This window comes from Rhinoderma darwinii, chromosome 2, assembly GCF_050947455.1.
Source record: "Rhinoderma darwinii isolate aRhiDar2 chromosome 2, aRhiDar2.hap1, whole genome shotgun sequence".
In the NCBI taxonomy this organism is placed as follows: Eukaryota; Metazoa; Chordata; class Amphibia; order Anura; family Rhinodermatidae; genus Rhinoderma; species Rhinoderma darwinii.
In genome coordinates this window covers 315,217,450-315,498,628 of record NC_134688.1, presented here as the reverse complement: position 1 = coordinate 315,498,628, position 281,179 = coordinate 315,217,450, and the positions used below count along the sequence as shown (strand labels likewise).

Genomic DNA, 281,179 nt, shown 5'->3' with positions numbered 1-281,179 from the left:
CATCCATCCATCCATCATCATCATCATCCATCCATTCATCCTTATCCATCCATCCTCATCCATCCATCCTCATCCATCCATCCATCCTCATCCATCCATCCATCCTCATCCATGCATCCATCCTCATCCATCCATCCTCATCCATCCATCCATCAGATCCTCATCCATCCATCCATCCTCATCCATCCATCTATCCATCCTCATCCATCCATCCATATCCATCCATCAATCCTCATCCATCCATCATCCCCATCCATCCATCCATCCTCATCCATCCTCATCCATCTATCCATCCATCCATCCATATCCATCCATCCTCATCCATCCATCCATCCTCATCCATCCATCCATCCTCATCCATCCATCCATCCATCCTCATCCATCCATCCATCCATCCATATCCATCCATCCATCCTCATCCATCCATCCATGCATCCATCCATCCATCCATGCTCATCCATCCATCCATTCATCCATCCATCCATCCATCCATCCATATCCATCCATCCATCCTCAACCATCCATCCATCCTCATCCATCCATCCATCCATCCTCATCCGTCCATCCATTCTCATCCATCCATCCTCATCCATCCATCCTCATCCATCCATCCTCATCCATCCATCCTCATCCATCCATCCATCCATCCTCATCCATCCATCCTCATCCATCCATCCTCATCCATCCATCCTCATCCATCCATCCATCCATCCTCATCCATCCATCCATCTATCCTCATCCATCCATCCTCATCCATCCATCCATCCTCATCCATCCATCCATCCTCATCCATCCATCCATCCTTATCCATCCATCCTCATCCATCCATCCATCCTCATCCATCCATCCTCATCCAACCATCCATCCATCCTCATCCATCCATCCATCCATCCATCCATCCTCATCCATCCATCCTTATCCATCCATCCTTATCCATCCATCCATCCATCCATCCATCCTCATCCATCTATCCATCCTCATCCATCCATCCATACTCATCCATCCATCCATCCTCATCCATCCATCCATCCATCCATACTCATATATCCATCCATCCATCCATCCATCCTCATCCAACCATCAATCCATCCATCCTCATCCATCCATCCATCCATCTATCCATCCATCCATCCATCCCCATCCATCCATCCATCCTCATCCATCCATCCATCCTCATCCATCCATCCATCCTCATCCATCCATCCATCCTCATCCATCCATCCATCCTCATCCATCCATCCATCCTCATCCATCCATCCATACTCATCCATCCATCCATCCTCATCCATCCATCCATCCATCCATACTCATATATCCATCCATCCATTCATCCATCCATCCATCCATCCTCATCCAACCATCCATCCATCCATCCTCATCCATCCATCCATCTATCCATCCATCCTCATCCATCCATCCATCCCCATCCATCCATCCATCCTCATCCATCCATCCATCCTCATCCATCCATCCATCCTCATCCATCCATCCATCCTCATCCATCCATCCATCCTCATCCATCCATCCATGCTCATCCATCCATCCATCCTCATCCATCCATCCATCCATCCATCCATCAATCCTCATATATCCATCCATCCATTCATCAATCCATCCATCCTCATCCAGCCATCCATCCTCATCCATCCATCCATCCTCATCCATCCATCCATCCTCATCCATCCATCCATCCTCATCCATCCATCCATCATCATCCATCCATCCATGCATCCATCCATCTATATCCATCCATCTATATCCATCCATCCTCATCCATCCATCCATCCTCATCCATCCATTCATCCATCCATATCCATCCATCCATCCATCCTCATCCATCCATCCATCCATCCATATCCATCCATCCATATCCATCCATCCTCATCCATCCATCCATCCTCATCCATCCATCCATCCTCATCCATCCATCCATCCTCATCCATCCTCCTCATCAATCCATCCATATCCATCCTCATCCATCCTCATCCATCCATCCATCCATCCTCATCCATCCATCCATCCTCATCCATCCATCCAACCATCCTCATCCATCCATCCATACATATCCATCTATCCATATCCATCCATCCATCCATCCCCATCCATCCTCACCTATCCATCCTCATCCATTCATCCATCCTCATCCATCCTCATCCATCCATCCATCCTCATCCATCCATCCATCCTCATCCATCCATCCATCCTCATCCATCCATCCTCATCCATCCATTCATCCTCATCCATCCTTCCATCCTCATCCATCCATCCATCCATCCTCATCCATCCATATCCATCCATCCATCCTCATCCATCCATCCATCCATATTCATCCATCCATCCTCATCCATCCATCCATCCTCATCCATCCATCCTCATCCATCCATTCATCCTCATCCATCCTTCCATCCTCATCCATCCATCCATCCATCCATCCATCCATCCATCCATCCATCCATATCATATCCATCCATCCATCCATATCCATCCATCCATCCTCATCCATCCATCCTCATCCATCATCCATCCATCCATCCATCATCCATCCATCCTCATCCATCCATCCATCCATCCTCATCCATCCTCATCCATCCATCCATCCATCCTCATCCATCCATCCATGCATCCATCCATCCTCATGCATCCATCCTAATCCATCCATCCATCCTCATCCATCCATCCATACATATCCATCCATCCATCCATCCATCCATCCATATCCATCCATCCTCATCCATCCATCCATCCTCATCCATCCATCCATCCTCATCCATCCATCCATCCATCCATCCATCAATCCTCATATATCCATCCATCCATTCATCAATCCATCCATCCTCATCCATCCATCCATCCTCATCCATCCATCCATCCTCATCCATCCATCCATCCTCATCCATCCATCCATCCATCCTCATCCATCCATCCATCATCATCCATCCATCCATGCATCCATCCATCTATATCCATCCATCTATATCCATCCATCCTCATCCATCCACCATCCTCATCCATCCATTCATCCATCCATATCCATCCATCCATCCATCCTCATCCATCCATCCATCCATCCATATCCATCCATCCATATCCATCCATCCTCATCCATCCATCCATCCTCATCCATCCATCCATCCTCATCCATCCATCCATCCTCATCCATCCTCCTCATCAATCCATCCATATCCATCCTCATCCATCCTCATCCATCCATCCATCCATCCTCATCCATCCATCCATCCTCATCCATCCATCCAACCATCCTCATCCATCCATCCATACATATCCATCTATCCATATCCATCCATCCATCCATCCCCATCCATCCTCACCTATCCATCCTCATCCATTCATCCATCCTCATCCATCCTCATCCATCCATCCATCCTCATCCATCCATCCATCCTCATCCATCCATCCATCCTCATCCATCCATCCTCATCCATCCATTCATCCTCATCCATCCTTCCATCCTCATCCATCCATCCATCCATCCTCATCCATCCATATCCATCCATCCATCCTCATCCATCCATCCATCCATCCATATTCATCCATCCATCCTCATCCATCCATCCATCCTCATCCATCCATCCTCATCCATCCATTCATCCTCATCCATCCTTCCATCCTCATCCATCCATCCATCCATCCTCATCCATCCATCCATCCATGCATATCCATCCATCCATCCATATCCATCCATCCATCCTCATCCATCCATCCATCCTCATCCATCCATCCATCCATCCATCCATCCATCATCCATCCATCCTCATCCATCCATCCATCCATCCTCATCCATCCTCATCCATCCATCCATCCATCCTCATCCATCCATCCATGCATCCATCCATCCTCATGCATCCATCCTAATCCATCCATCCATCCTCATCCATCCATCCATACATATCCATCCATCCATCCATCCATCCATCCATATCCATCCATCCTCATCCATCCATCCATCCTCATCCATCCTCATCCATCCATCCATCCTCATCCATCCTCCTCATCAATCCATCCATATCCATCCATCCTCATCCATCCATCCATCCATCCTCATCCATCCATACATACATATCCATCCATCCATCCATCCCCATCCATCCTCACCTATCCATCCTCATCCATCCATCCATCCATCCATCCACCCTCATCCATCCATCCATCCATCCTCTTCCATCCATCCATCCATCCATATCCATCCATCCTCATCTATCCATCCTCATCCATCCATCCATCCTCATCCATCCATCCATCCATCCTCATCCATCCATTCATCCACCATCATCCATCCATCCATCCATCCTCATCCATCCATCCATCCATCCATCTATCCTCATCCATCCATCCATCCTCATCCATCCATCCTCATCCATCCATCCATGCATATCCATCTATCCATATCCATCCTCATCCATCCATCTATCCATCCATCTATCCTCATCCATCCATCCTCATCCATCCATCCTCATCCATCCATCCATCCTCATCCAACCATCCATCCATCCTCATCCATCCATCCTCCCTCATCCATCTATCCATCCATCCATATCCATCCATCCATCCTCATCCATCCATCCATGCATCCATCCATCCATCCTCATCCATCTATGCTCATCCATCCATCCATTCATCCATCCATCCATCCATCCATCCATCCATATCCATCCATCCATCCTCAACCATCCATCCATCCTCATCCATCCATCCATCCATCCTCATCCGTCCATCCATCCAGCCATTCTCATCCATCCATCCATCCTCATCCATCCATCCTCATCCATCCATCCATCCATCCTCATCCATCCATCCTCATCCATCCATCCCATCCATCCATCCATCCATCCTCATCCATCCATCCTCATCCATCCATCCATCTATCCTCATCCATCCATCCTCATCCATCCATCCATCCTCATCCATCCATCCATCCTCATCCATCCATTCTTATCCATCCATCCTCATCCATCCATCCATCCTCATCCATCCATCCTCATCCAACCATCCATCCATCCTCATCCATCCATCCATCCATCCATCCATATCCATCCATCCTTATCCATCCATCCTTATCCATCCATCCATCCATCCATCCATCCTCATCCATCTATCCATCCTCATCCATCCATCCATACTCATCCATCCATCCATCCTCATCCATCCATCCATCCATCCATACTCATATATCCATCCATCCATTCATCCATCCATCCATCCATCCTCATCCAACCATCAATCCCATCCATCCATCCTCATCCAACCATCAATCCATCCATCCTTATCCATCCATCCATCCATCTATCCATCCATCCATCCATCCCCATCCATCCATCCATCCATCCATCCATCCTCATCCATCCATCCATCCTCATCCATCCATCCATCCTCATCCATCCATCCATCCTCATCCATCCATCCATCCTCATCCATCCATCCATCCTCATCCATCCATCCATGCTCATCCATCCATCCATCCTCATCCATCCATCCATCCATCCATCCTCATCCATCCATCCATCCATCCATATCCATCCATCCATCAATCCTCATCCATCCTTCCATCCTCATCCATCCATCCATCCATCCATCCTCATCCATCCATCCTCATCCATCCATCCATGCATATCCATCCTTATCCATCCATCCATCCTAATCCATCCATCCTTATCCATCCATCCATATCCATCCATCCATCCTCATCCATTCTCATCCATCCATCCATATCTATCCATCCATCCATCCATCCATATCCATCCATCCATCCACATCCATCCATCCATCCATCCTCATTCATCCATCCATCCTCATTCATCCATCCATCCTCATCCATCCATCCATCCTCATCCATCCATCCATCCTCATCCATCCATCCTCATCCATCCATCCTCATCCATCCATCCTCATCCATCCATCCATCCATCCTCATCCATCCATCCATCCATCCTCATCCATCCTCATCCATCCATCCATCCTTATCCATCCATCCATCCATCCTCATCCATCCATCCACTATCCTCATCCATTCATCCATATCCATCCATCCATCCTCATCCATCCATCCATACTCATCCATCCATCCTCATCCATCCATCCATCCATATCCATCCATCCATCAATCCTCATCCATCCATCCATCCATCCATCCTCATCCAACCATCCATCCTCATCCATCCATCCATCCTCATCCATCCATCCTCATCCATCTATCCATCCATCCATCCATCCATCATCATCCATCCTCATCCTTCCATCCATCCTCATCCATCCATATCCATCCTCATCCATCCATCCATCCATTCATCCTCATCCATCCATCCATCCATATCTATCCATCCTCTCCATCCATCCATCCTCATCCATCCATCCATCCTCATCCATCCTCATCCATCCACATCCATCCATCCATCCTCATCTATCCATCCATCCTCATCCATCCATCCATCCATCCACATCCATCCATCCATCATCATCATCCATCCATTCATCCTTATCCATCCTTCCTCATCCATCCATCTATCGATCCATACTCATCCATCCATCCTCATCCATCCATCCTCATCCATCCATATCCATCCATCCATCCTCATCCATCCATCCTCATCCATCCATACTCATCCATCCATCCACTCATCCATCCATCCTCATCCATCCATCCTCATCCATCCATACTCATCCATCCATCCATAACCATCCATCCATCCATCCATACTCATCCATCCATCTATCCAGCCATCCATCCTCATCCATCCATCCATCCTCATCCATCCTCATCCATCCATCCATCCATCCATCCTCATCCATCCTCATCAATCCATCCATATCCATCCATCCTCATCCATCCATCCATCCATCCTCATCCATCCATACATACATATCCATCCATCCATCCATCCCCATCCATCCTCACCTATCCATCCTCATCCATCCATCCATCCATCCTCATCCATCCACCCTCATCCATCCATCCATCCATCCTCTTCCATCCATCCATCCATCCATATCCATCCATCCTCATCTATCCATCCTCATCCATCCATCCATCCTCATCCATCCATCCATCCATCCTCATCCATCCATTCATCCACCATCATCCATCCATCCATCCATCCTCATCCATCCATCCATCCATCCATCTATCCTCATCCATCCATCCATCCTCATCCATCCATCCTCATCCATCCATCCATGCATATCCATCTATCCATATCCATCCTCATCCATCCATCTATCCATCCATCTATCCTCATCCATCCATCCTCATCCATCCATCCTCATCCATCCATCCATCCTCATCCAACCATCCATCCATCCTCATCCATCCATCCTCCCTCATCCATCTATCCATCCATCCATATCCATCCATCCATCCTCATCCATCCATCCATGCATCCATCCATCCATCCTCATCCATCTATGCTCATCCATCCATCCATTCATCCATCCATCCATCCATCCATCCATCCATCCATATCCATCCATCCATCCTCAACCATCCATCCATCCTCATCCATCCATCCATCCATCCTCATCCGTCCATCCATCCAGCCATTCTCATCCATCCATCCATCCTCATCCATCCATCCTCATCCATCCATCCATCCATCCTCATCCATCCATCCTCATCCATCCATCCTCATCCATCCATCCTCATCCATCCATCCATCCATCCTCATCCATCCATCCATCTATCCTCATCCATCCATCCTCATCCATCCATCCATCCTCATCCATCCATCCATCCTCATCCATCCATCCATTCTTATCCATCCATCCTCATCCATCCATCCATCCTCATCCATCCATCCTCATCCAACCATCCATCCATCTCATCCATCCATCCATCCATCCATCCATATCCATCCATCCTTATCCATCCATCCTTATCCATCCATCCATCCATCCATCCATCCTCATCCATCTATCCATCCTCATCCATCCATCCATACTCATCCATCCATCCATCCTCATCCATCCATCCATACTCATATATCCATCCATCCATTCATCCATCCATCCATCCATCCTCATCCAACCATCAATCCATCCATCCTCATCCATCCATCCATCCATCTATCCATCCATCCATCCATCCCCATCCATCCATCCATCCATCCTCATCCATCCATCCATCCTCATCCATCCATCCATCCTCATCCATCTATCCATCCTCATCCATCCATCCATGCTCATCCATCCATCCATCCTCATCCATCCATCCATCCATCCATCCTCATCCATCCATCCATCCATCCATATCCATCCATCCATCAATCCTCATCCATCCTTCCATCCTCATCCATCCATCCATCCATCCATCCTCATCCATCCATCCTCATCCAACCATCCATGCATATCCATCCTTATCCATCCATCCATCCTAATCCATCCATCCTTATCCATCCATCCATATCCATCCATCCATCCTCATCCATTCTCATCCATCCATCCATATCTATCCATCCATCCATCCATCCATATCCATCCATCCATCCACATTCATCCACACCCACATCCAAACAACATCCATCCTCAATCTATCCATCCATCCTCATCCATCCATCCTCATCCATCCATCCATCCATCCTCATCCATCCATCCTCATCCATCCATCCATCCATCCTCATCCATCCTCATCCATCCATCCATCCTTATCCATCCATCCATCCATCCTCATCCATCCATCCATCCATCCATCCACTATCCTCATCCATTCATCCATATCCATCCATCCTTATCCATCCATCCATCCTCATCCATCCATCCATACTCATCCATCCATCCTCATCCATCCATCCATCCATATCCATCCATCCATCAATCCTCATCCATCCATCCATCCATCCATCCTCATCCAACCATCCATCCTCATCCATCCATCCATCCTCATCCATCCATCCTCATCCATCTATCCATCCATCCATCCATCCATCATCATCCATCCTCATCCTTCCATCCATCCTCATCCATCCATATCCATCCTCATCCATCCATTCATCCTCATCCATCCATCCATCCATATCTATCCATCCTCTCCATCCATCCATCCTCATCCATCCATCCATCCTCATCCATCCTCATCCATCCACATCCATCCATCCATCCTCATCTATCCATCCATCCTCATCCATCCATCCATCCATCCACATCCATCCATCCATCATCATCATCCATCCATTCATCCTTATCCATCCTTCCTCATCCATCCATCTATCGATCCATACTCATCCATCCATCCTCATCCATCCATCCTCATCCATCCATATCCATCCTCATCCATCCATCCTCATCCATCCATACTCATCCATCCATCCACTCATCCATCCATCCTCATCCATCCATCCTCATCCATCCATACTCATCCATCCATCCATAACCATCCATCCATCCATCCATACTCATCCATCCATCTATCCAGCCATCCATCCTCATCCATCAATCCATCCTCATCCATCCATGCATCCTCATCCATCCATCCATCCTCATCCATCCATCCATCCATCCATCCTCATCCATCCATCCATCCTCATCCATCCATCTATCCTCATCCATCCTCATCCATCCATCCATCCTCATCCATCCATCCTCATCCATCCATCCTCATCCATCCATCCATATCAATCCATCCATCCATCCATATCCATCCATAAAGGTATGTATAGGGCTTGTGACATTTCGGACAGCTTGTCAATCTGTCAGGATTATGAGATGTAACAGGTAAATTAAAGGCATATATAGCTGCGTGTATTAGTTTAAAATGTGTTTGCCTCCAGGTTTCATTTATAATATGCTTTCTTAATAGCAACCAACCCTCCAGAAAGCATGCAGAAACTTCAGTATTACGTAATACCTTCTCCCAACAGGGAAATCTGAGTGGTAATTTATAAGTCCCACATTTATCTCTTATCGTCTGATATTTGGCAGAAATCGAGTTTGCAGTTAATCTCTGATCTAATAATTTGTCAAAATCATTAACAGATATTTCCCTAAAAACGTCACCAAAGCTCTTGACACAGAATTATTTAAGTTGCATATACTGGAAGGTCTGATCACCTTGTAAGTCAAATTCTTGCATCAGCTCTGTAATAGTCTTTATACGTGGTATAGAATCATGCAATATATGTGCTATAGTAGTGATGCCCCTCTGTTTCCAACTTCTGAAGAATTTATTAAGCCTTCCAGCCAGAAAATCTTTGTGACTCCAGAGGGGCAAATGTTTCGAAAACTGGAAAGAAAGGCCAAATCGCTTTCTCAATTCTTTCCAGGTTGCTATTGTGTCACGTATCGTGATAGAGTGTTTTTGCAATCAGCGGGAGAGAAGCATAATTGGAATGCACTAATGACATCAGATCAGCTGGTTCCACCAATGCAGACTCCAAAGCAAAATTAGAATATGAATTAGAGGAATGAGCCCAATCCACAATGTTCCTGCCCAAACATGCCAAATTATAGTTTCTGACATTAGGGACATTTAACCCTCCCTGCGTTCTACTCAGACACATTTTAGCTAAAGATATCCGGGATCTCTGCCCTTTCCATATAAATCTGGTAAATGCCCTATTCAAATTAGTGACATCTGTATGCTTCAGAAGTGGTATAGTCTGCAAGTGATACAAAATCTTAGAAAAACTCATAATTTTAATGACATGTGCCCGTTCCATTAAGTTTATTGGAAGTGTTTCCCACCGTCTCAGTTTAGACTGTATTTTATGTATTATGGGAGGATAATTAAGACCATATATGGAAGCCGAGGTTTTACCTATTTTGATCCCCAAGTAACTTATGTGTGTATGAGCAATTTTCAATCCCACCAAGTCAATAGCCTGTCGATCTAAATGGGTAATGGTGAATAAATTAAGAAACTCAAATTTTTCGGGGTTAATTTTGAATCCCGACACTAACCCAAAGTCGCCAATATGTTGAAACACTGGCTGTAAATGAGTAGCAGGATCTGACATAAATAATAAGATATCATCAGCGAAGAGGGCAGTACGTACCATTTGAGATCCTATTTGAACGCCCTGAAATAAGGAAGTCCTCTCCAAATTATATGCTAAAGGTTCCAAAGCCAAATTAAATAATAAAGGGGACAAGGGGCATCCCTGTCTGGTACCCTTTTGTAAATGAAATAATGACGATCTACAACCTGGTAAATATACAGCCGCTTGTTGGATTAGTCATGCGAGGTAAAAGCGAAGTCCCTGCCAAGATGTAATCAATCCTCTACCAAGACCCATGAGCATTAGAATAGTGTGTGTATTCCCTCCCATCCGGATTAAAAGATCGCCATACATCCACCAGTTGCAGATCTGAGAGGAAAGATTGTGAGATTTTATCAGATGCTCTCACTGTCACTGGAGATGTTCTCGTGCCCTTCCTATCTTCCATGTGCGACAATACAGTATTCAAATCTCCTGCAACAATTTTGTTGTGGGCATTATCAAGTGAAATTTGGATCTGTAAGTCCACATAAAATTGCTGGTTATCCCCGTTCGGTCCATAAATGTTATAAATGCTAAGTTCCCCCGCTGGAGTATCTAAAAGGGTATGGAGAAGCCTGCCTTCCAAGCCTGCATGTTGGGACTTTACCTGAAAAGCTAATGATTTACTCAAAAGCGTAAGAACTCCACCTTTTCTATCAGCAGAGGCTGATCCTATTACTTTTCCCTCCCAGAATTTTTTCATCCGAAGAAAATCCCTTTCACGTAAATGAGTCTCCTGGAGGAGGGCTATGTCAGCTCCCAGACGCTTCAGGTGTCGGAGTACCATAGAGCGTTTATGAGGGGACAATAGTCCCTTGACATTCCATGTCACAATCTTCATGGGGGTAATAGAGTAATACATGATTTAATGTCTTGGAGTTCTGTTCACACCCGGCATAACATAAGGTATAGGCAACAATATAAGAATTTGCAGTCCTGACCAATTTGTCCATGCACATATATAACCAATTGCACAACGAAATAACAAACATTAACCATAGCAGTAAATCTGCAAATCTCCTGTGGGAAAAAATCATCATAAATGGACTTCGCTTTTTTCCGACATGCGGACTGCCCATTTGTAAAGAGGAGGTCGTACCAACAATTGATGAACATAACCCGACATATCGACTCCATCAATTTCCCTTTACACAGTGAATATCACAGAACTAAAACATAGCAATATGCATTTTGTATATCAACCATACTCACGCAGCCCCATATCCTGTCATACCACAGAGTAGGAGGATGGTCATCTATTGCAAATATGAGCATAATGCATGAAAGCAATCAAATCAGTCCTTCAGATATTAAAGGAAAAAATAGTGGTTAAGACAGTGGAAGAGACCCTATAGTCCCGATGTCAGCGATGTTTCAGAGGCGTCTTCGCCGCCCCAATGGCAGCTGTTGAGGACCGCGTTCTGCTTGCTGCAGCCGTTGCATATGTTCCAGATGATGAGGCGGCCAAAAGATCAGACAGTAATGTCTCCGCTTCTTCAGGATCCGTGTAGATCTCGTTGGTGCCATCTGGCCTGGTAAGGCGTAGTGTCGCTGGATATTGAAGCTGAAATCGCCATTTACTGTGATGGAGCGCTGTACAAATCTTGCTGAACGCTCTGCGCCTGCGGGTGAGTTCAACAGAATAGTCTCCAAACAATAGCACATTGACCCCTTCAATGCGTAAAGGCTGGGCCTTTCTTTTATAGGCTCTCAAGAATTTTGAAGAGGCATCATTATCATCATTATAAAATATGTCTAGTTCAGGAGCTATCCGAAGAGGATTATAACAGAAGAGTGGAATTTTGCGATACAATGATGAGATGATTTGATGATAATCATCAGATTTTCAACTGGACCTGTTTTTTGGATGAAGCTACGTTTGAACTAAACAGTTCTGTAAATCGACAGAACATGAGGTATTGGGTAGACGAAAATCCACATTGGATGAGAGACAATCATATCCAGTATCCTCACAAGGTTAACGTTTGGGCCGGAATATTGCGCAATCATATTGTAGGACCATTTTTCATTATGTTTCATAAATGCAGAAAATTACTGCAATTTGCTAAGAAACCAAGTGATACCGGCTATTCAAAATATTGCTGGAGAAGCTTTCCGCAATGTTTGGTATCAGCAGGATGGAGCTCCGGCTCATTTTTCACTACGAGCACGATCATCTTCCTGATCAATGGATTGGTAGAAGAGGCCCGATAAAATGGCCACCAGATCCGACCCCATTAGACTTTTTTTTTACTGGAGTTTTAAAAAAAGTAAAGTCTAGGAGACTAGGATCGCAAACTTAGACGAGCTGCAGGAAAGAATAGTGAATATTTCGAATTCAATCACACCAGATGTTATAAATAATGTTATCGACATGTTTTGCATTCGCTTAGGACACTGTCAAGTTGTTGAAGGACATCAGCTCGAACATTTGATTTAATACAGTAATTGTTATGTTTGTACTAATACACATAGTACATGTCCTCGGTCTTGCTTTGGTTGGCCGTACAACGCACACACGCACACACGCGCGCACACACACACACACACACACACAGTGCAGAGAGAGTTTGGAGTCGTTAAATAACGGGGGAATGACGAACCCCCGGGGTCCTTATCTCGGGCTGTGTACAGACACACACAAACACACACACAAAAGTGAGAGGCAAGAGGACTCACATTAATCTAGCACCCCGATGAGATGTAAATCCGACCGTGCGACCTCCGAGCGGTACATTTTAGGTAATGCTATCACCGATGGTAGCCGATAATGAAGATGATAACTTTAACGTTAAATATCTCAGCGACAAAAAATCCTATCTCAAAATCGTTTGCAGCATAGTTTTTGTATTGAAAAGAGCTTTCAAATTAGCCCCCCTTCGACCCCCTGTGCCATTTAAGATTTTGATGCCCCCGCCCACTCCACTGCCCCTAAGGGGGTGGGGGTGTTTTTTTTTGGGGTTAACTGTTAGATTTTATGACCCCATTAAATCCCACCAAATTTCAACCCTCTACCTCGAGCCGTTCAAAAGTTCTGAGGGTGTTCCGGAACTTTTGGTGGGCACTGTATACACACACACATATATATATATCTATATATATACACACACACACACACACACATGTATATATCTGTATGGCACGCCTGCGACCGCATAAAAGAAAAAAAATGCTGGAAATAGATCACTCTAGCTATTAGGGCTGGGTGATTAATCAAATTAATTTGTTTAATTCGCCTTTGAGGCCTCTGACAATTCTGTGTTTAGACAGAACAGTGGAATCGGTTTAATAATGGTGCCATCGGGCTGAGCCACAGGATGAAGCCCCGCCCCGCCACAGCCTTGTCGCTCTCTTCCGTCGTTCACTTATGAGTGAGGCAGCGTACACATGTAACAATTCTGTTTCCTCCCACTTCCTGTGGCTGTGCGACGTAATGCTCCGCATTATGGCTTCAGTGTCAGCGGGTCCTGCGTGTGGATCCACCTGTAATCTATCACATCAAAGTTATGAACTGTCAGGGACACGAAGGTCCTGCTTTCAATGAACCCGTCAGTCCAGTAGATCTGACAGGAACAGGATTTAGCGCTACATACAACTGCTCTATATACAGAATACAGAGCAGCTGTATCTCAAAGCAAAAATTATTTTTAATAAAAACAAATTATAAAGTTGCACCAATCACACTGACCTTTTCTTTTTTTTAAATGCCTTTCAATGGTTTACATAGCCTTTAAATCACAGTCTCCTTCTATATTTTTTGTCATCCCTCAAATCCAAGTACCTCTGCTGCTGTCTCATCATCACTATAGTCACCTCGCTGGCCCTGCTGTAGCTCACCCACCCTCCAGGTGCCTGTCCACCCACTATGTGTCTTGCTGCCCTGGCAGTGCCTCCCTATCTGACAGACATCTCCCTGCCAACATAGTCCCTTGCTGCCCGATGGCAGATGTCCATCCCCCAGGTGCCTTACTGTACCGGACGGTGCCCTTCTTGCCAACAGGATCTTCCCCATTTACCATGCGACTCGCTGTCACTAGCAGCACCTCCCCACCACCAAGACTTGTGTCTTATTTGTTTTTGTTTATTTAACAAAAATAACAAAATTGACATTCAAATCGAAAAACTTACATAGGGTGGAAAAAAACAAATCTATATTTAATTTTTTGTCAAAATCCTCAAGCTCTACTAGCTATACATATATACATACTGTATTACACGATATATAACATGGCTCTTGTAATAGGACTAGTATTTAGCGGGGTTCACTGGGCTAGTGTCACCCTCTATTACTACCTCCTTTTATTAGGGTTACTAGGGTTATGCTTAGCTCTCCTACCTTTTCCCTTGTATTACGCTTTTCTATTTACCTATTAACTAAGGCCGGATTCACACGAGCGTGGTTCATAACAGCTCCGTGTGTCAGGAGCATATGATGCGTGGCTACGTGATTTTCCCGCAGTCGGCATCATTATGACACTGGTTTTAAACAGAAAAGTAAGTTGTGCTTTTCTGTTTTCATTCATAGTCTTGACTACTATAGCGCACGGCACACGGAAGTGCTTCCGTGTGCCGTGTGCGGTTTTCACGCACCTATTGGACTTCAATGGGTGCGTGATTCGCGAAAAACGGGCAAATATAGGACGTCATGAGTTTTACGCAGCGGACATACGCTGCGTGAAAATCAAGGACAATCTGAACGGCCCCATTGACTAACATAGGTCCGTGCGAGGCACGTGAAAATCACGCGCGTTGCACGGACGTATTATACGTTCGTCTGAATAAGCCCTTAGTGTGTGTATGCGTGTGTGCGCGCGGTGATTCATTACACAACTGTATAGTAAATAAAAGATTTATTAACCAACAGTAATCACACTCAGTTATTTAACACAAATTACACAAAATATATATTCACGGTGTAGTATCAGTATACCACATATTAATAACATAACAATTAATATGTATCAAGTATACTGACACTACACGTGGTACAGTCAATTCTATCAGAATACCCACCCACATACGTAAACACACATATAAAATACAGTACACTCACGCTTGCTTCTGTGTCCCACCCTCACCTAGCTCTAACTGTCACTCTATCTAGGGGGTAAATAACATAAGGGGCTATAGGGAAAGAGAAAGGGTAAGGGGGTTTGTAGTTGCAGCTGTATGGAAAGGGTTAACATGCTTTGCTGAAGGGGTTAACTTTAGCTGCTGATTGTGGTTGTAGGGTTGGGGTTAATAAAGACCAGGGATAATATGCAGGCTAGGTGGGGTTTGTCAAGGGCATGTGAAGGGTTAAATACCAGGGGAAGTGTGCAGGACCAGGAGAGGTAAGTACCAGGGGAAATGTGCAGGACCAGGGGAATGTGCAGGAAGTAAAAAAGGATTAAATACAGGGGGAAATGTGCAGGCTCTTATAGGATAGGAGGAAACAGTTAATACCAGGGGAATGCTTGTTGTCTAGGGGGAGAGATAGAAAGATCGTTGGTGGCGGTGCAGGGGAGCATCCGTTGAGGGGTCCTACGTTGGTGGTGGGAACATCAGGAGAGAGAGTTCAGCAGGCCTTCTTTGGTGGTATCCAGCTTGTATGCAGGTGGGGGCTGATGTGCAGGTCTTCTCAGGTCGGGGGTGGTTTGTTAGACTGGGGAGTGCAGTAGCACTGGATTATTTAACCCCTTAGCGCACAAGACGCACCTGTACGTCCTGTATTACAGTGCCTTAAGGCACCGAGACGTACCGGTTCGTCCTGGCTAACAACTGTCAACCTGTCAAAGGACAAGGTGACAGAACTGTGCCATCAACTGTTTATGACAGTTGATTCGCACAGTATGACGGCAGGGGACCAATCACAGCGGTCCCCTGCCGGCGAACGTGGTGATTTGTCAGTCACAGCAGACTGACCAATCACAGCTCTTTGAGAACGTGTTTGTGATGGAGCTGGCTGAGAAGATCAGCCAGCACCATCACCGCGGGGTTTCGGCTGTATAGTACAGCCGACACCCCGCTGTAACAGCCAGGACCAGAGATAACCTCCGATCCGGTCGATTAACCCCTTAGATGCAGCGATCGCTGCATCTAGGTGGTCTCTAGCCTGTTGGCTACGGGTGTTAGATGTTTGTCACAGCTGACATCCTGCTCTAACGGCCAGGACTGGAGCAAGGCTCCGATCTGGCCGATTGACCCCTTCGATGCAGCGATCAAAAGCGATCACTGCATCTAGGTAGTTAGATCGCGCCTGATGGTTGCTAATGGCCTGCGGGGGTGCCGATGGTTGCTATGGCAACCGGAGGCCTAACAATGGCCTCCTAGTACGGAAGCCTAATAGGCTTGCTGTCCGTGAACAGCTGACAGCTCTAATACACTGCACTATGTAGGTAGTGCAGTGTATTACAATAGCGATCAGGGCTTTGTTCCTTCAAGTCACCTAGTGGGACAAAAAAAAAAAAAAAGGTTTATCAAAATGTTGTCAAATAGTACAAAAATAAACGTTTCACGCTAAAAAAAACAATAACCGCCTCTTTCCCCCATAATAAAAGTCTTTTATTATAGGAAAGAAACATAAAACATTTTAAAAAGTACACATATGTGGTATCACCGCGTGCGTAATGACCCAAACTATAAAAATATCATGCTATTTTACTAGCACGGTGCACACCCAAGAAGATTAAAATAAGAAACAATTCCAGAATCGCTGTTTTTTGGTCACCACCCATCCCAAAATACAATTTAATAAAAGATCTAAAAGTTGCATGTACCCCAAATTATACCAATAAAAACTACAGCCCATTCCACAAAAAACAAGCCCTCCCACAGCTTTTTTGATGGAAAAATAAGAAACTTATGGCTATCAGAGTATGGCGCCACAAAAAAGAAATTATTTAAAAAAATAAAAAAAAAGTGATTTTATTGCGCAGATGCTGCAAAACACAAAAAAAACTATATACATATGGGATTGTTGTAATCGCATCGATCCGCAGATTAAAGTAAAATTGGCATTTATAGCGCACGGTGAACGCAGTAAAAAAAAAGAATAAAAAAACATTATCAGAATTGCTAGTTTTTGGTCACCTTGCTTGCCAAAAAATGAAATAAAAAGTGATAAAAAAAAAATCAAAAAAAAAAATCGCATGTACCCCAAAATGGTATCAATGAAAACTACAGATTGTCTCGCAACAAATAAGCCCTCACACAGCTACGATGGAGAAAAAATAACAAAGTTCTGGCTTTCAGAATATGGTGATGCAAAATGTGCAGAACCTTCCAAAAGCGGATACAATTTTTTATTTATCAGTGCGACACTGGCCACACATCTGTGGATTCTTATTGGATTTACCGCATTATTATACCCTCTTATTATTCCCTGATGTACGGCCTGTTCACATCACGTTCGTTTTCCGTTCCAGGGTCCTGACGGAGGTTTCCGTCGTGGAACCCCGCAACGGCAACTGCGCTATTGATTCCGTCGAAAAAACGGAAACCTGCCGGAACGGTGACAAACGGAAACCATTAGCAGTGTTTTCGTCACCATTGATATCAATGGTGATGCAAACGGAAGCTGTGGTTTCCGTTTGACTTTCCGTTGCGGGGTTCTACGACGGAAACCTCAGACGGAACCCAGGAAGGGAAAGTGAACAGGCCCTTTCGTATACCCCCACAATATAAAGTGAAATACCAGCAATAACCCAAGCAGAAAAACTACCAAGCAAAATCTGCGCTCCAAAAGCCAAATGGTGCTCCCTCTCCTCTGAGCCCTACAGCGTGCCTAAACAGCAGTTTAAGTCCACATGTATGTCATCGCCATACCCGGGAGAATCCGCTTAACAGTTTCAGGTATTTGTCTTCAGTGGCACGAACTGGGCACAACATATTGTGCATCAAAATAGCATATACCTGTGGAAAATTGCAAATTTCACTTTGAACCATCCACGGAGCGTTCATTTCTAATAAAAAAAAACCCATGTGGGGTCAAAATGCTCACTACACCCCTTAAAAATGGATTGAGGGGTGCAGTTTCCAAAATGGGGGTCACTATTTGGGGGTTTTACTATTTGATCCCAGAGCCCAGCCATTGTGGGCCAATGCTGCGAAAATCACCAAAATAGGCCTCACATGCTCATTCACTACTAAGCCATGTCATATGTCCAGGGAAATGATAAATGCCTTAGGGTATGTTCACACGGCTTATTTTCGGGCGTTTTTCGGGCCGCAAACGGCCGAAAAATCTGAAGCTGAACGCCTCCAAACATCTGCCCATTGATTTCAATGGGAAAAAGTAGTTCTGTTCCGACGGCCGTTTTTTAACGCGCCCGTTTTGAAAAAGGGCCGCGAAAAAGAAGTGCATGTCACTTCTTGAGCCGTTTTTCATTGACTCTATAGAAAAACGGCTCCAAAAACAGGCGTAAAAAACGCAGCGAAAAACGTGAGTTGCTAAAAAAACTTCTTAAAATCAGGAGCTGTTTTGCATTGAAAACAGCTTCGTATTTTCACACATTTTTGGTTAAGCGTGTGAACATACCCTTGAGGGCTGTAGTTTACAAAATGGGGTCACTTCTCAGGGTTTTACACTCTACTCTGGTACCGAAGGGAGCTCTGCAAATGCGACATGGCGCCTGTACACCAGTCCAGGAACACCTGCGCTCTAAAAGCCAAATGGCGCTCGTTTCATTTTTAGCTCTGCCATGTGCCCAAACAGCAGTTTAGGGCCACACATGGGGTATTGCCGTACTTGGGAGAAATTGGGTAACAAATTGTGTGTTGATTTTACTCCTATTACCCATTTCGAAAATAAAAAAATTGAGAGCAAAACGACATATTTTTGGGAAAAAAAAAAAATTACAAATATTTTCACTGCCTAATTCTTTTTTTTTCGTTATCAAAAAGTTTTATTAGAAAATAAACAGAGCAGATAAAACATTACACAAAATTGCAAAAGTTTGCACGCAGTGCAATACAATAAAGTCAAACTGTAGAAAATGTTACAGAAACATATGAGCAATGGTAGGAGGTAGCCTCCCAAACATCAAAATAATAGGAAGTAAATAATAAAATCTAATGGTAAATAACAGTACCGTAACCACAGCAAAATAATGCAATATTCAGGCAAACGAGTCCCAAAAAAACAATTAGTAATGACACGTTTAAGTGCAGATTCTAACACAAAGTTACATAAACACAAGACAACAAAGGGAAACACAAACGGACAAAAGCACACAAAATTCGGCGAGATGAGTGTTCAATAGAGGCTATCCAACCAAAGAGGCAGATCAGTACCACCCCGGAATCCGGACCATACTGACCAAGTTCGGACAAAAATCTCGGATTTACCACGATCAGCAGACATCAGCTCCTCCATCCTCATAATCTCATTCAGCTCCGTTACCCACTCCTTCAAAGAAAGCACAGTACTAGACTTCCAATGACGTGGAATTACCATTCTAGCTGCAGTCAGAAAATGCCTAAAGATCCAGTTTTTGAGGTGTGGGAGTGATCAAGGAATCATGGAAAGCAATCCAACAGAAGGCGAGGTAGGAACGTCAGTGGCAAAAAGCTTATTGCCAAGATCAAAATTTTTTCCCCAGAAGGGTAATCCCACCAATTGTGCAACATGGTTCCAGGAGCCTCCCCACACCTCCAACAATCTGCAGACACATCAGGAAATGTCCTATGTAAAAAGGAAGGACAGCGGTACCATCTGGTAAGTATTTTATTGTTTTTCTCCTGAGCAAAACAGGAATTTGGTAACTTATGAGCCAGTAAGAAAGAAGTTCCCCAGTCCTCCTCAGAATGTCGAACCCCCATTTCCTCATCGCAAGCTGTGGTGAATGTCGACTGAGAATAAGAGTAGCCAGGTTGGAGGATCCCATGTAAATAGGACAGCACATGAGAAGGAGCAGAAGTCAAAGACAGATAATGTTCCAGAGGAGTCTTACCCTGTAGCAACACAAGACAATCACCCATGGAAGAGAGATAGGAACGCAGCTGAAAATAGGACCACCATATTGATCGTCTCCCCGGCAGGCCTCAGAGACAGCAGCAAGCGACAAAATTGCACCATCAGGTGTAAGGGTCTGAGCCAGATATCCGTCCTCCTGTCTCACCCAACAGAGGAATGTGTCCACACCCACCGCCGGAGGGAAGGAAGGGTTATCAAACAGAGGGGTCAAAGGACCTGGACGGTGAGCAAGGTCCAGGGTACAAATGATCCGCTCCCATACCACAAGAAACTGATGTGTGAGGAAAGGCTGAGAAGACGTTGGTCGCTGTAAGCCAGACAACCAAGGCAAGGAGGACAATGCAAGATAGAACATATTATTCTCAATGCGCACCCATTGCTTACCCGCAGCCGCACGGTACCAATCCACCAACCTCATGAGAATCGCAGCGTGATGGTAGGGCTTAAAGTCCGGCAAACCCGCACCCCCCTCTACCTTGGGCCTACTGAGAATAGAAAATCTAATCCGAGGTCTAGAAGAGCTTCACTGCCTAATTCTAATAAAATCTACGAAACACCTGTGGGATCAAAATGCTCACTACATCCCTAAATGAATGCCCTGAGGGGCGTAGTTTCCAAACTGGAGTCACTTCTCATGGGTTTCTATTGTACTGGTACCTCAGGGGCTCTGCAAATGCGACATGGCGCCCAAAAACCAATCAAGCGAAATCTGCATGCCAAGTAGCACTCCTGCCATTCTGAGCCCTGCGGTGTGCCCAAACAGCAGTTTATGACCACATATGGGGTATTGCTGTACTCGGGAGAAATTGCTTTACAATTGTTGGGGTGCATTTTCTCCTTTATTCTTTGTGAAAATGAAAAAAATGCAACATTTTAGTGGAATGTAGATTTTCATTTTCACTGCCTAATTGCAATAAATTCAGCAAAAAAACAGTGTGGTCAAAATGCTCACTACACCGCTAGATAAATTCCATGAGGGGTGTACTTTCCCAAATAGGGTCACTTTTGTAGTGTTTGCACTGTTTGGCCCCTCAGGGGCTTTGCAAATGTGACATGGCGCCGCAAACCATTCCAGCAAAACTTGAGTGCCAAAAGTCAAATGGCGCTCCTTCCTTTCAAACCCTGCCATGTGTCCAAACAGCAGTTTATTACCACATATTGGATATTGCCGTGCTCAGAAGAGTTTGCTTTATAAATGTTGGGGTGCTTTTTCTCCTTTGTCTATTGTGAAAATGAAAAAATATGAGCTAAATCTACATTTTATTAGAAAAAAATTTAGATTTAAAAATATCACTGCACAATTCCAATAAATTTTACAAAAAAACGTGTGGGGTCAAAATGCTAACGATACCATTAGAAATAGTCCTTGAGGGGTTTCCACTGTTTTGGTCCCTCCAGGGCATTGCACTGAAAACTATTCCAGCAAAATCTGCTCTCCAAAACCCAAATGGTGCTCCTTCCCTTATGAGCCCTGCCGTGAGTCCAAACAGAAGTTTATTACCACATATGTGGCATTGCCGTAATCGTGAGAAGATGCTTTACAAATGTTGGGGTGCTTTTTCTCAATTAGTCCTTGTAAAAATTAAAAATTTCTATGTTTTTTCAGAAAGAAGTAGATTTTAATTTCTACAGACTATTTCCAATTAGTTTAGCAAAGCAACTGTGCGGTCAAAATGCTAACTATACTACTAGATACATTTCTTGAGGGGTGTAGTTTCCAAAATGGGGTAACTTTTAGGGGGTTTCCACTGTTTTGGTACCACAAGACCACTTCAAACCTGATATGGTGCCTAAAATATATTCTAAAAAAAAAGGAGGCTCCAAAATCCGGTAGGTGCTTCTTTGCTTCTGAGGCCTGTGTGTCAGTCCATTAGGACACTAGGGCCACATGTGGGATACTTCTAAAAACTGCAGAATCTGGGCAATAAATATTGAGCTGCGTTTCCTCAGTATAACTTTCTGTGTTAAAGAAAAAAATCTATTACAAATGAATTTTGGCAAAAAAAATTAAAATTGTAAATGTCACCTCTACTGTGCTTTAATTCCTAAAGCGTTAAGAAACTTTCTGAATGCTGTTTTGAATACTTTTAGGCCTGATTTACACGAGCGTGTGCGTTTTGCGCGCGCAAAAAACGCTGCGTTTTGCGCGCGCAAAAGGCACTTGGCAGCTCCGTGTGTCATCCGTGTATGATGCGCGGCTGCGTGATTTTCGCGCAGCCGCCATCATAGAGATGAGGCTAGTCGACGCCCGTCACTGTCCAAGGTGCTGAAAGAGTTAACTGATCGGCAGTAACTCTTTCAGCACCCTCGACAGTGAATGCCGAACACAATATACACCAACCTGTGAATAAAAAAAGACTTTCATACTTACCAAGAACTTCCTGCTTCCCCCAGTCCGGGCTCCCGGCCGTTGCCTTGGTGACGCGTCCCACTCTTGTCATCCGGCCCCACCTCCCAGGATGACGCCTCAGTCCATGAGACCGCTGCAGCCTGTGATTGGCTGCAGCCTGTGCTTGGCCTGTGATTGGCTGCAGCTGTCACTTGGACTTAACTGTCATCCCGGGAGGTCGGACCGGAGTTATCGGTAAGTCAGAACGTCTTTTTTTTTTTTTACAGGTTCATGGATTTTCGGAGCGGAAGTCACTGTCCATGGTGCTGAACCAGTTTAACGCTTTCAGCACCGTGGACAGTGACTGTCTCCTGACGTCGCGTACCCGAACATTTTTTACCGGTTTCGGTCAAAACGAGTTTGGCCGAACCCGGTGAAGTTCGGTGCGCTCATCTCGAATTTGACACTCCGTTTGGATGTTTGTAAACAGAAAAGCACGTGGTGCTTTTCTGTTTACATTCAGGAGTTTGACAGCTCTTGCGCGAATCACGCAGTTCGCACGGAAGTGCTTCCGTGCGGCATGCGTGGTTTTCACGCACCCATTGACTTCAATGGGTGCGTGAGTGCGCGAAAAAAGCACGATTATAGAACATGTCGTGAGTTTTTTTCTGCGCACACGCGCTGAGCGCAATTCACGCATCGTCTAAACTGCCCCATTGACTAATATAGGTGCGTACGACATGCGTGCAAAGCACACGCGTCGCACGCGCGTATATTACGTTCGTGTAAATGAGGCCTTAGGGGTCTAGTTTTTAAAATTCAGTGATTTATGGGACTTTCTAATATGTAAGGCCCTCAAAACTACTTCAGAACTGAACTGGTCTCTGAAAAAATGGCCTTTTGAAATTTTATTGAAAATGTGAGAAATTGCTGCTAAAGTTATAAGCCTTGTAATGTCCTAGAAAAATAAAAAGGACCTTTAAAAAACTATGCCAACATAAAGTAGACGTATGGGAAATGTTAACTAGTAACTATTTTGTGTGGTATTACTTATCTGTCTTACAAGCAAATTCATTTAAATTTAGAAAAATTCTAATTTTTGCACATTTTCTCTGAATTTTGGTGTTTTTCACAAATAAACACTGAATATATCGACCAAATTTTACCACTAACATAAAGTACTTTGTGTCACAAGAAAACAATCTCGGAATCTCTTGGATAGGTAAAAGCATTAAGGCCAAAACAGGCTGTGTCCTTAACCCCTTAGTGACGAACAATACGCCTTTTCACGTTCGTCACTAAGGGGCCTTAGGCTATGCTGACACCTTTTCACGTGAGCCTAGTCTAAGTCCTGCACGGGTCTCCCATGCAGGCTGGAGCCGGGGCTCAGCTGTCTGATGACAGCTGAGCTCCTGCTCCAACGCCCGCGATCGAAGTTTACTTCGATCGCGGCCGTTTAACCCGTTAAATGCCGCCGTCAATAGCGACCACGGCATTTAACTTGTTAACAGAGGGAGTGCGCTCCCTCTGTCACCCATCGGCGGCCCGCAAATACAATCGCGGGTCTCCGATGGGTCATGGCAGCCGGGGGCTTGATAAAAGCCCCTAGGTCTGCCCTGGACATATGCCTATTAGGACGCGCCGGAGGAACGTCCTAATAGATTGCCTGTCAGATTTACACTGACAGGCAATAATGCTCTGGTATACGAAGTATACCAAAGCATTATAGCAGCGATCTGAAGATCGCACAGTAAAGTCCCCTAGTGGGTCTAATGAAATAAGTAATAAATGTGAAATAAAGATTAATAAAAATTACAGTAAATAAATAAAACCATTTTTTTCTATAAAACATGGTTTTATTTAGTAAAAGTGTAAAAAATAAATAAAAGTACACATATATGGTATCGCCGCGACCGTGATGACTCAATTAATAAAGTTAAAATGTAATTTAACCCCTTCCCCCTGCTGGCATTCTGGGCCCTAATGTCCAAGCCATTTTTTACATTTTTACATTGTCACATTCAAAGAGCTGTAACTTTTTTATTTTTGCGTCGGCATAGCTGTATAAGGTCTTGTTTTTTGCGGGACGACTTGCAGTTTTTATTGGTACCATTTGAGAGTAGATGCGACTTTTTGATCACTTTCTATCACATTTTTTTTAAGTCAGGATTAACAGAAAACAGCAATTTTTCCATTGTTTTTTATTTTATTTTTTACGGCGTTCACAGTGCGGGTTAAATAATGTAACAGCTTTATAGTCGGGGTCGTTACGGACGCGGCGATACCAAATATGTGTAACTTTTTTGCTTTATTGTAGTTTTTTTTAATAGTAAAGCATTTTGTAAGGGGAAAAGCTGGGTTTTTCATTTTTTTTTTTTCACTTTTTTTTTAAATTAACTTTATTAAACTTTTTTTACTTTTTTACTAGTCCCACTAGGGGACTTCCCTATCATCCGATCGCTATTATAATACACTGCAATACTTTTGTATTGCAGTGTATTACTGCCTGTCCGTTTAAAACGGACAGGCATCTGCTAGGTCATGCCTGCGGCATGATCTAGCAGGCATTCGCTGCAGGCAGACCTGGGGGTCTTTATTAGACCCCCGGCTGCCATAGAAGACACAGACACTCGGCGATTTTATCGCCGTGTGTCAGTGAGATGAGAGGGAGCTCCCTCCCTCTCTCCAAAACCATTCAGATGCGGTGCTCGCTATTGTGCACCGCATCTGAAGGGTTAAACAGGTGAGATCGATACTAATATCGATCTCACCCGGCAGAGCAGGGACGCTCCCAGCCCTCAGCTGCTTCTGGCAGCTGAGAGCAGGGAGATTTCACGGCTCCCTGCTCTGTTTACTTTATTCTAATGCAGCGACGTAGTTTGGCGGCGCTCTAGAATAAAGCCCACTAATGACCGCCGTAAAAAGACGTATCGGCGGTCATTAAGGGGTTAAACCACAAGGTGAACACCGTAAAAAAAAACGCAAAAAACAATGGCGAAATTGCAATTTTTTTCCATTGCCCCCCAAAAAAATCATAATAAAAAATGAATCAATAAGTCCCATGCACCCCAAAACAGTACCAATCAAAACTACGTCTCGTCCCGCAGAAAACAAGCCCAAAAAATCACTACATTGATGGAAAAATAAAAAAAAGTTACGGCTCTTGGAAAGCAACAATGCAAAAACAAATAATTTTAGTTCAAAAGTGTTTTTATTGTGCAAAAGTCGTAAAACAGAAAAAACCTCTACATATGTGGTATCGCCGTAATCGTACCGACCCATAGAATAAAGGTAACATGTTATTTACGCCGCACAGTGAACGGCGTCAATTTAAAAACGCATAGAACAATGGTGGAATTTCAGGGGTTTTTTTCATAATCCCCCCCCAAAAATGTAATAAAAAAATTTAAAAGTACAACTAATCCCGCAAAAAACAACTCCTCATACAGCTATGTAGACGAAAAAATAAAAAAAAGTTATAGCTCTTTGAATGTGACTATAGAAAAACGAATAAAATAGCTTGGTCATTAGGGCCTAAAATGGGCTGGTCACTAAGGGGTTAACCCATTAACGACCGCCCACTGTCTTTTGACGTCAGGCGGTGCAGGTACTCAGTCTACAACGACGCCTTTTGGCGTCGCTGTAGTAGAGGGGGTTTAGCGGCACCCTGGTGAAGTCTGCACTAAAAACCGGCTGTAAGTAACAGGTCCGGTTCTTAGTGCAGCCATCAGGACCTGTCGATTTCGTCGTAACAGCATGTGACCGCTGTGACAGCCAATCACAGCGGTCACATGCTGTTACGGTGTACAGAGCCGCCGGGAGTGTCTAAATGACAGCTCTAAGAACGAGCTGTTGCTACCAGCTCTGTTCTTAGAGAAGTGATCAGGAGCCAATAGTATTGGTTCCTGATCTTTTGTGATCACTATGAGATCCAATCATCGTGATCACTACAGTAAAATAAAAGTAAAAACATGTATCTGTTTCTCCTCACTCTGTTCTAGCTGTGGAGAGAAACAGATACAAGTGTGTCAGTGTCCCCCCACAAAACCACTTGTTCCTCACACACAGTTTAATAAAAAACAAATTTTTTCAGTATTTTATAGTATATATATATATATATATATATATATATATATACACACACAGGGTGGGCCATTTATATGGATACACCGAAATAAAATGGGAATGGTTGGTGATATTAACTTCCTGTTTGTGGCACATTAGTATGTGGGAGGGGGGAAACTTTTCAAGCTGGGTGTTGACCATGGTGGCCATTTTGAAGTCAGCCATTTTGTATCCAACTTTCGTTTTTTCAATGGGAAGAGGGTCATGTGACACATCAAACTTATCGAGAATTTCACAAGAAAAACAATGGTGTGCTTGGTTTTAACGTTACTTTATTCTTTCATGAGTTATTTATGTCATTATGGGTGTCAGGTCCGAGCATTCCTAGATGAACAGTTTCCTGGAAAGTGGATTGGTCGTCGTGGGCCAGTTGAATGGCCCCCTAGGTCTCCCGATCTGACCCCCTTAGACTTTTATCTTTGGGGTAAACTGAAGGCAATTGTTTATGCTGTGAAGATACGAGATGTGCAGCAACTGAAACTACGGATACTGGAAGCCTGTGCTAGCATTTCTTCTGCGGTGTTGCTATCAGTGTGTGAAGAGTGGGAGAAGAGGGTTGCATTGACAATCCAACACAATGGGCAGCACTTTGAACACATTTTATAAGTGGTCAGAAACTTGTAAATAACTAATGAAAGAATAAAGTAACGTTAAAACCAAGCACACCATTGTTTTTCTTGTGAAATTCTCGATAAGTTTGATGTGTCACATGACCCTCTTCCCATTGAAAAAACTAAAGTTGGATACAAAATGTCCGACTTCAAAATGGCCGCCATGGTCAACACCCAGCTTGAAAAGTTTCCCCCCCCCCCCATATACTAATGTGCCACAAACAGGAAGTTAATATCACCAGCCATTCCCATTTTATTTAGGTGTATCCATATAAATGGCCCACCCTGTATATATAAATATATATTTACTGTATATACTAAGAATCGTACTATAAACTACTTTGTTTTTAGGGTACGCTGTTTGACGGCCTGTACGCTGTTAGACGGCGTAGGGTGCTGTTCTGGGCTTGGGTTTACGGTTTGTGTTAGGCGTAGGGTTTAGGTTTGAAAAAAAAAAACGTACAGCATTACATAGTTACATACTTAGTACTGCTGAAAAAAGACACATGTCCATCAAGTTCAACCAAGGGAAGGGAAAAGGGAAGGAAAAATTTCTACACATAGGAGCTAATATTTTTTTGTTCTAGGAAATTATCTAACCCTTTTTTAAAGCCATCTACTGTCCCTGCTGTGACCAGCTCCTGCGGTAGGCTATTCCATAGATTCACAGTTCTCACAGTAAAGAAGGCTTGTCGCCTCTGCAGCTTGAACCTTTTTTTCTCCAGACGGAGGGAGTGCCCCCTTGTTTTTTGAGGGGGTTTTACAAGGAACAGGATTTCACCATATTTTTTGTATGTGCCATTAATATATTTATATAAGTTAATCATGTCCCCCCTTAGTCGTCTTTTTTCAAGGCTAAATAGGTTTAATTCTTTCAATCTTTCCTCATAACTTAAATTCTCCATGCCCCTAATTAGCTTCGTTGCTCTTCTTTGTATTTTTTCCAACTCCAGGGCATCCTTTCTATGAACTGGAGCCCAGAACTGGACTGCATATTCTAGATGAGGCCTCACTAATGCTTTGTAAAGTGGTAATATTACATCCCTGTCCCGCGAGTCCATGCCTCTTTTAATACACGACAATATCCTGCTGGCCTTTGAAGCAGCTGATTGACACTGCATGCTGTTATTGAGTTTATGATTTACAAGTACACCCAGATCCTTCTCAACAAGTGAATCCGCCAGTGTAGCTCCCCCTAGGACATATGATGCATGCAGGTTGTAGGTACCCAGATGCATAACTTTACATTTATCTACATTAAACTTCATCTGCCAAGTGGACGCCCAAACACTTAGTTTGTTTAAATCTGCCTGTAATTCATGAACATCTTCCATAGACTGAACTATATTACATAGCTTGGTGTCATCTGCAAAAATAGAAATAGTGCTATTAATCCCATCCTCTGTATCATTAATAAATAAGTTGAATAATAGTGGTCCCAGCACTGAACCCTGTGGTACACCACTTATAACCGGGGACCATTCAGAGTAGGAATCATTGACCACAACTCTCTGGATACGGTCCTTGAGCCAATTCTCAATCCAATTACAAACTATATTATCTAAACCTATAGTCCTTAATTTACCCATTAGGCGTCTATGGGGGACAGTGTCAAATGCCTTAGCAAAGTCCAAAAACACTAAATCCACAGCGGCCCCTCTGTCTAGACTTCTGCTCACCTCTTCATAAAAACAGATTAGGTTAGTTTGACAACTTCTGTCCTTAGTAAAACCGTGCTGGCTGTCACTTATAATGCTATTTATTGTCACATAATCCTGTATATAGTCCCTCAATAGCCCCTCAAACATTTTCCCCACGATGGATGTTAAGCTTACTGGTCTATAATTACCTGGGGAAGACCTAGAGCCCTTTTTGAAAATAGGCACCACATTTGCGCTGCGCCAGTCCCTTGGCACTATACCAGTCACTAGAGATTCTCTGAATATTATGAAAAGGGGGACAGAAATAACTGAACTAAGCTCTTTAAGAATTCTAGGGTGTAACCCATCTGGTCCCGGGTCCTTGTGCACATTTATTTTATTTAATTTAGCTTGGACCATCTCTACATTCATCCAATTCAGTATATCAACTGATATATTAACAGCACCGGCACCGGCTACATCAACTGCTCTTTCTTCTGTTGTATATACAGAGCGGAAGAACCCATTTAGTAACTCTGCCTTCTCTTGATCCCCTGTGATCAACTCCCCATTACCATTATCTAGGGGTCCTACATGTTCAGACCTGGGCTTTTTTGCATTTATATACTTGAAGAATTTTTTGGGATTTGTTTTACGATCCTTGGCCACCTGCCTTTCATTTTGTATTTTTGCTAATTTTATTACATTTTTACAGATTTTATTAAGCTCTTTATATTTTACAAAGGCTACAGCTGTACCCTCAGATTTGAATTTTTTAAATGCCCTTTTTTTGTCATGCATTGAGGAAGCCTATCAGATGCTATGTTCAGATATGGATTCTGCATCTGAAGTTGAGCTTTTACTTGAAAGCGACAGCGAAAGTGACGCTTCTAGGGATTCTATGGATATGAGACCCAGCACCAGTGATATGGGAGACGGTGCAGTTGCCACAACGTCCGTTCAAAGTGCAGCCCCTGAAATTGCACAACCCCACCAAACCGATTTAGTGTGGGAACCCACAAGTCTATTTTCTCCCACCATAAATGACTTTATTGCTACTCCTGGCATAAGTCCCAATGTCAGTAATTTTTCACCACTAAATTATTTTAATATTTTTATTACGGACCAAGTTTTGGAACATTTTGTGCATGAAACAAATTTGTATGCCAGGCAGTACATTGCAAATAAGCCTTCGTCACCTCATGCCAGGTTGTGGAATCCCACAAATGCAATGGAAATAAAAACATTTCTGGGCCTCACCCTTAACATGGGAATTATAATAAAAACCCTCTATTAGGTCATATTGGGCATCAAGCCCTATACATGCCACCCCCATTTTTCCTGGCATTATGTCCCGCAGCAGGTATGAAATACTTATGCGATTTCTCCACTTTAGTGACAACCTACAGGCACCCCCTTCAGCGACAGAAGCCGTGACCGGCTGTATAAATTAAGGCCTTTGCTAAATTTTCTTAATTCATCCTTTTTAGGAGCATATATTTATGAACAAAATTTAGCAGTGGATGAATCGCTAATGAATTTCAAAGGGCGTCTCTCATTCCGCCAATTCATACCCTCAAAAAGTGCAAAATACGGGGTAAAGATCTACAAATTATGTGAAAGCACTACTGGCTACACATGTGCGTTTAAGATCTACGAGGGTAAAGACAGTGAATTCAATCCACCAGGGTGCCCTCCAAATATTGGTACCACTGGTAAGATTGTGTGGGATTTAATTGTCCCTTTCCTACACAAGGGGTATCATGTATACACTGACAGTTTTTATACCAGTGTGCCATTGTTTAGCGCACTTCATTGTGCCAACACCGGAGCCTGTGGCACAATACGCAGGGATCGCAAAGGTTTCCCACGTCAACTTGTGGATTAAAAACTACGAAAGGGGGAGTCATGCACTTTTCAAATTGAGAAGATTCTGGCTTTAAAATTTCGTGACCGCAAGGACGTCTACATGATCAGCACTATCCATACAAGTGCAACAGCAACTGTTAGAGAACGTGGGGCCTCTGCAGATAGACAAAAGCCTGTGTGTGTCATCAACTATAACAAATTCATGGGTGGGGTAGATTTGTGCGACCAGATGTTACAACCTTATCTGGTTAAAGGGAAAACCAGAACATGCGAAGTGAGTCCAGATATTATTGTTCCGCTTGTCCTTCCAACCCTGGTCTATGCATAAGTCCCTGTTTTGAAATCTATCATACCGTTGCACATTACTAATTTTCTTTTGTGAGCTACAAAAGTTAAAATGCAGGATTTATTTAGGATTTTATTTTTCTGTACACTTCTTTTATTTATTTTTTTATTTTTATTTTTTAGGGAAGCAGCTTCGCTGTATATTTCGGAGATGCCAAAATTTAGGGTTCTTTTAGAGATTTCTTTTTTTTATCACTTATTTTGGGAGGGAGGGAAATATACTTTTCTAGACTGAGTCATTTTGGGATATAACCCAGTTATAGAAAGTGGAATAAGGCCCTGAAATTCATTCAAGATAAAATTGTGCCCTGAAAGCTTTTTATTTCCTTTTCAGTTATGACTATGTCCTGCCATAAATAGCTGTTACTGACTGGGGATACGGCATCATTTTTTCTTTTTATTCTGAGGCTTTCTAATAAGCGAGCCGTTCTTTATCAATACACTATGGGCTTTATTACAGTTTTGTTCGGGTTTTTGGTGGACCTCTTATACCCGACAATACTTCTAGAAATAGCGACATTAATTTGGGGAGTAGTGGTCCTTTACTGTATCTATACATACGGTGTGGGACTCTGCCCCTTTATATATTCTACAGGTGATTGGTTGTTTTGTGCACATGGCGGCTCCTACCTTGCCGGGCAGGGGTTTGTTATGGTGTACCCCGTCACTTGGCACATTCGTCCCTTATATAGGGATTGCTGGAGCTAAAGAGACGTTGTATGACCAGTCACTTTGAATAATAAAGTCATTACAGCCCTACAAATTTTCTTTCATCCTGTGAACATGCTCTAGTTTTCCACATAGCTGGATACATTCTTCCTCCTTTTTTTTTTGGATATATTGCCTTTTTCCGCCAACAGTTTAATAAATTTTCCCACTCTAACTTACTATATATCAGAGCGGGTTGATATACAGGGTGGGCCATTTATATGGATACACCTAAATAAAGTGGGAATGGTTGGTGATATTAACTTCCTGTTTGTGGCACATTAGTATATGGGAGGGGGAAAACTTTTCAAGCTGGGTGTTGACCCTGGTGGCCATTTTGAAGTCGGCCATTTTGTATCCAACTTTAGTTTTTTCAATGGGAAGAGGGTCATGTGACACATCAAACTTATCGAGAATTTCACAATAAAAACAATGGTGTGCTTGGTTTTAACGTTACTTTATTCTTTCACGAGTTATTTACAAGTTTCTGACCACTTATAAAATGTGTTCAAAGTGCTGCCCATTGTGTTGGATTGTCAATGCAACCCTCTTCTCCCACTCTTCACACACTGATAGCAACACCGCAGAAGAAATGCCTGCCGATCTGACCCCCTTAGACTTTTATCTTTGGGGTCATCTGAAGGCAATTGTCTATGCTGTGAAGATACGAGATGTGCAGCAACTGAAACTACGGATACTGGAAGCCTGTGCTAGCATTTCTTCTGTGGTGTTGCTATCAGTGTGTGAAGAGTGGGAGAAGAGGGTTACATTGACAATCCAACACAATGGGCAGCACTTTGAACACATTTTATAAGTGGTCAGAAACTTGTAAATAACTCATGAAAGAATAAAGTAACGTTAAAACCAAGCACACCATTGTTTTTCTTGTGAAATTCTCGATAAGTTTGATGTGTCACATGACCCTCTTCCCATTGAAAAAACTAAAGTTGGATACAAAATGTCCGACTTCAAAATGGCCGCCATGGTCAACACCAAGCTTTAAAAGTTTCCCCCCTCCCATATACTAATGTGCCACAAACAGGAAGTTAATATCACAAACCATTCCCATTTTATTTAGGTGTATCCATATAAATGGCCCACCCTGTACATAATCTCTATGGAATGACATGATTTCAGGACAGCTGCTTTCTTAGCACGACATAGTCATAGGGTGTAGAAACTGTTAGGGACATATATTTCTCAATCTAGAAAAGTAGAATCGTCCCATTTTCAAGCAAAATGTGTGTCCTGAAAGCCTCCGGGTGCTCCCTTCCTTTTGGGTCCTGCCGTGTGTCCAGGAAACACATTAGGGCCACAATGGGGATATTTTTGAACACAGGAGAAACAGGGTGATACATTTTCTGGTGCATTTCCTTATTCTCATGTCCTCTGTACAAGAAATCTGACCTTAAAATGACACATTTGTGAAAAAAAGTGAAATAAAATTTTCTTTCGACCTGCTTTGCATTAATTCCTGCAAAAACTGTGGGGTCAAAATACTTAGTACACACCTAGATGAATACCTTAAGGGGTCTAGTTTTCAAAATGGGGTCATTTATGGGAAGTTTCTATCTTTTTGGCATCTCAGTGCCTCTATAAATGTGTAATGGGACCTGAAACATTTTCAAGCAAAATATGTATCCTGAAAGTCTCCGGGTGCTCCCTCTCTTTCGGGCCCTGCCGTGTGTCCAGGCAACGCATTAGGGTCACAAAGGGGGCATTTTTGAAAACAGGAGAAACAGGGTGATAGATTTTGGGGTGTGTTTCTTCATTCTCATGGTCACTTTACAAAGAAATCGGTCTTCAAAGTGATACTTTTATATAAAAAGTTTTTTTTATTTTATTTCACCTGCTATGCATTCAATTTAGCAAAAGACCGTGGGGTCAAAATACTCACTACACCCCTAGATAAATACCTTAAGGTGTCTAGTTTTCTAAATGGGGTAGTTTATGGGGAGTTTCTATCGTTCTGGTAGTTCAAAACCTCTCCAAATGTACAGTGGGGCCTAAAACATTTTCAAGCAAAATGTGTGTCCTGAAAGTCTCCGGGTGCTCCCTCCCTTTCGGGCCCTGCCGTGTATCCAGGCAAAGCATTAGGGTCACAAAGGGGGCATTTTTGAAAACAGGAGAAACAAGGTGATAGATTTTGGGGTGTGTTTCTTCATTCTCATGGTCGCTTTACAAAGAAATCGGTCTTCAAAGTGATACTTTTATGAAAAAAGTGAAATTATATTTTTTTACCTGCTTTGCATGAATTCTTACAAAATAACTGTGGGGTCAAAATACTTACAACACCTCTTAATAAATACCTTAAGGGGTGTAGTTTTCAAAATGGGGTCATTTGTGGGGGTTTCCATCACTCTGACACCTATGAGCCTCTGAAAACCTGGCTTGGTGCAGGAAAACAAAATGTACTTCAAAATTTATAAAATAATTACGAAATTTGTAAGTCTTCTAAATTGCTCAAAAAAATATTTTTTTTTCAAAAGTGCTGCCAAAATAGAGAAAGAGATGGAAATATATATTTAATTTTAAAAATTGTACAGTATGTGTGTACATATGTGACCTATTGCAGTTAAAAATAGGGAGAAATGGTAATTTTTACAAAATTTCTTCAATTTTTCTATTTTTTTATTAATTTCCGCAAATCGTATCAGTCTACTTTTACCACTAAAGTAAAGTACAAAATGTGACGAAAAAACAATGTCAGAATTACTTGGATATTCAAAACTTTCACAGAGTTATTCTCTGATAAAGTCAGACATACCAGGTTTAACAAATCCGGCTTGGTCATTAAAGAGGCTCTGTCACCAGATTATAAATGCCCTATCTCCTACATATTCTGATTGGCGCTGTAATGTAGATAACAGCAGTGGTTTTTATTTTGAAAAACGATCATTTTTTAGCAAGTTATGAGCAATTTTAGATTTAGTTTCTTAATGCCCAACTGGGCGTGTTTTTACTTTTGACCAAGTGGGTGTTGTAAAGAAGTGTATGAGGCTGACCAATCAGTGACCAATCAGTGTCATACACTTCTTATTGTTCCAGCCCAGCATGATCCACAGCCCAGTGTGATTGTGCAGTGAAAGAAGCTGGGCTGGAACAATGAGAAGTGTATGACACTGATTGGTCACTGATTGGTCAGCCTCATACACTTCTTTACAACACCCACTTGGTCAAAAGTAAAAACACGCCCAGTTGGGCATTAACCTCTTAACGCCGAAGGACGGATATATCCGTCCTCAGCAGCTGCTAGTTCGCGCAGGACGGATATATCCGTCCTGTGATGGCGCGGGTACTGCCACTGTACCCACGCGATCAGCGGCAGGAGCACGGCTGTTATACACAGCCTGGCTCCTGCTGCAACTGCCGGAATCGAAGCGCGCTCCAATTCCGGCAGTTTAACCCATTAAATGCCGCTGTCAATAGTGACAGCGGCATCTAATGTGTTTGACAGAGGTAGGGAGCTCCCTCTGTCACCCCATCGGCGCCCCCGCAAACAAATCGCGGGTCGCCGTCGGGTTTCCATGGCAGCGGGGGGTCTAACAAAGACCCCCAGGTCTGCCTTCAGCATCTGCCTGTTAGGCGATGCCGGAGGCATGACCTAACAGATTGCCTGTCAGTTTTACACTGACAGGCAATAATGCTTTGGTATACTAAGTATACCAAAGCATTATATATGCGATCGGCACATCGCATAGTGAAGTCCCCTGGTGGGACTAAAAAAAAAAATGTCAATCAGTTAAATAAAGTTGGTGAAAAAAAAAATAATAATAATTACAGTCAAAATCAAATAAAACGACTTTTTTTGCCCAAAAAGTGGTTTTATTTAGTAAAAGTGTCAAAACAAATCACACATACACATATATGGTATCCCCGCGATCGTAACGACTTGAACAATAAAATGAACACATTAATTAAACCGCCGGATTCCCAAAAAAACGCAAAAAACATCGGCAAAATTCTCTCTTTTCTCCCAATCCCCCCATAAAAATGTAAATAGAAATTAATCTATAAGTCCTATGTACCCCAAAATAGTACTAATGAAAACTACACATTGGCCCGCAAAAATCAAGCCCACATACGGCCACATCGGCGGAAAAATAAAAACGTTACGGCTCTTGAAATGCGGCGATGCAAAAACAAGCAATTTTTTTTCTAAAAGGCTTTTTATTGTGCAAACGTAGAAAAAACATATACAACCTTTACATATTTGGTATCCCCGTAATCGTGCCGACCCATAGAATAAAGTTAACATGTTATTTACGCTGCATAGTAAACGGCGTAAATTTATAACGTGAAAATCAATGCTGGAAAAACTGCTTATTTTCAATTCTCTCCTAAAATAAAGTTAATAAAAGTTAATCAATATATTATAAGCATCTAAAAATGGCGCAAATACAAAATACAACTTGTCCCTCAAAAAACAAGCCCTTATACGGCTATGTCGACGGAATACAAAAACAGTTACGACTCTTGGAATGCGACCGTGAAAAAACAAAAAATAATCCTTGGTCATTAACGTGCAAAATGGCCCGGTCATTAAGGGGTTAAGAAACTAAATCTAAAATTGTTCTTAACTTGCTCAACAATGATCGTTTTTCAACATAAAAACCGCGGTTGTTATCTACATTACAGTGCCGATCAGATTATGTAGGAGATAGCGCACTTATAATCGTGACAGAGCCTCTTTAATCTTTTCAGGCCCGGTCATTAAGGGGTTAATGGAGGTAGAGTTGGGGTGTTATTTTTGCAGATTACAATGTGATTTCCGCGTCTAAATCAGCCCCATTGTTCACACGGGATATTTTGCCGAGTTTTTTGACGCGGAAACCGCGTCGCAAAACTCGGCAAAAACGGCCCGAGAACGCCTCCCATTGATTTCAATGGGAGGCGTCGGCGTCTTTTTCCCGCGAGCAGTAAAACTGCCTCGCGGGAAAAAGAAGCGACATGCCCTATCTTTTCGGCGCTTCCGCCTCTGACCTCCCATTGACTTCAATGGGAGGCAGAGAAAGCGTATTTCGCGCTGTTTTATGCCCACGGCGCTCAATGGCCGCGGGCGAAAAATGGCACGAAAATCGCCGCGTGCAGGGAGAGGAAAATCTGCCTCAAACTTCCAAACGGAATTTTGAGGCAGATATTCCTCCCCCAAAATACCCCGTGTGAACATAGTGAACTAGGCAAAATGACTGCCCTGTGCGAATAGGATTTCATAAAATTCCTCACTGCAATGTAAAATACGGCTGTAATTTATCGCAGCAAAAACAGTGGTCCTGACATCTAGGGCTGGGGTTTTAGTCGCTGTGACAATGTTTGTAACCTGCATTTTGACCGCAACGTATGAATATAGCCTAGAGGAAAAAGGTAATTTATAGAGTGGAAATCGCTCGCACACAGAACAGGCTACTACACAAACACAAAGCTTATCCACGTAAATCACTCCCTACTACAACGAGCTGTGAGGAGTATCTGCTATTTTATGCACCTGTAGTAACCACTCCTTTCTAGTCATCACTCCAGTGGAGGGCGGGAAGAATACGTCATATTACCGCGCTCGCGTTATCCTCCATCGTCCGTCATCTGCTCCGGAAGCGGAAAAATGGCGACGGATTGAAGTGAACTCCCTCCCTCTTCGGTTTTCTCCGACGCTCCTCCCCTTTTTTCTCCGGAGCTCCACCTTCGCTGTCTCCCTCTGCTGTAGCTGCTGGAGTCATTTGCACTTTTATTCAGATGCTGTTACTGTCTATGGACTTGGTGTCAATTGCTAAACGTCTTCGTTTTGTATGAACGGATCATGTGACCCAAACACGTAATGACAATTTCTTATCGTTATTGCGTTTGCGTTCTGCTGTGAAGGGTTTCTGTGTCCCTGCCTTCAGTTTCCTGCCATCTTCCGTGCATAATTCGTTTTTTCCTACACCTTGTGTCGCTTCTTCCCTCACCCCGTCATGTATATATTACCGTGTGTTGCCAGCCATCTTTTACATTCTGTGCCTGAACGCAAAGACTGTTTTTCTTCAATGTCTCAATTCATGTGTCCACCTAGTTTTCTTGAAGCTGATCTTCTAGGACGATGGTTTGTATGTCTAATGTAATTGTTTTATTTTATTTTAAGGAAGAATTGAAAAATATTGATTCCTCAGTGAAAATAGAAACAACTGCTTTTGGAAGCTACCAGTGAGCGCCTAGTTGTCAAGCAGATGTGTACGTATACGTTATCTTGTGCATTTATTGTATGTGCGTAATAGCCACAATGACACTAGCTAAATATAGAATAATATGGGGACCATTCATGAAAACCGTCTTCGTGCCCATAGCAACCAAGCACAGCTTTATTCTATTTTTTTTATAGCGCTAGTAAAGGGGTATATCAGAATGAACAATTCTCATCAATCTACAGAATAGGTGGTAATTATCGAATACCCCCTTAAATACGAAAGCTGTGATTGGTTGCTATGGGCAACACAAAATAGTTTTCATGAATCTCCAACATATTTTATTTTCACATACTCGTTAAGATATGTTTACACATTAAAGCGGATCTATCATCAGACTGTTCTGGCCAATGTAAGGGGGATGGATTCGCTTTTCTGTTAGCCAAAACGGCACAAAAAAACGTTTTGGCTAATAGAAGCGTTCAGAGAATACACCATGTTGATCGGAGTTTGGTGTATTTGTGAGGTAAGAGTTGTTCTCCCGCCACCACCTTACAGTGAGATTGGCTGGGTGCTGTGTATACAAATACACAGCGGCCAGCCATCAATCACCACCGAAAGGGTCGGGGGAAGGATTGAATACACCGGGAGTTGGCACAGCATGTTTTTGTGCAGTTTTGGCAAATAGGAGAACGGACATGTCCCCGTAATACAGTCTGACCGGTCTGCTTTATACCGAAAACAGAGAACTTATTAAAAGTAAGGCTTTTCTTATACAGTCCTGTAACGCCGTCGTTTGTGTGCCATATATTTGGTGCTAAGAGCAGGATTAGATCCTGTCGTGGTAAAAGCTACCCGCCCAGCATAAAGTTTTTTCAAGCCCCTGAAAATCAACCCCATAGCATTATCCCTTCTCAACCAAACTTTTCAGTTGGCTCATTGCAGTCAGTTCTCCTGACATTCGCCAAACTCAGACTCTTCCATCAGACTGCCAGATAGAGAAGGGTGATTAGTCACTTCACAGATCACCACTCTATCCGATGCTTGGCATTGTGCTTGGTGATGTAAGGCTACATTCATACGACCGTGAGAAATGGCCGTAAATACTGGCCGTCAAAAAGTAGGACGTCCTATTTTTGTTCACGGCCCGACAGCTCCCATAGATCTCATCGGATCAGTTTTTAATGGCCGTTTTTATGGAATCCATCCTTGTAAAACGAATCCTGGCCGAGGACTCCCTGGACACCGTGCTACTTTGAGTGCTGAGCCCGGAGAAGCCCTTGACATTACTGTCTATATATGGACCGTGAAGTCAGGGCTTTCAACTATGGAGTCCCCGGCCAGGGCATCGCAAGATATCTGGCTGGGGACTCCTGTCTTGGAATAGCCACTGATGTCACTGGCGTCTATCCCCCCCCCCCATAGATACCACCCTCCCTGTAGATAGCGCCATTGTAGCTCCCTCGCCGCTCCTAGAGGGAGCCCCTGACTTCTCCCCTGCTAGAGCATTGGCAAATCTCTGGCCGAGGATTCCGCTCCTGGAGAAGCCCCCGGCGTCTATCCATATGTAGACAGCGACACCAGGGGTCACTCCTGGTGCGGAATCCCTGGCCAGAATGTTGCCGACGCCCTGGCCGGGTATTCCGCTCCTGGAGAAGCTCCTGGTATCACTATCCATATATGGACAGTTTTGTCAGGGGCTATGTCTGGAGCAGATTCCCCGGCAAGGGCGTTCTTAGAGGGAGCCCCTGACGTCGCTCTCCATATATGGACAGAGACAACAGGGACTCCCTCTAGGAGTGGAATCCCCAGCTAGAGGGATTCTGCTCCTATAGGAAGCTACAGTGGTGCCATCTACGGGGGAGGGGGGGTTTGTGCCATCTACGGGGAGGGGGGGTGGGGGGGGTTGGTGCCATCTACGGGGGTGGGGGGGTTGGTGCCATCTACGGGGGAGGGGGGGTTGGTGCCATCCACGGAGGAGGGGGCGGTTGGTGCCATCTACGGGGTAGGGGCGGTTGGTGCCATCTTTGGGGAGGGAGGCTGGTGCCATCTTTGGGGAGGGGGGTTGGTGCCACCTACACGGGGGTATGAGCTATCGGGGGCAGCGGGGGGGGTTGGTGCCATCTGCGGCGGGAGGGGGTTGGTGCCATCTACAGCGGTGGGGTGTTTGCTGATTCCGCTCCTACAGGAAGCTACAATGGTGCTATCTATGGGGGAGGGGGGGTTGGTGCCATCTGTGGCGGGGGGTTGGTGCCATCTACAGCGGCGGGGTGTTTGGTGATTCCGCTCCTACAGGAAGCTACAATAGTGCTATCTACAGGGGAGGGGTGGTTGGTACTATCTACGGGGAGGGAGGTTGGTGCCATCTACATGGGCACTGTGGCACTATATAGGGGGTGTGGCAAAGTCTACAGTGGACATTGGTGCTATCTTCTGCCACTTTATATGTGGGCACTGTGGCACTATCGACAGTGGGCATTGGTACTATGTCGGTACTGGCACTATGTAGGCACTATCTACAGTGCGCACTGTGGCACTATCTTCATTGGCACTGTGGTGTTTTCAGCGGTTTGGGACAAAAAAAAACCCTGACAAATGAAATCTATCCGTTTTTTTTAATGGCAATCAAAAACGGACAGTCAGATGGACTGGAAATGGATGAAAATTTGGAGACACGCTAACAGTTGATCAGTTTTTAATGGCAATTTTTTTTCACTGTCGTATGAATTTAGCCTTAGTCACACGGCTGTTTTCAGAACAATAGAGTTCTATGGGTGTACTCACACGGCCGTTTTCTTTACGGCCCGTAAAAACTGTCCGTCAAAAAATAGGACATGTCCTATTTTTGGCCGTTTTGAGGGCCCCACGGCTCCCATAGAAGTCAATGGATCAGTTTTTACCGGACGTTTTTCAGGAATACCTCCTTGTAATGGCCGGTAAAAATTGATCATGGCTGAGGATTCCCCGCACACTTTGAGCGCTGAGCCCGGGGAAGCCCTTGACATTACTATCCATAAATGGACAGTGATGTCGGGCTTTCAACTGTGGAGTCTCCAGCCAGAGCATCACGAGATCTCTGGCCGGGGCCTCCTTTCTCCCTCTGACCCCCCCCCCTCCTGTAGATAGTGCCCTCCCCCAGATAGCGCCGCTGTAGCTGAGCTACAATGGCGCGATCTACAGGGGGGAGATGCCATTTCCGGCGGGTGGGGGTGCTATCAACCGGTCGAGGAGTCATTTATGGGGGGTGGTGCTGTCTAAATCGGCACTGTGGCACTACATGGGGGTGTGACACTATCTACATGGGATACTGTTCTGCTATCTACAATGGCACTGTGAGGGTATGCTCACACGAGGTCATTACGTCCGTAATTGACGGACGTATTTTGGCCGCAAGTCCCAGACCGAACACAGTGCAGGGAGCCGGGCTCCTAGCATCATACTTATGTACGACGCTAGGAGTCCCCTGCCTCGCTGCCGGACAACTGTCTCGTACTGAAAACATGATTACAGTACGGGACAGTTGTCCGGCAGCGAGGCAGGGACTCCTAGCGTCGTACATAACTATGATGCTAGGAGCCCGGCTCCCTGCACTGTGTTCGGTCCGGGACTTGCGGCCGAAATACGTCCGTCAATTACGGACATAACGACCTCGTGTGAACATACCTTGACACTGAGGGCACTGGATCTTTATATGTCACTTTACATGTGGGCCCTGTGGCGGCACTATCTGCGGTGGGCCCTGTGGCGGCACGATCTGCGGTGGGCCCATTTAGTTGTATGGGGCCCAAAAATTCCTTTTGCCCAAGACTGCACATTATATTCCATGTGCGGTTGGACTAGTGATTTTATAAAGTGTTAGAACTATGTTCTCATCATGAGCATTTATACCTGTTTTTATGCATCCCATGATCTTATTTGACTTGGCAACTGCCTGATACTGGTTGCTACAGTATTGTTTACTTTGACTTCTAGCCCTAAATTATTTTTTATGTCTGCTTTACCCAGTGTTTTCCCATTTAGTATGTAATGGTGGCATATATTTTCCCTTCCTAAGTGCATAACCTTACGTTTATCAATGTTGAACTTAATTTGGCATTTCTCTGCCCGAACCTCCAACTTATCCAAATCCATTTGTAAAATAATACGGTCTTCCTTATTGTTAACCACTTCCTTACATTTGATGTACAGCTGAATCATAGCCGGGAAGGGTATGTTACATCCCCCTGTATGTTACATCCCACACCTCACTGCAACGGCTGGGATCAGAGAACCCGTATCCTGCTCGTTTAACCACTTAGAAGTCACAATCAATAGCGACCGCACCATCTAAGATGTTAGAAAGAGGGATGAGCCCCTCCGACAGTCGTTTGCTCCCCGTGACGTCATTCAGGGTGCCGATGGTTGTCATGGCAGCCTGGGGGCCAAATGAAGTTCCCCAGGTCTGCCATCTTTGTGTTCCTATTAGGCAGGGCTAAATAGGAGCTGGGAAAAAACAAAATTTACTGCAATACATACATATTGCAGAATATTGTGCAAGCAATCCAACAATCGCTTGTTCAAGTCCCGTAGGGGCACTAATAATAAAAAAATAACCTGTTAAAAAATATTAATAAAAAAATATTAAAAGTTTAAAAAAAAAATGTTTTCCTATTTTAAAGTAAAATAATAAAAATAATAAACCTAAATGATAACACCATGTAATAGTTCCTTAAAGTCCAAATTATTACAATATAACGTTATTTAACCCGCACAGTGAACGCTGAAAAGGTAGTGCAAAACGATACTAATAAAAACTACATCTCATCCCGCAGAAAAATAAAAAACACACCGCTCAATCAACGGAGAAATAAAACAGAAATGGGTCTCAGAATATGGCGACACAAATCCGAAATTTATTTTTTCTTTAAAAGTAGTTAAGCATAAACTATAGAAATTTGGTATTGCCGCACTCGTATTGACCCGCAGCATAAAGTTAACATGACGTTTTTACCGCAGGTTTAACGCCATAAAAAAGAAACACAAAAAAATTGAGGATTCTGTGTTTCTTTTTTTTTTTTCTTATTCCTCCCCACAAATATTTTTTTTTTACAAGAAATACTGCTGTAAAAGACTACAACTCATCCCATTTGAAACAATATCGACGGAAAAAGAAAGTTATGGCTTTTTGATTGCAGAGAGGATAAACGATGATGAGAAAACAAAAAATAGCTGCTGCCCCAAGGGGTTATCTAGTTTAGTGAAATTGAGTACAAAAGGTTACATTTAGAAAGATAGTACATTAGTAAATGATATATCTGTAGCTAAAATGCCTCTGTAAGCCAATCTCACATGACCATATTTCTGGTAAGGGTGAATCCCGCATATAAAGTTAGGGGGGGGCAGAAAAACAGACGTGCACCAAGACCAACTTCGCTTTATCAGGTAACGCACTACGCTGCTCCCTTATATATGTAAACCACACCATCAACATAAGAAGGAAAAGTGGAACATAAAAACACCTAATCACACGGTCAGGGATGGGCATACACTTGCTTTTTCAGTCAGGGACAAGTGTTCGCTACCACTCTACATGCACTAATAATACCATGCCATGTAATCAGGGCCGGCCTTAGGACAGATGGCGCCACGTGCAAAATTATTTTGTTGCCCCACCCCATCATAAAAAAGTATAATGCCCCTTTAGTGCCCTCCATACAGTATAATAATATTTAATATAATCTTTTTTAACCACTTCAATGACGCAGTATTTTGTCCCCTAGTTGTGCCCACACAGTATATTGCCACCTTTAGTGCACCTACACAGTATAATGTCGACTTAGTGGCCTCCAGACAGTATAATGCCCCCCTGTAGATTGTGCCATACAGCTTCCCTGTAGACCGTGCCATTATCCCCCACTGCCTCCCTGTAGACTGTGCCATACAGCCCCCCACCTCCCCCATGTAGACAGTGCCCCCAAACAAAAATATTGTACACACCTAGGCCCCGTTCCCACGGCCAACTGAGCTGCTCCACAACGCCGACGACGGGATCCTTGTGTAAACCGGAGTGATCCTGTAGCCTAGTACAGAGTTACCCAACCTTTTCGGATTCGAGGCCCCCCTGAAAAAAAAAAAAACAGTCCCCCACTCACAGTAAAATGACCATCAGCCTGCCACTCACAGTAAAATGACCATCAGCCCGCCACTCTCTCTAAAATGACCATCAGCCCGCCACTCACAGATGCCCCCTTGTAGATAGTGGCACACAGGCCCCTTGTAGGTAGCGCCACTGTAGCTCCCAGAAGGAGATCCCCATAAATGGACAAAGACGTCAGGGGCTTGCCCTGGAGTGGAATCCCCGGTTGCAGCATCGGCAATGCTGTGGACAGGGATTCCGCTTCAGCAGCTGCCCCTGATGTCACTGTCCATATATGGACAGAGACCTCAAGCGCTCCGTCCAGTAGCAGAATCTAGTAGATAGCCAAGCGATACCCCCCTGCTCTGCTATAGTGTTCAATAGTATTTGCGTCCTAAGGACGTGGATACTATTGAATGTGGCGTCGCTACCAATGTAGCAGCCACACCATCGCGGCCAGCCATGGGGGCCTGCCACGACGGGCGGCGCGGGCGCCCTTATGCCCGGTGTCACCGCTATGGCTGCTACAGCAACGCCACTGAGAGAAGAAACGCCTGGGCGGAAAGGCTGCAGCTGCTGAGTCGCCGGGTCCAGGCGCTACTGAAACACAAGCAGGGAAAGGGAGCCAGCGCTTCGCCCCCTTCCAACTGCTGGAGTGATGCGCCCTGTGCAATGGGCCCTGCATGTAATGACCATATAGTGGTCAGATTCCAGTTGTACACAGTTAATCTGCAGAGTATTATAACGCTGCAGACCATACAAGAGAATACAGTACTGATCAGACCTTTGGTGTAAATAGAATTAATAGTACCCCATAGAAAAATTAGGTGGACACCCACCACCTAGTGACAGGAAACTGAAAAAGCCGCAGAAGTAGGAATAATTACGATGTATGTATAATAGTGCCATATATTTCAGAACCCACATAGTAGTGCTAGATAGCATGAAGCCACCATCTTGTTGTTCTCCACAAAATGGAACAATGTTCTTGCACCCGAACGGGGCCCCTCAACCTTGGGTCCTATAGCAGTTACACCCCTGGTTTAGACTTATTTAAAGAGTATCTGTCACATCTCATTACATGTCTGTTTTAGTAAATACTTGTATTACTTAAGAAATAACCATTATAAAGCACCTTGTCTTCGTACTCTATATTGTGCTGTTCCCCTGTTATTCCTCATAGACTTTTACGAATATCTTGAACACTGGCTGTTATCATTTCTTTGTCAAAGGGACATGACCAAACAAACTCTGAGGCTGGATTCACACGAGCACATTACATCTGTAAAGGACGGAACGTATTTCGGCCGCAAGTCCCGGACCGAACACAGTGCAGGGAGCCGGGCTCCTAGCATTATAGTTATGTAGGACGCTAGGAGTCCCTGCCTCGCTGCAGGACAACTGTCCCGTACTGAAAGCATGTTTTCAGTACGGACGTAATGTGCTCGTGTGAATCCAGCCTGACAGTGTCCAATCATTTCTGATATTATAAGACTGTGTAGGGATACATCCTATTGACTAGGAGAATGGAAACACCCTGTTGTGACTTTTTGTAGCACTACTAATTGATTTTAACCCCTTCCCGCACCTTGGCGTAAATGCACATCCAGGTGAGCAGTAACTTCGCGCACCTGGGCGTGCAGTTACGTCCGCGCTTTAACAGTTAACCGCCGTGCGGCGCTACACCGCAGCGGCGGTTAACTGTGCAGGGTGTCAGCCCTGCTCTCCCCGTTGCCGATCAGCGGCCTGTCGCCGCTGAAATCGGCAATTAACCCCTTCGATGCGGTGGTCGATTGCGATCACCACATCGAAGAGGTTTACAGCGGATCGGCAGCCCCCCGCATGTATTTGCGGGGGCTGGCGATCCTTATCATGGCAACCAGAGGCCAGACAATGACCTCCGGGGTTGCCATGTACGGAAGCCTCGGAGGATCAGCCTCCGGCCGGTCCTCCGATGCTTCCTGTCAGTGTGACAGTTATGTCACAATGACAGTTAGAACACATTACACTACGTGTGTAGTGTAATGTGTTCCAGCAGCGATCAGAGCTGCAAGTCTAAGTGTCCCCGAGTGGGACAAGTAAAAAAAGCTAATAAAAATGTTTTGAAAAAGTGTAAAAATAAAAGTTAGAAGTGACATAAACAAAGAATGCTTTTTTTCCTATAATAAGTCTTTTATTATAGGAAAAAAATGAATACGTTAATAAAAGTACACATATTTGGTATCGCCGCGTTCGTAACGACCCCAACTATAAAACTGTAATATTATTTTTCCCGCACGGTGAACACCGCAAAAAAAATAAACGAAAAACAGTGCCGAATCACAATTTTTTGGTTACCAACCCTCCCAAAATGTACAATAAAAAGTGATCAAAAAGTCGCATGCACGCCAAAATGGTACCAATACAAACTACATCCCGTCCCGCAAAAAACAAGCCCTTATACCGCTTTTTTGACTGAAAAATAAAAACGTTATGGCTCTCAGAATATGGTGACACAAAAAATTATTTATTTTATGAAGAAGTGATTTTATTGCACAGACGCTGCAAAACATAAAAAAATTATATACATCTGGTATCGCCGTAATCATACCGACCCGCAGAATAAAATATAATGGTAATTTATAGCCCAGGGTGAAGGCCATAAAAAAAACGAATAAAAAACATTGTCAGAATTTATGGTTTTTGGTCACCTTGCTTGCCAAAAAATGGAATAAAACGTGATCAAAAAAATTTCTCGTACCCCAAAATGGTACCAATGACAACCTACAGATTGTCCCGCAAAGAATAAGCCGTCACACGGCTCCGGTGGTGAAAAAATAAAAAAGTTCTGGCTCCCAGAAAATGGCGATGCAAAATATGCAGAGTGTTCCAAAAGCAGATAAGATCGGGCGCCATTTATCAGTGTGACACCGGCCACATATCTGCGGATTATTATTTATTTACTGCATTATTATACCCTCTTATTATACCCTGATGTACCCCGCACAGATAACATGTACCCTGATGTACCCCGCACAGATAACATATGCCCCCACATTATAAACTGAAACACCAGTAAAACCCCAAACAGAACTACTACCAAGCTACATCTGCGCCCCAAATGCCGCTCCCTCCCTTCTCCCTTCTGAGCCCTGCAGCGTGCCCAAACACCAGTCTACGTCCACTGATATGGCATCGCCATACCCGGGAGAACCCGATTAATATTTTATGAGGTATTTGTCTTCAGTGGCACAAACTGGGCATAACATGTAGTGCACTAAAATGGCATATGAGTGGAAAATTGTAATTTTCACTCCGCACCATGCGCTGCGCATTAACCCCTTCGCGCACCACAACATAGCATGTCTTAGTGTGGGGGGTGATGTATGGAGCGTCTCACGTGAAAAATAAAGAATTTAAAACGGCAAAATCGCTGTTTTTTTGGACACCTTGGCTCTACCTAAAAATGTAATAAAAAGTGTTCAAAAAGTTGTATGTACCAAAAAATTGTACTAATAAAAACGAACGCTCGTCCCTCAATAAATAAGCCCTCATACCGCTCTATTGACTGAAAAATAAAAAAGTTATGGCTCTTGGAACGCGGGGAGAAAAAAACTAAAAAGGAAAAGAAAAAAATGGATCAGTCCAGAAAGGGTTAATTACTTTCTAATGAAAAACCATTTATGCCCACACGTGGGGTATTGCCACACTCGGGAGAAATTGCTTTACAAATGTTGGGCAGCTTTTTCCCCCTTTATCCTTTGTGAAATTGAAAAAAATGCAACACTTTAGTGGAAGATATGTTGATATTCATTTTCACGGCCTAAGGCTGGGTTCACACGAGCACATTAACGTCCGTAATGGACGGACGTATTTCGGGCGGAAGTCCCGGACCGAACTTAGTGCAGGGAGCCGGGCTCCTAGCATCATAGTTATGTACGATGCTAGGAGTCCCTGCCTCTCCGTGGAACTGCTGTCCCGTACTGAAAACATGATTACAGTACGGGACAGTTGTCCTGCAGCGAGGCAGGGACTCCTAGCATCGTACATAACTATGATGCTAGGAGCCCGGCTCCCTGCAGTGTGTTCAGTCCGGCACTTCCGCCCGAAATACGTCCGTCCATTACGGACGTTAATGTGCTCGTGTGAACCCAGCCTAATTCTAATAAATCCTGCAAAAGACTTGTGGGGTCTAAATGCCCACTATATCCCTAGATAGATTCCTTAAGTGGTGTAATTTCCACTTTTGGGGGGTTTCCACAGTTTTGGCTTCTCAGGGGCTTTGCAAATGCGACATGGCACCCAAAAACCATTTCAGCTAAATTTGAGCTCCAAAAGCCAAATAGAGCTCCTTCCCTTCTAAGCCTTGCTGTGGGTCCAAACAGCAGTTTATTACCACATATGGCATATTTCCGTAATCGGGAGAAATTGTTTTACAAATGTTGGGGTGCTTTTTCTCCTTTATTCCTTGTAAAAATTAAAAATGGCTACCTTTTTTCAGAAAAAAAGTCGATTTTTACCTTTACAGAATAATTCCAATGAATTCAGCAAAACAACCGTGGGGTCAAAATGCTAACTTTACCCCTAGAAAAATTCCTTGATGAGTGTAGTTTCCAAAATGGGGTCACTTTCCAGGGGTTTCCACTATTTTGTTCCCTCCAGTGCATTTCAAACGCGACATGGCACTGAAAACTATTCCAGCAAAATCAGAATTTCAAAATCCAGTCCTGCTGTGGGTCCAAACAGCAGTTTATTACCACATATGGGGTATTGCTATAATCAGGAGAAATTGATTTACATATGTTGGGGTGTTTTTTTTTCTCTTTTATTCCTTGAAAAAATGTACAATTTCTAAGTTTTTTCAGAAAAAAAGTAGATTTTCATCTTCACAAACTAATTCAAATAAATTTAGCAAAAAAACTGTGGGTTAAAAATGCTAATTATACCCCTAGATAAATTCCCTGAGGGGTGTAGTTTCCAAAATGAGGTCACTTTTGGGGGTCTTTATTATTTTGGCCCCACAAGACCTCTTCAAACCTGACATGGTACCTAAAATATATGCTAAAAAAAAGGAGGTCCCAAAATCCACTAGGTGCTCCTTTGCTTCTGAGGCCTGTGTTTCAGTCCATGACCACACTAGGGCCACATTTGGGGTATTTCTAAAAACTGCAGAATCTGGGCAATAAATAATAAGTTACATTTCTCGGGTATAACCTTCTGCGGTATAGAAAAAAATTATTACAAATGAATTTTGTAAAAAAAAAATGACTTTTGTAACTTTCACCTCTACTTTGCTTTAATTACTGTGAAACGCCTAAAGGGTTAATACACTTTCTGAATGCTGTTTTGAATACTTTGAGGGGTGCAGTTTTCAAAATGGGGTGATTTATGGGGACTTTCTAATATATAAGGCCCTCAAAGCCATTTCAGATCTGAACTGGTCCTTTTCTTGAAAATATGAGAAATCGCTGCTAAAGTTCTAAGCCTTGTAACGTCCTAGAAAAATAAAAGAATGTTCAAAAAACGATGCCAAACTAAAGTAGACATATGGGAAATGTTAACTAGTAACTATTTTGTGTGGTATTACTATCGGTTTTACAAGCAGATACATTTAAATTTAGAAAAATGCTAATTTTTGCACATTTTCTCCAAATCTTGGTGTTTTTTACAAATAAATATTGAATTTATCAACCACATTTTTTCACTAACATAAAGTACAATATGTCACGAGAAAACAATCTCAGAATCGCTTGGATAGGTAAAAGCATTCCGTAGTTATTACCACATAAAGTGACACATGTCAGATTTGAAAAATCGGCTTCGTCCTGAAGGGGTTAATAAATGAGTGACAGCTGCTGTCCACAAAACAGCTATATATCTTTAGTTAACCAGTTCAGGACCGGGCTATTTTGAGCCTTCAGGACCAGACACCGTTTAGCCCTTTTTAGCACATTAGTTAAATGGCTATAACGTTTTTATTTGTTGGGCTAACGACGTGATTTTTGCGATGTTTTTTCTGTAGACAATGCAGCTTTCTATTTTTTTTTTTTTTGATAACATAGATTTACCCTAAAATAGACCTTTTATTTGTGATAATCATTGTCTACCGTAAATTTTAATATATTACATGTCTATATTACGGTAATTGGGTCAGCGCCAGCGGTACAACAATGATTTGCGGGGGTGGGGGAACGTTCTTGCACTTTACTTTACTTTTATTTTTTTTATTACTACGTTTATATATATTTTTTTCTTTCTTTTACACCATGCTTTTCCACTGTAACTGGAGCTGCACAGCAGCCACAGTTACAGGGGAAATCAGCCCTCTCATAGTGATGATTGTCACTGATAGGGCTGTGCTGGGTCTTGTAAGACCCAGCAGCAGTCTGTCAGTAACGGCACCCAGCGATCTTGTGACCAGTCACATGAACACCGGGACCAATAGAGACAGCGGCGCGGCCGATGCCTCTATTCCTATACACAGCGTTCATTGAGCGCTGTGTACAAGTGATCAGCGAAAGCTGCTTCTATCTTCTCCTCAGGATCCCCGGCAGTCACTGACAGCCGGAGACCTGACATTCAGCTGCCCGATCGCTCGGGCAGCAAGTTAAAACCCGAGCTGTAAAAAGTCTATGGCGCGGGTTTTAAGGACCCTGACCGCTGGCCGTAAAAACGCAGCCAGCGGTCGGGAACCAGTTAAAATTAATAAGTTGCCTTAGAAAGAGTCTCCATGTAGGCCATGCCTTATTCATACATTTCCAATTTCCAAGAGGAATATCACAACACTGTGTTCTAAGTAAAAATGCTCTAGACTTCTCATGGGGAATACAATGATTTACAATAACAGACATGTCAGGAGAAGTGACCGATCCTCTGTAAATCTAGTTACTCACAGGTGACAACCTCTCTGATTGTATACAGTGTCCGCAAAACAATGCCTGCCTTAGTGCTGCCAAAATGATGCTGGTCACAGTGCCATTAACAGTGCCAGAAAATGTTTCCATAACGGTACCAGTGAGCACTCATAAGAGAGCAAGCCACAGAGCCCACACAACTGTGCCACTCACAGGGCCACAATATTCGTGGCAGTCACAATGTGACTGACACAGGGCACCAAAAACAGAACCAGCCACACTAACACTATATAAATGGCAGCCACTGTATCCTATTGCCAACTTAGCCCATATTTGTGCCAACTGTAGTAATAGTGTCCCCTAAAGTGTCAACCACATGCTCTATCTTCTTACCTAGAACAGATAGCCAGCTGCCAGTACAGGCAAAAAGGCTGGTTGTGTAGGACAGTCATTGTCACTCTGACTACGCGCCAAATATTGTGTGAGCCCAGCCTTATGTGTCTGGGTAAGTGAATGCCCAGGGTGAGGTTTAAGGTGTATAGCAGCTCCCTATTGACTGACTCCTTGTACTGTAGATACACCACTATCATAGCAGTAATCCTATATTTGAAAGTGTAGAAGCCCTGTGCATATGGAATTTATTACACAGCAATTCTGTTAACTGTTCACATATGGATAGAAAAGTTCTGTACATTTAGCAGAATAGCCATCAGTTTTAGAGGCTCTAGTTCTGAAAAGTTCCCCCTGACCTTTGGATAGTTGTTAGAACTGCAGTTCATCAATGCCTGTACTGACCACTCTCCAGCTTGAAGTTATGATTCCGTGCAGTCTCCCCTGTATCACCCCCAAGTCTTATCACCTGCCGTCATCTCACGTTTATACTGCTGTCAGTTACTGTACCTCACATTCTGAGGAGAAAATCGTGAGTTTGTTAATATTACTTAAAAAAATTACATATATACTGTATATGAACAAATCTGAATATATAGAGGGATAGATGAAAAAAATATATATATTTATACAGTGTGTACACACAAACACACGTGTGTGTGTGTGTGTGTGTATGTATGTATGTATGTATGTATATATATATATATATATATATATATTTCAGGACGGAGATCATGCTGGCTTTTAGGGAATTTTATTTGTTTTCAATAACTTATTTCAGTGACAGGCTGTCGCATTAATTACAAGCCCAGAGACCACTTTCGTTGGGGTTCGGTTTCTCCACCGTGTCCGCAGCTGTCTAGTAACAGTACGGTCACTGGCTTCTGCAGTGGCATCGGCTGCCGGCACAGCTTTAAAGTACTCCCTGTTATTATATTACTACCTATGAGGCTATTTTCACATGACGTGAAAAAAAAGGCAGTTAAAAAACAGATCAACTGTCAGTTTTTCATAGCGGTTTAACATCAATGTTTCTCAAAATTTGAATCTATTAATCGTCCGTCTGACCGATTTTAATCACCATTTGCCATCGTTTTTTTATGGCCGTTAAAACAAAAAATATGGGTGCATTTTATTTGATAGTTTTTTTTGTCTCAACCCCCTGAAAACACCACAGTGTCCATGTAGATAGTGCACACACACAGGGCCATAGTGTCCCCTGTAGGTAGTGCCCATGCAGATAGCGCCGCCACACCCCACTGTAGATAGCGCCACCTAGCCACGGACAGAGACGTCAGGGGCTCTCTAGGAGCGAAATCCCCGGCCAGATCACTCTGACCGGGGATTCCGCTCCTAGAGCGAGCTTAGGTGGCGCTTTCTTCAGGGGGATGGTGCTTTCCACACATTTGGCACATTTTACATTGGGGATGGAGATATCTACTGAGAGAATGGCGAGACATCGGGTATAGTGCTCTGACCGGGGATTCCGCTCCTAGAGGGAGCTTAGATGGCGCTATCTACAGACTGGTTCATAGGCAGTTGAACGTCATGAAGGGGTTTATAACCACCCTAGATGTCTGAGCAGATGTGCTCTCCTGAACTCCCTACAAAATCTAAAATCCTGAATTTTCTTTGCCATCCTGTCTGAAGTTTATAGGACTGAGCCTTGTATTTCCTCCTCCCGCACTGTCAGGGCCGGTTTTAGACAAAGTGTGACCCTGGGCAAAGTTAAAAGTGAAGCCCCAAATGCTGAATTATTGTATCAATAATGTAGTCTATTCAGAAGAGAACTGCATCGCTGTTTTTTGCGCGTCTAGGAGTGTTGCAAGCCCCAAAATTTTATATATATATATATATATATATATATATATACAGTTATTAAATCAACCCACATTAGTAACAGTATTCAGGTAATATTTTAAACACAACTCACTATTATAGGACCAATATTACCAATAATAACACAATATAAGGTCCAAATAGTACCGCCTCACTATAACCACAAAGTGACTGAATAATACCCCCACGCTGTTACTGAATAAAAACCACTAAACAAAGACCAATATTCCCTCCATATAGTGGTAGATGCCAGTTATACACAGGAGCTGTGCAGTCGATATAAGTGATTACAACATGTTTTTATCCAGTGACTCTCAGGTGATTTTTTTCTCTGATTAGTCGTTCACTTTCCATTTTTTACTCCAACTGACCCACACAACTCTGAAGTCTAATTCCAGCCTTGTCTCTGCAGAATTTGACACACAGACATGTTGATTTCTCGTATTTCCAGCACCCTTCCCACCTATAACCCATCCTCTAAATAAACTCGTAATCCGCAGTGCCCCAGATGGTAATAATGATCCCTTAGTGATTGACACAATAAAAGTGCCTCATCAGTAACCGTGCAAAACCAGAAAGACCCGGGTAGTTTGGTATATGAATGAATCAGAAAACTACTAATGTGCCTTAGGCACAATGAAACCCTGATTTCCAACTACTTGAATAATAAAGTAAAGAAATAAAATTAATACCTTTATTATTCAAGTAGTTGGAAATCAGCGTTTAATTGTGCCTTAGACATATTAGTAGTTTTCTGATTCATCAGTAACAGTGTCCCCTTTGAGCCCCCACACAATAATGCCCCTGTAGTTGGTGCCAATGTAGATAGTGCCACAGCCCCCCTTTTGTAGATGGTGCCACACAGCCCCACAAACAAAAAATTTGTACTCCACTAGCCCTGTTGCGACGGACAGAGCTGCTCCAAAGCCTCGAGACGCCGAGACGGGACCCATGCGTGATCCAGGGACATCATCACGCTGGCCTGCACATGGATTTGACCCAGCATTTTATAGGCTGCAGGCTTAACGTGGCCTGTAGCCTATAGTATTCAATTGTATCTGCAGGATGCAGAAACAATTGAATGTGGCAGCCGCTAGCACTGGGGCCCTCCTGTTGCTAGCGACAACACCGGACATGAGGGAGCTCGTGCCACCAGTCCCATAAATGTTATGTGCCGCACAGGCCCGTCATGCCGCGGGCCCCATAGCAGCTGCTATGGCTGTTCTAGTGCCTCCACTGGGCAGAGGGCCCTGAGAGGATGGGTGCTCTGGGCAATTGCCCAGTTTGGCACACCCCCCCTTCGCCGGTCCTGCTCACTGTAGACCTGCTGGATAGACCTATTTCTGCCCAAGGAAACCTGCTATTTGGGTACTAAGCAGAACCTAGACCCTCCCTATCTGGAATTGGCGCTCCATGTTCAGGATGTTTTTTTTTCTTTTTTTAACTCTATATTGGCTATGTCAGGTCTATACACGGAGTGTATGGTTGTGTGTATTGGATGTCTCTGCTTCCACCCCTACCCCAGATGGTCTCTGTTTTTTCAAACTGTTTTTCTATTTCTTTCCTAATTGGAACGATTTGTATTTTCACCTGGATTGTCCGAGGTGCTAACTCTAGGTTTAAATGTGCCTTAGTGTTTGTTTCTAATAAGAATTATTCCCCCCACATTGTATGTTTAGAAAAAAGACAGGTTATTAGACAAAAAATCTGCTAAAGCGAGCCTAGACTACTGAAGGCTTTCATGCCTCATATTCAAATATTTGCATAGGGGTTTAAATTCTAGTCACTATATCCTTTCCATTGGAGATCGTTTTAGTCGCTATGTAATATTAAATTGCTGAGTTGGTAATTTTTTTTTAAAAGGTATCTTTATTAAGACCTCCTATTTAAACAGCGGTACAAAATGGAGAAGTAGAAAACAATGTTACTTACAGCAAATAGCATAGCAGTACCAAGAGTACAAGGTCAATTTTTAACAAAAACATACGGATATAAAACTACACATATCAGTAAGTGTATATATAATAGAAAACGAAAACTGAACAAACAGCCTTTCTAGGGCTGGGTGATTAATCAAATTAATTCTGTTTTCTAACTGAATCGATTCTGTTTTGGCGCCGTCACGCCGAGCTGCAAGGGGAAGCTCTGCCCCACCGCCTCCTGGTCTGCCCCGTCCTGTCTCTGCTTCCCCATGGATCTGCTGTTCTGTACCGAACAAAATGATACAGTACGGAACAACAGTTCCGTTGGGAAGCAGACACTCCTAGTATATAGCCGCTCCACTGCTCCCTGCTGTAGATAGCACCCCCCTTGCATATCCCACCACCACCCCCCCTTGCATATCCCCTACCTTGTAGATCGCAGCGCCCCCTCCCTTGTAGATCGCAGCGCCGGTGCGATCTACCAGGAAGGGGGTTTGCGATCTACTAGGGAGGGGGGTTGCGATCTACCAGGTAAGGGGCTTCCTTGTTGATCGTGCCACTGTAGCTCCCACTTGGAGCTGAATCCCCGGCCAAAGCGTCGGCAATCTCTGGCTGGGGATTCATCTCCTAGTGCCAGTTACAGCGGCGCAATCTACAAAGGATGGGGGTTGCGATCTACAAGGGGGGGGTGCTGTCTGCTAGGGGTGTGGCACTATACATGGGCACTGTGGCACTATATTGGGGGGGTGGTACAATGTGGGCACTGTGGCACTGATGTGGGAACTGGCACTATGTGGGCAGTGGGGCACTATCTACATGGGCACTGTGGCACTATCTACATGGACGCTGTGGTGTTTTCAGGGGATTGGGACAAAAAACCCTGACATGAAATTCATCTTGAATCTCTGTCTTTGTCCGTTTTTCATGGCTGAAAAACAGAGACAGACTGGAAATGTTTTTAATGGCCATCTTTTTTCACTGTCGTGTGGCTGTAGCCTAAATGACTATGATGCCAGGAGTCCCGTTCACATGTTCCGTGGTCGGACTGGGAAATCCAGCGGACACACGAATCGTTTTTCATGGTCGTGTGAATTGGGCCTTAATGTAATTTATTTAAAACCCCATCGTGGAGCCGTTAGTGCACAGGGTTTCTTAGACTTCAGACACTAATGTAACACCTCCTCAGAGTGCCCTTTCAGCGCTATCGGCCTAGCACTGCTGCAATTTACACTCCTTTCACCTGCAATGTGAAAGTCCGGCTGAGGTGGTGATGGGCAGAGGTTGGATGTTAGTGCATGCAGTATATAATTGATTATAGATTCTGTTAACCTGTTCCCTGCCAGGAACACAGAAGTTATAATCAATTAGATAGACATTTTTCCAATTCTATTTATGATTAAAAACAGTATTTGCAGAGGATAAAAGTTGTGAAGTTACATACAATAATTATAGCAATATATTAAAAAGTTATTTCTATAAAGAAAATTTATTAAATTCTCTCTTTTGTATTACTGTTAAACCGAAAAAAATAAGAAAATCGAGATTCAGATCGAAAAATAGGCCAAAGTGTTAAAAAAAAAAAAAAATCTAGATTTTATTTTTGGGCAAAATCGCCCAGCCCTAAGCCTTTCCTTATCAGAAGAAAATGTGAGCTAAAATTTAGATGAGGACCAGTCAATAGCAGCAGTTAACGGGGGACCGGAGAGCGACGTCAGCCAATTCCAGGCCCAAACAATCTGAACAATAGAAATTTATGAGCTAGTATGAGGGTTGGTTGGCTCTTGGATAAGAGCTCCACACTTTCAGAAATTTATCAGGGCACCCACGTGCTTCATAAGTGAGCTTGAAGGGAATTCCCCAAAAAAAATTCAAGCACGTTGAATCAAGGTGAATCAGCAGAAGAAACCTGACTCACAGCTGCTTGATTAAGCTCCCCATGTACATCAATAGTAAAGCGTGCTGTTAGTACAAAAAAAGCGCTTCGCGAGCGTTGTTGAAAAAACGCGTTGCGTAAAAGAGGCGTCTAATCAATTCTTTGGTGTGTAAAATGCTCAATGTTCCCATAGTCAATGGGAGTCCTAATTATGTGCCAAAAAGCGCGCATATAACCCGTGAAAGAAGGGAGAAGACAGAAGTCTGCTGTAGGTACGTTTTTGTTTGGACTACGTCGATCTACGTTTTTGTTTTTTTTCGAATAAATTAGTTACCGAGGATTGTATGGGGAGTTTTATGTAAATAAAAAATATCTTGTAAGGGTGTATTCACACACTGCGGTTTTGAAACATTTTCGCCGTGCGGCAGAAAATCTAATGGAAAAAACGACCGAAAAACACATGCATTTTTCGATGTGCTTTTTAGCCACGTGGGAAAAATGCGGCAAAACCGCACTGTGTGTATACACCCTTAGGCCCTGCTCACACAGGTTTTTTTTGCAGGCAGAAAAAAAAATTGCCTCCTATCTCCTTCCGTAATTTGAGGTCGATTTTGAACTACCTGCGCTTTTTTGTTCAGTTTTCGGTGCGGTTTTTGCCCGCGGCCATTAAATCGAATGCAAGGACAGTGGGCAAAAAAGGCACGAAAAATGCTTGGAAACGAGCGCCACGTGTTTTTTTTTTTTTTTTCTGCCTCCCATTAATTTCCGTAGGAGGTTAGAGCCGGAAGCTGCGCCAAGAAAGGTCACGCTGCTTTTTTTTTTCTTGCTAGCGGCCAAATCCGCCCGGGAAGAAGACGCCTCTGCATCACATTGAAATCAATATGGGGCAATTTCAGGGGTTTTATGGCGCTGATTCTGACGCGGTTTCCACGCCAAAAACCTCTATGTGAACAGGGAGTTATGTGTCTGTGTTTTAATACTTTATTAGCACCTTCGTAATGGTAGTTGTCTGTTTGACAACATCCATTGCGAAGGCCAATAAAAAGGCTAGCAGTAACCTCCCCCCCCCCCCCCCCCATTATTACCCCAGTACCCACCGACCACCAGGGGTGTCGGAAAGTAAAATCCGGTACCCGGCCATTGGTACCGATGGTCGGGCACCTGGGTGGCCGCAGGCTAATATTATTAGGCTGGCAAGGGCCAAAATCAGTGGCCCTTCCCATCCTTGTAATGCTAGCCTGCTGCTGCTATGTTGTATCTGGCTGGTAATGAAAATGAGGGGGCCCCCTCATAATTTTCATCAATTATTTATTGATTTTTAAAAATAAAAGAAACTACGTTGCCACCCCCGTTTTTCATAACCAGCCAGAAACCATAAAGCAGCCGCAGCCTAGCATTACATGGGTGGGAAGGGCCACAGTAAATTAGGTATCGCCGGAATCACATTGACCCGCAGGATAAAGTTAACATATAGTTTATAACGCATGGTGAACGCTGTATAAAAAAAAAATAAAAAAAACAATGCCAAAATTGCAGTATTTTGGTCACCTTACCTCCCAAAACATAGGATTGAAAGTGATCAAAAAGTCGCATGTACCCCAAAATGGTACCAATAAAAACTATAGCTCGTCCCGCAAAAAAACAGCTAAGTCTATGAAATAATAAAATTAGTTAAGGCTCCAATAAGTCAGGAAATAAAAATATGCGGTTGTGCAGGCCCGAGGGGAACATTGCTTCTGTTTCAAGAGGCGAATTATCAAGGCCCTAAAATTAGGGAACTAGGAAGGGGAGGGCCCAAACATATCTGCTGGAAGCGAGGGCGCCCGTATTCTACCAGGACAACACTTCCCAGAAAAATTACCCAAACTGAAAAGGTGCTGAGTATGGATCAAAAAGGGGATAAGGAAGGATATTTATCAGTGCGACACTGGCCTGTGCAGAAAGGATTGCTTCACAGCATAATACACATCTATGGATTATTTTACTGTTTTGTTTTTTTTTAACCCAATTATTATAGCACCTGACTATGCCCCTAATGTACTCTGCCCAGCTTACATATTCTCCTACATTATAAACGGAAACACTAGCAATACTCAAAAAATCTACTACCAGGCAAAATCCACGCTCCAAAAGTCAAATGATGCTCCCTCCCCTCTGAACCCTACAGCATGCCCAAACAGCTGTTTACTTCCACATATATGGCATCGCCATACCCGCGAGAACCCTTTTTTTTTTTTTAAACCGCATTCTTATTGACACATTTTGTTTTAAACAGAGAAAAAGATCACATAGAGTATGCTTCATAGTTGAACATCACTCAAACTTCAAAATAAAATAAAAACATGGCATATAACCAGGTTCACATAGTATATGAAGAATCGTACTTCCCCCTACCCCTGAACACGGCTTTGGCAAATAAAAGTAAACCGCGCATAGAATTAACCAGAGCTAAAGATCTCCCCCCTGCAATCTCCTTTCATGACCGGAGTTGTAACCCCCCCAGAGTGCCTGTCAGAAGTACCTTATGATAACAGGCGGTATTCCTAAAAGGCGTAACAATCACCACTGCCTCGGCAGCTGTGCATTGTGATTCAGTAAACATTCGCCACTTAGCAAATAGTTTCTCAGCTCCCACTTCTTTCCGTCTTTCCAACTCTACTCGCTCAAGACCTAATAACGGTTTCAATTGTAATACGATCATGTGAAGACCCGGGGTGTCAGCGCCCAGCCATCTACAGAGAAGACACCTTAAGGCCACCAGTAAAATTGTGTGTACCAAGGAGGGAGGAGATCTCGTCTCCCGACTGCCTTCAACTTCTGGGGGTCGCGCCTGATGACACAACATTGATTGGGGCGTCATAGGAAGTTTCGCCTTCCAATGATCTAAGATATATTTGTGCACCATCAGCTAGTATCGTTTAGTACGAGCACAATTCCATATTCCATGCCAAAGATTCGTCAATGGGGTGTTACACTTAGGGCAGGCAGGGATGTGATCAGGGAATGACGGAGAAGGTAAGATATCAAAGCCATATATTGCTGAATTAACTTAAAGTAGGTTTCCCTCCATCTCTCATTCAAGATGACCGTCTGTATCGTCTCCAAACCTTCCAATGTGGTCTCCCCTATGTCCGGATCCTGAGTCCACTTTCCCCAAGCTTTGAACATAGATCTGTGACGTGTTCGGATAAAACAGTCCCCAAGTGCTCTATACAGCATCGAAATAGTCACCCGATGAAACGTTGGACCTATGACCTCGTCCAGAGTATGTGTGGTGGCTTCTTTAGACAAATCCCTTAACCTAGATGTACAAAGTGAATGCACTTGGAGAAGATTACCATCTGAGGACCTTAGTTTGGCCATGATTTCAGACGCAGTAAGCCATCTCTTGTCTTCTACTTGTATAAGGTCACCTATGCATCTAATCCCTGTTGCCTCCCAAGAGGTAAAAATACCCCCTCTCTCTACTCCCGGCAAAAATTCTAGATGTCCCCATAAAGGCATATGTTTAGAAAGTAAGTGAGGCAGGCCAAAGAGTTTACGAACCGCTTTCCAAGCTAGGGCTGTATCCCTCAAGATAATCGAGGTTTTGAGACGATATGGAAGTGAAGCAACTTTACAATGCAATAAGGCTTTCAAATTCCAGGTTGAGGCATACGCCCCTTCCAGGTCTAAATTGGAATAATGACTAGATTCATGGAGGCAATCTACTACATGGCGAAAGAGACATATCACATTATATCCCCTGACACAAGGGAACTTCAGCCCCCCATCATGTTTACCTAGCATAAGTTTAGTGAGTGCAATGCGAGGCCTCTTGCCTGCCCATATAAATTTTGTAAATGCGGAATTCAATTTGGACACATCAACATGTTTAAGCAAAAGCGGGAGCGTTTGGAAGGGGTATAGAAGTCTAGAAAAACTGAACATCTTGATGAGATGGCATCTTCCCAAAAGGGACAACGGTAGCTGTCGCCATCTTGTGAGCTCCGCCTGTATTTTTTGAAGGAGCAGTGGATAGTTAAGGCCGTACAGGGTCTCCGGTACCTTCCCTATCTTAATGCCCAAATATGTAATACATTGCCTAGCCGGGTATATCCCACACCCCAAGGATTGCCAGAAGGTTCTAGGTAATGGTTGTCCCAATTCCAAAAGTTCAATTCTGTACACCGAGCATTGCCCAAATTCACGTAAAAAACGAAAAACAGGTAAATGCTTCTTGAGGATTTGACAGAAAAAGTATGACCATCAGCAAACCAAGCTATCATAACTGTCGAAGACCTCACCTGAATACCTTTAAACAATGCGGACTCCTCTAAAAACCTAGCCATAAGTTCCAATGCTAAATTAAATAAAAGTGGTGACAAGGGGCAACCCTGATGGGTCCCTTTATACAGTTGAAAGGGGGCTGAAAGAAACCCTGGGGTATGGATTCGAGCTTGGGGATTAGCATAGACACCCTTCAAAAAGATCCTAAAGGCTCCCTGGATATGCATCCTGTCAAGCACCATCCCCAGCCATTCCCACTGTATGTTATCGAAAGCCTTTTCTGCGTCCAACGACCAAGATCATGCCTAACCGCCTCTAACACAGTCAACACCTTTCGCAGATTTGCCACTGCTGCTCTACCCCTAACAAATCCCACTTGGGATCTTCCCACCAGTGCAGGCAAATATAAAGCCAAGCGATTTGCTAAAGTTTTGGAGAGTAATAACTGGTCTTGGTCTATCGGTGATATAGGGCGGTAGGACCCCAGGTCAAGAGGATCCTTCCCTTTATTGGGCAACACCTTTTTATATGCGCTATTTTGGCCTCAGCGGGGAATAGGCCTGATCTAAGTAAAGCGTTATAATAATCCACCAAGATGGGGCTAACTTCATCTCTTAAGGACTTAAACAATTCTCCCGTAAACCAATCCGGCCCCGGGGCTTTCCCATTCGATAGGGACCGTATGGTGCCCGTAAGTTCCTCCAATGTGACATCTTCGTTTAATACATCACACTGCTCCTGAGTGAGTCCAGGCAGGTTCACCTTCTCTAGGAATTCCCTACCTTTCTGTAAGTCAATGGGCGTGTCCGCATAAAGAGCTTGGTAATATGTGCGTAAAATGTTATTAATTGTTTTGGGATCCGAAGTAGAAACTCCATTCTTATCTTTAAGGGTTAATATGTTTGACGGTGTGTATCTACCCCGTGCCAGGCCCGCTTTATTGCCAAACCGAAAAAGATCAGCGTCAAATTGTAAATATTTTCTGTTTTGTCAAGCCACTTATCACATTGCAGCTTGGCTTCCCTCCATTTATCCCCCAGAGTCATGGTCGGGGATTGTAAAAATACAGTATATGCACACCTCAATCCCTCGCTTGTCGTCCTATACCCTTCAGTAGTCTTACGTTTAAGGATAGACATAAATTGCATAATCTTCCCTCGAATCACCGTTTTTGCGGTACGCCAATATAACGATGGGTCCGAACGATACGCTGCATTATCCCCATCAAATTCTATCCACCAACCCCTTAGCTTCTGTAAGAAACCCTCATCCTTGCCAGAAAGGAGGGGAATCTCCATATGAAGTCTGTCCCCTTAGCAACAGTATCGGCAAGTGTAAGTGTAATCGGGGAGTGATCAGAGATAACTAGGTCCTCAATTGTCGCGACCCGTAACTGGCGGGATAATGTATTGCTCACCAGTAGGTAGTCAATACGGGACCATGATTGATGGGCGTGCGAGTAATGTGTGAATTCCCTAGCATCAGGATGTAGACATCTCCAGGCGTCTGTGAGGGCAGTGTGTCCCCAAAAAATCTGACAGAATCAAATCCCTATGCCGATCTGAAATGGATATTGAGCTCCTATCCTCACTAGGAGACATTACAGTATTGAGGTCTCCCCCCCCCCCCCCCCTAGCACTAACAACCTTTTACGTTCCTGTTGGAGTTGAGTTTCCAACTGATGGAAAAAACGGGCATTGGCAGCATTAGGACCATAAACATTGTAGATACTGAGAGTTTCCCCTGCATGTTCCACCACTGGATGGATCCAACGGCCTCATCGTCACACTCCTGGGCCACTACAGTAAAGGCAAAATTTTTGTGCATCAGTATCATGACTCCCGCCTTTCCGTCTCTAGCAGCCGAGGCAAAAACCGGACCCACCCATAATTTTTGCATATATTTAAATTCTGGTTCAGCAAGTTGAGTCTCCTGTAAAAGGACTACATCCGGATGTAATCTTTTCAAGTGTCAAGAGTTTGGTCCTTTTATGTGGGGATCTAAGCCCTTTGACATTCCTTGAAACTATTTTCATGTAATTGGACTATGCATATAGTGATCTAAGGTGCACGAAAGCTGTGAGTGGTTCGGGAAGTTGGATCCATCTTTACAGAAAAGCCATGCATGAACATTAAATACATAACCAAAACCAGGCATAAAAAACAAAAACCGGATCAAAATCAACACTTAGACAAAAAGAAAAAGAAAGAACGCCCTTGCTAAGGGTATACGTAACCCTACTACCCATCGGCATAATGGACTTCACTTTTTTCTGGCGTGCAGAACATATCGCTCCCTCCCCCTCCTTCCCTGACCTGTAGAACAAAAAATAATATATATATATATATATATATATATATATATATATATATATATATATATATATATATATATATATATAAGACCATTGGCCCCTTACAATTGATAGACATTGTGTCATAAAACAGACAATATAGAATTAGATAAATTGAAAACAGAAAAAGTGTATCTCTACAAGGCAATCCTGTAAAAGAAAAAGTCGACCCAGTGATAACCTGTACAAGAGCTACCGGTTAACCGGCGTACAGCGCCTGCAGAAACTATCCCGTAGGATAAATTGGCCATGTAAATCTTTCAATCTGGAGATGGAAACCGGATTCGATCTCTCGGCCGTCTCTGTGGTTTAGGAGAGTCCACTCTTTTCCTTGATCCTTCTCTACGGGCCCTTTCAGGTCCGACCGACTACGTCTGGTATCTCTTGACTTGCGACGTGGACTGTGCTCAGGACTGGGTCGCGCTTCCTGTGGAGGGCGCCACCTACATAACTCCTCGAGTGCCTCCTCGGCTTCACTTGCTGAGGTAAACGCCTTGGTTTGTCCGTTCGCTTGAAACACCCATAGAATGGCGGGATATTGTAGATTAAAGCGTTGTTTAGCCTGCAATAAGGCAGTGCAGATCTTGCTAAAAGAACGGCGACGTTTTGCGACCTCCATGAAATAGTCCTCAAAAAGCAGAACCCTCATTCCCGTAATCTCCAAGGGTCAAGATCTACGGCGGTATGCCTTCACGAGTGCTACCTTATCATTATAATCAACTTCATTATGACTTGTCTGGTACGTGGTGGTCTATTGGCATCAGATGACGGAAGATTTCTCGAGTCTGGCCCCACTCTGCGCCCTTTCCACCCGGCACGGGCGTTGTAGACCTAGGGCTGCAGGTAATGCCCTCTCACATAGGCGCTGTAAATCAGAAGGAGCCGCCGTCTCTTGCAGCCCCACAATTCTAAAATTACTCCTCCTGGACCGGTTCACTAGATCCTCCACCTTGTCCCCCAATGGAGTAGTAGTAGACCACACCGCTGTAAGCGTAGTTTGCAAGCGCTCATTTTCATCCTCTAACAACGTTATACACTGTTCTAATTCTCCTGTCCTGGAGGTGATTTGTGCCAGATCCGCATGCATGCGGTTAAGAGAAGATTGTACCGTTTTTTGAAGGGCTTTTTGGAGGTGAGGAGCTACCCTTTTAGCCACTTCATGTGCCAGAGCCACATAGTCAACAGGTGCATGGGTAGATATGAGCTCTGCACTATATATAGATGGAGATTGGGGCTGCTGCATATCATCCTCCTGCGAGTACAGCGGGGGAGAAGTGGCGGGAAGCGCCGCCATCTTACCTCCCTTCTCAGTGGCCGGCTTCTATGCACTACAGAGGAGGTATCTCTCCATGCAGACAGCACTGGAGACGTCCCTGTGTGCGGGGCCAGTGTCTGCGACACGATGTTTGCCGCCGGAGCGACTATTGCAGGCTTTCAGGTCAGTCGGGAACGGGAGCTCCTTCACACGCGTCCTGCAGCGCCGGAAGTCCAGAACCCTTTTAACAATTTTTGGGATGTGTGTCTCCAGTGGCACAAGCTGGGCACGACATATTTGCCACTGAAATGGCATATCTAGGGACAAATTGAAATTTTTACTTTACACCATCCGCAGCGCAATCATTTATGCAAAAGTCCTGTAGGGTGAAAATGCTCACTACACCCCTTAATAAGTGACTTGAGGGGTGCAGTTTCCAAAATGGGGTCACTTCTCAGGGGTTTCTTTTGTTATTTCACATCAGTGCCTCTGCAATTGTGAACCAATATTTTGTAAATCACCGAATTAGGCCTCAATTTTACATGGTACTCTTTACTCCTGAGCCCTGTCAAATGTCCAGGCAAAATATTAGGGCCACATGTAGGGTGTTTCTAAAACCGGGAAACACAGCATAATAATTAGAGAGCTGTCTTGTTATGGTGGCACAAACTGGGCACCACAAATTGGCATATCTATGGAAAAAATCCCATTTCCCTTCTGCAACATCGAGTGCACACTAATTTCTGCAAAACACCTGCAGGGTTAACATACTCACGACACCCCTAGGTGAATACCTTGAGGAGTGTAGCTTCCAAAACGTGGTCACTTCTGGGGGGTTTCCTCTGTTTTGGTCCCACAGGGGCTTTGCAAATGCGACCGCGCCCAGAAACCAATCCAGCTAAATCTGCACTCCAATATGCGGTATTGCCTCTGGAGAAATTTCTTTGCTTTTTTTCCTTTAGTTCTTGTGGAAATGAAAAAAAAATTGCAAAACCTACATCTTCTTTGAAAAAAATGTAGATTTTAATTTTTACGACCTACTTCCAATAATTTCTGCAATGAACCTGTGTGGTCAAAATGCTCACTATACCCCTAGATAATTTCCTTGAGGTATGTAGTTTCCCAAATGGGGTCACTTTTGGGGGATTTCCACTGCTTTGGCACCGCAAGAGCCCTTCAAACCTGACATGGTGACGAAATTATATTCTAATATAAAAAGAAGGTACCAAAATCCTCTAGGTGCTCTTTTGATTCTGAGGCCGGTGCTTCAGTCTATTACCACACAAGGGCCACATGTGGGATATTTCCTAAAACTGCAGAACCTGGGCAATAAATATAGAGTTGCGTTTGTCTGGTAAAACCTTCTGTGTTACAAAAAAATGCATTAAAAATTAATTTCTACAAAAAGAAATGAAATTTGTAAATTTGCTTTAATTCCTGTGAAACATCTAAAGGGTTAAGAAACTTTCTAAATGCTGTTTTGAATTCCTCTGAGGGGTTAAGTTTTTAAAATGGGTGTGAGTTATTGGGGTTTTCTAATATATAAGGCCCTCAAAGCCACTTCAAAACTGAACTGGCCTCTGTAAAAAACAAAAACTTTTGAAATCTTGAAAATGTGAGAAATTGCTGGTAAAGTTCTAAGCCTTGTAACGTCCTAGAAAAATAAAGATGTTCAAAAAATGCTGAAAACATAAAGTAGACATATGGGGGATGTTAATTAGCAACAATTTTGTGTGGTATAACTGCCTGTCTTACAAGCAGATACATTTTAAATTTAGAAAAACACAAATTTTTGCAATTTTTCGATACATTTTGGTGTTTTTCACAATTAAATACTGAATGTATCGAGCAAATTTTGCCAGTAACAAAGTCCAATGTGTCACGAGAAAACAATTTCAGAATCGCTTGGATAGGTAAAAGCATTCTGAAGTTACCACATAAATTTAAACATGTCAGATTTGAAAAATGAGGCTCTGTCAGGAAGGTCAAAAGTGGCCAAAGAGGGAAGGGGTTAATGGAGAATCTACTTTATTTCTCAGAAAATCCCCAACAAAAATTCAGTAAGACGTCCTTTTTTTCCGAACATATGCTGATAAAGCAGTAGTTTGTAGTCTGTTGCAAAGGAGCATCAAAAACTAGCCTTATGCTTTGTCTGCAGTAGTATATTCATGTATAATTAGTTACAACGTGGTTAAAATTTTTGTTTCTGGATTTCGTAAACCGTTTTATACTAATCCTTATTCCTTGTGTTATATTACTTTACGTCTATCTTGCAGGAACTGTCACTTTCGGACATGAGAAAACCACGTCGTAAAGCACATCAAGATGTCAATGGGCCACAGTCTTCATCTCCTTGTTGTTTTTCATGTACCCCTACACGAGAGACTTTGACCTATGCTCAGGCACAGCGAATGGTAGATGTTGAGATTGAAGGGCGTCTTCACAGAATTAGTGTTTATGAATCTCTTCGGATTGTTTCAGAGGATGAGCTTACAGCTCAAGACATAACTGAGTGCAATAGCAATAAGGAAAACACCGAGTTAATTCTCTCTACCAATTGTCGGAAAAACGCCAGCAAAGGTAAAAAGCGTGAGCTTTGCCCAAAACATGCGGTGAATACGAATTTGGAACAACTACCACACCCTGTATTCCGTGTAGCAGAGCAAGTTTCTTTAGAAAATACACTGGAATCCCCTATTTTGCCTGACAAACTTTATCGCTATATTGAGCGCCCAGTGGAAGAGATAGAAAAAGATGTTGAGTATGATCTTGATGAGACTGATCTAGCCTGGTTGGAGATAATCAATGAGAAACGGGAGAATGATGGCTTTTCTACAGTACCTGCTGACACTTTTGAACATTTGTTAGATAGGTTGGAAAAGGAATCTTACTATCAAAGTCGCCGTGTTGGTATGACACAGTCATCTATTGATGAAAATGCATTTTGTTGTGTATGCCTGGATGATGAGTGCCATAACAGTAATGCTATATTATTTTGTGATATGTGCAATCTTGCAGTTCATCAAGAGTGCTATGGTGTACCATATATACCAGAAGGACAGTGGCTCTGCCGTTGCTGTTTGCAGTCACCATCAAAACCTGTTAGTTGTGTGCTTTGCCCAAACCAGGGTGGAGCTTTTAAACAGACTACTGATGGAAGATGGGCCCATGTAGTATGTGCAATCTGGGTTCCAGAGGTATGCTTTTCCAATACAGTGTTTCTGGAACCTATTGAAGGTGTGGATAATATCCCACCTGCTCGGTGGAAGCTGACCTGTTACCTTTGTAAACAAAAAGGACATGGTGCATCAATTCAGTGTCACAAGGTAAACTGTTATGCAGCATTTCATGTCACATGTGCACAGCGATCTGGGCTGTTTATGAAGGTGGAACCACTACGTGAAACTGGGCTTAATGGCACCACCTACACTGTGCGCAAGACTGCATATTGTGAAGCTCATCGCCCCCCTGGCACTCAACTGAAAGAGTCTATTAAAAGCTTTCTTGAAGTCAATGACCAGGACAGGATAATAAAAGATAAAGATGAAGGAAATAAGAAGAGGAGAAGTGGAAAGAAGTTCTTTGAGAAAATCTTTGAAAAGAACAACGTAGAACTTGTGCGTAGGAGAAGTCCTGTGCCACTTATGACTGTCATACAGATTCCTTTTTGTAGGTAAGGTGATATTGTTATTCATTTCAGCAATTATTCAGCTGATATGTTTTTATTCCCAGCTAAGCTGCCAAGCCAGAATTTAATTTTTTTACTACTACATTTTTATCAAAATTCCCCTGATCTTGTTAAAGTGTAACTAAACATCTCAAAAGTTTTGATTGGTGCGGGTCCAAGCATAGAGACCCCCACTGATCACAAAAATTGAAGAGGCAGTAGCGCTCAGGTGAGCGATGTGCCGCTTTTTGTTTCTTATCGGCTTTCTTTGGAAAGCCAAGCGAGCGGTGTACAGGCTCATAGCCTTTCTATTGAGCCTGTGCACCGCTGACTCTGCTTCCCAAGGAAAGCCAATCCGAAACTAAGCAGAAAAGCGCTCACTCGAGCGCTTCTGCCGCTTTGTTGCTTAGTTTTAGTAACTGGTGGGGGTCTCAGTGTTTGGACCCCCACCGATCAAAACTTCTGACATGTCAAATGTTTTTCGTTAACCTTTAACTCTTGCATTTACCTTTTGTGTGTATATTTTCCTCCAGTAGTTTTAACACTTATTTATTTCAATGATAATGTGATAAAGGGAACCCTTGTGGAAATAGATTTAATTTCTAATAAAATGTGGTCTGATTGATATCTAAATCACAATGCTAGACAAATGCAATCAAACTAAATTAATAACACACAAACCGTTGTACTGCTCATGGCTTTTATTTGAGCAAATTGAGTAAATATCCCAAGTGCAAAGATAAAAATTTGTAAAGGTTATGTACATCTTCGAAAGCTTGTTTCTTTTTTTTAAATTAAAATGGCAGTGTGTTTTGTGCAACTTTATAATTTAGTTCTTATTAAAAACAATTTTTGCTTTGAGCTACAGCTGCTCTGTATTCTGTATACAGAGCAGCTGCCTCTTGCTCTAAGACCTGAATATGTAAGGGTCCGCGGGTCTGACAGGTTCAGTGTCAGCGGATCCTGCGTGTCTGACACCCAGGATCCACCTGTTCTCTATCACATCTGAGACATGCAGGAACTGCTGAAACAGTCAGACTGGGTTCACACAACCTATTTTCAGACGTAAACGAGGCGTCATATGCCTCGTTTTACGTCTGAAAATAGGGCTACAATACGTCGGCAAACATCTGCCCATTCATTTGAATGGGTTTGCCGACGTACTGTGCAGACGACCTGTCATTTACGCGTCGTCGTTTGACAGCTGTCAAACGACGACGCGTAAAATGACTACCTCGGCAAAAAAGTGCAGGACACTTCTTTGCAATGTAATTTGAGCCGTTCTTCATTGAAGTCAATGAAGAGCAGCTCAAGATTTACGAGCGTCAAAGACGCCTCGCATAATGCGAGGAGCTTTTACGTCTGAAACGAGGCAGCTGTTTTCTCCTGAAAACAGTCTGTCTTTTCAGACGTAAAAGGCACTTCTCGTGTGCACATACCCTCAGTCCCGTGGACCTGACTGGTACAGCATTCAGCTTAAGATACAGCTGCTCTGTATTCAGAGCAGCTGTGTCTCAAAAAGTTAATACATTTTTTAATAAAAACTAATTCTAAAGTTGCACTAAACACAATTTACTTTTTATTTAAATAAATCCCCAAAAAATTTTTTCAAGGGTTTACAGGACCAAGCTCATTTTGGCCTTCAGGACCAGCCCCATTTTTTCACATTTGACGTGTCACTTTGTGGTAATAACTTTGGAATGCTTTTATCTATCCAAGCGATTCAAAGATTGTTTTCTCGTGACATATTGTACTTTAGCAGCAATTTCTCACATTTTTAAGAAAATTTCAAAAGACCTATATTTTCAGGGACGAGTTCAGTTCTGAAGTGGCTTTGAGGGGCCCATATATTAGAAACCCCCATAAAACACTCCATTCTAAAAACTGCACCCCTCAAAGTATTCAAAGCAGCATTCAGAAAGTGTCTTAATCTTGAGGCGTTTCACAGGAACCAGAAGCAAAGTAGAGGTGAAATTTACAAATTAAATATTTTTTTTTGCCAAAATTCATTTGTAATACATTTTTTTCTGTAACACAGAAGGGTTTACCCGAGAAATCCATCTCAATATTTATTGCCCTGATTCTGCAGTTTTTAGAAATATCCCACATGTGGCCCTAGTATGGTAATGGACTGAATCACCAGCCTTCGACGCAAAGGAGCATCTAGTGGATTTTGTGGTCTTCATTTTATTAGAATATATTTTAGGCACCATGTCAGGTTTGAACAGGTCTTGTGGTGCCAAAACAGTGGAAGTACCCTATTTTTGAAACGACACCCCTCAGGGAATTTATCTAGGGGTATAGTTAGCATTTTGTCCACACAGGTTTTTTGCTAAATTTGTTTGAATTAGTCTGTGAAAATGTCAATTTTCTTTTTTTCTGGAAAAACGTAGAATTTTCAAAAAAAAAAAACTATTACGGAAATACCCCACATGTGGTAATAAACTGCGGTTTGGACTCACGGCAGTGCTCAGAAGGGAAGCAGATTTTACTGGAATAGTTTTCAGTGCAATGTTGCATTTGCAACTCACTGGAGGGACCTAAACAGTGGAAATCCCCGAAAAGTGACCCCATTTTGGAAACTACACCCCTCAAAAAAAAAAATTCTAGTGGTATAGTTAGCATTTTTAACCCACAGGGTTTTTGCTGAATTTATTGGACTTAGTCTGTGAAGATGAAAATCTACTTTTTTCTGAAAAAACATAGAATTTTCTAACTTTTATAAGGAATAAAGGAGAAAAGCCCCTCAACATTTGTAAAGCAATTTATCAGATTACGGCAATACCCCATATGTGGTAATAAACTGCTGTTTGGACCCACGGCAGGGCTCAGAAGGGAAGGAGTGCCATTTGGATTTTGCAGCTCAGATTTTGCTGAATTGGTTTCTGGGGGCCATGTCGCATTTGCAGAGCCTCTGAAGTACCAGTACAGTAGACCTTCCCAGGTGTGATCCCATTTTGGAAACTATACCTCTCAAATAATTAAATTAGAGGTGTAGTGAGCATTTTGATGCCTCGGGTGTTATTTTATTAGAATTGGGCAGTGAAAATGAAAAATATGTTTTTTTACAATAACATGTAGATTTAGCTCATAATCTTTAATTTCCACAAGGAATACAGGAGAAAATACACCCCAAAATTTGTTACACAATTTTTCCTGAGGTAGGGAAATCCCCTATATATGGTTGTAAACTGCAATATGGACACAAGGCAAGGGTCTAAAGGGAAAAAGCGCAATTTAGTTTTTGGAATGTAAATTTTCCAAAATTGGTTTTAGGCACCATTTTGCATTGCGCTGAGGTATCAGTACAGTGAAAATCCCCAAGAAGTGACCCCTTTTAGGAATCTACACCCCTTAACCCCTTCCCCCAATTTCACGTACAGTTATGTGATGGGAACTGGTGTTTTCCCGCAATTCCACGTAACTGTACGTGAAAGTGGTGGAGCTGGCTCATGAGCTGAGCCAGCGACATCACCGCTGGGTGACAGCTGCATGTTACAGCTGGCACCCTGAGGTATCGGCAAGGACCGGAGCTAGCCTCCGATCTGACTGATTAACCCCTCACATGCTGCGTTCAATAGAGATCACAGCATGTGAAGAGTTTATAGCCACCGGCACCCCAGCAACGTGATCGCTGGGTTGCCGATGGCTGCAAAGTCGATCGGAGGCCTAATACTTACCTCCCGGTCTGCCAGTAATGGAATCCTCCTATGCCCAGTCGTCGGCGGGGCCCAGGAGGCTTCCGGTACCATCGGCAAGATGCTTCCGGCACAGAAGCTGAGCCGGCGTCATCAGCAGTGGGTGTCCACTGTATGTTACAGTGGACATCCCACTGTAAAGGCAGGAACCGGAGCCAGCTCCGATTCCTGCCATTAACCCCTTCAATGCAGCGATTCAATGCAATCGCTGCATCAAAGCGGTTTGTATGAAATCGGCAGCCTGCCATGCGATGGCAAGGCTGGCGACTGCTACCATGGCAACAGGAGGCCTAACAATGGCTTTCTATCTGCCATTACGGTTTAAAGTAATAAAATAAAACACAAATCTCCCTTTTTCCCTTATAAGTCATTTATTATTGAAAAAAATAATAAAGCCATACATATTTGGTATCGCTGTGACCTTAACGACCTGAACTATAAAAATATTATGTTATTTATTCTATACTGACATTATTGCTATTTTTTGGTCACTTTCTTCCAAAAATTTAAATAAAAAGTGATCAAAAAGTCGCATGTACCCAAAAATGGAACCTATAAAAACTATAACTCGTCTCGCTAAAAACAAGCCCTCATACAGCTCCGTCGACGAAAACATTAAAACCGTTATGGCTCTCACAACTTGGCGACAGAAAAAATCCATTCTCTTTACAAAAGTTATTTTATTGTGCAAAAAGTTGTAAAACATAAAGTCCTAGAAATTAGGTATCACGGAATCGGACCTAACCGCAGAATAAAGGTAACATGTAATTTATAACGCGTGGTGAACGCTGTATAAAAAGAACTAAAAACATATGCCAGAATTGCTGTTTTTTGGTCACCTTGCCTCCCCAAAAAAAAAGAATAACAAGTGATCAAAAAGTCGCATGTACCCCAAAATGGTACCAATAAAAACGAGAGCTCGTCCCGCCAAAAAAAACCAAAACAGCCCTCATACCACTACGTCTATGAAAAAATAAAATTTGTTAATTCTGTAATAAGTCAGGAAAGAAAAAATATGCAGTTGTGCCGGCCCGTGGGGAACATTTCTTCTGTTTCAAGTGGCGAATTATCAAGGCCCCTAAAATTAGGGAACCAGGAAGGGAAGGGCCCAAACATATCTGCTGGATGCGAGGGTGCCCGTATTATACCAGGACAACACTTCCCAGCAAAAGTCCTCAAACTGCAAAGATGCCGAGTGTGGACCAAAAGGGGGATAAGTAAGGACCATTTATTAGTGCGACACTGGCCTGTGCAGAAAGGATTGTGTCACAGCGTAACAAATATCTATGGATTATTTTATTGGTTTTTTTACCCCATTATTATACCACCTGACTATGCCCCCTTATATACTTCGCCCGGCTTACATGTACCCCCACATTATAAACTGAAATACCAGTAATACTCCAAAACACGACTACTACCAAGCAAAATCCACGCTCCAAAAGCCAAATGGCGCTCCCTCCCCCCTGAACCCTACAGTGTGCCCAAACAGCAGTTTACTTCCACATAAATGGCATCGCCATACCTGGGAGGACCCTTTTAACAATTTTTGGGGTGTGTGTCTCCAGTGGCATAAACTGGGCACGACATTTTTCCCACTAAAATTGCATATCTAGGGAAAAATTTAAATTTTTACTTTGCACCTTCCGCAGCGCTATCATTCATGGAAAAGGCCTGTGGGGTGAAAATGCTCACTTCACCGCTTAATAAATGCCTTGAGGGGTGCCGTTTCCAAAATGGGGTCACTTCTCAGCAGTTTATTTTATTATTTCACATCAGAGCCTCTGCAATTGTGTTCCAGTACTTTGTAAATTGCCAAATTAGGCCTTAATTTTACATGGTACACTTTCACTCCTGAGCCTGGTCGAATGTCCAGGCAACCGATTAGGGCCACACGTAGGGTGTTTCTAAAACCGAGAAACACAGCATAATTATTAGAGAGCTGTCTTGTTATGGTGGCACAAGCTGGGCACCACATATTGGCATATCTATGAAAAAAATCCCATTTTCACTCTAACATCGAGTGTACACCAATTTCTGCCAATCACCTGTGGGGTTAATATGCTCAATACACCCCTAGGTGAATACCTTGAGGGGTGTAGTTTCCAAAATGGGGTCACTTCTGGGGGGGATCCACTGTTTTGGTCCCACAGGGACTTTGCAAAAGAGACATAGCGCCCAGAAACCAATCCAGCAAAATCTGCACTCCAAAAGCCAAATGGCGCTCCTTCCCTTCTGAGCCCTACTCTGTGCCCAAACAGAAGTTTATGACCACATATGTAGTATTGCCGTATACAGGAGAAGTTGCTTTACAAGTGTTGGGGTGCTTTTTTTCATTTATTTGTTGAGAAAATGAAAAATTTTGAGCTAAAGCTACATCTTATTGGAAAAAAGGATTTTTTTTATCTTTACTGCCCAATTCTAATAAAATCTATGAAACCCCTGTGGGTTCAAAATGCTCACTACACCCCTAGATGGATTCTTCAAGGGGTGTAGTTTCCTAAATGGAGTAACTTTTTTGGTGTTTTCACTGTTTTGGTCCCTTGGGGGCTTTGCAAATGCGACATGGCCTCCGCAAACCAATCCTGCTAAATTTGAGCTCCAAAAGCCAAATGGCGCTCTTTCCCTTCTAAGCCCTGCCGTGTGTCCAAACAGCCGTTTATGACGACATGTGGGGTATTGTTTTACTCGGGAGAAATTGCTTTACAAATGTATTGGTGCATTTTCTCCTTTTAGTCCTTGTGGAAATTAGAAAAAATTAGCTAAACCTACAGTTTCTTTGAAAGAATGTAGATTTTCATTTTCACGGCCTACTTCCAATAATTTCTGAAAAAAACCTGCGGTGTCAAAATGCTCACTATACTCCTAGATAATGTCCTCAAGGGGTATAGTGTCCAAAATGGGGTCACTTTTGGGGATTTCCACTGTTTTGGCACCGCAAGAGCCTTTCAAACCTGACATGGTGCCTAAAATATTTTCTAATAGAAAGGAGGCCCCAAAATCCTCTAGGTACTCCTTTTGTTTCTGAGGCCTGTGCTTCAGTCCAGTAGCACACTAGGGCCACATGTGGGGTATTTCTAAAAACTGCAGAATCTGGGCAATAGATATTGAGTTGCGTTTATCTGGTAAAACTTTCTGTGTTACAAAAAAAATAGATCTAAAATGAATTTCGGAAAAAAAAAAAGAAATGTGAAAATTTCACATCTACTTTGCCTTAATTCCTGTGAAACATCTAAAGGGTTAAGAAACTTTCCAAATGCTGCTTTGAATACTTTGAGGGGTACAGTTTTTAAAATGGGGTGACTTATCGAGGGTTTCTAATATATAAGGCCCTAAAATCCGCTTCACAACTGAACTGGTCCCTGTAAAAATAGCCTTTTGAAATTTTCTTGAAAACGTGAGAAATTGCTGCTAAAGTTCTAAGCCTTGTGATGTCATAGAAAAATAAAAGGATGTTCAAAAAACAATGCCAATCTAAAGTAGACATATGAGTGATTTTAATTAGTAACAATTTTGTGTGGTATTACTATGTCTTACAAGCAGATACATCTAAATTTAGAAAATGCTAATTTTTGCAATTTTTCCCTCAATTTTGGTGTTTTTCACAATTAAATACTGAATGTATCGAGCAAATTTTGCCAGTAACAAAGTCCAATGTGTCACGAGAAAACAGTCTCAGAATCGCTTGGATAGGTAAAAGCATTCCGAAGTTATTACCACATAAAGTGAAACATCTCCGATTTGAAAAAATTGTCTGCGTCCTGAAGGGGTTAAGGAATTCATCTAGAAGTTTAGTGGGCATTTTAACCCCAAAGGTTTTGCAGAAATTAGTACACAGTAGATATTGCAGATTGAAAATTGCCATTTTCCATAGACATGCTATTTCAGTGCCCATTGTGTTTTGCTCAGATTGTGCTACTTTAGACACACACCCTATAAATTGGTAAGCAGATTCTCCAGAGTACAGTAATACCCCATATGTGGTCATAAACTGCTGTTTGGGCACACTGCCAGGCCCAGAAGGAGCACCATTTGGCTTTTGGAGTGTAGATTTTGCTTGGTAGTAGTTTTGTTTAGTGTTTTACTGGTGTTTTAGTTTATAATGTGGGGGCATATGTAAGCTGGGCGTAGTACATCAAGGTATATGTAAGCTGGGCGGAGTGCATCAGGGTATATGTAAGCTGGGCGGAGTGCATCAGGGTATATGTAAGCTGGGCGGAGTACATCAGGGTATATGTAAGCTGGGCGGAGTACATCAGGGTATATGTAAGCTGAGCGGAGTGCATCAGGGTATATGTAAGCTGGGCGGAGTGCATCAGGGTATATGTAATCTGTGCGGAGTGCATCAGGGTATATGTAAACTGGGCGGAGTACATCAGGGTATATGTAAGCTGTGCGGAGTGCATCAGGGTATATGTAAGCTGTGCGGAGTGCATCAGGGTATATGTAAGCTGGGCGGAGTGCATCAGGGTATATGTAAACTGGGCAGAGTACATCAGGGTATATGTAAGCTGGGCGGAGTGCATTAAGGCATAATACAGTGATGTATTAATGAGGTAAGTTAATAAAGTCAATTATCCATGGATGGTGACGTACGCTTTGAACCAATCCTTTATGCACAGGCCAGTTTTTTTTGGGGGCAGGAGTTGCACTTCTAAAGGGTGTCCGTGGCATTTTACAAAACATCCGCACTCCAGCATTGCCTAATCTTTGACTTCTTCACTAGCTCCATATGTAGCACAGACCCCAAAATGTCATAGTTTCCGCTGCATTTACAGGGTCTACTAGTGGGGGCTGCAAATGATGACGTGGGGTTTTAGGTGAAGAACTGCTGCACATATAAATTATTATAGGCTGTCTTTTTGTATTACTGCGTTCCGAGAGCCATAACTTTCTATTTTTCCGTTGACGAGCTGTGTGAGTGCTTGATTTTCATGGGACGAGTTGTAGTTTTTATTAGTATCATTTTGGGGTACATGCAATATTTTTGATAAGTTTTTACTCCGTTTTTTGGGAGGTGAGGAGACCAAAAAACAGAAATTCTCTAACTTTTTTTTATAAATTTGTGAACGGCGTTCTCTGTGCAGTATAAACAACATGTTTACTTTATTCTGCGGTTCGATACGATTATGGAAATACCAAATTTATATAATTTTTATGTTTTACTGATTTTTACACAATAAAAACCCTTTTTTTTCCAAATACAATGTTTGTGTCACCATATCCTGAGAGCCATAACTTTTTTTTATTTTTTTGTCGCCGGAGCTGTGTTAGGGCTTTTTTGCGTGACAAACTAGTTTTTCGTTGGTACCATTTTGGGGTACTTGCCACTTTTTTGATCACTTTTTATTCCATTTTTTTGGAAACTACATAACCAAAAAAGGAAATTCTGCCATTTTGTTTTTTATTTTTATTTTTTTACGGTGTTCACCGTGTGGGATAAATAATATAATATTTTTATAGGTCAGGCCAATACGAATGCGGCGATACCTATTATGTATAGTTTTTTTTTTATATTTGTTTTTGTTCTAATTATAAAGGACTTGATCAGGGAAACAGGGCGATTAATGTTTTTATTACGTAAAACTTTTATTCATTTATCTAAAACATTTATTTTTTTAACTTTTTTTCCATTTTTTTTTTTCCAATTCCTAGGGGACTTGAAGATCTGATCTTCTGATCCCCTGTACAATACACTGCACTACTTTAAGCCTATTACATCCTGCTTTGGGCAGGACCTAATAGGCTTTCGTACCAGGCAACCTTGAAGCCGTTGCTAGGCTTCCTGGTTGCCATAGCAACCATCGGCACCCCGCAATTTTTCGCAGGGGGACAACGGGGTAACAGAGGGAGCCCCCTCCCTTTGTGTCAATCACTTAAAAAATGCCGCTGTTGCTATTGACAGCGGCATTTAAGGGGTTTGGGGCCGTTTAGGCGGCGATCGTAGAGAACTGTGATCACCGTCGTTGCAGAGGGATGTCTGCTGTATATTAAAAAGGCGTACAGTAACGCCCATTTGCGGCAACGGGTTCATAACCTGTGGATCACCCTTTAGTAGCAATCACCTCCACCTAATGTCTCCTGTAGCTGCAAATAAGAATTTTGGATCAATCCTCCAATGCAATTGAGTTTCAGTTCATCAATATTTCTAAGATTTCCTTGCATTCACTGCTTTTTTCAGGTCATGTCACAGCATCTCATTAGGGTCAAGGTGAGGACACTGACTTTGCCATTCCAAAACACAAATCTTTTTTTTTTTTAACCATATTTCTTAGTTGATTTATTCGTGTGCTTTGGTTCATTGTCTTGTTGCATCACCCCACATCCCTTCAGCTTCAGGTCATGGACTGCTGCTGCCCTTACATTCACCTGTAAAATGTTTTTATAGACCTTTAAATTCATTGTTCCCCCAATAATCCCCAGGGTGCCCAGGCCCTGAGACAGCAAACGCAACCTCAAACCAGGTGTGTAGTGGTATTTTTTTCTCCAAACAAAGCGGTACGCGCTTCTTTATTTTTTCCTTAAAAGGTTCACTTTTGTTTTATCCATCCATAGAACATTTTCCCAGAGGCATTGTGGAACATGCAGGTGCTCTCAGGCAAACTTAACCCCTTTCCGACATTTGCCGTATGGATACGTCATGGAAAGCTAGTGCTTCCCCCATTTTGCCGTATCCATACGACAAATGGTGGACACCGGCTCAGGAGCGGAGTCAGTGCTACTTCACCGGATGTCAGTGGTGTATTACAGCTGAAATCCGGTAGTAATGGCGGGGGCCGAAATTGGCTTAGATTCCTACCATTAACCCCTTAAATACAGTAGTCAAAAGCGATCGCTGCATTTAAGTTTTTTGCAGCTCATCGGCACCCCAGCAATCAAATTTCAGGGGTTCAAGTGGCTGCAATGACAACTGGAGGCCTAATACTGGCCTCCCTGTCTGCCTTGCACTTAATCCGTTCAGGCCCCGCCCGTAGGCGGAGCCTGAAAGGCTTCCGTAGCAGACGGCAAGATGGCACCAGCTCTGGAGCTGAGTCGGCATTATCAGTGGTGGATGTCAGCTGTATGTTACAGCTGACCACCACCTGTAATAGCAGGAACCAGAGCTAGCTCCGATTCCTGCCATTAACCCCTTAGATGAAGCGATGGAATTTTGCTAGCAGATCGGCAGCCCTGCCATGCAATCTGGAATTTTTTTTTTATATGTGTAATGACGGGGTAGGGAGACAGACAGGTGAGCCCTAATCTACCCGCCACTCAGTCCCTGCCTACTTGCAACGGCCCGTCTTAGGCGACGGCGTACAACTGGGCGACGGTCCCTACGCTCAATAAGTGCACAACAGACAAGTGTACACAGAAGCTAAGCGAAATGGGGCAGTTGCCCACGGCAACACAGTGCGCAACAAGAGTAGTGAACGAGCCGAGTCAAATCAGGAGTGCACGAGGTACAAATCGCAGAGCAGGAGCGTAGTCAGTAAAGCCAGGGTCAAAAATGAAGCAAGGTCAATAATCATAGCAGGAGCAGCAGAGCCAGGAAACAGAAAAGAATCACAGGCAAAGGAGGAGCCGGAAATGCAGGTATAAATAGACAGTGGGCGGGAGCTAGCTCCGTCTGGCCAGGCTGTGATAGGCTCTCCCACTCCTCAGCCTCCCAGCCTGACTGGTAGAAGATCGTGTCACTCTCTGACTTAGGAGCAGGTGCAGACTGATTACCCACGGGCGTCGACACAGAAGCGGTGTCTGGCAGATCCTTTACAATATGTTTTAAAACGTGTTTTTTTTTTTGTTTTTTTTTTACCCTTTTTTTTCAAGTAATAAAATAACACACAATCGCCCTTTTTCCCTTATCAAGTCCTTTAAAACTGAAAAACATAAACCATACATGTTTGGTATCACCGCGACAGTAATGCCCTTAGCTATAAAAATATTATGTTTATTCCACGCAGTGAACGGCGTAAAAAACAATACCAGAATTTCTGTTTTTTGGTCACTTTGCACTACAAATATTGGAATAAAAAGTGATCAAAAACTCGCATGTATCCAAAAATGGTACCTATATAAACTATAGCTCGTCTCGCAAAAAAACAAGCACTCCTACAGCTCTGTAGACTAAAAAATTCAAACGTTCTGTTTCTCACAACATGGCGACAAAAAATATATTATTTTTACAAAAGTAATTTTATTGTACAAAAAGTTGTAAAACAAAGTGCTATAAATTAGGTGTCGCCGGAATCGGACTGACCCGCAGAATAAAGTTAACATGCAGTTTATAACGCCTGGTGAACGTTGTATAAAAAAACCCAAAAAACTGCAATTCTGGCATACTTTTGTAGTCACCTTGCCTCCCAAAATATAGGATAAAAAGTGATCAAAAATTTGCATGTACCCCAAAATGGTACCATTAAAAACTATAGCTCGTCCCACAAAAAATCAGCCCCCATACCACTTAGTTTATGAAAAAATAAAATTAGTTAAGGCTTTAAGTCAGGAATTAAAAAAATAATTCAGTTCTTCCGGCCCGAGGGGAACATTTCTTCTGTTTCAAGAAGCAAATTATCAAGGCCCTGAAATTAGGGAACCAGGAAGGGGAGGGCCCCAAACCTATCGGCCGATAGCGAGGTCCCCTGCATTATACCAGGACAACACTTCCAACAAAATTCCCCAAACTGCAAAGGTGCCGAGTGTGGACCAAAAGGGGGATAAGAAAGGACATTTATCAGTGCGACACCGGCCTGTGCAGAAAGGATTGTGTCACAGCGTAACACACATCTATGGATTATTTTACTGTTTTTGTTTTTTTTTACCCAATTATTATACCACCTGACTATGCCCCTGATGTACTCTGCCCAGCTTACATATCCCCCCACATTATAAACGGAAACACCAGCAATACTCAAACAAAACTACTACCAAACAATCCACGCTGCAAAAGCCAAATGGTGCTCCCTCCTCTCTGATCCCTACAGCGTGCCCAAATAGCAGTTTACTTCCACATATATGGCATCGCCGTACCCGGGAGAACCCTTTTAACAATTTTTGGGAAGTGTGTCTCCACTGGCACAAGCTCGGCACAACATATTTGCTGCTGAAATAGCATATCTAGGGAAAAATGACAATTTTTGCTTTGTGCCATATGCAGCAAAACCATTTATGGAAAAGTACTGTAGGGTGAAAATGCTCACTACACCCCTTAATAAATGCCTTGAGGGGTGCAGTTTCCAAAATGGGGTCACCTGTCAGTGGTATATTTTATTATTTCACATCAGAGCCTCTGAAATTGTGAACCAATCCTTTGTAAATCACCAAATTAGGCCTCAATTTTACATGGTACTCTTTCACTCCTGAGCCCTGTCAAATGTCCAGGCAAAAGATTAGGGCCACATGTAGGGTGTTACTAAAACCGGAAAACACAGCATAATTATTAGAGAGCTGTCTTGTTATGGTGGCACAAGCTGGGCACCACATATTGGCATATCTATGGAAAAAAATCCCATTTTCACTCTGCAACATAGAGTGCACACTAATTTCTGCAAAACACCTACGGGGTTAACATGCTCACTACACCCCTAGGTTAATACCTTGAGGGGTGTAGTTTCCAAAATGTGTTCACTTCTGGGGGGTTTCCACTGCTTTGGTCCCACAGGAGCTTTGCAAATGCGATACAGCGCCCCGAAACCAATCCAGTAAAATCTGCACTCGAAAAGCCAAATGGCACTCCTTCTCTTCTGAGCCCTGCCGTGTGCCCAAACAGCAGTTTATGACCACATGTGGGATATTGTTTTACTCGGGAGAAATTGCTTTACAAATGTTGTGGTGCTTTTAGTCCTTGTGGAAATGAAAAAAAATTTAGCAAAACCTGCAATTTCTTTGAAAACTTTTTTAGATTTTAATTTTTACGGCCTATCTCCAATAATTTCTGCAATAAACCTGTGGAGTTAAAATGCTCATTATACCCCTAGATAATTTCCTTGAGCTGTGTAGTTTCCCAAATGGGGTCACTTTTTGGGGAATTCCACTGTTTTGGCACCGCAAGAGCCGTTCAAACCTGACATGGTGCCTAAAATATATTCTAATAAAAAGAAGGCTCCAAAATCCTCTAGGTGCTTCATTGCTTCTGAGGCCTGTGCTTCAGTACATTACCACACTACGGCCACATGTGGGATATTTCCTAAATCTGCAGATCCTGGACGATAAATATTGAGTTGCATTTCTCTGGTAAAACCTTCTGTGTTACAAAAAAAATGGATTAAAAATGAATTTCTGCAAAAACAAAAAAGGAAATTTGTGGCCTCTGTAAAAATAGCCTTTCAAAATTTTCTTGAAAATGTGAGAAATTGCTGCTAAAGTTTGCTGCTAAGCCTTGTAACGTCCTAGAAAAATAAAAGGATGTTCAAAAAACGATGTCAATCTAAAGTAGACATATGGGAGATGTTAGTTAGCAACATTTTTGTGTGGTATAACTGCCTGTCTTACAAGCAGATACATATAAATTAATAAAAATGCTATTTTTCGCAATTGTTCGCTGAATTTTGGTGTTTTTCGCAATTAAATACTGAATGTATCGAGCAAATTTTGCCAGTAACAAAGTCCAATGTGTCACGAGAAAACGATCTCAGAATCGCTTGGATAGGTAAAAGCATTCTGACGTTATTAGCACATAAAGTGAAACATGTCAGATTTGAAAAATGAGGCTTTGTCAGGAAGGTCAAAAGTGGCCAAAGAGGGAAGGGGTTAAAGATGGTCACAATTTTATATATTTTGTTTTTTTTGACAGCAGCAGATTCCTTTGGGTGTTCTTCCATGAACATCATTCAGTATTATTCTAAGGGTATGTGCACACACACTAATTACGTCCGTAATTGACGGACGTATTTCGGCCGCAAGTACCGGACCGAACACAGTGCAGGGAGCCGGGCTCCTAGCATCATACTTATGTACGATGCTAGGAGTCCCTGCCTCGCTGCAGGACAACTGTCCCGTACTGAAAACATGATTACAGTACGGGACAGTTGTCCTGCAGCGAAGCAGGGACTCCTAGCATCGTACATAAGTATGATGCTAGGAGCCCGGCTCCCTGCACTGTGTTCGGTCCGGTACTTGCGGCCGAAATACGTCCGTCAATTACGGACGTAATTAGTGTGTGTGCACATACCCTAATAGTCGACGCATGAATAGAGATTTTCGCAGTTTGTAGAGTCTTCAGTAGGTCCTTTGCTTTTACATTTGGGTTCTTTCTGACCTCTTTCAGAAATTGCATGTTCTGCTCTTGGAGTGATCTTAACAGGACACCCACTACTTGGGAGCGTAGCAAAAGTCCTGAATTTTCACCATTAGTAGGCAATTTGTCTTACCGTGGGTTAATGTACACCCAGGTTTATTATAAATGCTTTTGTAGCATTTTCCAGCTTAATCTGTCTCCATAAGACTTCCTTCACACGCAGATTGTTTTTTTTTTCTGGCGTTTTTTTTAAACGGTATGAAAAATGAGGATGTGAAATTGGCAGTATTGTTAAAATGTAACGTGCGATTTATTTATTTATTTATTTATTTTTTTTCACGTTTTAATGGCATTTCTGGTGGTGGTTTTCATTTAATGTCACTTTGTGCATGCTTCTTTTCTGGTGTTTTTGAACTCCCATAGAGAAGCTTATGGGGAAAAAAAAGCTTGGAAAAACGACACCTGCAGTGTTTGGTAAAAACACCACTGACTATAAAATTGACACAAACATGCAGTATATGTTGTAATTTTTATATTCTACTCTTAAACTTTAATGTAACCTCTGGCTTCGCAAAAAAAGCACCATAAAAACGCAGGAAAACACTGCATATGAAACCAGCCTAACTGGCTTTTACGGCTGAAATGACAGCCTGTTTTCAGAAGAAAACGGCTGCGTCGTTTCAGCCGTAAATGCTCCTCCTCGTAATATACCAGGCGTCTGTGACGCTCGTATATCTTGAGCTGCTGTTCATTGAGTTCAATGAAGAACGGCTCAAATTACGTGGCAAAGAAGTGCCCTGCACTTCTTTGCCGAGGCAGTCAATTTACGCGTCGTTGTTTGACAGCTGTCAAACGACGACGCGTAAATTACAGGTCGTCTGCACAGTACGTCGGCAAACCCATTCAAATGAATGGGCAGATGTTTGCCGACGTATTGTAGCCCTATTTTCAGACGTAAAACGAGGCATTATACGCCTCGTTTACGTCTGAAAATAGGTCGTGTGAACCCAGCCTTAAACTTATTTGCCCCAAGGCATGGTTCACACTGACCATTCTTGTTTGAGAAGAGATTTGCTGGTAACCAGGCCTTGTGTGCCCTTATTTAATTGGCAAAGCACCTGTGAAACTGACACTTCCAATCTCCTCTTCTTAACCCCTCAGTGACCATCCTATTTTAGGCCTTAATGAGCAAGCTAATTTTTACGTTTTTCCATCGTTGCATTCAAAAAGCTATAACTTTTTTATTTTTGCATCGACATAACTGTATAAGGACTTGTTTTTTTCAGGACAATTTGTATTTTTTAGTAACAGCATTTTGAGGTACTTATATTGTAACTTTTTTTTTGGGGAGGTAATAGAAAAAAAAACAGCAATTTTGCCACAATTTTTTTTTGCCCGTTAATTTACGCCGTTTACCATGCGGTATAAATAACGTAATAACTTTATTCAACAGGTCGTTAAGATTCCGACTATACCAAATTTATATAGTTTTCTTATGTTTAAATATTTTCACACAGTAAGGCCTCATGCACACGACCGTAAAAACACCCGTTATTGCGGGTCGTAATTACGACCCGCAATAACGGGCTCATAGACTTCTGTTACCCACGGGCACCTTCCCGTTTTCTCACGGGAAGGTGCCCGTGCCGTTAAAAAAATAGAACATGTTCTATTTTACGGTCCGTGCTGCTATACTTTATAATGACAGCACGGCTCGCAAAAGCGGCCGGCTGCCCGCAGCCGGCCGTGCCCGCCCATGCTCGTAATTACGAGTCGTAATTACGAGCACGGTCGTGTGCATGAAGCCTAAGGCCCCATGCACACACACGACCGTAAATATCGTCCGCAATTGCGGACCTCAATTACGGTCCACAATTACGGACCCATTCAGTTCTATTTTCCTTGGACACCTTCCCGTTTATTTACTGGAAGGTGTTTGGGCTGTAGAAGTGTACCGCAAAAGATAGGACATGTCCTATCTTTTGCTTTTTACAGGTCAGGCTCCCATACTTTTTATGGGAGCACGGAACAAAAATGTGGGCTGCTGTCTGCGGCTTGTAGCTTTTATTGGTATCATTGTGGAGTAGATGCGACTTTTTGATCACTTTTTTTTTTTTTTTTAATCACATTCTTTGGAAGGCAGGATGAACAGAAAACAGAAATGTTGCCAGTTTTTTTTTTTATTATTTAAAGAGGCTCTGTCACCAGATTTTGCAACCCCTATCTGCTATTGCAGCAGATAGGCGCTGCAATGTAGATTACAGTAACGTTTTTATTTTAAAAAAACGAGCATTTTTGGCCAAGTTATGACCATTTTTGTAGTTATGCAAATGAGGCTTGCAAAAGTCCAAGTGGGTGTGTTTAAAAGTACAAGTCCAAGTGGGTGTGTATTATGTGCGTACATCGGGGCGTTTTTAATACTTTCACTAGCTGGGCGCTCTGATGAGAAGTAACATCCTCTTCTCTTCAGAACGCCCAGCTTGTGACAGTGCAGATCTGTGACGTCACTCACAGGTCCTGCATCGTGACGGCCACATCGGCACCAGAGGCTACAGTTGATTCTGCAGCAGCATCAGCGTTTGCAGGTAAGTCGATCTTACCTGCAAACGCTGATGCTGCTGCAGAATCAACTGTAGCCTCTGCTGCCGATGTGGCCGTCACGATGCAGGACCTGTGAGTGACGTCACAGATCTGCACTGTCACAAGCTGGGCGTTCTGAAGAGAAGAGGATGTTACTTCTCATCAGAGCGCCCAGCTAGTGAAAGTATTAAAAACGCCCCGACGTACGCACATAATACACACCCACTTGGACTTGTACTTTTAAACACACCCACTTGGACTTTTGCAAGCCTCATTTGCATAATTACAAAAATGGTCATAACTTGGCCAAAAATGCTCGTTTTTTTAAAATAAAAACGTTACTGTAATCTACATTGCAGCGCCTATCTGCTGCAATAGCAGATAGGGGTTGCAAAATCTGGTGACAGAGCCTCTTTAACTTTTTTTTTTTTGTTATAATAAAGCATTTTGTAAGGGGAAAAGTGGATTTTTAATTTTTTTTACTTGGGGTTTTTATTTATTATTAACTTGATTTTAAATAAAATAAATATTTTTATTAGTCCCACTAGGGGACTTCACTATGTGATCGATTTTGATAGTGAAGTTCCCTAGTGGGACTAATAAAAGCCCGTTAGTGGCCTCCTGTGAAAAGGAGTATTGACTGTCACTTACTGGTTAAAGGGGTTGTCCCATAATTAATGAAAAGAAAGAAAATCGTACATAATCTAGTGCATAACAATCTTTCTAACAAAGCTAGAACCAGCCCTGTATCTTATATGGATCCAGAGATCTCCTCATTCATTGCTCTTCTACATTTTCTTCAGGCTAACAGCTCAGGGGACATGTCCTTTCTGCTTCCATAGCTTGTAGAGGCAGATCCCTCTGCTTCACAACTGCCACACATTACACATTGCATAAAACCCAACCTTATGTACCGCAAGAGGGTGAGCTTGCTGCTTACACATAGTAAGAGAATGAACAGGAGAGGAGAGAGCTTAAAAGGGTTGTTCACGGGGCGTGGCTTGGACATGGCGCTGACCAGACGTGCTGCTTGAGAGCTCCGTCCCGGCACTTCCCTAACCCGATCATAAGCACGGTTAGAAGCTGAAGTACACATACCTAATGGTGAGGAAATCCAAGGCAACCTCTGGGAACCCATATCAGACGAGACAGATGTCGTCGACCGGCTCAATTCAGCGTTTCCTCACGGACACGGCTGCTGAAGCTCTTTCCAAGATGGCGCCGCCGGAGGGGAGGCATGACGGCGTGGGGACTCCGCTTGTTGAGGGGCTTTCATCTACGGCCACCGCTGCTGCTCCAGGTACCTGTTGTACCCTCTCCTCTCCCTGTGGTCCTATGGGACAGTTTCCACCCATGCTGGCTGGGGGTGAGCAATGTTCTCTTGGGACTGTCATGCCGTTTCCCGCTCTGGCGCGCTCGCCACGTGGTGCTTTTCATGGCGGCCGGGTCTCGCCTACTTTCTCCTCTTCTATTTTGGGGCCTTCATCATTACCCCCCCCCCCCCTATCTCCTTCAGCAATACGGCAGGCCACTCGTCTCATAGTCTCGTCGCCCCAGTGGATGATTTACAGGGATTGCGGCTACAGTTGACTGCTCTACCTACTAAACCGGACATGGAGCGTCATATTAATCGCCTGGAGACCACTTATAAATCTGAGATTCAATCGCTCACTAATAATCTCTCACTTGTCTGATCAAGTACAGCGTATGGAAGGCGATATCTCCTATGTCTCAGTGCAACAGGCGTCACATGCTGATCGTTTGGAGCAACACTCCCACCAGATTCACATGCTTTTTAATCTGTCGGAAGACCATGAAAACCGGAACCGTCGTAACAATATTTGACTCCGGGGTATTCCTGAGGATGTCTCCCCTGGGCAACTTATACCCACTCTACAGTCTATGTTTAACCCCTTACTGGAGCGCCCCGCTGATGATCCTCTGGAGTTGGATAGAGCTCTCGGTCCTCGTAATCCAGATCCTGACAAACCTAGAGATGTCTTATGCCGAGATCACTTCTTCGCTCTCAAAGAACGGATTATGAGGAAGGCCCGTGATAAAGGCGACGTTTTATTGAATGGTGTCAAGATCCAGTTCATGTCTGATTTGTCTAGGATGACTTTAGACAAGCGAAGAGTGCTGCGTCCTTTGTTGGATGTGCTAAGAGAGCATGAAATTTCTTACTCGTGGGGACAACCCTTTCAGTTACAGGTCCGAAAAGATGGCGGGTTGCTGATTGTTCGAGATCCCGGGGATATTCCGGATTTTTGTTCTGCTCTTCATTTGCCTTGAAGACTACGATGCACTCTATTCAATTGATTGACGTGTGGAGGGTTCTCCATCCTCCGGTACGAGAATATACTTCTTTCTCTCCACTGCACAATATGTACAGTCGTTTAGATGCCTTTCTCGTTAGCCATCCCTTGCTTACTTGGCGCCCTACTTCTGAGGTGGGCCCCGTGTTTTGGTCGGACCATGCCCCGGTCTTTTTGTCCCTTACCTTCCCTGATTCGGTGCCCACGTTCCAGTCGTGGAAGCTTAATGATAATCTCTTACGTGATACGGTGTGTATGTCTGCCCTTAAAGATACGCTTAGCTCCTTTTTCGCTGTGCACGCTCATGACTCTACTCCGCTACCTTTACAGTGGGAGGCATTGAAGTGCGTAGTTAGGGGTGTTCTGATTCAGAACGGGGCTCGTTTGAAAAGGGAAAAAGGGGTGGCTATTGGACGGCTCTTGGAGCGGATACGAGAGTCTGAGTCCAGTCATAAGCCTGCTCCTTCCTCCTCACAGGTTTTTTCTGAACTCCCTACCACGCGAGAATCTCTGCGTTCTTTGCTAGACCAATCGCATGCTAGGTTTCCCCGTACGCAAGCGTCATATATTCCTAAAATTGCGTCCCCCACTGGCGGCAAGGTTCATGACCCAGTCGGTATTACTGAATGTTTTAGGCAATATTACTCCACTTTGTATAATCTCAAAGGTAATTTTCAGGACATGCAGGCTTATGCGTTGCGAGAGAAAATAGATCAGTATGTGCAAGACACGGCCTTGCCGTCTTTGGAGGCTGGGGACGCCTTGGGACTTGAGGAGGAATTTTTGGAATCGGAGGTCTTGAATCAGGTCGGCCTTGGCTCTACAATGGTGGCTAGGATTATGGCGTTATATCACAGGTCTACTGCTTGGGTACAAGTTAATGGTCTCTTGTTTGATTCTTTGCCTATTATAAATGGAACAAGACAGGGGTGTCCACTTTCACCTCTGTTATATGTGTTATTCATGGAACATCTGGCCGTGGCACTGCGGAATAACCCGATCATTCAGGGCATTTGCGTTGGGGCTCAGCATCACAAGTTAGCACTGTACGCTGATGATCTTCTGGTGTACCTCACGACTCCAATGATTTCTTTGCCATCTTTGACTGGGGAATTTGAGCGATTTGGTCACTTGAGTAACTTCAAGGTCAATTATTCTAAATCGGAGGTGCTGAATGTATCTCTGGACGCCCATCTAGCTGCTCATCTCGCTCGGGTTTTCCCGTTTAAGTGGCAAGCTACATCTTTAAAATATCTAGGGATACATATCCCCACACATTTATCTGATCTGTTTACCCTGAACTATACATCTCTCTTACAGCGTACCTTGCGAGAGTTGGAGGCATTTGGGGGTCGGCGCCTGTCGTGGTTCGGACGTATTAACGCGGTCAAAATTGATATTTTACCAAAATTTTTGTACGTATTTCAAACTGTCCCCATTGTGGTTCCTGCGTCCTTCTTTAAGACCTTGCATAGGGCCATAACCAAATTTGTATGGGGCTCTTCTCGACCTCGGATTAGATTTTCTATTCTCAGTAGGCCCAAGGTGGAGGGAGGTGCGGGCTTGCCGGACTTTAAGCGTTACCATCATGCTGCGATTCTCATGAGGGTGGATTGGTACCGTGTGGCTGCGGGTAAGCAATGGGTGCGAATCGAGAATAACATGTCCTTTCTTACTTTTGTCCTCTTTACCTTGGTTGTCTGGCTTACAGCGACCAACGTCCTCTCTGCCTTTCCTCACACGTCAATTTCTTGTGGTATGGGAGCGGATCATTGGTACCCTGGACATTGCTCACCGTCCGGGTCCTTTGACTCCTGTTTGATAATCCTTCCTTCCCTCCAGCGGTGGGTGTGGACACATTCCTCTGTTGGGGGAGACAGGACGGCGGATATTTGGCACAGACCCTTACACCTGATGGTGCAATTTTGTCGCTGACTGCTGTCTCTGAGGCCTGCTCGGGGAGACGATCAATATGGTGGTCCTATTTTCAGCTACGTTCCGATCTCTCTTCCATGGGTGATTGTCTTATGTTACTGCAGGATAAGACTCCTTTGGAACATTACCTGTCTTTGACTTCATCTCCTGCTCATGTACTGTCCTATTTACATGGGATCCTCCAACCTGGTTACTCCTCCTCTCAATTGACCTTCACCGCTGCTTGGGATGAGGAAATGGGGGTTCGACATTCTGAGGAGTACTGGGGAACTTCTTTCTTACTGGCTCATAGGTTACCGACTTCCTGTTTTGCTCAGGAGAAAAACTATAAAATACTTACCAGATGGTACCGCTGTCCTTCCTTTCTACATAGGATATTTCCTGAGGTGTCTGCAACTTGTTGGAGGTGTGGGGAGGCTCCTGGAACCATGTTGCACATTTGGCGGGATTGCCCCAAGCTCCGTCCCTTCTGGGAACAAATCTTTAATCTTGGCAATAAGCTTTTTGGTACTGACGTTCCTACCTCGCCTTCTGTTGGATTGCTTTCAATGGTTCCTGGATCACTCCCACACCTCAAAAACGGGATCTTTAGACATTTTTTGACTGCAGCTAGAACTGTAATTCCACGTCATTGGAAGTCTAGCACTGTGCCTTCCTTGAAGGAATGGGTAACGGAGCTGAATGAGATTGAGAATGGAGGAGCTAATGTCTGCTGATCGTGGTAAGTCCGAGATCTTTGTTCGAACTTGGTCAGTATGGTCCGGATTCCGGGGGGGTCCTGATCTGCCTCTCTGGTTGGATGGCCTTTATTGAACACTCATTTCGCCAAATTCTGTGTGCTTTTGTCCGTATGTGTTTCCCTTTGTTGTCTTGTGTTTATGTAACTTTGTTTTAGAATTTGCACTTAAACGTGTCATTACTTCTCGTTTTTGGGACTGGTTTTCCCAAAAATTGCACGACTTTTGCTGTAGTTATGGTATTGTTACTTACCATTAGATTTTATTATTTCTGTTTGGGAGGATACCTCCTACCATTATATATGTTTCAGTAACATTTCTTACAATTTGACTTTATTGTATTGCACTGTGTGCCAACTTTTGCAATTTTGTGTAATGTTTTATCTGCTCTGTTTATTTTCTAATAAAAAAAATTTGATAACAAAAAAAAAAAGGGTTGTTCACCTTCTGACAACTGATGATCTATCCACCGGTTAGGTCATCAGTGCGGGTCCGACACCCGGACCCCGCACCAATAAGCCGCTCCGGTGGCCTGCGGGCACCGGATGTTGTGGCACATAATGCTATGTATGGAGCCTGGAAGCAGTTTGCTCCGTACATAGCATAGCCGCCGTGCTGCAGAACTGCAGGTCCGCTCCTATTCACTTGAAGTACTGCTCGTACTGCAGCTCGGCCGCTATTCCGTGGCCGGAGCCAACTGCTTCCGGCTTGTACGTCTGGCTCTCCTTTGTGTTTTGTTACTGTGTGAGTCTCCACCCACACTACAAGCTGTGTTTCTGAATAATAGCGTCTTCTCTATATCTTTACTGACAAGCAGAGAAAACGTTTTCTTTTGGCTGGTCACCGTTGGATAGTGGAATGTGCATCCTACCTCATTCAGCTCAGTAGGAGGATGTGCACATTACTATACAGATTGAACACCAGGGGGGCGCCATTATAATGAGGTAACTTGCAACTGGAGCATTTCTGTAACATAAGGTAAATTACAAATAATTATTTTTTATGCTGCATTATATTACCGTAATATTTAACCCTTTGCTGCTGCAGCCCGTTTTGACCTACCTGACACAGCCTCATTTAAATCTGATGTGTCACTTTATGCGGTAATAACTTTGGAATGCTTTTACCTATCTAAGCGATTCTGAGATTTTCTTGTGACACGTTGTACTTTGTTACAAGTAAAATTAGACTAATACATGCAGTATTTATTTGTGAAAAATACCAAAATAGAATATTTTGAAAAATTTGCATTTTTCTAAATTTAATGTACATGCTTGTAAGACATTTCTACAAAGAAAAAGCGGAGTATAGAAGCCGTATGTGTGTGTGTATATATATATATATATATAACAAATTTTATTTATCACAGAAATAAGACAAACCTTATTTAAAAAGGTACAAAATGGATAAGAAGACTCTATAGTGTTACAAATTATAACATGAAAAACAGGCTTTCCATATCTGTACAGCCATACACTGTGTATTTAAGTCCTCATAATAGGGATATATGGAATGGGTGGTAAGTAACTCGACAATGGCTAACTCCTCATGAAATACACATCAAGTATGGACACAATGGTCATAGAATTCAGGGAAAACCAAATTGTCAGGAAAAAGTCAAAAGATCCTTACCCATATTAGCACTCATGTAAGTCTGGCTACCATGTATAGAACCCCAACGTGCGTTTCCCGGTGTGTGCTTCCTCAGGGAGGCATAGTGTCTTGTTTACAATCATAGCCTTAAATAGAGCCAGAACCAGGTGTGTTCAATCGTTTTCTCTGCCTAACGAGATTCCGGCACATATCCGCTGACGCGACCGGAAGTGAGGCATGCCCCACTTCCGGCCCCCAGCGCCGTAGCGCAGATCCGGGTTCCCGACGCGTGCAGGAATGCCGGACGTGCGCGGAGGGAGGCGGAAACGGAGCAGGCGACACCACCGGCAGCGTACAAGCGGAGTGCACTCCTCATTGGGCAGCCAAAACAGAGAAGGTATAAGGAAATGTTTAACTAATCCTCTGCTGGAGTGATTGATAACCTCTATTCCAGATATTTACATAAAAGCAACAGAGCCAGAAAGCCTGGCAGAGGTTTTACGTTATAAAAGTGCAAAACCGTTGTGAGTGAAGCGTAAATTCATGTAGACTGTGACATATAGAAAAAAGTGCAAATACCGTGCAAAACATAATATACCTCATAGGATAAAAATTATTATAGTGATACATGCGATAATTCCTAATATTATATGAAAAAATATTTTTTGCTTCATTATAGGGTTATAGGAATATGGGTAAACATATGACTTATCAGCCACTGTCCTATAACAAAATAGTGTATGAACACAATTGTGTCAAAAATAAAATCTAGAAAAAAACAAAACCACATCACAGTGAACAGAAAATAAAAATAAAAAATATCAATACTAATTCAGAGGACAATTGGATTACTACGGTCTTCATCCATATTTAAGAGGAAAAAAATGTAGGCTTCCTATAAAGAGGCAATCAGACTGAAGAGAGATGGCACATCAGATACCTAATACAATATAGTGCAAGACACGAAATGAAAAATTAGTTAAAAACATGCTGATGGTAGAGTGACAGTTAATTAGAGAAATGGGGCAAAGCTGAGTTTCTCATGGAGTCCAAACGGGGTCATTGAACCTAGTTGCACTCTCTTTATGCCAGAACCTTCTTCAGATTACCCCCTCTGATGCCACAATGTATACGGTCAATACCGCAGACCTTAAGAGAATTAGGGTTACAGCCATGGTATATTTTAAAATGCCTTGGCAGAGTTTTGAGTTGTGTGAGATAGTCTATAGCACTATCTATGGCAATGTCATGCACATGTTCTCTGGTGCGTAACCTTCACTCTCTGGATGTCAGGCCTATATAGACCTTCGGACACCCACATAGTGCGTAATACACTATGTGTGTGGTGCTACAGGAGATATAATCTCTAATTTCAAAACATCTTTTTCCATCCACTGACATAAAATCCATCGCTCTACTGATGTTAGGGCATGCAATACAATCACCACAAGGGTAGCATCCCACTCTTGGTCCTCGTGATCCAAAGGGGTTTGTTCTTAGGTACATAGTGGCTCTTAATCAAGAGGTCCCTAAGATTTCTGCTTCTCTTGGCCGTCATCATGGGCCTTTCAGCCAGGCAGAGAGCCAGAGCTGGTTCAGATCTTACAACAGACCAATGTTGCCCCAAAATTGTCCTCATTCTCTCCCATTGATTGTCATATGTTATAAACCGTAAACTATTTTCTTCACTTCGATGGATTTTATTCCTTAATAGGTCACAACGTGGTGTTCTTTTAGCCCTGTTCTATCCTGACTTAATTAACCGTCTACTGTACCCTCTATCTTCAAACCTAGATCGAAGCTCCTCAGACTTTTGTTCAAACAGACTATCAGTGGAGCAGATCCGCTTCATCCTGAGAGACTGACCAACCCGGATGGCTTTGACAGTTGAACGTGTGTGAGAAGACGAGGCATGCAGCAGTGAATTAACTGATGTTGATTTACGAAAAACATCAGTTTGAAGAAATCCACACTGATCAGTGAAAATTTGTATATCCAAAAATTCAATTTTGTGCTTATGAAAAGTGTGTGTCAATCGAACATTGAACTGATTCACATCTAATTGCTGCATGAAACTCGTCAACTCAGAACCTTGCCATATAAAAAGAACATAATCTATATAGAGTAACCAGCACTGCACATGGTCTGCGGCGTGGATGCCATCCCCATGAAAAACCTGCCTCTCCCAGAATCCGAGAAACCGGTTCACATAGGATGGCGCGCACGCCGCCCCCATGGCAGTGCCCCTAGTCTGTAGATAGTTTTCCGTAAACACACACAAATGTGTGAACTCCAAATTAGTTCACACATTTCACCATCCCGGTTGCTGGTCCCCAGGAAGCAACTTACATATAGGGTCACATAGACCTCCCATACCTGACACGATCGGCTATCCCTGGGGGTCCACAAGGTTCTTGTGGACCTTAGGCAGGAAATACAATATAGGGATCTTCGGATCGTTGGTCTTAAGTCCTTCGTAAAAATTTTTAGGGATAATTCCCTTATCCAGGGCTCTGTTTAGGATCTTGGCTAATTCTGAGGAGAATGAGGACAATGGGCTGTGTGTTAATTTGGCATACGTCTGTTTGTCCCGCAGTTGTCTAAATGCTTCCTTCTCATATTTATCTGTTGGCCAGACCACAATGTTACCCCCCCTTATCTGCGGCCTTTATGACAACATCATTAAGGGATTGAAGTTCTCTCAGAGCTTTTCTCTGAGGAATTGTTAAATTGTCGCCACTCCTGGAAGTGAAGAGTTCTTTGAACTCGTCCACAACTAGTTTTGTAAAGATTTCTACTTGGGGGCACAGAGATAAGGGGGAACCTTTTAGATCTGGGCAGTGCAGATTTTTGGAACATACCGGTTACCTCAGCAGTCTGTTCTCATAATCGTTCCTCAAGAGCCTGTAAGGCCTCTCTTTCTACTTCGCTAGTAATCTCCAAAGATCCAGAGCCCCTATGTAACTATTTTAGCACCAGTTTCCGAGAAAATAAATGTAAATCTTTTAAAGCTGTAAAAAAATCAAGAGTTTTAGTGGGTGAAAATGTCAACCCTTTACTAAGGACCTCGCATGGGTCATCAGAGCGGGCATAAGAGGACAGGTTTATTACCTCCAGATTGTTTCCGGACCTCTTGTCCTATTGATGATTCCGCAAATTTTTACATTTTGCGTGTCTGTCATAATGTCGTCGTGGGCCTTGAGGTCCCTGATTGGTTCCGATACTGGTGTTAATGTTTACATCCCTAGTTCTACCCAATTAATCACCGGCGGTTGGAGATGATACAGATGAGGATCTGGAGCGAGATATGGATCTAGATCGACCTAGTTTCATACACCACCTATATACCCTGTTAGATTGGTAATCTTGAATATCTTGTTGGAATTTTCCTGATTTTACAGAGCATATCTCTTTCACCCATTTGGCATATTCTTCATCTTTTATTTCAACGAAGGTCTCATTAGGGAAGTATTTTTTCAAGATAATTTGGATCTAGTCTCTATCTTTTTCTATTTCCACTAATGTGGTTAAGTTAGATTGAACCAGAAGATTCATAAATTCTTTGGAACACACATCGGCCAAATCCTCCCACTTTTTTTTTAAGTCATCGCTTTCTATCTCAAAGGATGGAAACACCTGGATCCTGAGACCCCTAGAAATCATTTCTCTAGAAAAGCTTTGTTCCACCAAATTTTGGTTCTTTTGTTTAAAAGTAGTTTGTTTATTGCTGAATTCCCTAACGTCCCTACCACCATGCTTGTAAGACAGATAGTAATACCACACAAAATAGTAACCAATTAACATTTCCCATATGTCTACTTTTATGTTGATGTCATTTGAACGCCCTTTTGGATTTTACAAGGCTTATAAGTATCAGCAATTTCTGACATTTTAAGAAAAATATCAAAAGCCAATTTTTTTTTTAAAGGACGAATTCAGTTTTAAAGTGGCTTTGAGAGAGCAGAAAATCGGAAACCCCCATAGATCACCTTGTTTTGAAAAACGGCACCCCTCAAAGTATTCAAAACCGCATTTTGGAAGTGTCTTAACCCTAAGGGCCAGTTCACACAGAGTTTTCTGTAGCTGATTTTGACATGGAAACCACGTCGGAATCCACGCCAAAAAACATCCGAAACCGCCTCCTGACTTCCCATTGAAATCAAATGGCCGACAGAGAGTTTTTCGCCCGCGGCACTCAATGGCCCTCCATTGAGGGTCGCGGGTGAGAACCATGGCAAGAAAGTGCAGGCAGGTCAAAATCTGATGCAGATTTTGTCTGCCTGCAAGTCCCTCTGTGTGAACTAAGCCTTAGGCCCAATGCACATGACAGTATTTTCATCTATCCCGAAATACTGTCTGTAAATACGGATCAGTAGGCATCCGTTTTTCATCCGTATATACGGAAGGTTGTTCCTTAAATATGGTCCGTATTGCATCCGTATTCCGTTTGTATATACGAATTCGTACAAAAAGAGGGCGGTTGCAAATGATGTCATCGACATGTTGCCTAGCAATGCTTCCGTAAATACTGACTGTTTACAAATGCACACCAGTAGCTGTCCATATTTATAGAAACTCCTATAGACTTCTATGAAAGAGTCCTTGCCATAATTACTGACAAGAATAGGACCGGTTCTATAATTTTTTCAGCACGGACACCCTTCGGTAAAAATACTGAAAGGTGTTCAGTTGTTAGAAATATCCTACATGTGGCACTAGTATGATACTGGACTAACACAGGCCTCAGAAGCGAAGAAGCACTTTGTGGGTTTTGGGGCCTTGTTTTTATTAGATCATATTTTAGGCGTTTGAAAAGGCCTGAAGGTGCTAAAACATAGAAAACACATTAAAAGCCCCAATTTTGTAAACTACACCCCTCATGAAATTAGTCTAGGGGCATAGGGAGCATTTTAACGTAAAAATGAAAATTTAAGTTTTTCTCAATAAAACTTTTCGATTTTTTTTCATTTGCACGAGGACTAAAGGAGAAAAAGCACACCACAATTTGTAAAGCAAATTTTGCTGTAATGGTTTGCAATGTCCGAGGGGCCAGAAGAGAGGAAACCCCCCCTAAAAAGTGACTTCACTTGGGAGACTACATACCTCAAGGAATTTATCTAGGGGTAAGGTGAGATTTTCACCCCACAAGATTTTTTTGCTGAATTTATTTGATTTAAGCCGGGAAAATTTAAATCTTAGTTTTTTTCTAATAAAACTTAGTTTTAGCTCAATTTCCTAATTTTCAAAAGGGTTAAAGGGTTACAGTACAGCAATACAGTACCCCATATGTGATTATAAACTACTGTTTGGACACACAGCAGGGAAGGAGCGCCATTTGGCGTTTGGAGCTCAAATTTAGCTAGAATGGTTTGCAGCGGCCATGTAACATTTGCAAAGCCCCCGAGGGGCCAATACTGTGGAAAAACCCCAAACGTGACAACATTTTTGAAACTACAGCCCTCCAGGAAATTATCTAGAGGCATAGTGAGCATTTTTGACACCTCAGTATTTTTGCAGAAATTATTGGAATTGTGAAAATGAAAATCTAAATTTTTTTTCCAATTTGAACATAGTTTGCACTGAAATTTCCTCAAGCAATAAAGGAGAAAAACACCTCCACAATTTCTAACCCCTAAAGGACATGCCGCGTACTATTACATCGCTGTCATTCAGGATGTGTGTGTATGTGTGTGTGTGTGTGTGTGTGTGTATATATATATATATATATATATATATATATATACACACACACACACACACCCATGACTTACAGGTGCATTGGAGTGCTAAGCAGTCAGTGTCTAAATAAATGGTGACCGAGTAAAGATGGCTGCTGGCCCTGACTGCAAAATGCCCAGGGGGGTCGCGCCTCCTCGCAGCAGCGATCGCTGCGATAAACCGGTGACTCCTAATCAGTCAATAGAGGCTTTTTTCCGCTTTAACCAATCACTGTGCCATAGTGAAATGGTGGAGATTGGTGCTGTCTAGGACACCACCAATCCCTGCCATGTATTCATGGTGTGGTGTCAGTGGTACTATCTCCCCGATCGCTATTATTGGTCGGTCTGCATAGACCAACCAATCACAGCCATGGTGGCAGTGGCGTAGCTATAGGGGTCGCAATTGCGACCGGGTCCCTAAGCCTCGGAGGCCCACAGCGCTGACCGATCTTGTCCCTTTTCAAACTGTATCTGCGTCCTCAGGATGCAGATACAGTTGAATTCAATGCTCCAGCATTCACTGTGCCGTGAGCTGCTCAACGCAGGCAGGCGAGATGTGACGTCATCTCGCCTGTCTGCGCCGAGTCACTCATAGCACAGTGCAGAGGAGTAGAAGGATCTCCTACACCTGTCATGGGAACAGGGATAGGTAAGTAATTGTTATTATTTTTCTATAAGGCACATATAGGGGCATTATACTGGGTATGGGAGGAGGCTAATATGGTGGCTGCTGAGGGAGCATTATACTGTATGGGGCAGTTGTGGGGGCATTATACTGTATAGGGGGCAGCTATGAGTGGCAATATACTGTGGGGGCAGCTATGGGGAGCATTATACTGTGGGAGCAGCTATGGGGGCATTATACTCTATGGGGAGCATTATACTGCATTTGTCAGCTATGGGGGGCATTATACTGTGTGGAGGCAGCTATGGTGGGCATTATACTGTGGGGGCATCCATGATATCGGCTGGGCATAGGCATGCGCAGGGTTCTGGTGGTATTGGGGAGGGGTAGTGTCCTTTCTCCATATTTATTATGTAACCAACCTGGAAAAAGGTATGGGTTGCTGGAATGGAAGAGAAGTTCCACTCAGTCTGCAGGACAGTCCAGGGTTTTGGCTGCCTTAGGAGTCTCATTAGTTGCCAGCTGTGGGCTCCTTTAAGAGAGGTGTGATCTACTCACACAGGGCCCCCAGTCTGGGGAAGGCGGCATTGCTAGCCTGTGGGAGTCAAAGTTCTGGTAAGAACATATATTTGTTGTGAGGTGAACGCCTGTCACCCTGACATCTAGGGAAGCTATATTTAGTTAGAGGCTAAATGGCCCTGGGTTTATTTTGTACTGTTTTGTAAAGACTGCTTTTTCATGCATGAAGACCATGGAGCTGGCTGTGGCCAGTTTTAAACCGAAAGCACTGTGTTGGAGTGAACATTTTCAAGTGTGCCAACCACCTTGACCCCGAAGATAGCGATCCTGTGAGCTAACTTACCCCAAGTTATGGAAGTGTATTTAAAAAAACAAAATATAGCTACATGTGGCTAGTACCTGCGTAGGTAGGACATTAGGGTATCGGTAGTTTAGGTGGGCTGATTAGTTGTAAATAGTACCTTCATAGGTAGGCCATTAGGGTAGCGGACTTTTAGGTTAGCGTCCGTTTTATAATAATAAAAAAAAGTCTTTAGGTAGTTTTAGCTATACAATTTTTCTGAAAGTAGTGTAAATTTACTGTAGTATATTTCTTATACTACAGTTTTTCCTAAAAATAGTGTTACATTTCGTCTCGGGTACCGTAGCTTTACAGACTTAAAGAGGCTCTGTCACCAGATTTTGCAACCCCTATCTCCTATTGCAGCAGATCGGCGCTGCAATGTAGATAAGAGTAAAGTTTTGTTTTTTTTTAAAAACGAGCATTTTTGGCCAAGTTATGACCATTTTTATATTTATGCAAATGAGGCTTTCTAAAGTACAAGTGGGCGTGTTTAAAGTTATGTACAAGTGGGCGTGTATTGTGTATGTACATCTGGTAGTTTTTACTTCTTTTACTAGCTGGGCGTTGTGACTAGGAGTGTATGATGCTGACGAATCAGCATCATCCACTTCTCTTTGTTAACACCCAGCTTCTGGCAGTGCACAGACACACAGCATGTTCTCGAGAGATCACGCTGTGACGTCACTTCCCCAGGTCCTGCATCGTGTCGGACGAGCGAAGACACATCGGCACCAGAGGCTACTTTTGATTCTACAGCAGCATCGGCGTTTGCAGGTAAGTCGATGTAGCTACTTACCTGCAAACGCTGATGCTGCTGCAAAATCAACTGTAGCCTCTGGTGCCGATGTGTCCAAGCTCGTCCGACACGATGCAGGACCTGGGGAAGTGACGTCACAGCGTGATCTCTCGAGAACACGCTGTGTGTCTGTGCACTGCCAGAAGCTGGGTGTTAACGAAGAGAAGTGGATGATGCTGATTCGTCACAACTTGGCCAAGAATGCTCGTTTTTAAAAAAAACAAAAAAAAAAAACGTTACTCTTATCTACATTGCAGCGCCGATCTGCTGCAATAGGAGATAGGGGTTGCAAAATCTGGTGACAGAGCCTCTTTAAGCTAGCTCGTGTACTCCTTTCACAAGGAGCTAGTATGGGGACGAGCGCTCCTTACTCCGATCGCTCGTCCCCACACATTATCATCATGTCGGCAGCATATCTTTCTGTTTACACAGGGAGATGTGCTGCCGACAACGATATTTTCAGTATTTAAAACTATACGATTTCTTTTTACAGAAGTTTGTTCGGTAGATTTTTTATGCAAAAACATTTTTTCTAAACTTTTATTTTCCTTTTCCCTTTTTTTTTTTTTTCTCATTTTTTGTAATAAGTGGAGTTAATAAACTGGAGTTAAAGTGCCTGTAAGTACTCTTCTTTACTTTTTGACTTTTTTAATTGTTCACTGTTTTTTTGTAATTTGGATAATGGATAGCAAGATTGGAAGTTTTATTCAGTGCACAATTTTCTATATGTATGCTTGACTGGAGCAGGAATTCCAGGGTAAATACGTCTGTGGCAGATGTGAGCATGTTGTTCATCTGGAAGCTTGCATTAGAGATCTGGAGGAGCAAAATGCAACACTGAGGGTGATTGACAATCTTGAGCGGATCATACTGCTCACTGAGCACACAGTTAGTGGGGTAGATCAGGAAGGTGAAAACATGGTTCAGCAGGACCAGGCAAGTAGCTGGGTTAATGTGGTTAGGGGCAGTAGAAAGGGGTCCAAGAAAAGAAGGCCAATCCGGTTTCTGTTCCATGCAAAATTGCCAAGTTGGGTGATGATGCAAGAATGTCAGTCTCCGAAATGGCAGCCCTAGTGGATACTAATCTCCCTAACAGCTGGGTGAACAGCCCAGCTAGTAGTCGGCAGGATGGTAATGCAGGTAAGACAATTAGTAGTTGTAGGGGATTCTATAACCTGGAAGAATGGTAGAATAATTTGTCGCCAAGACCCCCTCAACCAAATGGTTTCCGGTCTCCGTGGTGCCAGGATTCGGCATGTGGTGGATAAATTACTGGGGGGGAGGGGGGGCTGGTAATGATCCAGCTGTCTTCGTCCATGTGGGAACCAACGACGGAATAGTAGGTGGAGGAGCCTTAAGAATAGTTTTAAAGAACTAGGCTACAAACTGTAGTGAAGGACCTCCAAGGTTGTATTCTCTGGAATACTGCCTGTGCCATGCACATCACAGGAAAGACGGTGGGAGCTCAGGGAGTTAAATGCATGGCTTAAGTCTTGGTGTAGCGGGGGAGGCTTTGGGTTCCTAGAGCACTGGACTGGCTTTTCATTAGGGTACAATTTAACGCAATTAATCATCGTATTTATAAATTATAAATTTTTCGCGATTTAAACTGTATCTACATCTTCAGGATGTAGATACGGTTTAAATCAATGGTAGAGTAAGGTCCCTGCTCTACCATTCACTATATATCGCCGGACGCGAAGCAGTTATGTCATCGCGCCTGTCAGTGCCAAGCTACATAGACCAGAGGAAAAGAGGGATCTCCACCACTCGTCATTGGAACGGGGTTAGGTGAGTATGATTATTATTTTTATCGGGCTCCATTGGGGCAGCTTGGGGGAATTATACAGTGTGGGGACAGCTATGGGGGACTTTATACTGTGTGGGGTGCATATATGGGGGCAGTTATGGGGCATTATACTGTGTGAGGGCAGCTATAGGGGCATTATACTGCTTGGAAGTTTATAGGGGCATTATACTATGTAGAGGCAGCTATGGGGGCATTATAGTGTGTGGAGGGCAGTTATGGGGCATTATACTGTGTGGAGGATAGTTATGGGGGCATTATACTGTGTGGTGTCAACTTTGAGGGGCATTATACTCTGGGGGCAGCTATACGGCATTCTACCGTGTGGAGGCAGTTATAGGGGCATTATACTCTGGGGGCACTATGGGGCTTTTTACTGTGGGGTGCTGTGTCGGGGTATATTATGTACAGTAGTATACAGCAGGCACAGGGGATAAATATGAATTCAACAGCGTGGCATGCAAAAAGGAGTGTGGCCTAAATAATCGTAATAGAGGTTACTTGTTCAATTAATCAGGATTTTTATTTAGGTCATAATTTCCCAGCCATACTGCAGATATGTACATAAATGGAATGGGGTCCGCTGGGCTGGGGGCGAGAATTCGAACAGGTTGGTGGATTATTTAAATCGCGGCTGAGTCGGGAGGTAAATATAGAAAATAAAGGAGTAGTTAAGTTAGGGAGTGGTCAGACCATACTAGTAAAGGGAGAAATAGACTGTGGGTAGAGGATTAGCCATCAGAATAAGGAGATCATCTTGCTACAAAACAACATTGAAGATAAAAAATTGTCAAATTACTTTTCTGATACTGAATGTGAAAGATTAGAAGGCAAGTTACGTTAAAGTGTATGTTCACAAAAGTCTAGCAAGCAAAATGGGAGAGCTTGAATCCTTGGTACTGGAGGAACATATTGATATAGTTGTTGTTGCTAAATCGTGGGTAGATTCTTCTCATGACTGGGCTGTAAATCTACAGGGTTTTTTCACATTTTTTCGGAAAGACAGGGCAGATAGGAAAGGTGGTGGTGTATGTCTGTATGTGAGAAGTGATATGAAGGAGAGTGTGAAAGAGACAATAGTGGGTGAAGATTGTGAGGAGGTTGAAACCTTGTGGGTGGAATTACAAAGGAAGGTAAACCCTGAAAAAATTTTTGGGGAAGTAATCTATAGACCCCCAATATAATTGAGGGGATGGAAGGTCAGCTATATAAACAGATAGAACGGGCTGCACAAACGGGTACTGTAGTGATATAATTGGTGTCCTGGTTCTTCTACAGCTTCGAAGGGGTCCTTCCTGTTGCAGGAAAATTTTCTGACCCAGTTTGTGGAGGACCCGACTAGAGGTGACGCTCTGTTGGATACGGTCATTTCAAACAATTCAGAGCTTGTTGGGAATGTCACTGTTCGTGAAAGCCTTGGTACCCGTGTCCACAATGTAGTTGCATTTTACTTCTACTGTAAAAAAAACAAACACAGGCTGGGAGGGCAAAAACACTTAATTTTAAGAAGGCCAATTTCCCCAAGATGAGGGCTGCAATTAAGGACATAGACTGAGAACAACTAATATCAAATAATGGTACAACTGATAAATGAAAAATCTTAAAATCCAAATGTAGTCCTATAGGTAACAAGAATAAACGATTAAGATTAAACCCCACATAGCTTACACCTTCTGTAAAAAGGGCACTATATGACAAAAAAGGCATTTGAAAAATAAAAATCTGAGGGTACAGCTGTAGCCTTTGTAAATTATAAAGAGCTTAATAAAATCTGTAAAAAAGTAATAAAATTGTAAAAAATACAAAATGAAAGGCAGGTGGCCAAGGATAGCAAAACAAATCCCAAAACATTTTTCAAGTATATTAGGCACACTTCCAACACCGTTTTCACGGCCGTTTTTGACGGATCTTTGTGCCCGTTTTAGTGGCCGTGTGCACTACGTGTTTCCAATTCCGAGCGCCGAGCATGGTACTGTCCAGGGTGCTGAAAGAGCATGGTTGTTCAGCGCTAGTCACTGTACAGGGTGCTGAAAGAGTTAATGGGCTGCACTGATCGGCAGTAACTCTTTCAGCACCCTGGACGGTAGCATGCTCGGCGCTCGGAAAATAAAATTTTAATGAAATAGAAAATAAAATAAAAAGTTAATATTTCCTTTCCTCCTGTCCGGCCTCCTGGGATGACTTTTCATCTGCAGCCTGTGATTGGCTGCAGAAGCGGTCACGCACGTCAGGATGACGTCAGGCCGGCCTCCTGGGATGATGCTTCATCCCACGTGACCGCCTCAGCAGCCAATCACAGGCTGCAGCGGCCTCTGCAGCCAATCACAGGCTGCCATGTCATACAGGAAGGTCGGACTGGAGGAAGAAGAGGGACTCGTTACCAAGACAACGACCGGGTACGTATGAACTGCTTTTTATTTTATTTTTAATCTGCAGCCTCTTTTCTCTATCAGTGATTGTTAGAGACAAGTGGCTGCCGATTAGTGTAATAGATCTGTAATGTACTTCTGCCCGCCCGGCCTTTGCTAGGCAACTGCTCCGTCACACACGGACGGCACACGGATGCCTTCCGTGTGCCTTCAGTTTTTTTGACGGCCCCATTGACTTGCATGGGCCTCACGGTCACGGAATCTCGGACCAAAGTAGGACATGCTCTACTTTGGATCGGAACGGAGCAACGGGACCGTCAAAAAAACTGAAATGTGCATGGCCCCATTGAAATGAATGGGTCAGGGTGCTAACCGTCAGAAAAACGGCTAGCACCCTGAAGAAAAAGACTGAAGTGGGCATGAGGCCTTAATGCAAAAAAGCCAAGGACTGAACAAGTAGGACCCTTAAATATTGGTGATGGGGAGTTGGTCACAGGGGATCAAGAGAAGGCAGAGTTACTAAATTGGTTCTTTAGCTCAGTATATACAACAGAAGAAAGAGCAGCTGATGTAGCTGGTGCCAGTGCTGTTAATATATCAATTAATATACTGAATTGGCTGAATCTAGATCTGGTCCAAGATAAGTTAAATTAAATAAATGCGCACAAGGCTCAAAGACCAGATGGGTAACACACAAGAGTTTTGAAAGAACTTGGTTCAGTTATTTCTGTCCCTCTTTTTTTATAATATTCATAGATTCTCTAGTGACTGGTATAGTGCCAAGGGACTGGCGCAGGGCAAATGTGGTGCCTATGTTCAAAAAGGGCTCTAAGTCTTCCCCGGGTAATTATAGACCAGTAAGTTTTTAAAATCCATTGTGGGAAAAATTTTGAGGGATTACATACAGGAGTATGTGACACAAAAATCGTATTATAAGTGACAACCACCACTGTTTTACAAAGGACAGAAGTTGTCAAACCAACCTGATTTGTTTTGTTTTCTTGAAGAGGTGAGCAGAAGCCTAGACAGAGGGGCCGCTGTGGATATAGTGTTTTTGGACTTTGCAAAACAATTTTACACTGTTTCTCATAGACGTATAATAGGTAAATTAAGGTCTGTAGGTTTAGTAAGTATAGTTTGTAATTGGTTTGAAAATTGGCTCAAGGACCGTATCCGGAGAGTTGTGGTCAATGATTCCTACTCTGAATGGTCACCGGTTATAAGTGGAGTACCCCAGGGTTCAGTGCTGGGACCACTAATCCACTTATTTATTAATGATATAGAGGATGGGATTAATAGCACTATTTCTATTTTTGCAGATGACTCCAAGCTATGTAGTGTTCAGTCTATGGAAGATGTTCGTAAATTGCAAGCTGATTTGAACACACTAAGTAGTTGGGCATCCACTGGGCAAATTAAGTTTAATGTAGATAAATGTAAAGTTATGCATCTGGGTACCAACAATCTGCTTGCATCATATGTCCTAGGGGGAGCTATACTGGAGGAGTCACTTTGTTGAGAAGGATCTGGGTGTACTTGTAGATCATAGACTAAATAACAGCATGCAATGTCAATCAGCTGCTTCTAAGGCCAACAAGATATTGTCGCGTATTAAAAGAGGCATGGACTCGCGGGACAGGGATATAATATTACCACTTTACAAAGCATTAGTGCGGCCTCATCTAGAATATGCAGTTCAGTTCTCGGCGCCAGTTCATAGAATGGATGCACTGGAGTTGGAAAAAATACATAGATGAGCATCTGAACTCATAAGAGGCATGGAGAATCAAAGTTATGGGAAAAGATAAAAATAATTAAATCTATTTAGCATTGAAAAGACTACTAAGCTGGGGCATTATTAACCCCTTCACGACTGCCATACGGCTATAAACGTTCCAACTGCCGATGGCTCGTGCAGTTGCCACATGTTTAAACGTTGGCAGCCTTGAACAGGGTTTAAGGAGTGCAGTGCTGCTTCAGTGTAAGCAGCGCAGCACTATCATCTCTGCCGGGGCTTCAAGAGCCCCGGACTACATCCCCACTTTAGATAGCGCCACACACAACCCCTATAGATAGCGCAAAACCCCCTGCAGATAGTTCTACCTAAGCTCCCTCTAGGAGCGGACTCTCTGGCCAGCTCTCTGTCCGGGGATTGCCCTCCTAGAGGGAGCCCCTGAAGTCTCTCCATCCCTGCTGTAAATAAGCCCACCTGTAGATAGCAACCCATCCCCCTGTAGATAGCGCCACCTAAATTCCCACTAGGTATGGAATCCCCGGTGTCTCATTGCTCTGTGCCGGGAATTCTGCTACTAGAGAGAGCCCCTCTGCTACTAGAGACAGCCTCCTCTGTGTAGGAGCGGAATCCCGGGTGTCCGATCGCTCTTTGCCGGGGCTCTCTCTAGGAGCGGAATCCCTGGCCGACACTCTGACCGGGGATTCCACTACTGGAGAAGCCCCTGGCGTCCCTATCTATATATGGACAGTGACTTCAGCGGCTCTGTGTAGGAGCGGAATCCCCGGTGTCAGATCGCTCTGTGCTGGGGATTCCGTTTCTAGAGATTGCCCCTGACGTCACTGTCCATACATGGATAGTGACGCCAGGGGCTTCTCCAGTAGAGGAATGAGTGGGTGCCCGAATTTTACCAGGGCAACACTTTCCCGATAGCGTTCCCCAAGATGCAAAGAAGGGAAGATCCCAAATAAGGTATAGAGTGTATAACAAAAGGACAGTTATCAGTGCAACACCTACCCCGAAAAACCTGGCATAAAGGATTGCTTCAAGGCATACCACACCTCTATGAATTAATTTTATTTTTTATGTATCCTTTTATTATACATTGATTTGCTTTTCACAACTTACATATGCCCCCTCATCATAAATTGAAATGCCAGTAAATACGGCCTAATTCAAATAAATTCAGCAAAAAAACCTGTGGGGTCAAAATGCTAACTATACCCTTAGATAAGTTCCTTGAGACGTGTAGTTTCCTAAATGGGGTCACCTTTGGGGGGTTTCCACGATTTTGGTCCCTCATGGGCTTTGCAAATGCGAAATGGCACCCAAGCACCAATCCAGCAAAATCTGAATGCCAAATAGCGCTCCTTCCTTTCTAATCCCTGCTGTGTGCCTAAATAGCAGTTTATTACCATATAAGGGGTATTGCTGTGCCCAAGAGGATTTGCTTTACAATTGTTGGGGTGCCTTTTCTTCTTTAGTCCTTGTGAAAATGAAAAAATTAGCTAAACCTAAATTTTTTGGGAAAAAAAAATCATTTTAATGGCCTACGTCCAATGTTTTCTGAAAAAAAAACCTGTGTGGTCAAAATGCTAACTAGACCCTTAGATAAGTTCCTTCAAGCGTGAAGTTTCTTAAATTGGGCCACTTTTGGGGTGTTTCCACTGTTTTGGTCCCGAGGTGGCCTTGCAAATGCGACATGGCCTCAGCAAACCATTCCAGCAAAATTTGAGCTCCAAAAGCCAACTGGTGCTCCCTTTCTGAGCCCTGCTGTGAGTCTAAACTGCAGTTTGTAACCACATATGGGGTATTGTTGTACTCAAGAGTGGATGTTTTTTTCTCCTTTTAGACCTTGAGAAAAGGAAAAAAAATTAACTAAACCTACATTTTATTAGAAAAAAATGTAGATTTGCATTTTTACGGCCTAGTTCCACTAAATTCAGCAAAAATCCTGTTGCGTCAAGATTCTCACTATACTGCTCTATAAGTTTATTTTAGGGGTGTAATTTGCCAAATGGTGTCTTTTTGAGGGTGTTTCCACTATTTTGGCACCACAAGATCTCTTCAAACCCGACATGGTGCTTAAAGTATATTCTAATAAAAAGGAGACCCCAAAATCTATTAGGTGCTCCTTTGTTTGCGGAGGCCCATCCTTCAGTGAATTAGCATACTAGGGCCACATGTGGGATATTTCTAAAAACTGCAGAATCTAAGCAATAAATATTGACTTGCGTTTCTCTGGTAAAACCTTCTGTGTTACAGAAAAAAATGGATTAAAATTTATTTTCAGGAAAAATAATAAAAATTTGTAAATGTCACCTCCAATTTGCTTTAGTTCTTGTAAAGCGCCTAAAGGGTTAAACTTTCTAAATGCTGTTTTGAATACGTACAGGGGTGCATGGTGATTTTTGGTGGTTTCTAATATATAGGGCCCTCAGTCACTTCAAATCTGAACTGTTCCCTAAAAAAAAATATAATTTGGATTTTTTTTTTAAAATGTGAGAAATTGCTGCTAAAGTTATGTCTTGTAACGTCCTACAAAAATAAAAGGACGCTCAAAAAACAATGCCAACATTAAGTAGATATATGGTAAATTCTTAACTACTAAGTATTTTTGTGGTATTACTATCTGTCTTACAAACATATACATTTAAATGTAGAAAAATGCAAATTTTTGCAAATTCTCAAAATTTCTGTATTTTTCACATTGTATCAACCAAATTTTACCACTAACTTAAAGTACAATGTGTCACGAGAAAACATTCTCAAAATCGCTTGAAAAAATTAAAAGCATTCCAGAATTATTACCACATAAATTGACATGTCAGGTTTGAAAAAATTGGCCTGGTCCATTAGGCCAAAACTGACTGTGTTCTCAAAGAGACTCTCTCACCACATTATAAGTGCCCTATCTCCTACATAAGGAGATGGGCGCTGTAATGTAGGTGACAGTAATGCTTTTTATTTTTTAAAAAAACGATCTATTTCACAACGTTAGGAGCGATTTTGGTTTATGCTAATGAGCTTTCTTAATGCCCAAGTGGGCGTACTTTTACTTTCGACCAAGTGGGCGTTGTACAGAGGAGTGCATGACGCTGACTAATCGGCATCATGCACTCCTCTCCATTCATTTACACTGCACTAGCGATATAGATATATCGCTATGTGCAGCCACATACACAAGCCCTAACATTACTACAGTGTCCTGATAATGAATACACAGGAAATCCAGCCTGGACGTCATGTCTACTCAGAATACTGACACTTCTGACTCTTTTTTTTTTTTTTTTTTTTTTGTGAGATTCCGGCAAGTGAAACCAAATCTCGCAAGATCACGGAGCTAAACGAGATTTGGTTTCACTTGCCGGAATCTCACAAAAAAAGATTCAGAAGTGTCAGGATTCTGAGTACACATGACGTCCAGGCTGGATGGTCATGTGTATTCATTATCAGGACACTGTAGTAATGTTAGGGCTTGTGTATGAGGCTGCACATAGCGATATATCTATATCGCTAGTGCAATGTAAATGAATGGAGAGGAGTGCATGATGCCGATTTGTCAGCGTCATACACTCCTCTGTACAACGCCCATTTGGTCGAAAGTAAAAGTACGCCCACTTGGGCATTATGAAAGCTCATTAGCATAAACCAAAATCGCTCCTAACGTTGTGAAAAAAGATAGTTTTTTTTTAAAATAAAAAGCATTACTGTCACCTACATTACAGCGCCCATCTCCTTATGTAGGAGATAGGGCACTTATAATGTGGTGACAGAGTCTCTTTAAGGGGTTAAAACAATTTCTCTTCAGTACAGAAATACCCCATATGTCAGTGGTTCCAAACTACTACTTCAACTTATGCTTGTAGCAGACGTGACTTGCCGCCAGAAGAGCCTGATGGAGAGGAGCTTCTAACGCTGCAGTCATGGGCAGCGTAAGTGTTCATTCCTTCTCCAACAGTAAGAACACTTTTTTGGGCCGAAACATTAACCTCTCTATGATGTGATTGTAGCGGTGTTAGTGTGCTTACTGCTGGAGAAGGAATTAAATTCTGTCTGTGGTTACTTTACATGGGGTGCGGGCTGATGGTCACTTTACTTGGGGGGGCTGATGGTCACTTGGGGGGCTGATGGCCACTTTACTTGGAGGTGCTGATGGTAGCTTTGTGGGGCCTAATGGTCGTTTTGTGGGGGGCTAATGATCACTTTACTGGGGGGAGGACTGATAGTCATTTTACTGTGAGTAGGGGGCTGATGGTCTTCGAGTGGTTTCCGCCTCTGACCTCCCATTGAAATCAATAGGAGGCAGAAAAAAACCTGCGGCCCTCGTATGGAGTGCTTTTTTGCCTGCGGTTCTTGCATTCTCTTCAATGGCAAAAAAGCGTCAAACAACGCAGTCCATTCAAAATCTGCCTCAAAATTCCTTAAGGAATCTTGAGGCGGCTTTTTTCCCCTCGCAAAAAACGCAGTGTGAACATACCCTAAGGCTGAGATCACAGGGGGCATATACGCAAATGTGTGCCGCAGGAAATTCCAGGTGAAAAACCGCACCAAACTGTGGTGCAGTTTTTCTGCCGGAATTTATCCGCTGCGAAAAACTGCACCACTGAGGTTTCATCCCAGGAGACATTGTGATTTGCCAGCCCTCTGGCATTATCCAGGCCGGCCTATTGAGAGGACGTTTCATCCCATGCGACCGCCACTACAGCCTGCGATTGGCTGTAGCGGTCACATGGGATGAAATGTCATCCCAGGAGGCTGGCCTGGAGGAAGAAACACAGACTCGGAAGTATAGTTGTTGTTGTTTTTTTTTGTTTTTTTTCTTCAGAGTTGCGTTTTTTGTGGCAGATTCGCTGCGAACCTGCCGCAAAGAAAGTAACAACTGCTATTTGTTTCGGGTTTTATCTCCCCATTGAATTCAATGGTGAAAACCTACAGCAAATATGCAATTGACATGCTGCGGAATAAAATTCTGCACTGCAGGTCCATTTCTGAGGTCCATTTTTCTGCTCTGTATTTATGCAGCATGTGGATGAGATTTGTTCAATCTCATCCACTTTGCTGCTACTGTATTCTGCGTTTTTTCCGTCAAATTCCGGACTGAAAAAATGCAGCAATTCTGCAACGTGTGGACAAGCCCTTCGAGTGTAGTGCTTGTCTTTAACTGTTTTTTGTCGTTTTTGTATACCATTTTTGGAAGGGTGCCCTGAGGAATTTTTTTTGAGCCTGAAAAGGTTGGGAAACTCTGCCATATGTTGTCATAAACTGCTGTTTGGACGCATGGCAGGGATGAGAGGAGCGCCATTTGGCTTTTAGAGCTAGGATTTAACTTAACCCCTTCAGGACTGAGCCTGTTTTGGCCTTGTGGACGCAGCCAATTTTTTTCAGATCACTTTATGTGGTTATAACTTGGGAATGCTTTTACCTATCCAAGCGATTCTGAGATTGTTTTCTCGTGACATATTGTACTGTATGTTAGTGGAAAAATGTGATCAATAAATTCAGTATGAAGATCACCAATCTTTAGAGAAAATTTGCAAAAATTAGCATTTTTTGAAATTTAAATGTATCTGCTTGTAAGACAAATAGTAATACCACACACAATAGTTACTAATTAACATTTTCCATATGTCTACTTTATGTTGGCATCGTTTTTTGAACATCCTTTTATTTTTCTAGGACGATACAAGGCTTAGAACTTTAGCAGCAATTTCTCACATTTTCAAGAAAATGTCCAAAACCTATTTTTATAGGTACCAGTTTAGTTCTGTAGTGCCTTTGAGGGCCTTATGTATTAGAAACCCCCATAAGTCACCCAATTTAAAAAACTTCACCCCTCAAAGTCTTCAATACAGCATTTAGAAAGTTTCTTAACCCTTTAGGTGTTTCACAGAAATAGAAGCAAAGTATAGGGGAAATTTACAAATTTATTTTTTTTTTGTCAAAATCCATTTTTTTTCTGTAAGGGTATGTTCACACGAGGTTATTGACGGACGTATTTCGGCTGCAAGTACCGGACCTAACACAGTTCAGGGAGCCGGGCTCCTAGCATCATAGTTATGTACGACGCTAGGAGTCCCTGCCTCGCTGCAGGACAACTGTCCCGTACTGTAATCATGTTTTCAGTATGGGACAGTAGTTCCACGGAGAGGCAGGGACTCCTAGCGTCGTACATAAGTATGATGCTAGGAGCCCGGCTCCCTGCACTGTGTTCGGTCCGGTACTTGTGGCCGAAATACGTCCGTCAATTACGGACGTAATGACCTCGTGTGAACATACCCTAACACAAAAGGTTTTACCAGAGAAACGCAACTCCATATTTATTGTCCAGGTTCTGCAGTTTTTAGAAATATCATACATGTGGCCCTAGTGTGGTAATGGACTGAAGCACCGGCCTCCGAAGCAAAGGCGCACCTAGAGTATTTTGGGGCCTCCTTTTTATTAGAATATACATTAGGCACCACGTCAGGTTTGAAGAGTTCTTGTGGTGCCAAAACAGTGGAAAACCCCCAAAAAGAAAACATTTGGCAAACTACACCCCTCAAGGAATTCATCACGGGGTATAGTGAGCATTTTAACCCCACAGGTTTTTTGCTGAATTTAGTGGAATTAGTGCGTAAAAATGAAAATCTAAATGTTTTTCCAATAAAACTTTTCAATTATAAATTTTTACAAGGAATAAAGAAGAAAAAGCACCCCAGGATTTGTAAAGCAATTTCTCCTGATTACGGCAATTCCCCATGTGTGGTAATAAACAGCTGTTTGGACACACAGCAGGGCTTCGAAGGGAAGGAGCGTTATTTGGCTTTTGGAGCTCAAGGTTACTCCATTGGTTTTCGGGTGTCATGTCGCATTTGCAAAGCCCCCGAGGGACCAAAACAGTAGACACCCCCCAGAAGTGACCCCATTTGGGAAACTACAGCCTTAAAAATAATTTATCTAGGGGTATAGTGAGCATTTTGATCCCATAGGTTTTTTTGCTGAATTTAGTGTAATTAGGCCGTCAAAACTTATTTGGTTTTTTATTTTTTTTACGGCGTTCACCGTGTGCTATAAATGACCTATTTCTTTTATTCTGTAGGTTGATTCGATTACGGCGATACCATATGTAGACAGGTTTTTTATGTTTTACAGTGTTTGCACGATAAAATCACGGTTTTAAAAAAATTATATAGTTTTTGTGTCGCCATATTCTAAGAGCCACAATTTTTTTATTTTTCTATCAGGAAAGCTGTGTGAGGGCTTGTTTTTTGCGGAACATACTAGTTTTTATTAGTACAATTTTTGTGTACATGGCGACTTTTTGATCCCTATTTATGCAATTATTTGGGAGCTGAAGTGACTAAAAATAGCGATTCCGGTATAGTTTTTTTTATTTTTTTTATGGCGGTCACCATGCGGGAGAAATTACATTATATTTTTATAGTTCAGGCCGTTACGGACGCGGCAATACCAATTATGCATAGTTTACTTATTTTTTCTAATAATAAAGGACTTTATAAGGGAAAAGGGCGATATTTAAATTGTATTATTTTGACATTTTAATTTTGTATATTTTTTTGTAACATTTTCAAACTTTTTTTTTTTCAGTCCCACTAGGGACTTGAAGATCCAATTGTTGGATCGTTGTTATAATACCCTGCAATACTTATGTATTACAGGGTATTATACCTGTTAGTTTCACACTGACAGGAGGCATATTTGGTCCTGCCTCTGGCAGGACCTAATTGCCTTCCATAGTTGGCAGACCGGAAGACTTTGTTAGGCCCCACCCGCAACAATCGGCCCCCGCAATCACGTAGTGGGGTGCCGATGTTGCTATAACAACTTAAATGCGGTGGTCGCTATTGACTGCCGCATTCAAGGGGTTAATTGGTTCGGATCACCGCTGTGATCCGACCCGATGTTTTCCCCCAGTACTAAGGCTGCTAGTAGCAGCCTGTACTGGGAGATAGATGCCGGGCTGCGGGGGAGCGCCTTTGTGCTCTGTTAGGAGCACACGTAGATTAACGGGCTGCAGGCAGCTCTGCAGCCCGTTAATCTACGTGGGGTGGTCGGGAAGGGGTTAATGTGTGTGGGCGCACTCACTTTTGATATAGTAATGTGGTAATTAAAGGATGAAATTAATAATTTATGGATGTGTGGTACACTTGGAATCAATCCTTGGTGCACAGGCCTGTTTTTTTCGGCGCAGGTTTCACAGTGGTAAAGTGTCTTTTTTTTTTTTTTTTAACCCCTTCCTGCTTTGGCCACTTTTGACCTTCTGACAGAGCCTCATTTTTCAAATCTGACCTGTTTCACTTTGTGGTAATAACTTTGGAATGCTTTTACCTATCCAAGTGATTCTGAGATTGTTTGTTTGCTCGTGACGCTTTGTACTTTGTTAATGTCAAAATTTGCTCGATACATTCAGAATTTAATTGTGAAAAACATTTGCATTTTTCTAAATGTAAATGTATCTGCTTGTAAGACAGGCAGTTATACCACACAAAAGTGTTGCTAATTAACATCCCCCATATGTCTACTTTAGGTTGGCATAGTTTTTTGAACATCCTTTTATTTTTTATTTTTCTAGGATGTTACAAGGCTTAGAACTAGCAGAAATTTCTCACATCTTCAAGAAAATTTCAAAAGGCTATTTTTACAGGGGCCAGTTCAGATGTGAAGTGGCTTTGAGGGCCTTATATTTTATAAACCCCCAATAAGTCACCCCATTTTAGAAACTTCACCCCTCAAAGTACTCAAAACAGCATTTAGAAAGTTTCTTAACCCCTAAATAGACCCTATAAACTAATACAGACCCCAGATCAGACCCCCTAAATACAGACCCCTAAACTAATACAGACCCTAGAAGAGGCCCCCCTAAATAGACCCTATAAACTAATACAGACCCCAGACCTCAAACTAAAACAGACCCCCTAAATACCGACCCCAGACCACTTAAACTAGCACAGACCCCTAAATATGCAGACCCTAAACCTGTTAAACTGATACAGACCCCAGACCAGAGCCCCTAAATACAGACCCCTTAAACTAATAGACACCAAACCTCCTAAATACAGTCCCCAAATCAGGCCCCCTAAATACAGACCCCACACCAGACCCCTAAATATAGACCCATTAAACAAATCAATCCCCTTATACTTAGTCAGTCTTCTCTTTGGAGTCTTGCTTCTTCTTCTTCTTCTTCTTCTGCTGCTGCTGCTCTAGAGATAAGGTCATGTGATTCGCGACAAAGCTACACTGCACCATGATAATCCGCCATTCATTGATTCTACTTGATCCTATAGACGCAGGTACAATTCTAGTGCAGGAGGAGGTGGCGCTGGCGTATGGGGGATGCCATATATGTGGAAGTAAACAGCTGTTTGGGCAAGCTGCAGGGTTCAGAAGAGAGGTAGTGCCTTTTGGCTTTTGCAGCGTGGATTTTTCTTGGTAGTATTTGTGTTTTGGAGTTTTACTGGTATTTTAGTTTATAATGTGGGGACATATGTAAGCTGGGCAGATTACATCAGGGGCATAGTCAGGTGGTATAACAATGAGGTAAACAATAAAAGAATCCATAGATGTGTGTTACGCTGTGACACAATCCTTTCTGCACAGGCCGGTTTCGCACTGATAAATGGTGTCCTTTCTTATCCTCTTTTGGTACACACTCTGCACATTTGCAGTTTGAGGAATTTTGCTGGGAAAGTGTTGTCCTGGTATAATAAAAACACATCAATATTGCCAAAGGCAAAAAGATTATCCCTTGTTTCCCAGACACCTATTGAATGCTTACTAGTATTGTGGCGTATAGCTTTATTATAGATAACTATAATCATACAAATGAAGATTAAAAACGCAATGTGAACTGAAAAGTCTCTATACAATGATACTAATGATATTCCGTAGTCAGTACCATCTAAGTGCAAAGTCAAACCACCCTCTCTGGTGGCCTCACTACCTATATAAAACCACTAAGATTCGCGGCTGCATTCCGCTTTGAGTAGGGAGTTAGCATTATCAGAACACATTGATTTTAAAATTGAAAAAGCCCCCCCCCCCCCCACATGTTTCACCACAGAAGTGGCGTCCTCAGGGGACAATGGGGCTAATGGCGGTGAACGCGGCTGAGTCTCCTATTTATGACCTCACGTCTGACGTCATCTAAACAGATGCTACCAATCACGATGATTCTCACAAGAATGGCCCCTAAACGAAAAAATATGCTCCAATCAAGTACAGCTATCGTCCAGCCGATGAGGGACTCGCTATCCCTCCTGTGGTGAAAACGATTGACCGCAAAATGCTCCAATCCCGCAGTGCTACTACCCAACCACTCGGGAACTCGCTTTCGCACCTGCGCAATGGAAGGAGTATAGACCAGTATGAAAAACAGTTCACTGCGCATGTCCGTGAACTTAGATCTAAAGCACGATCGTATTATGAGTATAGCGAAGATATCTATCCCAGGAACACCAAGTAGAGAGAGAGAAAGAAAGTCACTGTAATTATCGGTGGACTTGATTGACAAAAGACAGTGGAAACAACAGATTTAAATTTATTAGAGAAATAGATTGTAATAAGAGATAACCGTAATCCACTGTCAAATTCATATCAATATCCATCTCAATGGTAGAATATCTAACAATCCTTAGTAAGGAGATATAAAAAATATCAGTCAATGTACAAGTGGATCTCAACTTGATGGAAAGACTGTCAAGAATATAAGAAAAGACCATTATATATATTAATGAGCCAAAAATGTTTGCACATTTAATAATAATAAATGTCCACAATAGATTAATATGTAGATGAAAAATAGGGGAACTTCATATAGAAGTATATGTATAGAAGATTATTGAGGATCTGAAAATAATCTCAAGAGATTTGAAGCACCAGCGATTTGTATAAATATATTTTAAGGCAAGACATCTGTAGAGTTTTCGTATGCGAACGCAACCACATTTGGAAATGTTTATAAGGTTTAATCAGTGTTCCCAATATTTAGAAAGACAGGAATTATTTGAAAATACAAAAGTTGTCTGCAGGGCTCATAGGAAATTTCCCCGAGGACGCCACTTCGGTGGTGAAACGTGTCGGGGGGCTTTTTCAATTTTAAAATCAATGTGTTCTGATAATTCTATGTCCCGACTCAAAGCGGCCTGCAGCCGCGAATCTTAGTTGTTTTATATAGGTAGTGCGGCCACCAGAGATGGCGGTTTGACTTTGCACTTAGACGTTACGGAATATCAATGTATGGAGACTTTTCAGTTCACATTGCGTTTTTAATCTTCATTTGTATGCTACTAGTTATTCAAATAAAGCTATACGCCACAATACTAGTAAGCATTCAGTAGGTGTCTGGGAAACAAGGGCTAATCTTTTTGCCTTTGAGATTATTGATGTGTTTTTATGTGTATATTCGCCCACCAGATACCTAGGTCCTCTCCTTGTTTTTTGTCCTGGTATAATACGGTCACCCCTGCTTCCCGCAGATATGTTTTTGGCCCTACCCTTCCTGGTTTCCCTAACTTTAGGGCCCTGATAAATCGCCTTTTGAAACAGAAGAAATGTTCCCCTCGGGCCGGCACAACTGCATATTTTTCTTTCCTGACATATAATTTATTTTTTCATAGACGTAGGGGTATGGGGGCTGCTTTTTTTGTGGGACGAGCTGTAGCCATTATTGGTACCATTTTTGGGGTACATGCGACTTTTTGATCAATTTTTTTGGGGGATTCTGGCATCGTTTTTTTAGTTTTTGTTTTATACAGCGTTCACCACGTGACATAAATTACATGTTAACTTTATTCTGCGGGTCGGTACCATTCCGTCGATACCTAATTTCTAGCACTTTTTTGTTTTACGACTATTTGCACAATAAAATAACTTTTGTAAAAAGAATGTGTTTTTTTCTGTCGCCATGTTCTGAGATCCATAACGTTTTAATTTTTTCGTTGACTGAGATATATGAGGGCTGTTTTTTTGCGGGACAAGCTGTAGTTCGTATTGGTACCATTTTTGGATACATGTGACTTTTTTTCCAATTTTTGTAGGGCAAAGTGACCAAAAAAAAGAAATACTGGCATTATTTTTACGGGGTTTTTTTACGCTGTCCCCGTGCGGATTAAATAATATTTTTATAGTTCAGGCCGTTACGGACGTTGCGATACCAAATATGTATGCTTTATTTTTTTCAATAATCAATTGCCCTTTTTTCCCTTATTACTTGAAACTTTTATTTAACTTTTAACAACCTTTATTTTCCTTTTTTTCAATTTTCCTTTGTCCCACTAGGGGACTTGAAGGACCAACTGTCAGATACTTTTTCTAATACATTGCACTACTTATTCAGTGCAATGTATTAGATCTGTCAGTCATTCAGTGTCATTCATCAGTCATTCACTGATTAGTCTTCGCCTCCGGGCGGAGCCTAACTGCTCCCGTAATGGCAAAGCAGGAGTTGTTCGGCCTCATATTGCTATAGTAGCAGTAGGCAGTCCTGCGATTCCAGGGCAGAGCTTCCGATCTGCTGCCAACCACTAAGATGCAGTGATCGCTTTTGATCGCTGCATCTAAGGGGTTAATGGCAGGAATCTCAGCTAGCTCCGGTACCTGCCGTTACAGGTGGATGTCAGCTGTAACATACACCGATTTACACATTGTTCTAATTTTTTTCATTTTTTCACAAGTCAGGAAATATTATAAATTAGATTCTAATTTATAACATTTCCATGTGCTGGTCACTAGAGGGAGCAATTCACAAAATTGCAGCATTGGCATGTGGTAAAGCAACCTCATTGCTTTATGCTGCAAAATTGGAGAAGAAACTCGCTATAGTGTCCTCAAACAATCCCCCCTCCTTTATCCTGGCTGGTGCCAGGAGAAAGGAGGGTGTTGAATATTCAAACCTCGTACGCTGTGTGCCGCCATTTTTTGAGCGAATGCACACTGTAGGAGGATTATATACAGTGGTAATCAGACAGTATAACACGAACATACACACACATCACATACACAAACATAACTTACCTGCTCCTGCCGCTGCCTCCGCTCCTAGTCCTTACTTCTGAACATATGGACGGAAGCCGCGACCGGAAGTAGTCATCTTACTGTCCGGCCGAGGCTTCCGGTCCACATGAAAATGGCGCCGGATGTCGCGCTGCCGAAGACCTTCCTTTTGCACTGTGTGGGAGCGGCGCATGCGCCGTTCCCACTCAGACCGCGTACGCTATAGTGAATGGAACGGCTCCCGTTCGCATTCTCTATGGGGATTTATCTGCTGTATTCCATCTCTGTATGTGACGTTAATCGACACATACAGAGATGAAAAAAAATGGCATCCCCATAGAGAAGTAAAGGAAAGAAAAAAGTACAACACAAAAACACAAATAAATAAAATTTATTTTAACCCTTTCACGACCAAGGCCGAAAATGCACGTCCTGGTCGGCTGCTAGTTCCCGCACCAGGACGTGCATTTTCATCCACATTTCAAACTGTCACTCTGTGTAAACACAGAGTGACAGGCGCGCGCTGACAGCTGAGACATCAGTCTCGCCGGACAGCGGACCATCGCCGCTGCTTTCGGCAGTTAACCCCTTAAGTGCAATCCGTCGCCGCATTTAAGTGGTTTGAAGCACATCGGCAGCCCCCACGAAGTGATCGTGGGGGCTACCAATGCTTGTCACGGCAATCGGAGGTCAGATAATGACCTCCGGGTTGCCATGTACGGAAGCCTCGGAGGAACAGCCTCCGGCCGTTCCTCCTCTGCTTCCTGTCAGTGTGACAGTCACGTCACAATGACAGAGTACATTACACTACGTGTGTAGTGTAATGTACTCCAGCAGCGATCAAAGCTGCAAGTCTAAGTGTCCCCTAGTGGGACAAGTGAAAAAAGTAAAAAAAAGTAATAAAAATGTTTTAAAAAAAGTGTAAAAATAAAAGTTATAAGTTCTATAAACACAAAATGCTTTTTTTCCTATAATAAGACTTTTATTATAGAAAAAAAATGAACACGTTAAAAAAGTACACATATATTGTATCACCGCGTTCGTAACGACCCCAACTACAAAACACCTTTTCGCATTTTTCTTCTAAAGTAATGTAAAAAAAATGAACAAAATTGGTATCGTTACGTCCGTAAAAGTCCGAACTATTACAATATACCATTATTTAGTTTGCACAGTGCACACCTTAAAAAAATTTAATAATTGAAACCGCCAAAATCGCAGTTTGTTTTTTTTTGTCACCTTTGCTCTAAAAAATAAATGTAATACAACTTTTGAATCACTTTTTATGTACCAAAAAATGGTACCAATAAGAACTGCAGCTCCTCCCGCAAGAAATAAGCCCTCACACCGCTCTATTGATGGAAAAATAAAAAAGTTATGGCTCTTGGAAAGCGGGGAGGGAAAATCTAAAATATGAAAGCAAAAACTGGATCAGTCCTGAAAGGGTTAATTCATTTCTAATGAAAAAACGTATGACCACATGTGGGGTATTTCCGTACTCGGGAGAAATTGCTTTATAAAAATGGTTGTTTTTTTCCTCCTTTATCCCTTGTGAAAATGAGAAAATGCAACATTTTAGTGGAAAAAAATGTGATATTAATTTTCGCGCCCTAATTCTAATAAACTCTGCAAAAGACCCGTGGGGTGTAAATACTCACTATACCCCTAGAAAAATTCCTTGAAGGTTTTTCCAAAATGGGGTCACTTTTGGTGGGTTTCCACTGTTTTGGTCCCTCCAGTGCATTGCAAATGCGACATGGCACCGAAAACCATTCCAGCAAAATCATAAATCCAAATGGCGCTCCTTCCCTTCTGAGCCCTGCTGTGGGTCCAAACAGCAGTTTATTACCACATATGGGGTATTGTCGTAATCGGGAGACATTGCTTTACAAATGTTGGGGTGCATTTTCTTCGTTATTCCTTGTAAATATTAACAATTTCTATGTTTCAGAAAAAAAGTACATTTACATTTTTACAGACTAATTCCAATATATTTAGCGAAAAACCTGTGTGGTCAAAATGCTAACTATACCCCTAGATAAATACATTAAGGGGTCTAGTTTTCGAAATGGGGTCGTTTATGGGGAGTTTCTATCGTTCTGGCAGCTCAAAGCTTCTCCAAATGTACAGTGGGGCCTAAAACATTTTCAAGCAAAATATGAGTCCTGAAAGCGTCCGGGTGCTCCCTTCCTTTGGGGCCCTGTCGTGTGTCCAAACAACGCATTAGGGCCACAATGTGGGTATTTTTGAAAACAGGAGAAAGAGGGTGATAGATTTTGGGGTGTGTTTCTTCATTTTCATGCTCGCTTTACAAAGAAATCGGTCTTCAAACTGATACTTTTATGAAAAAAGTGAAATAATTAATTTTTTCACCTGCTATGCATTAAATTTAGCAAAAAACTGTGGGGTCAAAGTACGCACTACACCCCTAGATAAATACCTTAAGGGGTCTAGTTTTCTAAATGGGGTCGTTTATGGGGAGATTCTATCGCTCTGGTAGCTCAAAACCTCTCCAAATGTACAGTGGGGCCTAAAACATTTTCAAGCAAAATATGAGTCCTGAAAGCCTCCGGGTGCTCCCTCCCTTTCGGGCCCTGTCGTGTGTCCAAGCAATGCATTAGGGTCACAATGGGGGCATTTTTGAAAACCGGAGAAACATGGTGATATATTTTGGGGTGTGTTTCTTCATTCTCATGGTCGCTTTACAAAGATATCGGTCTTCAAAGTGATACTTTTATGAAAAAAGTGAAATTATATTTTTTTACGCCTGCTTTGCATGAATTCTTACAAAAAAACTGTGGGGTGAAAATACTTACAACACCCCTTAATAAATACCTTAAGGGGTGTAGTTTTCAAAATGGGGTCACTTGTGGGGGTTTCCACCATTCTGACACCTATGAGCCTCTGAAAACCTGGCTTGGTGCAGGAAAACAAAATGTACTTCAAAATGTATAAAATGATTACTAAATTTGTAAGTCTTCCAAATTGCTCAAAAAAAAAAATGTTTTTTCAAAAGTGCTGCCAAAATAGAGTAAAGAGATGGAAATATATATTTAATTAAAAAAAATTGTGCAGTATGTGTGTACATATGTGACCTATTGCAGTTAAAAATAGGGAAAAATTGTAATTTTTACAAAATTTCTTCAATTTCTCTATTTTTTAATTAATTTCTGCAAATCGTATCAGTCTACTTTTACCACTAAAATAAAGTACAACATGTGACGAAAAAACAATGTCAGAATTAATTGGATATTCAAAACTTTCACAGAGTTATTCTCTGATAAAGTCAGACATACCAGATTTGACAAATCTGGCTTGGTCATTAAGGTACAAACATGCCTGGTCATTAAGGAGTTAATGACATACTAAAAGCAATAACATATAAAAAAAAAAAATATTTTCGTGACACCTTCCCTTTAAATGCAGCGATCGCTTTTGACCGCTGCATTTAAGCGGTTAATGGCGGGGATTGGAGCAAACTTTGATCCTCGCCATTACCGCAGGGTGTCAGCTATAACATGCAGCTGACACCCGGGGATGGTGGCCAGGGCCGCCATCAGGGGGGTATTAGGGGTAGTGGTGTGAGGGGCCCGGCCAAAACTAATTGAAAGGGGGGCCCGGCAACTGCCTCGACATTCTTTTGGTAGGAAAAAACGGGCCCCTGCAATGGGGCCCGTTTTTTTCACCAAAAGAATGTCGTGAGCTGCTGCTGCGGGCCCCCTCCCCTCGTCATGGGGGGCCGTCAAACCGTCCGCCCGCGCGCGCACCCGATCGCGCGCACAATGAAACTGCCGCGCGTGCGCACTCGCGAGCGCGCATCCACGAACGCCCGCACTGGAGACCGCCCGCGCGCGCACCCGCGATCGACCGCGCGCGCACCCGCAAACGAAGCGCGCACCCGCGACCGGCCGCGCGCGCACCCGCGAACGAAGCGCGCGCAGCCGCGGACACACATGGACAAAACTTACCTGGAGCCTGGCTGGAGGTGAAGGACTGGACGTCTGGACCGAAGACCTCCCCTGGAAGACATCGCCGGAAGAGGACTGGAGTGGGAGCAGCTCTTCTGACAGTGAGTAAATTATCTCAAAGTGTTGTTTATGTATGGCCCTGTTTACACAGTATTTTGCAGGCAAAAAAAAATCTGCCTCAAAATTCCTTAAAGAATTTTGAGGCAGATTTTGACCTGCCCACACTATCTTGCCGCGTTTTTTTGCTGCGTTTTTTGCCTGCGGCGATTGAGGACAGCAGACAAAAAACGCAGCGAAAAATGCATTTTCTGCCTCCCATTGATTTAGATGGGAGGTCAGAGGCGGAACCGCGGCAAGAAAGGACGTGCTGCTTTTTCTTTTTTCCGCGACTGGCTCCCATTGATTTCAGATTAAATCAATGGGAGGCGGTTTTGGAAGTTGTTTGGTGCTGATTCTGACGCAGTGTCCGAGTCAATATCAAGGCCCAAAAACTCTGTGAACTGGGCCTTATTGTTAGGGCTTATTCAGACGAACGTGTAATACGTCCGTGCAACGTGCGTGATTTTCACGCGCCTCGCACGGATCTATGTTACTCTATGGTGCCGTGCGGACTGTCAGTGATTTTCACGCAGCGTGTGTCCGCTGCGTAAAACTCACGACATGTCCTATATTGGTGCATTGTTCGCGCATCACGCACCCATTGAAGTCAATGGGTGCGTGAAAATCACGGCCAGCACTTCCGCAGCCGTATAAACTATGAATGAAATTAGAAAAGCACCACGTGCTACAAACAGAGTGTCATAATGATGGCGGCTGCGCGAAAATCACACAGCCGCGCATCATACGCTGCTGACACACGGAGCTGTTATGGACCTTTTGCATGCGCAAAACGCCACGTTTTTTGCGCGTGCAAAAAGCACACGCTTGTGTAAATCCGGCCTTAGGGTAGGAACACACTAGGCATGAACACTGCGGATTTTATGCAACACATTTTATTGTGGATAATCCGCAGCGTATTACAGTCGCAGCAGAGTGGATGAGATTAGAACAAATCTCATCCACACGCTGCAAAAATAATGGACCTGCAGTGTGGCTTTGGCTTTTTAAGTCGCATGTCAATGTATTCTGTGGAATCGCCGCTCCTCTGTTGCGGAAATGCTGCGATTCTGCCGCAAAAATCACACAAGAGAAGAAAAAAAAGGTACTTTTTTAAATTGATAAAGTTTAGACTTGCCCCGGCCGTAGTCCTGGTGACGTGATCCTCTATTCTTAGCGCAGCTCGGCCTCCTGTCATGACGTTTCATCCCATGTGACTGATGCAGCGGTCACATGGTCTACAGCGTCATCTCAGGAGGCGGGGCTACGTTCAGAAGAGAGAGATGCGTCACCAGGACTACGGCCCTGGCAAGTCTAAACTTTTTTTTCCCTGCAGGATTCCCGCAGCGGACATGCCTCACGAAACCTGCGCCACTATTTGGTGTGGTTTTGCTGGCAGAATTCCCTGCGGCTCCCGGGATAAGCTGTGTAGTTTTACTCAGCATATCCGCCTAGTGTGTCCCTTATGATGTCGCTCCTGGAGCTGCTGCCGCTCTCTAAATAGGCAGTTGGTCCAGTAGAATTTGGAATTATTTTTTTTTGTGAACCAGCTTAAAAAAATACAAAACTTTTGTGTTAGGGCCTGTTCACATCACTGTTCGCTTCCGCTCCGGGGTTCCTTCTGAGGTTTCTGTCGGGTGAACCCCGCAACGGAAAGTGAAAGTGATAGCACAGCTTCCGTTTCCATCACCATTAGCGCAGTCGACTGCGCTATTAATTCCGTCCAAAAACCAGCCGGAATGGTGACGAACCACCGCTCCGGGGTTCCGTCTGAGGTTTCTGTCGGGTGAACCCCGCAACGGAAAGTGAAAGTGACAGCACAGCTTCCGTTTCAGTCACCATTGATCTCAATGGTGACGGAAACATCGCTAATGGTTTCCGTTCGTCACCATTCCGGCTGGTTTTCGGACGGAATTAATAGCGCAGTCGACTGCGCTAATGGTGATGCAAACGGAAGCTGTGCTATCACTTTTACTTTACGTTGCGGGGTTCACCCGACAGAAACCTCAGAAGGAACCCCGGAGCGGAAGCAAACGGTGATGTGAACAGGCCCTAACACAAAAGTTTTGTATTTTTTTAAGCTGGTTCACAAAAAAAAATAATTCCAAATTCTACTGGACCAACTGCCTATTTAGAGACCGGCAGCAGCTCCAGGAGCGACATCATAAGGGACACACTAGGCGGATATGCTGAGTAAAACTACACAGCTTATCCCGGGAGCCGCAGGGAATTCTGCCAGCAAAACCGCACCAAATAGTGGCGCAGGTTTCGTGAGGCGTGTCCGCTGCGGGAATCCTGCAGGGAAAAAAAAGTTTAGACTTACCCCGGCCGTAGTTTAGGTGACGCATCTCTCTCTTCTGAACGTAGCCCCGCCTCCTGGGATGACGCTGTAGACCATGTGACCGCTGCAGCAGTCACATGGGATGAAACGTCATGACAGGAGGCGGGGCTACGCTAAGAATAGAGGATCGCGTCACCAGGACTACGGCCGGGGGAAGTCTAAACTTTATCAATTTAAAAAAGTGGCTTTTTTTTTTTTTCTCATTTGTGATTTTTGCGGCAGAACCGCAGCATTTCCGCAACAGAGGAGCAGCGATTCCACAGAATACATTGACGTGCTGCGGCTTAAAAAGCCAAAAAGCCACACTGCAGGTCCATTATTTTTGCAGCGTGTGGATGAGATTTGTTCATATCTCATCCACTCTGCTGCGACTGTAATACGCTGCGGATTTTACACAATAAAATGTGTTGCATAAAATCCGCAGTGTTCATGCCTAGTGTGTTCCTACCCTAAGGCCGGATTTACACAAGCGTGTGCTTTTTGCGCGCGCAAAAACGTGGCGTTTTGCGCTTGCAAAAGGTCCATAACAGCTCCGTGTGTCAGCAGCGTATGATGCGCGGCTGCGTGATTTTCGCGCAGCCGCCATCATTATGACACTCTGTTTGTATGTTTGTAGCACGTGGTGCTTTTCTGTTTTCATTCATAGTTTATACGGCTGCGGAAGCGCTGGGCGTGATTTTCACGCACCCATTGACTTCAATGGGTGCGTGATGCGCGAACAATGCACAAATATCGGACCTGTCGTGAGTTTTACGCAGCGGACTCGCACTGCGTGAAAATCACTGACAGTCTGCACGGCACCATAGAGTAACATAGGTCTGTGCAAGGCGCGTGGAAATCACACACGTTTCACGGACGTATTACACGTTCGTCTGAATAAGCCCTAACAATAAGGCCCAGTTCAACGTTTTTGGGCCTTGATATTGACTCGGACACTGCGTCAGAATCAGCACCAAAAAACTTCCAAAACCGCCTCCCATTGATTTAATCTGAAATCAATGGGAGCCAGTCGCGGAAAAAAGAAAAAGCAGCACGTCCTTTCTTGCCGCTGTTCTGCCTCTGACCTCCCATCTAAATCAATGGGAGGCAGAAAATGCATTTTTCGCTGCGTTTTCTGTCTGCTGTCCTCAATCGCCGCAGGCAAAAAACGCGGCAAGATAGTGTGGGCAGGTCAAAATCTGCCTCAAAATTCGGTGCGCGCTTCCAGGCGGTCGCCGGTGCGCATGCGCGGGAGTTTGCGTGGTGCGCGTGATCGGTCGCACGGGCGGCGGTGTTTGACGGCCCCCATGCTACCCAGGGCCGCCATCAGGGGGGGTATTAGGGGTACTGATGTGAGAAGCCCGGCCAAACCTAATTGAAAGGGGGGCCCGCGGCTCATGACATTCTTTTGATGAAAAAAACGGGGCCTGTTTTTTTTTCCACCAAAGGCAAGTCGCGGCAGTTTGCCGGGCCCCCCTTTCAATTAGGTTTGGCCGGGCCTCTCACATCAGTACCACTAATACCCCCCCTGATGGCGGCCCTGGGTACCATGATATAGTACTGGACGGAGTACCGTTAACAGGCGGTGCCACGGTAGGGGGGCCCAGAAAATGTAGCTGTAGGGGGCCCTGAAATTCCTGATGGCGGCCCTGATGGTGGCACCGACTCAGCTTTTGAGCCGGTGTCCACCATTTGTCGTATGGATACAGCAAAATGTGGGAAGCACTAGCTTTCCATGACGTATCCATTCCCCTTTTGAAACACACTCTGCACCTTCTTGGTGTCCTTCCCTTTGCAGTTTGGGGCACTTCATTGGGATAATGTTGCCCTGGTACAATACAGGGGCCCTCCCTTCCAGCATATGTGCTTGGCCCTCCCCTTCCTCATTCCCAAATAGAAGTTCCTTTGATAACACCTCCTGAAAGTTAAGAAATGCCCCTGTCTGGCCTGTACATCGGTATAGCATGAAAGTGTTCTACATTGCCATCTGTACAATGTGCATGGCCAGCTTTTTGTACCACACCCTAGCACTATACTGCTACAGTACTTGATCCCCGCCCATGTACTTATTATAGCTCAGGATTAAATCTGGCTTGTGGGTCACTGTGGTGGTACCTCGTTCAGGGACGGGTACTGCTGTTGCTGTGAATTTTGGTCAGTATAAAGACCTCACTTTTGTTCTTATACCAGACCAACAACATGATTTCACTACATAGTTCCCTTTACTCACCTCTTCTGAGTCTTTTGCTAAGCTTTGTTTTAGGGAGGCCTCTCTGATTTTTGTGCACGGTACTGCATGCCGCAGTACTTCTTGCGGAAAGGCACCTAAGGAGTGGAATGCTAGTATAGAACTTATCTGCATAAAGGTGGTAACCCTGGTCCAGTAGAGGTTTCATTAAATCTCGCCAACTGCCAGGATGGTTCAATTATGGAGTCCTTCCCTTCATAAACCCAAAACCTGTGGGTGCACCTTGAGATACTACCACACATTTTGTACATTTTAATTTCATACCTTGCCATTTTATTTAGCAGATATTGGTGGAATTTAAGCCTCTATTTAAGATGTACATGGGACTCGTCTATGGAAATTTATTTATCCTGGTGTACGCTTTGACAAATTTTGTGCTGAAATGTTCAATAACTAGCCTGATTTTAACCCCTTCAGGACACAGCTGACTTTTTTTTTCAAATCTGACATGTTACGTTATTTGGTAATAACTTTGGAATGCTTTTACCTATCCAAGTGATTCTGAGATTCTCTCGTGACATATTGTACTTCGTTAGTGGAAAAATTTGGTCGATAAGTTCAGTATTTATTTGTGAAAAACACAAATTTAGAGAGAATTTGCAAAAATTTGCAGTTTTCTAAATGTATCTTTCAAAACAGATAGTAATGCCACACAAAATAGTTACTATTTCACATATCATATATGTCTACTTTATCTTGCCATAGTTTTTTGAATATCCTTTTATTTCTCTAGGACGTTACAAGGCTTAAATACTGGCTTAGAACTTGAACAGTCATTTCTCACATTTTCAAAAAAAATTCCAAAACCCATTTTTTTAGGGACGATGTTCAATTCTGTAGTGGCTTTGAGGGCCTTATCTAAGAAACTCCCATAAGTCACCCAATTTTAAAAACTCAACCCCTCAAAGTTTTCAAAATACCATTTACCAAGTTTAACTTTTTAGGTGTTTTACAGGAAATAAAGCAATGTGGAGGTGAAATGTATAAATTAAAGTTTACTTTTTTTTTTTTTTAGAAAATCCATTTTAATCAATTTTTTTTTCTGTAAGGGTTACTTCACACGCTGCGTAAATACTGCGGATTTTCCACAGAAAACCCGCAGCAAGCAAAGTAGCAGCAGAATGGATGAGCTAAAACCAATTTCATCCACACCCTGCGTGAATACTGAGTGGAAAAAACACAGTATTTACTGATAAAACGCTCAGAAATTGACCTGCGGTTCGGTATTTTATTCTGCAGCATGTCAATTGTATTTGCGTATATGCGTATATTGTTGTGGGTTTTCCCCATTGAATACAATAGGGAGGTAAAACCCGCAACCAGTAGCAGTTGTTGCGTTTTTTTGCGGCTGGTTTGCAGTGATTCTGCCGCAAAAAAACAAAACTCAGAAAAAAATATATCTTATACTTACCCAGGAGTCTGTTTCTTCCTCCAGGCCAGCCTACTCGGTTGACGCTTCATACCATGCGGTTTCCTGGGATAAAACATAATCTAAGTGCTGCAGTTTTCCGCAGCGGACATTCCGGGCGAAAAACTGCACCACCGTCTGGTGCGGTTTTTCTCCCGAAATTCCCTTCTGTGCACAGGGCGCATGTGTGAACTCAGCCTAACACTGATATTTTTACCAGAGTAACGCAACTCAATATTTACTGCATAGATTCTGTCGTTTTTTAGAAATATCCCACATGTGGCCCTAGTGTGGTAATGGACTGAAACACTGGCCTCAGAAGCAAAGAAGCACCTAATGGATTTTAGGGCCTCCTTTTTATTATAATATATTTTAGGCACCATGTCAGGTTTGAAGAGGTCTTGTGGAGCCAAAACAGTGAAAACACCCCCAAAAAGACACAATTTGGGAAGCTATAGCCCTTAAGAAGTTTGTTGAGGTGTATAGTGAGCATTTTGATCCCACAGGTTTTTTTTGCTGAATTTAGTAGAATTCGGCAGTGAAAATGAAAATCTACCTTTTTTTTCCTAATAAAATGTAGTTTTAGCTCAGATTTTTCGATTTTCACAATAGATCAAGGAGAAAACGCACCCCAAAAATTGTAAAGCAAACGCTACTGAGCATGGCATTTGGCACACGGCAAGGCTTAGAAGGGAAGGAGCGCAATGTGGCTTTTGGAGCTCAAGTTTTGCTGGAATGGTTTTCATCGGTCATGTCACATTTGCAAAGCCCGGAGGGACCAAAACAGTGGAAACACCCCAAAAGTAACCCCATTTGGCAAACTGCACCCCTTAAGGAATCTATCTAGGGGTATAGTGAGCATTTAGACCCCCACAGTTGTTTTGCCAATTTTATTAGAATTGGGCCATGAAAATGAATATCAACAATAAAATGTTGAATTTTTTCATTTTCGCAAGTGAGAAAGGAGAAAAAGCACCCAACATTTGTAAAGCAATCTCTCCCGAGTACAGCACTACCCCATATGTGGTCATAAATTACTATTTGGACACACGCCAGGGCTCAGAAAGGCAGGAGCGCTATTTTGGCATGCTGATTTTGCTGGATTGGTTTTTGGGCGCCATGTCACATTTGCAGAGCCCCTAAGGTACCAGAGTACAGTGGAAGCCCCCAAGAAGTGACCCCATTTTGGAAACTACACCCCTCAAGGCATTTATCATTTGCCTGGACATATGACAGGGCTCAGAAGTGAAGAACGACATTCGCATTTGAGGCCTATTTTTGTGATTTTTACAGCATTGGCCCACAATTGCAGAGCTCTGAGGTCAAATAGTAAAACAAACCCTTAAATAGTGACCCCTATTTTGGAAACTACACCCCTTAGGGCATTTTAAGGGGTATAGTGAGCATTTTGGCCCCACAGGTGTGTTTTCATTCGAAATTAATGGTCAGCGGATGGTGCAAAGTGAAAACTGCAATTTTCCACAGATATGCCATTTTAGTGCACAATATGTTGTGCACAGTTTGTGCCACTTAAGACAAATACCTCAAACTGTTAAGCGGGTTCTCCCGGGTATGGGGATGCCATATATTTGGACGTACACTGCAGTTTTGGCACGCAGTAGGGTTCAGAAGGGAGGGGGTGCCATTTGGCTTTTGGCGCACAGATTTAGCTTGTTAGTAGTTCTGTTTGGGGTTTTACTGGAATTTCAATTTATAATGGGGCATATGTAAGCTGTGCGGAGTACATCAGGGTATAATAAGTGGGTATAATAATGCGATAAATAATAATTTGCAGATGTGTGGCCAGTGTCGTACTGATAAATGATGCCAGATCTTATCCCCGTTTTGGAACCATCTGTACATTTTGTGTCGCCATATTCTGAGAGCCATAACCTTTTATTTCATTTTTTATTTTTTTTTGCAACTGAGCGGTTTAAGGCCTTATTGTTTTGCGGGACAAGCCGTAATTTTTTTTGGTACCATTTTGGGGTACATGCAAGTTTTTTTATCACTTTTTATTATGTTTTTTGAGAGATATGGTGACCAAAAAAACAGCAATTCTTCTATTGTTTTTTTATTTATTTTTTACTGGCGTTCACCGTGCGCTATAAATAACATGTATTTATTTTAATCTACTTGTCTCCGTGTGATTACGATGATACCATATGTATATAGGTTTTTTTTATGGTGCTTGCACGATAAAATCGTTTTTTTGTTTTTTTTTTAATTCGTTTTTGTATTGCCATATACTAAGAACCAAAACTTTTTTTCATTTTTCCATCAAGAAAGCGGTGTGAGGACTTGTTTTTTGTGGAACAAGCTGTATGATTTTTGGGTACATATGCCTTTTTGATCCCTATTTATTAAATTTTTTGAGGTAAAGTGACTAAAATCTAGCGCTTCTGGTATTGTTTTTTTGTTTTTTTTTTTATGGCATTCACCGCGCGGAATAAATTACATTATATTTTTATAGTTCAGGCCCTTACGGACGCGGCGATACCAATTATGCCTAGTTTATAATTTTTTTACATTTTCTAATAATAAAAGACTTAAGGGAAAATAGGCGTGTTTTTTTGGGGGGGTTTTTTACTTTTTGTTTTTTAGTCCCACTAGGGACTTGAAGGTCCAGCTGTTCGATCGTTGGTATAATACCCTGCAATACCTATTTATACGTTGCGGGGTGCCGAGGGTTTTGTAACCTTCTATATGCGGCAGTCTCTATTGACCCTGAATTTAAGGGGTTAATCGGCGGGGACCACCGCTGTGATCCGATCCGATGTCTTTCCCCAGTACTAAGGCTGCTAGTAGCCGCTAGTACTGAGCGATCCCGGGCATAGGAGCATCATTGTGCACTCTTTTAGAGAACATGTAAACTAACGGGCTGCAAGCACAAGGCCCAGCGCTGCAGCCTGTTAATTTACGCGGGCTGGTCGGGAAGGGGTTAAATAAGACAGTCAAATGTGAGGTGATTACAGGGCAGGCACCGCGCATTATTATAATGCAAAAATGTTAAAATCACTTCAGAGCGAGTCTGTGTCATGGCCATGCGGTAAAATGGGGTTTTGTACAAAATATCCGCACTCCAGTACTGCCTAATCTCTGGCTTATTCAATAGCCCTATATGCAGCACTAGGCCCCAAAATTCCAACAGCTCTGCTGCATCTACAGGGGTTCACCAAACATGACGTTGTGGGGTTTTGGGTTAAAAGTTGCTGGGCATGTATATTTGTCTGTGCCACCATTAAATTAACAAACTCCTCAGAGAAAAAGACTTCAAAAATTAAGTTTCTGCGAGTCCTGCAGTCTCAAACTGAAAATGCTATGTTCACACGGCTTATTTTGGGCCGTTTTTCGGGCCGAAAAACGGCAAAAAAATCGAAAGCAGAACTCTTCCAAACATCTGCCCATTGATTTCAACGGGAAACCGGCGTTCGGTTCTGGCAAGCCTTTTTTTTACGTGGCCATTTTTAAAAATGGCTGCGTAAAAAAAAAACGGCTACGAAAAAGAAGTGCATGTCACTTCTTGAGTCGTTTTTGAGCCGGTTTTCATTGACTCTATAGAAAAACGGGCGAAAATGCAAGTTGCTAAAAAAAACTGCTGAAAATCAGGAGCTGTTGTGCCTTGAAAACGGCTTCGTATTTTCAGAAGTTTTTTGCTAAGCCTGTGGACATACACTTAGGCTCATAATTTTCAGAGGTTGGATCCATACAGGATCAATCATCGGGGTTGCCTCAGCTGTTCTCTTGGGGCGCCTTTGCGGCGGTTCCTCATCAGTAGAGGAAACAAGGAGTGGGGCATATTCCACTTTTCCCTCGTTGTCCGAGTCAGAGGCAATGAGGGCGTATGCCGCCTCTGACTGACTAGACCTTTTGGGCCGATTCAGACGTTTTAACTTATTACAGGTGTTTTTAACCCCTTCCCGACATCAGCCGTGTATATACGGCGCTGTCGTGCAGGGCTTCCCACAAAGCGCAGTACCATTATGTCGTGGTGATAGTGCGTGCTCAGAAGCTGAGCCCGCACCATCACCCCCGGGTGCCATCTGTATGTTACAGCTGGCACCCTGAGGTATCGGCCAGGACTGGAGCTAGCATCCGATCGGGCCGATTAACCCCTCAGATGCTGCTTTCAATAGAGATCGCAGCATGTGAGGAGTTTTTATCCACCGGCACCCCAGCAACGTGATTGCTTGGTTGCCGGTGGCAGCAAAGGCGATCGGAGGCCTAATACTTACCTCCTGGTGTACCAGCAACGGAAGCCTCCTATGCCGTGCTCGCAGGCAGGGCCTAAAAGGCTTCCGGTACCATCGGTAAGATGGCTCAGCTTCCAGCTTAGAAGCTGAGCCGGTGTCATCAGCATTGGGTGTCCGCTGTATGCTACAGCGCACACCCCGATGTATTGGCAGGAACTGGAGCTAGCTCCGATTCCTGCCATTAATCCCTTCAATGCAGCGATCAATCAAACAGTTGGACATTCAAGTCCCCTAGTGGGACTAAAGAAAAGTGTAAAAATAAAAGTTGTAAAAAATAAAATAAAAGTTTCAAGTAATAACCTAAAACACTATCGCCCTTTTTCCATTATCAAGTTATTTATTATTGAAAAAATAATAATAAAACCATACATATTTTGTATTGCCGCGTCTGTAACGACCTGAACTATAAAAATATTACGTTATTTGTCCCTCGCATTGAACACTGTAAAAAAAACAACCTAAAAAATAAATGGCAGAATTGCTTTTTTTTTTTTGTGGTCACTTTGTCTTCCAAAAACTGAAATAAAAGATTGAAAAAGTTGCATGTATCCAAAAATGGTACCTATAAAAACTATAGCTCGTCTCGTAAAAAACTAGCCCTCATATAGCTCCGTCGACGAAAAATATCAAAAGTTATGGCTCTTACAATGGCGACAGAAAAAATACATTCTTTTTACAAAAGTAAAAAAGGATAACAAGTGATCAAAAAGTCGCATGTACCCCAAAATGGTACCAATAATAACTACAGCTCGTCCTGCAAAAAAACAGCCCTCATACCACAACGTCTATGAAAAAATAAAATTAGTTAAAGCTCTATAAGTCAGGAAAGAAGAATATGCAGTTGTGCCGGCCCAAGGGGAACATTTCTGCTGTTTCAAGTGGTGATGTATCAAGGCCCTAAAATTAGGGAACCAGGAAGGGGAGGGCCCAAGCATATCTGTTGGAAGCGAGGACGCCCGTATTATACCAGGACAAGACTTTCCAGCGAAATTCCTCAAACTGCAAAGGTGCGGAGTGTGGACCAAATGGGAGATAAGTAAGGACATTTATCGGTGCGAAACTGGTCTGTTCAGAAAGGATTGCTTCACAGCGTAACAAATATTTATGGATTATTTTATTGTTTACCACGTTATTATACCACCTGACTATGCACCTAATATACTCTGCCCAGCTTACATATACCCCCACATTATAAACTGAAATACCAGTAAAACTCCAAACAAACTGCTACCAAGCAAAATCCACGCTTCAAAAGCTAAATGGCGCTAGCTCCCTTCTGAACCCTACAGCGTGCCCAAACAGCCGTTTAATTCCACATATATGGCATCGCCATACCTGGGAGAACTCTTCTAACAATTTTTGGGGTGTGTCTCTCCAGTGACATAAGCTGGGCACGACATATTTCCCAATGAAATGTCACATCTAGGGAAAAAAAAAAATTTTTTACTTTGCAGCATCCGCAGCGCAATCATTTATGGAAAAGACCTGTGGGGTGAAAATGCTCACTACACCCCGTTTAATAAATGCCTTGAGGGGTGTAGTTTCCAAAATGGGGTCACTTCTCAGCGGTTTCTTTTATTATTTCACATGGGAGCCTCTGCAATTGTGAACCAATACTGTGTAAGTTCCCGAATTAGGCCAAAATTTTGCATTGTACTCTCTCACTCCTGAGCCCTGTCGATAGTCCAGGCAAAAGATTAGGGCCACATTTAGGGTGTTTCTAAAACCAGGAAACACAGCATAATAATTAGAGAGCTGTCTTGTTATGGTGGCACAAGCTGGGCACCACATATTGGCATATATATGGAAAAAATAAAATTTTCACTCTGCAACATCGAGTGCACACTAATTTCTGCAAAATACCTGTGGGGTCAAAATGCTCACTACACCCCTAGGTGAATACCTTAAGGGGTGTCGTTTCCAAAGTGGGGACACTTGTGGGGGGTTTCCACTGTTTTAGTCTCACAGGGGCTTTGCCAATTCGACGTAGCAACCAGAAAACAATCCAGCAAAGTCTGTACTCCAAAAGCCAAATGGCATTCCTTCCCTTCTGAGCCCTACTGTGTGCCCAAACAGCAGTTTATGACCACATATCGGGTATTGCCGTACTCAGGAGAAATTGCTTTACAAATGTTGTGGTACTTTTTTTCTTTGATTTATTGAGAAAATGAAAAATTTAGAGCTAAACTACGTCTTATTGAAGAAAAAGGATTTTTTTTTATTTTCACTGCCCAATCCTAATAAAATCTATAAAACCCCTCTGGGGTCAAAATGCTCACTACACCTGTAGATGAATACCTCAAGGGGTGTAGTTTCCAAAATGGGGTCACTTATGGGAGGTTTCCACTGTTTTGTCCCTTCGGGGGCTTTGCAAATGTGACATGGCCTCCGCAAACTATTCCTGCTAAATTTGAACTCCAAAAGCCAAATGGCGCTCTTTCCCTTCTAAGCCCTGCCGTGTGTCCAAACAGCCATTTAGGACTACATGCGGGCTGTTTTAATCGGGAGAAATTGCTTTACAAATGTGGCATTTGCTTTTTCTCCTTTAGTCCTTGTGGAAATGAGAAAAAATTTGCTAATTTTCTTTGAAAGAATTTCGATTTTCACAGCCTAGTTCCAATAATTTCTGCAATAAACCTGTGGGGTCAAAATGCTCACTATAGCCCTAGATAATTTCCTTGAGGGGTCTAGTGTCCCAAATGGGGGCACTTTTGGAGGATTTCCACTGTTTTGGCACTGCAAGAGCCCTTCAAACCTGACATGGTGCCTAAAATATTTTCTAATAAAAAGGAGGCCCCAAGATCCACTAGGTACTCCTTTGCTCCTGTGGCCGGTGCTACAGTCCATTAGCACACTAGGGCTACATGTAGGATATTTCTTGCATTTCTCTGGTAAAATCTTCTGTGTTACAAAAAACTCTGCTTTAATTCCTGTGAAATGTCTAAAGAGTTAGGGCAGATACAGACGGACGTTGCGTTTTTGCGCGCGCAAACAACGCAGCGTTTTGCGCGCGCAAAAACCATTTGACAGCTGCGTGTCATCCGTGTATGATGCGCGGCTGCGTGATTTTTGCGCAGCCGCCATCATAGAGATGAGGCTAGTCGACGCCCGTCACTGTCCAAGGTGCTGAAAGAGCTAACTGATCGGCAGTAACTCTTTCAGCACCCTCGACAGTGAATGCCGAACACAATATACAGCAACCTGTTAAAAAAAAAAAAAAAAAAGTTCGTACTTACCGAGAACTTCCCGGCCGTTGCCTTGGTGACGCGTCCTTGGTGACGCTCCTCTCTTGACATCGGGCCCCACCTCCCTGGATGACGCGGCAGTCCATGTGACCGCTGCAGCCTGTGCTTGGCCTGTGATTGGCTGGAGCTGTCACTTGGACTGAATTGTCATCCCGGGAGGTCAGACTGGAGGAAGAAGCCGGGAGTTATCGGTAAGTCAGAACTTCGTTTTTTTTTACAGGTTCGTGTTTATTGGGATCGGTAGTCACTGTCCATGGTGCTGAAACAGTTTAACTCTTTCAGCACCCTGGACAGTGACTATCTCCGGACGTCGCGTACCGGAAATTTTTTTGCCGAGTTCGGCCGAACCCGGTGAAGTTCGGTTCGATTGTCCGGGTTCACTCATCTCAAAGACACTCCATTTGGATGTTTGGAAACAGAAAAGCACGTGGTTCTTTTCTGGTTACATTCATCCTTTTGACAGCTGGTGCGCTGTTTCAGTCGGTTCGCACGGAAGTGCTTCCGTGCGACCTACGTGGTTTTCACGCACCCATTGACTTCAATGGGTGCGTGATGCGCAAAATACGCAGAGTTATTGAACCTGTCGCGCTTTTTGCGCAGCTGACAAACGCTGCGCAAAAAGCACAGACTGTCTGTACTGCCCCATAGACTTGTATTGGTCGATGCGTGGCGCGTGAAAACCACAGTTTTTAAAATGGTGTGACTAATTTGGGGTTTCTAATATATAAAACCCTCAAAGCCACTTCACAACTGAACTGGTCCCTGTAAAAATAGCCTTTTGAAATTTTCTTGAAAATGTTAGAAATTGCAGCTAAAGTTAATAGCTAATAGCCTTGTAACGTCCTAGAAAAATAAAATAATATTCATAAAATGATGCCGATCTAAAGTAGACATTTGGGGGATGTTAATTAGCAACAAATTTGTGTGGTATAATTGCCTGCCTTAAAAGCAGATACATTTAAATTTAGAAAAATTGCACATTTTTGAAATTTTTCACAAAATGTGGGTGTTTTTCACAATTAAATACTGAATGTATCAGGCAAATTTTGCCAGTAACATAAAGCCCAATGTGTCACGAGAAAACATTCTCAGAATCGCTTGGATAGGTGAAAGCATTCAGAAGTTATTACCACATAAATTGAAACATGTCAGATTTGAAAAATGAGGCTTTGTCAGGAAAGTCAAAAGTGGCCAAAGCGGGAAGGAGTTAAAACTTGTAATCAACTTTTTTTTACATTTTACACACACGGGTGTGTGTACTGTTTTTTTACACGTGTATAGTGAACAGAAATTAAAAGAAAGATTAAGAGTGAAAAAAAAAAAAGTTAAAGGACAAAAAGGTGAAGATAAAAAAATGACTAAAACCGTAAAAAAAAATTAGGCCAAGTCGGTAAATCTACGTTATGTAAAACTTCTTGTACGAACGTCCGTAAAAAAAACAAAACCTGAACGGCCGTCACTAACGCTACATATTATACAAAAATCTGTAGTCTAACAAATGTACTACTGTAAAGTTACACTAACTGAAAAAATGGGGTATAAAAATTTACTGTAAAAACACAACGTCTGTCGCGAAGTATATATTACTAAGAAAAACTGTAAGCAAGTTTAGTACAGTACATTTATACTACTAGTGTAAAAAAATATGCTAGATATATATATATATATATATCAGTCCTCAATTTTGAAATTGCAACACCTAGAAGGGCAAGCTATAAGGTTATGCAAATCGAGGAAGCAGGTGTCACTAAGATCTGCAATTGATCACATTTTCAAGCATCTAGCTGCAATCTATGTCATGGGGGAGGGGCATAAAAGCCAGATTGAAAGCAAAGTTTTTAGCAACATGAAGCCTCAAATCAAGATCATGTGGTGTGGGATGATTGTGCGATGCCTCCTGTTGGTCGACGTGCCAGTTATCACCACTTGTCGCAAACTAAGAGGGACAGAATCCTTGAACTGAGAGACCTTGGTTTAAAACTCCGGCTGAGCGCCTAGGCCGAGCTGTCCGCACTGTTCAACGTTGTGTCCTGGAGGTTGGGGGAACAACAACGAACGGGAATGACCGCAAGAGGTGCGCGCAGGCGTGCCTCTGCACGGACGGATCATCTGATTAGAGGAATGATGCGTAATGATCCATTCTGTACTGCAAGTGAAATTGGATGTCACATCCCAAGCCCAGGGCAGCAACCAGTGTCGACACAAAACATTAGGAGTTTACATTGGCCTACGAGCCAAACGTCCAGCTACAGGTGTTCCTTTGACCACACGCCATCGCTCTAAAAGGCTATCATTGTGCACAGCAAGACGTCATGATAATGAGTCACGCATTTGTCTCGGATGCAATGATAGCCAATGATTGGTCTGGAGACCACATGGACAACGCCATAAAGAGGCCTTCAGAAGGGAACATCACACCGGTCCTACTCCCGGGATTATGGTGTGGGGTGGCATAATGTACAGTAGCCGGACCCCTCTAGTCTTCATTTCAGGTACACTAACAGCTCGGCGTTACATTTATGTGGTCGTGGAACCAGTGGTATGGCCATTTCTCCAAAGAGTCCCAGAAGCCGTTTTTCAACAGGACAACATGTTGCACGTGCTGCTGTGAGCAGCATGCATGGCCTAAACGTGCTACTATGGCCTGCAGCGTCTCTGGACTTGTCTCCCATCAAGCATAGCTGGGATGTCATTGGTAGACAATTGCAAAGGGAGCTGCCAGCAACCAATCTTGATGATTTGCGTGCTCAAGTGCATTCAGCATGGCATAAATTCCTAAGACATCAATGAGGTTATTAATGGTTAGCATGCCAAGGTTTGTAAGCGCATGTATTTCTGCACATTTCGCTCATATTCAATACTGATTAAATAAAGATTTTTGTAATACTTTGTCCATTTTCTTATTTGCATATCTTTTAACATGTGATTTCCATAACACCAAAACTATTCCTTCTTGGTGTTGCATTGCACACACGGAGGGGTGCATAAGTAGGTATACAGGGGGAGATTGTTCAAATAGTCTAATTACAATTTTAATTTTGAATGAAGAATCACAAGTTGAGAAATAAGAAAAATAACTTGACACAATGAAGCCAACTTCAAACTTTCAGGTGCTGTTTATAGGCACAACTGTGTTTATTGCTCAATTGAAGGACCGTTGAATCAACCTGGAGTTACAGCTTGAGCGGCCCTTTCATATAATGGGGTAATTGGACCAATGTTCTACAATACAATGGTTACCTCAGACCTGAAACTTTACATGTTCCTAAAAAAAAAATGTAATGCCACTATTGCAGTTGGAGCATGAAAATGATTATTTTCATCAAGATGGAGCCCTTCCTCAACATGCCTTAGCGGTGCGTAATTTTCTTGACAAAAAAATTACCCAATAGGTGGATAGGTAGACGAGGCCCGGTTGAACGGCCACCACGATTACCAGACTTTACCTCAATGGACTTTTTTTTTTTGTGGAGTAATCAAAGATCGGGTACTATACATGTATATGTGTATAAGAAATTAAAACTTTTTTTTATACTATTCCCAGATATATGTAGGCTTAGTCCCAGTTCTGGGTGTATGTGCAGAGTAGGTTCCCACCTATAGAGGATGCCTTGTCCTGGCAGGTGGGCTCACACAATTTGATCAAAATGTGCGCTAAGAACCTCCCTATTGTAGGTAGATTTAGCAGTAATGCATATTTATTTATATTTAGTGGCTTAGGTGACATTGGTGTCCGCAGTGTGCTGTCACCATTTTCTTGTGTGATATATGCAGCACCCCAAATTTTAAAAAGTGGTTTGTTTAATCCATACGCTGCATGCGACGTTTCAGTCCTGTATAGAACCTTTCTCAAGCAAATGAACAGGTATATATAGGGACATGGCATACATGTCAATCTATCAATTGCAATCCTCAAAAATATTAAAAAGCACTACACCATATCCGTTACAATATACAGATCCCCATCTATGTGAAAGTGCAGCTTTGCAAAATTAACACTGAGCAATCCGTACTTAATATAGTGTCAAATAGTAATGATCCTCACAATTAATAAACAGTGCAGCTGTGTATACAGTACTCACCATCTTGGAATAGCTATTAAGCCCATATTAGCTCAACTCTAGCACGTCGGATAGCCATGTTTAAATGATGTCCAGTGCACATGTCCGTGTAGGCTAGTGGACATGAGAGCACTACAGGATCAGAATCTTCACTCAGTGGCCCAGGAACAATTAAGGACATCCACTCTGGTCTCACCCTGAATACAGTTGGGCCCCTAGATGGAGCGTCTCCCATCCGATAGCGGATTGTGATCATCTTGTCACATACTTCACCCTTTTGATCAGGAAATCATATGATCATTTGCAAAGGCCAGATCAATGCGAGATATTGAACCCTAAGATACAATAACATGAAAACACCTTCCCCTTTGGGTTCCTGCTTCTCCAGATATCCTGCCAACCCATTTCAGTTATGAATTATTAATATAGAAAGGAAGTAGCCTCATATTGTCTGCCTAAGCCGCTACATGCCCTATCCAAATGATCATTCAGAACATAATTAGTCTCCCAATATCAATGCATAGGGCAGATATCCTAGTATCAATGAGTTCATCTCTTTTCATTTTCGGTAATAACAGAGAGTGGATATATATATAGTACAGCTAAAATCATCCTTACACCCGCAAACCTTCCATATAGACTAATATATCTCTCCAATGGGTCAATTTAAAATGTTTCCACCTGCACAACCAGTTTTTTGTGAATTAATATAGATACCATAATGTAAACACACTATAGAGTCTGAAAACACAATAAAAAGATTGAGCTATCCAGGGCTTAACCCCTTAAGGACGCAGCCTAGTTTTTGCCTTTAAAGAGGCTCTGTCACCAGATTATAAAATCCCCATCTCCTATTGAATGTGATCGGCGCTGCAATGTAGATAACAGCAAAGTTTTTAGTTTTTCTTAAAAACGATCATTTTTGCCCAAGTTATAAGCAATTTTAGATTTATGCAAATGAGATTTTCAATGGACAACTGGGCGTGTTTTCTCGTTTTACCAACTGGGCGTATATTGTGTTTTTATCAACTGGGCGTATATTGTGTTTTTACCAACTGGGTGTGTTTACTCGTTTTACCAACTGGGCGTTGTGAATAGAAGTGTATGACGCTGACAAATCAGCGTCATACACTTCTCATCGTTCCCACCCAGCTTCTTTCACTGCAGACACACAGCGTGACGTCACCCACAGGTCCTTCAACCTTGGCGTCGGACGAGAGAAGATACATCGGCTCCAGCGGTCCGAGAGGGTAATATGCTCGTCCTATAGGGAGTTTACTATGCTTACCTGCACACGGTGATGCTGCTGCAGATTCAACTGTACCCTCTCGGACGCCTGGAGCCGATGTGTCTTCTCTCGTCCGACGCCAAGGTTGAAGGACCTGTGGTTGACCTCATCGTTCCCACCCAGCTTCTTTCACTGCTGACACACAGCGTGACGTCACCCACAAGTCCTTCAACCTTGGCGTCGGACGAGAGATGACACATCGGCTCCAGGCGTCCGAGAGGGTACAGTTGAATCTGCAGCAGCATCACCGTGTGCAGGTAAGCATAGTAAACTCCCTAGAAACGAGCATATTACCCTCTCGGACGCCAGGAGCCGATGTATCTTCTCTCGTCCGACGCCAAGGTTGAAGTACCTGGGTGTGACGTCACGCTGTGTGTCTGCAGTGAAAGAAGCTGGGTGGGAACGATGAGAATTGCATGACGCTGATTTGTCAGTGTCATACACTTCTATTCACAACGCCCAGTTGGTAAAAACACAATACACGCCCAGTTGGTAAAACGAGAAAACACCCCCAGTTGATGAAAAGCTCATTTGCATAAATCTAAAATTGCTCATAACTTGGGCAAAAATTATCGTTATAAAAAAAAAACAGCTTTGCTGTTATGTACATTGCAGCGCCGATCACATTCAATAGGAGATAGGGATTTTATAATCTGGTGACAGCCTCTTTAACCCCTTAAGGACGCAGCCTAGTTTGGGCCTTAAGGCTCAGAGCCCATTTTTCAAATCTGACATATTTCACTTTATGTGGTAATAACGTCGGAATGCTTAAACCTATCCAAGCGATTCTGAGATTGTTTTCTCGTGACACTTTGGGCTTCATGTTCGTGGTAAAATTTGGTCGATATATTCAGTCTTTATTTGTGAAAAATTGCAAAATTTAGAGAAAATTTACAAAAAATAGCATTTTTCAGAATTTAAATGCATCTGCTTGAAAAACAGACAGTTATACCACACAAAATAGTTACTAGTTCACATTTCCCATATGTCTACTTTAGATTGGCATCGTTTTTTGAACATTATTTTATTTTTCTTGGACGTTACAAGGTTTAGAACATAAACAGCAATTTCTCATATTCTTAAGAAAATTTCAAAAGCCTTTTTTTGAAGGTGCCAGTTCAGTTCTGAAGTGGATTTGAGGGGCCTATGTATTAGAAACCCCCATAAAACACCCCATTTTAAAAACTAGACCCCTCAAAGTATTCAAAACAGCATATAGAAAGTTTTTTAACCCTTCAGGCATTTCACAGGAATTAAAGCAAAGTGGAAATGAAATTTGCAAATTTCATTTTTTCTGCTGAATTTCAATTTTATTCAATTTTTTTTTAGTAACAGAGAAGGTTTTACCAGAGAAACACTACTAAATATGTATTGTCCAGATTCTGCAGTTTTTAGAAATGTCCCACATGTGGCCCTACTGCGCTCGTGGACTAAAACACAAGCCCTAGAAGCAAAGAAGCACCTAGTGCATTTTGAGGCCTCTTTTTTATTAGAATATATTTTAGGCAGCATGCCAGGTTTGAAGAGGCGTTGAGGTATCAAAACAATGGAAACCCACCAGAAGTGACCCCATTTTGGAAATTACACCCCTCAAGGAATTCATTTATGGTTTTTGTTATCATTTTGACCGCACAGTTTTTTCACAGCACCTATTTGAATTGGGCTGTGAAATGAAAAAAATGATATTTTTTCCAATAAAATGTCATTTTTGATCAAATTTTCTTATTTTCACAGGGAACAACATACCCCATTTTGTTGCCCAATTTGTCCTTAGTGCGGCAATACCCCATTTGTGGTGATAAACTGCCGTTTGGGCCCATGGGAGGGCTCAGAAGGAAAGGAGCGCTATGTGTTTGTTGGAGTCCAGATTTTGCTGGATTGGTTTTCGGGTGCCATGTCGCATTTGCAGAGCCCCAGAGGTATCAAAGCAATGGAAACCCACCAGAAGTGACCCCATTTTGGAAACTACACCCCTCAAGGAATTCATTTATGGTTTTTGTTATCATTTTGACCGCACAGTTTTTTCACAGCACCTATTTGAATTGGGCTGTGAAATGAAACAAATGATATTTTTTCCAATAAGATGTCATTTTTGATCAAAATTTCTTATTTTCACAAGGAACAACATACCCCATTTTGTTGCCCAATTTGTCCTTAGTGCGGCAATACCCCATTTGTGGTGATAAACTGCCCTTTTGGGCCCATGGGAGGGCTCAGAAGGAAAGGACCACCATTTGGCCTACTGGAGCTTTTCTGGTGCTAAGTCATGTATGCAGAAGCCCCTGAGGTACCAGTACAGTTGAAACCCCCGAGAAGTGACCCCATTTTAAAAACTACACCCCTTAAGACATTCATCTAGAGTTGTAGTGAGCATTTTGACCCCACAGGTACTGTGTAAAAGATAATGCGCAGCAGATGGTGCAGTGTGAGATTTGCAATTTTATATATATATATATATATATATATATATATATATATGTATATGCCATTTCAGTGTCCAATATAGTGTGCCCAGCATGCGCCACCGGAGATATACACCCCTTAAATTGTAATGTGGGTTCTCCTGGGTACGACAATACCCTACATGTGGCTGTTATCAGCTGCCTGGGCATACGGCAGGGCTCAGGAGGGAAAGATGAGGGGGGTAAGCTGTGCGGAGTGCATCAGGGTAAATTAAAAATCAAGGGATGTATGATACATTTTAAAACAATCTTTTATACAGAGCCCTGGTTTTTCGGGACACGTGTCACATTGGTATATTGTGTTCTTCCTTATCCCCCTCTTATAGCAGACTCTGCACCTCTTTTGACTCTTTCCCTTTCCACCGGTTTGGGGACCTTCTCCTGGAAAGTGTTGCCCTGGTACGATGCGTGTGGCCTCGCTTCCAGAAGTACTGGGTGCCCCCCCTTCCTGGTCCCTAAAGATTAGATCTTGAAATTCCAGGAAAGTTCCCCTCTGGCCTGCACATCGACGTAGCACGTACGCATTGTACAATGCCATCTGTATGATGTGCCCGGCCAGCTTCTTATACCACACCGCATGGCGCTGCAGGGCTTCAGGACTTGATTTGACAAGTCCATCCCTCCCATGTACCTATTGTAGTCCAGGATGCAGTCTGGTTTGGGGGTGGCCTTTCCTTCATATATCCTAAACCTGTAGGTATACCCTGATGCACTCTCGCACAGCTTATACATCTTCACGCCATACCTTGCCCTCTTACCTGGCAGGTACTGGCGGAATTGAACCCTCCCTTTAAAATGTACCAGGGACTCATCAATAGAAAAACACTTCTCGGGGGTGTATGCTTGGGAAAACCGGGCACTGGAACGGTCTAATAGGGGTCTCCGTTTATACAAACGGTCAAAACTGGGGTCATCTCGGAGTGGGCACGGCTCATTATCAGTATAATGTAAGAAGCGAAGTATTGCCTCATTTATTTATTTTTTTAGGTTCCAGTTCATTTCTGAAGTTGCTTTGAGGGGCCCATATATTAGAAACCCCTATCAAACACCCCATTTTAGAAACTAGACCCCTCAAAGTATTCACAACAGCATTTAGAAAGTTTATGAACCCTTTAGGTGTTTCACAGAAATTTAGAGCAAAGTAGAGGTGAAATTTACTCTTTTTATACCATTTTTTTTATAACACAAAAGGATTTATCAGAGAAACGCAACGCAATACTTATTGCCCAGATTCTGCAGTTTAGAGAAATATCCCACATGTGGCCCTCGGGCGGTAATGGACTGAAGCACCGGCCTCCGAAGCAAAGGAGCACCTAGCGGATTTTGAGCCCTCTTTTTTATTAGGCACCATGTCCGGTTTGAAGAGGTCTTGTGGTGCCAAAACATTGGAAACCCCCCAAAAGTGACCCCAATTTGGAAACTAGACCCCTTGAGGAATCCATTGTAGTTTTCTTGGGGTGCATGCGGCTTTTTGATCAGTTTTTATTCCATTTTTAGGTGGCGTGGTGACTAATAAACAGCAATTCTACTATTGTTTTTGTATACTTTTTTTTTTACAGCGTTCACCGTGCGCTATAAATTACATATTCACTTTATTCTGCGGGGCGATACGATCACGGCGATACCAGATGTTTATAGTTTTTTTTTATGTCTTATGGCGTTTGCACAATAAAATACGTTTTGTAAACAATCATTCACTTTTTGTGTTACCTTATTCTAAGAGCCAGAACGTTTTTATTTTTCAATCAATAAAGGCGTGCGAGGACTTTTTTTTTGCGTAACGAACTGTATTTTCCATCAGTACCATTTTTAGGTACATGCGACTTTTTGATCTCTTTTTATTCCATTTTTTGGGAGGTGAAGTGACCAAACAATTGTGATTGTGGTACGGTTTATTAATATTTTTTTTTACGGCGTTCACCGTGCGGGATAAATAACAAAATAATTTTGTAGCTCAGGCCGTTACGGACGCGGCGATACCAATTATGTATAGTTTATTTGTTTGTTTATATATTTTTATTAATAATAAAGGACTGATAAGGGAAAAAGGGGGATTTTTACTTTTAATACTTTTAAATCTTTTATTTTCTTATTTTTACACAACTTTTTTTAACTTTTTTTTTACTTTATTACTTTGTCCCACTAGGGGACATGAGGGCAGGAGGCCCTGATCGCTATTCTAATACACTGCACTACATGCGTAGTGCAGTGTATTAGAACTGTCAGCTACTCACTGACAGCAAGCATAGTGGGTCCTGACGTTGTCAGGACCCACTAGGCTTCCGTCTATGGCATAGCCGGACGCCATTGTTTGGTGTCCGGTTGCCATAGTCACCATCGCCGGCCGCTATCGCGTAGCAGGCCGGCGATGGCAGCTTAACCCCTAAAAAGCCGCGATCTCTATAGAACGCGGCTTTTAAGGGGTTAATCAGCGGGGACACAGCGATCGGTCCCCGCTGTAGGAGCTGTGACAGCTGCTGAACAAGACAGCAGTGTCACAGCTCCTGTATGTGTCGGGAGGACGGCCGAAACGGCCGTTACTCCCGAGACGTACTATTACGGCATGGAGCGCGAACGATACAGCTGCCATGACGTAATAGTACGTCAAGGAGCGGGAAGGGGTTAAGGCTCAGAGCCCATTTTTCAAATCTGATATATATTTCACTTTGTGTGGTAATAATTTCGTAATGCTTAAACCTATCCAAGCGATTCTGAGCTTGTTTTCTCGTGAGATATTGGGCTTTAGGTTAGTGGTAAAATTTGGTCGATCTATTCAGTGTTTATTTGTGAATAATAGCAAAATTTTGAGAAAATGTGAAAAAAATTGAATTTTTCTGAATTTAAATGCATCTGCTTGTAAAACAGAGGGTTATACCACCCAAAATAGTTACTAGTTCACATCTCCCATATGTCTACTATATGTTGGCATAATTTTTTGAGCATTCTTTTTTTTTTCTAGTACGTTACATGGCTTCGCTTCGAACATGAGCAACAATTTCTCATATTTTGAATACAATTTCAAAAGCCTATTTTTTTTTAAGGTACCAGTTGAGTTCTGAAGTGGCTTTGAGGGGCTTATATATTGGAAACCCCCGTAAAACACCCCATTTTAGAAACTAGACCCCTCAAAATATTCAAAACAGCATTTAGAAAGTTTATTAACCCTTTAGGTGTTTCACAGGAATTTAAAGCAAAGTAGAGGTGAAATTTACAAATTTCATTTTTTTTGTCCGAAAATATTTTTTATTACATTTTTTCCCTGTAAAACCAAAGGTTTTACCAGAGAAACTCAACTCTAGTGTGGTAATGGACTGAAGCACCGGCCTCCGAAGCAAAGGAGCCCCTAGTGGATTTTGAGGCCTCCTTTTTTTATTACGCACCATGTCTGGTTTAAAGAGGTCTTGTGGTGCCAAAACAGTGGAAACCCCTCAAAAGTGACCCTATTTGGCAAACTACACAACTCCAGGAACTTATCGAGGGGTATTGTGGCCATTTAGATCCCACAGTTTTTTTGCTGCAATTTGTGGAATTAGGCTGTGGAATTGAAAATCAAATTTTTCCGATTAAAAGGTACGAATTTTTAATTTTGACAAGGAATAAAGGAGAAAAAGCACCCCAACATTTGCAAAGCAATTTCTCCCGATTACGGCAGTACCCCATATGTGGTCATAAACTGCTGGTTGGACAACCGGCAGGGCTCCATTTAGATTTTGCTGGATTCGTTTCTGGGCGCCATGTCGCATTTGCAGGCCTTCTGAGGTACCAGTACAGGGGAAACCCCTTAAAAGTGACCCCATTTTGGAAACTAGACCCCTTGAGGAATTCATTGTAGTTTTCATGGGGTGCATGTGACTTTTTTATCCATTTTTATTCTATTTGTAAGAGGTGTTGTGACTAAGAAACAGCAATTCTACTATTGTTTTACAGCGTTCACCGTGCACTATAAATGACATATTCACTTTATGTTGCGTGCCGATACAATTACGGCGATACCATATGTTTTATAGTTTTTTTTTTATGTCTTATGGCGTTTGCACAATAAAATACTTTTTATAAAAAATCATTAACTTTTTGTGTTGCCATATTCCAGGAGCCATAACTTTTTTATATTTCCATCAAGAAAGCCGTGTGAGGGCTTGTTTTTTTGCGTAACAAAGTGTAGTTTCAATCCGTAAATGCATTTTTAGGTACATGCGACTTTTTGATCACTTTTTATTCCATTTTTTGGGAGGTGAAGTGACCAAAAAATTGTGATTCTGGTATGGTTTATTATTATTTTCTTTTAGGGCGTTCACCGTGTGGGATAGTTAACTAAATCATTTTGTAGTTCAGGCCGTTACGGACGCGGCGATACCAATTATGTATAGTTTTATATGTTTTATTTTTATTAATAAAAAACTGATAATGGAAAAAGGGGAGATTTTTACTTATTACTTTTAAAACTTTTTTTTACTTTTACACAACTTTTTTTTTTACTTTGTCCCATTGGGGGACTTGATGGCAGGAGGCCCTGATCGCTATTCTAATACACTGCATTACATGCGTAGTGCAGCATATTAGAGCTGTGAGCTACTCGCTGACAGCAAGCATAGTGGGTACTGACTTTGTCAGGACCCACTAGGCTTCCGTCGATTGCATAGCCGGACGCCATTACTAGGCATCCGGTTGTCATAGCCACCATTGCCGGCCGCTATCGTAGTAGACCGTCGAGCAGCGATCGCTATTAAACGCACCTTCTAAGGGGGTTAATCAGCAGGGACACCGCGATCGGTCCCTGCGATCTGTCCCCGCTAAAGGAGCTGTGGCAACTGCTGTACAAGACAGCAGCTGTCACAGCTCCTGTATGTGTCGGGAGGACGGCCGAAATGGCTGATCCTCCCGTGACGTACTATTAGGTCATGGAGCGCGAACGATACTGTTACCATGACCTAATAATACGTCCAGTAGCGGGAAGAGGTTAAGAAGGCCAACCGAGCGGCTGCTCAAGTGAGTCTCTGTCGAGCAGATTACTGCGGGATTGACGTTGTAGACGAAGTTGAAAATAGCCACTCTTGATCTCCCAAATCCCTTGGATATTCCAAAATAAGAATGGCATATTACTTTAACCTAGGAAAATTAAAGAAAAAAAAACAACCCACTCTTGTTCCGCCTAAACCGTTGCTTCCAAAAAATCAATGGGAATATGGTGTATCCACCGATTCCTATTCAACACCAAACCACTTTGTGTTTCCTATTGCCAGCTTCCTCCTTTCCCCTCTATCTTTGCTGTTTTTTGCAAAGGAGTATAATTATCTACTTTAAACTTCTATTCCTGGTTATGGTATCCCAATGGAATTCAGCCAAATCTCCTCTTCCTGAAGACTGTACAGAAACTTAGTCTAAGGCCCCATGCACACGACCGTGCAGTATTTATGGTCATCAAATACTGCAATGACAGGCCGCAGAGTTTCATCCGCATTTGCAGATTGTACTCGCAGTAATAAGTATAGGAAAAACGGTCCGGAAATGTAAAAAATAGGACATGTCCTATTTTTTGCGTCTCATTACTACAGCCCAGACACACACCCGTAAATATATGGGAAGGTGTCCATGGCCAATACAAATGAATGTCGGTATTTTATCTGCAATTCCAGATCCAGAATTGTGGATAAAAACTACAATCGTGTGCATCACCTTATCCTTGTAGATGACCCGCAGCTTAGCCGGAAATATCAGCAAATATTTTTATGTTCGCATCTTGCAAATGCTTCTTTACTCCATTAAGTTATATACGTTCCTTTTGAGCATTGGCAGAAAAGTCCAGATGGAGCATTATCCTTTTGTTGTTAAATGTTAGGTCTTCCTTTTATTTTGCTGCTTTCGATAAGGAATCTTGTTCCTTTGATGATATGATCTTACATAATATAGACCTAGGATTTAAGCCCAGTGGTCTTGCTCTTATTGTGATTCTGTTGGCCGTTTCAAGTGTGAAAATTTTTGTTACAAGGTCATGTCCCAGATTTTCAGTTAGGCTAAGTTCACACTATCGTTCTAGTACTTTTAGCACTCTTCCGTCGGAGGAAGAGATGAACTAGAGTCCAAACGGAAAGCATTGCTTCCATTAGAATTGCCATTTATTTCAATGGTAATTCTTTTGTTTCAGATACTTTCCGTCTGCCTCCATTCGCTAGGTTTCCATTTGTTTGACGGAAGCAAAAGTGCTGTCTGCAATATGGAGCTGCAATTGAAGTGTAATACCAGGAGCGATCACTTCATATATCTGCTTCTGCAATCCAGAGTTTTGATTTAAAATAGCCATTTCAGGCCTATGTAAAAACTCATACGCTTTCTTGCAGTAATTTATCTATATCAGCAGCCCACCACAGGGATTATGCAAGACTGGCATAATACACAGATGTAGCACTTCAGAAGATGACACTTTGCTAGTTTTTGCGTTCTGGTAACAAGCTACCACCACAACCCTAGGCTCGTGGTTGATACTTCCACTAAATGTGGTAAAAACAAAAAAAGAAGATTTAAATTTTGGTATCTCAGTTTGTACCGCTTCATGGACGCCGTAAAGCCCCCCCCAAAAAAAAATGGCATAATTGATGTTTTTTGCCTAGTTCACCCCACAAATATCATTTATATATATATTTATATAAAGTTTTTTTTTTTTTGTCCCACTATGGAACTTTTATTATGATGGGCTTTAATAATTTTTAATATACACTGCAATACTACTGTAATGCAGTTTAATCGGACTGGAAGTGTAAAACTGACAGGCATTTTATCAGGCCCTGCCTCTGGTACCGATGGCATGGCAGAGGGAGCCCTCTCACTCTGAAACTACTTAGATTCTGCGGTCGATATTGACCACGGCATCTATGGGGTTAGACAGCAGGGATGGCTGGCAACTTAGAAGCCGGCTATCTTTAGACAGCCCAATACCCGCTCTGGCCAGTGGCTGATTAAGTAGACGATGGGCCCTGGGCTGTTACCCAAACTTGGGCCCCCCTTGCGCAGTGCCGCACCGTAACTATTTTTAACACTACCTTTTTGGGCAAGCATTAACAAATGGGTGTTACGGATTCCCCTTGTCACAGGGCTGTGTCCCTACATACTGACAGTATCACACTGTTCAGGGACACATCCTCCTGACAAGGGGAATTGTCTATCAGTCCTGGACTGCAGAAAGACTTTTAGTGAGAGGATTTTATGAAGGACTTCCTAGAATAAAAATGTCAGGAGAGGTGACAGATTCTCTGTAAATCTAGTGACTCACATGTGACGACGTCTCAGATTCTAGTAGTTTTTTTCCTCTTTTCTTCTCCATCCGGTCCAGGGCGCATGACGACTTCTACCGGCCATGACTGATTTCTGCAGAATTTGCCACTCAGATGTCTTCGACTCCTCACTTTTCCAACATTTCCACACCTATAGATGAAAATAAAGTTGTCATGGTGCCACATACTGTACCCCTAAATATAATCGCACCAAACACTGCGTGCCTGAATATAATACCACACACTGTAAAACACCACATACACACAGCCCCCTGAACATAGTGCCACACACAGCCACCTGTAGATATTACACCCCCCATAGATAGCGCCACACACAGCCCCCTGTACATAGTGCCACACACAGCCCCCTGTACATAGTGCCCCACACTGTCCCTGTAGATATTACACCCCCCCCCCCATAGATAGCGCCACACACAGCCCCCTGTACATAGTGCCACACACAGCCCCTGTGGATATTATAGCCCCCTGTAGATATCACACATCCCCCCCCCCCCCCGTAGAGAGCGTTACACACAGCCCCCTATAGATACAAATGAATATCCCCCCAAACGGAAATCTTTAATAAAGTTTCCATTACCATTGCGATCAATGGTGATGCAAACGGAAGCTAAGGTTTCCATTTGCCTTTCCGTTGAGGGGTTAACCAGACGGAACCCCTCAATGGAAGGGCAGCGGTGATGTGAAAAGGGCCCTAGATACAGGCATGTGCATGTGTGATACGGTTTGTTGGACCCTGTATCTAAGCCTAATGTAGGCTTAGATACATTGTCCAGCAGACCGTATGCTTATGCAGTATAAGCTGGGGCCCTGTATCTAAGCCTAACACACGGTAGGCTTTAAACGTTTAAACATTGATGGACTATCTTCAGTATAGGCCATCAATAGCTGATGGGTTGGGGGTCAGACACCCGGGACCCCCGCCAATCAGCTGTTTTGAAGGGGTTGCAGCCGCTCGTACGAGTGCTGCTTCCCCTTCAGTTCCCTCACTTGCTCACACTGTGAATCGCTGACACGTCCGTGTCGGCGATTCAGTGTGAGAAAGTGACCGGAATGAAGGGGAAGTAGTGCTCGTACGAGCGGCTGGAACCCCTTCAAAACAGCTGATTAGCGGGGGTCCCGGGTGTCTGACCCCAACCCATCAGCAAGACAATAAAATTAAACTTACCTCCTCTTCGGCCGCTGGTCCTCACTCCATCAACTGTCGGGACGCTGTGCGCAGCGCATAGCATCGTGACGTTATGCGCTGCGCACAGCGCTGTTGCGTCAGAACCTCTGATGCGCTCCAGGAAGAGGAGGGGTAAGTACTGTCAGTTACTATAGTAACAGGGGCCCGTGTAGTTTATTACATAGGCCCCAGTTACTATACAGGGTGGGCCATTTATATGGATACACCTAAATAAAATGGGAATGGTTGGTGATATTAACTTCCTGTTTGTGGCACATTAGTATATGGGAGGGGGGAAACTTTTCAAGCTGGGTGTTGACCATGGCGGCCATTTTGAAGTCGGCCATTTTGTATCCAACTTTAGTTTTTTCAATGGAAAGAGGGTCATGTGACACATCAAACTTATCGAGAATTTCACAAGAAAAACAATGGTGTGCTTGGTTTTAACGTTACTTTATTCTTTCATGAGTTATTTACAAGTTTCTGACCACTTATAAAATGTGTTCAAAGTGCTGCCCATTGTGTTGGATTGTCAATGCAACCCTCTTCTCTCACTCTTCACACACTGATAGCAACACCGCAGAAGAAATGCTAGCACAGGCTTCCAGTATCCGTAGTTTCAGTTGCTGCACATCTCGTATCTTCACAGCATAGACAATTGCCTTCAGATGACCCCAAAGATAAAAGTCTAAGGGGGTCAGATCGGGAGACCTAGGGGGCCATTCAACTGGCCCACGACGACCAATCCACTTTCCAGGAAACTGTTCATCTAGGAATGCTCGGATCTGACACCCATAATGACATAAATAACTCATGAAAGAATAAAGTAACGTTAAAACCAAGCATACCATTGTTTTTCTTGTGAAATTCTCGATAAGTTTGATGTGTCACATGACCCTCTTCCCATTGAAAAAACTAAAATTGGATACAAAATGGCCGACTTCAAAATGGCCGCCATGGTCAACACCCAGGTTGAAAAGTTTCCCCCGTCCCATATACTAATGTGCCACAAGCAGGAAGTTAATATCACCAACCATTCCCATTTTATTTAGGTGTATCCATATAAATGGCCCACCCTGTAGTAACTTTTCATTGATGTGTGAATGTGGCTGCCGCTAGCATCGGGGCCCCCTCCGGTGCTAGCGACGCCACACCGGGCAGGAGGGGGGCCCTGCGATCATGTGTGGTTCGGTCGGCCATGGGCCCCCCGGGCGGCCGCCCGGGCCGCCCTAATGATAATCCGCAAGTGGCTCTGGCCACAACAGGGAACCCGTTCCAGGCTTCTGATAAAGCTCCAAAAAAGGCGGTGCTGTGCCATAAGAACCATTAATGACCGCTATGAAGAGGCGTATGGACTGTCATTAAGGGGTTATAAGTGTTACTCTTACAAGTTCATTCAAATTTTATTTGACAGTGTTATGTTCATTTTTATTAATTGCGGTCTTTGCTTTTTTACAGGTTAATTAAGATTTCTAGTGGAGTTTGCTTGCAGAAAAAGACTCAATTCTTACAACACCTACAAAGTTATTGGCTACTGAAACGCCAGTCCAGGAATGGGGCTCCTCTTATCCGAAGACTTCACTCTCATATGCAGTCCCAAAGAGGTGGTGGACAGGTGAGATATAGAATTGCATAATAATATTGGTTGCTCTATACCAATCCTTGTTTATGATTATGGGGTGTCGGTTTCAATCTTAGGCCCTGTTCACACTGAGTTTTTTTGTTTATGATTATGGGGTGTCGGTTTCAATCTTAGGCCCTGTTCACACTGAGTTTTTTTGCAGGCAGAAAATTCTGCCTGGAGAAATCAGGTACGATTTTTGTCGCGGTTTAACTGCGAGCGTTTTTTGCCGAAAAACACGTCAAAAATCGCCTAAGGCTGAGTTCACACTGAGTTTTTTGCAGGCAGAAAATTCTGCCTCAAAATTCAAATCTGCCTGCACGCCATTTACGCAAAATACGCTTTCTCTGCCTCCCATTGATGTCAAGGTAGGGCATGTCGCTGCCTTTTACCGCAAGCGTTTTTTACCGCTCGCGGTAAAAAAAAACGCGTCTGCCTCCCATTGAAATCAATGGGAGGCATTTTCGGCCGATTTTTTTAACGCATTTTCTGACGCGGTTTTCATGTAAAAAAAAGGTGTAAAAAAACTCTGTGAACAGGGCCTAAGGGTTTATATATTTATTTATAAATTCTTTATTTACATTTCAAAAATAGAAATATAAAAACATTCTACAGCTGACAACATAGAGTAGACCAAAAAATGAAATTATAAGTACAATACAGGTAAGCTAAAAACCGGATAAAGAACAAGCAAGACAGTGAGAAATAGCACAGTACACTGAGAAAATCTAATAGAATTGGCATCAAGCATTTGTCAACATAGAAAGTGGTTATTAAACGGTGCTAGTAGAAACTACAGCTCCTCCCACAAAATTAAGCCCTCACACCACTCCATTGAAAGAAAAATTTAAAAGTTATGACTCCTAGAAAGCGGGGAGTGAAAAACGAAAATAAAAAAAATGGCTTGGATTTCAAGGGGTTGAAGTTTATTTGTCTGCTTGTATTAAATCTTGAAGTTAAAAAGTTTCTGCAGCAAACTACCATATTTTTAGGAACTGCTTGACCTGTCTTAACTTAATCTACAGAAAGAAAAAAATACCCAGTCTTCGTCCGTTTCGGAGGCAATAAAGTACTGGCAAAAACTTCGGCATGATCTTGAGAGAGCGAGACTACTTACAGAACTAATTCGAAAGAGGGAGAAGCTGAAAAGAGAACAAGTAAGATTTTTTTTATTTATGTATACAGAATTAAACTACTCATTGATCTGCTATCTTGAGCAACTGCACAGCAAAGTAGGCCCCTATCAAATCAATGTATTACCTTCAATCGAAGGTATACATCGGGAGTTCCGATGTATACCTCCGACGGAAGGCCTTAACGTATCCCACTGTATAGGCATAAAGAAATAGAATAACCTAAAGAGAGCGAATACTGGATCAACAACCTCATATTACTTGACCCTATTTTGAGTCGGAAAGACATTTATTCCCTATGATGACAAACATTCGCTTCTGCCTCATTGGGGTTATTTTGTCTACCTCTGCGTCAATACTGCAGGATAATATATTGAACTGAATGGGCATGTCTTTTTTGTCAACATTGCAAACTATGTCACTATGTTTACTTTTTCAGGTGAAGTTACACCAGGCAGCTATGGAATTGCAATTGACTCCATTTAATGTATTCCTCCGGACCACTCTCGACTTGTTGCAGGAGAAAGACTCTGCAAATATCTTTAATGTACCTGTTAGCCTTAAGGAGGTAACAACTATCAATCTTTTATTACTATTAAAATGTGGTTTTGAGATTCAACTAGGTCGACTTTCTGTAACAACTCCCATTTTTCCTCAGGTACCAGACTACATGGATTTTGTCCTGCACCCCATGGACTTTTCAACAATGCGCCACAAGCTAGAATGTCACCAGTATCCATCCTTTCTAGCTTTTGAGAATGACTTTAATTTAATGGTTTCTAACTGCTTGCGCTATAATTCTCAGGAAACTGTGTTCCACCAAGCTGCTCTTCGTCTTAACCAATTGGGCACTACAATACTATGTAATGCAAGGCACCAAGCAGAAAGCATTGGATATGATCCAATAACACTGATGCATCCTCCAGAGAAGCCTCATGCTGATGACTACTATCGTTTTTCATGGGAAGAGGGTAAGACAACTACTTTAGGAACGTTTTGAATGAATAATAGTTAAATGTGTTCTTCGAGGCAACATAAAGCATACTAATTGGGCCCTGTAAGAATCTTCTATATTTATATCTTTCTATATCCAATTTTTTTTTTTTAGTTTTTCTGTATACTATATTCTAGTATGTCTTGTATTTACCTTGTATGTATTGTAGTATGACATTAGGTAGGGTTGGTAGGTAAGTAATAAAGAAATCACTCCACATTGCCTCTTTAACCCCTTAATATATGGTGAAGTCCAGCGGGGAAAGACATAGAGCGAGCTCACGGCCTGTAGTTTAGCGTGTTGGCTGTATGTTACAGCCAGTGCTTCACTGCTGAATTGGATCTATCTCGTTTAACACCTTAGATGCCGTGTCAGTAGCGACCATGGCATCTAAACTGTTAGAATGAAGGAGACGGCCCCCTCCAACGTCTCTTTACAATCGCAGGGTGCCAATGGTTGTCATGGCAGCCTGGGGGCCTAATAAAGGCCCCCATGTCTGCCATCTTAGTGCTCCTAATGAAAGGAGCCTGTAAAAATCATGATCTACTGTAACACATTAGTATTGTAGTATATTGTGCAAGCAATCCAACGATCGCAGGTTCCAGTGCCCTAGGGGGACTGATAAAAAAAAGTTAAATACAGTCAAATAAAAAAAATTATAAATAAAAATATTACAATATAACCTAATTTAACGCGCACTGTGAATGCAGTAAAAAAAATAATATATTTTAAAAAATATTAAGACGCCAGTATTGCTGTTTTTTGGTCACCTCCTCTACCACCAAAAATCGAATAAAAATTATGTACCCGAAATGGTACCAATAAAATCTACAGCTGACGCTGCAAAAAGAACAATGCCAAACACTAGGGAAAAATGTAAAAAAAAGTTATCTTAGTCTCTTAGAATATGGCAACACAAACCCAATTTATTTTTTATAGCAATTATTTTTCTACTTGAATGCTGTAAAATCAAGACTGGGTCTGTCCCACAGGGCTGGCACTTAACAAATGTGGTACCAATATTCAAAAAGGGGTCAAAAGGTGAGCCCACAAACCATTGGTCTGTAAGTTTAATCTCCATCGTGGGTAAAATATTTGAGGTTTTTCTAATGGATGCTTTTCTGGGGTATCTCCATTAAAATAAATGTATAACTCCATATCAGCATGGGTTTATGAGGGATTGGGCTCCACAATCGAATCTGTTTAGCTTCTATGAGAATGTAAGTTCTGGACTGGGATGGGTTGTTGGATGTCATAATGTATATCTTGATTGTTTACAAAGCATTTGATACTGTTTCACATGAAAGATTGGTACTTAAAATAAGAATGTTTGGACTGAAGGATAATGTGTGTAATTGGGTAAAACACTGGCTCAGTAATAGAAAATAGAGGATTTTCTTTGCTTTGTTTTTAAAGGTTTTATTTATTTCTTCAAGAGCAGCAAAGGCAGGCATACATTACAAAAGCAAGGGCTCGCTACGCAGGAGACTCAAGAAATGCATGTCATAAAAGTAATATATATATAAGATATTCGGACACAGTCCAGCACATACATACTACTGACATATACACACAGATGTGTCCTCACCAACCCCCACCCTCCACCCAGTACCACCCAGCGACCAGTGCACAGTTAAAGAGACTCTGTCAATAGTTTAGTAATGTCCTATCTCCTAGCTAATCTGAAAGGCGCTGTCACACTGATAATGCTATTGAAAATTGTGTACCAAAACTTTTATTTTAATAGTAATATGTAAATGAGCCTTTATTAGACAACTGGGAGGTAACAGCAGCGATTCTCCTGAGGTGGAGCTGCCTCATAGTCTGACGCTGTCCAATCAGTATGAAGCTACTTCACACACAGTATGAGAGACATTCTAGAGAGAAGGGGGATCACTTCAAACAGCCATATCTCGGGCTGTGGACCACCTAGAACAGCGGTTGATGGCTTATGAAATTGGAGATTCAAATTTCATATGACATCAGGATCGCAGTTCTAGCTGTGACACAACCGGCGATATCACCAGTAGGATACACAGTCGGGAATGGAAGCTGTACACACTAAGATCAGGCTGTGTTGCAGGGAAGGGGGAGAAGCTGTATGCTGATTGGACAGCATCCTACAGAAAACATTACACCGCCCTGAGTGAAAAAGAATCACCTGCTATTTGGCTATAAGGCCCTGTTCACAGAGGTTTTTTTTACGCGGAAACCGCGTTGGAAAGCTCCGCCAAAAAACGTCCAAAAATGCCTCCCATTGATTTATTTTTATTTTTCTCCTTTTTCCAAACACAAATAAGATAAGAGAGTGCAGACATAAGCAGCACAAACATCGGCTCACAGGCCAGTAAATGTAAATACAGTAAATGCGAGAAAACCACAACGCACAGGTGAAAACTTTATCGAAAAAGACAACCTATGCATCCTGAATCCGCAGCCATGCATAGCAACTTGTAAGAAAACAGGACAGAAAGAGAGAGAGAGAGAAGCGAAGAAAAAGGGGGGGGGGGTTGAGGGAAAAAAGGAGGGGAAGAAAACTGACAAACACTAGGCCTAGGAATTAAACTCAAGAGGTCATAATGGTCCTAAACTCCACAGAAGATTGAAATCTAATCCAATGATGCCACGTTTTGAGGAATTTAGCATGGGTCCCTCTCATGGATGCCGTAAGATCCTCCATTCTCATAATCTCCTGGATCTTGCCGAACCACATGCCCACCGACGGAGGACAAGATTGTCTCCACAGCGCGGGAACGCATGCTCTAGCTGCATTCACCAGATGGCGAACCACTGACCATCTGTACGTAGATAATGGATCATCACACAGATGGAGCAGGAAAAAGGCCGGAGAGCACGGGGGAAATCCGTAAATTTGGAGGAGACCTCTGACCAGAAGTCCGTCAACTGCGGGCAATCCCAAAAGATTTGTAAAATTGTGCCCAAATGGTCTCCACATCTCCAAACATAATGGTGAGACCGCAGGGATCGTCGCATGCAATCTGGAAGGCACTCTATACCATTGCAACAAAATCTTAAAGGACAGGTGTCGCGAAAAAAAAAAAATTTCATATCAATTTGCTTTTAGTGTGTTATTAAAATGGGGCTGCCATTTTTTTTTCATCTCTGTATGTGTCGATTAACGACATACAGAGATGGAATACGGCACATACATCCCCATAGAGAATGCGAACGGGAGCCGTTCCATTCACTATGGTGTACGCCGTCTGTGGGAAGCAAGCTCCCACACAGTCCAAAAGGAAGGTCTTCGGCCGAGCGACATCCGGCGCCATTTTCCTGTGGACCGGAAGCCGCGGCCGGACAGTAAGATGACTACTTCCGCTCGCGGCTTTCGGACATTTGCTCAGAAGCAAGGACTAGGAGCGGAGGGAGCGGCGGCAGGAGCAGGTAAGTTATGTTTGTGTATGTTCGTGTTTTACTGTGTGATTACCACTGTATGTAAGCCTACTACACTGTGCATTCGCTCAAAAAATGGCGACACAGTGTTGGAGGTTTGAACATTTAACCCCCTCCTTTCTCCTGGCACTAGCCAGGATAAAGGAGGGGAATTAATTGAGCACACTAGAGCGAGTGTGTCTTCTCCAATTTTGCAGCATAAAGCAATGAGGTTGCTTTACCACATGCCAATGCTGCAATTTTGTGAATTGCTCCCTCTAGTGACCAGCACATGGAAATGTTATTAATTAGAATCTAATTTATATTTCCTGACTTGTGAAAAAATTAGAACAATGTCTAATCATGTATATACTGTTTAACTAAAAAAAAATATATATATTTTATAGCGACACATTCCCTTTAAATCCCGCCTCCTGAAATCTGCTAGCTATGGATGATTTGTGTGTCATTGTTTACAAACAATCCTTATGTTCCGAAGTAAATGTTAGACCCAAGTCCCTCTCCCAACTAAGCAAATATGAAGGTGTGGAAAGATTGGATGGAGAGATCAGGAGAGCATAAAGTCTGGACAGCGAAAGACGCACTGTGACGGTGCAAAGAAGCTCGAAAGGGGAACTATCCCGCGAGTATTCCGACGTGTTAGGTAAGGACGCGAAGAAATGTCTCAACTGTGTTACTTGCCAGGAGGTAAAGGAGTGAGGGTCTGTCAAAGACGCTAACTGTGGGCTAGTCCTCCAATTCCCACCCTGTATAAAATGAGCAGCATGTCCCCTACCTGCCCTCAACTAGTGCTGGAAGGGACCCCGTTCCCGCCCCGGGGGGAACGCAGGATTGCCCAGGATAGGAAACAAGGGGGAGGGAGACGGGGAGTTATCCTTCCGGGGAAAGAGCCGGCACGCGACTGCCAAGGTAGGTCCAATAGTCTGATATGTCCGCGCCGATAGAGGGATATGTTTGCCCAACCAAGGCAGTGCCTGCAGTAGGACAGCAAGGAAGGTCTGTTCCATCGACACCCACTGGTTAACCTCAGTATGTCTAAACCAGTCCAGAATTCATGACAAGTGTGAGGCCTAATGGTAGGAAACAAAGTCCGGAAGACCAACACCGCCCTCACACTTAGCACGAAAAGCATGGAGCGGGCAATACGGGCTGGTTTCCCCACTCATATGAATCTATGGAATAAGGACAGCAGGGTTTGAAAGAAAGGGCGGGGGATGTGAACCGGCAGGGCTTGGAAGAGGTACAAAATCTGCGGCAAGATATTAATTTTAAATATTGCACACCTACCAAACCAGGTAAAGGTGCCGCCCGTCCAGGAATTCAAATTACTCTTTACACATTGAAGGAGCGGAGGGTAGTTCACTGCATAAAGGCGAGACAGATCACTGGAAAGCCAGACCCCCAAATATTTAAGCGAATCCCTAGCCCAATTAAAAGAGAATGACTCTGACTCAGACAGATCCACCACCAGAGACTGTGGCAACGAGATATTGAGAGCCTCCGACTTCTGGTAGTTACTCGATATTGTCCAATTTAAAGATTATATACTCATCTCCGCCATCAGATTGGGCAAGGAAATCCTGTGTGCAGTAAGAAAAAAGAGCAAGTCATCCGCATATGCTGCGATCTTATGGGACCTCCCTACCAAAGATACACCCGCTATGTCTGGATTGAAGCGAATATGGCACAAGAAGGTCTCCAAGCATAAAATGAAAATTAAGTGGGACAAGGGACAACCTTGCCTCTTACCATTTGAGATAGCGAGTGACCATTAACCTTAACCCGAGCCGAGGGGAAGGAGTAGAGACTCGAAATCCATTGCATCATATGAGTGCCTAGTCCAATATGCCGTAAGGTGGCCAGCATAAAGTCCCAGTTAACCCAGTCAAAGGCCTTCTCCGCATCCGTGGACAGAAAGAAAGTGGGCAGAGCCAAGGCAGCAGCTTGATATATTAAATTAATTGCCCGTGTGGTATTATCCCGAGCTTCCCTAAGAGGCATGAAGCCCACCTTGTCATTATGTATAACATTTTGTAGAAGCGGAGTCATCCTATGATCCAGGATTTTCGTAAACCACTTTAGATCTACGTTTAACAAAGATATGGCGCGATAATTTTGGCACATGGAAGGGGGTATCACCATAATGTAGGCCCTCAGCGTATCTTGAGGAAGGGAACTCCCCTCAGTGAGTTGAAGGCGTGTAGGAAATGGGGAGAGAGCAGGTCCGAACAGGCCTTATAGTATTGCAAAGGGAGGCCATCAGGGCCCGGTGGCGAGTCCTTCAATGCCCACGACAACTCCTCCGAGGAAATAGAAGCCTCCAGAGCAGCAATAGCCTCCTGGGGGATACATGTCATCCCTGAGGACCGAAGATATGACTCAATCTTCTACAAATGGCTCCCTCCATCCGGGGATAAAGAGGCCCGAGGGAGATTATAGAGAGAGTGGTAGTAGGCACGGAAGGCCTCCGAAATGTCATGGGGAAGTTGCAAACGCCTATTGTGGGAAGCTTGAATATGAGGAACATAGGAAAACCCATTCTCGTACCTAAGTGCCCACGCCAGGGTCCTACCAGTTTTTTTACTAAATTCGTAAAAATGCCATCTGCATTTGGCTAAGGAAGCCCTAGCCTTGGAAAGGCAAAGCGAACAAACCTGAACTCTAAGCTGCCCCAGCTCTGCCCCCACAACCTGGTCCAGGGAGGCCTTATGGGACTGTTCCAACAGAAGTATGTGGGACAAAAGATCAAACAAGTGTGCAGTCCGCTCCTTCTTGAGCTTAGAACCAATATGAATGAAGAAACCGCGAACTACACACTTATACGACTACCAAATGCAAACCTCCAGAGAAACATTTGTGGCAAAATACTGCTGGAGGTCCCTGCGTATGTCCGACACCACCGTCGAATCCTGCAGGAGCAATTCATTCAAGCGCCACTGCCAGGAGTGAGGGTGGACCGTTGGGAGGAAGAGGGTAAGAGTGATAAGAGCATGATCAGAGGAGTTGATCTCATCTATGGAGGCTGATGTGATGCTGGAAAGATGTGTATGACGTAGAAAGAAAGTCTTATCTGGAATATGAGTTATGGGGAGCCGAAAAGAAAGTATAGTCTTTTATCGATGGATGCATGAGCCGCTACGTATCAACTAATTGGTGCTCATGCAACAGCCTACGTATACGACGATGAGCTGACCTAGATAAAGAGGAGTGCCCTCGTGAGGAGTCTAATGTGGGATCCAAGGGAACATTCAAATCCCATCCCAATATTAGAGTACCTTCCAGAAATTCATCCAACTCCACCAAAACCCTTTCCAGAAAGGCAACCTGACCAGAGTTAGGGAGATAATACGAGGCCAATGTGAACAGCCTACCTTTGACGAAGAGATACCTTCCCGCTCCATCTGTGCGACACACTATGATACCCATCCATATAATGGGCGTACATGAGCTTCGGTATACAATCAGCCTGGAAGTGGGTCTCCTGAAGAAATGCCACTTGCGCTTTTTTCTTCCAGAGAAGACTGAGAATGGAGGACCTCTTTTCTGGGATATTCAGACCCTGCACATTCAGGGAGACAATGGTAATGTTAGACATAATGGGAGAGGAATGAGAAGACAGAGAGGGGAAGGGAAGGAACGAGAGAGAGAGAAAGACCCCTTAAAAGGGACAGAAGTATCAGAGCAATGGAACAAAACAGCCCCACTAATAGCGGAGTACAAAACCCCTCAACAACTCGTCGTGTGTTGTCATCCTCAGAAGGAAAAATACCCTCCGACCACGACACAACAACACGGGACCCTAATGGGGAACGAAGAATGACAGCGGCGCGAATGAAACAGTTCCTCAAAGAATTACAAAAATAGACTAGGAATATCAAATTGAGCTAAAAAAAAACTCCAGACTCAACCGGCTAACTACTGTGGAGACCTACTAGCCCTACTTGGCTAAACAGATGCAGCTCCACCGATAGAGAAACCCCCTGACCATCATACTGTACAGAATGTCCCGTTCAGGATCACCACCAATACCCACAGCTGCATCTCTTGAAGAACACTGCAAAGAAAGAATAAGCACAAATAACATGCAAACCGTGACCGAGGCCCCAATGATGGGAACTAGACTATACAATTATAATGTGGTAAGTCAGTCTATGCGTGGGCAACGCCGCACTGGAGTCCGCATCTCGACTGGCCTATCTCTGGAGCGAGGCGGAATCGGGATGCACAGGATCATGGTGGGGACCTCCTCTGGGAAAGAACGATGGTGGGGGTTCTGTCCAATTCGGTAGCCGCACTGGGGAGATCTCCAGGAACCGAAAGTCCTCCTCCAGGTCATTTGGAGAACGAACAGCAAACAAATGCCCCTGTCTGCGAAGTATGATGTGGAAGGGATGGGCCCACCTGTAGGTAGCGCCCGCCGCTTTAGTAGCCCCCAGCAAAGGGCGGATAGCCCTACGCATGTAGAGAGTCAATCTGGAAACATCCGGCAAGACGGTAACCTCAGAACCATTAAAGGGAATGGCCCCCTTCTCCCAGGCTCTTCGTGCAACATCCTCCTTTTGTTTGCAAAATTGTACTCTACATATGACATCCCGTGGGCGGTTAACATCTCTGGCCTGTGGGCCCGCCAATCTATGCACCCTATCCATCTCAATGGCCATATCACGTGGTCTATACAGAAGCTTGTTAAAGATATGTGTCACTGCGTCAAATAGGCCTTCCGGAGGCACGGATTCCGATTAAGCTCCGTTTCAAATTGTTCCGTCTCCCCCTATTTTCCACATCATCCAGGTGTAAGGAAAAGTCCCGCATTTGGGTAGATTGAGTGTCCAAGGTCTGAGAAAGGACCGAGATGTCCATGGAGTAAACAGAGTTCTGGCGCGCCAATGTCTCCACCCGTGTGGCCAATGAACGTACCTTCTGTGAGACAGCACCAATGGCCTTATCATGCTTCTCCAGACGGGAGGGCCGTAAATCCAGGTCAATCTTGGTAGGCAACACCCGCACCATTTCCCACAATTCCGGGGTCCGTTCCATAGAGGGAGGAGGACCCGGAGAAAGGACCGACTGATGATCCCCCGCCACCGCTGAAGAGGTGAGCGGCCCCCTCAAAATTGCCAGCGTCCCCTGACTGAGTTGCATCCAGCCCACTGGGGGAGACAGTCGCGGAGCGGCAAAAGAAAATGGCGCCGGAACCGCTCTGCCTTGCAGGGCCATGCGGTCAGCGTCCTGTCGTGGCACAGACTGGGGCTGGAGAGGGGGAAAGTCATCTGCCGGGGCCGGAGGAGCCGACCCAGGCATGGCATCTGAGCCCTGACCTACCTCCGGAGTCACCATGTCGGGGATGTGGACCTTGGAGCAGCAGTTGATACTCACCGGCCCGTAGGAGCAGGAAGTCGGCGAGCGCCCATGTGCTGGCGGGGTCAGACTGCGGCCTGAAGGAGGAATGGAGGAGCGCTGCGGATATGATCCGTCCTACCTGGAACGAAGGAACCTGCCGATGGAAGGGGTCAGGAGTGGCCAAGAGACTCTTACGATGTCTCCCCTTCGTCATCGCACACAAAGACCAGGTAGGTGAGCCCTTTTGGGCGATTTTCTGTAAGCGGAGTCCGGAGCCTCAAGAAGATGCGTCCTCAAACCACCATGCCAAAGCCACGCCCCGCATCCCATTGATTTCAATGGGAGGCGGAGGCGTTTTTTTCCCACGAGCGGTAATAAACGCTCGTGGGAAAAAGAAGCGGCCTGCCCTATCTTTGGGCGTTTACACCTCTGACCTCCCATTGACCTCAATGGGAGGCAGAGAAAGCTTATTTTGCGCCGCTTTTGCCTGTGGCGTTCAATGGCCGTGAGCTAAAAACGCCTCAAACGTGGAAAACACCGTGCAGGCAAATCAAAATCTGCCTCGAAATTCCAAACTGAATTTTGAGGCACAATTTTCTGCCTACAAAAAAAATCTGTGTGAGCTCTTCTTCTCATTCATCTAGAGGTGTAGTGATCATTTTGACCCCACAGGTATTGTCTAAAAGGTAATGCGCAGCAGATGGTGCAGAGTGAGATTTGCAATTCTTATATATATATTATATATATATCAGTGCACACCAAAAGTTCCGGAACACCCGCATAACTTTTGAACGGCTCAAGGTAGAGGGTTGAAATTTGGTAGGATTCAATGGGGGTCATAAAATCTACCAATTAACACAAAAAAATACCACCACCTCCCCCTTGGAGGCGGTGGGGTGGGCAGCAAAACCTTAAATGGCACGAGGGATAGAGTTGGGGCTCATTTGAAAATTCAATACGAAAACAAATCTTATTTGTCAACCTCCTCATCTAGTTATAAAGGGGAGGGACCCCCTAGGCGACGTCCCATGACCACCACCACAGTTAAAACCCCAGAGCGAAGTGAGCCCATATGGACCCCCACACCACACAATTATGAGCCCCAAATACCCGGGGCAGACATCTTTTATTATTTGTGTGACGCGTGTAAATTGTGTGCTCAGACATGTGTATTGTGTATACAGCAAACAAAAAAACTTTAGAAATCTTGAAAAGAACAAAATAAAAATGTAATTCCCTAACTAAAAGCAATAGGATGCTACCCAAAACTTTTTTTTTTTTATAGAATTAGTGGACTTCCAGACACTAAAATTAACTAGGGTGATGGTTCCTAACACTAAACGTAACTAAATTTTTTTTTTAACTTCCCGAACGCTAAGCCTAACTACGGCGACTATTCCCTGACGCTTAACCTAACTAGATTATTCCGAGCTTCCCTGACAGTAAACCTAACTACAGTGATGGATCTCTAACGCTAAAACTAACTACGGTGACGGATTCCTGGCGCTAAATTCCCTGATGAGCAAACTCCCTAGAGACGAGCATATTAACCTTTTGGACGCCTGGAGCCGATGTATCTTCTTTATCCGACGACAAGGTTGAAGGACCTGTGGGTGACGTCACGCTGTGTTTGCTGTGAAAGGAGCTGGGTGGGAACGATGAGAAGTGTATGATGCTGATTTGTCAGCGTCATACACTTCTATTCACAACGCCCACTTGGTAAAAACAATACACGCCCAGTTGGTAAAAACACAATACACGCCCAGTTGGTAAAAACACAATACACGCCCAGTTGGAAATACGAGAAAACACGCCCAGTTGGAAATACGAGAAAACACGCCCAGTTGTCCATTGAAAAGCTCATTTGCATAAATATAAAATTGCTCATAACTTGGGCAAAAATGATCGTTTTAAAAAAAAAACAAAAAACTTTGCTGTTATCTACATTGCAGCACCCATCACATTCAATAGGAGATAGGGATTTGATAATCTGGTGACAGAGCCTCTTTAAGTATTAGGGTTAGTGTCAGGGAACCGTCAAAAAGCGTAGTTTGGTTTAGCGTCAGGGAATTTAGCGCCAAGAATCCGTAACCGTAGTTAGTTTTAGCGTTAGGGATCCATCACTGTAGTTAGGTTTAGTGTCAGGGAAGCTCGGAATAATCTAGTTAGGTTAAGCGTCAGGGATAGGGATTTGATAATTTGGTCACAGAGCCTCTTTAACTAGCTAGATGATCACTTTCTAAACTAACATTTTTACAATTCTAATAAAAAAAATGTTTTTCTATTTTATAAAGAAAAAAAGAAAATTAAATAATCCACAGGGACCAAGAAATGTGGTGATGAAGACTAAGAAGTGGTCAGTGATAAATCACTGACCAAAAACGGGGGTTACAAGGGTAACAGAAGGAGGAGGACAGGAGTGGGAAGTGGATGGAGGAGGAGGGAAGCACCAGGGAAGTTTGTTTTTACGATTTTGCAGCACAATTCTCCTGACACAACCGCTCTGAACTACTCTCCAACGCCAACAGAGAAGTTTAGGGTGGGTGCAGGAGGATGTGGGGTCTGGGGCAAGAAATTATGTATGAGTTCGCTGCTATTGGTTAGTAGTAACTGACTAACCAATAGCGGCGATCGCCGGGGCGGGACCACCGCCATTGGTCCCGGGGTATTGAGCTGTGGTAGCCTGTTGTCGGAAACAGCAGGTATCACAGCTCAAACACGCGCCGGGACTAAATGGCGCTGTGTTTATTCAGGTCAGTACATTTACTGTGCTGAACGCGAACGATGCGCTCAGCACGACGTAATAGTATTGCGCTGAGTGGGAAGGGGTTAAGAAACAAAGCAGAGGAACAACACAGTCCATTTGTCCACGATTTTTATGCAATTGTCTCTCCCAATTTAACATTCCATTAGCTTGGGTTTATGAGGGATCGGCCCTGTCAAACCAATCTGATTAGCTTCTATGAGAGGTAAGTTCTAGACAGGACCTGGGTAAAGCTGTAGATGTGGTGTATCTAGACTTTTCAAAGGCGTTTGATACTGTGCTGCATAAAAGGTTGGTATATGAAATGTAAATGCTGGGACAAGGGAAAATCTGTGTAATCCGGTTAACAACTTGCTTGGTGAGAGAAAACAGAGGGTGGTTATTTAATGTTAGAAAAAGAGGGAACCTCCTTTCTCAGGTAAAGTCGTTTTGGTGTTCTTGCCCTGATGTACACCAACAATTGAAGTATAGATAATTTGAGGGAAGGGGAAGAGGGGACAAATTAGGGCAAAGAACAATATGTAGATTATTGCCTATTTATTTTTTATATTAAAATACCGGCAGAAGAGTAGTGGAAGGAAAGCTATTTTTATGCAATGTCCCGGTTTATAATTTTTTAACAGATAGGAATATACTCTTTTAATCCTTATTGGTGTATTTTATGTTCTGATCTCATTTGTTGTAAACTTGACTGTAATGTTTCGTCTTCTATGATATCAAGAACGATACAAGTGAACAAATGGGAATAGAAGGGAAAGTGAGTATCACAAAACTTGTTCAATAAATGCGCTTTCTTTGAGAGAGCCTAGGAGATGGTTATCATCTCCTAGTATCCAAGTGTGGTCTATTATGGCCTGTTACACACATGTATTGCATGGTAGGTGATAGCAGCATAGGACACAAGATGCATCACACTCTCTTCAGAACAATGACCTCTCAAGTCTAGTCAGTATGAAAAAAAAACGCATATTATAGCATCGCAGACCTCTATTAAGTGTGGAACTGCAAAGATAACTGACAGCCAACACCACTTGTGTGGGTGTAGAGCTGTAGTTGTGCTGAACTTGGAAAAAAAAAAAGTCTACCGAGCCGTAATGAATGACAGTCAGTCAGCTGGGCTCAAATCACGGCTCTTGTCAGCTGTAAGGCTGCGGACGGCTGTCACCCCCGCACTGTGCTGTTCAGCCGTGAGCGCTCGGAGAATGAACAGCACCAACCTGTAGATTATTTTGTTTTACTTTTAATAGGAGCGATTTAAATGCAATGTCCCCGTTTATAATTTTTTTTACCAAATAAGGAATATACCCTTTTATTCCTTATTGGTGCATTTTCTATTCTGAACCCATTTGTTGCAAACTTGACTGTAATGTTTCATCTTGTATTAAATAAAGAACGATATAAGTGAACAAATGCGAATAGAAGGAAGAGTGAGTATCGCAAAACTTGTTCAATAAATGCTCTTACTTTGAGAGAGCCAAGGAGATGGTTATCATCTCCTAGTATCCAAGTGTGGTCTATTATGGCCTGTTACACACACACACACACACACGCATTGCCCTAATTTGTCCCCTCTTCCCCTTCCCTGCAATTTTCTATGGTTATTAATGGTACATCCTCAAAGTGGGTCACAGTTACCAGTGGGGTACCACAGGTATCACAATCTGAAATGCTGTTAAATCAGAGCCTCAAAGACCCAAGAATGTATTAACATCAAAACCGTTCACCCTACCCCCAACTCCCCCCCCCCCCCCCCAACCCCTCAGCCGTCCTTCATGCCACAGGCTTCCATACGCTATCTCCTTCTCCTCCATATTCCAGCTCCTCACGTGCATACCCCAGTCATTCCAACAAATCCAAAGTGTAGAACCCCTCCACCCCTGCTGAAAAGCTACAGTGCCCAATGTCACAGTATTATCCCCTGGAACCTCAGGACATTCCACCGTCCTTCCTGCCATTTTAAACTGAAACAACCGAGCGGAGCGCCAGGAGTTCCGAGGAAGCACAACCAGAGTGATCAATCCACCTAGCCCATTGTTTCTCAAATTTGTTACTGGACCCCATCTTGGAATATAGCCTATATTCTATCAAAATATGAAAGTTAAGTGTACCTATAATTTCTCGCTTCGACGGTGGTTCCGCATCCAGCCAGTGTTTTGCTATACCCTTCCTAACTTGTACAATATTTTCGCAATTGCTAAACATGTCATCCGATCCCCCTCCAAATCAACAACATATCCCAGCAACATTACCATGGGATCCAACAGAATCTGCACCTCAAACACTCGTCCCATGAACTCTGACATCTCTTTCCATAGGGTCCCCAAAATCCAGCAGGACCAAAACATGTGAAAAATGTCCGCCTTTTCTTCCGGACACCGAGGGCACCTGGCATCCGCCCGTAATCCCATACATTTCAGAACCCAGAGGGTCCTATATGCCCTATGTATCATAAATAGTTGGGACCTCCTTTGCGCTACATTAATAGACAGAGTACATGGTGACGCCAAGACAGCCTCCCAGTGGTCCTTGGGAATAGGACCCACATCTCTTTCCCATTTAGCTTTAACAGGTGCCATAAGATCGCCCAGATGTTCCGACAGTAACCTGCGATAGACCAACGAGATCAACCCTCTCGATGTAACTGCTTCCGCAATATGTTCCAACACTCCCGTTGCATGGATCGTCAGGTCCACCCTGGCAGCTTGTGTCTGTACAGCATGACGAATCTGTAGATACTGATAAAACATGCGGTAATCCAGCTGAAACCCATCCCTTAGTTTCTTAAAGAATTTGAGGGTGTCCCCCTCGTACAACTGACTCAGTCTGATAATGCCTTGCTGTTCCCACCCCTGCATCCCTTCCAATTTGTACAATTCCCACAGATATGGATTCCGCCGAAGTAGAGTATATTTATTGCATTCCCCTATCCCCAACAATTGCTTACATTGCCACCACACCTTTATGTATGAGAAGCAAAGTGGGTCGATTACTCGCTAGCCTCTTATAACTGTGTGCTTCCAGTCCTGCCATCGGATTGTCCCCTCCCCCCAGATAGAATATGTGCACTGGACCCCCATGTTTCCTCCCGCTCCCACCCCCAAAAGTGCTGGCACTGAGCAGCCAAATAATACACCCATGCATTGGGCAGAGCCAAGCCCCCTCTTCCTTAAGCAATTGCAGCTTCTCCAGTTTGATCCTGGGCACCCCCCGCTTACACACTAGGTCTCTAAAAAGGTTATGCAGCCTCCTAAACCAATATTTGGGGATCCACACCGGGAAGTAATGGATGACGTACAACACTTGAGGCATAAAGATCATTTTGATCAAATTAGTCCTACCCAGAGCAGATAGTTGGAGCTTGTTCCAAGCCTCCACTTTGGCCTTTATCTTTGGTAACATTGACACAACATTAAAGAGGCTCTGTCACCAGATTTTGCAACCCCTATCTGCTATTGCAGCAGATAGGCGCTGCAATGTAGATTACAGTAACGTTTTTATTTTTAAAAAACGAGCATTAATGGCCAAGTTATGACCATTTTCGTATTTATGCAAATGAGGCTTGCAAAAGTACAACTGGGCGTGTTGAAAAGTAAAAGTACAACTGGGCGTGTATTATGTGCGTACATCGGGGCGTGTTTACTACTTTTACTAGCTGGGCGTTCTGATGAGAAGTATCATCCACTTCTCTTCAGAACGCCCAGCTTCTGGCAGTGCAGATCTGTGACGTCACTCACAGCTCCTGCATCGTGTCGGCACCAGAGGCTACAGTTGATTCTGCAGCAGCATCAGCATTTGCAGGTAAGTAGCTACATCGACTTACCTGCAAACGCCGATGCTGCTGCAGAATCATCTGTAGCCTCTGGTGCCGATGTGTCCTCGCTCGTCTGACACGATGCAGGACCTGTGAGTGACGACACATCGTGATCTCTGTAGAACACGCTGTGTCTGCACTGCCAGAAGCTGGGCGTTGTGAAAAGAAGTGGATGACACTTCTATACACAACGCCCAGCTAGTAAAAGTAGTAAACACGCCCCGATGTACGCACATAATACACGCCCAGTTGTACTTTTACTTTTCAACACGCCCAGTTGTACTTTTGCAAGCCTCATTTGCATAAATACGAAAATGGTCATAACTTGGCCAAAAATGCTCGTTTTTTAAAAATAAAAACGTTACTGTAATCTACATTGCAGCGCCTATCTGCTGCAATAGCAGATAGGGGTTGCAAAATCTGGTGACAGAGCCTCTTTAAGGGACATATAATCCTGCACTTTCGCCGTCACCCAAACATCCAGATATTTAAAGTCCGTGACAACCGGTATCGCAGCGTCCCCATCCCCAGTCTGGATATCCCCCGGATCCATGAACATAAGAGCAGATTTCGACCAATTTATTAGTAATCCAGAGTAGTTCCCAAAGCGTTTAATCAGGGCCATAACTAACGGTAGGGTGTGCTCGGTATCCGACATGAACAACAGCATTTCATCCGCATATAATGTAATACGCTCCTCCACCCCCCCCCATATCTCAACCCCTGTATGTCTTCATGTTGGCGGACCGCACATGCCAATGGTTCCACCGCTAGAGCAAATAACGGTGACAAGGAAGTGCCCTGGCGTGTTCCCCTAGCCAACGCAAACCGATCAGAGAAGGCACCATTCACCCTTATCCTTGCAGTTGGGGCCACATATAACCGCTTTACCCATTTTATAAAAATAGGACCGAACCCCATTTTATCCAGGACTGACCATAAATATCCCCACTCCACACAATCGAACGCTTTTGGGCCCTCTTCTTTTTTTTTAATTTTTTTAAACTCTGTTTATTGTAAAATAAGTGATACATAGATATGATAAACATAACATATTGGGTGACCTACAAGAAACCCATTTTTTCATGTAACAAAAATACAAGAACAACAATGATCTCTTTGTACAAGTAATAATGGAATGTGGAACACCACTATCCGTCACTGTACAGAATACTAATAGCCCTTGAGAGGGAAAAGTTAGACAAATACAGCGATACATTAAAAGTACTGTACATTCCAGGTTTGGTCCCACTTTTACATTCAGACAATGCAACCTCCCGCTTTATGACCCACACCTGCACCACTTCACCCTTCAGATATCCCATGCATGGATAAGGAAGCCCTGATGTCTCTCACGTCAAAAGATGCCATGGGCGATGTACACCACCGGCCCCAAATCCTCATAAACTTATGCTGACACCCCCGATGTTTGTACACCAGATTGACATAGGATAGTACAGAATTAATCAACTTCTTCCATTGTGAAACTGTTGGATGAAGGTCTACCAATCCAGCGAATGGCAATAGCCTTCCTGGCCATGAGCAGAGCCTCACGTAAAAATGTACCTTCATAATGAGACCAGGAATCCAATGGAAGCAGACCCAATAAACATAGACCAGGCTCACAAGGAACTTGTTTATCCAGTATTGAAGAGAGGAATTCTGTAACCTCATTCCAGAAACTGGCAATCACCGGGCAGTGCCACATCATATGGTCAAAATCCGCCCGGTCATGGTGGCATCTTTTACAAGTTGCCGAGGAAACTGCCCATATGCAATAACCTGGTGGGAGTAATATAGCATCTATGAATGATATATAGTTGAGTCATTCTATTATTCTCCGCAGGCGATACCAAAAGGTGTGAAGACATTGCGTCCATCCAATCCCCTTCAGTCAAAGCAGGGATCGGCCCCTTCCATCTGAGTTCCACCATACATTCGGCCCGGGCTAACCTCTGGGACAGAAGGAATGTATATACAGCGGATAACAACCCCCGTGGGCCTTGTGTTCGGAGTATCCCTATAAGCGGTAAAGAAGATATTGGGGTCTGAGCGTGCCTAAATTGGGACAGAAGTACATGGTGTAGTTGTACACACCGAAATGTATCCCTCTCAGGTACCTGGAATGTGTTCTGTATCTCCCTGGCTGACAAAGTATGGCCATCATCAGTAATCAAATGTTTCAGTTGTGTCGCCCCCAAACCCTCCCAGAATGCGTGATCATGGAAACCCAGAAAGTGAGGCAAACCGTGGTTGGACCATATAGGCATTTCAGCAACAATATCAGTATAATTCAACAGTTTCTTTGCATGAGACCACACGTGCTTTGCTAGCTTAATTAGTGGAAGAGAGCGTCTAGGTCCAAAATTGTGAGGTTCTAAAACGGGCCACAAATTAGGGACTCTGAGGAAATTGGCCACATAATGCTCAGCGTTGGACAAAGGTTCATCTGATATCCAAAGCCTAATATATCGCAGCTGCCCCGCCAAATAATAAAGAAACACATCCGGTAGGGCCGCTCCAGCCAGCTGTTTAGGTCTCTGCAGAGTACCTAGCTTTAGTTTATGCCTACCCTTCCCCCAAATGAATGGAGAGAATAGAGAGTTAACCAAATTAAAGAACTTTTTAGGGACCAGTGTGTCTGCATGCTCCAATATATATAACAGTTTAGGTAACACAATCATTTTAAGGAGGTTGATTCTACCCGCTACCGATAAGGGAACGCTTTCCAGAATGCAAATTTATCTTTTAAATAGGAGAGTAAGGGATATACATTCACATCATATGAATATGAACTGTCACGAGAAAGCCATATACCCAAATATTTAAAACTATGCACAACCTGTAAACCCTGAAAATGCGAATCCCAATCACAGTTATTAGAATGAAGAGGCATGAGGTAAGATTTGCTCCAGTTAATATGTAGGCCAGAAAAACTACTAAAAACCTCCATCAGCCTCATAGCTCTAGGTAACACGGCATTCGGGTTGGCCAAAAAAAGTAACATATCGTCAGCATACAATCCTATGCGATCTTCTCGTGGACAAATCCGAATACCATGAAAGGCCACGTCACTTCGGATGCGGATAGCCAGGGGTTCTATGGCCAGTGAAAACAGCAGAGGTGACAATGGGCACCCCTGCCTTGTGCCTCTATGGAGACAAAAGGGGACAAGATCCCATTGACCACCACCGAAGCCCGAGGATCTTTATATAGGACATTGATCCATTTAATAAAGGTCATCCCAAACCCAAATCTCCTAAGAACCTCAAAAAGATATGACCACTCAACGGAATCAAACGCCTTGGCCACATCTAAGGATGCCAATGCCCAGTCCTGCTGCTCCCACCACCCGATCTATGTGACCACTTGAGCTCTACGTATACTATCCAATGTAGATTTCCCCGGTATAAATCCGGATTGGTCCGAATGTATGACGTCTTTTATGACCCGGGCTAATCTATTGGCCAAAAGTTTGGTCAGAATCTTATAGTCTATGTTAAGCAATGACATAGGTCGATAAGATCCACATTCCTTTTAGAATAACTACAATAGTGGCATCTTTCATGGAGTCTGGCAAGTCTCCTGCAATAAAGCTCGCCTCAAACAAAGACCGGAATTGGGTTGACAGTATATCAGTATATTGTATATAGACTGCCAATGGAATCCCATCAGGACTCGAGGCCTTACCCTTTGTCATGTCCATAATACATTCAGAAATCTCTTCCACTGTGAAATCAGACTCGAGCAGTACACTTCCTTCAGAGGACAACTGTGGAAACTGAATGCCATCCAAATAGCCCACCAAGTCTACCATAGAGTGTCCAACCCTGGAAGTGTATAAGTCCCTATAGAAACTTGCAAATTGTTCAATTATTTCCTGAGTGGTATTAACAAGATCGTTTTGGGCATTACGAATATGCAAAACTGGTGGAGACCTATTATTCTGACTCACAACTTGAGCCAATAGTTTGCTGGATTGGTTTCCCAATTCAAAAAAGGATTGGCCAGTAAAAAAAAATCTACGATCTGCCTTCTCCTGCAGCAGCAACAGATAGTCCCTCCCCACCGAGAGCCAAGCCTCCCTATTATGTGAAGATGGGTCATCTACAAATATGGCCTCCAATTCTTTACACCGACCCGCCAGTTCCGTTTCCCGTTGAGCTGAGGAGCGCTTCACATAGGATATCGATGATTTCAAACAACCTCTCAAATATGATTTCAATGTATCCCACAGTAACAGACCATTCTGCTCCTGCCTATGTGCCTCTAGAAATACATCAAGCTGATCTGGGATCCTATCATTAAGTTTGACTAATTGAAGCCAAAATGGGTGTATCTTAATTGCCCCCCTCCGGCTCACATTAGGTATCAGTAGTTGAAGAAGTATCGGGCTATGGTCAGATATAGCTCTTGGGAGATGTTCAATCTTCAACACAGAGTTGAAGACAGAGGGTGTGCCAAAAATATAATCTATATGAGACAGTGCATTAAACTGTGGTGTGTGACATGTAAACTCACGAATGCCCGGGTGACTCACTCTCCATAAATCTATCCACCCTATCTCATCCAGAAGAGAGGCCAGCGGAGAGGTACCTGACCGATCTTCAGCCTCCCCCCGCAGCATGAACCGATCTATAGACAAATCCATTGTAAGATTAAAATCTCCCATGAGGATCACTCTGGCCTCTTGATAAGCAGAGACAAAAGATACTGCTTCCCCAATCAGCGCCAAAGAACCAGGTGGTGGGTTATATACACCTATTACAACATAGGGAATGGAATTAATATTAGCGTGAACAAATACGTATCTTCCCTCCTGATCAATTTTAGTGTGCAGCACTTCCCACCTGAGAGTTCTATGTACCAACAAGGACACACTCCTAGAAGAAGACCTTGTAGAATGTTTGCCCCACTGTATCCAAGGTTTACATAAAAATTGAACTGTGTCGGCTGTCAAATGCGTCTCCTGAAGACATATTATATGTGGATTCACTTTCTTAATCATAGAGAAAATCATATTACGTTTCCTAGGAGTCCCCATGCCCCTCACATTCCAGGACAAAAACTTAAGTGATGCCATACTGAGCAATCCCGCTGCGTATTAATGTCAGCCCTACCACCCCACCCACATCCTCCCCCAAAGCAGGACCTGCATCACATATCCAAATCCCATTTTGAATCGTACCTTTCGCATGTCAAATTCTAGTACAGAGATCAGAAACTTTAAACATATAAAAACATAGGAAGCCATCAGGAGCTCGTGACCTGTATATCATATAAGAAAGGGGGTAGTTTCCACCGTTAAGGAGTATACACAGTGGACTCACAAAACAGCCTGTGTACTCCAGCAGTTCCCCCCTATAATATGCTTTACTGTGCCAAATCGTATAAGAGGAACATCCCCCTAGACAGTATCCCCCCGATGAAGCAAGAGGAACATATAACTGCTTATGAATGCACTTAATCTGGCAGGATCTGTAAAAATAACTACAAAACATTCTGATCATCAGTCAAGCAAGCAGAGATATATGAAAGCATCTGTAAAGCGAGGCAATATGTGATAAACAGAGAGCCGTGCACTCCCCATGTGAAAAGGCCACAAATATATAACCGCAAATGTCCGTTCAGGATACATAGTCACCATTCCTTTGTGCAAGTCCCCAAAAATCAGCGTCGAGGCGACCTCTTGTTTCTCAACAGCCACTCATCCACCTCTTCAGGATTGGTAAAGAAAACCGCTCGATCTCCATCCACCACTCTCAGGCGAGCTGGGTAGGTCATAGAGTAGGGAATCTGTCGTTCCCGCAGTCTCCGTTTGATCACCGCAAATGATGCTCGTTGGTGTTGTAGCTCCGGGGAGAAATCGGGGAAAATCTATACCGTGGCGTTATCCACCTTAATTACCCCCTTGTGCCTTGCAGCCTGCAAGACCAGGTCTCGGTCCTTACAATTTAACAATCTCGCCAGGAATGGTCGAGGATTCGCTCCTGGAGGTGGCGGCCTAGCTGGCACCCTGTGCGCACGTTCCACCGCAAAAGCCTGCGAAAACGAAGTGTCTGGAAACAAATCTTTTAGCCATTTCTCCGTAAATTCATCCGGTCGAGATCCTTCTATCCATTCAGGGAGGCCTATGATTCGCAAGTTATTTCTCCTCAGCCTGTTTTCCAAATCATCAGCCTTCTGGCGCCATAACTCCACCTTCCCAGAAAGGTCACGGAGTGTTTGAGGTATAGTCGCCGTACGGTCCTCCAGATCAGACAGCCTGGTTTCAGCATGGGCGACCCGGTCTCTCAAATTGTGCAGATCCTGTCTCAAGAGACCCACATCCACCTTAACCTCTTCAATTTTAGTAGTGACCGAGGTCTTCGTCCCTAATATCGCCGCCAGCAGTGTCTCAGATACTTGCTGCAGAGTTAATCCGGGCTGGGCTGTTGCCTCAGCAGCAGAAAGTGTAGCAGTCTGCCCTCCAGGCATCTTCACCGGCCCCTCCATCACATGCTGTGAAGACTCGCCGCGGGCACCATCTTGGGAAGAGCTCCAGGCAAATTCTTTCAGCTTTTCCACGGCCCCTGTCGCCTTAGAAGGTCCCATCTTGCTCCTCGTGGGTCTCTTACCCTTTCTCCTCAGCTGGTAAGGAATGGTGTCCACAGTAATTCCTCCGCAGGATAAATAACAGGGATCGCTACTCAGAGCCGAAGTGCCGTGCGACCGCTCACATCAGTGCCAGGCCACGCCCCCGGCCCTCTTCTTTTTAATATGTTTATAAATGAACTTGTAGAGGGTTTAGAGTATAATTTCAATATTTGCAGATGATTCTCTGTAAACTGATAAACACAGAGGAGGATAATGTAATACTACAGAGGCATTTGGGGAAGCTGGAGGTTCGGGCAGGGAAATTTCAAATTAAGTTTAATGTGGATAAATGTAAGTGGTAAAACTGCTGCTGAAAAAGACCCTGGTGGACAGTAAATTTAAATTAAGCAACCAGTGCCAGGCAGCTGCTGCCAAGGCAAATAAAATAATGGGCTGCATCAAAACAGGCATAGATTCTCATGACCAGAACATAGTTTTGCCTCTATATAATTCACCAGCCAGACCACACATGGAATATTGTGTACAATCTTGGGCATCGGTGTATAAGAAGGCTATGGCTAGAATGGGTGTAAATGGTGACCAAGGTAATTTAGGGAAAAGGTGGTTTGCAGTACCAAGAAAGGTTATAAAACTTGGGGCTATTCAATTTAGAAGAAAGACCTCATACACACGACCGTGCTTTTGCAGCCGTAATTTATCTGCGTTTTTGTGGAGAATTGCAGACCCATTCATTTCCCATGCACATGACCGTGGTTTTCATGTATCCGTGCTGGGGCCACGAATCCCGACCACAAAAACTCAGGACAAATCATTATATGTTCCGGGTATGCGGCTTCACTAATGCTAGTGAATTGTGGATCCGTGAGTCCTGATGACACACGGATGCACAACATACATTTTTTGCTGTCTGATGGACCGAAACGGACCTATAGTTTTGCAGGCTGCATGAGGCCTTAGGGGCAATCTAATTACAATGTACAAATATATAATTGGACAGTACAAAGATCTTTCTAACAATCGTTTTACTCCTAAGCCTGTAACAAGGGGACGTCCTCTACGTCTAGAGGAAAAATGATTTCACCATCATCATAGGCAGGAATTCTTTACTGTGAGCACAGTGAGATTATGGAACTCTGCCACAGGATGTTGTGATGGTTGATTCTTTGAACAAGTTCAAGAAGGGCCTTTTTAATATTACAAGTTATGAGTACTAGATTCTGGGGATGGGTCGTTGATCCAGGGATGTATTCTGATTGCCATATTTGTAGTCGGGAAGGATTTTATTCCCTAATGAGGCAAATGGCATCAACCTCATGTTTTTTGTTTTTTTGCCTTCCTCTGGCTCAGCACGGTAAGATTATAGGTTGGAGTTGATGTACCTGTGTCTTTTTTTAACCTCATCAACTATGTAACTGTCAGTAAAAACTAAACTAACCATAAAATGGAGGAATCACTGTTTTCCCCATTCCACTCCACAAAGAATTTTGTTTCCAGTTTGATAGTACATTATCTGGTACAATAAATGTTGTTATGGAGAACTACAACTCGTTCCGCAAAAACCAAGCCCTTATATGGCTATATTGACGAAAAAAGTGAAAATTAAAAAACAAAAAATGGCTGCGGAGGGCAGGGGTAGAGTTTTACATGCGGCAGATTTGTTCCGAGTTCTGCAACTCTCCTATTCATCTAAAAAAAAAAAAAAAAGGTCACTGAAATTCATGAACATTCTACCGAAAAAAACTCATTCAGATTAATGGAAATTATTTTAAGTCGCAGAAATTTCTGCTCACATCTGCCATCTTAAGGCCGGATTCACACAGGGCGGATATGCAGGGAGTTCCAGACGAAAAACCGCACCAAAATGTGGTGCAGTTTTTCACCTGCAATGACCGCTGTGGAAAACTGCAGCATTCGCCCGGCTGCTGGCAGTCTGAAACGTCATACCAGGAGGCCGGCCAGCAGAACATCAGAAGTAAGTATAAGGTGATTCCGCCGTAATCGTGATGCCGCCGCAAAAGTCACTACACGTGACTGTTAGTTGTGGCGATTGCCGGCGATTCTGCAACTACAATTGACATGCTGCGGCTTAAAAAAACGCACTGCAGGTCAGTCTGTGTGCGGAATCTCCGCATTTGATGTATGCAGCGTGTGGATAAGATTTCTTGAAATCTCATCCACTTCTCTGCTACTATATTATGCTGCGGCTTTTCCACAACATATTTACACCACGTGTGGACTAAAGCCTAAACGTTAACAAAAAATAAAGACTACCATTGATACCCTTGATTAATTTGTCTTAATGCAAGAGAAATAAAACCTTTTCCACACTAGATTCAAGAGATCCGTTCTCTGGTGCAGCATTTTTTTCAATAACCCCTTCAGGATACAAACTATCTTTTTAAATCTGACACGTGTTTATGTGGTAACCACTTTGGAATGCTTTTACCTATTCAAGCGATTCTGAGAAGGTTTTCTCGTGACATATTGTACTTTGTTAGTGGAAAAATTTGGTCGATATATTCAATATTTGTGAAAAACCCCAAAATTTTGAGAAATTTTAAATGTATCTTCTTGTAAAACTAAAATAGTTACACGTTTATATTTTCCTTATGTTTGCATAGTTTTTTGAACATCCTTTTATTTTTCTAGGACGTTACAAGGCTTAGAACTTTAGTCACAATTTCTCACATTTTCCAGAAAATGTCTAATATTAATTTTTTCAAGGTCCAGTTCAGTTCTGAAGTGGCTTTGAGGGCCTTCTATATTAGCAAGTCCCCATAAATCAGTAAAAAAAAATTGCACCCCTCAAAGTATTGAAAACAGCATTCAGAAAGTTTCTTAACCCTTTAGGCAATTCACAGAAAATAAAACAATGTAGAGGTGAAATTTACAAACACAGAAGGTTTTACCAGAAAACCGCAACCCAATATTTATTGCCCAGATTCTGCAGTTTTTAGAAATATCCTACATGTGTCCCTAGTGTGGTAATGGACTGAAGCACAGGCCTCCGGAGCAAAGGAGCACCTAGAGGATTTTGGGGCCTCCTTTTTATTAGATATATTTTAGGCACCATGTTCGGTTTGAAGTGGTCTTGTGGTGCCAAAACAGTGGAAACTCCCCCCACCCCAACGTGACCCAATTTTGGAAACTACACCCCTCAAGGAATTTATCTAATGGTATAGATAGCATTTTGACCCCAGTTTTCTTTTTTGCTAAATTTATTGGAATTAGTCTGTGTAATGAATGAAAGAATTTGTAAAGCAATTTATCCCGATTTACGGCAAAACCCCATATGTGGTAATAAACTGCTGTTTGGACCCACGGCAGGGCTCAGAAGGGAAGGAGCGCCATTTGGATTTTGGAGCTCCGATTTTGCTTGAATAGTTTTTGGTGTTATGTCGTGTTTGCCTGGAGGGACAATTAAGTGACCTAATTTTGTAAACATCTTGTAATTCTCAAGGAATTTTTCTAGTGAGCATTTTGACCCCACAGGTTTTTTGCAGAATTAAGTGGAATTAGGCCGTGAAAATGAATATCAACACTTTTGTCAACTAAAATGTTTTCATGTTCACAAGGGATAAAGGAGAAAAAGCACCCCAACATTTGAAAAGCAACTTCTACTGAGTACGGAAATACCTTATATGTGGTAATAAATGTTTTTTTATTAGCAATTAATTAACCTTTTCAGGACTGATCCTTTTTGGGATTTCTTTCCTTTTTCATTTTCCACTGCCCACCTTCCAAGAGCCATAACTATTTTTTGCGAGAGGAGTTGCAGTTTCTATTGACACCATTTAACCCGTTAGTGACCGGCCCATAGTGTTTTTACGTCGGTCACTAACAGGCCTTATTCCGATGCAATAGACTTTTTACGTCGCTGCATAAGTAAACAGAGCAGGGAGCTGTCAAATCTCCCTGCTCTCAGCTGCCAGAGGCAGCTGAGGGTTGGGGGCGTCCCTGCTCAACCGGGTGAGATCGATCTTAGTATCGTTCTCACCCGTTTAACCCCTCAGATGCGGTGCTGAATAGCGTGCACCGCATCTGAGTGGTTTTGGAGAGAGGGCCCTCCCTCTCATCCCACTGACACCCGGCGATAAAATCGCAAGGTGTCTGTGTCGACGAAGGCAGCCGGGGGCCTAATAAAGGCCCCCAGGTCTGCCTGTCGTGAATGCCTGCTAGATCATGCCGCTGGCATGACCTAGCAGATGCCTGTCCGTTTTACACGGACAGGCATAATACACTGCAATACAGAAGTATTGCAGTGTATTATAAATGCGATCGTATAATCGCATAGTGAAGTCCCCTAGTGGGACTACTATAAAAAGTAAAAAAATTAAAAAAAAATTAAAAACCCACTTTTCCCCCTTACAAACTGCTTTATTATCAACAAACAAAATAAAGTAAAAAAGTTACACATATTTGGTATTGCCGCGTCCGTAACGACCCCGACTATAAGCGTATTACATCATTTAACCCGCATGGTGAACGTCGTAAAAAATAAAATGAAAAAGCATGCAGAAATTGCTGTTTTCTTTGAATCCAGCCTTAAAAAACATGTCATAAAAAGTGATCAAAAAGTTGCATCTACTCCAAAATGGTACCGATAAAAACTATAAGTCGTCCCGCAAAAAAAAAACCCTCGTACAATTGCATCGGCGAAAAAATAAAAACGTTACGGCTCTTCAATTTACTTTTGAAAAAAAAGTGTTTTCACTCTGTAAAAGTAGTAAAACATACAAAATCTATACAAATTTGGTATCGTTGCAATCGCAACAACCCACTGAATAAAGGTATTGTGTTATTTATACCACACGGTAAACGGCGTAGAATTAGGACGCGAAAAATAGTGGCGAAATGTCAGTTTTTCCACATGGTCAGATATCGTTATGTCATCTATTGAGGATGATTTAAGGCTAGGGAGATGTGCGTGACGCAGGAAAAAGTAATCCAACCTGGAGTAGGAATTTTGTGGTGCCGAGTAGTACGTGTAGTCCTTGACTGAGGGATGCATAACCCGCCACGCGTCAAGAAGTTGGTGTTCATGCAGCAATCGTCGTATACGACGATGCGCTGCCCTGGGTAGGGAGGAGTGCCCTTGTGATGTGTCTAAGACTGGGTCTAGGGTGACCTTTAAATCCCCCCCCCAGGACTAAGGTGCCTTCCAGAAAGCCATCCAGAGCCCTCAAAACTCTGTCCAGGTAGGCCACCTGACCAGAGTTAGGGAGATAGTATGAGGCCAGTGTGTACAGTGCATTATCCAACTTACCCTTCACGAAAAGGTACCGTCCCGCTTCATCTGTGCAGGTATCCACGTGTTCCCAGTGAAGGGAACAGGAGACCAGGATGGAGACTCCCTTGGTCTTGGAGTCAGGGGACACACTATGATACCCATCGGGGTAGTTAGCGTCTGTGAGCTTCGGGATGCTGTCTGCCCGGAAGTGAGTTTCCTGCAGAAAGGCCACGTGCACTTTTCTTTTCCACAGAAGACGGAGAATGGAGGACCTCTTTTCCAGAACATTCAAACCCTGTGCATTTAGGGAGACAACGGTATTGTCAGACATGGTAGCAGGGTTTTTCAGGATGGACAGAGGGGGAAGGAGAGGGAAAGGAGAAGAAGAAAAAGAACGAATGTATCAAAAGCAAGCTCTCAAAAGTCAGAGTACAATACGCGAGCTGTGTCGCCCGCAGAAAGCCTTCAAACATGACACAGCTACACGGAACCCTAATAGGGAACGAGGAAAGACCGGAGTGCGGTAACAGCGTGTCAGCAATTAAAGTGTCAACTAGATAATTCAATTAACTAAAGTGCCTTGAAGCCCCGGACTCACCCCATCAACAGTTAACATTCCCAGTACCCACCTTCCCCTACGTGATGACACAGATTAGGCAGTTAGAGCAGTTGAACCAGTTAAAACATCCCCCAACTGGTGTGAACCTTCCCGCCCCCCAGACCCATAGTAGTTTAACTGGCTATATGGCAGTTCCAGCAATGCGTTCCTGACAGTCCTCCAGGAACCCTATGGAAAAAGGAGCGGAGGAAAAGGCGAAAAGAGGTACAGGAAAAAGTCCACATAAAAGGTGTCAGCGAACATTCCGTCCCTCTGCGGCGAGCGTCGTCCAGGGGGATGGGGGTCAAAGGGCCCTGACCCTCTGTCTCTGCGTGGAGGTCGACGTTCCGAGGTTCGGAGTTCGGGTGGCTCCAGGTCGGATCGGGGGACGGGCCCCATAATCCGGATACGGGCCTCTTCTGGGAGCGGATGGTGCCGGCGGTTCGGTCCAGTCTGGTAACCGCACTGGTGGGGTCTCCAAGAACCGGAATGCTTCCTCCATGTCGTCAGGGGAGCGGACTGCAAATGACATTCCCTGCTTGCGGAGGATGATGTGGAATGGGTGTCCCCCACCTGTAGGTTGCGCCTGCTGCCTTTGTTGCTTCCAATAAGGGGCGGACAATTCTGCGCATGGATAGTGTCAATCTGGATACATCTGGCAGGACGGTGATGTCGGTACCGTTGTAAGGGACAGTCCCTTTTTCCCAGGCTCTTCGGGCAATCTCCTCTTTCTGCTTGTAGAAATGCACTCTACATATAACATCCCTGGGTCGGTTGCCGTCTCCATTCCGGGGGCCCGCCAGTCTGTGAACTCTGTCCATCTCTATGGGCATATCCCGCGGGCGCTTCAGTAGTTTGTTGAAAATGTGAGTCACAGCATCATAAAGTCCATCAGAGGGTACAGACTCTGACAAACCCCTCAGTTTCAAGTTATTCCGCCGCCCCCTGTTCTCGACATCATCCAAGTGTAGGGAGAGGTCTCGGAGTTGCGTAACTTGGGTAGCCAAGGACTGGGAAAGGACGATATGTCCAGGGAGTCGACGGAGTGCTGGCGCTCTAAAGTGTCTACCCTCGCGGCCAGGGCACGTACATCTTGTGTGACCTCACCGATGGCCCTGTCGTGTTTCTCCTCTAGCCGTGCGAGGCGTAGGTCCAAGTCCGTTTTAGGGGGCAATACCCTGACCATCTCCCGAAGTTCTGCCAGGGTCCGTTCCATGGAGAGCGGGGGGCCCCGAGGACAGGTCTTCGTGATGATCTCCTGTGTGCACTGGCGGGGTGGGGGAGGGAGTCTCCCGGAAAATGACTGGCAGCCCCTGGCTCTGCTGGCTGTCTGGCGCGGTCGCCGGCCTCTGGTCTGGTGGTGGTAGTGGCGCCTCGTGTACCCTGCCCATCGGTGCCACGTTAGGGGCCCCGAGTCCGGGAACTGGCTGGTGCTGAATATGGAGGAGGGGGATTGCCTCTGTCTGGGCCGGTGGAGGTGGTCCTGTGCTTTCTGCCCCACACTGACCTCTGTCTGCCGGCTGCATCTCTCCTCCAGGGCCTCTAGTGCAGGTGCCGATCTGTAGCTGGCCAGAGGGGGAGGAAGGCGGGGTGTGTCCCCGCGGCGATGGTGAAGGCTGGTTGCGGCCTACTGGAGGGGACGAGGAGGACCGCTGTGGGGTGCCTTCCTGTGTGGACCGGAGGAACCGGCCGATGGACGGGGTGCCCGATGTGTCCGGGAGGTGCCGACGGTGTTTCCCCCTTGTCATGCTGGTTCAGGCGGCTGGTGAGTATGCCCTGTCGGGCGATTTTCGGCGGGGTGAGTCCGGAGCTGCAGTCGCACGCGTCCTCACACCGCCGTGCCTACTTGATCACTTTTTATATAAAAAAACATTTGAGAGCGAAGGTGATCAAAAAACTGCGATTTTGGAGTTTTAAATTCTTTATTTCTTACAGCGCACACCGTGCGCTATAAATTACATTTTACGTTATTCTGCAAGTTGATACGCTTACGGCGATACCATATGCATATAGGTTTTTTCTTTCTATGTTTTGCAGCGTTTGCACAATAAAATCACTTTTATTAGTACCATTTTAATATTTTGTCACCATATTCTGAGAGCCATAACTTTTTTTATTTTTCAGTCAAAAAAGCTGTGTACTGGCTTGTTTTTTGCATGACGGGTTGTAGTTTTTATTGGTACTATTTTGGGGTACATGCAATTCTGCCATTGTTTTTTATTCTTTTTGCAGTTTACACCGTGCGGGATAAATAACTTTATGGTTTGGGTCGTTACGAACACGGTGTTACCAAATATGTGTACTTTTTTTAACGTTTCAAATCTTTTTCCTATAATAAAAGACATTATGGGGGGAAAAAAAAATAAGTTTTTATTTCTAACTTTACACTTTTATAAAATATTTTTATTAACTTTGTTTTTTTACTTTTTTTTTTAAATCTAACTAGGGAACTTGAACACCAGCAGCACTGATCGCTGCTAGAATAAATTACACTACTTACGTAGTGTAATGTCTTCTAACGGTCATTGTGACATTCCTGTCAGTCTGACAGGAAGCTTATGAGGGCCAGCCCGAGGCCCTCATAAGCAGATGCCTGTGTGCACTGGCGGGGTGGGGGAGGGAGTCTCCCGGAAAATGACTGGCAGCCCCTGGCTCTGCTGGCTGTCTGGCGCGGTCGCCGGCCTCTGGTCTGGTGGTGGTAGTGGCGCCTCGTGTACCCTGCCCATCTGCTGGAATGAAAAAAAAAAACAGTAATTCCACCATTGTTATTGGGGTTTTGATTTTACGGTGTTCACTGTGCAGTAAAAATATGTTTATGGTAGGTTAGTACGATTATGGTGATGCCAAATTTATATAGTGAATGGGACAGTGGTGGATTACCTTGTATAGCTGCTACAAATGTAACGTGCAAAGTACGAACGAGAAGGAAACCGTTTAAACAATAGACTGCAGCACTCGTACGAGTGCCACGGCCCCTTCAAATAGCTAATCGGCGGGGTTGCCGAGAGGCGGATCCCCACCGATCTAATATTGATGAGTTATCCTATGGATAGGCCATCAATTTTAAAAACCCAGATAACCCCTTATCTACAAGGGGGGCAGTATGGCGTTCTCTACAGTGGGGGCTGTATGCCGTTATCTACAGAGGGGGCTGCATGGAGCTCTCTACAGAGGGGGCTGCATGGAGCTCTCTACAAAGGGGGCTGTATGGAGTTCTCTACAGAGGGGGCTGTATGGCATTATATACAGAGGGGGCTGTATGGCATTATATACAGAGGGGGCTGTATGGCATTATATACAGAGGGGGCTGTATGGCATTATATACAGAGGGGGCTGTATGGCATTATATACAGAGGGGGCTGTATGGCGTTCTCTACGGGGGGATGTATGGCGTTACCCACAGGGGGGGCTGTATAGCGTTACCCACAGGGGGGGCTGTATAGCGTTACCCACAGGGGGGGCTGTATAGCGTTACCCACAGGGGGGCTGTATAGTGTTACCTACAGGGGGGGCTATATGGTGTTCTCTACAGAGGGGGCTGTATGGCGTTCTTTACAAGGGGGCAGTATGGCGCTCTCTACAGTGGGGGCTGTATGGCGTTAAAGTTGTATATAAGAAAGTTTGTATCAGTCAATCATCTGTGAGCTAAACACAGCAACAGCACAAACCCCTCTTCTGTGCTGGACTCCAGGCAGATGGCTCTAATCTACACTGATACATTGTAACAAGACCATCAGCTGTGAAAGTAGTAAGCCAGAACTGGTTTTAATGTTCTCATTCACAGACAGCAGGCACAGATCTTGAAAATCATGAGGAACTGAAGCAGGATGACCGAAAACTGCAGAATGTCATTATACAGTAGGCTGGGGTGCTGCACCACTCATAGGGAATTTATACGTGTAAGGCTATGTTCAAACGGCCCGAAAATGCCTCCCATTGATTTCAATGGGAGGCGTCGGCGTCTTTTTCCCGCGAGCAGTAAAAGGGGGTCCCAGAAAATTTAGCTGTATGGGGCCCTGAAATTCCTGATGGCGGTCCTGCTTGTGAGCGCTCATCCCCTAAGCAGGAGCTGTAACTTTGAGAAGCCTCCTGAACACTTCTGGGATTGTAAAAAATTAGGGCCCCAGCTGTTTAACCCTTTGATTGTCGCTTTCCATGACCATGGCATGATCAAAGGGAACTCCGCACCTTGATCGCGTCACTGGAAACCCGGTGACGCGATCGAAGACTAGGGAATCCCTCTGCAGTCAGCCCTGTGGACCTAGAAACGACCCCAGGGCTGCATGTTCAGTTTGCCTGCTTTTAATGCACGCTATGTGCTGCCCAAACAAAAGCCTGTGTCAAAGTGACACAATATAAATTATTCGCATACAGGAGTATGCTAATAGATTAGAAGTAAATTAAATAAAGTTGGAAATAAAAATCTCCCATTAAGTAAATAAACAAATTTAAAAAAATGTCCCCCCAAAAAAACCATTTTTTATTTTTATGCTTTTACATTACATAAAAACATACCCGTACTAGGAATCTACACAACCTGAGTAACCTGAAGAATTAATGAAACTAATTATTTAGAGTGAAAAGTTCATTCTCTATTGGAGCGCCAGAGATGAGTACAGCGTCCGGCTATTTCCGGCGCTGCCATATAGAATGAATGGAGCGGCAGTGCGCATGAGCGACCTGCCGCTTGGTTCAAACGAGGGGTACGGGACCCCTGGTTCTCGTTAATGGTCGGGGGTCCCCACCGATCAGCAAGTTACCCCCTACCGTACAGATAGGGGGTAACTTATTGTAACCAGAATACCCCTTTAATGTACTGGCATATTGTCACGACGCGGGGTGTGGACCCACTGGGCCGTACCGCGTAGCGGGGTAGCAGCTGGCCAACTAGGTACAAAACAATGTCTATAGTTCAAAACGGGTACCTGAGGCAATAGTAGACAGTGGCAGGATCACGACTTGGCTTTCACAGCAGGTGACGCAGCGGAGAGGCACGACTTGGCTTTCACAGCAGGTGATGCCGCGGATGCGGTGGAAGACACGACTTGGCTTTCACAGCAGGTGATGCCGCGGATGCGGCGGAAGACACGACTTGGCTTTCACAGCAGGTGATGCCGCGGATGCGGCGGAAGACACAACTTGGCTTTCACAGCTGGTAACGATAGTACGGGGTACAGGCAGCAGGAACAGGCAACGCTGGGAACTGGAAAACACTGGGAGACCTTTAGCAAGACAGACTAGGGTATACAACAATGCTCAGGCAAGGAACCAGTGGGCAGAGCTCCTTTTTATAGTCCAGCAGCCATTTGGGCTAATAACTGATTACTGGCAGCTGGACGCGTACTGGCCCGTTCCTGCGGGGAACGGCGCGAGGACCCGGAAGACAGTGCCGGCGACTGCAAGAGGGAGGAGGACGCCGAGCAGAGAGGTGTCCATAGCCGGGATCGTCAGGGGGTGAGTTAGAACGGCGATCCCCGGTCATGGACGTAACACATATCTATATGCCAGTACATTGGCCTGTGTACTGATAGTACAGGCGGTTATTCGGACATACCTAAGTACGTAGTAAGTAGGATTCCCTGTGACGCGATCTATCCACATCCCTCTTCGCATTTTCCCCTTGAATTCTGCGGTCAACTTTGATCGCAGCATTCAGGGGAATAGCGGCGGAGATGAGAGGTTTCTCTGATCTCCGCCGTTAGAACGGCTATGTAATACATCCATTTCCCCTGCTCCTGAGTGTGCGCACGTGTTCCTCATAAGGTGATGTGACCAGCGCTGCACTAATGAGCGGCGGCGGCCCTGAAGACCGAGAACATGGGGGTCATTATTGCAGTGCCGACCGCATCACCTCATGCTGACCGCGTGCACACACTTTTCAGGACCGGGGCAATAACTTTATTACACAGCGGCAGCCCCGCTCACTACATTCATGTATAACAATACTAAGCTGTGCGGCCGCTACATTACACTAAACACTACATTACATCAAACATGTAGCAAGACTTACCTAACCTGCTGCGGTGCCCTCCTGTCCTGCTCTGCCGTCCGCTCCCCCTACACCGCTTCTTGGACTGAGTCTAAGACACGCCCAATGTTCTAGTATTAGCCTCAGCTGCTATGGCCAATCCATTAACAGGGGGCGTGTCTAACAGACTGAGGAGCGCTGATGAAGCGCACACCCCCCCCCTCCCTGTGAGTGACCTGACCGGTCAGGTCACGAGTTAAGTTTTTAATAAAACAGGGGCTCCCTCCCTCATCCCATCGACACCCCGCGATTGCCGACGGTTTCTATGGCAGCCTGGGGGCCTAACAAAGGCCCCCAAGTCTGCCTTTAGTAAATTCCTGTTAGTTTTACACCGACAGACATAATGCACTGCAATACAGAAGTAGTGCAGTGTATTATAAGCGATCAAAAGATTGCATAGTAAAGTTCCCTAGTGGGACTAAAAAAAAAGTTTAATAAAGTTAATAAATAAATAGAAGTCTCAAGTAAAAAAAAATATAGAAAAACTCGCTTTTTCCCCTTACATAATACTTTATTATGGAAAAAAGTTACACACATTTGTTATTGCCGCATCCTTAACCCCTTCAGGACTTAGCCTGTTTTGGCCTTCAGGACGAAGCCGATTTTTCAAATCTGACATGTCACCAGGGGAGTAGCTAAAGGCTCATGAGCCCCGATGCAAAGGTTCTTCTTGGTCCCCCACCCAAATTTCTCAGGGCCGATGGTCCGCAGCTTTTAGCTGCATCCTAAGTGATCCAACAATGCAGCACTAGCAGACAGGGGCGTCACTAAGGACTTAAAATGGCAGGGGGAATAGCCCCAATACATATGTGCCCCCCCCCCCCCCCCAAAAAATGTGTGTGTATGAATATGTGCATATATATATATATATATATATATATATATATATATATATATATATAATATGAGACAGCATATCTATAGCACTACGACCCTAAAGCTATGGATAAGATTAGATACATTGGCTTAGCAGACAGTGGCACACATTATAGGATTAGATACAGTGGCTCAACAAACAGTATCACACATAATAGGATTAGATATAGGGCCCAGCAGACAGTATCACACGTGATAGGATTAGATACAGTGACTCAACAAACCGTATCACACATAAGATGAGATACAGTGGCTCAGCAGACATATAGGGCCCAGCTCGCTGACATTGCAGCTCCAGCGCTGGACCAAGGAAAGGTAAGAATAATAATTATTTTCCTTTTTGACGTGATACTAATTATTTTTGTGTGTTTGTTTTTTTACAAGTTCGGTTGTTGGACTACTTCAGATTCGAGGACTACTTCGATAACTGCGTCTTATTTTTATTCTCAATAAAATGGATAACTAGGGTTGTGTGGAATTTTTATTTCAATAAAATATTTTATCTATGTCTTTGTATTTGTTTCAACTTTATAACTACCACCCTAGTAATTGTCGCTGGCTGATTCACAACGCCCATTACTAAGGGGGGGACTTAATGTTAGACATGAAGAGGTTAACACTAATCCCCATTATTACCCTTGTACACAGCACCACCAGGAAGAGCCGGGTATGATCTAGTACCTGACCATCTGTAGTGACAGAGGGGCGCTGGGGCGGCCGCAGTCTGGTATTATTAGGCTGGGAAAGGCCAAAAACGATGACCCTTCTCACCCTGGTAATGCTAGGCTGCTGCTGCTATGTTGTATCTGGCTGATTATAAAAATGGGGGAACCCCACATTGTGCTGTACAATTATTTATAAAAAAAAATGTGGGGTCCCCCCCATTTTTCATAACCAGCCAGATACAACACAGCAGCAGCAGGCTAGCATTACCAGGGTGGGAAGGGCCACCGTTTTTGGCCTTTCCCAGCCTAATAATACCAGCCTGCGGTGACCCCAATGCCCGACCATTACTACAGATGGTTGGGTACTGGATCGTACCCGGCTCTTCCTGGCACCACTGGTGGCGGTGGGTACCGGGGTAATAATGGGGGTTAGTGTTAGCCTTTTCATCGGCTAACACTAAGCCCCGCCTTAGTAATGGACACTGTCAGCGGCCATTAGTAAGTTGGCAGCGATAAAGTAAAAAAAAAAAAATACAAAGACATAGAAAAAATAGATTTATTGAAATAAAACACCCCCTCATTAACCATTTTATTGAGAATAAAAAAAGCCGTCATCAGAGTAGTCCTCGAATCCGACGTAGTCCAATGACCGAACCTGTAAAAAAAAAAACATTAGTAAGGGCTTGTACACATCACCGATGTCCTTCCGTTGATGGGTTCCGTCGGGTTAACCCCTCAACAGAAAGGCAAACTTAAACCTCCGCTTCAGTTTCCCTCACCATTGATTTGAATGGTGACCGAAACGTTGCTAAAGATTTCTGTTTGTCACCGTTGTGACAGGGTTCCGTTGTTTTGCATTGTCTACTGCGCTATTGATTCCGCCGAAACAACGGAACCCGTTCACAACGGTGACAAACGGAAACCGTTTGCCTTTCCGTTGAGGGGTTAACCAGACGGAACCCCTCAACGGAAGGGCAGCGGTGATGTGAACAGTGCCCATGTGCATGTGTGATACTGTTTGTTGGACCCTGTATCTAAGCCTGATGTAGGCTTAGATACAGGGTGCAGCAGATCGTTTTCTTATGCAGTATAAGCTGGGGCCCTGTATCTAAGCCTAACACCTACACCTCCTCTTCGGCCGCATGTCCTCACTCCATCAAGTGTCGGGCTGCTGTGCGCAGCTCATAGCATCGTGACGTTATGCGCTGCGCACAGCGCTGTGACGTCAGAACCTCCGATGCGCTCCAGGAAGAGGAGGGATGAGTAATGTCAGTTACTATAGTAACAGGGGCCCGTGTAGTTTATTACATAGGCCCCAGTTACTTTAGAAACTTTTCACTGAAGTGGTGCGGGGGGCTGCGGGCCCCCCTGGCTTCTGGGCCCGGTCGCAATTGCGACCGCTGCGACCCCTATAGCTACGCCACTGCATGTCACTTTATGTGGTAATAACTCTGGAATGTTTTTACCTATCCAAGTGATTCTGAGATTTTCTCATGACATATTGTACTTTTAGTGAAAAAATTTGGTCGATAAATTCAATATTTATTTGTTAAAAACACCAAGATTTAGAGAAAATTAGCAAAAATTTGCATTTTTCTAAATTTAAATGTGTCTACTTGTAAAACAGATAGTAATAGAACACAAAATATTTACTAGTTTATATTTCCCATATGTCTACTTTATGTTTGCATCGTTTTTTCAACATGCTTTTATTTTTCTAGGACGTTACAAGGCTTAGAACTTTAGCAGCAATTTTTCATATTTTCAAGAAAATTTGAAAAGGCTATTTTTTCAGGGACCAGTTCAGTTCTGAAGTGCCTGTGAGGGACTTATATATTAGAAAGTCCCCATAAATCACCCCATTTTGAAAACTGCACCCCTCAAAGTATTCAAAACAGCATTCAGAAAGTGTTTTAACCCTTTAGGCGTTTCACAGGAATTAAAGCAATGTAGAGGTGAAATGTACAAATTTCATTTGTTTTTTGCCAAAATTTATATGTAATACATTTTTTTCTGTAACACAGAAGGTTTTACCCAAGAAATGCAACTCAATATTTTTTGCCCAGATTCTGTACTTTTTAGAAATATGCCACATGTGGCTCTAGTGTGATAATGGACCGAAAAACACGGGCCTCAGAAGTAAAGGAGCACCTACTGGATTTTGGGGCCTCCTTTTTTTAGAATATATTTTAGGCACCATGTCACTTTTGAATAGGTCTTGTGGTACCAAACCAGTAAAGACCCCCCCCCCCAAAAGTGACCCCATTTTGGAAACTACACCCCTCAAGGAATTTATCTAGGGGTTTAGTTAGCATTTTTGCTAAATGTATTTGAATTAGTATGTGAAGATGAAAATCTACTTTTTTTTTTGTGAAGAAACGTAGACATTTTTTACTTTTACAAGGAATAAAGTAGAAAAACACCCGAACATTTGTCAAACAATTTCTCCCGATTACTTAAATATGGTAATAAAGTGCTGTTTGGACCCACACCGGGGCTTATAAGGGAAGGAGCGCTATTTGGCTTTTGGAGCTCAAATTTAGCTGGAATAGTTTTTGGGTGTCATGTCGAATTTGCAAAGCCCCCGAGGGACCAAAACAGTGGAAGCCCCCCAACCCCCCAAAAATAACCCCATTTAGGAAACGACACCACTTAAGGAATCTATCTAGGGGTATAGTGAGAATTTAGACCCCACACGTCTTTTGCAGAATTTATTAGAATTAGGCAGTGAAAATTAATATCAACATTATTTCCACTAAAATGTTGAATTTTTTCAATTTCACAAAGGATAAAGGAGGAAAAGTCACCCCAACATTTGTAAAGCAATTTCTCCCGAGTACGGTAATATGTGGTCATAAATGTTTTTTCATTAGAAAGTAATTTACCCTTTCCAAACTGATCCATGTTTTGCTTTTTCTTTTTCGTTTTTCGTCCCTGCTTTCCGAGAGCCATAACTTTATTTTTCCGTCAATAGAGTTGTGTGAGGGCTTATTTTTTGTGGGACGAGCTGTAGTTTTTATTGGTACCATTTTTTGGTACATACAATTTTTTGAGCACTTTTTCTAACATTTTTTGGTAGAGCCAAGGTGACCAAAAAACAGCGATTTTGCTGTTTAAAATTCTTTATTTTTCACGCCGTTCACCGTGCGAGTTAAATAATGGTATATTGTAACAGTTTTGACTTTTACGGATGCAGCGATACCAATTTTGCAAATTTTATATTTTTTTACATTTCTTTAGAGAAAAAATGTGAAAAGAGTTTATTTTTGGACTTTAAATATTTATTTAATTTTTTCCACTAATAATAACTATTTACTTTTGTTTTTCCACATTTTATTAGTCCCTCTAGGGGACTTGAACCAGCAATGATTAGATCACTGGTAGAATACACTGCAATACTAATGTATTGCAGTATATTGTGATTTTTACAGGCTCCTGTAACAACGCGATCGCTGTTCCTGACCGTCAGTCCCGGGTATCAGCTGTAATACACAGCTGACACCCGCAGCGTATGGCACGGGCTCAGCGAGTGAGACGCTCCATATATCACCCCCCACACCACGACATGCTATTATGTCGAGGTGCGCGAAGGGTTTAATGCGCAGCAAATGGTGCAGAGTGAAAATTAAAATTTTCCACTGATGTGCCATTTTAGTGCACTATATGTTGTGCCCAGTTTCTGCCACAAATACCTAATAAAATATTAACCGGGTTCTCCAGGGTATGGCGATGCCATATCTGTGGACGTAAACGGCTGTTTGGGCACGCTGTAGGGCTCAGAAGGGAGGGAGCGGCATTTGGCTTTAGGGAGAGCAGATTTTGCTTGGTAGTAGCTCTGGCATTTTGCTGGTATTTCAGTTTATAATGTGGGGGCATATGAAGACTGGGCAAAGTACATCAGCGGCATAATAAGAGGGTATAATAATGGGGTAAATAAATAATCCGCAGATATGTGACCAGTGTCGCACTTATAAATGGCGCCCGATCTTATCTGCTTTTGGAACACTTCACATTTTGCATCGCCATATTCTGGGAGCCGGAACTTTTTTTATTTTTTCACCACGGAGCTGTGTGTGGGCTTATTAGTTGCGGGACAATCTGTAGTTTTCATTGGTACCATTTTGGGGTACATGCAATTTTTTTTTTTTTTTTATCACTTTTTTTATTACATTTTTCGGCAAGCAAGGTGACAAAAAACCATCAATTCTGACAATTTTTTTAATTTATTTTTTACGGCGTTCACCCTGGGCTATAAATGACAATTATATTTTATTCTGCGGGTCGATACGATTACGGCGATACCATATGTATATAGTTTTTTTTTTGTAGTGTTTGCGCAATAAAATAACTTATTTGTAAAATAAATTCTTTTTTGTGTCACTATTCTGAGAGCCATAACTTTTTTATTTTTCAGTCAAAAAAGCCGTGTAAGGGCTTGTTTTTTGCAGGACGGGATGTAGTTTGTATTGGTATTATTTTGGCGTACATTCTACTTTTTGATCACTTTTTATTATATTTTGGGAGGGGTGGTGACCAAAAAATAGTGATTCTGGCATTGTTTTTCGTTTATTTTATTTGCGGTGTTCACCGTGCGGGAAAAATATTATCGTTTTATAGTTGGGGTCGTTACGAACGCGGTGATACCAAATATGTGTACTTTTTTTTACGTGTTCATTTTTTCCCTATAGTAAAAGCCTTATTATAGGAAAAAAAGCAGTTGTTTATGTCACTTATAACTTTTTCTTTTTACGCTTCTTTTTTTTAATAAATTTTTATTCTTTTTTTTTTTTACTTTCTTTACTTGTCCCACTAGGGGACACTTAGACTTGCAGCTGTGATCGCTGCTGGAATACATTACACTACCTATGCAGTGTAATGAATTCCAACTGTCATTGTGACGTGACAGTCACTCTGACACTCCGGCTGGTCCTCATAAGCTTCTTTACATGGCAGCCCGGAAGCCATTGTCTGGCGTCCGATTGCTATGGGTACCATCGCCAGCCCCCGTGATTTCACGTGGGGGCTGCCGATCTGCGCTAAACATCTTAAATGTGGCGATCGCAATCGAACGCCGCATTTAAGAGGTTAACTGCCAAAATCAGCGGCGATGGGCCGCTGATCGGCAACGGGGAATGCAGGGCAGACACCCTGCACAGTTAACCGCCGCTGTGGTGTAGCGCAATATAGCGGTTAACTGTCAAAGCACTGACGTTAACTGCACGTCGAGGTACGTGAAGTTACTGCACACCTCGACATGCAGTTACGTCAAGGTGCGGGAAGGAGTTAATGACCTCAACTATAAAACTATTGCATTATTTAACGCGCAAGGTGAATGCAGTAAAAAGTTAAATAAAAAAAGAATTCCAGAATTGCAGTTTTCTGTTCATCCTGACTTAAAAAAATTTAATAAGTGACCAAAAAGTCGCATGTACTTCAAAATGGTACCAATAAAAACTACAAGTCGACCCGCAAATAGAAATACCCTCATACAGCTATGTCAGCAGAAAAAGAAAAAAGTTATGGCTCTTAAAATATGGCGACACAAAAGCAAATAATTTAGAAAAAGTGTAAAAGTAGTAGAACATTAACAACTAGATCAATTTTGGTATCGCCGCAATTGTAACGACCCGCTGAATAAAGTTGTTGTTATGATGTTTACACTGTAAACGGCCTAATTTTAACCCCTTCCCGCTCCTTGACGTACTATTACGTCATGGCAGCTGTATCGTTCGCGCTCCATGCCGTAATAGTACGTCTCGGGAGTAACAGCCGTTTCGGCCGTCCTCCCGACACATACAGGAGCTATGACAGCTGCTGTCTTGTTCAGCAGCTGTCACAGCTCCTACAGCGGGGACCGATCGCTGTGTCCCCGCTGATTAACCCCTTAAAAGCCGCGTTCTATAGACAACGTCAGGACCCACTATGCTTGCTGTCAGTGAGTAGCTGACAGTTCTAATACACTGCACTACGCATGTAGTGCAGTGTATTAGAATCGCGATCAGGGCCTCCTGCCCTCATGTCCCCTAGTGGGACAAAGTAATAAAGTTAAAAAAAAGTTAAAAAAAGATGTGTAAAAATAAGAAAATAAAAGATTTAAAAGTAATAAAAGTAAAAATCCCCCTTTTTCCCTTATCAGTCCTTTATTATTAATAAAAATATATAAACAAACAAATAAACTATACATAATTGGTATCGCCGCGTCCGTAACGGCCTGAACTACAAAATGATTTCATTATTTATCCCGCACGGTGAACGCCGTAAAAGAAAATAATAATAAACCGAACCACAATCACAATTCTTTGGTCACTTCACCTCCCAAAAAATGGAATAAAAAGAGATCAAAAAGTCGCGTGTACCGAAAAATGGTACTGATCGAAACTACAGTTCGTTACGCAAAAAATAAGTCCTCGCACGACTTTATTGATTGAAAAATAAAAACGTTCTGGCTCTTAGAATAAGAGAACACCAAAAGTGAATGATTGTTTACAAAACGTATTTTATTGTGCAAACGCCATAAGACATAAATAAAAACTATAAACATCTGGTATCGCCGTAATCGTATCGCCCCGCAGAATAAAGTGAATGTCATTTATGGCGCACGGTGAACGCTGTAAAAAAAAAACGAAAAAAAAAACAATAGTAGAATTGCTGTTTATTATTCACCACGCCACCTAAAAATAGAATAAAAACTGATCAAAAAGCTGCATGCACCCCAAGAAAACTACAATGGATTCCTCAAGGGGTCTAGTTTCCAAATTGGGGTCACTTTTGGGGGGTTCACAATGTTTTGGCACCACAAGACCTCTTCAAACCGGACATGGTGCCTAATAAAAAGGAGGGCTCAAAATCCACTAGGTGCTCCTTTGCATCGGAGGCCGCTGCTTCAGTCCATTACCGCCCGAGGGCCACATGTGGGATATTTCTAAAAACTGCAGAATCTGGGCAATACGTATTAAGTTGCGTTTCTCTGATAAATCCTTTTGTGTTATAAAAAAAATGGTATAAAGAGGATTTTCTGACAAAAAAAAATGTAAATTTCACCTCTACTTTGCTCTAATTTTTTGTGACACACCTAAAGGGTTCATAAACTTTCTAAATGCTGTTGTGAATACTTTGAGGGGTTTAGTTTCTAAAATGGGGTATTTGATAGGGGTTTCTAATATATGGGCCCCTCAAAGCAACTTCAGAACTGAACTGGAACCTAAAAAAATAAATAAATGAGGCAATACTTCGCTTCTTACATTATACTGATAATAAGCCGTGCCCACCCCGAGATGACCCCAGTTTTGACCGTTTGTATAAACGGAGACCCCTATTAGACCGTTCCAGTGCCCGGTTTCCCAAGCATACACCCCAGAGAAGTGTATTTCTATTGATGAGTCCCTGGTACATTTTAAAGGGAGGGTTCAATTCCGCGAGTACCTGCCGGGTAAGAGGGCAAGGTATGGCGTGAAGATGTATAAGCTGCGAGAGTGCATCAGGGTATACCTACAGGTTTAGGATATATGAAGGAAAGGCCACCCCCAAACCAGACTGCATCCTGGACTACAATAGGTACATGGGAGGTGTGGACTTGTAAGATCAAGCCCTGAAGCCCTACAGCGCCATGCGGTGAGGTATAAGAAGCTGGCCGGGCACATCATACAGATGGCATTGTACAATGCGTACATGCTACGTCGATGTGCAGGCCAGACGGGAACTTTCCTGGAATTTCAAGAGGTGATTATCAAGAACCTAATCTTTAGGGACCAAGAAGGGGGGGCACCCAGTACTTCTGGAGGCGAGGCTACACGCATCGTACCAGGGCAACACTTTCCAGGAGAAGTTCCCCAAACTGGCAAGAAGGGAAAAAGTCAAAAGAGGTGCAAAGTCTGCTATAAGAGGGCGATAATGGATGACACAATATATCAATGTGACACGTGTCCCGAATAACCAGAGCTCTGTATGAAAGTGTTTTAAAATTTATCATACATCCCTTGGTTTATAATTTACCCCAATTTTACTTACCCTGATGCACTCCGCACAGCTTATCCCCCCTCGTCTTTCCCCTCTGAGCCCTGCTGTGTGCCCAGGCAGCTGATAACAGCCACATGTAGGGTATTGCCATACCCGGGAGAACCCACATTACAGTTTATGGGGTGTAGGTCTCCGGTCAAAATGCTCACTACACCTCTAGATGAATGCCTTAAGGGTGTAGTTTTTAAAACGGGGTCACTTCTTGCGGGTTTCAACTGTACTGGAACCTCAGGGGCTTCTGCATACATGACTTCGCACTAGAAAATCCCCAGTAGGCCAAATGGTGGTCCTTTCCTTCTGAGCCCTCCCATGGGCCCAAACGGCAGTTTATCACAACAAATGGGGTATTGCGGCACTCAGAACAAATTGCGCAACAGAATGGGGTATTTTGTTTCTTGTGAAAATAAGAAATTTTCAGCCAAAACTACATATTATTTGAAAAAAATAATTTTGTTTTCATTCCCAGCCCAATTCAAATAAGTTCTGTGAAAAAACTATGGGGTCAAAATGGTCACAACACCCATAAATGAATTCCTTGAGGGGTGTAGTTTCCAAAATGGGGTCATTTGTGGTGGGTTTCTATTGCTTTGATACCTCTGGGGCTCTGCAAATGCGACATTTCACCCGAAAACCAATCCAGCAAAATCTGTACTCCAAAGAACACACAGCGCTCCTTTCCTTCTGAGCCCTCCCATGGGCCCAAACGTTAGTTTATCACCACAAATGGGGTATTGCTGCACTCAGGACAAATTGGGCAACAAAATGGAGTATTTTATTTCTTGTGAAAATAAGAATTTTTGAGCTAAAATGACATATTATTGGAAAAAATATATTTTTTTTTAATTCCCAGCCCAATTCAAATAAGTTCTGTGAAGAAACTATGGAGTCTAAATGGTCACATTACCCATAAATGAATTCCTTGAGGGGTGTAGTTTCCAAAATGGGATCACTTCTGGTGGGTTTTCATTGCTTTGATACCTCTGGGGCTCTGCAAATGCGACATGGCACCCGAAAACCAAACCAGCAAAATCTGTACTCCAAAGAACACACAGCGCTCCTTCCCTTCTGAGGCCTCCCATGGGCCCAAACGGCAGTTTATTGCCACAAATGGGGTATTGATGCACTCAGGAGAAATTGGGCAACAAAATGGGGTATTTTGTTCCCTGTGAAAATAAGCAATTTTGGTAAAAAATTTCATCTTATTGGAAAAAATGTCATTTTTTTAATGTCACAGCCCAATTGAAATAGGTGCTGTCAAAAAAATGTGTGGTCAAAATGATAACAACAACCATAAATGAATTCCTTGAGGGGTGTAGTTTCCAAAATGGGGTCACTTTTGGTGGGTTTCCATTGCTTTGATACCTCTGAGGCTCTGCAAATGCGACATGGCACCCGAAAACCAATCCAACAAAATCTGGACTCCAACAAACATATAGCGCTCCTTTCCTTCTGAGCCCTCCCATGGGCCCAAACGGCAGTTTATCACCACAAATGGGGTATTGCCACACTAAGGACAAATTGGGCAACAAAATGGGGTATTTTGTTCCCTGTGAAAATAAGAAATTTTGATCACAAATGACATTTTATTGGAAAAAATGACATTTTTTTCATTTCAGAGCCCAATTCAAATACGTGCTGTGAAAAAACTGTGCGGTCAAAATGGTAACAACAACCCTAAATGAATTCCTTGAGGGGTGTAGTTTCCAAAATGGGGTCACTATTGGGGGATTCCTACTGTTTTGACACCTCAACACCTCTTCAAACCTGGCATGCTGCCTAAAATATATTCTAATAAAAAAAGAGGACTCAAAATGCACTAGGTGCTTCTTTGCTTCTAGGGCTTGTGTTTTAGTCCACGAGCGCAGTAGGGCCACATGTGGGACATTTCTAAAAACTGCAGAATCTGGACAATACATATTTAGTTGTGTTTCTCTGGTAAAACCTTCTGTGTTACAGAAAAAAAAATGAATAAAATTGAAATTCAGCAAGAAAAATGAAATTTGCAAATTTCACCTCCACTTTGCTTTAATTCCTGTGAAATGCCTGAAGGGTTAAAAAACTTTCTAAATGCTGTTTTGAATACTTTGAGTGGTATAGTTTTTAAAATGGGGTGTTTTATCATGGTTTCTAATACATAGGCCCCACAAAGCCACTTCAGAACTCAAGAGGTACCTTAAAAAAAAGGCTTTTGAAGTTTTCTTAAAAATATGAGAAATTGCTGTTTATGTTCTAAGCCTTGTAACGTCCAAGAAAAATAAAAGAATGTTCAAAAAACGATGCCAATCTAAAGTAGACATATGGGAAATGTGAACTAGTAACTATTTTGGGTGGTATAACCGTCTGTTTTACAAGCAGATGCATTTAAATTCTGAAAAATTCAATTTTTTCAAAATTTTCTCTACATTTTGCAATTTTTCACCAATAAACACTGAATATATCGACCAAATTTTACCACGAACATGAAGCCCAATGTGTCACGAGAAAACAATCTCAGAATCGCTTGCGTAGGTTTAAGCATTCCGACGTTATTACCACATAAAGTGAAATATGTCAGATATGAAAAATGGGCTCTGAGCCTTAAGGCCAAAACTAGGCTGCGTCCTTAAGGGGTTAAGACTAGAATTTTTTTTTATATTTCGCCATTCTTTTTTGTATTACCCCACTAATCAATAATTTAATCAATAAATTATAAGTACCCCAAAATGATGCTATTAAAAAATACATCTTGTCCTGCAAAAAACAAGTTCTTATACAGCTATGTCGACGGAAAAATAAAAAAGTTATACCTCTTTGAATGCGATGATTGAAAAACTTAAAAAATTGCTCTGTAAAGGATCTGCCAGGCACAACTTCTGTGTATACGCCCATAGGTAATCAGTCTGCACCTGAGTCTATGTCTCTGAGACTGACTCCAGCTTCCACCACTCAGGATGGCAGGCTTAGTAGTGGGAGAGCCTATCGCAGCCTGGTCAGACAGAGCTAGCGCCCGCCCTCTGTCTATTTATACCTGCCTTTCCTGTTCCTCCTTTGCTTGTGATTCTTCTTGTGTGGTTTCCTGGCCCAGCTACAGCTTCTGCTATTTGATCCTGCTCCATACTGACCCTGGCTTACTGACTACTCTCCTGCTCTGCGTTTGGTACCTCTTGCACTCCTGGTTTGACTCGGCTCGTTCACCACTCTTGTTGCTCACGGTGTTGCCGTGGGCAACTGTCCCATTTCCCTTAGCTTTGTGTACCCTTGTCTGTTTGTCTCGTGCACTTACTGAGCGTAGGGACCGCCGCCCAGTTGTACCCCGTCGCCTAGGGCGGGTCGTTGCAAGTGGGCAGGGACAGAGTGGCGGGTAGATTAGGGCTCACTTGTCCGTTTCCCTACCCCCATCATTACATGCTCGGTCATTAAAGTTTAAAATACCTTCGTTATTAAGGGGTTATGGGTGGGAGGGCCGTCTGCAATGAAGATCTGCTCCTCAGATACAGAGACAAGAGACCTCCTTTTCCTGACCACCATTCATGATGACAGCAGCAGCCTTGTCCCTGTACGCAGGTCCATGACCCAAGCCCTCAAACTCCTGTGCGTACAGGAATACAATAAATTTATGGGTGGCGTTGATCTTTCGAATCAAGTCATCAAGCCGTACAATGCCATGCACAAAGGTATGGTATAAGAAGCGGTCTGCCTACCTGAGACAATTAGCACTATACAACGCCTTTGTTATGTACAGATATGTTGGCAGTAGGGATAAGTTCCTAAAATTTTGGGAAAGGGTAATCAAATCCCTCTTACTTGCTGACCAGGAAACGGAGAGCAGTATGTCTAGCTGCAATGTCTTCAGGATTGTTCCCGGCCAGCATTTTATCACCGAAGTCCACCCACTGAGAAAAAAAGAGGCCCCAAAACTATTCCCCGTGTGCTCAAAACAAGGTATCCGGAAGGAAAAAAGATATGTGCGAAACGTGCCTCACAAAGCCCAGATTGTGTCTTTAGTGTTTTAAAATTTACCATGCTTCTTTAGATTTTGAATTTTTTATTATTTTTTTTAAATTCTTCATCCACCCTTCTGTCTTGCATATTGGCCATAACAAATTTTTTTTTCACTGACAAGCAAGCCCCTTTGCTCATTGTAATATTAGTAAAACTCCCAAAATAAACGAAGTATTCTCACTATACCCAGTACACTATACCCTGTAGACAGCTGGAATAGTAATGGAGGGAGTGTCCCTCTCACCCTGGTTGCAAGGCTGGGTGAGAGGATAAAATTCAGAATATTTGCAGGAAGAAAAAAATTGGTGGACCATATACGGCGCTGCTTGTAATAAAGGTAGAAGCAGTTCCAGTGTTTTAATATACAAAAATAAATAATTTATTGTAAAAGACTACGCTTTTCAACGCTAAACCAGCGCCTTCATCAGGCAACTAACTACAGTGAGGAAAGGTCAGGATGGGGTGTGTGGGGCGCTATCTACAGGGGGGTTTGCACTATCTACAGGGGGCTGTGTGGCCATTGCTCACCTGCCACCAATGATCCAGCAGCGCAGGAAGGGAACTGCGCTCCTTCATGACGTCAACTTCTGGCTGCACTCTTCACGAAGGAGCTTCGGTGGCCTGCAGGCATCAAATATTGCATAGTTCTAAGCTCTACAGTGTCCCTACACACCAGTTTACGTCCACATATGGGGTGTTGCCGTACTTGGTAGAAATTGTGTACAAATTTTTTGCGTGCTATTACACCTTAACTAAAAAAAAATGGGACTAAAACCACATATTCTTGGAGAAAAGGTGATTGTTTCATGGACCATTTCTAACAAAAACCTGGGTGGACAAGTTTACTAGACGACTAGATTAATTCCTTTATCGATGTAGATTCCAAAATGGCATCATTTTTGGAGGTTTCCTCTGTATGGATACTTCAGGGGCTCTGCAAAGGCAACATGACAGCCTAAAACCAATCCAGCAAAATCTTTGCTCCAAAAAGCCAAAGAGACTCACCTTGTGCCAATACATCAGTTTCCAATCACATATGGGGTATTTCCGTGTTCAGGAGAAATTTAGTAACATTGTGGGGTACTTTTTCTCTTACTACCCCTTGTTGAAATATAAAATTCCGGGAAAATGTGAAGTTTTAGCGGAAAAATAGCAATTTCTCATTTTCACGGCCCAGTGTTAATAACTTTTATGTAATACCTGTCGGGTCAAAAGGATCAATATACCCCTAGATAAATGCCTTAATGGGTGTAATTTTCAAAATGGGTCACTTTTTGGGGGTTTCTGATTTACTGGTACTTTAGGGGCTTAATGATGCCTGAAAACTATTTCAGCAAAATCTTGCCTCCAAAAGCCAAATAGCTCTCGGTCCCGCCTGAGCCCCGCTGTGTTCCCATGCAGCAGTTTACTACCACATATGGGGTATTTCCATTTTCAGGAGAAATTGCATAACCAATTGTGGTGTGCTTTCTCTCCTATTATTACATGTGAAAATTTAAAATATGGGGCAAAAGTGACATTTTAGTGGAAAAATTGCATTTTTCTCATTTTGATGGCCCAGTGTTAATAACTTTTATATGACACCTCTAGGGTCAAAGAGATTATACCCCTAAATAAATTCCTTGTGGGGTGTAGTTTTCAAAATAGGGTCGCTTTATGGGCTCAACAAATGCGACATGGTGTCTGAAAACAAATCCAGCAAAAGCCAAATAACACTGTCCCTTCTGAGCGACGCCATGTGTCCTTACAGCAGTTTACAGCCACATTGTTAGGGATCTGCCAGGTACTACGTCTAGGTATACTCCTGGGATTAATCAATTAACACCTGAGGCCAGACCTGTTCGACTGACACCATCTCCCACCAACCAGGGTGGCAGGCTCAGGAGTGGGAGAGCCTATCGCGGCCTGGTCAGTCGGAGTTAGCTCCGCCCCCTGCCCTTTATTACCTGCTGTGTTCTCCTCCTCAGTGCTTGTAATTCTTCTGGATTCCTGGCCCCACTGCTGCTTGCTCCAGCCTGCTTCTGCCTTGCTGCAGTTCCGCTTAACCTGCTTTGCTTTGCCTCTGGCTTGCTTCCTCCTCCGTGCTCACTTGGGTATACTCCACTTCATCCTGGTCCGGACTACTCATTCACCGCCCCGTTTCCCCGCGGCGTTCCGTGGGCGACTGCCCCTTCCCTTGCGTGTTCCCTGTTTGTTCTCCCGTGCACTTAGACAGCGTAGGGATCGCCGCCCAGTTGTACCCCGTCGCCTAGGGCGGGTCGTTGCAAGTAGGCAGGGACAGGGCGGTGGGTAGATTAGGGCTCACTTTCCCTTCACCTCCTTCCTGCCATTACATAATTACAAGCCCATACCTAGTCTACCATTTCTCCTACGCTGACGCTATCATGGACCCCCTTGAGACCCTGGCCCAGCAGATGCAGGGCCTCTCCCTACAGGTCCAGGCCCTGGCCCAGAGGGTCAACCAGGGTGACGCTGCCTTGGTAGTTCCCCTCACCTCACCTCTAGAACCCGACCTCAAGTTACCTGACCGGTTCTCAGGGGACCGTAAGACGTTTCTCTCCTTCCGGGAGAGTTGCAGACTGTATTTCCGCCTAAAACCCCACTCCTCAGGTTCCGAGAACCAGCGGGTGGGTATCATCATATCCCGACTCCAGGAAGGGCCCCAAGAGTGGGCCTTCTCCTTGGCTCCTGACGCCCCTGAACTTTCCTCTGTTGATCGTTTTTTCTCTGCCCTCGGACTCATTTACGACGAGACTGACAGGACTGCTTTAGCCGAGAGTCAGCTGGTGACCTTACGTCAGGGTAGGAGACCGGTGGAGGAATACTGTTCTGATTTTAGAAAGTGGTGCGTAGCTTCTCGATGGAACGATCCGGCCCTAAGGTGCCAGTTTAGGTTAGGATTATCTGACGCCCTGAAGGATCTGCTGGTTAGCTACCCCTCTTCTGACTCCCTTGACCAGGTTATGGCCCTAGCAGTACGACTTGACCGACGTCTCAGGGAACGTCAGCTTGAACGCTTCAATGTGCTCCCCTCTGACTTTTCTGCGATCCCCCCCGAGGTCCCGTCTCCTCGCCCCTCCACGGAGGACTCGGAGGTACCTATGCAACTCGGGGCCTCCATGTCCCCTCGACAACGTAGGGAGTTTCGCAGAATGAATGGTCTCTGCTTCTACTGTGGGGACGACAAGCATCTACTGAACAGCTGTCCCAGGCGCAAGAATAAAAAGCCGGAAAACTTCTGCGCCTAAGTGATCATCGGGGAGGTCACTTGGGCGCACAGGTATTTCCCGTTAATGTGAAACGCAATAAAATTTTGCTTCAGGTCTCGTTTGCTGGCCGGTCTGCCACGGGCAGTGCTTTCGTGGATTCTGGCTCATCTGCTAATATCATGTCTGTGGAATTTGCTATGTCTCTAAAGATGCCATTTATTGATTTGCCTTATCCTATCCCTGTTGTAGGTATCGACTCAACTCCCCTTGCTAATGGTTATTTTACTCCGCATACTCCTGTTTTTGAACTCCTGGTTGGCTCCATGCATTTGGAGCAGTGCTCTGTACTGGTGATGCAGGGATTATCGTCTGATCTGGTATTAGGTCTTCCCTGGTTGCAGTTGCATAATCCCACGTTTGATTGGAATACTGGGGATCTCACCAAATGGGGTAGCGAATGTCTTATGTCATGTCTTTCTGTTAACTCTATTTCTCCCCGGGAGGAGGTAAACACGCTACCTGAGTTTGTTCAGGACTTCGCCGATGTGTTTTCTAAGGAGGCCTCCGAGGTGTTGCCCCCCCATAGAGATTACGATTGCGCCATCGATTTGGTGCCTGGTGCCAAGCTTCCTAAGGGTAGGATATTTAATCTTTCATGTCCTGAACGTGAAGCTATGAGGGTGTATATCCAAGAATGCTTGGCCAAGGGTTTCATTCGCCCCTCGACTTCTCCTGTAGGTGCTGGCTTCTTCTTCGTGGGGAAGAAGGATGGTGGTCTTAGGCCGTGCATTGATTATCGTAACCTGAATAAGGTCACCGTAAGGAACCAGTACCCACTTCCTTTGATTCCGGATCTTTTTAATCAGGTTCAGGGAGCCCAATGGTTTTCTAAGTTCGATCTACGGGGGGCATATAACCTTATCCGCATCAAAGAGGGGGATGAGTGGAAAACTGCGTTCAACACACCCGAGGGTCATTTCGAATACCTGGTCATGCCCTTTGGGTTGTGTAATGCCCCTGCTGTCTTCCAGAATTTTATTAATGAAATCCTGAGAGATTACCTGGGTAATTTTCTTGTTGTGTACCTTGATGACATACTGGTGTTTTCCAAGGACTGGTTCTCCCACGTGGAGCATGTCAGGAAGGTGCTCCAGGTCCTTCGGGAGAATAATCTGTTTGCTAAGACTGAAAAATGTGTCTTTGGGGTACAAGAGATACCATTTTTAGGGCAAATCCTCACTCCTCATGAATTCCGCATGGACCCTGCCAAGGTTCAGGCTGTGGCGGAATGGGTCCAACCTGCCTCCCTTAAGGCGTTACAGTGTTTTTTAGGTTTCGCCAACTATTACAGGAGATTTATTGCCAACTTCTCGGTCGTCGCTAAGCCTCTTACGGACCTTACTCGCAAGGGTGCTGATGTCCTCCATTGGCCCCCTGAGGCCGTCCAGGCCTTTGAGACCCTCAAGAAGTGCTTTATCTCGGCCCCCGTGCTGATTCAGCCCAACCAAGAGGAGCCATTTATTGTGGAGGTTGACGCATCCGAGGTGGGAGTGGGGGCCGTCTTGTCCCAGGGTACCAGCTCCCTCACCCATCTCCGCCCCTGTGCTTACTTCTCTAGGAAGTTTTCGCCCACGGAGAGTAATTATGATATTGGCAACCGCGAACTTCTAGCCATTAAATGGGCTTTTGAAGAGTGGCGGCACTTCCTGGAGGGGGCCAAACACCAGGTAACGGTCCTTACGGATCACAAGAATCTGGTTTTCCTAGAATCGGCCCGGAGGCTTAATCCTAGACAAGCTCGGTGGGCACTATTCTTTACCAGATTTAATTTCTTGGTTACCTATAGGGCTGGGTCCAAGAATATTAAGGCTGATGCCCTGTCACGTAGTTTCATGGCCAATCCTCCTTCCGAGAAGGATCCTGCTTGTATTTTACCCCCTGGTATAATCGTTTCTGCCACGGATTCTGATTTGGCTTCTGATATCGCGGCTGATCAGGGTGCAGCTCCCGGGAACGTCCCGGGGGACAAACTGTTTGTTCCCCTGCAATACCGGCTAAGGGTACTCAGGGAAAACCATGACTCCGCTCTATCTGGTCATCCTGGCATCTTGGGCACCAAACACCTCATTACCAGAAACTATTGGTGGCCTGGGTTGCCTAAAGACGTTAGGGCTTACGTCGCCGCTTGTGAGGTTTGCGCTAGGTCCAAAACCCCTAGGTCCCGACCTGTGGGCCTACTACGTTCCTTGCCCATTCCCCAGAGACCTTGGATCCATATCTCCATGGATTTTATCACTGATTTGCCTCCATCTCAGGGCAAGTCGGTGGTGTGGGTGGTAGTAGACCGCTTCAGCAAGATGTGCCACTTTGTGCCCCTTAAGAAGCTACCTAACGCCAAGACGTTAGCTTCTTTGTTTGTGAAACACATCCTGCGTCTCCATGGGGCCCCAGTCAATATTGTTTCTGACAGGGGGTACAATTTGTTTCCTTATTTTGGAGAGCTTTTTGTAAAAAGTTGGAGATTGATCTGTCCTTCTCCTCCGCCTTCCATCCCGAAACTAATGGCCAAACGGAAAGGACTAACCAATCCCTGGAACAATATTTAAGGTGTTTCATCTCTGACTGTCAATTCGATTGGGTCTCATTCCTTCCCTTTGCTGAATTTTCCCTGAATAACCGGGTCAGTAACTCGTCAGGGGTCTCCCCGTTTTTCTGTAATTTCGGGTTTAACCCAAGGTTCTCCTCCGTTTCCCCTGGTTGTTCCAATAATCCTGAGGTAGAGGATGTTCATCGGGAACTGTGCACTGTCTGGGCCCAGGTTCAGAAGAACCTAGAGGCGTCCCAGAGCGCACAAAAGATTCAGGCGGATAGTAGACGTTCTGCTAACCCCCGGTTTGTCGTCGGGGATTTGGTCTGGTTGTCGTCCAGGAACTTGCGCCTTAAGGTCCCGTCCAGGAAGTTTGCTCCCCGATTTATTGGACCTTATAAGATCATTGAAGTCCTCAACCCTGTATCCTTCCGTCTGGAGCTGCCCCCATCCTTTCGCATACATGACGTCTTCCATGCCTCCCTCCTTAAACGCTGCTCCCCGTCCTGGTCCCCCTCGAGGAAACCTCCTGTTCCCGTTCTCACCCCTGAGGGGGTGGAATTCGAGGTGGCCAAGATTGTGGACAGTAGGATGGTCCAGGGCTCCCTCCAGTACCTGGTCCATTGGAGAGGATACGGGCCGGAGGAGAGGACTTGGGTACCTGCCCGTGATGTTCACGCTGGGGTATTGATCAGGAGGTTCCACCTTCTCTTCCCTACTAAACCGGGACCTCTTAGTAAGGGTCCGGTGGCCCCTCATAAAAGGGGGAGTACTGTTAGGGATCTGCCAGGTACTACGTCTAGGTATACTCCTGGGATTAATCAATCCACACCTGAGGCCAGACCTGTTCGACTGACACCATCTCCCACCAACCAGGGTGGCAGGCTCAGGAGTGGGAGAGCCTATCGCGGCCTGGTCAGTCGGAGTTAGCTCCGCCCCCTGCCCTTTATTACCTGCTGTGTTCTCCTCCTCAGTGCTTGTAATTCTTCTGGATTCCTGGCCCCACTGCTGCTTGCTCCAGCCTGCTTCTGCCGTGCTTCTGCCTTGCTGCAGTTCCGCTTAACCTGCTTTGCTTTGCCTCTGGCTTGCTTCCTCCTCCGTGCTCACTTGGGTATACTCCACTTCATCCTGGTCCGGACTACTCATTCACCGCCCCGTTTCCCCGCGGCGTTCCGTGGGCGACTGCCCCTTCCCTTGCGTGTTCCCTGTTTGTTCTCCCGTGCACTTAGACAGCGTAGGGACCGCCGCCCAGTTGTACCCCGTCGCCTAGGGCGGGTCGTTGCAAGTAGGCAGGGACAGGGCGGTGGGTAGATTAGGGCTCACTTTCCCTTCACCTCCTTCCTGCCATTACACACATATAGAGTATTTCCAAGTTCAGAAGAAATTGTGTAACAAATTTTAGGGTGCTTTTTCTCCTTTTACCCCTTGTGAAAATGAAAAATTTGGGATAAATGCAACATTTTAGTGGAAAAAAAAAATATTTTCTTGTTTGTACTGTAACTTCTATGTAACACATGTGGGGTAAAAACAATCATAATACCCCTAGATAAATTCCTTAAAGAGTGTAGTTTTCAAAATGGGTTCACCATTTGGAACTTTCTGTTGTCCTGGTACTTTAGAATGTGACATGATGCCTAAAAACAAACATCCTAATAAAAATAAAGGCCCTAAAATACATAAGGTGCTCCTTCATTTCTGAGGACTGTGCGGAGTCAACTGGCGCGCTAGTCAACTGGGGTATTTCTACAAACTGCAGAATTAATTTATGGCCATGGTTGGAGGCTTTTCCTGTTTCTTGTGGGAGTGCATAAATATGCAGTGATTTACTGAGTGTATATACACTACCGTTCAAAAGTTTAGGGTCACTTAGAAATTTCCTTATTTTTGAAAGAAAAGCAGTTTTTTTTTAATGAAGATCACATTAAATTAATCAGAAATACTCTATACATTGTTAATGTGCTAAATGACTATTCTAGCTGCAAACGTCTGGTTTTTAATGCAATATCTACATAGGTGTATAGAGGCCCATTTCCAGCAACCATCACTCCAGTGTTCTAATGGTGCATTGTGTTTGCTAACTGTGTTAGAAGGCTAATGGATGGGGGCGGAGCCTGACCGCGGAGATTGATGGCAGCATAGTCTTTCGGCTCCTCACACACATGATCCGGGATCACTAAAGCAGCAAGGCACAAACTAGAAAATGGTAAAAATTGGCAAGCCTGATAACAGGGAACACTCAGGGACGCTAAAAACTCCCAAAGGACAGGCAGACCTGGACAAATTCTTAAAAATGAAGCCGTCCCAGAAAGCCAAAATGGCACTGCCCGCGGCCATAGAGCCCAGACAAGAAGAGGAATCAGACGGCGATAGTGATCGGGAGTCCGTCGCTGCCTCCTCCTCCTCGCGCCAGGTGAGGGCTCCGATCTCCCAAGCATACTTACAGAAAACTATTCTACAAGCTCTAACGCCTATGATGAAGGAACTAGCAGATATCAAGGCGGATGTCCGCCATATTGGAAATCGAGTGGAGCACCTGGAAGCTGTGGTTACAGACTCGGTCAGTTTCTGTGATTCACTGGGACACAAAGTACAGCATCAAGAAGCTCAACTCAATAAAGTGATGATGCTACTGGAGGATCAAGAAAATAGGAGCAGGAGGAAGAATGTAAGATTCAAAGGCATACCTGAATCAGTGGCTTCAGGGGCACTACAGGCTGTGGGTAAGAAAATATTTGCAGAGCTGTTGGGCCAGAAACGTGCTTCCGCAATTGTGATTGAGCGGATCCACAGGGCGCTGCGCCCTGTACCGAGAGCGTCGGAACCACCAAGAGATGTTATATGTGGCTTACTTAGCTTCGTGGATACCTCGGCCATTTTACAAGCAAACAGAACACGTGCGGACGTCGTACTGGATGGCGCGAAAATCCAGCTCTTCCAGGACATCGCAGCCTCCACATTAGCAAAATGCAGAATGATGCGGCCTCTTCTTCTTAAATTGCAGGACATGCAACTCACATACAATTGGATGTACCCCTTTGGCCTAGCCATACTGAAAAATGGTAAACGCCTCATCATTCACACGCCAGAGGACTTACAAGATACTTGGGAAAAGCTAGGAATCGCTCCTATGCAGATCCCTTCCTGGATGCTGGCCCACACGGACTTCCATTTGCCGAATCTACCGCAGATCACACCATGGGCGACAGCGGGAAAGATGAGATCTCCCAGATCTAAGAAAGGGCAAGTGAGAAATGAAGACGGAGACCTCGCCTGAGTATGGACTTCCATTCCTGCCCCACATGGGGTTCGTATGTGCTATTTGCTCTCTGTATATTAGGCATGGGAACAGTGAGTACGTTATAACTGGTATATTGAGTTCCCTTAATGCGATATGTCTATACTTTCCCCTGACACTCCTTATATTGCATAGTGCCTTAAAAAATAATACTGAGAATATGTATATTGCTGTAGTGATCCTGGACCAGGTATTGGATCAGGATAGATGGTTCTCAGTACCCCTAACTCTGGGAAGAGACATGGCACCTTTAATGTTATACGTGGTTTGTTACATTATGATACTTGGTGCTGTGCCTTCTGTGAGACATGCACATTTGGATGCCCCAGGGCCTAAGGGTCGTGAGCTCCCCCAGGGGGGATTGATCCTTGGTCTCTGACTGCACTTCTTTTCATTGTTACCTCGATGTTTCCCCCTTTTCTATGTTCCCTATGTTACCTCTACCTCCCACCCCGATCCCTACAAGATAGATGGAATATTGCCACAGTTCACTAGGATGCCACGATACTCTGACACCTCATGGCGTTAATTAACATACTCACTTATAATGTTAGGGGTTTGAACTCCCCTAACAAACAAAACCAGGTCTTGACGCTACTTAAAAGGGAGAAAGCCTCTATAGTATTCCTACAGGAAACGCATTTTAAAGAGGGAAAGATACCTAGATTACCAACCCATTATTTTAATAAGTGGTACCACTCTGGATCAAATAGCTCAGCAGCAAGAGGGGTGTCTATTGCGTTCCATAAGGACCTTCCCTTTACTCTAGTAGCACAACATAGTACTGCTGATGGCAGAGCACTGTTTTTGAAGGGGCATATCTGTAACTCTATGTACACATTCGCAAATCTATATGCTCCGAATAAATCACAGACGGGATGGTTTGACAAGATCTTAGACACTCTAACTATTTTTGCGGAGGGGCCTATAATTTTAGGTGGGGACCTGAATGTCACGCTAAACCCTCTCCAGGACTCCTCTACTAACAGATCTGCCTTATCCTTTGCTGCACTTGGGAGAATTAAAAGGAAATTTCAGGGCCTACAGTTAGCAGATGCCTGGAGGGTGTTACATTTTGTTTTACATTTTACTCTAAGGAGTAAATAGGTCACATCAGAGACTCGACTATCTTTTCATTCACGAGAGTTTAATTTCAGCTCTAAAATCAGCTCAGATAGGTCCAATGACGGTTTCGGATCACTCACCGGTTAGCATAATTTTGCCTCTAGCGGGAATACCCATTAGAGAATGGTCATGGCGGCTCAAAGATACTCTCCTAGATGGAGAGACACATATAACCTATTTAACAGAACAGTTGAAATTCTATTTCGATACTAACACATCTCCGGATGTCACGGCCACATGTATATGGGAAGCACACAAAGCCTACATGAGAAGTCTCTTGGTCTCCATGGGGTCTAGAGTCAAAAAAGAAAGATCAAAACTAATTAGTTCCTTATTGATCTGAATTGCTGCTCTAGAAAAGATTCACAAAAAATCAGCAGCCCAGGGCGCTCAGATTGCACTGCATACCCTGAGAGTGCAACTAAAAGATCTACTCATGATGCACTATAGACAGAAGATATATGCACATGGAGACAAAGGGGGTAGACTTATGACGGCTCTCATTAAAAAACGAAAGGAAAAATCCTTTATTACAATAATCAGGGGAGCAGATGGAATAATACGCACCTCCACGTCTGATATAGCCAAAGAATTCATGTCCTTCTATTCCTCCCTCTATAATATCAAGGAAGATGGAGCTAGAACCCAACCTGGTCAGTGGTAAGTACGGATATTAGATTTTTTTGGGGTCTCTGCAATTGGCATCGCGGGGTGCCACTGGGGTGATAGGAGCCCCCTCCCTCTTAAACCACTCAGATGCGGTGGTCGCTATTGACCACCGCCTCTGAGGGGTTAGATCTGATCGGAGACCACTGCTAGTGAAGCCCTGACAAAAGCCCGGGCTTCAGGAACACCCTGCCCGATGCGGGAAAACTTCTTCTGCAGTGCGGCCGTGAAAAGGCGGCACTTCAGAAGAACTACCCTGAATGGCCGCTGTAAAAACACTAGTGTTTTTACAGCAGTCGTTAAGGGGTTAAGAGGGACTCGCTTCTAAATAAATTTGTTGCATCTTGTGCTATCCGTTCACCAGAAAGTGAAATCTAAGGCAGCTTCAATCTAGCGTTGATTTTTACTATAAGTTTTGGCATTAATTATAGAAAATGTGTTGGGCCCTCTTCTGCCACTAAGCCCCACCCACTTTAAAAAAAGTGACAAGAAAACGGTATGTCGTAAATTATGTAGCGCATTTAAATGCCACTAACGTGGCGTAATTTTTTTTTGTAGATTCCTTTCTGTATGTCCAAAAGTATGTGGATATTCTTACTGGGCTTGCTGGACTATGTGGCTTGGGAATAAGTGGAGTTAAAAAAAACAACTATTGAGGTGTTACAGTTCCTGTAATCACTCTACATTTATTACTTGCTGTTCTTTGTAACTGGATTAATAGATGGAAATATTAGATGTTTTCTCCAGTGCAAAGCTTGTCATACCTATTGAAAACTGGAGCAGGAATTCCTTCTGTGACTGATATGAGCATGTTGCCCAGCTTATATTAGAGATCTGAAGGAGCAAAATGCAAATTTGTGGAGATCGCTGCTCACTTAGCAAGCGGTTAGTGGGGTAGATATGGAGGATGGAGAAATTGGTCAGGAGGACCAGGCAAGGAAAGTCACTCCTGTGTTCTGGCCTTTCAAGCCAAGGATGATGCAAGGGTGTGAGTCTCATAAATAGCATCCCTAGTGAATACTGTAGTTATTTGGGAGGATGATAATACAGGTAGGGCAAGACTGTTAGTAGTTTTAGGGGGTCCTATAATCAGGAAGACGGAAAGAATAATTTGTCGCCTCAACTGAATGGTTTTTGCTGTCTCCCTGATGCCAGAGTTTGGCATGTAGTAGAACGGGTAGATAAAATAGAGTTGATGATGATCCAACTGTCATGGTCCATATAGAAAGCAACAACCGAATACATGGTAGTTAGAGGAGCCTTATTAGGATATTAATTTTAAAGAACTAGGCTCCTATGTTCTTCTGCTTTGGGCTAACTTTTCATTGGGGTGCTTAACCTGGGGTTCAGGAGGCTGGTCAAGGTGGTAAATAACGGGATAGATAGGTTAGAGACGGGTCCGACTATATTGGTGGGTGTAGAAGTGCACTGTGGCGGGGAGGTTTAGGCAGCAGGATTAAAAGAGCCATTTGTTAAAATTCAACATTTAAGATAAATTCCTGAAATTGAAGGTGGAAAATTGGAAGGCAACTTAAAGGGGTTTATCAGACCTAAAAAAATTGATGGCCTATCCTAAGGATAGGCCGTAAAATACTAAAACGGTGGGGGTTTCATTCCCGACACCCCGACGATCAGCTGTTTTGAAGGGGCCGCAGTGCTCGTACGAGCACTGCTTCGCCTTCATTTCAACCTGCTCGTACTGTGTCAGTAATTCACAGTATGAGCTGGTAAGGAATGAAGGGGAAGCAGTGCAAGTACCCTCGCCGCAGCCTCTTCAAAACAGTTGATCACCGGGAATCAGTTACCGCCGATCACGTATTGATAGCCTATCCTCAGGATAGACCGCTAGTTCCTTCGGTCTGAAAACCCCCTTTAATGTGTATTCTCACCAACACTAGAAGTCCAGCAAGCAAAATGGTGGAGCTTGAGGCCTTGTCACTGGAAGAACATATATAGTTGGTGTTACTTAACTGCTTTCCCACACTCTGATGTGCATGTACGTGATGGTGATCGTGTGGGGACAGAAACTGTGCCTGCACAATCACCAAGGGTGATGCTCAAACGGTTAGGATTGGAGAGACCTCCAATCCCAGAAGTTTAACTCCTAAAATGTCGCAGTTAATGGCGACGGTGACATTTAAATGTATTGACAGCGGGAGGGGGCTCTCTTTGTCATCCATCAGTGGCCCGCGGATGCTGACTGCCAACGGGTTGCTAAGGCAGCCGGGGGACTAACAAAGGCCAGAGGCATGGCCTAATAGATTGCCTGTCAGTTTTACACCGACCGGCAACAATGCTTTGGTATAGAAAGTATACCAAAGCATTATATAGTCGATCAAAGGATTGCGCACAGTGAATGCGTAAAAAAGTAAGCAAAAAGTCTCATGTAGCCCAAAATGGTACCCGCAAAAAAATAACTACCACTCAATTGATGGAAAAATTTATGGAAAAATAAGAAAGTTATGGCTCTCAGAATGTTACATAGTTAGTACGGCTGAAAAAAGACACATGTCCATAAAGTTCAACCAAGGGAAGGAAACAAAACACATTTTATTTTTAACAATTTGTTTTTTCCTTGTAAAAGTAGTAAGACAAAAAAAAACAAAAACGATTTATACGTTTTGGTATCGCCGTAATTGTATTGACCAGTAGAATAAAGTTAACCTTTCATTTTTACCGTACGATAAAAGCCGTAAAAACGTAAATCCTCAAGGAGGGATCGCTGTTTTTGTCCTATTCTACCCCACAAATCATTTTTTTTTGCGCAGTTTCCCAATACATTATATGGTACAACAAATGGTACCGTTAAAAACTACAACTAGTCTCGCAAAAAACAAGCTCTCATATGGGTATATTGACGGAAAAATAAAAAAGTTATAGCTTTTGAAAGGTAGGGAGTAAAAAATAAAACGAAAATCCCAAAAATGACTGAGTCCTGAAGGGGTTAATACAGTATATGTGGCCAAAAATGGTGTCATTTAAAAATACAAATCGTTCAGCAAAAAACAAGCCCTCATTGGGCTATGTCGACTGAAAAACAAAAAAAAAAGTTATGACTTTTGGAATGGGAAGATGAAAAAACTAAAGAAGAATGCTTGGTCATTATCAAAAGAAGCTAGGTCATTAAGGGATTAAACATGGCTATACTCATGATTGGGCTGTAAACCTTAAAGGTTTTATACTGTTTCGGAAAGAAAGGGCACATAGAAAAGGTGGTGGAGTATGTTAGAAGTGATATGAAGGTGAGTGTGAAAGAGACAATAGTAGGTGAAGATTGTGAGGAGGTTGAAACCGTGCAGGTAGAATTACAAAGGGAGGTGAACACTGGAAAAATTATTTTTGGTGTAATACCCCCCAATATAACTGAGGAGATGGAAGGTCAGCTATATACACAAATGGAGCGGGCTGCACAGGCGGGTACTGTAGTGATAATGGGAGAGTTTTATTACCCAGATATTGATTGGGGTCATGGTTATGCTTTAACTGCAAAAGGTAAAAAAAATCCTCAACTTGTTGTAGTGTTTTTTTTTTTTGTTTTTTTACTTTTTTTATTTCGGTTTTTCAGTTCTTTAATACAATAGGATGGGGGGGGGGAGTGGAGCAATACCGGGAAAATAAGGTACATGTCAGTACTATCATGAAGCATCTACTGCATATAAAGTATATGCAATTAGGAAATTTTCTACTTTGTGTGAGCAGAATTATATTATACAATATGATGTTTTGTTATGGTATACAAGAAAAAAAACACATCATAGGATGTTAATAAGATATAGATGAGCATTGAATGTCAGTAAGACATGTAGTAACTAGGAGGTGAGGAAGGGAGGGGGAGGGTGGTATAAGGAAAGGAGTATACACGTGTCATTTAAAGGCGAGCGAGAGTGCTAAAAAAAAAAAATAGTACTATACTGTTGCTAATGGCACAACGAAATGTCAGAAAGTAATTGGTGGGGCATGGTGTATTGTGAACATGTACTGAGTTTTTGCTTTATGCTTGGTGGCGGCATATCAATAAATGACTCCCAAAATGAAAAAAAATTCTTGACCTTAATTTCTTTGTGCAGGGTGGCCTCCTCCCAATCCATCCTGAAAATATGGGAACATTTTAAAAAAAATAATTTTAAGGGTGGGGGTTGAGATGATTCTTGTAAGATGGCTTTACGGGCCGCACTAGAAATGATAAAAAGTAATTTGTTTGCATTTGAAGCACATAGAGGAGTATCCGGGTCTAAAAAAAAAAACTAAATTGCCCAAACTGGAGATATCGGCACAAAGTTAACTAAATGTGTAAGAGCAAAGGTTTCAGCTCTTTTCCAGAACTGTTGTATAAAAGGACAACCCCAGCCACCGTGATAGAGATCAGCGTATAGCGTTCTGCATTTTGGATAGGCTGATGAGGGGAACCGGCCCATAAAGTAGTTCCCCATTAGGGATATGTAAGTTCTATGACAATCCAAAAGAAGAGGCAGCACTCCAGTGGTATAAAAATAAAAAATGTATTCACCCAGCATACTGGCAACGTTTCACCTTCCCATTGAAGGCATTTTCAAGCTCTATGAGTAATTCTTCGCAGTAAAACGCAGATGGGAGAAACCTCGAAGCTTTATATAGATTATTCATGATTTTTTTGATGGACAAATTAGGAAAATTCTGTAACCAAGAATGTGCCCCTGTTGGAGGTGTAGCATAATCAGTCGGTGATCTCAGGAAGTTAAAAAAAAAAAAAAAGTGATGACTTTCCTAGTGTATTTTTCATTTTAAGACGTAAATTAACTACAAAATCTTGAGTGGGATTAGATGACGTTTTGGTGGGTGAGTTTCCTCACGTAGCTAGATGTTTGCATACATGGGAATTAGGCTTGAGAGGAAAAGTGACATTTGTTTTGAATTTCCCTAAATGTAAGCAGACGAGACGTGCCCACCAACATAGGATCCGAGAAGCACCTCACAACTTTCCCCTCCCACTGGTTGATATCCCAGCAGGATGTCCATGTTGGAACTCTGGATTACCCAGAAACCGTAATAGTAATGAGGCATGGGGATAAAGGTTGGCTTTTTTTTTCGCACAAAGTGCAATGTTTGATAGTTGTGGAAAGGAGAGGATTGAGGCACACACCCAGTGGAAGACATTCACTGGGAACGTGTAAGATGTATAATAAGGATTGACCCTAAATATGTGGTATGGGATCGTGTCCATTTGAGCGTTTTTCCAGTAGCCCAGGAAGGGGGGATAGGCCTTTGAGAAGTTGGGCTTCCGATTTTTCTATGTTAATAGTATAGCCTGATTGCGGTGCGTATGTTGTAATAAGTAAAAGGACAGAGTGGAGCATTTATCTAGGGTTCGAGAGACATCGGCTACGAATGACGAGATGCATATCTCTTGAGAATTAATTTTAACTCCCTGAACATGTGTGTCGGAGTGTATCATGCGTAATAGGGGAACGAGTGATATATTAAAAAAGAGAGGGGAAAGGGGACAGCCTTGATGTGTTCCCCTATAAAGCCTTGCAGAACTTTGTATTTAAACCTTTTACTGTGAAGTAAGTGTGTGCATCCATTTGCATCACTTGTACAATAATAGAGAAAATAGGTCCAAAGTTCCTATAGCTAAGAGATGTATTTAGAAATGTCCAAGATCTGCTTACTCCGCATCAAGGCTGAGAATCATGGATTGGGGGAGGGGAGAACGAGATTGAGCTGCTATGTTGGCAGCTTTTGCCAAGTGGATGCCTTTTGAGGAATTAGGGATGCACGGTGCATCGAAACTTCGATACTGTTTCGATACTGTGCATCCCTAAACGGTTCGATACCGCTATTTCCTGTATTTCGATACTTTGCTGCGCAGCCGCACAGCTCAGTATAGTAACACATGAATGTATGGGAGCGCGGCTGCGGCTGTGTAATTCAGCCACAGCCCCGCTCCTGAGTCATAAGTTTGCAGGGTCAGGATGATGCGATGCGGCCATCGCTGCACCAATGAGCGGCGGCACTGGAGACAGAACATGGCGGGCGCGCTACAAAACACCTCCATGTTCTGTCTCCAGTGCCTGAACTGCCGCTCATTACTGCAGCGCCGCCCACATCACCTCATGCTGATCGCGCGCACTTCCTGTCAGGAGCAGGGCAATGACTGTATTACACAGCCGCAGCCCCGCTCTATAACGGCGGAGATCAGAGAAACCGCTCATCTCCACCGCTATTCTCCTGAATGCTGCGATCACAGCTGACTGCAGCATTCAGGAGAAAATGAGAAGGGGGATACCCCTGGATCGCGTCACAGGAAATTCCTGTGACGCGATCGAGGGCCATACCATATATGGGCAGACAGCCCAGGGTCTATTGACGGACCCCAGGGCTGTCTTACCATATTTCATGTTGTTAGGACATACCCAAGTATGTCCTCACAACTGCCTGTGTGCTATCCGTACACCGGCTAATGTACTGGCACATATCTGATATATGTCAGTACATTAAAGTTTAAAAATAAAGTAAAAACAAAGTATTGTTCAATTTAAAAAAAAATACACACCTTTTTTACAGTAAACATTAAAATAAGTCTCAACACATAAAATATACACATTCAGTAATGGCGCGCACAACAATTTTTTTGCATCCTTTATGATGTGTACGCTGTAAAAAAATTAAATAAACACTGCTTTCATTCACTTATTAATGTGAGGTACGAGGTGCGATGAATTTAACCTCCATGTTCCTCACATTAACAGTGGGGGTCGGTTTACGCCAAGAGAATGTGGGCGATAGATTCAGGCGACACAGATTAACAGGGGACAAGCCACAGCGGCGCGTTTATTAACAGGGACAGACACACACAGAACCAATGCATCGCTGCTTCTCCCCTCTGGGCTGGATGGGACAGGCTACCTCACTATGGGGTCTCTCCACTGTACCTTTCATCCTTTGGGGTGTCTCCAGATCCTCCTTAGTTAGATGGGACTCCAGCACTTATCCTCTATTACTGTCCCTAGGTCAGGTACCATCTCTGAGGTAGACAGCCCCTGCCTGCAGCTCACACTGCTATCTCATCCTCTCCTGGGCAGCAACTAACTCAGTTCTCATCCAGCTCCACTATATCCCTCACTCACCCCTCCCTTTTTCTTATTTACATTAGACAATTTCCCGCTCTCAGCCTGTGACTCATTCTTCTTCAGTATAAGATTAACCCTAGAGGGGGAGGACAGTGAAGCAGCACTGAATACAATACAATACAAATCAACTGGTTATCAAACATAACGTAATGCAGTTTGAGGGGACATATCCCCATCTAGCACCGGGCGCCATCTAAGCTATGGCACCCGGATGGCGGGAGTGCGACGGTTTGCGGCAGGCTTAACCTGTATTTGGGTACAATGCCTGTAACCGTCACCCGTTCCGCCACAGACCTCCCCCAGCTTAGATCCAGAATCAGTCCTGCTGACCCTCTGTCGGGTCAGTGATGAGATCTGGGCCCGGTGCTGTCAGTCTCCGCCCATCAGTGTCCTGCTGCCGAGAGAGTCCATCAGCATTCCCGTGGTCCCGGCCCTTTTTATGAGAGATGGTAAAGTTATAGGATTGTAAGGCCAGGCTCCACCGTAGTAAACGCCCATTGTCCCCGGCGGTTCGGTTCAACCAACTGAGAGGACTGTGGTCTGTGACTATGGTGAACTCCCTCCCATAAACGTAGGGCTGGAGCTTCTTTAGAGCCCACACGACAGCCAGGCACTACTTCTCAATGGTTGCGTATGCCCTCTCTCGGTCCAGCAACTTCCGGGAGAGGTACGCGACCGGGTGTTCGTGGCCCGCCTGGACCACTTGGCTCAGTACCGCTCCCAGCCCGACGTCTGAGGCATCGGTTTGGACTATGAACCGCCGGTGGAAGTCAGGGGCAGCCAGGACAGGGGAGGTGGAGAGGGCAGTCTTAAGGCTCCCGAAGGCCGCCTCACAGTCAGGGGACCAGGGCATCAGTCGACTGAACCTTTTGGACGTCAAGTCGGTCAAGGGCTTGGCCAGGGTACTATACTGCGGGATGAATTTTCGGTAGTACCCTGTGACTCCCAGAAAGGCCCTAACCTGCTTCTGGTTGGCCAGCCGGGGCCATTGGAGAATGGCCTCCACCTTGACCGGCTCGGGGCGGATCTGTCCGCTCCCCACTCGGTGCCCCAGGTAGGCGACTTCTGCCATCCCCATCTGGCACTTGTCAGGGTGGATGGTGAGGCCGGCGTACCGGATGTGCTCCAGGATCTGCGCCACGTGCCCCAAGTGTTCCTCCCAAGTCTCGCTAAAGATAGCGATATCGTCCAGGTAGGCCTGGGCAAACTCCTGACACCCCACGAGGATCCGGTCGACCACCCTCTGGAAGGTCGCGGGGGCGTTCTTCATCCCGAATGGCATGCACGTAAATTCAAACAGGCCGAACGGGGTGATGAACGCCGAGCGCTCTTGGGCTTCCTTGGTCAGAGGAATCTGCCAGTAGCCCTTGCTGAGATCCAGAGTGGACACGAAGCGTGCCCCTCCCAGCCTATCGAGCAGCTCATCAATCCGGGGCATCGGATAGGCATCCGTAACGGTTACCTCGTTCAGCCGCCGGTAGTCTACACAGAACCTCGTGGTTTTGTCCTTCTTGGGGACCAACACAACGCCGGCGGCCCAAGGACTGTGAGATGGTACAATGACCCCCATCTCCAGCATTTCTTCTACTTCTTTTCTCATCGCGGTCAGCACTGAGGGAGCCACTCGGAACGCGGGCTGCCTCAGGGGTCGGGCTCCTCCAGTGTTGACCTCGTGAGCGACTAGGGAGGTACGTCCGGGGGACGCGGTGAACAGGGCCTCCTGGGCTGCTAACACCAAGCGCGATAGCTGGACTTCAAGCTGCACATCTGCCAGCCCTGTCTGGCGTCGGGTCTCTGCCAGTAGGTCAGGGATGCGGTCCACGTCAGGGTTGTCCATGGGCGGGCAGCATATCGCGACCGCTCCTACCTCCCTTACCACATAGGCCTTGAGCCGGTTTATGTGGCAGTTCCGTACCCGCTTTTCTGCTTTGTCCTACTAGGGCTGTTGCTTTGTGCTACTGTTGCTTTGGGCAACTAGGTAGTTCGTTGTCCCCTGTCGCCCCACTACAGTGTACGGTCCAGCCCAATTGGCCTGCAACTTGATGCCTCGTACTGGCGCGAGGACCAGTACCTTCTCCCCCACCCCCAGCTCTCGGGGTCGGGCGCTACGGTTGTACTCGTCCCGTTGACTGCTTCGAGCTACTTCCAATCGCTGATGGGCCAAATCCATCAGCCGTGCTAGGCGCTCCCGCATTTGGCTCACATAGTCTACTACCGGGATCTCCGGGCTTGCAAACTTCCCTTCCCAACCTTCCCGGACTAAGTCCAAGGGTCCCCGGACCCGCCTCGCGAACAGCAACTCGAATGGGGAGTGCCCGGTAGACTCCTGCGGCACCTCTCGATAGGCAAAGAGAAGCTGCTGCAAGGAGCGGTCCCAGTCTCTCCCCTCTGAGTGGACATATCGGAGTAGCAACTGCTTGAGGGTACCGTTGAACCTTTCACACAGTCCGTTCGTTTGGGGTTGGTAGGCGGTGGTTCTTAGAGAACTCACCCCGTGCCGATTCCAGAAGTCCTGCATGAGTTCTCCCTGGAATTGAGATCCCTGGTCTGTGAGTACCTCACGTGGGAACCCCACCCGGCTGAAGATGTCCATGAGTCCCTGGGCGACGTGCTCGGCATCTATGGAGGACAGAGCCACTGCGTCCGGGTATCTCGTAGCAAAGTCTACCAGGGTTAGGATGTAACGCTTTCCCCCTCGGCTGGGGGGATTAATGGGGCCAACCAGATCTATGGCCACCCGCTGGAAGGGCTCTTGGATGAGGGGCAGCTGCCTGAGAGGCACCTTGCGCGGGGCCCCCGCCACCCGTTGGCAGACAGGGCACGAAGCTCGGTACCGCCGCACGTCCTCAGTCAGCCCTGGCAAAAAAGAAAGCCTTCGAGAGCCGGGCCCTGGTGGACCTGGTCCCAGTGTGACCCGCCGCGGGTATATCGTGGGCCAGGGCTAACAGTCGTGCACGGTAGGCTTGGGGAACAAGCAGCTGTTTGGAGGCGGTCCAGGGCGACGCGGGCTTGGTCGGGGCTTCGACCCGGTACAACAGCCCGTTGTCCCACTGGAACCCTGCCTGGGCCCCTCCACTGGGTGGTCGATCGGCCAGGCTACGGGCAGAGGACAGGGAAGGATCCGTATGCTGGGCCTCCCTAAAAACGACCCTATCCACCTCCCCCAGGTCTGTCGGGGGGTTCGTCGGGTCGGTCAGTTGTGAGGCGTCAGGGGCTTGGGTGCTTCCCACCGGCGGTTCAGGGGCGGGGCTTCCGGGAGAGGAGCCTCGGTGGTTACACGGGTCGGTGGTGGAGGCCGGTAAAGGTTCTCCCGGGCTTGGCTGCGGGTCACGACCCCAGCGAACTGACTTGTGAGACCGTTCCCAATGTCGTTCCCCAATAAGACATCGGCGGGGAGATCCGGCATGAGCCCGACTTCGACCTCCCCTTTTCCGGGGCCCCAGTCCAGGTAGACTCTGGCGCGGGGAATGGACCGCTGCTGTCCGTCCGCCAGGGCAATCCGGGCTAATCGCTGGGGAAGAACCTTAGACTGGGGAACCAGGTCCGCTCTTACCAGGGTGAGGTATGCCCCCGAGTCACGGAGTCCTTGGACGGTGCGGCGTCCCAGCACCACGGGCTGTCGGTGGCCCTGCATGTTTGCAGGGACCTGGTTCATCACGAGGCTCGCAAGCTCTACGTGGTAGACCACCTTCTCCACCTTTGGTGCATCTAGGAGGTAGTCACACTCATCGGGGTCGCCCGCCTCCGGGCTAAAGGCGACCCGGGTTGGGGTTGGTCTGGGAAAGGGCACCGTTGATTCGGCCAGGGGGCAGTCCCGTCGGAGGTGCCCCGGCTGGTGGCACCCATAACACTGGCGGGAGTCCGTAGGGCCGCGGACCCTTGGATCGGGGCGGCCGTAGGCTGCGGCTGGGGTCTCATCGAAGTTGGTCAGGGTGGTTCCGCTATTTTGGTAGGGGCTCGGAGCTCTCGGCGTTGGTCCTGCCGCGGAAGGCTTCTCCACTGGGGTCGGTGGGCCAAGAACTCGTCGGCCAGGGTGGCGGCATCTTCAGGGGTGCTGGGGTGGCGGTCCGCGACCCAGGCACGAATGGGGACCTCCATCCTGGAGAGGAGTTGCTCCAAAAGGACGAGGTCCTCCAGGGCCTCCCGACTGAAGGCCTTCTTCCCCTCGGCCCACCTGGAGCAGCTTAAGCGGAGCTGGGCTGCCAGTTCCACATGGGTACCCTGGCCGGCGAGCGTCAAATTACGGAACTGCTCTCTGTCAGTCTCTGGGGTGATCGCATACCTCTTCAGCAGGGCGTCCCGGAGGCAACCGTAGTCCCGTCCGTCCTCTGGACCTAGGCTCCGGTAGACTTCAAGGGCACTCCCTTGCAGGCTGGGCCCCACGTAGCGAGCCCATTCGGTGGTGGGGATGTCATGCACCTGTAGCTGTGTCTCCAGCATGGTTAGCTGCGCATCGATATCCGTGGACGAAGGATCCAACTTGGGGAGGTCGTTGTATCGTAGTTGGGGTCTTCGGGGCCCGGCAGGGATTGGGATTGTTGGTTCTGGGGGTGCCACTGCACGGGCCACGGGCCCAACGATGATCAGGCGCTCGGCCTCGGAGCTTTGAGGCCCCAGAGCGGTCAGCAGATCCCCCATCCGCAGGGCCTGGGTGTCCGAGATGGCGCTACGGCCGGTTCCCTGGCGACTGGCCGATTCTTCGGGGCAGTAGTCAACGTCACCCTCGGCCATCTCTCGAATCTCGGCCGGGTTCGCCAGGTCCCAGGATTGGAGCTTCTCAATTAGCCGATCCATGATGTCGCGGGACGAGAAGGCAATACGCCGGAACCGGCACAGCTCTTGGAGTGTAATTCGGAGGTAGCTGCCATAGGGGACAGCCTCTGCTCCGCCGGGAGGATCCATAGAGTCAGGCTCCATGACTGGGGATTTAGGTGCCTGTGGTCCCCCTGTACTGCAGCACGTGTGGCAGTCCGCCCTTGAGGTCTGGCCGCGAAGCGCCGGATGGTACCAGGGTACCTATCCCCTGCCGCTTCCCCTAGAACGGGCTGAATCTATCCCACCGCTGCCACCAAATGTGGCGAAACCGGGTCAGTGGGGGTCGGTTTACGCCAAGAGAATGTGGGCGATAGATTCAGGCGACACAGATTAACAGGGGACAAGCCACAGAGGCGCGTTTATTAACAGGGACAGACACACACAGAACCAATGCATCGCTGCTTCTCCCCTCTGGGCTGGATGGGACAGGCTACCTCACTATGGGGTCTCTCCACTGTACCTTTCATCCTTTGGGGTGTCTCCAGATCCTCCTTAGTTAGATGGGACTCCAGCACTTGTCGTCTATTACTGTCCCTAGGTCAGGTACCATCTCTGAGGTAGACAGCCCCTGCCTGCAGCTCACACTGCTATCTCATCCTCTCCTGGGCAGCAACTAACTCAGTTCTCATCCAGCTCCACTATATCCCTCTCACCCGTCCCTTTTTCTTATTTACATTAGACAATTTCCCCTCAGCCTTTGACTCATTCTCCTTCAGTATAAGATTAACCCTAGAGGGGGAGGACAGTGAAGCAGCACTGAATACAATACAATACAAATCAACTGGTTATCAAACATAACGTAATGCAGTTTGAGGGGACATATCCCCATCTAGCACCGGGCGCCATCTAAGCTATGGCACCCGGATGGCGGGAGTGCGACGGTTTGCGGCAGGCTTAACCTGTATTTGGGTACAATGCCTGTAACCGTCACCCGTTCCGCCACAAATAGTAATTAACCCCATCATGTACCTCACACATTAACCCATTATGACTGAGAAACATGATGGGATTAATTACTATTAATGTGAGGCGCGTTCAAAATTCATCACACGTCGCGCCTCACCTCAAAAAACGGAAGATTTTTTTTTTTATTACTGTTGGCAAAGGTATCGAAATTGGTATCGAAATCGCAATACTAAACGAAGTATCGGTATCGAAGTCCAAATTCTGGTATCGTGACATCCCTACGAGGAATGGAGGTGTTGCAGGAATCCTTACTGGGAAGAGGTCAGAAGCGATGGGAGGACTTGTTGCAATCTGTTTGCAAGGATTTTAGTGAGTAATTTGTAATCCTGATTAAGGAGGGAGATGGGTCTATAGGACTGTACCACGATGGGGTATTTTGCTAGTTTCAGACTCAGGATTGTTCTAGAGTCGTATAAGTGGGGGACCTGAAAGTTTTCGATGTATATTAGGTTGAATAAAGACACTAGTATGGAAACAATGTGGCACATGATTTTTATAATGTTCTCCCGATACACCATCTGGTCCTGGTGTTTTGTTGTTTGGGAGATGTGAGATTGCTGATTGAATTTCTTCCTCAATAATAGGCTGGGAAAGGAGGGTCTTTTGCTCTGAGCTTAATTTGGGGAGGGGTGTGGCAGTCAGTAGGTCCCAGGTTTGTTTGGGATCATTTGGCGAAGGTAAATAAAGTGATTTATAGTAATACAAAAATTTATGTTACTTAGTAAGAGGGTCAGTGGTTAGTGTTGTCATATTAGTATGTCTTAATTTAAAAATTCTATAACTGGCTTTGGGAGCTTTGATTAGGTTGGAGAGTAGATGCCCCATTTTATTTCCCCATCTAAAAAACTAACTTGTTGCAGTGTTTTTATGTAGAGGTGAGTAGAAGCCTGAACAGAGTGGCCACTGTGGATATAGTGTTTTTGGACTTTTCAAAGGCATTGTACACTGTCCCTCATAGAAGCCTAATTGGTAAAATAAAGGGGTTATCCGGTAAGTGAATTTTTTTTTTCTTAGGGGCTGCAAGTGAAATAAATAAAATAAAAGAGCAATACTTATTTATCCTTGCCCCCGGCGATCCAGTGCTGTCGCTCGGGCCACTCTAATTGGCTGCAGTGGTCGCATGTTACGTGCATGTAAACAACCACCGGGACTGCTGCCAGAGTGACAGTGCTGGATCGCCAGAGGCAAGAACAGGTAAGTATTTATTTCATTTGCAGCTCCTAAGAAAACATTTTCACTTTCCGGATAACCCCTTTAAGGTCCACAGGTTTAGAAAGCATAGGTTATAATTGGATAGAAAATTGCCTAAAGGACTCTTCATAGGGGGTTGTGGTCAATGAGTCCTACTCTGAATGTTCCCCCATTGTAAGTGGTGTACCCCAAGGCTTAGTGCTGGGATTGCTATTATTTAACTTATTTATTAATGATATAGAAGATGGAATTAATAGCACTATTTCTATTTTTGCAGATGACACCAAGTTATGTAGTAATGTTCAGTCTATGGAGCATGTTCATAAATTACAAGCCGACTTGGACACACTGAGTGTTTAGGCATCCACTTGGCAAATGAGGTTCAATATGGAAAAATGTAAAGTTATGCATCTGGGTACCACCAATTTGCATATGTCCTAGAGGGAGCTACACTGGTAGAGTCACTTATTGAGAAGGATCTGGGTGTACTTGTAGAACATAGACTAAATAACAGCATGCAATGTCAATCAGCTGCTTCGAAGGCCAGTCGAATACTGCTGTGCATTAAAAGTGACATTGACTCGTGGGACAGGGACAGTATATTACTGGAATATGAAGTTTCATCTAGAATATGCAGTTTAGTTCTGGGCTCCAGTTCATGAAAAGATTCGCTGGAGTTGGGAAAAATACAAAGAGCAACCAAACTAATAAGGGGCATGAAGGATCTTCTTTATGAGGAAAGATTAAAATAATTACATGTGTTTAGTCTTGAAAAGAGATGACTATGGGCAGGCATGATTAATTTATATAAGTATATAAATAGCCCATAAATCATTTTGTTAGGGGGAAAAAGGTGGGGTTTTTGTGTTTATTGAGAAAAATAAGGTTTGAGGCGTTGTTGTTTTTTTTCGGTTGGAAGCTTTATAAATTTTGTAAAATCTGCTAGCAGTTTTGTTACAATGGCGTCAAAAACCGCATTGAGCTGCACTTCGTGTTTTCCGCCTCCAATTAATTTGGAGTTTCAAGAACGGAATTTGCCATGAGGTAGAGTAGGATGCTTTTTTGTCAGCAAGAGGAAATAAAATGTCCTGAAATAATAAAACTTTGATTCTTATTGAAATCAATGAGAGGCAAATTTGGGGGCATATTTGGACGCTGATTGCGACGCGGAAAACTCATCTAAACCAGCGTCCGAAAACGCTATGTGAACAAGGCCTAGCAAGTGACAATCAATGAAAACAAATTAACAAGCAATAATAAAAAAGGAGAGAGTACCCAGCCTATAAGAGTGTACAATCTAAATGGAATGGGCCAATAGGTACATGGTGCTAATTTTATCCAGGCGACCAGTATCTCTGATGGACCCCGCAAAATAGGAGAGTATGTTGAGACCAGACGAGTATACACCATACACTACCGTTCAAAAGTTTAGGGTCACTTAGAAATTTCCTTATTTTTTAAAGAAAAGCACAGTTTTTTTCTATGAAGATAACATTAAATTAATCAGAAATACTGTACACTCTATACATTGTTAATGTGCTAAATGACTATTCTAGCTGCAAACGTCTGGTTTTTAATGCAATATCTACATAGGTGTATAGAGGCCCATTTCCAGCAACCATCACTCCAGTGTTCTAATGGTACATTGTGTTTGCTAACTGTGTTAGAAGGCTAATGGATGATTAGAAAACACTTGAAAACCCTTGTGCAATTATGTTAGCACCGCTGTAAACCGTTTTGCTGTTTAGAGGAGCTATAAAACTGACCTTCCTTTGAGCTCGTTGAGAATCTGGAGCATTACATTTGTGGGTTCGATTAAACTCTCCAAATGGCTCGAAAAAGAGAGCTTTCATGTGAAACTCGACAGTCTATTCTTGTTCTTAGAAATGACGGCTATTCCATGGGAGAAATTTCCAAGAAACTGAAGATTTCCTACAACGGTGTGTACTACTCCCTTCAGAGGACAGCACAAACAGGCTCTAACCAGAGTAGAAAGAGAAGTGGGAGGCCCCGCTGCACAACTGAGCAATAAGACAAGTACATTAGAGTCTCTAGTTTGAGAAATAGACGCCTCACGGGTCCTCAACTGGCAGCTTCATTAAATAGTACCCGCAAAACGCCAGTGTCAACGTCTACAGTAAAGATGCGACTCCGGCATGCTGGCCTTCAGGGCAGAGTGGCAATGAAAAAGCCATATCTGAGACTGGCTAATAAAAGGAAAAGATTAATATGGGCAAAAGCACACAGACATTGGACAGAGGAAGATTGGAAAAAAGTGTTATGGACAGACGAATCGAAGTTTGAGGTGTTTGGATCACACAGAAGAACATTTGTGAGACGCAGAACTACTGAAAAGATGCTGGAAGAGTGCCTGACGCCATCTGTCAAGCATGATGGTCTGGGATTGCTTTGGTGCTGGTAAAGTGGGAGATTTGTACAAGGTAAAAGGGATTTTGAATAAGGAAGGCTATCACTCCATTTTGCAACGCCATACCATACCCTGTGGACAGCGCTTGATTGGAGCCAATTTCATACTACAACAGGACAATGACCCAAAGCACACCTCCAAATTATGCAAGAACTATTTAGGGAAGAAGCAGGCAGCTGGTATTCTATCTGTAATGGAGTGGCCAGCGCAGTCACCAAATCTCAACCCCATAAAGCTGTTGTGGGAGCAGCTTGACCGTATGGTACGCAAGAAGTGCCCATCAAGCCAATCCAACTTATGGGAGGGCCTTCTGGAAGCATGGGGTGAAATTTCTCCCGATTTACCTCAGCAAATTAACAGCTAGAATGCCAAAGGTCTGCAATGCGGTAATTGCTGCAAATGGAGCATTCTTTGACGAAAGCAAAGTTTGAAGGAGAAAATTATTATTTCAAATAAAAATCATTATTTCTAACATTGTCAATGTCTTGCCTATATTTTCTAGTCCTTTTTGCAACTCATTTGATAAATATAAGTGTGAGTTTTCATGGAAAACACAAAATTGTCTGGGTGACCCCAAACTTTTGAACGGTAGTGTACATCCAAGTAGTTTAGAAGCAAAGGGAAGGTTAAACATTGGGTGCAGAAAAATCCATATTACAGAGGTATAACATTTTAGTCAAATGGGAAATTGGTGACGCAGCGCAGGCAAGGTGTGAGTGTACGAACCATTTTATTGTGGTTTGCAAATCCAACCAAGTCAGTCCACTGGGCGGTACGGTTGCTGTAGGTATTTGTCTGCAATAAAGCAATTTGCTTCTATAGATTTTAAATTTGAATGAATATTAAAGCAGATCTGTCACATTTATGCTGCCCTATCATAAATAAGTATCATAAAGAAGTGACAGATATTCTGATTTCCGCGTTCCGTCACTCATTCAGCATATCACGGCAGTTTAGGTGAATTTACACTTTATAGTTGCGGTGTTCCAGGTGCGATGCAGGGCTTGAATCCTATGATATTCATGCTGCCCCTGCACTTCAGCTGCTGATTGACACTTTTCTCCCTTTGCACAGTAATAGGACAACAGCCTAATGAATTATCTGTCATTCTGGTCAATTATTGGGCCCATTGTATTAAGATCCAAGTCTCAATGCTGTTGTACGGTGTTCTGTGGCTCAGTACTGAAACGCATAACTTGGCCTATTAGTCATGTAGTGAAAATAGATGATAATTCATTGCGTTTATCCTTTTTTTTTTTTTTTAACTGGAAATGATTTAATATTTAATTGTACAATGCAAAATAATAGCATTTGTCATCCCTATGTCTCTTTTCTTTTCTTAAATTTGTTTGACAGTTTTCTATTCATATGTAGTTCACTGTGCAGCCTAGATATTTTGTCCGAATAAGGTATTGAAGCTCCATTAATCAAGTAGGTGGGATTTTAAACAAGTAGATACAAATGACAATTTACTTTCTTTGTTCTGTATTGTTTGTTAGTGGATGAGCTATTGCTTCCGGAAAACAGAGCCCATCTGCCTCCTGAATTCCAGCTCAAAGAACTCTTGGAGAAACTGGATATAGTCAGCAACATGCGATCAAGTGGAGCTCGCAAAAGGCGCCTGAAATCGTTACGCAGGGAAATTAATATTCTACGGCAAAGACTAGTGCCACGTAACAAAGACTTTCTGGAGGCTTGCCCAGGTATGTGGTTTTTTTTGTTTTTTTTTATAATTCTCTTATGTATGATTAACCCCTTCCCGCTTTGGCTACTTTTGACCTTGCTGACAGAGCCTCGTTTTTCAAGTCTGACGTTTCACTTATGTAGTAATCACTTCGGAATGCTTTTACCTATCCAATCGACATATTGGACTTTATGTTAATGTTTGTTAATGGAAAAATTTGCGCGGTACATTCAGTATGTATTTGTGAAAAACACCAAAATTTAGCGAAACTGCAAAAATGTTCAGTTTTCTATATTTAAATGTATCTGCTTGTAAGACAGGCAGTTATACCACACAAAATTGTTGCTAATTAACATGCCCCATGTGCCTACTTTAGATTCACATTGTTTTTTGAACATCCTTTTATTTTTCTAGGATGTTACAAGGCTTAGAACTTTAGCAGCAATACAACACAACACAAATTAATTCTTTTTTTTCAAAAGGCTATTTTTACAGGGGCCTGCTCAGTTGTGAAATGGCTTTGAGGGCCTTATATATTAGAAACCCCCAATAAGTCACCCCATTTTAAAAACTTCACCCTTCAAAGTATTCAAGACCGCATTTAGAAAGTTTCTTAACCCTTTAGACGTTTCACAGGTATTAAAGCAAAGTAGAGGTGAAATTCATTTTTAATCAATTTTTCTGTAACACAGAAGGTTTTACCAGGGAAACACAACTCCATATTTATTGCCCAGATTCTGCAGTTTTTAGAAATATCCCACATCTGGCCCTAGTGTGGTGATGCACTGAAGCACAGGCCTCAGAAGCAAAGGCGCACCTAGTCGATTTTGGGGCCTCCTCTTTATTAGGATATATTTTAGGCACCATGTCAGGTTTGAAGAGCTCTTGCGGTGACAAAATAGTGGAAATCCCCCAAAAGTTAACCCCTTTGGGAAACTACACACCTCAAGGAAATTATCTAGGGGTATAGTGAGCATTTTGACCCCCACATGTGTTCATAAACGGCTGTTTGGACACACAGAAGGGCTTAGAAGGGAAAGAGCGCCATTTGGCTTTTGGAGTTCAAATTTAGCAGGAATGGTTTGAGGAGGCCATGTCGCATTAGCAAAGCACCTGAGGGGACGAAACCGTGGAAACCCCCACAAGTGACCCCACTACACCCCTTGAAGAAATTATCTAGGAGTATAGTGAGCATTTTGACCCCACAGGTGTTTTGCAGAAATTATTGAAATTAGGCAGTGAAAATGAAAATCTAGATGTTTTCAAAGAAAATATAGGTTTAGCTAATTTTTTCTCATTTCCACAAGGACGAAAGGAGAAAAAGCACCACAACATTTGTAAAGCAATTTCTCCCAAGTAAAACAATACCCCATATGTGGTCTTAAACGGCTGTTTGGACACACAGCAGGGCTTAGAACGGAAGGAGCCCCGTTTGGCTTTTGAAGCTCAAATTTAGCAGGAATGGTTTGCAGAGGCCATGGCGCATTTGCAGAGCCCCTATGGAACCAAAACTGTGAAAACGCCCAAAAAACCACTCCATTTAGGAAACTATAGGGGTGCAGTGAGCATTTTGACCACACAGGTGTTTCATAGATTTTCTTAGCGTTGGGCAGTGAAAATAAAAATAATCGTTTTTCTTCAATAAGGTCCCATATACACGACCGTACAAAATCTCCGTAATTGCAAACCGTAATACGGTCCGCAATTATGGACCTGTTCGGTTCTATTGGGCGCGGACACCTTTCCGTAGCGCTACGGGTAGGAGTCCGTGCCATAGAACCAAGCCGGGAATTATGGAGCATGTCCTACTATTCGTACTTTACGGGCCGTGCTCCCATATTTTGTATGGGCGCACGGACCGAAAATGCGGCCAGCCATGCCGGCCTGCTTGCCGTGATTACGGGCACGGCCGTGTGCATGAGGCCTGAGACGTAGCTTTAGCTAAGAAATTTTTATTTTCTCAAGAAATAAAGGAAAAAAGAAACCCCAACATTGTAAAGCAACTTCTCTAGAGTACGGCAATACACCATATGTGGTCATAAACTGCTGTTCGGGGACACAGTAGGGAAGGAGCGCTATTTGGCTTTTGGAGTGCATATTTTGCTGGATTGGTTTCTGGGCGCTATGTCGCATTTGCAAAGCCCCTGTGGGACCCAATAAGGGGAGTGACCCCCCCCAGAAGTGACCCCATTTTGGAAACTGCACCCCTCAAGGTATTCACCCAGGGGTGTAGTGAGCATTTTAACCCTGCAGGTGTTTTGCAGAAATTAGTGTGCAAATTTCCTATCGCTGGAGTCCCCGAGCAGAGCCACCAGAGCTGAGGCTCTACCTGGGGACTCCGGCATTGCTGCCAACGTAACTGTCACTGACCATATATGGACAGTGACGTCGGCAGCAGTACAGGAGTACCCAGGCAGAGCATCAGCTGATGCTCTGCTCGGGGACTTCACTACTGCTGCCGACGTCACTGTCCATATATGGACAGTGACTTCAGGAGTTTCCTATCACTGGAGTCCCCGAGCAGAGCATCAGCTGAGCTGACGACGTCACTGTCATGTATATGGACAGTGACGTTGGCACAAGTACGGGTGTCCCCAGGCAGAGCATCAGCTGATTCTCTGCTCGGAACTCGAGCTATAGGAAAGCCCTGAAGTCACTGACCAAATGTTGGGAGCGGTGCTGGAGTCCCGAGCAAAGCGCTATCTGATGCTCTGCTCTGGGACTCCAGCAATAGGCAATGTGACAGCCCTTTGTGGTCATGCCATTGATAACACGCCGACACGAACAGCACAGGAAGCAAGCCCTCAGTCACGTGGAGCCGTGTTGGCGGGTCGTCAATATTAGAAAAGCTCCAGGACTTATTTTTACATAAAAATATGAACACAAAGCAATTTTTTGAACTTTTTGGTCCCCGCATTACCCCTTTAATAAAAAGGTCAATCAGTGTGTTTTGTGCAACTTAAGAATTCATTTTTATGAAGAATTATTTTTACTTTTTGAGATACAGCTGTTCTGTACTTTGTATACAGAGCAGCTGTATCTTACACAAAATCCTCCATGGGTTCAGTGTCAGCGGGTCGACACGTAGGATCGATCTGTTACCGATCACATCTAAGTTCATAACTTAGATGTGATCGATTACAGGTGGATCCTCCGTGTCAGATCCACTGACACTGAACCCGTCAGCTCCACGGACCTGACGGATTCATTCAGGTCTTAGCGCACTGTACAGCTGCTCTGTACACAGAATACAAAGCAGCTGTATCTCATAAAGCAAAAGTAATTTTTAATAAAAACTAAAAGTTGCACAAAGCACACTGATTGAAAGCATATTTTTTTTTTTTTACAAAAAGGTCAAAGGTGTACATAGCCTTTAACCCCATCATGTACCTCACACATTAACCCAATGTTGCTCATTATGACACTGAGGTACTTGATGACTTACTATAACTCATTACAATTTATCTGAGGCACATTGAGGTAAGTGACACCATCATTCCCCTCACATAATGGCAACATCGGGGTTAACCCCTTTAAGACATGGCCAATTTTTCGGGTTTTCACACAATTTTTTGGCTAAGTTTACACTACTGTTAATATAAGTTTACCTCTCTTCTGTCAGAGGAAGAGCGGATCAAAAGATTAAACGGAAAGCAACGGTTCCGTTAGAATTACCATTGATTTCAATGGTAATTCTTTTGTTTCAGTTGCTTTCCGTTTGTCTACGTTGGCTAGATTTCAGTTTTTTTGACGGAAGCAAAAGTGTAGTCTGCAGAATTTTTTTGTTTTTTCGTGAAAAAACAAACAGAAACCTAGCGAACGGAGACAAACGGAAAGCGACGGAAACAAAAGAATTTTCATTGAAATCAATGGTAACTCTAACAGAACCGTCGCTTTCCGTTTGATCTTTCGGTCCTCTCTTCCTCTGACGGAAGAGAGGTAAACGTATATTAACAGTAGTGTGATAGAAGCTTTTCTCCCCAACTTCCAAACGCCATAACTTTTTTATTTTTTGCCGATATAGCCGAATGAGGGCTTTTTTTTTGCGGGACGAGTTGAAGATTTTCACGGTACCATATAATGTAGCGTGAAACTGGCAAAACCATTTTTATGGGGTGGAATGGGAAAAAATGATTTCTCCATTTTTTTGGGGGCTTTGTTTTTACGGCATTCACCGTGCGGTAAAAACAGCATGTTAACTTTAATCTGCAGGTCAACACGATTACGGCTATAACATATTTATAGTTTTATGTTTTACTACTTTTACAAGGAAAAAACTGATTGTTAGAAATAAAACTTGTGTTTTGTCGACATAAATTAAGTTTAAATTTGATGTGCAGGTTCTTACTGTCGTAAGAAAAAGATACCAAATGTGTATATTTTATGTTTTAGTACTTATTTTTTAATAACGGTCATTTATTGTAAGCAGAATTTCTTTTGGGTGTTTTTTTTTTTTTTGTTTTTATATCCAGATTTTTATTTTTTTTACTTTAATGTACTGGCATATATGCCAGTACATTAACCTGTGTACTGATAGTACACAGGCAGTTGTTAGAGCATACCTAAGTATGCCCTAACATGAAATATGGTCAGGCAGCCCTGGGGTCCTTCAATGGACACTGGGCTGTCTGTCCATATCGCGTCACAGGAATTCCCTGTAACTCGATTAAAGGGGGTCCTGCTTCTCATTTTTACTTTGAATGCTTTGATCGCGGCATTCAAGATTTCAATGGTGGAGAGCAGGGGCGTAGCTAAAGGCTCATGGGCCCCCCCCCCACAAACTTCTCATGGCCGACGGCCCGCAGCTTTCAGCTGCATCCCTGGGTCTCCTAAGTGATCCAACAATGCAGCACTAGCAGCCAAGGGCGGCACTAAGATTTTGAAACGTCTGGGGAAATAGCCCCAATACATATGTCTTCCCCAAGAAAATGTGTGTGCGTGTATGTATATGTGTATATAGGAAACAGCATATCTATAGCACTACAACCCTATAGCTATGGATAGGATTAGATACAGTGGCTCAGCAGACAGTATTACACATGATAGGAAAAGATATAGGGCCCAGCTCGCTGACATTGCGGCTCCAGTGCTGGACCCAGGAAAAGTAAGAATAATAATTGTTTTGCTTTTTTATGTGTTACTAATTATTTTTGTGTGTTTGTGTTTTTTTACAAGTTCGGTTGTTTGATTACTTCGGATTCGGGGATTACTTCGATGACTGCTTTTTTTGTATTTCCAATAAAATGGATAACGAGGATTGTGTGGGATTTTTATTTCAATAAAATATTTTCCCTATGTCTTTTTCTAAACTTTATTACCAACTTAGTAATGGCTCCTGGCTGGTTAACCACACCCGTTACTAAGGCGGGGCTTAATGTTTGACATGAAGAGGCTAACACTAACCCACATTATAACCCCGGTACCCACGGCCACCAGGGATATCGGTGATTCAGTGTGAGAAAGTGACCGGAATAAAGGGGAAGTAGCGCTCGTACGAGCACTGTACCCCCTTCAAAACAGCTGATTGGCGGGGGTCCCAGAAGTCGGACCCCGACCCATCAGCACCAACAGACAGTAACATTAAACTTTCAAGGATCGGGATGTTGTGCTCAGCGCATAGCGTTGTGACGTCATGCGCTACGCACAGCACTGTGACGTCCGGACTGCCGCTGCGCTCCGGAAGGAGGAATGTAAGTATTGTCAATTACTATAGTAACGGGGGCCCGTGTAGTTTATTACATAAGCCCCAATTACTATAGTAACTTTTCATTGATGTGGTGCAGGGTGCCGCGGGCTCCTTTGGCTTCGGGGCCTGGTCGCAATTACGCCACTGGTGGAAAGCAGAGGTTTTTCTGATCTCTGCCATTAGAGCCGGGATGCGGCTGTGTATCACAGCCGTTGCCCCACTCCGAATCACGCGGGCACATTGTTGTGCCTGCACGATCAGCATTATGTGATATAGCCAGCGCTGCACTAAAGATAGCGTTTCGGGTCGCGCACTGAAGACAGAACATGGCGGGCACTGTGCAGTGCACACGCCATATTTTCTGTAGTCCAAGTAACTAAATACATGTATTACACTACTAAGCGGTGCGGCCGCACTGCTAAGTAATGAAATACATGAAATCACGGTATTGAACCGTTTCGATGCATCGTGCAACCCTACAGCAAATGAGCCTCAAGCTTTGAGAAGTGCAGCTTTAATATTTATGGAAAAGCAGTATATCCACTGTTTATGGTTCAGCTTGATATGTAGATTCCCATTTTACACAACACTGCACTATACAGAGCAGTGTAAAAGACAGGTCTATATTATATGCTACATTAACCTATTTTTTATTGTTATCGGTTTTGGGCTCCATAGTCGAACAATGGAAATAATGTCTGCTCTATGATGCAGTTGGTTATGTTTTAGAACAGATCACTACACACAAATGGGGTTCTAACTACACGAAGAAACCGTGAATTTAGTCGTTTGCCTTTGTTTATAGGAGTCACACTATGCAACATTACAGTTTTCACTGTATATTAATATAGGTGTAATGTACAACTTTATCATTCTAGATGGAAATCCAATGCATCCTCCTATGCTTGAGCCAGCAAATCCAAGTCAACCAATACAAAATTCCACAGCTTATGAACACCCACCTTCTCTGCAACGTATAGCACAGAATCCTGTCCGTAATCAGGCGAAGAATGTCTCTCATGATCTTGCTTCCCCTGTTCAGAAATTAAAGAGGACTTCTGTTATTTTGGGAAAAGCCCAGAATGAAACAAAATCAATAGCTGTAAAAACACGACAATCTGTGAGTGGATATGAAAGTGATGAAGAGAAAACCACCTTCCATCCACCTACAGGTGCGATCCAATTTTTCAATAGTATACTGTACCGTATATTGTGGGATGTATAAAAAAAATCGTGGCAGTGTTATAAACTATTTTATTGAAAGTTGTGTTAAAGTGTGTGTTTTCTTATGTAGACTGTGTTGTGTAAAGTATGGGTATCAAAGAATCAATTTCTGTAATCCCATGTGGCTGTTATGCAATGGGTTGGATGTCCCATAACAATGAATAGAGAGTCGGTCAGGCATGCGCACAAGTGCTCTATTCTCATGGAGCACTTCGTGGGACTTTTGGTCCCCAGTTCTCATCGCTGGGAGTCCCAGCGGTCGGAATCCCAGCCATCACACATATATCTCCTATCCTGCGGATAAGGGATACATGTGTTTTCTGGGACAACCACTTTAAGTGATGCAAAACAAGAACATACGAGGAATGATAAGTCTAAAGGAAAGTAGTTTGCCATGTATTCTGTGTCAAAATCCTCCTCCTGTTGATTTCAATGGGAAATACGCTTGTCTGTATAGATTTCTGTATGTGACAGAAATTTTCCATGTGAATTCCACGCTGAAAAACTGGCAGATTTCTACACAAGTATTAGTTCCATTGAATGGGGATAATACACGTGGGGTCCATGGCACGGAAACTGGAAATTTATATAGAAAATCCACGAGTAGGATTTTCCTTGAAATCCGCAACATTTGTTTCTGTTGTGTCAACTTAGCCTAAGTATAGAAAGGCAATCAACTAGCTTCAATGATGCTGGATAGTCAAGGAGATTAGTATAGTCTCTAGACATCTGTTCAGGTGAGTCCTTCTCCTTGGGGGAGCGAAAAATCCCCAAGTTTTTAAAAATTTCTACCACCCATCCCTCCTATCAGCAGGTGTGCATGCCATGAGCTGTTAAGCTAGCCCTACAAATTAGATGTATGTCGGCCGAACTTGCCGATTTCGGCTTGACCGGCTGACCATCTAATGTGTATGACTGCATCCAAACTCCCCCGATGATCGATGTCAGGGGAGAGAACGGTCAGGCATGTTGAATTTTAACATGCCTGATCCTTTTGTTCGTTATTTGGCAGCAACTTTCTTTCTGAGAACACATGCATACTCTGCCGAGCGTAAATGTATATGGGGGAGTCAGGAAGAATAGCTGTCGGTCAAACACTCAGCTATGTAGAGTGTATGGCCAGCATCACTCTCAGGAATTCCTTTGTACTGGAATCCTAGTACATTCCTGAACAGTTAACTAAAGTGTTAGAACCACAAAACTTTAACTCTTAAATTTGCATACAGTTATAACTGAATTCAAAGGCACCTGGTTCCATTGTGAAACATGAGGCCATGGATAATACCCTCACTTTTTTTCTTGTCCTTTATATTACAAGAGAAGAAGTAGCCATAATTTACAATCTGGTAATCTTTGAATTTCACCACTTGCGCAAGGAAATTCAGATTTCTTAATCACCTCAAGTCAAACTTTCAAATTAATCAGCCAATGTGTTACAGAACATGATATTTAGCGGTCACCGCTGATATAAATGAAATATTTGTGTAACCAGAAAGGGAGACCATATTACATTCACACATCTGTCCGCTCTAGGGTAAAAGCACACAGCGCATCCTCCCTGGTCGAAAAACCGCACCAAATTGTGGTGGTGTTTTTCGCCTGGAATGTCCTCTGTGGGAAACTACAGAATTAGCCGGGCTGCTGGCAGGCCGTCCTTCTGGGATGACGTTTTATTCCAGGTGATTGCTGCAGCCTGTGATTGGCTGCAGCGGCAGTCACATAGGATGAAACCTCATCCCAGGAGGCCGGCCTGGACAAAGAACCACAGTATAAGATTTTTTTATTTTCGGACTTGTGATTTTTGTGGCGGAATTGCAGCTATTCTGCCGCAAAAATACCAACATCTGCTATTTATTGTGGGTTTTACCTCACCATCAAATTCAATGGAGAAAACCTGCACCAAAAAATGCGATTAAAAAAAAAAAAACTGCACCGCAAAGCCAATTCTGAGCAGTTTTTCCACTTATCATTTACGGAGCCTGTTGATGAGATTTGTTCATATCTCATCCACTCGGAGGGATTTACCCCATGTTCAGCTTCTGCTCCGTAAGAACTCTGTCACTCTGTGAATGTATCTGTGCTAACTTATACATGGTTTTCGTATCCTGTATCATCCTGTTCCTTTTTGACATCTCGTATGTATAATTTCTTGTATTTATCACCACCACTCTGTCTGTTTTTATGTTTGTTTGTCTGTTAATACGTCCGTATGTCAATGTCCGAGGCACGTTTCTGATAGCTAAAGGTGCAAGCTTTTTCTGTGTTCTGTATACAATACTGTGAGACTTTATCATTGGGATGTTGTATACTTTTGTATTGTACTTTGGAAAAATAAAAACCAAGTGAATTTCATATCTCATCCACTCTGCTGCTACTGTATTATGCTTCGGATTTTCCACAACTAAATTCATTGCAGAAAATCTGCAGTATTTACACTACGTGTGAACCCAGCCTTAATCTGCCAATGCATTTGTAGCCCTTGCATAAAACCATGGATTGCAAATTATTTAAGAAGGTACCTGTGGAGGAGGCACGAGTTAGTTCGTATAGGAGAAAAGTGCTATTGGACCCAGGCCTTTTTATTGCATGTAATGTAGAAAAAAACCAGTGTTAGCGTGTGTTAAGGTTTAGTTTTCCTCAGTCATTTCTGGATGTTTTTCACAACGTGATGTACTTTATAGGACTAGAATAAAGGCCCTTTTTGTCATTGTGTTTCGCTGATCTCGCGATCTACAGTATCTTTTGCATAGATATGAAATTAGGAACATTAGCCTGTGTAGAATAATCCTTTTACAGTTTGTTTTTTTAAAAATAAATATAACACATTATTAAAGTGTTCCCTATATTCTTTGCCACAGAAGTCACTAATGGAGGTGGAGGAAGTGGCTCAGGTTCTATCAAGAGTTCTGAACGTACTGGAGAATCCACCTTTTATTTCCCTGGGTAGGTAATGTCTATTTGTCTTCTTTCTAGTATTTGAATTAACAAATATAAATATATAAACTGACCACATATTCTCCAATCAGTAGTTAGTCTAAACCAGTGAAAGGCAACCTTCGAGAGGTGGTGATTTACCGTTGTAATTTGGGAGGGACTTGAGATCGACTTGTTACTGAGTTGTGACAGGACCATGGGGAAAATGCATAAGGGACATTGCTAGTGTCTTAAATGACAATACTGTCCCTTAATGGACGTTAATTTTTTAATTAAATTCAGCACTACAGAAAATACACGAGAATCCAGTACTGATCAAACGCGGCCACAGGCAAAATACAGAACAATTATACCCAGCGACTCATCTTCTCTGATTAAAGTCTTTCTCAATCTTTTTAACACTTCTTCCACCCACAACTTGCCTCAGCGTTTGACAGCGTTTGCTGTCCAGACATTTTAGGGTTCCATACTTTTCCATCATCCACCCCACCTACTTAACACAAACTTCCCATCCTGGTACCCTAACCGTTTCATTCTGCTGCTATCCTTAATACTGTGCCTTCTGCAATAATATTTCCACATATACGATCCTGGGCATACCCAGTCGACCTCATCCTATGGTTCCAACGTCCAAACATCACAGTTCTCTGAACCCGCATCAACAGGAACCATAGTCTGTTGATTCTGACCTCCAATCTTTAGGGGACACACATTCTTTTGATGCCAGCATTCAGGAACCACCAGACATCAGAACCAAAAACATATGTTAAGGCCAACCTACCACCATCAAAGCCCTTCCCACAAACCACCTGCTATTAAAAGCCCACCCCACATAGGTATGCCAACCTCAATAGCCCACCCAATATTTGCTAAACCCCAATTATAGGAAAACACCTCCTCCTGCATCTATGTCACCCTCAGACCATCACCACTTTACTATATGGCACCCTGAGGCCCCCACCCATTCCGTTAATGCTACACTCAAGCCACCACTCACAATGCTACTTTCAAGCCAATGTCCACTCCACTGATGCCACTGGCAAGCCACCACCCACTATTATCACCCTTGAAAAACCACTGGCTCTGATGGTGTCACCCTAAAGCCCTCAATCATTCCTACAGTGTCCCTTCTCCAATCATGAAAGCCCACTAACTTCAGTGGTGCCAACTTCCACACATCTGTGTCTAACCAAACCCCGGCTGGCTAACAAGTTGACATTATAGTACCCCTATGGTTCTCCCATGGTTCCTCCTTCTTGTGTGTATTTCTTAGCAGTCACCTCCCACATGTAGGTGCTGTGCCCCCTGCTCATGTATATTGGCAGCACAGGTTGCCGGTTTATGCCATTCCTCACCTCCATTGATTGACCCCACCGGAGGAGGAGGTCCAGAATGTATTGCAGACACACCTTGCCCCCCATAGGGCAGCTACCAGCGCCGTGTTGTCGTGAAACCAGAACAGATGTCTGTAATGGGCAATCCTGCAGCTTAAATAGACGTTCTTTCTGAGTGGAGAAGGAATGATGAAGGGGTGAACGAGATGTGACGACATGTAGGCAATAATGGCAAGCACCACTTTAAACTTTATCCGCGAATAAAGTCGAAAGTGAGGCCTGCAAGTGCCACTGATGCTCGATCTATTCTAGAATTTCTGGCAATCTACCTGTCCATTTCAGATCAACGGGTTAATGACCAAGGGTCCAAACAATAATATTGTAATTTATTTTGCACCTGGAATTCAGTTTCAGATAAGGTGGAAAAGAACGTTAGTACGTGTAACATTAACTCATTTTTTTAGTAAATGCCATGTTTGTTATTCTAGGAATCTAACTCCTCTTGGAAAACCAGCACTCTCACACATACCTCTGCTTGAGCCTATGAACGGTGATGACAATCGAGGTAAGTAATTAAAGGAGTATTACAGTTTTAGCCATTATTCATTGTGTAAAAAGGTATACAATTTTATAAAATACTTTCTGTATCAATTCCTCACAGTTTAAGATCTCTGCTTGCAGCCTTTCATTGGGAGATAAAAATCTGTCCATGGTCATGAGATGATCACACAGGTGCTCTGATAACGGTACTATCTGTGCATCTATGTGCTTATTACACTACCAAGATTTTTTTCCCACTGAAAGTAAACTAAAATGGTTCCCATTGATTGACTGCAAGCAGACATCTTGATAAAGATACAGAAAGTATATTGTGAAATGATGAAAAAATTGTATACAATTTTCCACTATAACAACGTTGAGTAAGCTTTATCTATTGAAACTGCAGCAACCTAGAAACAGAGCTTAGGTATATAATTATTTTAAATTGTTGTTTGTTTTTTTTTACGTTTTTGAACTTTTCTGGAACTGTGCATCTATTTTAACAGAAAGCCACCGGATGCCATTTGATAGTGGTGCAGAACTTAAGCCTCTTCAGTTAGTTTGGGCTAAATGCCGCGGATATCCTTCTTATCCTGCTTTGGTAAGAGAAACATCTGGTAGTGAACGCCTAAGCTTCTAAAATGCTGGATGTACTACTCTGTTTTCTTTTTATTATTTCAGATTATCGACCCCAATATGCCTAGGGAGGGCTTACTTCACAATGGGATACCTATTCCTGTGCCGCCATTAGATGTTCTCAAGTTAGGGGAGCATCGACAGCTGGAAAATGGTGGACAAAAACTCTTCTTGGTTTTATTTTTTGACAATAAAAGAACCTGGTGAGATATAAAAAATTTTCCAAGATCGTGTGATTGCTCTACTATTAGACCCAATTAAAATGTGTATCCAAATATTTAAACGACGAGAAGAGAATGTCAGTGTATTGCTACCTTACTTCCTAGGGGTCTCTGGAAGGCTCTTTTTTTTTTTTTTTTTTTTGTCATGCTGCATATTTAGTTTTTTTATATCTTTAACCCCTTCAGCCAGCAGGACGTGCCGGTACGTCCTGGCGTGGGGGTTGAAGTATGGAGTGGGCTCATGTGCTGAGCCCGCTCGATATGCTATGGGTGTCAGCTGTGTATTACAGCTGACAACTGCGCTAATGGCCAGGACGATCACTGGCTCAAATCCCCTAAGGGGACTAAGGAAACAAGTTAAAAATTATTAAATAAAGTTTTCAGTAGTTTTATATACTATATATATATATATATATATATATATATATATATATATATATATATATATATATATATATATATATAAATTATAAATTGGGGAAGTGATTCATCCCCAGGTGATGAGCACATGGCCTGATCTTGGAAACATTGGAGTGCTGTGTCCATCTAGTTTTGGACTGTATATATATATATATATATATATATATATATATATATATATATATATATAGCAAACAAGAAGGCAGCAGCACTCACACAAGTATAATCGACCAGGTGCCCAGCAAAACGTCCCGATCCTCGGACGTATTATAATATATAGAAAAAGAAACTTTGCAGCACTCCAACATGAAAAAGGTGGTGGTTTATTTCATCCAAAACAACAGCAACGTTTCAATCCTACAATAGGATCTTTATCAAGCCTTTATCAAGGCTTGATAAAGATCCTATTGTAGGATTGAAACGTTGCTGTTGTTTTGGATGAAATAAACCACCACCTTTTTCATGTTGGAGTGCTGCAAAGTTTCTTTTTATATATATATATATATATATATATATATATATATATATATATATATATATATATATATTTAAAAAAAAAAACCTTTTCCCATTTTTAAAATATTAAATTTAACATAACTGATATAGCTGCGTCTGTAAAAGTCCAAATTATTACAGTATAGTGTTTTTAATCTTCTCGGAGAGCGGCATAAATGAAAAACACCAAAATTGCTTTTTGTTGGTCACCTTTACTCCCAAAATAATCGAATAAAAAGTGATGAAAAGGTCGCATCTACCACAAAATGATACCAATCAAAAATACAGCTTGCCCCACAAAAAATAAGCCCACACAAAGTTATGGCTCACACAATATAGCGACCGAAAATATATTTTTTTTGGACAAATAGTTTTTTATTTTTATGTCGTAAAACAGAAAAAAATACACATAAATTTTATCTTATTAACCCATAGAATAAAGTGAAACTGTAGTTTTTACCACAGAATGAACGCCGTAAAAACGAAACCCACCAAAAATGGCGCAATCACTGTTCTTTGCCCATTTCCCCCCACAAATATTTTTTTTTGCAGTTTCCCAGTAGATTTAATATTAAATTAAATGGTGCCATGAAAAGCTACAACTTGTCCCGCAAAAAACAAGCCCTCATACGACTATATCGACGCTATACTTTTAGAAGGAGGGGAGGAAAAAACGAAAACTGTCCTTGTCCTCAATCTTTATACTTTTATATGTTTAAATAAAAAATAAAAACCTAGAAATCATATTTACGTTAATTATCCCCTAGCTTAAGAAAAAAGTCTTTTGAATTGGATGATTGATTTTGTCTTTAGCATATCGATATTTCTTACGTAGATTTTCTTTGCCTAGTATGCCATACACTGAGTTCTTTAGTAAATACACAATTTTACCAGACTTGGAGCTTTAAGCCTACTGTATATATCAAATTTATAAAACGTGCAAGAAACCGTTAGAAGATGCATGGACTTTGTGTGGATTTTCTCATTCATATGCTATTTTCCATAGTGTATGTTTCTGCAATTAGAAACTGTTTTATCCCTAACTATTAGGCTTCATCATAAAATACAGCTTCTAAATTTTTTTTGTACATTTCTTTCAGGCAATGGCTCCCCAGTGACAAGGTTCTTCCTTTGGGAGCTGATGATACAGTAGACAAGCTGAAAATGTTGGAAGGCCGAAAAACTAGCATCCGCAAGTCTGTGCAGGTGGCTTATGATCGTGCCATGTCCCATCTAAGCCGGGTCAGAGGCTACCACCCATTCATAGCCTCAAACTACCTATACTAATTCTACTGATTCTGTAATGAAAGTTTTGAACACTTTCCAGTAATGGAAGGCCTCATGTAAAAAAAAAAACAGTTGATAGAAAGTGGTTGGTAAGTGAATGGTAACCAGTCAGATTAAGGCGATCAGTTTTCAATTGCAGGTTAAATAAAGTAAAGAATCTGATTGGTTGCTATAGGCACCTGTTACCCTTTTTGTCTGTGCCAGTTTTTATACACAAATCTTTTCTGATAGAGAAGTCTGGAAAACATCTTTCTATGTGAAGTTAATCCATCTTACTGTTCACGAAGAAATCTTTCATACAGTGATCATTATGAGTTCTTTGTGCCAAATTACTAAACTAGAGCATGTAATATTAAACCCCATTCCCATGTCCATAAACAGAGTAATGTAGTGCAGGTTTGCTTGTGCCAGAAATGTTTTCATTTTTTTATTTTTTTTATGTGGTGTGTTGTCAGAATTAAAAATTTACCAAAGTATACAATGATTTACCCTAAGCTTGTAAAATAATATAATACCCACTTCATATTTTAATACAAATATGATTTTGAATTTTAGAGTTAAATTGGAATTGTTTATGTCACAGAGCTATATTATAAATAAATCGCTGGCTTCAATAAATATTATGAAATATTTCATCCAAAATAAAGTTGGAAAAAATAACTTTATTCAATTGAATTAATATGTGTGTGAATCAGAGTATTTATTTCTGTGTACTGTTATTCCATCAGAGTTGAGATAATAAATTTGCTAGCTAATGTTAAGGCCGGTTTCACTCGGCCGTATTCAGTCCGTGATAAGCGGACCGTATGTCGAAAGTGTTTCCCAGACTCAACACAGTTCAGGGAGCCCGGCTAGTTATCTATAATGCTAGAAGTCCCTGCCTCCCCACGGGAATATTGTCCTGTACTCTACTCTAAACCATATTGCAGTACAGAACAGTATTCTGGAAGCGAGTCGGGGACTCCTAGCATCATAGATACCGATGATGCTAGGGGCCCGCCTCCCTGAACAGTGTTCGGTCCAGGAATTACTGCTGATCCGCATATCACGGACCAAACTGCTGTGTGAAACTGGCCTAATGCACAACTACCACAATTAAAGTGCTCATCATAATTGAAGTGAAAATTTGTCTCACCTGAAACTTTGCTTAATTCGAGTCCAAAGTCAGCAGGAAAATGATATTTTGTACCCTTAAGGCTATGTTCACACGGGTTGGTTACAGTGCAGAGAAGTCTGCTTCGTTTGCGACACCGAACACGCAGGGAAATCTGGCCGAATATTCGCATTAAATGGCGCTTTGATTTGGTGCGAATGTTCGGCCGGATTGACAGCTGCGGAAAAAGGCCACCAGAAAAAAAAATGCCTATGCTCACGCCTCGTAGCGTTGCCGCAGCAGCGAACCCCTACTCTTCTGGCGGCTCTGTGTACAGAAGGCCCCCTGTTGTGATGTTTCATCACATGGCTGTAGGGGGTCACATGAGATGAAATGTCATCACAGGGAGCAGCCTGGACACAGAGCAGCCAGAAGATCAGGGACTCATTGCTATGGCAGCACCGCGAGTGGTAAGTTCAGATGTAGTCAAATTTATCTTGACTGATCACTACAGGTGTAGCCGTCTTTACCTTGACTTTTAACGCATTAAATAAACAACGGCTAGATCACGTCTCTGAACTTTTGCAATGGCTTTTGTTGTGTGATCTCACGCTGCAGCAAGTTATCAGAATCAAGTTAAAGGTGGCAACATCTTGCCACTGTCCGATAAAAGAAAAGGCTAGATGGGGGGTAGGGTAAATCTTTTGTCATGGAATGTGAGAGGTATGGGGGAGGCAACAAAACGGCGAGCTATATTCGATTTCCTGAAAGGACAGTCTGCTGGAGTGATGGGACTACAGGAAACACATCTTACCACTGATACTGTGCAACAGGCACATAGGGCTTGGATTAGGCACAGCTTCCACTCCTTTCACTCCACATACTCGAGGGGGGTTAGTCTCCTGGTTCATAGGGATGTTCCTTTTTGCTGTTTGGCTTCCTTTAGAGATGGAGAGGGCAGATATGTAGGGGTACATTGTAAACTGTTTAACTGGGAATGTATAATTGTGGTACTATATGTACCTCCCCCATACTCTGTGGTTCCAATAAGAGAAGTGTTGGAGAGGTTAGCGAGTTGGCCTATGGTTCCGACTATACTAATGGGAGATTTCAACAACGTAATGGATAAAAGGTGCGATAAATTTCCAAAAAGGGGGGGGGGGTAGGAGAGGCTGCTCTGACGCGGTTTGGGAAATACATGACGGAGGTTGGGTATACAGATATTTGGCGGGCAAAATGGCCCTCTACTACGCAATATTCTTGTGTGTCATCTACCTATGGGTCATTATCCAGAATAGATCTGATGTTTAGTAACGGGTTAGGGATTGAGGGGGTGGAAGGGGTGGAATATCTACCAAGGTCATTGTCTGATCACTCCCCGATGATACTGAAGGTCCGAACCAGCCCACAGAGGGGGGGGGCTGACTGCACTGGAGGCTAAATCCGTTCTGGATACACCTAGTGGGGGAGGAGATAATAACTACGAGCCTGCAGGAGTACTTTGAGTTTAATAAAGGTACGGTTCCTATAGATATCCTATGGGATGCTATGAAAGCAAATATAAGGGGGGTGTATATTCGGGAGATCACGATCATAAAGAATAAATCAAGACCGGTGGGAGAACATCTGAGGGGAAGGGTGACGTTAACTGAGGAGAATCATATTGCTAATAGTACAGTAGAAACTTTGGCCCAGTGGAAGGTCGCCCAAAAACTACTAAAGGAACATCAGCTGGAACAAGCAGCTAATAAAAGGTTGTTTTTGCAACAAAAATACTATGAGGAGGGAGAAATGACGGGTAGATTGTTGGCAAATATGGCTAGGCCTCAGCGGGAGGGTGCGTTCATCCACCAATTGCAGGATAAAGACGGGACACTGGTGGGAGAAACAGGGGATATACTGGGAGTGTTGAAGTCCTTTTATACTGAGCTGTATCGCACGAGGGTAGATTATCCAGAAGATCTTCTGACAGACTATTTGGCGGAAATGACGTGGGTTACTCTGGGGGAGGAGGAGAGAGAGTGGCTTGAGGAGCCAATTACTTTGGAGGAACTGCAGGAAGCGGTGAGTTCTATGGCAAATGAAAAGGCTCCAGGGATGGATGGAATACCCACTGAGCTGTACAAAACATATGGGGGGGAGCTTCTGCCAGAGGTGTTGGAGGTGTTCCAAGATAGTTTTACCAGGGGGCGATTACCGCAGACTATGTACGAAGCAGCAATAGTGGTCATTCCCAAGGAGGGGAAAGATCGAACACAGCCAGATTCCTATAGACCAATATCCCTGCTGCCCGCTGATGTTAAAATTCTGGCAAAGGCTCTGGCTAACAGGGTGACAAGAGTGGTAACTAAAGTAGTGGGCCCGGATCAGTCGGGATTCATGCCATCAAGATCTACAGCGATTAATATACGGAGATTATGCTTGAATTTGCAGACAGATGCTGCAGATACGCAGTGTAGAGCAGTGCTGTCCTTAGACGCTGCCAAGGCATTTGACAGCGTGGAATGGGGGTATCTGTGGGCTGTTTTGGAGCGGTTTGGTTTTGGGAGAAATTTTATAACATGGGTAAAATTGTTGTATAAGGAACCGGTGGCTAGAATCAGAGCCAATGGAAGGATGTCAGACTCTTTCAGATTAGGGAGGGGGACGCGTCAGGGATGTCCACTTTCCCCGTTACTATTCGCTATAGCGATCGAACCTCTGGCAAACATAGTAAGGCAACATCCGGGTATAGAAGGGTTTCGATGTAGGGATCTTGAGGAACGCATTGCACTATATGCGGATGATATTTTGCTATTCCTGGGAGAGATAGATCGATCACTGCCTATGATAATGACCGTATTGGAACGGTTTGGTAAATTTTCAGGGTTGCAAATTAATTGGAGCAAGTCTGCATTATTGCCACTCAAGTCATTAGAGGGGCCACTGCAGGGGGGGGGGAATTGATATACCTTGTGTTAAGGAATTTAAATATCTGGGGATTAAGGTCTCGGCGAGGGTGCAGGATTTTGTCGCACTGAATGTAAAACCATTACTGGACAAACTAAAAGAAAAGACTAGAATATGGCTAGGACTACCACTTTCAGCGCTAGGAAGAGCAAACCTGATTAAAATGATTCTGATGCCTCAGGTTCTTTATGTTGTGCATAATGCCCCAGTGTGGTTGCCTAAGTACTGGTTCAGGAGAATACATAATCTGTTTAGGGACTTGGTGTGGAAAAGGGGGATCCCCAGGATTAAATTGGAAAAACTACAATTACCAACAGACCAGGGAGGATTGGCCATTCCAAATGCGTGGATATATTATCTAGCAGCCCAAGTGCAACACTTTAAAGGTTGGAAGAATAGGGAAGAGTGGGACTCTAGTGGGAAACTGGTGTATTATTTGAGTCAGTGCACGGATATACTAGAGGCCATGGAGTCTCATAAGTTGCGGAGGGAGGCGAAAGGGAAACCAACCTTGCTATTGATACATAGGATCTGGTGGGAATGCAAGAAAATATTGGGCGTTACAGGGTGCTCCAACTATATGCCTCTATGGGACAATCCATACCTATGGGAATTTAGTATCTTGGCTGGCTTCCAGGAATGGGAACAAGCAGGGGTCAGATATGTATACCAGTTGTATGAGGGAGGAAGTCTCAAATTGTTCTCACAATTGCAGGAGGAGTTTGGGCTCCCACATCGGATGTTCTATCAGTATCTCCAGTTGCGTCACGCAGCACAGGCTCAGAGTAGGTCGGTGGACTTGAGCTGCTCCACTATGGGAGCGATGGAACAGGTATTGGGGGCACAGGACACTAAGGGGATTATCTCTGTGATATATAGTACATTACTTTCCAAATTCCTTGGAGATCCGATGGGGGAGATCAGACGCAAATGGGAAGAAGATGTGGGGACTATAACAGATGAAGAGTGGGAGGAGATACTCGAATCGCCCAAAATGCTGTCCATTAATGTAGCACATAGGCGGTCACAACTTTTTCTCCTGCATAGGGTGTATAGGACACCTAAGGCGTTATGGCAAATGCGGCTTAGGCCAACGAAGGAGTGTCCCAGGTGTTCGTTTGATGGGGCAGATATAAAGCATATGTTCTGGGACTGTCCGATGCTGAATGACTACTGGAAGGAGGTTGGAGGCATGGTAGCGAGAGTATATGGGAGGGATTTCCCGTTGGAACCTAAGATCTTTATGTTGGGTTGTATGGGGGAGGAGGGAGGAAATGGGGCTGAATTACTGGCTATTAAAAAAGTTTTATACCACGCTAGGAAGCTGATAGCAAAATATTGGCTGAACGCGGATCCCCCGGAGGTAACTGAACTGGTAGGATATGTTAATCACACGGTGTCGTTAGAACATCGGATATATTTGAAACGTGGGGCAATGCACAAATATGATAAACAATGGGGAAGGTGGATACATAACTATGGTACGGCAGGGAGGTAGGAGGCAGATTGAGGGGACATGATCAGGAGATCGCTTATGAATATATTAGTATGATGCGGGAGAGAAAATGTACGAGCCAGGGAAAGAAGGAGATACTGCGGGGGGGGGGAGTTCGGTTGCAGGGAAGGGTGAGTTATGTTAAATGTAACTGAAGATTCTGTACAAAACTGAAAATGTATTGATTGTTGGAATTGACTAGATATACACGAGATTTATAATGTATGTTGTACTATCAATAAAAACTGGTTTGATTTAAAAAAAAAAAAAAAAAAAAGGTGGCAACAGCTGCAGTGTGACGTCACACAAGTAGTCATTGAAAAGACATTGAAGAAGTCAAGTTAAAGTATCCTGCTATGGTGGCTTAGCTATGGAGCCGTGAGCACGCGTTCTGGGGGAGCTCCGCACCAGCAGCTGCATATCAGCCATTTATCCCGGATAAACCCGGCAGGCGATGCCAGGAAAACGTAGGGGAACCTGCCCTGGAACCTCCCGGTCCTTACCTCACTCCTCTGGCCGCTGTAAAAGTATGGATCGCTTCCTCTCCTCCTCACAAACGGCCGCGGACCCACGAGCAACAATGGCGGACGCACTGCCGTCACATCCGGCCACAGAAACTACGGCTCCCTCTTCTCCTGCTCCCTTGTGGAAGTCAACAAATGCGGTCGCGACTGCCGACACCGTGCCTCCCTGCTGCAGCACCCAGCATGTGGTAAGCTCGATCTCTCCCCTCAACATGTCCTCAGTGGGGGTTTTTATACCACACACATATACCCCTGAAGTACAGGCTGGGCCACCGGGCTTACATGCTGACCTACAATTACTGAGGGAGATGATACAAGCCCTCCCCACCCGGCAGGATCTTGACACTTTGGTGACCAGGGTTGAGCAGGCACACCAGCAGGATAACTGACCTGCGTCAGGAAGTGATCAGAATAGACTCTAGGGCTCTTACATCTGAAAATACGGTGTCTGCTATCGACTCCAGAGTATCTGCATTGGAAAGAGTTGCCACGGACACTAGAACACACTTACAATCCTTGGCGCTTCAGTTGGATGATCAGGAGAACAGAGGACGCAGAAACAATGTGCGTCTGAAGGGCCTTCCAGACCTCGGCCCCCGAGACGAGCTGGCGACTAGAGTTTCTATCATATTCAACAAGCTCACTAATCGACCGCCAGAAGCGACTTTCCACCTAGACCGTATTCACAGAGTTTCGCGCCCAGGTCCTCTCGATCTGTCTTCTCATGACGTTCTATGTCGCCTACACTACTATACCGACAAAGATGCAATTATTCGGGGTGCTTGGTCATATGGTCCGGTATCAGTGGAAGGATGTGCGGTTACTATATACCCTGATGTTTCCCCACGGACACTCTATATGAGACGGCTTCTACATCCTCTGCTTGAAAAGATCAAGTCTGCAGGCGCCACTTATAGATGGGGTCACCCGTTCCATGTTGTCGTTAAGAACAACTCTGGCTTCTACCTCCTGTGCCACTCCTCGGATCTTGAGGGCCTATTTCGTTTTCTTCAGATCGAGCCTTTCCCAGTTCCGGACTGGTTAGCACTGGACAGAATTGAACAACCTCAACGTCGACGTCCCAACAGACCCAGCCAGCCTATCCGAAGCAGATCCATCCCGGGAGCACCACATCTCCCACTAGTCGACCTCTCCCGCCGCGTTCTGCCTTAGGCCTAAAGAGGACATACACGCTAATATCCTTTTTCTAATCACTATTTTACTAGGCCGCCTGCAGCTTTGTTGTCCAAGGAACTCGCTGTCGCCAAATGTTATTTTGTCCATTTAATGCCTATATATGCATCTAACAATGTTCTGTTGCAACCAAATGTTTTTACTCAGCTTTTTCATAAGATACCCATGTTTCTTGTATAAATATAATGGCTGCTACAATTATCTACCTAGCCCTCTGAAAATGCGGGCTGTTTGTACCGTATTAGTTTGTGTCAATTATAGACCGACATAAAATTGGTTAGTGCCCAAGGATGATTATAGGGCGTGTTACCACCTGCAGCTCATGAGGCACTTAGCCTACTGTTACCTCCCTCATTCCCTCCCTCTTAATGGTTTGATATACTAGACAGCTGATTGCGACATGATATAGGGGGAGTTTCATATGTCTCTTCTAGCCTGTATCTCTGGTATTTTTAATATGCGGCATCTGCCAGGTATACACCTGTTACATGCAAATTTTTCAAATCCTCATAACAGCTACGAGGACGAATTTATGTATGATATGCGGCTGTAGCAGCCTTTAATACTTATCTGGTAGGGTGCTGCAACTCTATAGGTTGTTCATAGGCGGTCATGGCTATTAGCACAGGATTTCTATTATCCTGCCTTGGGCTATTAGAAAACGAGTGATGCACGTCGGTTCTATCAATGTTTGTGCCTCCATCGCCTCCCCCTAGGTAGGCGATGGAAGAAATGTTTTACTGTTTGATGATTATGTTTGCGGTCCGTGTGGTTTTCCAGGTCCCCACAAATATAACAGCCTTCCTTTACAGGTTTTCGTACCTTTTAGGAGTCGGCCTTTGGGCCTCTTTCTTGTGTACCGTCTCAATCTCTTTCTTTCCTATTCTTACTTGTCCTCTTCTCGTTCCTTCCTTCTCTTTCCCCTTCCCCTCCCCCTCCATCGCACCCTAGGGCAGATATGACGCAACACATGCAAACGGACCTGATAATAAGCTCACTGAATGTCAAGGGGTTACACAGCCCTGGAAAGCGATCCATACTTTTTAATTTGTTGAAAGGCAAACATATACAGGTGGCGTTCCTTCAAGAGACGCACCTATGCCAGCAAAAACCTTTCAAACTATCTAACGCATGGTTCCCCAATGCATACCATAGTTTTTCTCCTGACACGAAATCCATTGGGACAAGTATTTTGATCTCCAGATCCCTCCCTTGGGAATTTAAGGGGTCTCGCAGTGATGACTTGGGACGGATGCTCTTGATTAAAGGAGCTATTGACTCTCAAGTATACACCTTTGCTTCATTTTATCTGCCCAACTTCGGTCAAGGCACAGCCCTTGTTGGCTTTCTGAACGCTCTGGAGGAGTTTGGGGAGGGGACTTCAATGTAGCGCTAGATCCCATTCTAGACACTTCCGTTGGGTCTTCATCATTTTCGAGGGCACATCTGCGCCGCATTATGAAATCCTTTCATGAGCACCAATTAGTGGATACATGGAGACTCCTTCATCCAACAGATAGGGACTTTTCTTTTTATTAGTACACGACAAATACTCCAGAATTTACCTTTTTTTCGTCAAACATCACTCGCTATACTCTATACGCTCTGCTGACATTGACTCGATTTCCTTCTCAGATCACGCTCTAGTCACCTTGACCCTCTCGTTACATTCCCCTCTCTACCGCCAATCTCAGTGGAAATTGAACCCAACGCTTCTTTCGGACTCAGTTGTTATTGCAGACATTCAGCGCAATATAGATGACTATTTTGCAACTAATGTCACTGAGACCACCAATCCTCGTATTATTTGGGAGGCTCATAAATGCGTGATCAGGGGGATATTTATCAAACATGGAGCCTGCATGAAGAGGGAAAGGGCGGTGGCAACGGTCCGCTTGCTGTCCGAGATTGAGATCTCACATAAACGTTCTCATCACCCGGAATGTAGAATTGCCCTCCTCCGCAAAAGAGAGGAACTTCGTACCTTACTGATGGCCCGAGCCAAGGCTACGCTTTCTAAATGTAAACGTCACTACTATGAATACGGCAACAAAAGTAGTAAATCTCTGGCTAGAGCCTTGCGTATTCAACAAACCCAAAATTACATACCCTCTATAGTATCCCCCTTACAAACACGGCTTCGTTTGCCGTTGGATATAGCTTCTGCATTCCGGGACTTCTACGCCGCTCTGTATAATACGGACTCTACTAATCTGTCCGTGGCATCCCATGAATTCAGGTCTAATATCTACTTACATCGCAGATTCTGGTCTACCCGCACTAACGGAAGATAATATCACTAGCCTGGAAGAACCACTTACTACACAAGAACTCGCATACGTTTTAAAAGATTCCCGAATAGGCAGGGCACCTGACCCAGCTGGATTTACAATCCAATATTCTAAAAAGTTTCTGACGGCTCTAGGACCGCATTTCTTAGCCTCCTTCAATTCCTACTCTGCCTCCTCCCCCATCCCTCCAGATGCCCTTAGGGCTCATATTGCGGTGATCCCCAAGCCGGGGAAAGACCCTACACAATGTGCTAGCTACAGACCAATATCCTTCCTAAATACGGATATCAAACTGTTTGCCAAGATTCTGGCGGTTCGTCTTGCGCCACTTGTAAAGGGAAGTGTTTTATATATTTCTATCTATATACATGTGAGTGTAGAAATATATAGATTTGTCCCTCCAGAAAGGTGTATACCCATCCCCCTATTAGATAATGGTATTCCATGTGGCCCAGGCCCCTCCCTTTCACGTGCATGAGCCTGTGAGGTCACACAGGTGTGCACGGGGAGGTTTAAAAGGACAATCTTTCCCAAAGCTCACTCTCTTGTTCCTGCTCCCCAACTCCACTAAGGGTCTCCTCTTCCCTCCTGGCCTGCTCATGGCCCTTGCTGAGAGACCACACCAACTTGTACCACATGGACTGCTAAGTATCCACGTGTAGCAGCAGCTACACGTTATGTTCTCCCCCTCCTTACTTTAACCCTTTCCTAAGTTAACCCTTTAACCTCCTGCTGTCCCTGGTAACCCTTGCTATTAACCCTTAGAGTATAGGGAAAGCTATATTAGGAGGGAGCGAGCAGAAATAGTTAGCGTGTATTGGATTGTAACGTAACTGTATTCATATGTATGTTTAGGTATGTGGGTGGAGGCATAACATAGGATACCATGTTTATACTGTACTACGTATAGTGTGAGTATACTCAGTATATATTAACGTGTTATGTGTATTCGGGTATACTGATACTATACTGTGATCAGTTAATGTGTTCTGTGTTTGGTGCATTTTATATGCAAGTGTGATTATTGTTAGTAATAAATATTACCCTTTATTTACTATACAATTGTATTTATTGTACGGTCTTATTCCGTAGAAGTAAAGCAATTAGATCGACGTTAGTATAAGGAAAAGGTAGGGGAACTAGGCATAACCCTAGTGACCCTGATTATAAGGCGGTAGTAATAGTGGGCGACCAAGTAGGTGAAACCCAGCTATTATACCAGCCCTTGTACACACGTGGATGAGTGTGTAGTAAGTGAGCATATATAGATATATTATTATATTTATAGTTATATATTATATAGAGTCCTTTTACACCACTGATTGGAGGAGTTGTGCATACAGACCAGGCAGGGTTTATGACAGGTAGAGAGGCACGTGACAATACAACTAGAGCAATCAATCTTATCCAGAAGGCCAAAATCTCCAATGTACCCCTTATGCTTTTATCTACGGACGCGGAAAAAGCGTTTGATAGAGTCAATTGGACCTTTATGGAAGAAACCCTCTCACGTCTTGGCCTTGGATCCCATATGATGGGCTGGATAATGTCCCTGGACTCATGCACATCCACCCGAGTTCAAGTGAATGGACTGCTCTCAGAGGATTTTTCTATACATAATAGCACCAGACAGGGCTGCCCCCTATCACCCTTGATCTTTGTACTGACACTAGAGCCCTTTCTACGCCATATACGGGCGAACCCGGATGTGACGGGACTAGAAACGAATACCTCAGCTAACAAGGTAGCTGCGTACGCGGACGATCTGCTTTTTTTTCTGACTAATCCAACCGTATCCCTTCCTAATCTTATGCGGGAATTCCAACGCTTTTCAAGTTTATCCAATTTTAAAATTAATTTTTCTAAGTCAGAAGCCCTGAATGTTTCTCTCCCACCCCATCTTACCACGGCCCTGAAACACTCTTTCAGTTTTAAATGGACTCCGACAGCTATGAAATATCTTGGGGTTCGCTTATCAGCAGATCTGAGAGATCTCTTTCAATTGAACTTTCCTCCACTCCTTGCTGAACTTAAGGCAGACTGCGCCAGATGGTCCAAAGGCACCTTTACATGGATGGGTCGCTGTACCATCTTCAAAATGAATGCACTTCCCAGGCTACTATATCTATTTCAGACCCTTCCCATAGCTATCCCAACACAGTTCTTTAAAATGGTCAATTCTCTTCAGATTGCGTTTGTCTGGAATGGTAAAACCCTGCGACTCTCCCGGACACTATTGTGTCGTTCCAGGACATCGGGAGGGCTAGCACTCCCTGACGTCCACACCTACTACATTGCATCTCATCTCGCTCGGGTAGTTGTCTGGTGCAGACATGCGGCCTTTAAGTCTTGGGTAATTCTGGAGCAGAGCTTCCATTCTATTCCATTATCGGTTCTCCCTTGGCTACACCGTAGCCAACTCAGACATCTCCAGCATCACCCTACTATAGGCCCAACACTAGTGTGCTGCTCTCTCCCTTCGGTAAGGACATCTTGCTTGCCACTCCATTCCTCAATGTATCCGATACTGGGCAACCCATCCTTTCCCACTAGCATGACGGACCCAATTTTCCGTATATGGCAGACCTCGGGATGGTTTCGTGCAGATCGGTTCTTGACGGATGACGAATGGCTCTCTGTTGCGGATCTGGCCCATGTTCCTGATCTTCCTCCGTTGGGACATTGGCGGTCTCTGCAACTACGACACTTTTTAGCCTCTATCTCAGCTCCCACGTCCTACCAAGTGGTCAAGACCCCACTAGAGATCCTTTGTACAGGCTCTGAATTGGCTAGACATACATTGTCTGCAATCTACAAACTCCTTATGGATCCCCCCAATATGCCCACCCCTGCATACATTTCAAAATGGGAAGAGGACCTGGAGATATCCTTCTCTCCCACACAAGACCAGCGTATACTCCTTATGGCCCAAAAAACCTCCATATGCTCAAGATGCCAAGAAGCAAGCTTCAAACTACTCTCTCGCTGGTATAAAGCTCCAGCTCGCCTACATAGCATCTTCCCCACAGCGTCCCCTATGTGCTGGAGATGTGGGCAAGACATTGGTACCCTCCTTCACACCTTCTGGTCATGTCCCCTTCTTACCCCATTCTGGGAAGGCATAAAACGGGTGATAACTAAAGTTACAGATACAAGTATAACTTTGGATTTGTCTCTCTTCCTTCTTCATCACTGCGACATTCCAGCGAACAAATATAAGCGTTCTCTGCTCCACTTTCTAGTGATGGCAGCACCTCATTGCATCCCATTACATTGGAAGGATCCATCACGCTATCCCTCTGGGTCTCACAGGTTAACGACATCATGCATATGAATCCGTTATTCACGACTCAAGCTCCGGGTTTTGTCAAACTTGGTCTCAATGGATAGTTTTTCAGGATTCGGACTCCTATAAAGACATCATACGAGAGCCACACTCCTTTGGTCAGTCTGAATAGCACCTCTGCCTCTGGGATGCTGTGGAGGATCCCCGCTTTCTCCTTTTCGCTCATTTTCTTTCTTTATTCTTCAGCTTGGGAACTCGTCTCCAGCCTCACATTTGAGATCCCCCTTCATTATCTTCTCTTTTGCACTCAGAACAATGATGTATAACACTGTATTTATGCTTTTTGTACATTTACGGTTGGATTATGTACTTCATATGTGCAATGCTTTGTTTTATGTACCCTTTATGTTATAAAATGGATCTCTTGGGTCAACAAAATAAAGAATTTCAAAAAAAAAAAAAGTATCCTGCTACTATGTATTTAATGCAGTCCAGATAAAAATATCTACATCTGTATAGGCTTTATTTATTTTTTAACCCGCGGAATTTGGTGCGAAGACGCAGAATGATCGCAGCAAATTCTACAAACAATGGCATTTATTGCTGAAGTTGACTCCCCTATGGAACAGAGCAGCGAATCTGCAGCATAAATTGATGTGCTGTGGATTTATAATCCCCCTGCAAGTCCATTTATGCATGTGTTCTGCGCAGAATATTTCTGCAGCATGTGGATGAGATTTATCATCCACTTTGCTGCTACTGTAATTACATGCAAATTTTCAGTCCGCGTATCCGGACAGAAAATCTGCAGCGTATACATGTGAACACTTAGACTCCTCCCTAGGACCAATCCACCTAGCAAGAAATAATCCAAATGTTCGCAAGAATATGGTAGAAGCAACTAAGTACACTCCACTCTAAATAGCTTGTGTAATAGGCAGTAATCAATTTAAAATATTTATTTTGGAAGAGCTAATGTGCTGCCTTTAGCCTCAAGAAAAGCAATTTTCTCATTGTCTTCCGACAATACAGAAGGGATATGCATATGAAAAGCGGGTTAAATACCTATAGCTGAGAACAGATCCTAGCCCCTCTGCTGCCTGAGGGGAATTATAGAAATGTCCGCGCCCCCCCCCCACAAATCTATCTATAGTTTACGCATTACTAGCTTCACATAACAAACACGCAATATATAATTTTTTTTACACTTGTAACCCCACCAGAAAAAAAAAAGATAGAAGACTGCCGCAGATGAGGTATACGTTTTTTGGTTTTTTTTTCCATACTGCTAGCATATGTTTCGTTTTTTTGGTAGGTTCCGATGGGCAGTTTGAACTATGTCATTAATTTTGTTGATCTATTTTTTTTATTTTGTCTTTTAACCCCTTAAGGAAGCAGCCTAGTTTTGGCCTTAAGGCTCAGAGCCCATTTTCCAAATCTGACATATTTCACTTTATGTGGTAATAACGTCGGAATGCTTAAACCTATCCAAGCGATTCTGAGATTGTTTTCTCGTGACACATTGGGCTTCATGTTCGTGGTAAAATTTGGTCGATATATTCAGTGTTTATGAAAAAATAGCATTTTTCAGAATTTAAATGCATCTGCTTGTAAAACAGACGGTTATACCACCCAAAATAGTTACTAGTTCACATTTCCCATATGTCTACTTTAGATTGGCATCGTTTTTTGAACATTCTTTTATTTTTCTTGGACGTTAAAATGCTTAGAACATAAACAGCAATTTCTCATATTTTTAAGAAAATTTCAAAAGCCTTTTTTTTAAGGTACATCTTGAGTTCTGAAGAGGCTTTGAGGGGCCTATGTATTAGAAACTCTGATAAAACACCCCATTTTAAAAACTAGACACCTCAAAGTATTCAAAACAGCATTTAGAAAGTTTTTTAACCCTTCAGGCATTTCACAGGAATTAAAGCAAAGTGGAGGTGAAATTTGCAAATTCCATTTTTCTTGCTGAATTTCAATTTTATTAATTTTTTTTTCTGTAACACAGAAGGTTTTACCAGAGAAACACTACTAAATATGTATTGTCCAGACTCTGCAGTTTTTAGAAATGTCCCACATGTGGCTCTACTGCGCTCGTGGACTAAAACACAAGCCCTAGAAGCAAAGAAGCACCTAGTGCATTTTGAGGCCTCTTTTTTTATTAGAATATATTTAAGGCAGCATGCCAGGTTTGAAAAGGTATTGAGGTGCCAAAACAGTAAGAATCCCCCCATAGTGACCCCATTTTGGAAACTACACCCCTCAAGGAATTCATTTATGGTTGTTGTTACCATTTTGACCGCACAGTTTATTCACAGCACCTATTTGAATTGGGCTGTGAAATGGAAAAAATTTCATTTTTTCCAATAAGTGTTCATTTTTTTTATCAAAATTTCTTATTTTCACAGGGAACAAAATACCCCATTTTGTTGCCCAATTTCTCCTGAGTGCAGCAATACCCCATATGTGGCGATAAACTGCCGTTTGGGCCCATGGGAGGCCTCAGAAGGGAAGGAGCGCTGTGTGTTCTTTGGAGTCCAGATTTTGCTGGATTGGTTTTCGGGTGCCATGTCGCATTTGCAGAGCCCCAGAGGTATCAAAGCAATGGAAACCAACCAGAAATGACCCCATTTTGGAAACTACACCCCTCAAGGAATTAATTTATGGGTGTTGTGACCATTTTGACCCCATAGTTTTTCACAGAACTTATTTGAATTGGGCTGGGAATTTAAAAAAAAAAAAATTTTTCCCAATAATATGTAGTTTTGGCTGAAAATTTCTTATTTTCACAAGAAACAAAATACCCCATTCTGTTGCGCAATTTGTTCTGAGTGCCGCAATACCCCATTTGTGGTGATAAACTGCCGTTTGGGCCCATGGGAGGGCTCAGAAGGAAAGGACCACCATTTGGCCTACTGGGGATTTTCTGGTGCGAAGTCATGTGTGCAGAAGCCCCTGAGGTACCAGTACAGTTGAAACACCCGAGAAGTAACCCCGTTTTAAAAACGACACCCTTAAGGCATTCATCTAGAGGTGTAGTGAGCATTTTGACCGGAGACATATACCCCATAAACTGTAATGTGGGTTCTCCTGGGTACGGCAAAACCCTACATGTGGCTGTTATCAGCTGCCTGGGCATACAGCAGGGCCCAGAGTGGAAAGACGAGGGGGGATAAGCTGTGCGGAGTGCGTCAGGGTAAGTAAAATTGGGGTAAATTATAAACCATGGGATGTATGATAAATTTTAAAACACTCATACAGAGCTCTGGTTTTTCGGGACACGTGTCACATTGATATATTGTGTCCTCCCTTATCCCCCTCTTATAGCAGACTTTGCACCTCTTTTGACTTGTTCCCTTCTTGCCAATTTGGGGAACTTCTCCTGGAAAGTGTTGCCCTGGTACGATGCGTGTGGCCCCGCTTCGAGAAGTACTGGGTGCCCCCCCCCTTCTTGGTCCCTAAAGATTAGGTTCTTGATAATCACCTCTTGAAATTCCAGGAAAGTTCCCGTCTGGCCTGTACATCAACGTAGCACGTACACATTGTACAATGCAATCTGTATGATATGCACGGCCAGCTTCTTATACCACACCGCATGGCGCTGTAGGGCTTCAGTACTTGATCTGACAAGTCCACCCCTCCCAGGATACAGTCTGGTACGTGGGTACTGGTGTGGCCATGTATTGTTGTCAATACAAGGACATCTCTCTTGTCCTTGTACTTGACACACAATATGTTGCTGCTAGAATGTGCCCTGCTCTCACCCCTTCTGAGTGTTTTCCCAAGCAGAGTCTTAGGGAGGCCTCTCAGATTTCTTCTAGCAGTGCCGCATGCCGCATGCCGCAGGACTAGAAGCGAGGCAGTTGAAGAGTGGGACGCTGGTATAAAAATTATCCAGGTAGAGGTGGTGACCCTGGTCCAGCAGTGGGTGCACCAAATCCCACACAATTTTTGCATTAACTCCCAGTAAGGATGGGCATTCTGGGGGCTGAATACTGCTGTCCTTCCCTTCATATATCCTAAATCTGTAGGTATACCCTGATGCACTCTCACAGCTTATACATCTTCACGCCATACCTTGCCCTCTTACCCGGCAGGTACTCACGGAATTGAACCCTCCCTTTAAAATGTACCAAGGACTCATCATTAGAAATAAACTTCTCGGGGGTATATGCTTGGGAAAACCGGGCACTGAAACGGTCTAATAGGGTTCTCCGTTTATACAAACGGTCAAAACTGGGGTCATCTCGGGGTGGGCACGGCCCATTATCAGTATAATGTAAGAAGCGAAGTATTGCCTAATTTATTTATTTTTTTAGGTTACAGTTCAGTTCTGAAGTTGCTTTGAGGGGCCCATATATTAGAAACCCCTATCAAACACCCCATTTTAGAAACTAGACCCCTCAATCAGAGAAACGCAACTTAATACTTATTACCCAGATTCCGCAGTTTTGAGAAATATCCCACATGTGGCCCTAGTGCGGTAATGGACTGAAGCACCGGCCTCCGAAGCAAAGGAGCACCTAGTGGATTTTAGAGGCCTCTTTTTTTATTAGGCACCATGTCCGGTTTGAAGAGGTCTTGTGGTGCCAAAACAGTGTAAACCCCCCAAAAGTGACGCCATTTTGGAAACTAGACCCCTTGAGGAATTCATTGTAGTTTTCTAGGGGTGCATGCGGCTTTTTGATCAGTTTTTATTCTATTTTTAGGTGGCGTGGTGACAAAAACAGCAATTCTACTATTGTTTTTTTATTCTATTTTTTTACAGCGTTCACCGTGCGCTATAAATGACATATTCACTTTATTCTGCGGGGCGATACGATTATGGCGATACCAGATGTTTATAGTTTTTTTTATGTCTTATGGCGTTTGCACAATAAAATAAGTTTTGTAAAAAAAATCATTCACTTTTTGTGTTACCATATTCTAAGAGCTAGAACTTTTTTATTTTTCCATCAATAAAGCCGTGCGAGGACTTATTTTTTGCGTAACGAACTGTAGTTTCGATCAGTATGATTTTTAGGTACATGCGACTTTTTGATCTCTTTTTATTCCATTTTTTGGGAGGTGAAGTGACCAAACAATTGTGATTGTGGTACGGTTTATTATTATTTTCTTTTACGGCGTTCACTGTGCGGGATAAATTACAACATAATTTTGTAGTTACGGACACAGCAATACCAATTATGTATAGTTTATTTGTTTGTTTATATATTTTTATTAATAATAAAGGACTGATAAGGTAAAAAGGGGGATTTTTACTTTTAATACTTATAAAACTTTTATTTTCTTATTTTTACACATCTTTTTTTAACTTTATTACTTTGTCCCACTAGGGGACTTGAGGGCAGGAGGCCCTGATCGCAATTCTAATACACTTACACTGCACTACATGCGTAGTGCAGTGTATTAGAACTGTCAGCTACTCACTGACAGCAAGCATAGTGGGTCCTGACTTTGTCAGGACCCACTAGGCTTCAGTCTATGGCATAGCCGGACGCCATTGTTTGGTGTCCGGTTGCCAGTCACCATCGCCGGCCGCTATCGTGTAGCAGGCTGGCGATGGCAGCTTAACCCCTAAAAGGCCGCGATCTCTATTGAACGCAGCTTTTAAGGGGTTAATCAGCGGGGACACAGCGATCGGTCCCCGCTGTAGGAGCTGTGACAGCTTCTGTACGAGACAGCAGCTGTCACAGCTCCTGTATGTGTCGGGAGGACGGCCGAAACGGCCGTTACTCCCGAGACGTACTATTAGGTCACGGAGCGCAAATGATACAGCTGCCATGACCTAATAGTACGTCCAGGAGCGGGAAGGGGTTAAATAAATGGTAAAAGGATTGTGTGGGGGAGTTTTTATTTCAATAATAAAAAAAAAAAGCTTACGTCTGTTCTTTTTAATACTTTATTACCTCCTTAGTAATGGCCGCTGTCTGTCAACCTTTCCATTACTAAAGCTGGGGCTTACTTTTAGCCAGTAAAAAGTCAAGCACCATCCCCCTCATAATTACCCCAGTACAGATCGCCACCAGGGGTACCAAGAAGAGTCGGTAAAAAAAAAACAGCCCAGCCTAGCATTACCATGGTGGGAAGAACCATGGTTTTTGTCCCTTCCCAGCCTGATAATAATAATAATGGGGGGGTTGGTGCTAGCCTTATTACTATCGAACGCTAAGCCCTGCCTTAGTAATTGCTGTTATATTTTTTTTTTATTAAAACAAGAACTCCCCCCACAACCGCCTGACCATCTCTTACCATTTTATTAAAAATAAATAATGTGGAGCATTAAAGTTGTCCAACGAATCTACGATGTAGTCCAAATGGTTCAGTGGAACCTGCAAGAAAAACCTATGAAAACTAAAAGAAATTTATTCTCACCTTACAGCAGTCTTCTTTTTTCTCCTCTCTTCTGCAATAGAAACTAGAGGTCAATCAACTCTAATTTCTATTGTGGCACGCAGGACCTAGAAATGCAGCAGAAGTATTAATAGGTATGAATAGTTCTGGTGCATCTGTCCAGCCCTGTGCGCAAGAAAAAGCTAATGCAGCAACTCCTAAAGTTATAAAAGAGTCCCTGTATTAGCTATGTGACCGTGCTTACTAGTGGTCACATTGAAGGGTTCGATGGGGGCAGGAGAAGGCGGCAATTAAAATAAATTTACAGGCAACCCCTGCAACTGCTAGAACGGCTCTCGTCCCTACTTTCCTATGCCCTGTGTGTGCACCATATAGCACCTGTGTATGGGTCGTGCAGAGACACATACGCTAATAAAGATGGCTGCCCCCGCAGAGGTACAAATATGAATAATTACAGTTACATTAAGGAACATTATTAAAATAATCAGAAGAAATATTCCCGTAACGTAACCCCTTCTTGCTGTGGTCACTTTTGACATTCCTAACAGACCCTCATTTTTCAAATCTGACATATTTCAAGTTATGTGGTAATAATTTTGGAGTGCTTTTACCTATCCATGCGATTCTGAAATAGTTTTCTCGGACACATTGGACTTTATGTTACTGGCAAAATTTCCCCGATACATTAGTATTTAACCCCTATCCGCACGAGTAAGTAAATTTACGTCGTTGCGGGAGATTACTTCCTGTTCGAGGACGTACAGTTACTGAGTTTTTCCCGGTGCACACTGTCTGCGAAAGTTTGCACCGGGAACCGGGAGGTCAGCTGTCGCCGACAGGTGACACTCCACTCTTGCCGGCCAGCGGCCCTTTGCCGCTAATTTAGGCGAATTAAGCCCTTAAATTCGGCGATCGGTTGCAATCGCCGAATTATTATTTTTTTTTAACATATTGGCAGACCCCGGTCCGAAATCGCGGGGTTTGCCGATAGTCAGTATGGCAAACGGAAGTCAAACAATGGCTTCTGTGTCTGCCATGGACGGAAACCCAACAGGACCAACCTTCTGCTAGTTCTGATAGGCTTCCTGTCAGAGTGACAGGAAGTCACTGTGTCGTTCCCGATGCACACTGTCGGCGACAAGGTTTGCATCGGGAACTTGGAGATCAGCTGTCCGACAGCTGACACTCCAGTGTTGACGATCAGCTGCTCATCGCCGCTGATTTCGGCAATTAACCCGTTACATGCGGGGCTCGATTGCGATCTCCGCATGTAGGGGGTTTGTAGCACATCAGCAGCCCCCATGCAATTGTGGGGGCTGCTGATGCTTGTGATGGCATCCTGAGGCAAGGCAACGGCCTCCGGGTCTGCCATCTATGGAAGCCTTTGAGGACCAGCCTCTGACTGGCCCTCGTAGACTAACTGTCAGAGTGACCTAGGTAGTGTAATGTATTCTAGCAGCGATCAGAGCTGCAGGTCAAAAAAATAAAGTGTAAAAAGTAAAAGAAAAGTTAATAAACAAAAAAATCAAGTGTAAAAAAAAGTTAATAAAAATGTTTTCTAAAAGTAAAAATAAAAGTTTTTATTTTCCTATAATAAGTCATAAGGGAAAAAATGAAAACGTTAAAGTACACATATTGAGTATCACCGTGTTCGTAACGACCCAAACTATGAAACTATAATGTTAATTTTTCTGCACGGTGAACGCCGCAAACAAAATAAACGGAAAACTATGTCAGCATCACTATTTTTTGGTCACCAACCCTCCCAAGATATAGAATAAAAAGTGATCAAAAAGTGGCATTTTCGCCAAAATAGTACCAATAAAAACTACAAACCGTCCCGCAAAAAACAAGACCTCCTACAGCTTTTTTGACGAAAAAATAAAAAAATTACGGCTCAGAATAGCATGTCTCAGAAAATATATTATTTTATAGAAACGGAATTTTATTGTGCAAACGCTGCAAAACTTTAAAAAAAACTATACACATATGGTATCGGCGTAATCATACCGACCCGCAGAATAAAGTAAAATTTAATTTATTGCGCACGGTGAACGCTGTAAGAAATAAAGAATTTAAAGCGCCAAAATCGCAGTTTTTTGGTCACCTTCGCTCTAAAGAAGATCCTATGGGGTTAAAATGCTCACTATACCCCTAGAAAAATTCTTTGAGGGGTGTAGTTTCCAAAATAGGGTCACTTTTGGGGCCTTTCCACTGTTTTGATCCCTCCGGGGCGTTGCAAACTAGACATGGCACTGAAAACCAATGCAGCAAAATCTGCGCTCCAAAATCCAAAAGGCGCTCCTTCCCTCCTGAGCCCTGCTGTGGGTCCAAACATCAGTTTACGACCACATATGGGGTATTGCCGTAATCGGGAGAAACTGCTTTACAAATATTGGGTGCTTTTTCTTGTAAAAAAGAAAAAATTCTATGTTTCCACAGAAAAATAGGTGATTTTCATCTTCACAGACTAATTCCACTAAATTCTGCAAAAAAACTGTGGGGTCAAAATGCTAACTATACCCCTAAAAAAATGCCTTGAGGGGTGTAGTTTCCAAAATGGGGTCAGTTATGGGGGGTTTCGACTGTTTAGGTACCACAAGACCTCTTCAAACCTGACATGGTGCCTAAAATATATTCCTAAAAGAAGGAGGCCCCAAAATCCACTAGGTGCTCCTTTGTTTCTGAGGCCGGTGCTTCATTCCATTAGGACACTAGGGCCACATGTTGGATATTTCTAAAATCTGCAGAATCGGGGCAATAAATATTGAGTTGCGTTTCTCTGGTAATGCCTTCTGTGTTACAGATTTTTTTTTAGTACAAATGAATTTCGCCAAAAAAAATGAAATTTGTAAATTTCACCTCTACTTTGCCTTAATTCCTGTGAAACGCCGAAAGGGTTAAAATACTTGAATGTGGTTTTGAATACCTTGATGGGTGCAGCTTTCAAAATGGGGTGATTTATGGGGACTTTCTAATATAGAAGGCCCTCAAAACCACTTCAGAACTGAACTGGTCCCTGTAAAAATGGCGTATTGAAATTTTCTTGAAAATATGAGAAATTGCTGCTAAAGTTCTAAGCCTTGTAAAATCCTAGAAAAATAAAAGTACGTGAAAAAAAATGATGCAAACAAAGTAGACATATGGGGATGTTAACTAGTAACTATTTTCTGTGGTATTACTATCTGTTTTACAAGCAAATACATTTAAATTTGGAAAAATTTTAATTTTTGCACATTTTAGTTAAAATTTGACGTTTTTCACAAATAAATATTGAATTTATCGACCAAATTTTTTAACTAACATAAAGTACAATATGTTACGAGAAAACAATCTCAGAATCGCTTGGATAGGTAAAAGCGTTCCGGAGTTATTACCACATAAAGTGAGACGTGTCAGATTTGAAAAAATCATCTGTGTCCACAAGGCCAAAACAGACTGTGTCCTAAAGGGGTTAATTGTGAAAAACACAAAAATTTTGCAAAAAAATTCAAACATTTGCTTTTTTCTAAATTTAAATGTATCTGCTTGTAAACCTCACAAAATAGTTGCTAATTAACATCCCCCATATGTTTACTGTAGATTGTCATCGGTTTTTGAAGAACCTTTTATTTTTCTAGGACGTTACAAGGCTTATAACTTTAGTAGTAATTTCTCAAATTTTCAAGAAAATTTCAAAAGGCAATTTTTTTCCGGGACCAGTTCAGTTGTGAAGTGGCTTTGAGGGTCTTATATGTTAGAAAACCCCAATAAGTAACCCTATTTTAAAAACTGCACCCCTCAAAGTATTCAAAACAGCATTTAGAACGTGTCTTAACCCTTAAGGCGCTTCACAAGAATAGAGGTGAAATTTACAAATTTATTTATTTATTTATTTTTTTTGCAGAAATTCTTTATTTATCCATTTTTTTGGGGTGACGCAGAAGGTGTGAGAAACGCAACTCAATATTTATTGTCCAGATTTTGCAATTTTAGTAACTATCCCACATGTGGCCCTAGTATGCTAATAGACTGAAGCACTGGCCTCAGAAGCAAAAGGAGCACCTAGAGGATTTTGGGGCCTCCTTTTTTTTTTTTAGACTATATTTTAGGCACCATGTTAGGTTTGAAGAGATCTTGCAGTGCCAAAACAGTGGAAATCCACCAAAAGTGACCCTATTCACCCCTTGAGAAAATTATCTAGGGGTATAGTGAACATTTTGACCCCACAGGTTTATTGCAGAAATTATTGGAAGTAGGGTTAAAGGAGGAAAAACACCACAACATTTGTAAAGCAATTTCTCCTCAGGAAAACAATGCCCCAAGATGTGGTGCTAAACAGCTGTTTGGACACAGGGCATGGCTCAGAATGGAAGGAACACCATTTGGCGCTCAAATTTAGCAGGAAGGTTTGCGGAGGCAATGTCGCATTTGCAAAGCCGCTGAGGGGACAAAACAGTGAAAACCCCCCACAAGTGACCACATTATGGAAACTACACCCTTTGTGGAAATTATCTAGGGGTATAGTGAGCATTTTGACCCCACAGGTTTTTTGCAGAAATTATTGGAAGTAGGCCATGAAAATGAAAATCGACATTTTTTTTCAAAGAAAATGTAGGTTTCGCTATTGTTTTTTTCATTTCCACAAGGACTAAAGGAAAAAAGCACTGCAACATTTGTAGAGCAATTTCTCCCGAGTAAAACAATACTCGATATGTGGTCATAAATTGCTGTTTGGACGCATGGTAGGGCTCAAGGGAAGGAGCACCATTTGGATTTTGAAATGGTTTCTGGGTGCCGTGTCACATTTGCTGAGCCCCTGTAGTACTAGTTTAGTGGAAACACCCCAAAAGTGATTCCATTTGGGAAACTATACCCCTTGAGGAATTATCTAGGGATCTAGTGAGAATTTAGACCCCAAAGGTTTTATGCGGAATTAATTAGAATTAAGCCGCGAAAATGAATTTATTTTTTTTCCAACAAGATGTAGTTTTAGATCAAGATTTTTCATTTTCACAAAGAATAAAGAAGAAAAAGCCCCCCAACGTTTGTAAAGCAATGTCTCCCGATTATGGTAATACCCCCATATGTGGTTATAAACTGCTGTTTACATATATGGGAGGGTTCAGAAGAAAAGGAGCAGTATTTTGACTTTTGTAGCGTAGATTTTGCTGGAATGATTTGCGGATGCCATGTTGCATTTGAAAAACACCTGATGTACCAAAAAAAGTGACCCCATTTTAGAAACTACACCCCCTAAAGGCATTTCTCAATGGGTGTAGTGAGAATTTAGACCACACAGCTGTTTTTTTAGAAATTAATACGCAGTGGATTATGCAAAGTGAAAATTTTTATTTTTTTCCACTGATCTGCTGTGTCACCGCTCAATATAGTTACATACTTAGTACGGTTGAAAAATTGTCCATCAAGTTCAACCTAGGGATGGGAAAAGCAAAGATAAAAATTTCTACACATAGGAGCTAATATTTTTTTGTTCTAGGAAATTACCTAAGCCTTTTTTAATGCCATCTACTGTCCCTGCTGTGACCAGCTCCTGCGATAGGCTATTCCATAGATTCACAGTTCTCACAGTAAAGAAGGCTTGTCGTCTCTGTAGGTTGAATCTTTTTTTCTCCAGACGGAGGGAGTACCCCCTTGTTTTTTGAGGGGGTTTTACATGGAACAGGATTGCACCATATATAAATATATGAATGGCACATACAAAAAATAAGTTAATCATGTCCCCCCTTAGTCGTCATTTTTCAAGGCTAAATAGGTTTAATTATTTTCATTTTTACTCATAACTTAGATTCTCCATGCCCCTTATTAGCTTCGCTGCTCTTCTTTGTATTTCCAGGACATCCTTTCTATGAACTGGAGCTCAGAACTGTACTGCATATTCTAGATGAGGCTTCACTAATGCTTTGTAAAGTGGTAATATTATATCCGTGTCCCGCGAGTCCATGCCTCTTTTAATACACAACAATATCTTGCTGGCCTTTGAAGCAGCTGATTGACATTGCATGCTGTTATTTAGTTTATGATCTATGAGTACACTCAGATCCTTCTCAACAGTGACTCCCCCAGTATAGCTCCCTCTAGGACATATGATGCATGCAGGTTGTTGGTACCCAGATGCATAACTTTACATTTATCTACATTAAATTTAATTTGCCAAGTGGACGCCCAAACACTTAGTTTGTTTAAATCCGCTTGCAATTTACGAACATCTTCCATAGACTGAACATTACTGCATAGCTTGGTGCCATCTGCAAAAATAGAGATAGTGCTATTAATCCCATCCTCTATATCATTAATTAATAAGTTGAATAATAGTGGTCCAAGCACGAAACTCTGGGGTACACCACATATAACCGGGGACCATTCAGAGTAGGAATCATTAACCACAAATCTCTGGATACGGTCCTTGAGCCAATTCTCAATCCAATTACAAACTATACTTTCTAAACCTATAGTCCTTAATTTACCCGCCAGACATCTATGAGGGACAGTGTCAAATGCCTTTGCAAAGTCCAAAAACACTATATCCACAGCGGCCCCTCTGTCTAGGCTTCTGCTCACCTCTTCATAAAAACAAATCAGGTTGGTTTGACAACTTCTGTCCTTAGTAAAACCGTGCTGGCTGTCACTTATAATACAATTTTTTTGTCTCATAATCCTGTATATTATCCCTCAATGTTAAGCTTACTGGTCTATAATTACCCGGGGAAGACCTAGAGCCCTTTTTGAAAATGGGCACCATATTTGCCCTGCGCCACTCCCATGGTACTATACCAGTCACTAGAGAATCCCTAAATATTATGAAGAGGGGGACAGAAATGACTGAACTAAGCTCTTTAAGAACTCTAGGGTGTAACCCATCTGGTCCCGGGGCCTTGCGTACATTTATTTTACTTAATTTAGCTTGGAACATATCTACATTCAGCCAATTCAGTATATCAACTGATATATTAAAGTGGCCGCATATGCAGATGATTTATTTTTTGTGACCTCTCCTTGTATCTCTATTCCCAAACTTATGGAGGTATTCCAGAAATACGTCTCTTTGTCCTATTTTAAAATGAACTTCCAGAAGTCGGAGGCGATGATACTAAATGTTCCACATGACCAGGAGAGTCCCTTAAGTGCTAGTTTTCCTTTTAGGTGGACATGTGATTCGATCAAATATCTGGGCATCCAATTACCGAGTTGTATAGACCAGACATTTAAACTCAACTTTCTACCTCTGCTACAATCGGTAAAGAGCGGTTTGGCTCGATGGACCTTTTCTTGGTTTGGACGAGTGGGTATTCTTAAGATTAATGTTTTACCTCGTCTCTTATACCCGATGCAGGCCTTGCCAATTAGGATACCTTCTTTTTCTTTAAAACTATATACCAATAATTTACTTCCTTTGTCTGGGCCAATAAACATCAGAGGAGGCTTCTTGTTCTTGCCAAGCATCGTGGTGGGATTGGGCTGCCTGATGTGGAACACTATTATCATGCAGTTCATTTGACTAGAATAGTGGATTGGTGCAGACATGATTCCTTCAAGGCATGGATAGCTGTGGTACAGGGTTTTACAGATCTTCCATTGAAGTGTTTACATTGGATAGCTGCGGCTCATTGGAGGTCTCTGACTGACCATCCCACTCTATATCCAACTTTACAGGTGTTTAGAGCCTTGCAGAGGCGAGAAGGGATATCACCACCACCACCACCACACTCATCTCTAACACCGGTCTTGGGCAACCCAGAGTTTGGCCTGGGCCTGACTGATCAGACATTTAAGATTTGGTTAAATTACATTTGAGTTAGTAATTTCTATCGGAATAACAATTAGTTATTCAATGGGGAGCTTTCAATGCCTGAGACTCTTCTTGTGGCTTCCCAGTGGCAGACTTTACAACTGACTCATTACTTATTTTGTCTACCTGTGTCCACTACCTATACTCGCACACTAACTCCTTTTGAATCATTGTGTTCTCAAAAAGGCAATGTGAAACGTACATTATCCAATATTTATAGCTTGTTACTCACACCTGCCGAGGACTTTACACCTCCATATGTTACGAAATGGGAAAGAGATCTCCAGATTTCACTAACGGGAGACCAAAAACAAAAGATCATGATCCTTTCTCATAAAGTGTCAATTAGTAATGCAGATCAAGAAACGAACTTTAAAATACTATCCCGGTGGTACAGAGTCCCGCATGTTCTGCATAAAATGTTACCTGATGTATCCCCCCCTTTGTTGGACATGCGGCAGGGAAGACGGGACTCTTCTACATATATTTTGGAGTTGTGATAGACTTCAAAATATTTGGTCTGAGATTCAAGATATCATACTTGAAATCACTGGGTTGACATTGAGGGATGATCCGGCATGGATCATTCTGCATCACCATAACATATCTATAGAGAAATATAAGAAATGGTTGCTGAGACATCTGTTGAATGCAGCAAAGGCCTGTATTCCGGCTTGTTGGAGATCCTCTGAACCCCCATCTATTCGACAATGGTTTGAGCATGTTCATGAAATTCGGAAAATGGAAGAACTACTTCATTCCTCACCTTAACGTGCAGTTCAGTTTCAGAAAACCTGGTTTTAGTGGTTCTCTTTCTGCAAATCTGACAGATGTCGGCGATTTCTGGGTGTGTCTGCTGGAGATGGATCTGAGGATGCTTAGAATCTTAGTGGATTGGCACACTGTGGGGGGAGGGAGATGTTTCTCCCCTTTTTTTTAATTTCTTTTTATTATCATTTAATTTTCTCTTTTTCTCTTTCTTCGATCATTTCTTTTCTAGACCGGTCATTTTCCTTCGGTTGGTGGGGTTATAGGTCATGGGACAGTATGCCAATAGATATGTGTTCATATTTCTCTCTCCTAATGTCCAGTGTGAGTTTGGGGTATTCACATGAGATGGCTATATTTGAATAACTGCTTTCTACTGTTGAACTAATCCTTGGTGTGATATGTCATGAGAGGAATATTTTGTACCCCTGCCCCCACTTCTTTCTTTTGTATCCCTAATTTTTCAATGTTAAAAATGAATACAAATTTGAAATACAAAAAAAAAATAAAAAAAATCGTAATCTCTGTAATATATGCACAATTGTCTTTTAGGAATGCTAAATATTGATAATGCTACGTCCCTGGGACATATGTACTTTTAATATATATATTGTATATGATATGATTATATAACTTATGTTTCTATTTGAAGATGTTAGAAATGTAATTTCACCGGTTTCCAGGGTGGTCTGTTCAAATGGTTTATAAGGACATCGTAAGGAGCATGGGACGGCTGTAGAACTACTAAGCCCTGACATTTTTTCACACTTAGATAACATCTGATGTGCCAGTATTGTTGTATCATTACCTTTCCTCAAGGTGGATAAGAGAAAAAAAAAAAAAGTACACCTTCACGATTATTGGATTCAGTATAGTAGACTCATTGAGTCATCAGAGTGGCTAAGTATCTATTTATTTGTGTTTGTTTGGTAAAAGTTTTTCTGAACAGCTCTTAGCCAGCTCCTACCCTCCTGAAAAAAAGTATGCATATTTATATCTGTATATTCATATTATTAACCTTTTTCTATTCTATTGTGTAGCCACACCAGCTAAAGCATGGTGATGCCAGGATTGAAGTCCATGACAAAATGAAAAATGTATTACAATTTATCTTTCGCTTGTCTCCTGAACCCAGTCAATAATAAATTAACTCTTTTTGTGCTTATTATAATTATTAATAAACCAGAGATTGGTACAGCTAGAAAAAGTGCCTGTGCAACTTATATGATCACTTCTGTCACAATTGCCACCTGAGCTGAATCTTCTTGCCGAGAAGACCTTTTGCATAGATGTAATTGTAATAAAAAATGGCTAAATAGAAAATATGCCACTCAACCTCCTAGGGTATGTGCACACCATAACTGCATTTACGTCTGAAATTACGGAGCTGTTTTCTGGAGACAACAGCTACGTAATTTCAGACGTAACTGCATGTACTCGCATTTTGCGAGGCGTCAATTACGGCCGTAATTTGGAGCTGTTCTTCATTGGAATCAATGAAAAACGGCTCAAATTACGTCCCAAGAAGTGTCCTGCACTTCTGTGACGACGCGGTTATTTTACGCGCCGTCTTTTGACAGCGATGCATAAAATTACAGGTCGTCGGCACAGTACGTCGGCAAACCCATTGAAATGAATGGGCAGATGTTTGCCGACGTATTTGAGCCGTGTTTTCAGGCGTAATTCGAGGCGTAAAACGCCTGATTACGCCTGAAAATAGGTCGTGTGAACCCAGCCTCAACCGGTTAGTGACAGCAAATACTCCTTTTCATGGCGGTCACTAACGGGCTTTATTCTGATGCATATGCCTTTTTACGGCACTGCACGAGAATAAACCTGCGTCGCGGAGAGCAATAAAAGCTCCCAGCTCTCAGCTACCGCAGGTAGCTGAGGGCTGGTAGCAGTCCTCCTGCTCGAGTGGGCTGGATCAAGATCAATATCGATCCCGCCCATTTAACCCCTCAGCTGCGGCGGTCAATATCAATTGCCACATCTCAGTGGTTTTAGAGGGACAGAGCTGCCCCTCTCACCACACCGGCACACCCGTGATGCGATCGCGGGGTGCCAATGGCTTCTATAGCAGCCGGGTGCCTAACAAAAGGCCCCCAGGTCTGCCTCTATTGAAAATAAAAATAATTAAGACAAAAAAGTTGAATAAATAACTAAAAATCCCAAGTAAAAAAATAATTAACCCCTTAAGGACACAGCCGTGTTTTGACCTTAAGGCTGGGTTCACACGAGCGTGGCGTTTTTGTGCACGCAAAAACCACTAAACAGCTCCGTGTGGCAGCAGCATATGATGCGCGGCTGCGTGCTTTTCGCGCAGCCGCCATCATTATGACACTCCATTTGGATGTTTGTAAACAAAAGCACGTGGTGCTTTTCTGTTTACATTCATCCTTTTGACAGCTGTTGCGCGAATCACGCAGTTCGCACGGAAGTGCTTCCGTGCGGCATGCATGGTTTTCACGCACCCATTGACTTAAATGGGTGCGTGATTCGCGGAAAACGACGAAAGAACGGACATGTCGTGACTTTTTTTCAGCGGACTCACGCGGAGTAAAAATCACGCACATGTCCGCACGGCCCCATAGACTAATATAGGTCCGTGCGACGCGCGTGATTGCACGGACGTAATTCCCGTTCGTCTGAATGAAGCCTTAGGCTCTGAGCCCATTTTTTAAATCTGACATATTTCACTTTATGTGGTAATAACTTCGGAATGCTTAAACCTATCCAAGAGATTCTCAGATTGTTATCTCGTGAGACATTGGGCTTGGTTAGTGGTAAAATTTGGTCCATATATTCAGTGTTTATTTGTGAAACATTGCAAAATTTAGAAAAAAAATTAATTTTTCAGAATTTAAATGTATCTGCTTGTAAAACAGATGGTTGTAATACCCAAAATAGTTACTAGTTTATATTTCCCATGTGTCTACTTTAGATTGGCATCGTTTTTTGAACATTCTTTTATTTTTCTTACAAGGCTTAAAAACATGAGAAATTGCTGTTTGTTATAAGAAAATTTCAAAAGCCATTTTTTTAAGGTACCTGTTCAGTTCCGAAGTGGCTTTGAGGGGCCTATGTATTAGAAACCCCCATAAAACACCCCATTTTAAAAACTAGAACCCTCAAAGTATTCAAAACAGCATTTAGAAAGTTTTTTTTTTAACCATTTATGCATTTCACAGTAATTAAAGCAAAGTGGAGGTGAAATTTGCAAATTTCATTTTTCTTGCTGAATTTCAATTTTCCTCAATTTTTTTCTGTAACACAGAAGGTTTTACCAGAGAAACACTACTAAATATTGTCCAGATTCTGCAGTTTTTAGAAATGTCCCACATGTGGCTCTACTGCGCTCGTGGACTAAAACACAAGCTCTAGAAGCAAAGAAGCACCTAGTGCATTTTGGGGCCTCTTTTTTTATTAGAATATATTTTAGACAGTATGCCAAGTTTGAAGAGGTGTTGAGGTGCCAAAACAAAACATTTTGGAAACTACACCCCTCAAGGAATTCATTTATGGTTGTTGTTACCATTTTGACCCCACAGTTTTTACACAGAACTTATTTGAACTGGCCTGCAAAATGTAAAAAAAAAATTTTTTCCAATAAAATGTCATTTTTCATCAACACAGGGAAAAAAATACCCCATTTTGTTGCCCAATTTCTCCTGAGTGCACTAATACTCCATTTGTGGCGAGAAACTGCCATTTGGTCCCATGGGAGGCCTCAGAAGGGAAGGAGCGCTGTGTGTTCTTTGGAGTGCAGATTTTGCTGGATTGGTTTTCAAGTGCCATGTCGCATTTGCAGAACCCCAGAGGTATCAAAGCAATGGAAACCCACCAGAAGTGACCCCATTTTGGAAACTACACCCCTCAAGGAATTCATTTATGGGTAATGTGACCATTTAGACACCATAGTTTCTTCACAGAACTTATTTGAATTGGGCTGGGAATTAAAAAAAAACAAAACATTTCCAATAATATGTCGTTTTAGCTCAAAAATTCTTATTTTCACAAGAAATAAAATACTACATTTTGTTGCCCAATTTGTCCTGAGTGCGGCAATACCCCATTTGTGATGATAAACTGCCGTTTGGGCTCATGGGAGGGCTCAGAAGGAAAATAGCGCTATTTGTTCTTTGGAGTGCAGATTTTGCTGGATTGGTTTTCGGGTGCCATGTCGCATTTGCAGAGCCCCAGAGGTATCAAAGCAATGGAAACCCACCAGAAGTGACCCCATTTTGGAAACTACACCCCTCAAGGAATTCATTTATGGGTGTTGTGACCATTTTGACCCCATAGTTTTTTTTACAGAACTTATTTGAATTGGGCTGGGAATTAAAACAAAATAAATATTTTCCAATAATATGTAGTTTTGGCTGAAAATTTCTTATTTTCACAAGAAATAAAATACCCCATTCTGTTGCGCAATTTGTCCTGACTGCCGCAATACCCCATTTGTGGTGATAAACTGCCGTTTGGGCCCATGGGA

At 43.4% G+C, this 281,179-nt stretch overlaps 1 protein-coding gene across 2 annotated transcripts; it reads left to right on the top strand.

Annotated features, from left to right (window-relative positions):
* Window positions 1-38,135: 38,135 nt before the first annotated feature.
* On the top strand, window positions 38,136-249,541 carry BRPF3 (bromodomain and PHD finger containing 3). 2 transcript variants are annotated; one of them, XM_075853547.1, is made up of 14 exons: window positions 38,136-38,373; window positions 38,684-38,768; window positions 67,845-69,241; window positions 155,474-155,630; window positions 156,662-156,793; window positions 157,209-157,337; window positions 157,428-157,740; window positions 233,974-234,177; window positions 240,723-241,016; window positions 243,927-244,011; window positions 245,825-245,901; window positions 246,383-246,477; window positions 246,558-246,715; window positions 248,749-249,541. In XM_075853547.1, exons 3-14 carry the CDS (start codon window positions 67,863-67,865, stop codon window positions 248,933-248,935), a joined length of 3,210 nt encoding a protein of 1,069 aa, XP_075709662.1. In that variant the 5' UTR covers window positions 38,136-38,373; window positions 38,684-38,768; window positions 67,845-67,862; the 3' UTR covers window positions 248,936-249,541. The 2 variants fall into 2 exon arrangements, with proteins under 2 accessions (XP_075709662.1, XP_075709661.1); XM_075853546.1 differs by having other exon boundaries at window positions 38,680-38,768.
* The last annotated feature ends 31,638 nt before the right edge of the window (window positions 249,542-281,179 follow it).

What these genes read in the sequence shown, in the direction of transcription:
- BRPF3 (XM_075853547.1), top strand. Translation starts at nt 67,863, where the DNA reads ATGAGAAAACCACGTCGTAAAGCACATCAAGATGTCAATGGGCCACAG. An exon ending in TCCACCTTTTATTTCCCTGG is followed by an intron (nt 244,012 to 245,824) that starts GTAGGTAATGTC and finishes TTGTTATTCTAG; the next exon opens with GAATCTAACTCCTCTTGGAA. An exon ending in GAACGGTGATGACAATCGAG is followed by an intron (nt 245,902 to 246,382) that starts GTAAGTAATTAA and finishes CTATTTTAACAG; the next exon opens with AAAGCCACCGGATGCCATTT.